The sequence below is a fragment of the Aquila chrysaetos genome, chromosome 18 (genome assembly GCF_900496995.4).
Source record: "Aquila chrysaetos chrysaetos chromosome 18, bAquChr1.4, whole genome shotgun sequence".
In the NCBI taxonomy this organism is placed as follows: domain Eukaryota; kingdom Metazoa; phylum Chordata; class Aves; order Accipitriformes; family Accipitridae; genus Aquila; species Aquila chrysaetos.
This window is the reverse complement of record NC_044021.1, coordinates 1,684,938-1,923,463: the sequence shown is the minus strand read 5'-3', so window position 1 is coordinate 1,923,463 and position 238,526 is coordinate 1,684,938. Positions and strand designations below refer to the sequence as shown.

The window sequence follows — 238,526 nt, the reverse complement described above, 5'->3', positions numbered from 1 at the left end:
TCCCTGCTCCCCCGCGCCGGCTCCCGTCGTTCTGCCTAGCTCGTTAAATTGGCAGAACGCTAATCCAGCAAAACGCCGGGTGTGCTGGGGGCAAGCAGGAATGCGTGGGCAGGACAGAGGGACCCGACTGCCCTTCCCGGCTTGGTGCCCACCTGCAGCCTCCGCGTGTCTAACCAAACTGGGGAGTCTTTGGTCGAGCAGACCCAGCAAAACCAGGCTGCATCGCATGAATTACGGCAAAGAAAGAGCAGGCTTCGGTTCAGACCGTTTGCAAAGTGGCATATCCTGCATAGTGGGTCCCGATTTCAGTCACAGCTTTTGGAAGTTTCCTGCTGAAATGCGGGTGTTTAAAAAAGAAATACCCTCAAAGAATGTTGCCATTTTTCTATTCAGGGTGGGTTTTTACCTGCTGCTCTAATATCTGTCCCTTAGCAGGAGAGCAAGAGCATTCAGGACTATTAAGAAAAAGGCATTCATTGAAGGGGCCCAGTGAGGATTTTTGTCAAGGCTTAACGAACAGTTTTCATTGGCATAAAGAAAACCCAAATGACTAATACATAGTGACGCGAGGAGCCAATTGCATGTAATTCTGCGTTCACACCCGAAAAAACTTGCGTGGTCTTCTCCTTGCAACACCATCGCTCTCCAGAGAGGAGAGCACAATATCATTCTAGAGAGCGTCAGGAAGCGCTTGGGATTTCACTTTCCACCATCGCTGTATTAAATCCCTGTTGCTTACCGTAGAAGTCAGTCAGCCCGTCAGGCTGGGTGCTTCCCGGCGAGTGAGCCTCAGGCGACGAGAGGCTGGCCGTCACGCCAAAGCTCGCAGTGTACCGGGACAAGCGGCGGCCGTGAAGGCAGGCGCAGCCCGTGCTCCAGCTTCACGCACAACGCTCGGGAGCACCGTTCCCGCTAACGTGCCGGACTGCAGCCTGGCGCTGAAGGAAGGCAGGTGGAAAACCTTCCTCCGCCCTAGGAATCCGTGTCCCCTTCCCCTCTGCGGGAGCATCCTCCCGCAGCAGCACCTCTGCCTCCCCTCAGGGGCTCCAGCTGCCGAGGGTTCCCGTGCTGTTTTTTAGGAGGTAAACTGTCCTGTTCGAGTGACCAGGAGCCATCTGAAGTACAGCTGGCATCGCTTGGCATTTCACAGTTACGGCTGTCTTGGGGAAAAAACAAAAAGCAACATAACACAAAACAAACCACTCCATTTGTGCTGAAATCCAGCAGAAATCAAATCCTCCTCGGCGGCGGCAGCAGCTCAAGGGGGACGGACGGCTGGAGGAGAGCCAGGCGTGCCTCCTGCCCTGCTATGGTCCATTTGCTGCAGGTTTCTAGAAGCACATGTTGCGGGAGCTTTGCCCACTGCAACCTGCAGACCCTTCAGACAGACAATAAAAAAAACAAACGAGAGGCCCAGCACTTTGGATGAGGATGGTGACGAAGAGGAGGAGTAAGACGGCCGGCGCGGGGGGCAGTGAGGCAGCAGGGGAGGAAGGCAATGAGGAGACACGGTCCTGTGCCTGCACTTCCCAACCTAGCACGTGCAAAGCTTTAGAGATGCACAAAATGGAGCCACGCAGTCCGTAAGGATGCCGGGGGACTGCCTGCTTGCAGCAGAGCAATGTGGCCGCGGATCGTCAAAGCAACGGCTTCTCTCCCCACCGAGATGGCCAGCCAAAGCCCTATGTCGGGACAAATGCAGTGGTTTTCTTTTACTCCTAGGGAAAAATTCACAAGGAGTCAAGTTAACCCACAATAGCTCCTTCCAGGGAAACCAAACAGCTTTCAGATGGTGCTGATTAGTCCACTGGTGGAAGTGGGTGGGCTTTTTGGTCTACTGAAAAGTGAAAGGCAGCATCCCCAAACCACTCTGAAGAATAAGGTCGCCAAATAAGTTTAACAGCTTGTGCCTCTTTTAATGGAAATATCACACGTTTATACATATATGCACAGTAAAGTACAAAGGGTTAGAAAACAGGCTTCATTTTCAGCCCCTAATTCTAACATACTGTACGTTAATCCCTGAGAGCACCTGTCAATTGCATGTCTCCTGCAAGGGATACTGAGAGTGCAAATTCAAGTGTTCACCTGCAACACAGGTCGCTTTTCAGGTACTGAATCTGAATGCTAAATCTTCAGTACACTGGGTTGGCAGTAAACAAAAATTAATAGTTAAACCATTCAATCCAGTGTACCAATTCAAAATCCATCCTGATATCTTTGCCACAGACAGCTAAAAGATTGTCTTCCTACTCTCCAAAGAAATGAGTTCAGCTTATACTCTGGTCACACCAAATCCATTACAAAATTGGTGCCTATGAACCGCACACCGCTGATGCAGTCACAGACTAAAATCCTCTTTATATCCACAGGGCTGGGGAGGTTTATTAGCAGGGTGCATATTCCTCCAACTCTGACCTGGGAGGCTACCTGGCAACTGAGCCTAGCCACCACAGCTACTCCAGCAAGAGGTACAAAGAACAGGCTGTGTGGAAAAATCCTTGTTTCACACGTCTGCCATAACCCTGACCCTGCAGACGCTGGCTAGCAATACCAATCTGGGTGCTAGTTTTCAGTCAACTGAATTTATTTCTCCCATGACACGCACAGTTTCATTACAAGTTCAGTGAGACCGTGGCCAGCCTTTGCGTTGTGGGAGTAAAGGATGGAGAAATCTTCCCTCTCTTTAATTGAAGGGAGAAGCTGGTGACGGCAGCAGCTGGGGTCTGCCTGGGCTGCGGCAGAGCAACACCATCAGGAGAACACACCGCAGCACGTTTCATTTCAAACGGGAGCAAAGCCTGAGCAAAAACAGCCTGAGCACGTGCTGTGTGACTTGCTGTTTGCGTTTGACCTCTACTTTTATGAATGTGGTCTTTCTTCAGCAAGCAGCAGGTTTACAGCCCTTCCTTATCAGAATTTGCCGGGGTTTGGCATGCCATTCAGACTGACTGCTGGTCAAACCAAACGAAGCCTGAAGGTGGACCACAAGAACCTGCAGCAACCTGTGGGAACTGCCACTTTGAGATGCACTCACGTACTAGGGAAGGTTTTCTCCCAGTGTTGAGACAGAGGGGTGAGGTACTGCCCTCTCTGGGCACCCAGAGGCGTACTACCACAGCTCCCAACAACATCTGGCCACCGTTTCCAAACGTTAGTGGCCAAGCTGCCTGATACTCTATCTCTGACTGGATGTTCATAGCATATGGCTGGACTTAATACCTGGGAAAATTGCTTGAACTTCTGGAAGCTGCATAATTTTCCTGTCCTGGCTATAATCTGGAAAGGCTCACAATAAACCTGGGGTGTTTTTTTCACAGGAACTTAAACATCAACCTAAAAAAAAAAGCCCACCTGTGGCTCACCACCTCCCTTATTTCACAGTTAAACACAATGACAAAAAATTCCCTGAGACTAAACAGGAGACAACAGATAGCAGATACAGGGAAACTTAATGGGGGAAGCAAATCTTAGGTGATGGTAGCATGCAAAAATTAGCTCAGCTTCTCTGTTGCTCCGAAGAAATCAGTCCCTGCCCCTGATTTATACCTGCAGAGGATGTGAATACCTCCACCACAGAAATATTTCATATGTGGCCCTTTTTATATTCAACAGAACAAAAAATAGCATTAAGAACTGCATCCATACAGACTGTATGGAGCTGTACAGTTTCATAGCTATACTGCCTTAAACTTTGATTACTGGAATTAAAGTGCTTAGTATATTCAAAGCAATTGTAGACCTGGATTTTCACTGCCCACCAGCACTGTGGTATGTTTTAAACTTCACATTATTACTATAAAACCTTGCAATATGTCTACCTAAGCAAGGAGAGGGAGGAATGTCTAGTGTCAAAAGCACAACTCCTTCATTTTGTCCCTTACAAAATGAACAAACACAAAATACGGTCCTTTCACACCCATGTTGTTTTTCAAGCTGTTTCTCAGTCATTCACCTGGAACTGGAAAAAAAGGAAACCGCAAAAGGACTACACCACTTAAAACTTCCCATCAACAGCAGACAGGTAAACTTATTAAGTCCTCCACCTGAAAATACCTTCCTGCTCCACCATCAGACACACTGTGGCATAGCCCTTGCCCTATTTCTGCACCTTAAAGGCCATTACTCAGTATTCCAGCTCTGTGAGCACTGGGCATGCACGAAGGCATTCAGTCTGTTATCTTGCTCAGATAACAAGACTAACAGCTCTAAGACCTTCCAAGCAATTGCCCTTAAATCAGGTCCTGCATCTGGCAGGAGACACCTGCCTCTGCTTTTGAGCCTCTGCTGCTTTTTTTTTCTCCTGTTCCTCCGCCTTCTTCCGCTCCTCTTTTAGCTCCTTGTATCTCCATTTGGGAATCTGCAAATAAGGGTCATCCTTCGCACTGCTCCTCCTTCTCGCCTTTTCTGGCTGGAAGGTGGGTGGAGGAGCTTTGCTGATACGGACTTTGGGGATGACAAATCCCGGCCTGACGCTGCTCCGTCTAAGTAGGTGGAGCGGCAAGAGGCTGGCTTTCCTAGTAGCTATGGTGTTCACTTGAGAGACTGCAAGGCTGATGGGCTGCAAGCTGGCTCGCCGGTCCTTCTTCTTGGGGATCAGCGTGACCTTGGAGTTCTGAAATAGCTTCTCGTAGCTGCTAAAGTGATCTTTGTCCTGAGATCGGATCTCCTCGGCTCTCTGCTTCCTAAGGATTTCTTGCACAGCCAGTCTGCGTTTCCCCACAGAAGGCGGGCTGCCTGGGCACACAGTCCGGCATGACAGAGCAATGAAAGGACTGGCCAAGCTTGTTGTCACCTTCACCATGTGGTCAAGGACCCCGTCTTCTTCTGGGCCGTAGAAAGACCGGAATGGGAGAGCTGCCCTCATGCACTCAGAAATCCTCTGCAAACAGCTTTTTGGCTCTGCAGCCTTGGCAAGAAGTTCCTTCATCTTTGGCCATTCTGGTTTATATTGATCACAAAACTGTTCCGGGCATGGCCTGTCCATCAGCTTTTGCATGACGAAGGCAGACTCTGATCTTCCTGTGTAACAAGCCCATTCCCACGAAGTCAGTCCACGGCGTGGGTCAGTCGCGTGAACATTTGCCCCTCAAAGAAAAGAAAAACAATTAGTGTAACTTAACGAAACTGCCCACACTTTTGTTGCTATGATCAGAGTTGAATCAGGCAGATCCCTGCAAGAAAATGTCACATACGACACTGTTGTGGTTTAACCCCAGCTAGCAACTCAGCACCATGCAGCCGCTCACTCACTCCCCCCCCGCCCCCCCCGCAGTGGGATGGGGGAAAGAATCGAGGAAAAAAGCCCCCAAACTCCTGGGTTAAGATAAGAAGAGTTTAATAGAACAGAAAAGAAGAAACTAACAATGATGATAACACTAATAAAATGACAATAGTAATAATAAAAGCATTGGAATATACAAGTGATGCTCAATGCAATTGCTCACCACCTGCTGACTGATGCCCAGTTAGTTCCTGAGCAGCGATCCCCCCAGGGCAACTCCCCCCAGTTTATATACTGGGCATGACATCACATGGTATGGAATGTCCCTTTGGCCAGTTTGGGTCAGCTGCCCTGGCTGTGTCCCCTCCCAACTCCTTGTACCCCTCCAGCCTTCTCGCTGGCTGGGCATGAGAAGCTGAAAAATCCTTGACGTTAGTCTAAACACTACTTAGCAACAACTGAAAACATCAGTGTGTTATCAACATTCTTCTCATACTGAACCCAAAACATAACACTATACCAGCTACTAGAACAAAAATTAACTCTATCCCTGCCGAAACCAGGACAGCCATGCAATAATATTTGTGTCGAAATGAACAAGCAATAAGGAGAGATCAGGTTCCTGACTTTCTAAACTCCTGATTTATTAAAAAAAAAAAATAATAAAAAGAAATTCAGGCTGCGTATATGAAATTCTCTGAAAACAATGCAAAGAATGACATAATGAGTTTCAACTGTGTTGAATGTTGCCTGCCATTTTAAAATCCATTCACTTGAGCTCGCAAGAAAAGTGACGAACATGGAAAGAAACAATTCTGTACACAAAAATCCTTCCCATACAGAATAATGGGCATTGCACTGATCGCTGCCACTCAGAAGAGAGATCTTGAGCTAATCATCAGAAGTTCCATGAAAATATCAATGCAGTGCTCACTAGGGGTGAAAATAGCAAATAAAATACAAGGAATTTCTAGAAAAGCATTAAAAAATAGAGAAAAAGTAGGGAAAAAAAGGAAAAAATAGAGAAAACACTAGGTGTACAATTCAGGATCTCTTATCTCTGAAAGGACACTGCAGAATTAGGGAAAGTTGAGAGGATGGTGACAAGAGTGATTAAATATAAGGAAAGTTTCCCTACAAGTCAGAGAGTAGATAATGGGCGAGATGGACCTTCAGTCTGAGCCCAGAACAGCTGTTCTCATCTCCCTTAGAGAACCACCCCTGAGGAAATGAAGTACTTGTTAGCAAAAACATGCTATTATCGCCAAGTGGACCAGCCATAAGAAGCAACTGGGACACGCTAGACAGCGGAGACATTGACATTTGAAGTACAGTGTTAGGTCCTGGAAGGAAATGATTTCTAGTGGTTATTATCTTTCAGCCTGTGTGTCCCCATGCCCAATTTATGATCTTTACCCATCCAATTCTGACATCTGTCCCCTTCACCATTCTTTCCTCTCATACATTTCTGTGTCCTTTTCCAGCTTTGCCTTCCTTTTGATCTCTCCATGTTCCTATAAGCCCCCTCACATGGGCTTCTGCCCTTGTTCTTCACTCTTTTGCTTTCAAGTGGGGTTACACAATTCTCCTTCAGGCTGCCTGAAGAGAGGGTACAAGAGTAACAGGAGGAGCAAGCATCCTAGTCTGCTCTACTGTATCCTTTACAACTTCTGTAGTACTATATCCAATGCTGCCACATTCCCTAGCAACCAGAAAATTGCAGGGAATTCCTCTCAGTTCTGGTATTAGGGTAGGACCATGGGCATTTGTCAATGAGGACAGCACGTGCCTAGTTCTGCTCACACAGAAGAGCTCTGTAAAGGACAGAGGAAGCTCAATACAGAGTGCACCTTTGGAAGAATCGCTGCAGAACAATGAGCAGCAGCAACTGTTTTTGGAAGCTGAAGTCAGCAAGACACTGTTGCAAACACCCAACACATTACAGCTGGTGAATGCTAAAGGGTACAAAAGATCTGTCCAAAAACTAGCTTGGTGTCGCCAATCAAAAAGACACTCAGAGACGTGTCGAGGACTTGACAGCCAGCATCATATCCTCTGCATCACACCCAAGTGATCCTGGACATACCACCTGGGCGCACACATCTTCATGTTTTAGAGTATATGGGTATGTGGGTGAGTGAATGAAATCCATAGGAGAATAAGCATGAGTGAATACTCTCTGGTTTCAGGCAGTCACGTTCTTAAGCTGCAAATCCTTTGTTTTATATTCTGCCTTTAAACTTCAGCTGGTCTCAGAGGGAGCTTTGCACTCTCCAGAATGTAGACTTTGTTCAGCAGCTCTGCAGCACATTCCCTGGGACAGGCACGGGCACTTTGCCCGGCTGCTTTCAACATAACTGAGCTCTTTAACATTCAGTTGTGGTTTACACGTTATCACTTGCCCTGTAGATAATTTCTGGGTTTCTTGAAAGAGTTGCAAGTAGGATATGAACAGGCTACAACGTTTGACTTCTTGAAGGGCTTCTCTGTCAGCTGAAGCACCATTTTCCAACAGCCAACAAAAAACTGACCTACACAGGTCTTGTCACAAAAGACAAGACATTCTGTCCCTTTGCTTTGGAAGAGGGAGATGTCCAGAGACCGAGACCTGAGGAAAAGGCCGGAAAAACATCATAACAAATTATTTTTTTCAGGGTGGACTATCTCGGTGACAGAATTTCAAACTAGCATAAGGGGGACTAGATATAAGGAATGGTAACCGGGAACCAGTTTGCAATGGGTCCAGTATAACCTTCCCCACAAAGGATGTTTTCTCATTACAGAAAAACAGAGGAAAAAGGAGAGCATGGGGAAAGTGATCAAAAGCTCAGTTTTAACTCTATTAAGTACTAGTTGATTCCTAAGTCTCTGAGAAAATCCCTAAAAAGAGGATGCTAAAGACACAGACCAAGAGTGTATGTGGATGGAGACACCCTAAGCAAAAGAGCTGATCTCAGTTTAAGTGTAATTTAAGTGATATTTGCAGAAAGGACCACTCAGAGAGAAAGCACAGGGGCACTGCAGGGAGTCAAGCACAGGGCCCAGACTGGAAGGCAGAGAGGAGGCCAAGAGGTGGAAAAGCAAAGCAAATCAAAGGGTTCGTTAGCTGTGGACTAAAGAAAGGATTACGAGATCTCAAAGGCAGCAGGGCTTGACGGAGTTCATGATTGCAGAAGCTACAGACGCACCAGTGAAGGGAGGAACAAAGACATACAAAGACATGTCCTCCTGCTCCACCAGCCTGGTTTTGAACCATCCTACCCAAACTTCCCACCCCTCAATCTCTCCCATCTCAGGCTAGCCTCTTGTCCTGTCCCCTTCTTAACACTTGCCTGGGTCTGCATGCCTTCCCACTAGAGCTGACTGGGAACGCGGCAGATAACGTGGAAGTTGTTTCTTTGTTGTACACGTAACAGGCAAGGATTTACCATAGGAAGAACAGCAGCTAATGGAATTGTCCCCAAATATAAATTTTAATGAACAGCATGCTTGTAAACAAGGAAGAGGTATAGACAGCTGCTTACTGTTTTCTTCAAGAAGAAGACATGCCAGCTCTGATAGGGTGCAGCTGTGAGACCCTGGATCAGAGTTGTGCAAAAAGAGCTGTGTGAGAAAGCGCTCACTGGGGACTCCCCCCCTTTGCTTGGGGGCTGCACTGAAGCTCAGACGCTCAGCTCTGGTCCTCGCCCGAGCTACGCTGCAGCTATGCCTGTGCCTGGCCACGTGCCTTGCTGATTTGGACCCTTACCCACAGACTTAATTTCTTGTTTTGACCTCAGACCTACCTTGCCTCTATGGACTTGCCCTGTCACCACAGACTTGCCTGGCGATCACTGCAGTACCGGCTGATCCTGGTTATTGTCACCAGCCCTACTCCGTTTCTTCGAGGAGCTACTTTGTTGATGAGGCCAGTGCCTCTGTGTGCCTTGCTGTCACCCTTGGCTCACCTCCTTTTGAGGAGAAGCCCACTGCTGCTGCTCCCCGACAGACGAATCCCCAGCTGTTTGGGAAACTTTATCTCAGAAAACAATACTACAGAGTACTGAAATCCTGATCTTTCAACAGAAATCGATGCTGACTTTGTACCTTGTATCACAAAGTCTCTTCTAAGGCGTGATGTACTATAGTGGTATTGATTTTCTGTACAAATCAGGAGACATTTCTGAACAAACTTGTCATTCAGCAGAATGCCTCATCTGGAAGAGACATGAATAGTCATGTCCCTTTTTAAATGCAATAGCAGTCTTATTGAACCAATTGTCATTTCAGTGTGAGTATAGCCTACAGGTTTTCTTTTAAGAAAACTGCATTTGCCACATGCCTTGATTTTCCTGCAAAAGTTGCCCTGAAGATCATTTTCAGTACAACTAGTTTGAATGCACATGCTCCTTTGGGTTATCAATATCCTATTTGATTAAAAAGGTTTAATGTCCCTTGAGATGCAAAACTGACATCCGGAGTTTAAAGACAGGGAGTGAAAGAGCTCAGGCATCTGTTACCAACCTGTTTTATACGCAGTATTTAAAGCCCAGTCTCCAGATCCACAGCCACTCCGACGACTTTACTAAAGCAGCGCTGAGTTTACACTGGAGATTACAGCAGGGCTTGACACGTGAATTACAACCGGCATTTCTGTGCTCCCGCTCGGGCTGGCTCGCTTGCTGAATGCTGGCAGCAGCGCGGTCCTGGCAGCGCAGCAGCCTGTGACAAACTGCCGATGAGCGACCGGGTTGCCCCCGTACTCGCTGTGCACTCACGAATAGCAAATTCACATGTTCCAAAGACTCACTTTGAAAGAGCAACATTATGGCCAAGTGTCTCAGAGCGCCTTAATCTTGTAGTGATTGACCTTGGCCACCCTCCAGGAACTCAAATTTCAGAAAGAGCAATCACTTTGACAATCCAGCTCCAACCATCTGTCACACGTTGCCGCTACCTCTTCCCCATCTGACTGTGTTAAATCCATGCTTAGGCGGCTAGAAAGGTGAGTTATTTTCCTTTACTGACCTCCTGCACTGCTGTAAGTAGGTGCCTGTCAATAGAGGTCTTACCCAAGCCACTAAACAGATACTGGGTTTAAAAACCTCCCGGCTGTAACTCTTTTCTAAAGACACATACCTGCTTTGTAGCTATGCAAGCAGACCCACAGCTGATTATGGGTGTTTTCCCCCTGTATTTCCATACAGTCTTATGTTTTAACATAGAATTTTGCTGGTTTATTTGTGAAATTGATTTGTTCAGCAAATCTTTTCATAGCAATTTCTTTCACCTTCTTCAGCAAACTAGCACTGTATTGTCAGCAGTCACTCAGTATCCCTTAAGCCCCGAACTACTTCTAAATCCATTCTGAATGAACAGCTCCCCCCCTCTCTACATTTCACCAGACTGTACAGTGCTAAAAAATAATCAGATATTAAAATGGATGCAGGCAATTTACCACACTTCCTTTGTGGCCCCTATTTTGAGCTGAAAATGTGAAGACCTGCAAAATACTAATCAAAACATGTATATAAACTGCAATTTAGAAACGCAGAGTGTATTAACTCTATACCTCCTTAGCCAATGGATAATCTTTGGTATCCTCACTATCTCTGATGCACAAACAGTGTGATACAACTTTCTGTAGGTAAACTCGATATGGAGGCTAACAAAGCCATTTTCTGCCTGGCTAAAGGTTTGTTTTCCCCACTATTCTGTTTTCTTATGAATCATGAAAATGAGAAGGTGGCTATTCAGATACCAGAGGCAGCAACCACATAGTGAACTTTGATAGCGATACTTTTTGTACAAGAAGTAGAATAACAAGGACTGAGTTATCTACAAAGATGGAAAGGTTATGAAATAGCTTCTAGTGACCAAAACAGAAAGAACAAGCTTCCATCAGATCTCCAGGGATAATAATAGAAAGCCATAACACTGTAAGGTCAATTTGACAAGTCATAAGGTCTTGGGAGTGAAGTTTCATTTTAAGTGATACTTTATAATGGGCACTGGAAAATTCTGAACTAGCATCTGCCAGCATCAGGCAAACTGAGCGCTCCTGCACCTGCAGCACGTGGCTTCACTGCCTCGTCTATGACTTATTTAAAAGCTGCACCCATTTCCAGGCGAGGCTGCACCACACCTCTCAGAGTAAACAAGAGCCAATTTTCTTCTTGATGTTTGCGTGTGGCTGTCTAGTATTTACAGTTAGATGATGACGAAGAAGCAGCAAAGCATTTTGCTTACCTGCCAACATCAAGGCTTTCACGCATTCAGTTCGGCCCTGCATCGCAGATTTCATCAGTGCCGTGAATCCAAACGCATTCCTCTTCTCAATATCAAGCCCAGGAAAATAGTTCAACAAATAGTTTGTTATGGTTATGTGCCCTTTGAAGAAATGAAAAAGCAGAGAAAATATGTCACAGAATTAAAGCGCTGTCTCAAGATTAAACCAAAAATTACTCCTGCAGGCTTGATAGCTGGGAAAATGCCGATAATTAATAAGATCTCTTTTCCTTGTATCTTCTCCTGCTCATTGCAGTCATCACTCTTAGGGTTAAGTGGCACTGACTTGTGACCAGAGTCTTGGGATAGGAGACTGGAAACCTGGGTTCCCACCTTCTCTCAAGTTGCTCTCCCCTCTGAAAAGCCACTTTAAGATAAGGCAATAACTGAAGACCAGAGATGGTTGCAAAGGGCCTCAGTTTCTTGACTCAGTGAGCAGCACTGCAAAGGGAATTCCTACAGCCCGTCACCGGGGGAAACTGACTGCAAAGGTTCAGCTTTTTCCCTCTCCTGGTAAATTTGAGCCTTACAATCATGGTGCTTCATTAAAAAGTGATTACACTACAAGTGATTACACTCCAGCCAATAATACGCATGAACCATGCCAGGCCTGATACGAGACAAAGGAGTATTTTGTGTAGAAGCCCACATTTTTATTTTTACATCTGATAGTGTAAAGCCACTTGTCTACTCTCCAGCGATAGGAAAATGGGGCTGATGTTCAGTTTTGGTAGTAAAATTAATGACTTAAGTTCTGTTTCTAAAGGCAACTGTTGTTGCCATTTGTGTGCCTTGTATGCCAGGATAACTGGTGTCAGCAAGGGCGTACTGAGTAGTTAGAGACATCTCTGGCTAAATGGTTGGAAGACCAATTAAAACATCATGTCTTTATAATTGGACTATCAGAACAAGACAAATATCTAGTGCCATTATGACTCATTCAAAACAGTTTTCCCTTCACTTGTCATTCATTTTATGATGCCTTGACGCTTTATAAAATAATGCAGTCTGTCAGGCAGCTGCAACAATCACAATTTAATTACTAGGAGCTGTAAAAATATTCTCTCATCTCACTCTGCAGTCCAGCTGAATATTCTGTGATGCATGTCATTCAAATTCACCTAGAAATGTTACTGAAGCAGATTATAATTCATACGGGACAATTTTAAAAGTCTATAGTGTCACATCTGGTGCAGATTTCATCAGCAGTCGCTTTGTACCAACACAGTCCTGCATTCACTTTGGCAAGCAAGTTAATAGAACTTCTGCCAGTTATTTAAGATGTTTTCTAGGTGTTACTCTTTATCTCTGAGAACTTGCTGGACTCTGCTACCTTGCTGCATAACTGGAAACTCTCCTGAAACCTGAGCAGATATAGAGATAGCGCAGATCAGCTTAACAACGCCAGAGTCAGAGAAAACCAAGTAAGGAGATCCTTGTACCTTGCACAGTCTGATGCAAATGAAATACAAAGATACGGCAAACTGCAACAAGCTGAAAAAAGCAAAAGGGAACTGGGTTCAGGGCAAGCTCAAGTGACCTGGTCCTGCTTACTCAATACAGATGCTTCAGCTTCGCTGACTCCATGGCATAATATCAAATCGTAGCAGGGTATCGGTTACTACTGGGAAAATCTTTGTGCCCAACTTGTTTTGCACGACATGCTCTGTTTCACTGATGTACAATGTGTGTCTTCATGAAGGTTTTGGAACAGCTGAAATACTGCTTTTTGACCACAGAAACCAGAGACGGGAACTGAAACAGGGGGAAATAGTAAGATGGAAGATTTTTCAGCAGTTATTACATTACTAAAGATGTTCTTCCCTTTGCCAAAAGTATAGCTGCAGTAAGAGACATTTTGCAAATGTGGGATGATCCTAAGAGTCAATCCTGAAAGACCTTGCTCAGCCAAAACTCTCCAGGGGACTGCGGTCGGCCTCAAATGAGACAGAAAAAATACCAGCAAAAAAGTAACAAAGAAAACGAAGAGGTTTGTGAGTCTCAGAAGTTTTGTGTCTCACGGATTCCTGAAAACCATTTCAGTTTTAATCTGCAGGAGCTTCTCTCCTCTGAGGTTTGCTTCAAATTTCTAGTTCAAACAGATATCAAATTCAAAGCAAAACTCAGAGCTGCCAAGTTTTTGTTCAAACCCTGTCATATGCTTTTGATTTAAGGCCATGAAGTTTGCTGCAGTTCTCCTTCATCTGGGTGAACTAGAAGCGTGTATCTAAATTGTAAACCAGGTGAGTCTTCCGTGATTTAAAGTTTGCTATGAAAGCTGTATGCAGCTCTAAAATAAATTAGCCTGGCCTCAGCCAGTTTGGAGATACTGAATTCGTATCAGGCTCTTGCTGTTTCTAAGCCAGATCTATCTGCTACCAGAACTGGCATGCTAAGGGTACACTTCTTCGCCTTGTGAGCCATATTTAAAGATCAGCACAGATGTCTGTAATAGCTTAATTCACTTAATTGCTGCCACAGGGAAATGCCTATAATGATGACAATATTAGCTAATAATCTATGTAATACAGACAGAAGGATAAGCTGCATATTAAGGAAGATGCTCTGTCATATAACATCACAGTTTCGAATTGTACCTGAAAAAAGTCTGTGTTTGGTCTATGGGTGGTGAATGCTTTCTGATGGATGGATGGAACCGAAGACACCCAGAACCTTTTATCCTCTGGATGCTTTAGGTGTCTGTGTTCTTGTGTCTCCCGTAATAAACAGAAACTGGGGTAACTTCTGATTTTGTGTTCCCAGCTCTACAGCCTTGCCCCAAGCTGGTCCCTGTAACATAAAACACCTATATTTTGTGAGCAAATACGACTCCCACTAAACACCAGTGTATGCCAGTCACCGTACACTGCCACTGATGCAGCTATGTCCTCAGGAGCAGCAGAACAGCGAAAAAAAATTTAATGCAATTTTCCTCTCTTTTTTTTTGAAACCACTCTCCTTCCTTCCTTCCTTCCTTTCCACTTGTTATTTCAGTCTTTTCTTTGAATCCAACTCCCATTTTTTCTGCATTGTCCTTGTACTGCAGATTAATGATTTTGCTTCTGCTTTTACAGCATCACCACCCGTTTCTGGGCACTACCTGCTGCAGGCTGCAACAAATTTACAGTTTTGGAAAGCAAGCTCTCTTTGAGAAGGGATCCCACATCTGTAAGAAATACTGAGAGAGCAAGTGAACAGACCAATTTCAAACGTGAAACACACTAAGCAGAGCACTTTGTGGTTATTTTTCTATACTAATAAGCTTGTTAGTACTGCTTTTCACTGATCCCTCCAGCCTATCTTTCTCAGGTCAGCCCATGCAAAAAACCTCAGCTTTAGATACTTTCTTTGAAGGATGAGAATCTTAAATTATCAAAAGCAATATGAGGAACTGAATTCACTTATCTTCTGAGACTCTAGCTGGTCTTTAAGATAATTCTATTTAATTCAAGCTGATGCTCAGATTTGAGCATTATGTCTGGGCAGTCATGAAACGGCATAGGCAAGTGTGGATTTTAAACTCCTCTAGCAAAAGTAAAGAGGCCTCCCTGTCATCTCCCTTAGTATCTGTACCTCGTGTTATGGACGCAGCCTCTGAAACACAAGGAACGATCCCTCAGGACAGCAGCCTCTTTCCCATCCAGCTCCTCTTCAGGGTCTGGTCATACGTGATGGCCTACCTGGTCACTGGGTCATAACAAAAATGGCAGCACCTTCTGATATCACTTTACAATTAACTGAAATACTGTGGATTTGCTATTAGACTTTCCACAGGAAAACCGGTACTTTTGGTATAAATAACAGTGATCTCTCAGAATAATTTATTTTGCAAAAATATTATTATTTTCATGGCCTAAAGTTAAAAAAAACCCAACAAATAAATCCTCCACTAAAAGAAAGGTCACATAAGCTTTGCTTTGTGATACACTGCTCAGCGTTATTACTTAACATTCAGCAATAATTAAGCAGCATCTATTGCACTGTAGCTCCTCTGGTTGCAAAGTTAACCTCACAGTAATCTCTATTAACACTACAGAAGTATCTTGTGCTAATGAATTAGATAACTGGTGTCAACACTGTAGCTCAGGATTATCATAGGACGGGGAAAACATCCAAGTTGTTAGGAGTTCATATAAGCTTCTGCTGACTACAGGCATTTCCAGTTGCTTTGGGGATCAATAGCAAGTATTGGCAGAGAGTGTCAAGTCAATGTCAGCCCTCTGGATTAACTCTGAGCTCATTATCATGAGTTATAAAGGTCAGGAAGGAGTCAGAGTTAAACCTTTTATAGTCCAAATTTATATTAGGGCAGATAAATAAAAGTAGGTTAGAGTTTTGGAGCCTTCTCTACTTTCTTTGGAAAGCTACTGTACTCATGACTTTCTTATCAATGTGACTCCTGTGGTCACAGTTCTTTATTCCAGTATTCAAGACCCATCTTGCAGTGACTTCTTTAGCAGAGTTCACTTTTTGATACAACACAAAGCAAAGTTTGGTAATGTCTAGTGGCAATATTACTTAATTAACATCGAAACTGAACTGCTTCAATCTTTACACATGGCTTGTAATGTCCATTGATGTTGCCTGATGGAAATTTGCTTCCTCCAGCCAGCCAGGGTCTGGGAGGGAATGCTATGTCCCATGAGTTCTCACGAACATCCCCTATTCTTCATCAGTGAGAAGACATGATAAAGACCAGGTATGCATTTCCTTGTAAAGTGATTGCCTTTGAGGAGCACGCTTGAGGGATGCAAATGAAACCATGGACACAGAGCCAGGCAGCCTTGGAACAGCTTTTAGACTACAAAGTGATGGCCTCCTTGGTCAAATTTTTCCTGATTTACATGCTTTAGCACTTTGTTAACACTTGTAAGAGAAAACTACAGCTTCCGTTAAAGGTTAAAGCACAGTGTTTCAGTTTTAACAGAAATAATTGACTGATTGCTTTTTAACTGTACACTTGAAAGTAGCAACTCTTTTGAGAGCATCTCTTACATTTATGTGATCTGTTACACTTGTTCACTGAATATTACCATGCTGCGTGGTGTAAAAGAAAACCTGGGGATAAACTCTCCTCTCACTCCAGTCTGCATCAGGATTAACATGGTCGATGTCAATATAATCAGTCTGTTATAAAAGCAGCATTGGCAAACACTGAATCCTGCTGAGACTATGCAAAAAGGGGTTTTTTGGCTTTTAAGTATGGAGTGGTTGAAGGATGTCTTAGCAGCTAAGATATTTCTTGATGATGATACATTTTCCTACAGTCAGCAATTACTACAGACCCACTGACGTAGGTGCAACAAGCATGAGAAAAGAGATGCTACCAGCATTAATACAGCACATTACATGAGCACAACGTTCACTGGTTGCTTGCCAGAGCAAACACAGGAAAATAAGCTTAAAGGAACAAAGCAGTATAGTACTGCACACTTGGGGCAAGATTTTCTTTAAGTTAAAATAGTTAATGGCATCTACTAGAAATGTATAGCTTTTTCTGTCTTAATCCATTGGATAAATATTACTGTAGATTAATTAGTTCAAAGAAAATCATGACAAACTTACTTGGGAGCAGGCTTGGCCAGGATTATTTTACACAGACCAATTTCTTTTAGGGCTCTGAAAAAATCCTAAAAATAATAGCCACAACACACATTCTTCCTAAGACCCTGTACGTAAGAGGTGAAACAAAGAGCCTTACCTGCCTGTGCAGCTGTAATGAGAGCAGTGTTCCCTTCGTTGTCCTGCCAGTTCACGTCAAGGTGAGGGCATTGTGCTAAGGCTATTACAATATCCACGTAACCTTGGTAACAGGCAACAATAAGACCATTCTGTAAGTAAAATATAAAGAAAGAGTTAGGTTTACCGGACTCAGAAAAGTTCACTGAGGAGCACACTAGTCTGCTTTTTTATTTATCCTTTTTTCAGACTGAAGAACTGAAAAGATATCAGCATAACTAGGTATTAGCTCCAGGCACAATGTTCAGATCCAAAACACCGCTTTTTATCTCTGCCCTTTGGCAAATAATATTTGGTATTCCTCAGAAATACCTAGGAGAGTAGGTATTATATTACGCTACTTGGAAAGTAACTGTTTATAAATGGCTTATGCTTATATGGCTATATACTCTATATCCAAATGAGAATAAATCAGATTTTATTATATAATAAAATGAACCCGGCAGGTAAGAGGAACTGGACCTGCTCTGAATATTAATTCTCTGGAAGACAACTACTTGTTCTCTGAAGGGGAAGTGGTAGGCAGGAGTTGTGTTCATGCTGCCTGTTGCTATCTTTAAATACTTCAGGTTTCCCATTAGAACTAGACCTTTTTTATAATCATAAATAAAATGAAATTGCTTTTGGAGTTCCTGTTTAATGTGCTTTATGACAGCTGGAAGCTGTAAAACTTCCAGGAGGAAGCCAAGCCAGGAGGTAAATGTTATAACTCTGCTTGGTACCCAGACAGCGTTTCACTCCACAGAGGCAAACTGACAGCTTCCCTAAAATACAGCAAAATACACTTGCCATTAATTAAATGGAACTACAGTACTTAATCCTGGCTGCTCACTTGATCACTAGGATTAAAACCATTATCTCCGGTCTTCAGGATTACTCGGGCAGCCCAGTGTTCATGTGCAGGAGGCTGATGGGTATAGAGGAGGGCAAGTGCAGATAAATCAGTGCTCCCTGCGCTCCCTCTTCACTGACAACGCACGAGTCGCTTTTCTTGAGCGCAGCATCAGCATCTGACTGTGGAAAAGATAAGGGCAGAGACACAAATCTCAGCCCCTCTGCTAACCCTGCCTGCCTAAAACGCACTCACACGGACATGCTGCAAGTTCATAACCACAAAAGACTAGCAAGAAGGAGAACCTGGTTATGAAAACTGAATGGCCCGCCCTGACTTCTCCATCATCTTTCTACGCGGCTCTTGCCTAAACATTCTTTTTATTTCTTTTCCCCATGGACACTACTGAGACAGAGACGTTCGCCAAATGACAAATGTGGCTTCTGATTTATTGTCACTATAACTACTTAGTTAATATTTCAGTGTCCTGTTTCATTGTAATTCCAGATAGTCCTTTTGGCTTAGGTGGCAAACAGCTTCACTGAGATACAGAGGCAATGCCAACTCTTTGGGATGCTCACAGTCTATGTAGGGTATTTCTCAATTACAACTTTTGATAAAATTATTACTCTGATTTCTTTTATTCTCAATTCACTCTTGTCCTCAGTATGAAGCAACACCCACCACTGCTTTATGAAGAGCATCTCCATTTCCTTGTGAAGAACCTGTAATACTTCAAACCATTCTATTGAAATTGTACAGATTATTCTGCTTAAAGTCATATATATATATTTAGATATATATATGTATGACCTGAAACAATATTCACTAAAACCTACATACTCTCCTGGTGGGATTGTTCAGGTTAATCCAAGTTTTACTACAATGTAATCATTCTTAGCTTTAAAAAAAATTGTGTCAGTGTCCACTTGGTAAGGACTTGAGCATTATTTTAGTTCTTTAATAATTCCATTTTTCACCTGATGTTCAGGATATAGGTCTTTACAAGTCCAAAAATGCTGCAGATTTAACACATCACCCCATCATTCAGTAAAATGTCAGTTACTAATGACAGCAGAAAACTAAGTATACAATAGTTTGGAGACCTAAAATTCTTGATAATAAGAAGGGGGATCCTATTGTTCACTGAAAAAAGTAGCATTTTTGAAGAGAGTGGTATTTTCAAAAAGCCTTAAGAATAACTTAAAGTAGTTATCTCTAATGGAAGAACTGTTTCACTCAGTATCTGAAAGATATTTTCACAGGACATTTTTGTATTCTAAAAATATTTACCAGATGCTTAAAAAAAAAAAAAAAGTTCATTTTTTGCTCTCTTTAAAAGAAAAACAGTAAAACAGTAAAACAAACAACAAACATAAGCTCTTTTTTGCAATAGGCTTTTGCATTACAATATTTAGGGACTTCTGTCCTATTTTTAGTGGGTGCCTCCATCAGATGGGATCTAACGCATCTAACGCACACTGGCATTCTGATTTCAGCAGACATGAGACACAAATTACTTCAAAATCAGCCAACCTCCTTCACCATTCGGAGTTTACAAACCAGAAGGATTACTTAGGTATCAATATTTTCTGAAGTTTGTTTTCCAAAGATGCTATTAAAAACTGCTTGCTTAAGGATAAGGAAAGGCAACGGAGAGCAGGAGTTTTCTGAGGGATTACATGATGCAGAAGCATGGCCCTGTCTGTATTCTGCTTGCTGAAAGTTAGTACAAGCAGATTAGCCAGGATGCACAATCAATCAATCGCAACATGAGTTATTAGTCTGGAATCTTTAACTCCATGTACCAATAAATATTATTATCCATAGCCACAATATATTACAAACTCTTTCAACAATCTCAATTAATAAATATAACTGATGCAAAACTGCCTTCAGCAAACTGCTTTTTGAACCAATTGGTAAAGCAGTAGCCTGTATCACAGCAGTCTGCAGGAAAATACAGCTGTGCGCGTAATGTTTTTTTAAAAGATAAAAGTAAAGCAGTGTAAATGAATTTTAGCGAGAATATTCTGAACCTGATTAATCTGATTATCCTCAGAAAAGAGAGGACATTTCATCTCATTAGTGTTCTACAAAGGCATCAGTTATTCTGTTCCTCATATGAAGGGTCATAGTGCTATTGTGAACTGCTCAGTGTATGTGGAAACAAAATATATATTTTTTAAAAATTGAATCTTACTATTATTTTGTCAGTAAGATCAGTTCTCAGACATATTTACTATATGTGAAAGCTTTAGAAGGAAGATTGATAATTCTTAAATGCATGTACTTTCCCTAAGACTTCAACCCTTCTCCTTCAACCGCATCCCTTTCCCTCTCTTCCCTTTCATATGTCCTAAACCACCACTTACTTTAAATCATGGTAACAACTCAAACTGTTCCCATTAATATGTAATAATAATGAATTGTTAGAAGGAATAACTGTACGTACATCACAGCATGCAAGCACAGTATCCCTGCTTTCCAAGGGCTGTTGTGTTAGCTAAGACCTGCTCTCTCCCGATCCGTGGCCAGGGCTGCTGCCCGTCTGGTTCTCCCAGCCCAGTGAAACAGAACAAGCAAAAAAAATCTGCTTTGATCCTCTGCACGGAAGAGACCTTAAACATCAAACGGCACTGATGCCTTTGGACTGTAGGAAAAGGGATTTCTTCATTACAGGAGACCAGGGCTGCTGGCTTCTCTGGGTTTTGCAACAGATCCTATTTCATTTTTCGAGTATCACATACAGACTCTGCCTGACAAACAAGAAAACATGGGTCATCCATCACATCAACTACATTAACATTTACTATAGATTTTTCCACATAAGAGGGGGAGCGGGTTGAAATTCAGCTCAGTAACAGGGTTTTTTCCAAGTAGAAGCCATAATACTGCCAGGTGTTGAGAGCTCTGTCTTTCCTCTGTGGAATATTTGGCATTTCACAGAGCTTCCCCACAGGTTTTCTATAGTATATGACATATCTTATTTTTATGTAACCAGCACAGTTTTGAAAGATCTCCCTTTGTTTTGAAATGGAAGAGCAAGTTTAACAATACTTTATTTAGAGTATATGGCAAAACAGTCAGTCTGGGATAAATTACTTATTTTCTGTATATTCTAAATAAAGTATAACTAATTTTCTTAATTTCATCCCAGTGTACTTAAATGGACATTTCAGGCATGGAACTACCTGAAGTTAATGAGATGTAGGAACATCTTCCTCAAGCCGTGTCTACAAATTATCAGAGTTTCACAGTGCTCTTCTGTAATCAGACTAAAAGTATTGTATTAAAATTCCCTACAAAAGCATAAACTTGAAATTTGTGTGTTTGAAATAGAGTAAAATAGTCTTGGGAAACTCTTTATTCATTCTAAACTGATATTTCTTCATGTGCCTTTGATTTCATGTAAACCTGGAATAATGCTGCCACTATAAAAATAAACTTTTTGCTCAGTTCTGTTGGCTAATGACATAACAATGCGTCTGATTAAGTGAGGTCATGGAAATCTCAGGAGACAATTTTATAAATCAGATGTTATGACCAAATTACAGATGTAAGGCTATTTGTACACCAGATCGTTACAGATAATAGAGATCACAAGAAATACTAGAGGATCAATAACTAACTCAAGCTGAACAGCAGAGCAAATCACATACAGAATGCAATTATTTTAGCTTTTAAAAAGATCTCTTCAGGCAACTTGTTTTCCACCAAGATGTTGAGAATGAAAACAGCTTATTATAGCTTTTCGCCTATTATCCCAGACAAAAATGGGGCTGGCAAAAGACTAAATTGACATTACCCATTGCTTTTCTTAAGCATTGTGATAAACAACTGTCCAGTTTGCTTTGCACGCATCTCTAAGTATTAATGACAATTCTGCAAGATTGGTTTAACAGCAATGATTAAAACTGCACGCAATTGAATTAAATGAGATAACGATTCATTGTAATCCATAATCACATGCAGGGACAGCTATGAAAATTATGTCTAAGTTAAAAGCATATTACACAAACAATATCATGAGTAATAGAAATGGAAGACCAATAAAACATAAAGGAATACAAAGCTGTGTTCAAACTTGTTGATTTACTAAAATAATAATTCATACATTTAATATTTTGTGTTATATGTAACTCACTATTAGAACTATATATAACTATCACTCACTATAATATAATTCACATACAAACCAAAAAAAAACCACCACCAACATGTCAAGTATTTCAAAATAAATCTCCCCAAATTATTTGAGGGAAATTCTGATCTCCACTAAAAACTCTGCAACTCTGTGAAACTTGGGTTAACAGGGATTCTAAATATACACTGTACTACAAAAGAGCAACATTTAGTGCTGAGCATCACTGTCTGCTATATACTAGTTTGTGTATAATGCACAAAACCTTCCAGTCTGCATAAAGCAATCTGAGAAACTTTCATAAATGGCTTGAGCTTATATTATAATTGGTTTAGCTGATTAGATCAACGGCAACTGAGATGAGGTAATTATTCAGGTCATCAGTCCCATGAAAAGTGGTGTTTATGTGCTACAGAAATCCATCAAGCACATAAGCTTTAATGTTATCTGCACAAAATAATTTAGGCTGACCTTTTAGAGAAAGGGCTGCAACAGCTTAGTCACATACAAATTTATATTGGGAAAGCGACAAAAAAAGAGCTGGGAATTTAGATTAATTTTGTCTGACTATTGCTTGGACAAAACCCTGCATGCCTGGGAAGGGGGCAAGGGGGAGATGCTGATTTTGCCGGGGGAAGCGATCAGACAAGGACAAGAGAGTATTCGAGCAGGGATGAAGCAGCGGCGTGCAAAAACCTCTTTGCCTCCTCTGCAGAGGAGCACAGTAGCCTGAAGCACCATCCTGTACCGAAAAGCAAGCTTAAATGGCACTGCCCCTTCCAGGGCCTCGATACTGAAGGCACAAAATTGCCGCCTTCGCTTCACAGCGTTATGAGCGCTCACAGATTCGTTTCACAGCGGGAATTGCACTCTGCTAGCTAAAAACACGGGCCAGTCCGTGGGCACGCAGGTGACAACCCCCCGTCTTCTCCCCCCCGTATTCTGTGGGATGTGTTCGACTTCTCTTATTTCGGAAACGCCTCTTGTACCAGTGAGGCCACATGTCTTTTAAGTAAAGGTATAGCTTAGTATATGTATCATCTCTGCAGAAGTCCTTACTTAATCTATTCTAATCCAAATCTCGGTGATCACCTCTAAAGATAGTCCCAGGGAAGTTCATTTTATTCTGCCTGCAAAAGCTTGCGTTACACAACAAAGAAAACCAGGGCCACTTGTGTAATAAATCAGCCAACAAGAAAAGTTAATAACATTAGTGTGACTTTCCTTATTTACTAACAAGTACGTTGTCTGAATGGGTTTCAGCGTCACTAGTGATGTAAGCAGCTGGCAGAAACCTCGGGAAGCTACTGCCAGGGGCTAAAAGGGACACACAAGGCAAATAAACACGCGCCATGTAACCAGAGACATTCCAGTGGGTGGGATATATAGGAAACAGATTTTTTTTATCATATGGCAATACTGAGAGATGGGCTCCCTCAACCAAAGCTGGGGGTAGAGGACGACTGAAGAGCTCAGGAGCCCTTCATCATGCCTCGTTCTCCCAGGGATGCTCCAGGGGCCACAGAAGGCAGCTCCTCTCTCACCCACAGCAGCTCCTCTCTCACCCACAGCATCTCCCGCACGTGCCTCCCCCCAAATCACACCATGTCCAAAGGGCTGGAGGGCTGCTGAAGTACAAAAGACCTTTTTTTGACTGTATAGCCTGACCCACAGCCAAGGCTCGCTGGCACCTCCTCTCGCAACCACCCACCAGAGAAAAAGGCCACTCCGTTCCTTGCTGTATCGCGTCCTCGCGGCCGCCCTTTTCGCTGCAGGAGGCGGCCAGAAGCGGAGGGCACTCGGGATTAATTACATCTAGCAGTGGAAACAGCCCTGCAAAAAAACACGAGCGGAGGGACACTGTGTCGACTGAGTTGCAGGAGGCCTGGGCTGCGCTGCCAGCTGTTTTGCTATGAGTTAAGATGAGGCTAGGTGATACTTCTAAAAACAGCAGCAACTGGACTTGTCACATGAAAAATCTTTTATTGTTCTTTCCTCTCTGAACCTCAGCTTGAAACAAAGAACTGAAGACCTGAACGTGTGAACAAGAGCTAGTAGCAGCTACAACTAACAGGCATATTTTAATGTTGAGGCGCTTGAGTTAGGAAATTTAATGCGATTCCATGGAAATATAGGTATATATTTTTAAAAACATGTGCTCAGGATGTTAGCAGGTATACACATTCATGCTCAAGATCAATTTTGTTAAAATAATGTATCATTTTGCAGTGACAGCTGGTAAGACTATTAGGAATGCACTCATCTGAAGTTTCATCAGGTAGAAGTGCCTTTGTCAGTGACAGCAGACTGTTGTGCAACAAAGCAATATACAGGATGAAGAAGTTTATAGGGAAAGAGAGGAAACTGGGATTGTTTCCCTACAACTGAAAACAGAAGTGACATTTGATGTAGTCCAATCAGTCCAAAATTAAGCTTTGCAATGTATGTGAGATCTCTGGTCACAACACAAGTGAATGAGGTATAACTTTAGAACAGGAATATGTAAGGAAACTTTAAGGGAATATTGTTTAATAAAAATAACACATAAAATGAACTGGTGGGTCACCTAGTTGAGCTTATCATCATTATCCATACGTTAAATGGAAGTTATCTCAGGATTCGGTAACATGGCAAATCAGCCCAGGATTCCATTTTCAGGGAAAGGTTTTGTGTTCTGTTTATGGGATGCCTGGCTGTAAAGGACAGAAAATACTGTGGGAAGGTGGTAGGGGAAATAACACAATTTTTATCAGGTTAAGTTTCACATTTTCAGTTTATTAGACTGTCATGTTAGGTACAACTATTAAATAGTGATGATCCCTGACAAATAATGCAGCCTTACTAATCCTAGCTTTCCTGTTTGTATAGCACATACTAATCAGTGTTAATACTGTCAAATGTTAGTGCTAAGTTTTGATAGCGTTGACAGTAATAACACATGATACATGGCAGCCAAGTTTATAGATCCCTCTTTGCTATGCCTGTTTTTTGATATCTGTGCTAGATGCAGGTCACTCTGGCTTAAAAGTAAGGGAAGAGATATTTATGAGAAAGAAGTGAGAGGTCTGACTTCAGAAAACAAGGTAAATGATGTACTGAACTTTAATGGGGGGAGCCTGATGTAAACCCTGAAGGCATTTCTACCACAAATCCCATGTCTGCACTTAAGAGGGCTGGAGGAGGCAACATGACAGACTCCCACCAACATCAGGATCCTGCCCCAGCAAACGGTGAGCTCATTTCAATTTCATTTCTTTGTCTTTCACTGGCTTGCTATGCAATGTTCAGCAAGGCTTCCAAGGGTTGTAAACCATCCTGTGAACAAGGATAAGGTATTTCCGGAGCCTTAAGTGAACAGCATATTATTACGCTTTGCTTGGAACAGGCGTTTCCAGCTAGCAATAGACTTAAAACAGCGAAGCGCTGACTGCTTCCTCCTGTGAGTACATGAGGCTGGGAGCTCCTGCTGCTCCAGCCAGTTGCTGTACAAAGCTGCAGTGGGTTTGAGAACCACTGAAAGAAAGAGTTTGTAACAAGGCTCAAACTGTACCTTTTGTGGAAATAATTATATGGAAAACATTTTGGAGAATCCCTCAATTCCCCGATCACTTCAAAATCCGATGTTACAGTAATAGCCTTCCTATCAATTATATCATTGAAGTATTTTGGGTTGTTTTTTTTTTTCAGAAGGGAAAACCCCCAAGAGCTAAACAAAATGATAGTCAAAGGTGCATCATATAACAGCATAACCCAAACCTGATGTGACTTGGATCCAGCGCACTCTCACCACTCAAGACCTTTTGGAACATTTGGAAACCAGTTTAGAGCTGAACTCCAAGTCCTGGGCTTGAGAGACACTACCGTTAACTTCTCTCCTGGTCTCTAAATACATACATATATTCACAGACATTTAAGATAAAAGGGAGAGTTTGCAGCATTTTAAAAATGTATTTTGTAGTGCATTCAGAAGCCATGTGAAATGCATTTTGCGCACTGACATAACTCTATCAAAAAGTACTCCCTTTGGCTTTAAGGCATATGATTCAACACTTCTCTATGTGCTTAATAGATACATTTTCCTTTCTGTTATGTTCTGTCAGACACAGACGGACCGTAGCTTAGATCTGTTGCAAGAGGCCAGAGAGAGCGTTTGAATGCATAGTTTTTTTCAGGAGACCTCTCCAAAAATAATGACTTACAAAATCTTTGTAAGCAATAAATTTCAATTTGACACTGGCTAAAAGATAAATGTACAACCTTCTACTCCGTCATAATCTATCATTGTATCTAATCTGCCTCTTCTATAAAAAGCATTGTAAAGGCCCTGGTGCATTTTCACTGTGGAGGTCTCCGAAGAGACACGGCCAGTGCTGAGCTTGCAAGCACCTCTTGTGGCAATCAGCTCTTGCAGTGACAGCAGGAAAGACCTTCCCAAGAAGTTTCAGTTCCTTTCCTCCAACTTCTGTACATTCATTTTGCTTGTGTTTCTCTGAGCATCTCGACTGGGGAATCGTACCAGACCCAAACCTTGTAAAGAGCAAGCCCAGGAAGAGGTCTGTCCATCAGTGGCTCATCTGCCACTGAAAAAAAAAAAAAAAGGACTCTTTCCTCAAAAGGAAATCAACTGGATGAATAAAAAAACCCATCAGGGTGAAAGCTCTTCCTTGCAGAGGCCCTATGGTCACCAAGAAGAGCAACCGCTTACCCTTCTTGGGACACCAGAGATGGGGGACTACCTGCACGCTACACACAGCGCTGCATAATACCACACACAAAAGTACCAGCCTATTTCCTCCCCCTTTGAGCTACAGAAGCTGTAAGAGCAATAAAGCCTGGTCTCCATTTAGTCTGCCATTTGACAGTAAGTTTCGTAACAACATCAGTGGATAAGTAACACCCTCATTGTCCCCTCTTCCCAACCACCGCTGTGCTCTGCCTTTTGAACCTCATTGCTTCCTTTTCTATAGCACTTTTAATAATTACCCTCCCTATTGATCTTGGATCCTCTATTAATAAGCCTTATTGACCCTGGAAGTGACCTGAATGGTCCAGGAAACAGCGGTAAACTTTCTCCCTCAGTGAAAACAAGCGGGGAAAAGACCAGCTGCCCTTGCACAGCAGAAGGGCAAATGATTCTCAGATGACAGAGATGGATTAGTACTTAGCCTATAGGATTCACCTCACATACTTCAGTCTGGATGTGTTATCACATAGCAACACTCAGCACCCTCTTTTCAATCAAAAGGATAACATGGTAACAACAGTCAGTAGTTGTTGTTCATGAAAATGCAAGGTAAATACTAATGTTCAGGAAGAAATGTATGTTGAAATATTATTGGTAGACATGAAAGAGGTTGTCCAGCCGGACCAGGTGTTAATATGTCACTTCTGTCAAGCCAAGATCCCACCGATGGGATCTCATTAGCTTGCCTCTTCAGATTATCATCAACTAGTGCAAGTGAAAATGGTTCTTTGGACGTCAAAGTATCCAGGTTCTTGAAAGCCCTTATCATTATGTTTTCCACAAAGAAAGAGCTTCCTTTATCTAGGATATACATCTGGTTTTACCTAGACTGGTTTTCACCTCAGTTATGCCCCTTCCTGTTTTTTCCCCAGCTCTAACAAGGCAAAAGACTTCTTTGTGCATAAATATGAAACAGGTCTCCTGCCTTTCCTTAGAAAACAAACTTTTTGAGCAATAGGTGCATCTGTGGTGAATCGATGGGAGGTGTCTGTTTTTCACTCAGAGACCTAGAGTGGATTTTGCTATGTAGGGATTAGTGTCAACTCTTGTGATCCTAAAGGGTTGCAATCCTGTAATACCCCAGCTCCATGCAATGCAGCTACTGTGGAATATCACAGAAGACCATGCTGGAGGCCAAAAACTGGATTTTTTTATTACACCTTGGATTCAGGCTTGTGAAACTTGGAGGAAAGTGCCACAGTTCATGACTTTGTAAGAAGTCTTTCACTCCTACCTATGCGCTGCTTATTACTGGTGCTCCACTGATTGCACTGAAAAGTGGGTCTCCACAAAGAAAGAGAGAAGAGGCACTAATAACTGTATTTTTTTAAACACAGCCTTGATAAATGCACAGCCCCTGAACACTGGAGATTTTCAGTTCTGGGTAAAAACACTACCTTCAAACAAAGTATGCAATTTTCAAGTAATGCATATTGAGCTAGCATTGCTAATACTAAAGAGTATAAATTTTATGCCCAAGTTTTTAATCTTTTATAACTGTTAAAAACACAGATGACTATGATCACATTTTAAATTACAGCAGAACATGCGGATTATGTTTTAGTAGGACTTTTCCAGTTTTTATGTAAATATACTTTGGTCAAGGGCAAAGAGGGCTGCGCTCCTGTGACCTACACTGATGACTCTGTAATGCTCATGGCTGGTTAGAGAGCAAGAACTAACTCCCACTATAAAACCCATCAAACTATGGTTCTGTCTATTTTAGGAATAAAGTAACTGATAGGCTGCCTACAGCCACTGGACAGAAAATCCAGCATGCCTCTGACTTCCCATTAAAGAATGGTTCCTTCCCGAAGGTTTAGCATCACCCTGTGAAAAGTGCATGTGTTTTAACAAAAGGCAGAATTATATTTCTGAAAGATCAAAGACTAGCACTCGGCTAAATCAAGAACACTGCTGCTGCTGGCTTGCAAGTCCTATTGAGTAGCCTCACATTAATTTAGTGCTGTATTTAGGGAATGGGCTCGTCCACAACAATGTTAATCTGCAAGAGGCTCAGCCTGGTTTTTTGTTTGAGAAAACACACACTGTGACATGGAATCAATCTGTTCGGAGGGACCTTTTTTCCTCTGGTAGCTCACTGTTTTTTGTAGATTGAACTTTTTAAAAATCCCAAAGACTGTGGCTCTAAAGCAGCTTTTTTTTAGAGTGTGCATTCCCATTTTAAATTTCTCTCTTTTGTTATCTCTACTGGCTAAATACAGACTCATCATCCACTGCAGCTGTAACAGGTATCAGTGTATGAGCAGGCAGTTCGGCAAAGGTGAAAATCATACTTAGAATGTCCAAGTGAGAGATAGTAGCATCACCATCTTATCTGTCTCAAGTCAACTACAGTACTGCAACTTAAGTTTAATAAGCAAATGCAGCACATGCTCGTACTGTATGTCATTACCTGGTGGCAAGAGCTGAGTGAGGCTCTACCTGCCATTGGTGCAGTCTTTCCTCTTCTACGGACCCTGTGACCACCCTGTTTATCTGAGCTGAGTGTCTAGCTCCATACAATAAAGGCAGGAAGGCACCTTCTGCGTCTGTCTTTGGATCTAAGAATCTCATCGTCTAATGAATACACCCCATTCATCTAAATAATAAAGAAATATAAGGAGGGATTGAACATTAATATACTGTTAATATGAAGTAAAGAAGATAGAACTAAATATCTGGAAAAAAGAGGGAGGAGCAATTTCACATTTATATTCAAATGTCTTGAATTACTAGAGATGACCAGCTGTTGTAAAGAACTGCTAACTCATTAATACAATATATCCACTTTATAGAACTGTTTCAGTCAAACAATCCAGAAAGTGTTCTTCTCTGAGCCCTTTATTTCACCGAGAACTTTCCACTTGCTACAAAAGCCCACCAGACTGTGCCCAACTCTACCAAATGAGAGCCAAAAACCCCTCTTATGTCTCAGGAAAGACATACAGGTCAGATGAAATTGCATTGGTACACAAAGGCAATGACTCATACAGGAGCAGTAAAATGAAGGAGATGTATACCTTAATGATTTCAAAGACTCTTTCAGGTTATGATCTTTTCTATTTTGGAGTCAGGGGTTCCCCCCCCCTTAAAAAAAGTTCATGTGCAAGAATAGCTTTTACACCTAGATTGGAAAATTACTGATTTAATAGCATTTTACTTTCCATATATCTTCATTCATTCGTATCAAATTATTTGTGGCATGAGAAACCTCAATCAGTACGTGTCTTCCTGCATCAGATATTGCTGGCCTAAATACTTGCTTAAAGACAAAAACTCCAGGAAGCTTAGGGAGATTTAAAGTCTTTTCAGAGAATATATAATCAATTTTCTAAGTAATTTCTGGTTTCCCCATCACTTCTACTAAAATTTTCATCACTCTTTCAAAATGCCTTGATCTGGAGACAGGCTGTGAAGCTAGCTGACAGTTTCCACTGGCTTTTATTTTTAATTCAATAGGAATTAAGGTGACTAAGGTCTGTGCAGAAAAGCTGCAGTCTAGTAAAAACAACACGAAGCTTTGTTAAGATCTTCCTTCACTCGCACCGATGAGAAAGGCAAAATTTTACAGAAGTGAAATTAAATCCAAAAAACATGAACAAGTATGATCACCTGCCACTTAACAGTTCATCAGGCAAAGCATCTTTCTCATGATCTCAGAAGATACTGGGTTTTTCTTCTTCTTTTCTTTTCCGTGAGGAGTGGAAGCTAACATATTTAGAAGGTTTACAATTACTGACCAACTGTTGCAGTTCCTTATCCCAGATTTTCTAAGAACTCTCTATTAGCTAAAAAGATCACAGAGCAGCAGTGGAAGAATGGTAAAACTTACGTTTTTCTCCCTCAGTTTTCAGGCATCTGGAAGCAGTAACAGGTTTTCCCCCAAAACAGATCATTTTCAAATGTTTTGCTACATGTTTGGAGTTGTTTTTCTATTTCTCTGCCACAAAATGAGAGAATGCTACTTGACGATACGGAATATTTTTAAGAGCAGAAGGTCTGGTCTTTGGATTTCTACCTGAAAATTATGGGCAGGATGTTTCCTATTACCTTCAAAGTCCAACTCCTTCAATCCACCTCTGGAAAGAAACAAACAATAGCAAATATCCAAAATAAAGGCTTGTTGCAATTAACTGATGATACTAACTAACATTAGTATCAAAATACTACAGCCAAAAATCACCTTCTTCTCTTTAATGTTTATAAATCTCATATTGGATATTTGCACAGTAGAACTGTTGTAAATAACATGATTATACTAATAGATATCGCTTTGTAGCAATGATCTTAAAAGTTCAGCCAATACAGGTAGACTGCAAAATCATGTATTTTGGAATATTATTGATTGCAGTAGCGCCAATAATGAGGTAGATTCTTTCCAGATACACTACCTGAAGACCTTAAAATCTGAAAGGAAACAACAGGAGACAGCTGTGGGAACAAGAGAAGTGAGTCTGTGAAAGTAATGATGACAACATTTGAATGTTTTTGTTAGTTCTTGTATCAAATGAAAAATCCTCACTTGCCCTTTCCCCTGTGACTGATAAGCTGCCAAATTGTATAGGCTTTGCTCTAATTCTTATTTCCTTTAAGACACACACTAACAATTTAGTGATAAATCAGAACTGATGCAATCACTGTACTATTTATTACACGAGGAAGTGGAAAATATGTTATTTTTAGACAAGTCTGAACTGGGTACCTAAGCGCTATTTTAAAAACCTCCTCCCCAGAGGAATGTGATTTGTGGATGGCAGGGAGTAAACAGAGAAGGGCCAATATACACATTAAACTCACCAACTGCAATTACAATTACAATTTTGCATTACAGAAACACTAGTACTGATTACTGTGGGTTTTTTTTCTCAAAACAATGAATCTACTCTTCTCGTTTTTAAATTCTCAAACCATGAATTTTATTCCATGGATATATTTGACCTAAATTTTCAAGCTCTGCAGGTTGGCAGATGAATGACGGTAGACTGGCTTACAAAGGATATTAATTACAGAACTGTGATCTGTGCTTCTCTGTACACCCAACTTGCCCAAGTAATAATGGCAGCATGGAGAGCTACAGGCGCACGAAGCCAGCAGCCCTCATTTCACCCTGCTGGGGAGACGCACTTCAGCCAAACGCGCACAAAAGCTAGCCGAAGCGAACTTTTCAGGTGATAACCCCCGTGAACGCGGCCCCCGCGAGCAGGCGCGGCCCCCGACCCTCCGCCCCGGCAGACGCGGTGCCCGGGACCCGAGCGGGACGCGGCGAGGCAAGCGGGCGCCCGCGGGTCGGGGGCTCTGTGCCCCGGGTCCCGCGCCGACGCAGCCCACCGTGAGGTCGCTCCTCCGACGCCAAAGGAGACCCCAAAGAAAGACAGACCATAGTATTTTTTGCTGACACCTGGTAGCTAGGGGATTTCACTGCTTTAACGACAGCAGGAAGGAGGGTGCTAGACCTGAGATACGAGAAGCACTGGGGAACAGCATCACCTTACTAGAAACTTTCAGGTGGTTTTTTTTTTTCTTCTTACTTGAACTCAGATCTTCAGAGGATGATCAGTTCGCTGTACGTTTGTCATCTGTGAAATGCACAGTAACAATCCCATAGATGTACACCAAAATACCTCAGCTCTACCCACACCCATCTGTGAATGGAGCCTCTGCCCATAAATCAACTGCGCCGACTGTAATAAGCATAAAGTAGGTCGAGCTAAAAATGCCCACAGAAAGAAAAAACGGCAATAGTAAGTGAAAGACATCTCACAACCTTGCACCTTAGAGGAAAATAATTTGGGTGATAAATTTTCAGAGAAAGACTGACATTTATTCACCATGTCTCTTTCGTTTTTTCTTTCTTTTTGTTCTGGGATGCTGATACCGCTTACTGCTTCTAAAATGTCTTGTCTGAGTATTAAATATTTCAATGTTTGATTCATGTTGTATCACTAACAGGGTGATTGGGAGGTAACGGATGGTGGGAAAGGACTGCAATATCTGATTATATTTTTAACATTTAAAAGCAACTTTTTCAAAGTCTTCAGGCAACTGTGTTTATTGCAACAGGTGGAATTTGGTGAGGCAGCTCTCGCCTGTCACATTTAGTTATCTTGCTTTTGCAGGGAGTTTTCCACATGTATGCAATGGATCCAATACACTTCATGGGAACTTGTATGGAGGTAAGCACTGTAAATGTACCGAGACACCTGACTTCAATAAACTGCATACATGCTATTTTAATTCAGGTAAGGTGCCAACAAGATTATCATGTACCTATACTCAGTTCGGGTTCCACAGGCAGTTCTGTTCATGGGTATCTTCACTCATGGGCATCCCTGTTGCATCCTCACTGGAGGAAGAACTTTCCAGGTTGGGAAACACCCGCGGACCGTACAGCAGCAGAGCAGAAAAAACAAAACAAAGCACAACCAACGACAGCCTCCTTTCAATAGCTGGCAAGGAAGATTCAGTCCCATCTTGCATAATCGACAGCAGGACCCCCGGCTGGTGCTGGCGGGGGGTTAATGTGGGACCCCAGAGCCGCCCGAGCCTTTCTGCACAGCCACCACTTGCAGCCTGCGGGATGGTCTCTGCCCGGGGCATTGCCCGGGTTTTCTGCCCCTGCGGTGTGAGATAGACGCTTTTGCTCCATTCCCAGGGTCCTTGAAATTAAGCGCTTTCTCCCCGTCACCCATGAAACAGCAAGCAGTTTCACCGCCTCCTCACCATCAAACCACCGACCGAGCTGCCCTCCGGGAATGGCTGTGGGTTTCGTTCCAGACTGGAATTTCGGTGCAGGGGGTTCTGCTGAAGCCGTGCCGCAGAGCATCATCTCTGATATGGGTATGCTGCTCAGCCTCCCACCCGGGCACAATTTGCCTCACACAGTGGTGACGAACCGCCTGCAGCATGGCAAGGAAAAAAAATCTTGCTTCCCAGCCAAAGGTTTCCTCTGGCTGCCGTCGCTCCGTACATCTTGGCATTTACTACGCAGCACTGCTTGTCTCAGTGCAACCAGAAAACTCTTCTATTGTGCTCGCACTTTCTAGGAGCTAGGAGGGGCTTTGTAAGTCTCAACACTACGGTTTCATTAATATCTGTGGTATTTCATATTCCTAAACCAACCAATACTTATTATTCTATACTCTGTCTAAGAAGCTATTGCTGTTTCATGCTCTTTATAGAAAGTCTTTCTTTGTAGAGAGAAAAATATTTTAAATGAACTCCTTTATGGACTTGAGCTTTGACTGCCTTCTCTTGAAACCTTTCAAACCCATGCAATACTTCAAGATACGCAGAAGTACCCTACCGCCTTCCAAAGACAGCCTTCCCTTTCCTCTCACCCACACCTAAAGACACTTTTATGAACACATGGCTAGCCTTCCCCTATATCCCAATCAAATGGTAAACAGGTCTGCTGAGCCTTTTTTCCTATGAGCTACAAACAGCAAGATACCTAGGTTTTCTAAAAAAAAAAAAAAAAAGCCAAATGCCCCTGAAAGGCTGCTTTTATGAATGTGTTCAATATGTTCAGTTATCTGCCACTTTTCCACTTCAGAAAACTAATAACAATGGCTTACGTGAGAGACAAAACTTCCCCATGAGCCCAATTCTGAGCTGTGGCTGGCAGCATCTCTCGTCGTCAACGGCCAGTCTGTCTACACACAGGCTGTCCCAAAGATTGGGCCTCAGGTACTAAGAGGCAAAGAGGCAAAAGACTAAAAAAAAACCAACCAAACCCCACATATGTGAGAGGATATTGCGGGATCAGGCTTAAAATGTTATACATCTGAAATGTGTGAAGCAACAAAAGCCTGACCGTGAGTCATTCCCGTTTTGCATCAGCTTGCTTTCAAATTGCTCCCTGTGGAATTTAACAGACATAATAGAAAATAATAGAATTGAAAAACGGGAACTATTTCCACATTGTGGGTTTTTCCCACAGTGGATACAATTTGAATTGCTAATTCGCTGCCAGATGTGCCACTACAGACTCTGTGACAACCATCCTCTTCCTTCAATACTTAATTATTTCTTATTGTGACACACTGGGTATGCTACAGGATTATATTTAGCCCAGGTTCAAGGGTTTTCATTTTTGTTTTTAATGAAAGAACCCTTAGAAATAGGTAAATTCAAACCTATGTGGCATAACATTTTAGGTAATTTAAAAGGGTAACCTTCTGAGAGTAGCTTTATTTATGAAAACATTGAAGGTGAACTCCTGTCTCCAATAAAGCACATGGGAGTTCTACATTGCTTTCACATCCTCTAGAGATTTTCTTTTCTATTTAAAAAATCTACCAGCAGTTTTTAGTAAGTGGCCTTTGTTCAACGATACCTCAGTCATAAAAGTTAAACCGAGTTCCACAGAGCAATGACAGGCAATATAGGAAGAATATGCAGCAAAATCCTTAGCAGGCAATATACTTTTTACGTCAATTGCTAAAGAACTACCCAGAACGGAAGGACTTGTATAAACAGAGTATGAGAATTGGAAAAGGTACTGAAATTAATGACAGAACCACTAATTTGGGAAAAACTGGAGCATCACGTTAGCTATGTCATCCTACCTGAAAGCTATCTCATCGTATCTGAAATAAGCACACAGCATTTGCCAGTAGGTATTATACCAATGTTAGTATCGGCGCAGTTAATGATTTCCAGAACTATAACACAGCAGGAAATATCACCTGTCCTTTCAAATGATGCTAGTTTGGGCACTTTAAATTGAAAAGCCTAAAAAAAAGGCAAATTAGGAGAACCACTTGGGACTCAGAGAAAACCCGGGCCACGTGCCGGCCGTGCGGACGCTGTTGGTCCGCTCCTGAGAGGATAACTCTGTGAGTAGGGTGGACGTGCTCTCCTGCCAGAGGTGGTTTCCTCTGGCAATGCACACACAGCCCATGCTCATCTAGTGGGATCTTCTGCAAGTAAAAGGTTGCTGATGATTTCCAAATTGATCTTTATTTCAAAATTAACAGCGAGTCTTACTTAGTGATCACGTATCACTTTTCTTTAGAAGAAGAGAAACGCATTTTAATGAAATGTAATTTAAAAGAAACCTGATGCACATTAGGCTCATCTGGCATGAAGCAACCAACACCCGTAAAGTCATACAAGAGTTACTACTTAGTCTCACCATCGTTCTCCTCTGTGAAAATGAAGTACTACCAACACATAGTGTTGCGATAAATCACCTGATTTTTGTTGGGTCTCCATTACACGGTAATCGTTACCAAAATGTATAACAGGGCTTTGGGGCTTTTTATCTTTCAGTCTGTATCTTCTTGAGTAGTAGAACAGATTTTGAATGCAATAGTACCTGCTGAAATTTCTGGATAGAACCAAATAGATACTTTGATTACTTCTACTCCTTTTTCAACCTTTGTTAGTATTTATTTTCGTAGTTTACATTATTCCCAAGCACACACAGAAGACCATGTGACTAAAATTAATGAGAAGACGAGTGGTTCCTGTGGCACATGCCAAAGTGAACCTATCTCAAAAGCCTTTTTGAAACGTCCCCTAAAACCCAGTGACAAGCCTGACTGAGTGAAAAACAAGCAAGTCCCACTTCTCCGAAAAGGGCACTACCCAACGAGGGGCTGAACATCCCCATCCCTGCCTTTCCACCTGGCAGCGAGCACTGACTCTGGTCCTCCAGGAGCCACAGCCCCCACCACCGCTTCCACCACCAGCGGGACCAAAGGACATGAATGGAACTCAAAAGTTAAGATCCTAATGATGCTGAAAGATGTAGCACTGGGGACCTGCTGCCCCTTGCAGCTGGCACCTGAATCCATCGCTCCTGCGGTGCTTCTTAGCAGACAGCTCTGAGCTCAGTGCCTGAGATGGGACCATTTATTCTTTCTTCCTCAGAGAACCTGCCTCGAGACCTAAAGCCTTCATAGAGGAGGTACCAGGCAATGACTTACTGGTATTTACAGAAAAAAAAGGAAAAATAACCTGCCTTTTCATGTCCCAGGATGTTTCTAGAGTTTTCTTATCCTGAATCTGGCTGCAGTTAAAAACCCAAGTCTTCTGCATGGGCGACTTCAGTCCCACCATAAGCAATAAGGAGAGCAATGTCACTTCCACTTTCTTCTTCCATTGCCTTTATTGCAGGATTTAAACCTGACTTTTCTAAAGATGATTGCTCTTCATGGACTTTTCTGAAGCTCCTTTCTCCCTCTTAAGTTCTTTTAGACCTACTCTTTTTTGCAGCTTCAGCATCAAAAATTGCAAAACTTTTGTCTGAAGTTGCCTACATATCTACAATGCCTACGCATTACTTCCAAATAACCTTTTTAAAATACCAAACTACAAGAATCCCAAATTTAGGTAAATCTTGAATTTCTGCCTCAATAAAATTTCAGGGAAAGGATCTTAGGAACCTTTAAGGGAGAATATTAGTGCCAATATTCCTTCTTGAGTAATTCCTCCACAAGAATATAAATTTGCATTTCGTAATGGGATGAAGGAATTAGCATGTCACATTGTGCACTGTGAAATAAACCTCAGTGATTCTCCTGGAAGAATGCAGTAAGGCATCCTGAGGTCACGTTTCTTACCTGTGTTACAGACACATTCTGTTAAAGACACCATTATAGATCTGTCATAAATATTGATGACAGATGGACCAGACAACCAGTTTTGTTAGACTATCATTAGATTTTTAAATGCAGCTACATTTTATTACATCTGGAGTCAACCTGTGCTCAGCTGGGTAATCAGGGTCATTGCTGCATCTCTGAGGAGCTCTGCAAGTCCAAACACTTGATTTAAGATACTAACATGAAACACTGCTTAAACTAGAACAAAAGATTGCTATGACCTTTACTTCTGGGCTACTGTCAGGCTAAAAGCATCCCTTCTGTTCTGTACACTTTGCATTAAGCAATTTGTCAAAATTCTTCAAGGAAAGTGCTCTTCATTTGGTTTCTCTAAAAGCTGTGTCACTTGAAACTGGATTAAACTTGTACAACTTTCTGATATGGATGAGGTCTTCAAATCTGTATCTATCAATTTCCGTAAGAGTTACATCTGTTAACTAATGCTGCTTTTGACCCTAACTACAAATTATACCTTACTACCTGCCAACTGCACAGAGGATGCAGCAGGTCTGGTCACGCATTTCCAGGGGTCTGCTACAGACCTGCATGTCCATTCTTTATGTCTAAGCACCCCATGGTCCTTATTAATTTTTCTCTTTATTCCATAGCAATCACGTTCCGTGCATATACTTCTTCAGTTAAGCCATTTTAAAGGATATGTTCTTGTGCCAGATTTACAAAGGCATTACTCACCTAACACTTCAGATGAACACAGACAAGGGCAGGCAGACAGCTAACCTGCCCACGCTCTTCTGACAACGCCTCCGAGCTCCTATCTGTATCAATCTGGTCCGCACTCTGGTTAACTCACTGAATTCCTTCTTAGCCAACAGACTTCATATTTTCCATGCTCTATCTACTGCTTTCTGGTGGCTTCCCTCGAGTTGTAATTACAGTATTTGAAGGATTCCCAATTTGTTTTGAGCACCTTCTGTATTTTGACATCTACTATTCCTTGCCTTGCCTTGCTCACTTACTTCCTTTTTAAACACATACGTACTTTCAGGGACTTTTTTTAGTGCGTTTCGGTATTTCTGTACTTTTTTGAAGGATTTAAATTAGATTACTTTTACTGTTAGGGTCTTTTAAAAATTATTTCCACCCTAAAAAATTCCCTTTCATGCTTTAGTGTCACAATGTTAAGTTTCAATACAATCCCTCCGTGAGAATTCCTTGTCTGACAGAATATGAGGGAACTGAAACTGCCTATGAAAATATGAAAAAAGTTCCCAGCACTGTAGCAGATGACATTCTTCAAATCCTTTTTCTGACATGGGATGACTTAAGCTGTGTGCCATGACAACTGAAAAGCAATATGTGACAGGGAGATCTTTATCCCTCACCACAAAATGCTGCACTCCTCCTTCTTTATTTTTATAAGTTAGCATTGTGAAGATAACAAAAATAATAAAAACAGGTTAATGGAGTGTTACACAAGCTCTGGTGCTTTTTGTGATATGTGACTTTCTAGAAAAGCATTATCCAGCACAGCGTTCCCTCACCCAGGAAGTGGGAACTGAACCACTGGCTCCCTGTCCTTCTCAGCCCATCACAATTTTAGGAGCCCAGCCCTAAAACTCTCCTGCTGAGGAGGGGAGAGCAGGGAAACCACCTTCCGAATTCATGCACTACCCTGCGGTGTGAACTGCCCCCCCCCGGAAACTTCCCTCCTGCTCTTGCTTCTCTGGGCTTACTTCCACTGCTGACAGAACCCTACGTTCTCACAAGCGTTTCAAGTAGGTTTCTAGCCAGGACACCTCTACTTTATTTTTGTTTATTCAGTAGCAGCAACTTCCAGGCTTTTGATGCATCATTCTCCCTCCCCCGATAATTCTTCATTTGTTTTTTCTACTAAGCATCACAAGAGGGAAAATCAAAAGAAATTTAGATCAAGAAGAGCAATAATAGCCTTCCAAACTCTGTTTTCTTCCTTCAGCAGAAGAAGGAGAGGAGAAAAAACCAAACAAATCCAGGCCCGCTTGGTGACAGAGCTGCAGAACTACCTGCCTCAGAGGAAAACTTACTCCAGAGCAGTACTGATCATCAGCATCCTGTATAAAGCATTAACAGGAAAAGTTAACTGTGCTCATATATGGATTTAGGAATATTTTCAGAAAGGAGAAGAAAGAGCTTACAAGCTGAGCCACACAGGTTATTTTGTCTCCACACCTTTTAAAGCAGCAAAACGAAGATCACAGATGTACGATCTCCACTATATAATGGTATACTTGCAACAATAAACTGTTTAACTGCAGATTGGTTCCTAGCTACCAATGGAACCGGATGAAAGAATCATTGAACAATGACATAAAAAATGAAAAGCTGCAAAAGACTCAATAGAGTATTTTCGCACATATATCAACTCTAAAATACAGAGTTACAGAATACCTACTAATACAGACTATACCACGTGGATGGTTAACACAAAACCTCTCTATGGATGAGCTGAAGTGATTATTTTCAATCTGGCATGAGAATGTGCTTTGCCGTCTTCTCTCTCCCTCCCATCCCTTATTGCCTCCTCTATTGTCATGGCAAATTTCTAAATTTGCTTTCATTCTGCGATTAGGTAACACCAGATTTTGAAACTCTGTCTTTCTGAGTATATATAATACTGGTCTCCAGGCAAGATCTAATATGAAGAGGTGTTAAAACTTATGAGATGCAAATATCTGAAATTCTGGAAATGTGGCTAGTAAGGAGGCAAAACCAGTCCCCCCAGCACGTGGATAAAAGCAGCGACGTTTTCCGGATCACACTCTGGTCTCAGCCAGATCAGAAGATTCCACCGGAGCCATGATTTTATTTTCTCATATATATTTGCAAATCCCTCTTCATTGCCAACGTGAGGCAGGTAAATCCATCAACGTTAATGAATTAGATGCTGCCCTGCATGATCTACAATTAGTATATTACATGCTGTCATAGTTGTTTTCCAAATATTTCAGTATTAGATTTGGCAAGGAGAGGAAACGAGCAGTACCAAGCCAGCCTTTTGGGACTCCACATGCAGACAGCGGTGCAACCAAAGATGCGGGGATCAACCCTTTGGGGATCCTATGCAGACAATGATATATAAACTGTTGTTGTCTCGACAGTAATGAAAACGAGACAGGGAAGGTACCGGTCTTCAAGCTACACATGGTGAGTAATAAAGCGGATGTTGTGGAGTCTGTTTTACTGCAGGAAGGTGAATTTAATGAAAACCCGTGCCTGGCGGGGAGGTTCTACAGCTCACAAACAGACCATGGGAAAAATACACTTCTGCAGAAACTCCACAAAAAGCCACTACCCAGCCTTGGCAAGTTGACTCGAAAGAGATAACTGATGAATTTCGATAAAAAGAATGGAGGAAAATAAGTAAGGTCACCTATGGATCTTAGCATTTTTGGAAATAATTCCTTCTGAATCTCAAATTTATACATTTACACTTTAGGGACAAGGTAAAAATCTGAAAACAAAGCAATGGTAAAACTCCAGTTGTTTGTGCCCAAATTCATTTAAAGAATTTAACCATTAGGAAGTTTCTTCTTCATGTTATGTTTTGCGAGTTGAGTTTAATTACTTTCAGAATCAAAATACAGTATTGTCTTACTATCATAACCTGTTACATGCTTCGTCTATTTTAAAGAAAACTAATTTTTAAATTATGAAAATGAAACCGTACTGTACATACTTAACAGAGGTTATCAGATCAGGATTGTGAAAATAGTTAATATACTCAGTTGGACAGCCCTCCCTTCACCATCCCGATTCTCAAAAAGCAACTTATCCTTCCTTCCCTCTCCTGCCTCACAGAAAAGAAACAAAAACTTAGAGGAAACAAAAGTTCAGCTTATTTGTTTACAGCGTTAAAAAAACCCACAAAACCAAAAACCTTTCCAATAAATGCATGCAAGATAGCATTGCAAAAAAAACATTATCCCAGTGAAAGAAGATACTGAAAGCCAACAGTACAAGTTTTAGCCACTGAAAAATGTCATTAGCACAAGCGGTATATGTAATTCATTCAGTTACTTTTTGGCAGTAAAATTAAGTTTTGTTTATGGCTAATGTCCAATGACTTTATTTGACAGGCAAATTCAAGAGCTACAAAAATTCCACTGAAAGGGCGATAAAAGACCTGAGCAAAACTTCCCTTTTGTCAGGTGAAGTTCTCTGAAAAAGGTGGTTTTCCTTTGCAAAATAATGTGAATTTGTCTTGATGTCCCCTGTGGGGACATCGGGACTGCAGTCACACCTAAAGTTTCAGTTTCCCAGCAGAAAGTTTTCTCCATCCCATTCACACCTGTCTGGAAATGATAGATTGTCCTGTTCCGTACCACTGTGGTTAGGGCACTTCTGTGAGGGAGGCAGACAGAGAAACTGAACTCATGCCTCCCACATCATTCATGAGGCTTCCAGAAGTTGCTGAATCCCAGAATTTCTTTTACTTGGTTTTCATAAAAAATGCAGAAAACAGAATTTGATGTCAAAGTTTAATTTCAGGTCAAATGGAATATTTGCTTAAGCAGAGAAAATTTTTTTTTTTTTTTTTAACAATATGAACAAATAAGAGGAACTTTCAGTTTGGATTCAAGCTACAATTTTGTTTCTTTTCTGGGAAGCTTGAGAGATAAAGAGTAGTAACTTACTTTTGGGCAAGTGGGATGTTGCAGGGAGGACTGTCCAACAAGGTAAATTCACTCTTTTCATCACCCTGATCTGATCACCTCTGCAGAAGGAGCTGCTGGGGGATGAGGGCTGATGTCTACGCTGAATTTTTTTGTAGCCCTTGACTCAGCTCCCCAGGACCCCAGCCCTGAGACAGAGGATGCTGGCAGCTTTACAGCCAGCTGCGTGCCTTCTGCTGGGTGGTAAGGCCACCCTTTCAGAAAGGACAGCCATGGGGGGACTTGGTCTTTTATGCTACACGTACAGTGGGGCCAAACCTCCCCCACCCTTGCACGCTTGAGACACAGGGAATCGATGGACCTCGGCAGGGGCGAGTGTCCACGCAATGTCAGGGCTGGGTCTGGGCTCCAGCTCAGGCCTAGACCTCATATATAGGATCGATGTATCTGCAGGATCTTCAAAATCTCCTGTAATGTACGTTCGGATATCACATGTTACCGACTAAGAGGATAACTACATCGTATGTTGTCCTGGGCAGAAAAGTTGATTTAAAACATTTCTAGCCTATGCTACTCATTCCCACCCCCACGCCATAGGTCACTGCCCCCTCAGATGTGTTAATACAACTTTTTATACTTGTATCTTTTGCAGAAATTTACAGTGAATCAGATCACTAAAAACCTGTATTAAAAACAATCCTTTGAGGGGGGGAAGTAAAGATACTTCTAGGAAAAATCCTACAAGTACATACGTCCAAGACACAAGAAAAGCCCCTCTCCAAACAGCACCAAACCCAAATTATTGCATTATTTGCGACGTAAAGACCACTTATGTTGCCAGAACGTCACGTCATTTGCCCAATTAAAATAACCCCCAAAAAAATAAAAAGCTCTCTTTCCAAAAGCTCCTGTCACAGACTAGTCACAGAACATATTTTGGAGATTGTTCGTGCAGACTACAAGTAAAAGTTTCTTAGTTTTAATGTAAGTTGTAGTAATAGTAGTGAGAGGAGTTGCCCTTGCTAATCGTCAATATTGTTGCTAAAACATCCCAGTTAGTTACACATTCGGCAGGAAATCTTTCCCAAGTTGTCACCTGATTCAGTGAAGTACACTTCTGTCCCTGCGATTAACCAAAGAACAGGCAAAACCCGAGCCACAAACCTTCTACTGACACAAACCCCCCAAAGAGCTCACCAGCAACAAACCGAATACCAGCAGAACCCCGAAAAGTCCGGTTTTAGCACAGGAGCCCTGCTTGGCGTTCTAGGAACCGGGAGCAAACTTACATTTCTGGGGGGGGGGAGGGTGCTAAACAAAAAAAAAAAAAAGGCAAAAAGAGAAGGGAAACACAAACTTGGACGAGCTGTTCGAACTCTGAAGGCGAGAAGCGTGCAGCCCTGCCGGGCACGGACCGCCCCGCCACGAGGAGGGCCGAGCCCAGCAGCAGAACGGCCGCTCCCGGCGATGCCGCCCGCTCCCTCTCCCCAGTATCCTGCGGGAGAGCGAGACCCAGCTCAAACCCGACGGCGGGAAAACGGGAATTTCAGCCGCTCCCTCCTCCCTTACACCGGACCGGGGCCGGGGGGGGGGGCCGGCAGGGCGCGGGATGCTCACCCGGCGGTTGCGGTCGGTCTCCCGCACCTCCTCCTCCTCGGGGCCTTGGCGGATGAGCGCCTTGAGCACGACGGCGTTGTTGGTGCAGCAGGCTCGGAAGAGGCTGAGCGCCTCGGGGCTGTCGGGCTCCCCCCGCTCCAGGGACCAGCGGTCCTCCTCCTCCTCGTCCTCCAGCCCCCTCGGCGGGTAGAAGGAGTCGTCCGAGGCGATGCTGCAGGTGTCGGGCAGCTCGGAGAAGTCCTCGTACTCCTCGCAGTCCTCCTCCTCCTCCGGCCCCTCGGCGGCAGTCCCCGCCGCCCCCTCCTCGGGGCCGCTCTCCGCCTCAGCGCCCGGCATCTCCTTCTCCGCCGCCGGCGCGGGGCAGACCCGCTCCCCGGCCAGCTGCTCCCCGTCCCCCGACAGCAGCACCATGTCGGCCCCGGGGCCGGGAGCCGGCAGCTCCCCTCCGCCCCGAGGGCTGCCCGGCACCGCGGCTAGCCGCTCCGCCGGGCCTCCCTCCCTCGCCCGCCGGCCGCGGGGAGCCTCGGCTTCTTCCCCGTGCGAACAAACCGGGCGGCGGGCAAGGGATCCCTCAGCCCCCCCAGGCCCCCTCCAGCCCTCAGGCAAGGCTCAGGCTCCTCCCGCGGGTCGCCCTGCGGCAGCCCGGCGGCCGGCCGCCCCCGGGCCGGGGCATGCTGCCGCCGGGGTTCTCCCCCGGGGGCCGGTGGTGGGGGCTCGTTGACCACCGGCAGAGCGACGGCTGCGGTAAGCGGGGAGAGGCGGGCAGGGCAGGTCTGGGGAGAGCAGAGAGTTGCCCAACTCCTGTCCCGTAATCCGCTCAGCATCTCTTTGGAGGAGATCGGGGCTCGGGCTTAGCGCGCTGACATCAGGGGCGGGCGGGCGGGCGGCCGCCCCTCAGGCGCGGCGGGCGGGAAAACACCTGCGCTTCCCGAGGGGAGCTGCAGGCTCCTCAGGCGGGGACGCGCCGCGCCGCCGGGCCTCCTTCCCGCCTCAGGCGGCGGGCTTCGCCTGTCTCGGCGGCGGCAGCTCTGCCGGGCCGGGGATGGCCCACGGCGAGGCCGGCCGCGGGTGGGAGAGGGGCCGGGGGGGGTGTGTGGGGAACGAGGCGGGCGCCGGGCCTCCTCCGTCGCGGGTCGCCTGGTCCCGAAAGCCGCGGCCGCAGCGGTGTCGGGGAAAGTTTTCCCGAATATTGCTCGGCCGGTGCAGAATTCACCTTTCGAGACAAATACGCTGAGGGAGGTGATGGTGCAGCACTTCTGTGCTTCGGGGGAGAGCCTTAGAGCAAGCCAGTCATTTAAATCTGCGGTTTGCCAGCTGCAGAGGTGTCAGGCTCACGTGCTTTTTATGGGGGGCCTTTGGAGATGGGGTTGAGAGGAGTAACGCGCATGTAAATCGAGCTCCCGCTCCGTCACGGCGCTTCTGAAACCTTTTTCCCTTTCAAACGCCACGGATTAGCACCGTCCACGGGCAGGGAAACGGTGGGGGAAAGCCCTTCGGCCGACAAAACGGGCTCTCTGGTTTCTTCAACAGCGTTTGGAGCGAACCTCACATCTGTGATGTGCTTCGGCAGGCGAACGTCCAGGCTCCAGGTCCCCGTCTGTCGGACGGGAGAGAAACGAGCTGGTATTTCTGCATGAGGTAAGGCAGAGTACAATAGACCCTTTTTTACATTAAAAGGAGGTGCAAAGGGAAAGTAAAATGTAACTGTGAGTAAAGGGGCCCGAGGAGCAGGTGCTTACAGTCCTTCGAGAAAACGCCTTGTGAACCAGACGTCACCTGTGATAGAAAGCCCAGTGGCTTCTTGCTGATCTCTAACTGGTGGGGTTAGCCCAGCGCCCAGCAGAAGGATATCTGAAATCAGAATTAGTAATAAATAGCTCCCTGATTGGCTGCTTCTGCAAAGAAGCTAAACTGGGAAGAAAGGGGATTAAACTACTCTCTCACCTGCAGGCACCTCTGAGATCATAGCTGACGTATATTACCAGCCACATTCACGCTGATGCTGCCGGCCTCGACTTCTTGCCTTTTGTAAAGAGAGGCCCTTACTCCGACACTGCTGTATGTGTCTGTTCCCAAATCGAATGCTTCAGAGCTGGCTTTAATCGCAGCATGAGAGCTCCAAAAGATTAACTTTTTACTCTTATTGCCTATCAATTTCTTAAATATTTGCATTCACAAAGCCTAAGGGCTCATTCAGTTAACTTTTTGTTCCTACTCAGTTAGTGCGGCCAATGATCTGCTCAACAGATGCTATTTCTTAGGGTAGCACTTGTATTTTGGAAGAACTTCATTTTTCCTTGAGACCCTGCAGCTGGCAGGGAGCATTTGCGTTGTTCTCAGCCTGAACTCATTGTAATAGCTCAGGAAGCCTTTTGGCTTGTAGTAACTTTGTATAGCAGAAACATAAAAAAACCTAATTCTAACTAGAGGGGAGCAAAAATTGGGGGGTGGGGGAGGATGAGGATTCAGCTCGCCTGTAAGAACCGATTCATCAGGTATACTTGTTTTGCTTCTGTCTTATAAAATAATTCGAGAAGAATAAAGATTTACTTTATTTACTGGATTGTTTTTTTAAAAAAAAAATTAGATATGCTAACAAAGATGCAGGCAGAGTAACTTTGAATACCAAAAAAAACCCTGAAAACCCCTAATTCTAATTAGAAGGAAACAACAGTTATTTCAATATAGGAAAAAAACGTTTGATTATGAAAATTCATCCTGTTTTTTCCTGTGTTCAGTGTTTACCTTACCAGCTTATTAATTGGGGAGAAATGAATCAGTTTGCTCCCCCAGCTGTAGTGATTCTTCAGCGACCTCAGAGATGGAAACTGTTTCCTTTCGCCTGAGCCTGACACTTTCATCCTTTCTCTGAAAGAATAGTGCTATATTGCTTGAGCTTTCAAAGCAAGGTGTCAGGCTAGTACAGAGCAGACACTGTGTTTCCCATTGAATTTTTCACTTTTACAACTGCCGTTGAGACTGTAGTTCAAATTATTTGATCTCCGTGCAGCTTGACAATAAGCTACCACAGAAAGGTGCAGCTAATTGGACGTAAACCGTGACGTGGTTCCCTAAGATGGTGCTGCAGCCATTTATCTGTTCAGCATAGAGGCTCCCACCAAGGCTAGTCTGCTTGGGCATGGTTATGGATTTAAAACAGATTATGCCTGGTTTCTCAGTTCTTTCAGCGACAGTTTGTATGTGGCAAACAGGGTTTCTTGTCATTTGTGCTTCAGTGTGCAAATCAAATTAAAACGATGCGAAGAAAGGCCATAGAATATGTCTGCAAATGCTTTCAAATTATCAAAAAAAGCTGTTTTTGTGGCATTTGTAAGAGGACAGCCTCAAACCTTTCATCTGGAAAAGATACCAGTTAACATCACTGAAGTTAAATGCTGGTATTTATAAACTTTGTAATAAAAGCAAAGAAATAAACATTATCATCTTAAAGCAAATAGCCCAGAATTATTAGTCATTATCATCAGCAGTATCTCGTCAAAATTTATTGCTGGGAATTAACAAGGCAGGAAATTAAAATATCCAGAGGAGATCCCACCTGTCCCTACGCAGACAAAGCTTTGCTTGAAGAAATCAATTTTTGGAATGACTATAGCATCGGGTGCCCCCAGTTCGCCTCATTAAGGTTTGTAAGCCATTCCATTTATAAACGGTTCTGAGACTGAGATTTAATGAGATTCATGTGCAATAGTAAAATTACTATGAAGATTCAGTGAGCGTTAGGTGTCCTTCTCACATTCAATAATTTAACCTGAGGAAAAAATTCACAACACACTGAAAGTTATTGCCAGTATTCTTAAAAATGAAATCTAGTCAGAACAAAAGCATTGGTTTCCTTAATAAAATAAAATATAAAAAAAAACCACTTAGTTTTGGTTGCTTACATTGTTTAGGTATCTGAAATTTCTGATCAACAAGAAGTCTGTTTATGTTTTATTTTTACCCATCTGACATCTATGCACTCACTTTTGAAATTCTGAGGGTATTTCTCTCTTCCTTAGTTTATCTGCCTGTAAAAACCTACCAGACAAGAATCTGAGGCTTAGGTAGCGTTTGTCAGTAAGGCATTAAGGCTGTTTATGCACCTTCCCAGTGTATTCTCACAAATCGGCAACTTAAGCAGTTTCAGTGATTCAAGGGTTTTATAAATTCTCGCTTGCGCCTCAGATAGATAGGTTTTTCTGCAGCCATTTGGCTCCTCGCCCATTGATTTGTAGGTTTATGCTGGGAGGACATGAAAGGATGGAGCAGCGTATCGTCACCTGGCAGCACCAGCAGTTGTAGCAACACCATGCTATTAAACATAAGAGCCGTCTCACTCCCTTCCTTTCCTTCTCTGTTGAACAGCTTGTAAAAGCTCTTCTTTTTTTTTTTGAGACACACAGAAGATGTCTCTGTGGATGCTGGGACCTCTCTTTCACAGCACTTCCACCAGAGCTACCAAAGGAAGGATTCAGAGCACAAGGAAACCTCCCTCGAGCAATCTGCCCATCTTCACTGACGGGAGAGAAGCTGAAATCCCCAAAAGGCCAATGTGGGGAGTGGGTTTGGTGACGTGACCCAACCCAGCATCACCCCAACACTAACCTGGTCCATGCCAAGGGTCCCAACAGGTGGTCCGTGGAGGAAACATGGGCACTGAGGGAAACAAGGCGCTAAAAGGGATGGGGTATTGCTTTTTACTGACAGCATCTTTTGGATTTTTCTGGACAGACTGATAGCAATTTGCACTTTCAGCATTACTGCCTCCACACCTGGCATTGGTCCTCAAAAGAGACTGGTTGCAGCTTCAAAAACTGGCTGCTTGAAGTAGGTCTCAATACAATATTTAGGCACAGATGTAAGCAAACTGGTTTCTGGAGTTGCCAAGATCTTGGCAGGGCTGGCAGACTAACAAATCCAACCCCTTGTTTATTATGCCAAATAATGTACTTTTGATTTGGATGCTTTGCTAGGGCTGTAGCAGGGCTGTAAACAGGCTAGCTGCTGTGAGGCATAAAAGTGCAAGTAACCTAGCCAAAAGACATCAGGTGATGTACTGTATTTGTGCTTTACTGTTGGCAAGGTATGCGTGAAGACGACATTCCAGGTAAAGATTAAGAATTAAGTTGAAGAGATCACTGAGGAAACGTTTCCCGTCAATTAGAAAGAGCCAAAGACAGACAGCATTTGTTTTTGTATTTACCCAATTTGGGGGCGGGGGGAAGCATTTACAAACGAACAGATTCAGCAGAACTGGCTAAGACCACCCCACTTACAAAGTCCTTTGGAACGAGCAGGGTTGGAGCCTCCATTTTCCTAAGCTCTGGCCAAGATTTGATGTGAAATCCTGCTTGATCTGAGAAGTAACATCTGTTAAGGAGCTACGGGTGGAAGTTGCAATATGTTTCCTGGAAACCAAAGGCTTGAGCTGAATGATGAGAGTGGAGCCAGAGAATAAGAAATATTAGCAATCGTCTTGCTAAATGTTAGTGTTTTCTCAGTTGCTGGTATTTTCCAGCTGGTGCTCAGTCAGATTAAATGTTGTTTAAAGTATCTGTAATACCAGCCCGTTGGTGTCTCTGTGCAGTTCATACAATGAAGGGATGTTAAGTGTAAAAAGTTGATACTAGTTCATTTAATTTCATTTACTAGCTATGACTGAAAATATTTGGTGTTCTGCTTTTAATATGAACCTGTATTTTGTTTCTACTTGAAATCTAAAGCATGGCCTATTCTAGGAAAAGATTATTTCCTCAAGGCGTGGTATTGGGTCTAGCTGATCTCCGTTTAGCTTGTAGCTGAACCTTGCAAGCCCTGCCAGTGCTGAGCTCCCAGAGGATGGCAGCGGTTAGCAGCGGGCAGATTTCTCAAGGTAAATTGTGCTAGTTCTGAGCAGGTAGGGCAGTTCCCTGACGGCCAGGAGCACCTGGAAGGTGTGCACCTACCACCTCTGCACTGGTTGGCAGGGCTCAGCTTCACAGGAGGAAGTTTGGAAGCCACTTAATGAACTCTTTTTTGATTATTTCCTCAGGACTGTAAAGAACGACTGTTGTAGCATTGGTAAAGCACATCAAATATGCTCATGTTGTGCTTTTATATGTTGTTTTGATATTTTTGAAGGTGGTGGGTAGAAGGCTGACAGTGGAGGAGCAAATGCAAGTGAAGGGGGGAGAGAGGGATAGAGCTCGACCTCCCACAGAGCTGCTCTTTTCAAATATATGCTACTGTAGACTCTGTTGACAGTGAAGATCCTTGAGGCTTCTCAAGAATTCTCCAGCGTGGAACTTCTGTTTTCATATTTCTCTTCATTTCTCACTTAGCGAATTTGTCAGGAGACAACTACAAAAATTTATGGTTATTGTTCAGATGTTGCTTTATTAAAATACTGAGGGAAAACAGAAGTTTGCATAAAATCTTTGTCCAGGGCTCTGCTATCTCTGAAGAGTGGATTACAGAAATCTCCGCTTCAAAATACTTCTTTTTTCTTTTTACTTTGCATATTATTTCTTAAAATGCTACACAAGCACATAACAATGTGGAAACAGTCATTGTTTGAAATGTCAATGGCTCTCTTTTTCATTAGGCGAAGGCTAACAAAGATTGAGAGTAGGAGAGCAAAGTATTCCTCAAATGGAAAGTTTAGTTTTCTTTTCCTGTATTTTGATATCTTTTACCAAAAGAACACAATACTAAAAATTAATACATGTATAAAAATGAATAGGGAAAAAAATGCCATATATATTCCATTACTAGATTATGATTATTGGATGATCACGGTTTTTTGTCTGGATTAGTGTGCATGAGAATTTATTTGTGAACTGTTATTTCATTTTTGAACTCTAGTGTAGCAGAGGACTCCCCACATACATGTGTGAAAAATCTGTCACTCAGTTGGATATCTAAAATAAATAGTTAATGTTATCTTTGTACCAAAATCTTTTGTTCCTCCCTAAAGGAATTTCTTTCCACATACAGGGCATAAACCATGCATTTGCTTCACATTTTCCTAAAATTATTCCTCTTCCTTTATTGGCGAATTATGCAACCAAAAATAAGTTGGTTTGATACTGGTATGAATAAGCCTGCTGATGCTATTCCATATGGAGAAAGCACGTAGCACATCTACCCTTGCACTTCTGAAGCTTAAGATCAGTTCGCTCCGCTTCTACAGATTTCCTGCACAACTGTGGGAGATTCAAGCCTTTCCATCCCTGAAGTTTTGCTCCTGAATGACAACAATGGTACATCTCTCTACTCCTGGGATGTTTGGGACCTAAGGACATTACAGTTTTATAGAGGCTCAGGTGGCGTTTGTCTTCAAGCCGTGGAAGTACCACAGATACGTGTCCCTCTATCCTTACTGTTGCCCCGCATCAGTAAACTGTAAAGAAGTCAGTGCTGAATTCATCCTAATTCTAATTTTTCTGGCAAACCCCAGAGAAAGCCGTAATATGTGACCCAGTTTCTATTTCTGAAATATTATGTTTTTAATCCTCTTTCTATTTCAGTTTTGTCTAATTCAAACTGGGGGTTGGACACGGCTATCTAATGCAATCCAGTACCGGAGAAACATTGATACAAAAGCAGAAATGGAAATAACTTCACCAAGTAGAGAAATTAAAGGGGAAATCTAGAAGTTTTGCTGCCATAATTTATTCGTATATAGCATCTCATTTTATTATCCGCCCTCCTGTGAGAGTTTCGGAGTGCTTTAGAATATAACTTGCATTGAGCGGCAAGTTTCAGCAAAGCCTCTCAGCTCATGTTGTAAAGGTGAATACCATGCTCATTTTATAGGTGCTGAAATTGAATTACAGACTATTCAAATGCAGCAGAGCACTGTATAATATAACGTCAAACATACAGATGTCTCATTTTGGCACTACTCAAATGCTATAAATGACTCATGGTTTAAAAGGCTTGTCCAAATCTGTATAGCCGGGCAGATGGGGAATAGGGTATGGCTCCTCACTGAGACCGCTGGAGAAATACATGTGTAGCTCCATACAGGGCTACAAGTGGTCATCGTGGAACTATTTCTCTTTCCAGAACATAATGAATGCTGGCCAGCAAATACTATAAATGGCACGTTGTGACAAACACAGTTATTATATTCAGTATATTGGATTTTTCTCTGACTCTTTCTTCTACATTCTTAAATATAAACCAGGACACTGAGAAACAAAGTGGTCTCCAGCAAGGCCACGTGGATCCAAGACCAGTTTGTTGCTTCAGCACAGGATTTCAGAGTTTGCATTTGTTTCTTCCTACAGCATCAAAATAATAAGACCCTATATTTGGAAATGTGATTCCTTGTATATGCAATGGATTGTGCTCAGAGGATTTCTTGTTCTTCCTCTCCCACCTCTTCCTGAGAAAACTGTTTTTTCTGATGTTAACTGGCATTTCACCAGAGTATGCAATCATACGATTAACTAGAGGCTTGTATTGTAAGACAAATATGCTTAAATATTCTGGAAAGGCTTTGTGCGTGTATTTAAGCGATTCAGACAATTAGTGCCCTGATAGAGATGTGTGCGGTTTGAAAACATTTTAGAAACTTACAGAGCAACTGGGGGGGGCTATTATTATTTTCATACTGTGCACATATCTATTAGGCTTCCTTGTCTCTAATAGGATCATACTCATTTTCATCTTTGCAGAAATGCAATGCTCTTCAAGGAGATTATTTATTTAATGTTTTCCTGAAATCATTTAAATTGCCATACTGCCAGCTTAAAAATAAATAGATGCTCATCTCACCCAATGGTTCCCTTGTTTCTTGGTGTTTTCATAACGCAATATTCACAAATCACAAACATCATGGGACTTATCCCAGGAGATGCTCAAGTGAAAGCAGATTACCTGTAAAACATACCTCTTTAGAAACCATACCTCCCATGTGATCATTATTTAAGCAATTTTAAATATCTTACTCACTCTCTTGCATCTCTTTTTATCAGTATTCTTCTTCTTATCAACATACATTTCCATTAATTTGCTACAGAAGAAGTTAGAGGGGTAAGTCAGTAGATAACACTGACTACACTTTTGTGGTAAATTCTACGCAGTTCCATTGGTTTCACTTCTGTTACTATCCATACTCCTCCGTATGGATATAGTGTATTAAAATGAAGAGTTGTCACTGGTCAAAGCATATTATGCCATAGAGGGCATGTGGGGGGGGGTCTTTCTGACCCTCTATATGGAGCTAGTTAACAAGTAATACCAAATGGAGAGTCCAGTATCTCCTTCCTGCACTGTTCTCGTTGCCTGGATTTTCTTTACAACTCCAAATAAAGTCTGTTACTGATTCAGTAAAGGAAATAGATGCTTCCGCATGGTTGTATTTTCTCTGGAAACATTCTATGAGTCTAGCGTGATTTCCTTTTGATTGCTGCTTGCATGTCCAGCAACATGAAAGTCTTTAACTTCCTCTGTAAGAAAGCAGCGTCGAGGGATGGCGTTTCCATAGTCAAACTGCTTCAGAAGCAGCAATTAATAATCAGAAGACACTGAGATAGGTAAATATTGTTATCTCTGCTTTTCAATTGCTGAAACTGAAATAAAGAGGTCAAGGTCAACGTCTTCCAATTTAAAAGCCGTGGTTGGACTTCAACAGCTAGTGACATGAATTGCAAACTTTTGAAACCTACAAAATCAACAGGACCACACATTCTCAGGAATCCTGGAAATGTGAAGACTTATTTATATGCCAGAAGTGTTGTAACCAAGTGAAATGTTCTTGCTTTAATGATTAGGGCAATGTTAGGTCACAGTCAAAGATATCCTGCATCTCTTTAGGTTTTGGAGTTTTGTCTTACGTTCAGCAGTAGGTATCTGCATTTACATTACACCCCTCTGTTTATTTGCACTTGTGTAGTACCAAGATTTTAGGAGGAAATTTTCCTTAAATATCTTGGTTGCTCTTAAGTTGTATCTCGGTTTCTTCCATTTCCTTCACTACGGTCTGTCTCACATTGATGAAGGAACTTGCACGCAAAAGGAAAAAAAAATTATCTGCTTTGTGGGTAGTTGTGGAAGAGATGAAAACATGCGCTTTCCTGATGGAGAAGAGGGAAGAAAGAGCACCTTGCTTTTCCAGAGGACAGTAGTAGGGCAAGGACAGGGCCAGACAATGCAGCTCTCTTGAAGAGGGTTTGCTCTCGATTCTTTCCCGCATCCACGCAGTCCTGTTTGAAAGGGAGTCCAGAGTATGGCGGCGAGTGGTGATACAGACCAGGAGCAGCATGACTGGTGTGTTCTCTTTGCTAACGGGCAATTTGTTAATGAAGTGCTGACCACATGGCCCTCCAAATGCATCGCATGAATCCATGGATTTTGTAGGCCTCTTAAAAGTTGGGGGTTTTCACTGTAAAACTTGAATGTTTTGGACTGATTGGCCCTTTTAGTCTTCGCCCCCACATCAAGGCATGTGGCCAAAGCAGAGGTTTTTCCATTTTCAGCAGACGTGATACAGAAAATATCGTTATGCTGCCTAATTTAGTAATCAGTGTGGAAGAAGATGGGCGCTTCCTTTATCTTATCTCTGCATTCACGTGATCTGACTCCCACTCCTGCTGCCTATTTCTCTTCCCCTGGCCGAGCAGTGAGAGCCAAGTTGGGTATCTCCTTTCTGGTTATTGCCTGGAGGTGGCATGTCCTGCCAGGAGCCACTGAGCATCCTGACCGTGTTCTGCCCCACACGTGGCCAGTCAATAAGGGGGAACACAAGCTGGGAGCCGCTGCTGAGACAGATAGATGATAACTCTCTCATTGGAAGCCTGGAGACGGTATTTTGGCAGTCCGGGAAAAGTACATGCATTGCCTTAATTGTGAATGCATTTTGTTATATTACTCTTAAAAGTGTCATTACACCGGTTAGCATATTAGCAGTACAAGCACCATAATGAAGCGTAATTGGTACAAGGGCTCAGTGTGAACTAATTGATCTGGGAAAAAATGCCGTTTCAGAATGCAAACAGGAAAAACAAACCTTGACTTTTTTTAGAAATTTTATTTACAAAATAGTAAGAGAGAACTGAGAACTTGCTAGCAAGCTGATTTAATTTTGTTGTTGGTTGGTTTATAAAAATGGCATCTTGCTTATCACCTAGCAATGAGATTTACCAGCAGGGACTTGTATATTGAGCTGCGCTTGATTGCAAACTCTACTGAAAATGTTGTTTTGGGAATAATAGGATACAACATATTTAAAAAAGAAAGACTTGTTAATTTTTGTGGTAAAGGTAAATATCTTCAAATAAGGTTACTGAGATAGGGCAACCCATTCTAGCCATAACAAAACTGTCGGCACTGCTGCAAGAGTTTGCATTGTGCTGTGCTGTACGGCGTGCTCTAAAGTTAAACCACAAGAGAGAAGTTTTTGCCAACCAAAACCTGTGACGTGGCCTTCAGCTTAAAGACCCTTCTGCTGCACCTCTCTTTTGTTCTTAGCTAGATTAAAAATACCTTTTTCAATACTGAAAAAAAGTAGGGATCTAACATTTAGTTTTACAAATTTGCCTTTTGCTTACCCATATTAAACCTAACTCTGGAACTGGGCTACCTATAAAGCTTTCCTTGTGTTAGAACCAAAAGCATCCCCTGCGTTTCTGTAAAAAAAATTGGGTTTTTTAGAATGATAGTTGTGAAAGATAATGAAATGCCTTTTAAATAGCTAAGAAATATTGTCATTTAAATGAGGACTTGCTTCAGCAATCTTGGTGAGATTCAATTGTTTTTACGCGTGTGAAGCACCACTGTCTTTCTGAGGAGACGATCCTTTGCTGATGCCGTTGGGACAACTTCTGTAGCAAGACGCAACAGTGTAAAATGGGCAGAGTCTTGGGTAATGGGTATACCTTGGATCGTACGTGTGTTTTCAGCAGGTGTCACTGGGTTTATACCACAGAAAGTATTCCTAAGAATCTGCGCGGCGCAGTCAGAAGGCTCCCGACACTCGCCGAGTGAGCAGAGCGAGCTTTCCAGGTGATTTCGCAGCCAGGAGAGCGAGGAGGGAGGCCAGTGCCGTCCCTCCGGGGATGGGGAGGAGGGCTGGGGCTCAGCCTGGTGAGGGGGACTGAGAGGAGACAGACACGTCGTGCACCCAGGGCGAGAGCCACGTCGCCTGGCTGGCCCCTCAGCAGGTTAGTTACAGCCTCCTTCTCTCCGGAGGGACAGCAGTAGCTGTTTACCGGGATTCAGGGTTCCTTCTAGTGGCATCCTCCATGCTCTTCACCCCAGTTGGGCTTGCCTAGTAAATCCCTTAGCAGGTAAGGCAGGTGCATTAGTAACACTTTAAAACACTTCAGAGTTGTGAGAGACACAGAGCTGAGGGCTGTGAGAGCCAACTTCCATTCACACATAATTTCCCCATTTCAATGTTTCGGAGTGAGTCATTTTGGGTTGCGTGTGCCAAGCACGCCGGCACCGGTGCTGCGATGGGTAGTGTTTCTCTTTCCGCCTGGTGCTGTGTCGGCTCAGCACGGATGGTGCAAAGCCCCCGTCAACGAAACACCCGGCTTGGTGCAACGGGTGGGTTTGCTTCCTCCGGGGTGGAGGAAGAGTGGGTGGGATGGGCTGAGTAAGGAGACCTCCCCAGCCCGGTACCACAGCTCAAACCCACACCAGGCAGGGGCTACTCAGCAGGGTACACCTGCCCTGTCAGCAGGGATTTGAGAGAAAATGAATTTTAACCATTCGTTAAGTCAATAGATACGTGCTTTCTAAATTACAGCATTTGAGCTAACGTGGAGCAGGGGCACATTTCTCTGGTGGTGCTCCTCTGGTCCGGTCGGGAAGCAAGGCGTGGTGCCGGCAAAGGTTCCTCATTCCTCTGGAGAGGATGAGGAGGACTGCCTTCTGCGTGTCCATACCATTAACGTGCCCAAGGCTGGGGACTCCGAAATAGGGATTACTGCCCAGGTCCATGTGGCCAGGGAGGCTGCTGACACAACTGGAGGGTTACAGCGGAGGTTTTAGCAAAGGCTGATGTTGAAAGACACATTAATGGGCTTTGAAAAGCTTTGAGATCCACTGGGAGTAACTTTTAAGAATGAGATATGTACCAGTGGGAAAAATCCCTGTGAATAGTAGGAATAGGCCATGGTCCTATGTAACCAGCTGTCTCGGTTTCCAATGGGGGCTCGTGATACTTCTATTTTTTGCTGAAAGTCACAGCTCCTGAAATCACCTGCTTATCTGGAAATCACATTTCTAAACTAGAAAGGTGTGTAAAGGGAATAATAAGTCTGCTATTTTAAATACCTGATGATTTTGAAGATGATCTGGTGATTTCTGTTGCCAAGTACAGGATCTTCGAAAGCTTCACTGTGACGGTCCTTGAAATCTGTGAATCCACTGTGATACATTTCCTACAAAACGATGCACAGATTGGGAGTAGCCCCCAAATTTGTAGCCTGTCTGAGCTAATTCTGCTGCAATCTGGGATACAGATCCCACTTTGCCAGTGCTTGCTGAAGGTTACAGCGTGATAGTATCTCAGTGACTTCGTGTCCTGGTTTCGGCTGGGATAGAGTTAATTTTCTGCTTAGTGTCTGGTACAGTGTGTTTTGGAGTTAGCCTGAGAAGAATGTTGATAACACACTGATGTTTTCGTTGTTGCTAAGTAGCGTTTATCCTAAATTAAGGATTTTTCAGTTTCCCGTGCTCTGCCAGCAGCAGGTGCACAAGGAGCTGGGAGGGAGCACGGCCAGGAGAGCTGACCCGAACCAGCCAAAGGGATATTCCATACCACGGACCCTCATGTTCAGTATAGAACTGGGGGGAGTTGGCTGGGAGGGGCGGATCGCTGCTCCCGCATCGCTCGCGGGTGGTGAGCATTGCGTTGTGCATCACTTGTCTTTTCTTGGGGTTTGTTTCTCTCTCTTTTTTTTGTTGTATTCCTTTTCATTGCTATTATTATTATTATTATATTTTATTTTACTTTAGTTCTTAAACCATTCTTATGTCAACCCATGAGCTTTACTTCTTTTTTTCAATTCTCCCCATCCCACTGGGAGGAGGGAGTGAGCGGCTGCGTGGTGCTTGGTTGCTGGCTGGAGTTAAACCACAACACTTCACAAGTTAGTTATTAATTAGTAAAAATTCTGCATACTTTGAAATTTAGTGGTTAGGAATCAGTGGTTTGGAAGTACACCTGGCTGACAGTTCTGGTGAGGAACATATTTATGGGTTAGTAGTACAACAGGCACTGCCACACTGTATTGCCCCATTATTCTGCTATATAGGCAGAATAATCTTCAGAAATAATAGGCAGTCCAACATCTATAACCCAACAAGTTCTTGGCTACTCTTCTGCATCTACCCTTAATTTCAGTTCCTGTATTGCAAGCTTTTCATGTGTGGCCCAAGGACATAATAAAGTGATTTCATATGACGAGCCTTTCATTAGTGGGGAACAGGTTTCATTAGCTGTAGATCTGCGCAGGACTTGAAGAGAGAAGTTTCTGCAGTCTCAGATCAATATCAAGCCTTCCATAACAGAGATTTGGCCTCTTGGTTCCTGAGGTAATGAAGACAGCTTAACACTTGCCCATTATAAGGAACCCTGTTCTGTTACTTAAAAAATCATCAAGTTTTAAATGCTCAGGCAAAATTCCTTGGGTTTTAGGAAGGTTACTTTTATGACTTTGGGGGTTTTTTACCCTAATTTGGTTTGCTACTTTCAAGAAGGGAAAAAAAGAAAGGACAAGTCTGCTCTTCTGGCATATTAAAAAACTCTGGTGTCCTCTCTGAAAGTTGACTTTCCATAGATATTATGATGAATTCTTTTTCCCAGCAGTGTTGTCTTTCAGCCCTTTGAACCAAGCTGACTAGTGAGCACTAGCTGTGTGTTCCTGGTTTTCAGAGGGTCTTGATTCCTTCTTTTCAAAGCCCTTGATCCATTTTTTCAAAAATACTGAGCATTCACTGCTGCAACTGAAACGTACCTACGCTGCAGAGAGCGAGCATCCTGTGAAATTCTTAAGGGAAAGATGAAGGTAATTAGACACGTGTGTTAGGTATCTAGATATATTTAAATTGTTTGCCTTATATGCACTGACAAAATCCAGGTCCTAAGCACCTCCAGCAGTGTGCTCTAAGCTCATGACCCCTGTCTCTTTGTGCTTCATCTCCTTTGAAAAAGCTTTTTTTAGTGTGTGACAAAATTTGTTTCACAGTGAACCAGTCTCTTTAAAAAGTCGGACTTTACTTCACTTCTCCTATTATTACCTTTTTCTCCTTTTTTTACTGGGAAATATGAAAGTTGAGGAGAAATGGGAACTAAAATAGTTTCTGAACTACCTTAAAAAAATCCAAATTTCTGCCAGACTGCCTTCACTTTCAGCAAACTCCTATTTTTACCAGCCCCCCCCTTCAAAAGCATAGCTTGAAACGGTTTTAATCATGATTGCTCATGTGCCTGGCATTGCGTTGCGGTCCCTAATTAGGCAGTGACACGCTATTGTTTTTCCTACCTGTGCCTGTGCGGCACAGATGGAGCACCGTCGGAGCTCAGCTACTGCGGACAGGCTAAGTAGGTTCTTATCCTCTGTGCAAAGCAGCTTCTTCGAGAGGAGGCAACGTACGCACCACGCCTGCCAGTCCGTTACACAAGAATTTGTGAGACATCTGCGGATTACTGGCATGAGGATGCTCGGTTTACGTAACGGTACCCAGCTTCCAGGCAGCATTTCTCATCAGTAGGTATTAAAGTGCTCTACGGGAAAAAAAAGAGGTCAGTGTTAGAATCCTCAATTTACAGATTCTGTGGCTGGCTTTGAGGAAAGAGCATTTTCCCGTGGTCAGAGCAGTGGTAAAAGACAAGACAGCTTGTGCAAAGACTTAAAATGCTTGAGCAATGTGCCTGAGTGAACGAGGCTTACCTATTTCGTACTTAAGACCTGTGTCTGAATCTGAAACATGCCTGAATTACCTTTGTGTAACCTTCCAGTCATGAAATTAAATACTGCTGATCACCTGTCTGTCTCTGACGTCTTATATTTTGGGCTGCAGAAGTAGCAGTCCCTGTTACTCGGTTTGCTTAATGCTTTCCGTACTAAGACCTTCTCTTCAGTTGCATGCAGTTTGTGTGTGTCTGTGCATGTGCGCAGCAGTGCAGGCTGGGGTTTTCAAAGCTGTCTCAAGCTGATCTTTGAAAGCCTTTTAGAAAAAGTGCTTTTGCAAAAAACAAGTCAGCACAAACTGAAGTTTGGGGAAAATATTCTTAGGCATATCACGGGGGAGTTTCAGCCTCACCCTGTCGCTGGACGCAGGCTTTAAAGTTCAGTTGCCACTGCTATTTCAGTGTCTGCAAACCTTGTCTGCCCCATTCCCACAAGCCCTCTGCTTTAGTTCTGCCCCTGTAAAATGAAATAGTAGCACTTTCTTTCTGCATTTTTTCCTGTGGTGTGCCTTTTTGGCCTGTAAGCTCTTGAGACCAGAGTCTCTGTCTTAAAGATACTGCCTGGCTTGTCTGAACCCCTGTGTGATTCCAGAAACTTGCTGTAGCTTCACCACAAGAAATTTATATAACATTATTATAGGCTCTTTGATCAGCATTTCGCAACATAATGAAAGACAAATACGTTTAGGAAGAGGAGCCTATCTCGTAGGAATGATCATTCGTTTGACCTTAATCTGTCATTGGCAAAGCTTCCAGGCTGCACTGTATTAGCAGATGGATAATCGGCTCCAGCTGAAATTACTTGCACAGTTAAGTAGTTTATTTTCTCATTTTCCTACAGTGAGAGTCTCTAAGAACAGGGCTGGCGTATAAGCGCTCATGTACGTTCCTGCATAAACGTGTTGGGCTCATAATTTGGAGTGTTTGAGGGAGAAGCCGAGGTGTTACCATCTCTTCTCCAGTGCTTTCTGCAAGGAACAAAAGCTGGAGGCAGGTCACTGTTGCTTTCCTTTAGCGAGGGGAAGTCTGGCACAAAAGTGCAGCACCTCCTTTGGGACCCATTCCAAAGGACAGGGGGAGGGAGGTTTTTCACAGACTTCACTGGATTTCGGATCTTCTTCAGGGTTTTGTTCTTAGAATAGCTTGCAAAGCTTCTCTGTATTGAGCTTTTCAGTGATGTCTGTGTGCCATGTAGAGAGAAAGTAATTAAAAGAGAACGTTTACCATAGCAGTAAACAAAATTAGAAAATCACAAGATTCAGAGGAAATAGGATTCAGGTGATAAAACCAGAGAAAACAATAGAATGAACACTCATTTTGCATGCATACAATCTTATTGTCTACAACTTTTGTTAACAGGTTATGGAGAGCTCTTACAAAGATTTTCATAAAAGTGTAAGCAACATGAGATCCAAAGATTATCAATGCTGCTAATTACACAGCTTCTGATGGCTTTGACGTCTCTGGAAGGGAATTCCTCGCACCATGACTGGATCAGATTTGCACAGTTTTTGTCAAGATGACTACTCCCCTAAATGATTCAAATATTACTAGAGCAGAATTAAGTGATGTGCAATTCCTGTCGGTGTCCCGAAAATAGTCTCTCATTTGAATGCGAAGATGTAGAGGGTTACTGATTGTAAGTTAAAACAATGTAAGCAAATCATGCACAAACTAAGAGGTGCATCCAAGAGTTTTGTTAAGGAATAATGCATTTAGTTACTCTGGAATGACATAAAGAAATTTGCATCTGATGAATAATAATACAGATGCTCAGTAATGTAGTTACAGAAATGTTATGTTTTTGGTATGGTAGGAAATTGTCATTTGAAGCTGGCTTCTCTCCTTGGCATATAAACCTGACATAACTGTTACCAATGACATAGGGTAATTTTAATGAAACATAATTGAAAGGAATTGAAAGGCACGTTGGATTTGGAACTCCCATCTCAATTATATTAATTCTGCTTATATTAACCACAGACAAAAGAAACTCATTTAACTATGCTTTATTCCTAACAGAATCATGGGTAAATGACATTCAAAGAAAATTGAAAAGGAAAAGAAGAGCAGTTCCTCTGCTTAAAGTTGTAGAAGCTGAATAGAAAAGGGATTTTTTTGAAAATAAGGAAAAGCTGTAGCAACTAGTGAAATAGTCACAGATTTTGCAAGGATGTTCAGTCATTCCAGATTTTGTGATGTAAAGAAAAATGATTCAGGAACAGACAAGATGAACCCAAGACTGTCGAGACAAATATGGGCTGGTGGTGCTAGTCTTCCAAATTATTTTATGTATGAGTAGCTACGTTGTGTGCCTTCTTAATATTTAGATGCTATAAAGTTGTTTGGAGAAACCGTGCTCCTTGGAAAGGCTACTGTAAATGGAGTTTGCTTACTCTGTTGCTACTCCGCTGTACCCAGTTCTTCATGCACTGGACCTTAGTGTTGGCCTGAGATCCCTAGAAGAAGGGATTGCCCTTAGAGCTGTTTGACCATCCCCATTTCAGGTCTGGTTTATAGGTGTGAATAAAGCAATTTACCTTTGGAGTGTATCCAAGCAGGGAACTGTTCTCTCTTCTCCGCTTAAAAGACGATCTTCCAATATCAGCTCTAGTGCCTGATGGGGGAAAACATTCCAAGATCCAGAGCAGAGAGTTTCAGTCTGGTGAAGTGTTCTGAAGTTTTGGGTTTGGGTGCATGATCCATCTGTTCCAGTACAGGGCTAAGCCACGCACCAGTTTTTTCCTCGACTCTGTTTTGGGTTTTTTTAGAAAGGAAACGGGTGCGAAGGCCAGGGGTTGAGAGATGCTCCAGCAAGTCCCTGGTGTGGTTAACTGTGGGAGCAGTATGGTCAGACATCCAGTGGTCAATTTAGAGGCATGTAAAGAAATCTGGGAAGAACTGAATCATCTGGATGTAGAGGAGAATGGAGTAAGCCGTGACATGAAGTCACAAAGAAATACAATACAACGAATGTTGAGTAAAAAAAAAGACTTGGGAATTTGCTTTGAGGTTCAATTTTCTCTGATTGCAGATAGGCATGTTTTAGCGAGGGTAGGGCATCTGCAGCATTTCTGCTACTGCTACACAGCACACACAAACCAACTCCAACAATAGGTGTGAAAAACCTTTCTAGATCGCTTTGTGGCTATATATGATTGATAAGATCAACAGAGCAGAAGCAGATGGGATACTTTTTATTTAACTTTAGGGAAGCAAACAGCATAGGCCGTGTCTACAGTAAAAGATTTCACACTGGGACAGGAGAAGGTCAGTGATCTAAATGGTGATGAGCTCCCCACATCCACGTTGCATGAAGCTTAGGATTCTTACCTGAGATGACGTGTAGTCAGATACAACACGGGGCCCCCAGCATACCCCTACCCTTCCGACACAGCAGCTGGGAGGGAGGTGGGATGCTCTGCTGTGTCCCCAAGGGCATGGGCTACCTCTATCCGCACCTGAGAGAATTATGTGGGCTCCAGCCACAGCCCGTGGAGTCTTGCAAGGACAGTCAGTGGAGACTAGGTGTGACTCTGCTTTCCACCGACGGCTTTAGGTGGATCCTACACCTGGCCCAGATAGAGGTACTGCACTGTGGCCACCCAAAATTAAGGAATAAAAACCCTACCTAGCTTTTTAGCAGTTAGCCTGAGTATTGCAGCTCTGCCAGTGCCGCAGACCTCAGTGGCACAAAAGAGGGATAATGACATGTTTCTTGTACAAATTATTTGGGGGCTGCTGGTGATCTGAACTATTCAGGATTCGTCTAAGGGCAGGGAGAAAAGGTGCTAAAGAGTATGCATGCAAACTGTGAGTGAACGAGAAAGATTGGTGTAACTAGAAGTTCCCTGTAGAGGCATGTGGGATTTAAATTGTTAAAAAAAGGTCATTTTTTTAATCTTCTAGCACCCTTATGGCGTGAAGTCTGCTGTTCCAGTGTAAATACTTGTATTCATAGTTCAGTGGCTGAATCAAGTAAGAAATCATGACATTTTTTTGTTTGTTTTAGGCTGAAGTTTGGGAATGACAAAAATACTTGCAAAAACTATATGAAACTGCATTTTTAGTGGACTTAAAATTTACAGGCAACATTTTCTCAAGTTCTGATGAGTCCCTGGACTTTGCATAAATCAGCAAGCACTGGCATTTTCTTAATGTCACTAATGACATTTTGGCCAAGAGGCTCTCAGCTGACTTTGTTCACTACAGAATTGCACATGGCGTGTCCTGAAGGGAATTGCTGCATCGCTGTTTGTTTACATTACTCTTTAAGCTGCCATCCCCAGCAAGTGTAATTAGTTGTCCAGTGAAACAAGACCTTTCATTACCAGCTTTCCTAATGCTTAATATAGGAATAATTCTCTAGGATATTTGTTATATATGGAGTAACCAAAATGTTTCCTTCTCAGTGTGGTGAATAAAGTTGCCGTTGTCAAACGCTGAATGATGAAAGACACAGTTTACCCAAAGGCACTGTTTTGGGGGCATAAATGAGGGAAACTGGACATTGATCTGATACAATGTTGTCGAGGTTATTGTATGACAAATTTAGCAAAGAACATATTGTTTCAGACTCTTACAGAATTATATCAGCCAAGGGGCCATCTAAGAAAGTAAAAATCTCTTTCCAGGAGAAAGAAGACCACACTGAGTATTTGATAATAACTGTGCTGTTACCCAAGTGATGGTGATGGATTAAGCCAAGGTTAATGTAACCTAGCTGAACCCGCAGCTACTGATGTATACCGGAGGGAGGTCTGGGAACACCGCTAGCCACCGTACCGCACTCTGGAGAAAAAGAGGAGTGGTATTATGTATTAAACATTAATATAAAAATTCAAAGTTGAAATGCCAGAATTTCATTGTGGAACAGAAATTCTGTTTGTCAAACAGCTCAGTTGAGGTCTGTGAAGAGAGTAGCTTGGGCTTTCCGTTGTAAGAGCATGTTTTTAGGGCTGGTGGGTGGTAAGTCGGGATGTCCCAGCGGTTAATTAACACATTAGCTTGAGACCACGATTGAGGTTCACGCTGCGGAGACTTTCTGTGTGGCTATAGGTGAATTGCCTGCTCTTTCTGGACCTCATTTCTCCAGCTATAAACAAGTGAATAATAGCAATTCACAGATGTGTTAAAGGAGAAATGCATTAATGAATGTGACATGCAGAAGCATCACGGACAAATGACTGAATTGCAAGGCAAGTGGAACACCAATAATGCTGTTTCTACAAACATGATTTTTTTGAATTGGATCCTAACGACAATGGGATTTCTCCACAGTGTTCCTTACACGGTTAAGTTAAGTAAGCAAAATAAAAATCAAACAAACTAACACATATAAGCAGTTTAAGTCTTCTCTTTTTTTAACTCTGTTCTCAAGAAAGTGACTGACAATTCAGTATTAACCTGGTCATCACAGCCTTCCATGAGAGACAAGAGCTTAATTTCTGCTTTAGTGAAGAAGCAAAAAAATGTTTTTTGTCAAATCATCTTAAAACACTATACAGAGGAAAAAAGCCATATAAACAGCTATGGTCCTTCATTCCTTGGCAGAATACCTGGAATGTGAAGGGAAATGGCTTTTATAATAGAAGAACGTGTTATGGGATAAGTCTTTGCAAGCAATTACGTTCTTTCACAGCAATGCTTTCAAGAAAGATAATCTGATGATCATTCTTTTGGTCAGGAGCCTCTTTTTAATTAAATACCCTAAGGATAGCTCTAAAAGAGAAAACATGTAGCTCACTTGGTTTTAATGGCTGTCAGTAAACCCTGAATGATTCTGGTGGTCAAAGAAGCTGAATTTGTGAATAAATCCTAACGCATCCCAGCCTGAATCTATGGTTGGGCAGAGGGGTTATAAAGTGAGTTAAGGAGACCCTCTCTGCTGCACAGACCTCTGGAGGCTGAGGAAATACCTATACCTGCTTGCCCTGCCCCTACGCTCCCCTATAGGCATCTGCTATAGGACACTTTCAGATAGACCATTGGTCTGATGCAGTGCAGCTATTCTTACGCTGCCATGTTTAAACTCCCTAGAGTCTCACCTTTTGCATTCCCAGCTGTCTTTTGGGTCCCAAACACAAAGAGAGTTTAAGCACGCTCTCCCGAAATGTTTATGCATGGCTCTGACAATGGGCAGTTGAACATATCGGGGACACCAATCAGTGACTGAGGCTGCCTACATCTCAAATATGTCCTGAAATGTGTATATATATAAAATACATTTACATATATATATAAAATACATTTACATATATATACAAAATACATTCACATATATATATGATACATTTTTAGGTTATTCACACAGATTAAACACATACTTAAGACAGAGCACGCAAAGGTCTCTAGGAACAAGTGCCTGGAGATTTTGGCAAGATACTCTTGGGCGCAGACCACAGAGGCAGCTGTTTGGGCAGCAGTCTCTGCGTTCTGCTTTGGGAGCTTCTGGACCTTTGGGAGACAAGGTCACAGGACCATTGGGTACGCATGGGAACCCTCTGAGAAACTGGAGGGTGCCTGCTGCTGCCGGGCAAGGACCAGGGAAGGGGAACCACCAGGGTATGGGGCCAAGGAAGCTCTAGCAGCTTCTAACGAGCATGATTAGCTGCCTGCAGCCCTTGTTGCAGCTGCCTCCAATTAGGGCGGTGGTGGGGTGCAGCACCCTTTAGCCAGTGCTCAGGAGAAGACTATAAAAGAGCTGTGGCCCAAAGCACAGCTCCTAGAGGCAGTGGTTTGTGCAGCAGAGCATGAGGACCTTGGTTGGATTTGTGCTGTTGTGACAGTCTCGGCTGTGGTGGTGACGTGCCACGGGGCAGTCTGCCCAGCTGTCCCTGCTAGGGCAGAGGCTTTGGTGCAGACCAAGGTCTGGACAGCAGATGCAGCCCTCCAAGTCCTGGGCTGCAGGGAGTACCTGAGGCTTCTCTCTGATGTCCTGCAGGATGCGTGCCATCTTGGAGGAACTGTGCTGCCAAGTGGAGGAGCTACAGGAGGAAGGGAGCAGGCTGCGCAGCATCGGAGAGGATGGAAAGAGAGACAAATGGGGTCTTCTCCAAGACACAGCAGCTTGAAGAACCCCACACCGCAACTGCAGCAGAGAAATAGACAGTGTCCACCCCTAGTGTTAAGGCAAGTGCAGCTGCTGGGGAATGGGAAGGATGGAAGCTGGTGACCTCTGGCACTAAGGGAGAGGCTCCTGCCCCATGTAAGGGCTTACAACTGCAAAATATGTTCACCACCCTCAAAGCTGAAGAGGAGCCAGATATGCCTTCAAGCGACGGATCTGGTCCACCTGACCCTAAACCATGCAAGACCACCTGGAAGAAATGGTGAGTCCATGTAAACAGGTGACTCCCTGCTGCAGGGGACAAAGGCACCCATCTCTTGACCCGACCCATCATCTAGAAAGGTTTGCTGCTGCTGGGGACCAGGACTGGGGATGCTGTGGAGGGACTGCTGAAGCTCCTCCAACCCTCTGACTACTATGCCCTGCTGTTGTTTTGCACGGACACAAATGATACTGCCAGGGAAGCCTGGATGGTATCAAAAGTGATGACAGAGCTCTAGGGGCAGTAGTCAAAGGCATGGTGGCCCAGGTGGTGCTTAAGAGCCTTCTGGTGAGGGGAAAGGGCATGAGGACGAGGAAGGCACTGATAATACAGGTCAATAATTTGCTGCAGAGCTGGTGTTGGCAACTGTTTTGTGCTCCATAACCATGAGACCAACTTGATAAACTTCTATGATGAAAGGACTGGCCTGGTAGATGAGGACAGAGCAGTGGATATTGTCTACCTAGACTTCAGTATGGCTTTTGATGCTGTCTGCCGAAAGACTGTCATAGAGAAGCTGATGATGGGCTGGATGAGCAGTGAGATGGATTGAAAACCTGGCTGAATGGCTGGGTCTAGGGAGTGGTGATCAATGGCACAAAGTCTAGTTGGAGGCCACTAATTAGCAGTGTACCCCTGGGGTCAGTACTGGGTCCAATCCTGTTCAACATCACTAATGATATGGGTGATGGGGCAGAGTGCAGATATGCCAGAGGGTCGTGCTGCCATCCAGAGGGACCTTGACAGGCTGGAGAAATGGGCTGACAGAAACCTCAAAGTTCAACAAGTGGAAATGCAAAGTCCTGCACCTTGCTGGGGAGGAACAACCCCTTGCACCAGTACATGCTGGGGGCCACCCAGCTGGAAAGCAGCTTTGCAGAAAAGGTCCTGGTGGTGCTGGCGGACACCAAGTTGACCGTGAGCCAGCAATGTGCCTGTGCTGCAAAGAAGGCAAAAGGTACCCTGGGCTGCATTAAGCAAAGCATTGTCAGCAGGTCAAGGGAGGTGATCCTTCCCCTCTCCCCGGCGGTGGTGAGCCCACACCTGGTACACTGTCCAGTGCTGGGGTCCTCAGTATGAGAGATGTAGGCATACTGGAGAGAGCCCAGTGAAGGGGTTACGAAGATGATGAAGGGACTGGAGCATCTCTTCCAAAAGAGGAAAGGCTGAGTGAGCTGGGACTCTTCAGCGTGGAGAGGAGAAGGCTCAGGGGTGATCTTAGCAATATATAAACATCTCAAGGGAGGGTGTTAAGAAGATGGAGCCAGGTTCTTCTCAGTGGTTCCTGGTGACAGGGCCAGAGGCAATGGGCACAAACTGAAACACAGGAGGTTCCCTCTGAACATCAGGAAAGACTTTCTTACTGTGAGGGTGACTGAGTGCTGGCACGGGTTGCCCAGGGAGGTTGTGGGGTTCCTGGAGATATTCAGAAGCTGTCTGGACGTGGTCCTGGGCAGCCTGCTCCAGATGACCCTGTCTTGATCAGGGGGTTGGACCAGATTATCTCCAGAGGTCCCTTCCAACCTTAACCCTTCCGTGATTCTTCCCATTACTTGCCATCAGAAAGCCCTGTGGCAGACTAGAAATGTATTAAATGTTACTGTGGTATTTCACATTTTGATTTCACTTCAAATTTTTGACTGCATCAGAAAAGTAAATTTGCAGTGTGCTACCTTGATACAATACTCTAATGAGAATAGGCTCATTACAGATGGAGCTGTCTGAGCCCATTAGTTGCACAGAGAAGAGTGTGTCTGAAAAACAGTCCTTAGAGCATTAAAAACACCCTTAGCCTGACTACAGCACAAGCTGAGAGACTAACACAGAGGTGTAGCCTCCCATGTAACGTGCTATAGATGGCCCCATTGCATCACATGGGCAGCCACTCGGCAGCCCCAGTGGTTTGGGCTTCGTTAGAGTGATGATCCTAAAAATAGAGGTGGCCATATTGTCAATGGTACAGTGAGTTTAATTTGGGGCTGACACATAGGCTCAACATCAGCAAACAGAGCCAAGTCTGGAAAATATACTTCACTCAGAAGCAAAATTATAAAATTATATCTGTTTTAAATTTAACTTTGTATCATTATGCTCCAAAAATTTTCTAAAGAGGAAAGAAATAGTACTTGGGTCTTATCTTCCATTGAGGGTTTCTTTTGTTTACAGGTATTGATGAAATAATCCCCACAGCAAATAAGATGTACTCAGTTTCTTTGAGGAAAGTGAAGCAACCAACAGCATAATGAGCTCCCCCAGGGCACACAATATATTTATGATCCACTTAGAAATACAGATAAGACCTTTCCACTAGCTACAAGCCCTCCTTTCCTGAAAGCTCCTTGAGAAAATAACATCTGGATTAGGAACCAAGAAATTCTTTAATCTACCAAAGTGATATTTGTAGTGCAGAAGCAGACAAGGTTTGAATGCTGCTAATAAGCTAATGGGTGAATCTCCATTTCTCCTGATCTTTGATGTATTAAAACAATTGACATTAGGTTTCTGATTAAAGAGAGTATTTCAGCAGGTACTTAAGTACATTGGTTTTTTACTAAGCTTGAACAAATGTTCTGATGATGTGCAGTTAACATGCTCTTAGTTACAAACAACATATAAACCTTAATTCAGGATACTATTGAAAAGGTAACTAAATAATGTATAGGTCCATCTTGAACCTTGTGAGTAACAGTTTATTTTTACTGTTCAAGTATGCTATTTCTTTACTGGTAACAGATTCTAAGAGTGATCAGGATTTAACCTACAGTGTTCAGGAAAAAAAAGTGATTTATTACAACCAGCCACATCCTGAAAATGGTCACAACCAGCAGGCTGACAGTCAAATTGGACATCTGGCTGAACTGCTGTAGTACTGCCATATTGCTAATGACCAATTTCCACAGCAGTGAGTTTTCTTTCTGGTGCTGTTAACTTTTCCCTTGATTCTTTCATAGGACTCTGGTTGTCTTTTAGGCACAACACTGTTTTGCTAACGTATGCTTAACAGTCTATAATGGCTGTTTAAAGCATTTTTTCCTTTCTATAATTTTTACAATAAGTTTAGGAGTAGAATACAGTGCATTGGATTAGAAAATGCATTTATGTCCAGCTTGGGTATAAACTGCTCCTGGGGGTCTCAGTACTTACCTGTTTCAAACCACAGGATTCTCTTTGAAAGGCAGTCTGTTGCCTAATCCATCCTTTTACTCTGTGTTGGACTTGAACACCAATACTCACAGAGTCAACAGTGCTCTTCCATGGAAAGAGAGTTGCTCTAAATTTTAGAGAAATGGTCTTTTCCCAGCAAAGGCACAAGATAGGGGTCTGCTCATGCTGATCAAGGAAGACTTATGAAAAAGGTCTGGGAGGGTAAAAAAATTCTGGTCAATTTTAACTGTTTTAAAATCAGAGCAGGTGCTGGAAGGATCAGATGGGAGAGAGGTCAGCAGGTGGGATGCTACAATTCCATGCCCCCCTAAACATGCTTGGGGCTATCGCTGCCCTCTTGCTTTACCTGTCCATTTTGCTGACTATCACCTGTATGATGTGGTGTCCCTGCGTTGCTCCAAGGGCAGCCCAGGCTCAGGCACCTGCTGAAAGTAGGTTCCTGCTACATGCAAACATATTTTCTTGAGGGTTTTGTTTTTTTGTTTTTTTTTTAAATGAGGACAGATGCAATCCCAAACTGGCTGTGTGAGGGTCCCTACATCCGTCTAAATAAATCTATTCCTGTTAAGGACCCTAGAGCCATCTTGTGTGATGTTACAGCAAGGGCTGCTGGTGGTAGGTTTGGGTGAGAGACATGCAGCTGTACCTGTTGCCATTCCCCCAGTTCTGCGGAGAGGAGCTCACTTGAAAGGTTGTTCAAGGGGATGTAGTGCAGATGCAAGCTTTCTCTCTGCTGTGCTTGTGGAGGGGAATAAAAAGCTGAAATGCATGCCGAAATGTAGACTTGTGTCCCAGGTCTGGACATCTGGGAAGATGAGGGCTCCGGTCAGGTTGGTAGTGCGCTCAGATGTGAAGAGGTGGAAGGCGAGAGCACTGCACCACACCGAGACCCACAAGCAACATCCATGGCAGTGACTAAAACAGGTCAAGTCCTGGTTTTTGAGCCTAATTGACATGGTCCAGCGTGCGTGCATACAGTTCTTCCCTCCCACCTCCCAAAACCACGTGGCTGCATCCAGGCTGTTGATGGGATCAGTCTCCCCCTCGCCTCTCCAGTGCCTGGGAGCTCTTTCGCTGGTGCAGGTGAGCGATGTGCTGGGGATGGATGATGCTGGGGATGGTGCTGGGCATGGTGCTCGGCATGGTGCTCTGCAGGATGGTGGCAGGGCCGGTGCCCGGGGCCGAGCGGGTGACAGCTCTAGCAGCTGGGGACACCGAGGCTGCATGGAGCTGGCAAAGCAGCCTGGAGCAGCCAGCTGCAGAAGACCAAGCGAAATGGGTTGATGAGGTGAATTAAATTGCTTGTTAAATAATTAACCTCCCCCTAAGAAAGTGCCTTTTAATAAGAGGATGACAAATGCCGGTGTGTTGCTTTTTTACAGTGTTTTAGTGTTTGCCACAGGTTAGGATAGCAAAGGAAAACTCTTTAGTGCCTTCAACAATCCAGATGCTTTCTGGGGAAACTTTGGCATAAAGCAAGTTGTTAATAATACTATAATATGATCATCAGTAATAATGAGTAGACATAGTAGGCTGTTATTATGCTGTGCATAGGGCTTTTATTATGCATTGTATATAACTCCTGCTCAAAGGGGCCTCCTGTCCTGAAGGATTTAAAGTCTAAGGCTCTAGTCCTGTAACTTACAGCATATGAGTGCATTTCTTAATCTGTATGCAATGCCGACACAGTCAGTTGCATGGGAGCAGTCAGTCACAGGACTATGGCATTCCTAGAGCATAACTGAAAATTGCCTAGGAGGACCCAGTGCTCATTTTTTTTTTTAAATTTAGCTAATAGGCTTTATTTTCTTGTTGAGGCAGCTTTCACTTGAGGAAGACTAGGGCAGCCCCAACAACCCACTGTGATTGCCAAGTGAATACTGTTGTGATGAGTCCTTGTAAATCCCAGAAAGTCTCTGGGATATACTGTGCCTTTCCCTTAACATGGAAATGGTTATTTACAGCCGGCAACCACCCTGAGAGTACAGAGAAATGAACAACTCGCCTAAAGTGCCTGTAGTTTCTGCCTTCCAACTGGACAGACAGAAGCCCCTAAAGCACTGATCTTACTAGGAGTCTAAAAATTGTCATTAGGAAATAATTACCATAATTTAGCAGTACCAACTTTACTGCAGGATAAATCTCTAAGAGAAGTCATGAATTTTGTTCGTTCGTAGTGACTAATGTTGGTGAAGGCACAGCACTCTGCTTTCTTTTATGCCAACAGGTCGGTGGTAGCGGAAGGGGAATTTTGCCATCTGATTTTTTTTGTCTGTTTTTAAAAGTGCAGTTGCCGTTCTCTGGACTGTCACCACAGTGTGACACCAGCTGAACGAGGGCTCACTTGGAGGGGACGAGGGCCAGCGGGGATGGGGCTCCGGACCCCGGCCAAAACCGAGGTGCTGGTCCAGCAGCGGTGCTCATGGCCCAGCCTTGGGGTCCTCCAGTCCGCTCCCTTGTTCTGCTGCCTCTGTGAAAACTGCACAGTCAAGTCCCACATGCACTGTGAGCACTTTCTTCTGTATTTTGTAACACAGAGCACACGTGCACAAGAAACTCGCTTTCCCAGCTGCGTAGTCAAACAGTTTCTGAAGTGGAAGATCAGAATAAGCCCTTTTTATTGCTGCTGTTGTAGATAGCACCAATTAAAATAGCCCTTGGGAATCCCCATGTATCATCACTCAGAAGTCCACTCTGAGTACTTCTTTTCTTAGACCTCTAAAAGAGTGCTGGACTTCCTTCTCCCTGCCTTCCCCCCCCCCCCCCCCAAAAAAAAAAAAAGCGCTTGACTGGAGTAGCTGGTATTTCCACTGCATCAAGCATTTGATGCAGCTATCATGCCAAAATGAAAATTAGCTGTGTGGGTTTTTCCATTAGTTCTGAATGTGCATAGCTTAAAACATAAGAAAATGAAGTGTGAGGAGGGAAAATAGCATCTTCATTTGTGATAGGGTTTTTGTTAATCTATCATGTATTGTAGGGGTTTTTGCTGCTCTGAAGGTGGGTGAGATGTAGCAATACATCTTGGAGCTCTTGACTCTGTTTCTTTTAACACTGGATATCATAGGACTTCTTCAAAACTGAATTGCTGCCAGCTAACCTAAATTGGGGCTGTGCTTTGAGGAAACCAATTCCCCAGCAAGTGTGGGTGTTGCCTGTTGAGGGATGGCAGTTCTTCCTCTCTGTCCATCTGCCAGCTGCCTCAGCCCACAGCCTGCTATATTCCCAGCTGGGAAATAACGAGCTTCAAAACAAGACAGCAAAACAGTTGAACATATTTTGAAATGGCTAAACCATTAAAACAGTGATTTAGAAAAAGCCATCACATTGGTTATCACAGCTTGAAAAGAGCAAAAATCTTTGTATTAGCCTTTGTGCTGCTTACAGGTGAGATAATCAATTATTCCGGGGCAAGTTTACCTTCCAACATGACCAGTGAAAAGTACATAAAGCAATACATACAGCAACTTAAACTGTGTGCATTTAAAAGAAAAGGAATAAAGAGTTAAGGTGAGCATGATAAGTAGTTTAGTCTGTCCCTTCACAGTCTTTTCAATAAAAGTGTAGGTATAAAACCATTCTCTGTTCCCTGTAAAAAAAAAAAAAAAAAAAAAAATCTACGTATCAACTGCAATTTACTTTGTGCTATGTGGTGATATGTTGTTTCTCATTCTTCGTCATATATACATTCTCATGCATGTATATATGAAAGAATATTTTTTTCTCTCATACCAGCACTTAGAAGTTATTTGTACTGCTACATACATAGAAGATGAGATCTCGGAATACTACTTATACTGTGCAATATTATACTTTCCCCTCTGTCTGCTTTTCTCCTTACCCCCAGTCCAGCCTGATGTGCACAATAGCAGCGCTGCTCACCAAGTCTCACTTTTTGCTACCAAAATATCTCCTTTTCAGTGTGAAAGAGCCAGAGTGCCGCCCTGCATGCAGCAGCATGGGAGGAGTAGACATTGACAGCACTGTAACATGGTACGTAATGCAGAATCTGACTCATTTGCAAAAGTGATAAGAATATTTATTGACTGTGTTGGTAGTTACAGAGTTGAGCAAGAACTGGAACAAAAGCGTGCTTGCTTTATGGGTGCTTGTGGTGTTTTTACTCAGGGCTGCAAGGGGAGGTGTAACCCACCTGCACCTGAAGCAACGCTCCCCGGGGAGTGCCGGTCAGGTCAGGCGGAATTCTCATCCCAGCCGGATCGCTCCCTTCAGCACGCCCTGCTGTCTCTCTGGCTCCGCTCTCCATTTGTCAAGTAAGATTAATTGCAGTCAGATTTTCCTTCCTGCTGCCGAGATTAGAAGGGTAAAGCCAAGCACATCTGCGAGGGACTCGGGTGGCATGTTAAGAAACCGTTTTGTGGAAGTCTCTCTTTAGCAACGCGTGGTCAGGCAGGAATGTCCCTGATCTCCCGTGACCCTTCGCGATTAGGGAAACCAAGAGCATAATCTCGTTAGCTAATCTGCGTTGGTGTACCTTTGCGTTTTACCTGCACAGTGTTTTGCAGAGCAGCGATGAAACCTGTTGCAGGGGAACACAGCAAAGACCCCTGCCATCAGTGCCCACGCAGAGGAGCAGCACAGCAATCTTCCTTATTGCCTCCAAATCACAAAGTGCGAAAGGGAGATAGGAGAACTGACAGGGGCCTGCCGTAGCACGCTTTACTGTCTAAAGGCTTTCCATGTAAAAAAAAAAAAAAAAGCCCAGGCGATTTAAAGCATTGCTTTCTTTTCCAACAAGATTCTTCCCTGATGCTGCTCCCCGGTTTCTGTAAGAGAGAAGAGATTTTTGGTGACTGTGCTTTTCCTCCCTCTCTGAGGATTTTTCTCTTGCACTTAAGGGATTCTCTGATGCCCTTAACACAAGCATGATGATGCTAGTTACCTGGATAATACTGTCTTCTGAAGTTCAAGCACACAGGTATCGAAGATACCGTGCTCTGACCACCAGCTAAAAGCAAGGGTTTCCATGCATAGCCTGAGCGCATGAAGCCTCGTTGTCCCATCAACATGTGGTTTATGGTTGGTCACCACAGAGGTGACGAGAAGTCCAGGATGCCACCTGCACGAGTGCAGGAATAAACATTACTGTTGTCAGTTCAGTATTTAGCTAATCTGTACTTACAGGTTTCTAGCCCTGGAGTTTCTACAGCCTCTCTGACATTAGTTTACTCCAGATCTCTTCTTTTTTGAAGAACAGTGTCCAATCTAGGCACGTACCTCTGGCAGGGGCCTTACAAGTGCTCAACAGAACATAAAAAGTACTTGCAGGATTACTTGTAGGTCTTGTTCACTAGTCTCCTGTTCATACAGTCCTGCAGAGTGCTCACCTATTGCACAGCAGTCTGACGCAGGCTTGTGTTAAGTTTATGGTCCGCTGTAATCCCCAGAACCTTTTCTTCAACACTTCCTAAGCTATTTGGTCCCAATTTGTCCTTATTAAATTGGTTATTCCTGCCCAAGGGTAGTGCTTTGCACTTGTCTTGACAAAATTTCATCCTAATTTTTTTTTTTTTTTTTTGCAATCTGTTTCTCCAATTTGTCAACCTTAAATTCAAATCACGCCTCTGGTATATTTGGGGGAAGGAGGTAAAACAGTGATGTACCAAATATGGTAACTATGGTCACGGTGACCTCACGCCCTTAGGAAACTGGTAAAAAATGCAACAAGAGGAGAATTCAAGACTTGGCACGTTGCACTGACCGTTCTACATTTGCAGGAGGAGGGAGAGGTAGTGACCACAAACTTTGTTCAAAATCCCAAAGTTCATCCTCTGGCACAGTCGGTCGTAGCCGAGTCCTGCTTCTGCTGCCGGCTGTCCGCACAGCCCGAGGCTCTCCCGAGGATGTCGGAACACGCAGAATTTGGCAGGTTGTGCCCAGACGTGCTCCAGCACGGGCTGTCAGCGTGTCTCGTCCCATTGATTTGGAGTCACTGCAGCTACAAAGCAAGGCTTGTTTGAAGCTAAGTGTGCATTTGCTGTTTTGCTGGATCAGGGCCTTAATCAATCTTTAGATGAGGTGTGAATACAGGAATATGAGTAAGATTAACCGCAACCAGATTTTTCTACCTCCTAGTAAGAAGGACAAACCAAGCATTTCTTGGTTTCGCACCTGTATTGGGCTGACAGGACAAAAGGTATGTTATAAAGGTTCACTACTGGTACTTAAGCAAACAGCAATGCATGCTTTTCATAAAGGCACTCATAGTAAATATGCAGAATAAGGAGGTTGTACTTTTTAGTCTTGCTTTCAGTAGAAACACCGTCTCATTTACAGGCAGATTTGTATATTTGATAATGATTCCAGTATTTAGCAGCAGCTAATTTGGCCTATTTGTTTGGAAGCTTCTAATAGCTTAGTCTGGTTGAGCTCATTTCAGAGCTTCCCCTAACTGTGGGACCATCTGTTATCCACCTCACTTTTTTTTTTTTCCTTGATTGGTTTCACACAGGCCCTTTAGTTCATTTTGAATTAGGGTGGTTTGGAGAAAATCATACTGTAATCTGCAGTTGGTGTTCCCCCCACTCCCCCAATGAGATGGAAAACAGCCCATGATGAAGAGTGCTGTTGAATTTACCGGGCTTAGTGGAAAAAGGGTGTAGGGGGATTTTCTCTAAAGCTGGAAGGTTTCTGCAGGTAAGCCTATAAAACCTGCAGAAGAAGGTAATGATTACAAGCCTTTACTGCCATCCTAGGTGAACTCCAGTATTTTTTCAATTAGACAGAACAACTAAAAATACGGAGACTCTCTTTACTTATACTGTTGACCTTTTATGCATATATGCACATACATTCATACATATGTATGTATATATACACACTGTTGACCTTTTAAATATATACATAAATAATATATAATTTATAAATATACTTTATATATATGTGTATAATATATATTAAAAAAATCTGTCTCATTTCCTTGGGGATTTTCTCTTTAATTTAAAAATCTCTGGCTTCTAACTCATACAGGTCATGAGTGACGCTGGAGAAGTATAAGGGAAACGAGAGATATTAGAAAATTCCTAGGATCCTCTTGAAAAATATCTCCAGACAGATGAACCTGGAGGCCTGTTTTGTTTCTGGAAATTGCTGTGGGTTTTGGTTGTTTTTGGTTTTTTTTTTTAATAATTTCAGACTGAGCAAGAGCTAGAGAATGCTGGACTGGGGAATTGCTACTGTGGGGAAGATTTTTAGAAGCAATAGTTCAGAAACAGAAGAGCAATGCCAAACTGGAGGAACCTTGCCTCGCTTACATTGTCATTTTGTCACAACGAACAGAGTCCTGTGAAATCCTCTGGGCTTTAAACAATTCACATTTCAAACTGAGGAGAGGGGAAGACCAAGGAATAGCTGACAAGTTCTAATAACATCTGTGTTGTCTGAAATAGTGTTGCAATAGGCCAAACCATTGACAAGCACAGGAGCGATCTTAATTTGAGATGTTAATTTTCAAGGCGCAAAAAGTCCACTCGCTGGCTGCAGGAAATGGGGGTTTTGCAGAATGGGTCATGGCACGGTACTGCTGTGGGATTTGCCCGAGCGCAGCCGTTCCGCCTGTCCCGCGGTGCCTTCACTCCGAGTTTGGCACAAGCTCCTCCAGCTGAAACCTTCTCGTATCTCTCTTTCATACCCCCAGAAAGGAAAAACGCAGGCAAAATGCAAATGTCAGCCTGGAAGCGTTTCCATTTTGGCTGGGAGTAGGGCACTGCTTGGCTCAGGCTGGCTGGGAGAGCCGCTCTGTCTCTCCTGCCCACCCTCTTGCAGCCAGACCGCCGGTACCTGCCTGCAGCCCCGCTGTCCCCGTCTGCTCCTGGGGCTTCTGCCGGGCTCCCGGGACAGTGGGAGAGCGAGGGCACTGAGCTGCTGGTGGGACAGGGAAGGTTTCCAGGGTCCCTCGTGGGGCTGGGGAAGAAAACCCCAAAATAAAATGGGAAAAGGCAGGGCGAAGGATGTGCTCCAGGTTTACGCTGGGAGAAGTTTGAGGGCTACCCCTGGTGATGTAAAGACACCAGACCCCTCCAGAAGCCAAGGAAAGGGCTCGTGCAGCTGTTTCGTTACTGGAATTATCACTGCATCCGTGTTGCTATGCCTTTCCCAGGCAGTGAGGTGTGAGATCCCCTGCGACTGCCTGGAGCAGGCAGGGATGTGACAAAGAAGAGCCAGGGTTGCCAGACAAAGCTGTGGACGTTTTGTTTGAGGAAAGGGAGCCCCTCGGTGTGCCCTGTGCTGTCAGCCGGAGCCCTGGGGCTTTGCTGTAGTTTTCACGGACCCACCTGGTGCCGGGCTGTGGCAAGGGAAGCGTTTCCAGAGCTGTTCCCATCCCAAAACCTCCCTCTGCGCTTCTCCTCTCGTGCTTAACACAAGCTGCTTCTCTGTGAAAGCCTCCTGAGGTGCTTGGCGAGTACCGCTGCCCTCTGCCCCGGGGAGCTTTGCCCCTTTCCAGGAGCAGCGTTGGCACCAGATGCTTTTTAGCTTTGCAGCCACCATGGACAGCTAGGATTTCTAAGAAAGGATCGATTGGTGTTTGGCTCTTATGCCAAGTATTACTTACTGGGGTAAACTGGTGGCAGCCTTCTCATTTATCAGTGTGACCAGGCTGTGAGCGGTGACGAGCCCTGGGTGCAACCTGAAGCATGCTTTTGCTTTCTGTAAGCAAGATGAGCTACAGCTAAGGTGTTTTTTTTGTTTTGGTTTGTTTTTTTTTAGTGTGTGCTTACCAGTTGCTGCGCTGCTGCCCCTACAGATCCCAGGGTGAGGAGACAGAGGAGGTACCCAAGGGGCTCTTCGCCCCCTGCCCTGCAGCTGCTGCCTGGGCAATTGTACCTGAGGAATCCCGGGAGGAACCAGGCAGAAGCCCAGGTATCAGGGAATGGGATCCTGAATCTTCAGCTCTGGGGTTTATGTCTGCAACCAAAAAAATAAAGCCTGGTTTGCAGGATCTTGCATTTTTCAGTAGTATACAGAAGCAGTTGCTTTTTTCCAATACTGAGTGAGGAACTCTGAGCAGAGATGACACTACTATACCTTGCACAAGTATCTGGTTTAAATCAGTGTTTCTACCTGACTCCTCTTCTGGTTTCCTACATAGCCACCTACAACCTAGGAAAGCCAAGATGGAATTAAGGTATCTTGACTTCCCTGGCTGCATCTCCATTCACCTAAGATGTGTAAATAACCTTCCTCTCACTTTAGCGAGAAGGCAGTCCCTGTGAGGTTCAGGATGGAGGTATGGCTTGCAGAACAGCTCCAAATCCCCCAGAGGCACCCACCGAGATTTCCAGAGGGAGCCCTTCCAGCTGTGGGCTCTCACTTATCCTGCTTGTAATCACGGCCGTACCCATGAAGACTCTGCTGCCGGAGCCAGAAATAGACCAGCGCAATCCTGGTGCCCAGCAGCCTTACAGATAATTTTGTAATTCACAGCCGTGCGCGTGACATCTGAATTCAGTGTGTTCTGCCGGAGCGTTACCACATGCAATAGGTACGGGTACGATCTGCCGCCCACCCACCAAGGCACTGCCGTTCTCCGTGCGTGCCGCAGACGTGAGAGGCTGCAGCACCGCGCGTGGACCCTCAGCTACAAATCTGGCTTCTCCTACCTTTGAGTTTGCAGCTGAAATGCTGTAGTTTTAAAGCTGCTCTTTTAACACAGCTTACGACTGTGTGTATGTACTAGGTGGGCCCTGGATTGATTATTGACGTGCTTTGGCTTTGCTAACAGCTTTTGCTGATGTGAATGGAGCTGTTGTCTTAAGATATGTCCTATTAGTGTTTCTGTATTGCTTCTGCTGTGGTGCGTGAGAGATATATCTGAGGTGAGACACTTCACTGCACAGTGCATTTGACAGGCATGAAGAACAGCACAGGCGAAGTTCTGCCCGAGTGTCTGGAAAGTGGAGTAAACAACCATTAAAAGAAAATAACCTTATTCTTCATGCCCACTCACAGGGAAGCGTGTGCTGGGGTGGAAGACACACCTGGTGAAGTGGGTGAGGGTGGGTGCTTTTCCTTTGCACTACAGCCAGACCACTGCTTGCTTTGCAAAGCCATGCCTTGTTGTGAGAGACAAAGCACGTGCTAGAGGATGCGCAGCAGGATGGTTCAGAACCGCAAAAATAATGACAGGCTGAGCAAAATGGTGTGTTTTGCTTGACTGCGGAACATCTCTTGTTTGGAGGTGATATTGTAACAGCACGGTGGAGCGGTTCCTGCTTTTCAGTGAAGGTTTTGAATATCAGTGAACAGAATCAGAAAGACCTGGGACCATGCAGCTGCTGGCGTGATGGGCGGGGATGACTGCAAAACCATGGGTCTGACCGGGGAGGAAATGGAGGAAAGCCTGCAAAGAAGCAACAGAGGATGGAGAGAAGCCTGCACCGAGGCACAGAGGGATGTGGAGACCGCAGTGCGTGTGTGGTGAGCGCCGTGCTTTAACTGCAAACTCGCAATGACTCGTGTGCGTGTGTAGAGTCAAGAGAAACTGGCCAAGACGTGGAGTTTGACGCTAATTCAAGCATGCACGAGTGCCTGAGGACCGTTTCTGACCACAAGCAAGCAGCACTTCTGTTTTGTGTCTCAGCCGAGAGGTTGAGCTTCCAAACGTGATGCCGCTGGGGTGCACTTTTTGTGCTGAGCCTGATGAAATCCCATCACTGATGAGCTCAACAAATATGGTGATCTTGAATTATGAGTCCCTGTGAGAGCTAAAACCATGCTGTGTTTTCCCCATTGGCAATTATTGAGCAGGATCTCTGTTTCTCCCCCGTGCTTGCTTTCTCTTTCTCTCCACCCCCACGCGCTTGGGAAGCCTGAGATGGTGTGACCATCTGAGCATATGCCAGTCTCTTCAAAGGGCATCTGTAATCCCCTGTGCTAATCCTCCTGCAAGAGGAAGGATGCTTGTGGGCAGCACTTGCAAATCCACACCCAGAATATTAAGCTTGTTATAAAACCTGGCTTCTCGCTGCATCTGCTGACTCTTGTTTGCAAAGAAAATGTTGCGGGTGAGTAAGTTTCTCCTTCCTGTGGACTTCCTTTGAAATGTTGCTTCAGGTTAAAGTAATATTGCTTGTTTCACACACCTTTATGAGAAGAAACAGCAATACCTAGGGACAGCTATCATTATTCACTGCACTAATAGTGCTGAACATGATAGGCCACGTTTTCAAAACGACCTCTAAAGCTGTACAAGTCTGCAGATGCAGCAAAAGCAGGCAGCTTAATCCATGCGTCCGCACCTCGACCGCTGGCCCCATGCAGGCAAGGATTCCCTGGGGACTGGGGCGTACGCGGGGCCCCCAAGGGAGGAGCTGAGGTTCCCTGTACCCGCACGGAGCGGGACACGCTTAGGACATGCCCACATGGCAAATGCAAGGGGGACTTCAGCGCAACCGAAACGTGCAGTTGGCACGTGTCTTCTGCGTTGCTCTACAGCTTTTGAAGTGGTGTGAAGCGCTGAGAGTGCTGCAAGGTCTGTGCCGTGTCGGCTCCCCGTTGCCTTGCCCCGCGCGGCGGTTCGTCTGCCGGAGCGTGGAAGGGCTCCAGCTGGCCGCGGTGCAGCGACGGAGGGATGCGACTCAGCCGGCTCGCCTGGCAGCGCGAGGTGCTTCAGACGTGGCACGAAGGGAGGGATGGTGTCCTTCCAAGGCACTTCCATGTCTCCCGTTGACAAAGGGTTGGGTGGGCTGCGAGGGGACGGCTTGCTCCAGCCGATCTTTGGCGGGTGATCAGCTGGGCAGGTTCCCCGTGCTCAGGAAATACAATCCTATTAATGCACACCAGGCAGGGGCAAGGGCCACCCATGGGCTGCGACACATGGAGCAGCATTCGTCCGCTGCTGTAGCCTTAGATGCATTCACAGAGGGAGGGAAATGTAATTTGGGTAACGCTTTTCAGCCACATAACAAATTAGCAAAGACTTAATTCGTTAGCTCTTGCTCTGGGGTGGGGACCTGTTACTGTGGAAAACGAAGCGGAGGGAGTAAAGCCTGTATTTTTGGAGGTGGCCGCGTGTTATCGGTGCCTCTGCTGTCCTCTGCCCGCCGGGCACTCAGACCCTGCTCTCGGAGTTTCCCAGAGAAGCAGCACTGGTAAGCGACCACCTCCGACAAACACACCCAGCACCTTCCTCTAAAATCCTGCTTTATGACCTTGACACGGGAGGCCCCGCTCCAGCTTTCCTCTCCGCCTCTCCCAAACCCGCTACGCCTGCCCTGGCGCTGATGCCTTCGGGGCTGCAGCCTGAGGCTGCGTGCCATCCAGAGCGCCTGCGGGAATTGCCAGGAGGGACGCGCCTCTCCGTCGGATTTATGCCTGAAGTCAGGCTGCCTCTTCATCGGCATCGGCTGGCTGACCTCGGCGGTGGCTTTGCAGCCCCGGTCCCTCTTGCTCAGCCCGTGCTCGCTAGCAGGGAGCTATCTCCAGGCGAGACAAGGCTGCTCAGCAGCTGAGGCAGCACCCCAGCTCCTGGCTGGTACGATTACGCAGCCTCACGTCAAGCACGGAGCTGGAAAGACTCCTCAGGAAGACCGACACACAGAAACAGCAAGCGGATGAGTGCATTCTTCTCCCTCAGTTTCAAGCAGGCATCAACTGGGCATCGACAGCGTGCTTTTTAAAAGAAAATCGCAGGCTCCTCTGTGCTTCCTGGCAAAGAGTGCGAGCAGCCCCGTGCGGGAAGGGTCTCCAGCCTGCGGCGTGGGGGCTCTGGCACGGCTAAGCACGAGCAGGGGCCGAGTCGCTAGCCAGAAGTTGCCCGTTTCCACAGTTACGGAGTCTCGGCCAGATTTTGGTTTAGTCGGTTTGCGTCTCGGTAGTCTTTGTGACAAAAGGCATGGAAGAGGCTCTTGTTCTTCGTGGGAATTACGCTTAATCACAACGGGTGTTAAATAAATGAATGTGCTGAAAGCAGATGCCACACTGTGCCCGTCAGGCCATTAATGACCCGGTCGGAAAGCGCAGAGCGATGGAAGGGCAGGGGGAGCGGGCAAAGGATCAAGGATCGCGGCGCAGCAACCATGAAGGTGCGAGGGCTTAAACAGAAAAACCCACGCAAGCTCGAAAATGCACATATTAAAACTTCAGCGTGCAAGAAGACATTGGATTTACTTCTGGCTGTTTAACGGTGAATTTCCAGCTCTGTCAAGTGAGAATGTTTTCCGTCAATATTCCTGCAGCAATACGTCTTGTCACTATGTTTAAGCACAGATGGTTATGTAGCTTCTGTATGAATCTGGCACGTGGGGGCAACACCAAGCTTTCAATTGCTTTATCTTTAAAGATAAGGATGATACCACCCTGATAAACTGATCTAAATCTGATGAATCCATGAGAGATCACATGGAGATACAGAAAGAGGAATCAATAAAGCATTAACAGATGCTAGAGTTGCTGCCTGTAAATCAATTTGGAAGCGTCCAGTACGCTGCAGTTTGTAAAATACACCTCAGGCTGTAATTGTGAACTGGACTAAGCTACAAATAAGCATCAAGATCCAGGAGCCAAGGACTTGCAGCAGGCTCTGAGTGGTACACAGCTGAAGGAATAAATTAGCTGCATTCCCCTAGCAGAGGAACCAGTGAGGTCTGAGCAGTCTCTGACTTCTCTGGTTGCCAGCAGCACCTGTACTGCTCCACACCGGTGCTTTGGGACAAGCTGGAAGGGCAACAAAACTAGAATTCAGAGGGCAAACAATGAAAATTAAACTCTGGTCAGGGGTCTGGTGAAAGGAATTTTGAAAAATTTGCCTATGCCATGAAGAATATTTCTATAAACTGGTTCATGAGCGCTACAGAAATTCACCTCACGTTCCTGTACATAACGAAGCTGATTCAGCTGAAATCTCTGGTACGGATTTTGAGTGTGGTGTCTTAGCTGAAGTATAAGAGAGCAGGGAGTAATAGCAGCAATGACAAAAAAAAAAAAAAGAAATTCAAGTGTCTGTGTGCTTCATCGTTACAAAATCTCTCTCTAGTTGAGTAGCTGTCGCTGAGCGATGCCCATGCTATCAGCCTGGATGCCACATCTCCCTTCCCTGGAGAAAATGAGTTTGACACGTGGGCTCCCGGGGCAAGGGCGAAGAGGCAGCATCACTGCGAAGGCAAACTAGCAGAGCTGCTCTGAGATGAGCGCGGGCAATCTTACCACCGGGGTGCTGGGACCCCCGGCCTCCCTATTCAACGACCCCTGTTTCTGCGGTCCAACGGGTAAGTGTTAACGAAGCGGTTGCGGTTTCTGCATGGCGTATGCCCTGCGGGAGTAATCCCCTGCTGCAGGACAGATTGTGGTCTGCCAGGCGCTGGCTGCTTACTCCATACCCTTTGCTAGGCTAGATGCAGAGAACTTGGTCGCAGCTTTGCCAAATACACTGGGGTGGAGCCCAGCAAAAATCTGTCACAGTTGCAGGTTGAAAGCTGTCTTTTCTGCCTGCCAGGCCTGCATGGGCTGTCTGGGGCCATAAGCCAGGCTGCTTCCATTTTGGCTTTTGGGTAGACCCGAGAAGTTTCTTCTCGTCCTTCAGCTTGCTTTCCCCTGCTCCCTGGCCCTTTCCCCATCCAGAAACGTGCATGCTGAACATGGTAAGGCCTGAGAAAGCTGTTATAAAGGTTATTTTATTTACCTTTACCAGAAGCATGTTTAAAAGAATGAGTAATTTGAGCTTTCACTTTTTTTCCCCCCTCGTTTCCAAGAGGAACTGTGAACACAACTCTAAGTAATGCTTTGTATCTAAGGAATAGAAGGAATGCTAAATATGAAAACTGTCTTCTCTTCTACATTAGCGAAAAATTAACTTTATTCAAGGAGTCAACATACTTCTAAATAAGTAAGTGGCTGCAGAAAGCCTGCAAGCTTTTCTTATCAGTGAAGGAAAAAACAAATACAAGCCGTGGGTGAGGGATGCTCCTCCCTGTGTGATCCGTGTGGGGAAGGGTTTTGTTGCTCAGGATGAGCCTCCCACTCGGTGGATACCCGTCAGAAAGGTTTGGACCGTAAGAGCACTGTGATTTCAGCACGGTTTCAGCCTGGCACTCTAGCAGGGTACCAAGTGGCTCTGTTGGGTTGGGATCACTGAACCTGTGTTCCTGCCTCAGGGTACGGTCCCAAGCTAGGTGGTCCCTGATGTGCCCACAGCCGGATTATCTAGCAGTATAAATTCCATCTGGAGGAGGACACAAGGCGGGATGTTTAAGGAGTTCTCCAGGAGCGCTGTATGGTCTTTACGTTGGCACAACGTATATGCTACTTCCCTGTTGTACCTTCTGCTTACCCTGCAGTTCAGGACTGTTCTGCTGCAGTGTGAGGATACTTGGGGCTGGTTCCCACAGAGACTCTCTCTGCAGATCAATATTGCCCAGACCAAGCCTCCAGGAAAACACCACACTACCGGCACACTCAGCACTGCAGCTCTGCAAAGGGCCTGGGCCATGCTCATGTACTCCCGTTCTGGGAAGCTGCGACCAGGCAGCAGTCCTGCCTGGGGAAATGCAGGTGTGGAGTTTCCTCTTTCCTCCTCAGAAAGGACCACAGAGACCGAGATGTGTTAAACCTGGAGGTTTATTAACCTCGTAGTTACTAACCACGTTGTTTGATGACAAAGTCACAACGTTGTTGGGCTGCAGCCAGCACGGTGCTGGGGTGCAGAAGAGGGTATGCCACAGACTGGAGACAATCAGCTGGCAAAGATGATGTAGCTCAAAGCCTGTGGCAATCCCACTCCTTATTTGATGGGAAACCAATGTAAGTGTGCCATTGCCTGGAAGGAAAAGTGGTGCTGTAAACTTTTGTAAGCTGACAGCCTTTGTCTCCCATCAGTCAGTTTGCTCCTGGGAAGTTTGCAGCCAGAATACATAGTGGCAAAGCAGCTCACGGAAAGATCTTACCCCTGCTTCACAGCATCTTGCTGTACTGCCCTCGATTTTCTTGTAAACCCGTTTCAGAGGTTTAACCTTAGCCCTGTGGTGTTCCAGGCCCTGTGCTAATGCATCCGTGAGACTGTTTTCAGGACCCTGAAGGGGGTTTCTGCTCCTCTCCAGAGCCTGAGTACTGTGGGTACGTCTCTCTGGGTCGCACACAGCGACCCAGACGCTATCTGCTGAGCACTCGGTCTCTGCGTGACAGCCTTATTTTGATGAGTCAAGGCACGTCTCTGCTGCCCAGCGTGGGTGAGCTGTAACGTCACCTGGATGTCGGGAGGCCAGACGTCCTAGCGCGAGCTGCCTCCTAACTGATGTGCTCTATCACAGGATGGAACCTTCTCCCAGAGCTCTAGAAAGGAAAACATTCATCCCTGTGGTTTGTTTCTCAGGGCATTTCCCCAAATCCATAAAGGCCAGGGGAAAAAAAAAGAAGACACAGTGGTTTTGGATTGTTTCATGATCCCCCGGGAACTGGTTTTTTTAAAGGAAAAGAAACGCCTAGGATCATTTTGAATCATTCAAAATGTTGCTGTTGAGTAGAGAAAACATCTATTCTGATCATGATTCTTAACTATCAATTTATAAGTAAACAAAATCAAAATGTTGTTTAATCTTTAATCTTAAAAAATCTGCTTGGGTACTTTGTCAAACTTGACTTTCATAATTTTGAAGAAATGGTATTTTCCAGTAGAGACGGTCAGAACAATTTTGCCCAGCTGTTCTTATTACTCTTTTGGTAGAACGTGCTAACGTTAGTGAGTGTACGCTAGAACAGCATAGACGAAATTGCAAGGGCAGCTGGGGAGTCTTCACTGTAAGAATTCTGTATCGTGTGAAGTCAAAGATCCTCAGGCAAACATAGCTAGAGACAGCAAATCTCTCAAAGGGCTAAAATCCCAGCTGAGTCTCAAATTCACCGTGCAGGAGAGAAAGGGCTGTAATCCGCTAAGGAAAGCAGATGTACAAGAGTCATTCTGGCAGCTACATCTGTCGTGCTGCTTCCCCCCACCCCGCCTCGTTAAACCCGCTCTTCCTTCCAGTCATATGTGCTTTTCTCATCGACGACAAAAACAGGCGAGCACAAATGTCAATCATGTGAAATTTATTCCTTAGGACAGACGTTCTTTCCTCATCCTGCATTGCGGCCTTACCGAGTCCCAACGCTCCCTCAGTCTCCAGGGGAAGGCTCTCACCATTTTGGCCAAGCAACGGGGCTGGGACTCCCTGAGGTACGCCGCAGCCACCCGGCTCCCCCCATCCCACGGAGCGGCGCTGGGGAGAAACGCACACCCCGGCCCTGCACGGCGCAGCCTGCTCCTTACGGATCCCCTCAGGGAGCGGGCGGCTGCCATCTTGCACCGCGTTCCTCCTGCTGCGTGAGGTAAACGGGCGCCAGGGGCTGGATGGCGTCGAGGAGGCCGACGTTCCCCCTGCCCCGTCGCTGACAGGCACGGGGCTGAAGCGCCCGGGTACACCCGAGCTGTGCTCGGAAAAGAAACACGTCCCGGGCAGCCGGAGCCCCTTCCCCGGGCCGGCCCCGCTGTCCCTCACAGGGCGCGTCCCCCCGACCGCCATTTCGGGCACCGGGGCGGCGCCGCTGCCCCCTCCCGCCGGTAGGCGGCGCCATTATCCCTCCGCTCGCCGCGCTGCGGGCGGGCGGACGGGCGGACAGCGCACCCCGGGCCGCCTTCCCCCCGGCCCCATCCCACCCCCGGCGGCTCTTTCCTCGGGTTTCCCGCCGCGCCGGGGCTGCCGCGGCTGCCGCTGCCGCTCACTCCCCGCAGCTAGGAAGGAGCCGGGCTGCCGGCCGCAGCGTGTCTTCTCCACCGCAACCCGCCGGCGGGCAAGATGGCGCCGCAGCTTCATCGCGCTCTGTGGGAGGAGTGCCCTCACTAAAGATGGCGGCTCCCTGCGCCGTGTGGCTGGGGGACACGGTGAGGCGGCGGCACCGGGGAATGGGGATGGGGATGATGGGGATGGGGCGGCGGTGCGGGCTGACCCGTGTCCCGCCCGCAGGTAGAGCGGGTGCCGTGCCCCTACGACGTCCATCACCGCGTCCCCCGGGCGTCGCTGGAGAGGCACGCCGCGTCCTGCCGGCTCCGCAAGATGGGCTACTCCGCCGAGGAGGAGGTGGGTGGGCGGCCGGGCGGGGGGCTCTCCCGGCCCGGGGCTGGCGCTTCTGGCCTGGGGGTATCGCCCGCCCGGCTGAGCGGAGGGCCGAGCCGGGCGGCGGCGGGGGGGGCCCGGTGTCGGCCCCCGGGGCCTTGACTGAGCCGCTTGGTCCGGCAGGCTGAGATGTACGACTCCAGCTTCTTCTACGAAAACCTCAAGGTTCCCACCGTCGCCATGGGTGAGCGGCAGCGGGGGCTGTGCCTGACGGGGCAGCCCCCCCCCGGGGGGGCAGAGGATGGGGCTGAGGGGAGACCCGGGGCCGGGGAGCCAGCTGGGGCTGAGGGGAGACCCGGGGGGGCAGAGGATGGGGCTGAGGGGAGACCCCAGGGAAGGGGCAGAGGATGAGGGGCCGAGGGGAGACCCCGTGGGGCAGGGTCCAGGTCCTCGCAGTCAGCACGCCCCACTGCCTTGTCAGCCGTAAACTCTCTAAGGCCTCCTAAAAAACCCGAGTGTTTCCATCAGGAGGTTTATTTTCTCAGCATTGTACTTTGCCTTAATTTACCCTTGTTATGCTCCGTCGCTGTGCAGTTCTGCTCTGTAGGTCACTTTGCTGTTTTCATGTTCACGTCCAAGGATGTTTTTTTTCCTCTTAGGTTATTTGCCAGGTTCTTCCTATGTTCTCCTTGCGTCAAGCGCAGAGTGTATTAAAACGCACGCTTAGAAGGTGGAAAAACTGGCCATAGAACTTGGGAATATAGTAATGGTACAGAACAGAGTTGCAATATACATACATTTATTTTTTCATATCCCTGTAACCCAGAAATACTTCTTTTTTTTTTTTTTCCCCCTCCCCTCAGTTCAAATATGGAATAGTTTAAAATGGCATTTTTAGTTGAAACCGTCCCTTATGCATAAATAAAACTACAATGTTCTGTAACATACCGTAAGTCTCATAATAGAGGTTAGGGAATAAAGACTAACCAAGTACTTGATGTAAAAGTTCTGGGATATTTTTGTCTTCTCTGTCTGCAGATAAAGATCTACAGTTTCACATTGTTAAGCAAGCTAGAGCTCAAAGTGTGAAAGAAGGCACAGGCTACAGCGAAGGTAAGTAGCAGGCAGATACTGAGACAACTTTGTCAGCTCTCATGTGGAGAGCTGCTCTTGTCTCCACTCTCGCAGCTTCCTTTGTTCTACTTGTGAACTGCTGTGAGGAATTTTTTTAACTTATTTTTAATATTCCTTCCCTTGTCTATTTTGGAGCATAACTACTTTCTCTACTCGGGGCAACTAGATGAGAGAATTTGAGTCTGTTGTGCTCATGCCTATAGTTCTTTTCAGGACTGGAAAATCACCGCTGCAAAATTCAGGCGTTTCTTAAAGCGCTAGTCCTTCACTTCCCATCCCACTACCTATGCTTTACTTTCTGCCTGCATTTTCTGATATTATCCTTGTGCTCTTTGTGGCTCAGACGCTTCTAATGCTGCCTCCAGCCTTGTTCTTCATGTAATGTTTTGTTTAAGGATTAATTGCTAGATGAGAGCTGTATGTGCTTGTCCACAACTCCTCAGATCAAAACCCAAACACATGCGTATTCCTATGTTGGATTGTTTCAAGACTGTCTTAAGAGGTTGTATAAGAAATATGCTGACACATCTGCAAATATGATGTTGTCCTTTGCCACTGCTCTCAGCTCATTTGTTCCTTTATGTTTCATTTTTCAGTGGGTTTTGTGACCAGTCTGGGGACCAGATTAAGACTGAGCAATGCTTCTCTTTCTTTGAGAGTTCAGACCAAGACAGAGTAGAAAAGTAGGGCTACCTATAGAAACCACTGTAGAGCTGCAGCATATGGTTTGGAAATCACTGCAACACCTGAAAGATACAGCATTTACTGTCTGTAGTCCTTTAGTTTGGTAAACATACATGTGCAGGAGGACAAGTGCATTTGTTCTGCTTTCCTGACAAGTCAAATATAGCAGCGCTTGCTCAGGCATAGTTTTTCATGTTGTCTTTGTTTTGCTGGCATAGCAAATGGAGCCTTAACAGTCAGTTGCTTGGGAAGGAGCTTTCCTGTGATGGGCACTGTGCTTGGAGCATGTCGGGTGCATTTCCTCTGGAGGGAAGTGGTAACTTATTAATTTGACACAAGCACATCCAAGTAGAGAAGAAACAGATAAACCCTTTATCAAGTGGTGCATCGCAGAGCTACATCAGTGAGCCACTAGATGCCAGTGTTTGCTATCCGGTTTTCACTGCAAGCTTGTGTTTCTCTGAAGATAACACTAAAACTGTACTGGGATGGTTTTCATTGTGGTGTCTTAGCCTAGCATAAGATTTACTGACTTGGAATTGTTTGTTTAATTTAAAGTCTTTGGCAACAGAAACAAATGCAAAGTATTTTTCCACTGTAAATTTCCTTTTGACTAACTGTATCAAAGGAAGTAATTTTCTTTCCTTGTTTTTAAAAAATTCTAACCATATTTAGACTATTAGAATAGCCGTATAATAGGACAGGAAAGCTGGTGTTAATCACAAGTTGTGACATTCTTGTAAAATCACAAGTACGTAACTATTAGGGTGCTTTTATGGGCTTCTGTGACACTGTCAGAACAGTACATTTTGAAAACAAAATTCTAGTGTTCGTGTTTAAATCTGTAGTTCGGTTTAGAAAAGTTCTGCTTCAGGCTCCAAGTACAGTAATGAGGAAATCTGGTATTTTAGGTTTGTTGTTGTAGGGTTATTGTGGCTCTTCTTCCTCCTCTTTGGTGTCTTTAGTGAAAGCAGGATGTGAGAGATTGCCCAGCTTCCGTTAAGTGCTGAATAATCTAGAGAAGCAGCAGCTTTGCTGTTGCGAAGGCTCCTGCATACACCGTGTCATATGCGTTGGCTCCTCTGTCTGCCTGGAGACCTATGTCTGTGTGGGATCGTGCCTTGTGGGGAGCAGGAGTACGGAGGTCGGGTCAATCGTTTCTGGGAAGTTGAATGTTCGCGAGTAAAATGCTTTTCTGCAGGCAATATCTTGGAATACTGCAACCGGTATCTGTAGGGAAGTCACTTTGCTGGTGTTGCAATGAATTGAGAATGGATTTATTGCTGTTTGGAGGATATGTGTTTTAACTGGGGAATGGGAAGAGTGAGTACCGGCTTGATCATTTGGGGAAAGAAGAGTGTGCAGTCAGTGTGTTTGTTTTCGTAAATCGAAAGTTAGTTATCTGAGCTAATCTGGAGCGTTTTGAAAATGCCTTTGTGGCCCTTTTAGCTATAAATTTCTGTGGCAGTCTATTATAAAAGCTCTGTAGAGAAAGTGACAGTGTGAGTGAGACTGATCTGCACAGTGCCCAGTTATCTAATCTCCTAGAAGCTTTCATTCTTGCTGGCAGAACAACAGGTATTTTGCAGCTAGTACTTTACAGAAAATTTTAGGAGTAAGACAAACCCACAAGTTAGACCTGCAGCCTCCTCTCTTTTGCTTTATCGTCTAAGCCAAGAGTTGAAATTGATGGGACAATACAGAGTGTCCTTTTGACCTAATTTAGTACGATCCCTTCAAAGTATATGTAAACCCGTAACTAACAGTGTAAGCAGTCAAGAGAGGTTATACAGCCTGCAGGGGGCAGGGGAAGAATTTGGGCCTTTTTTTTTTTCTTCTTTGAGCAATTTTTATCCTTTCAAATTAAGAAGGATGAAACTTCTTACAGGTATGTTGGGGAAGGATGAAAACAGCATGGGTGTTTACTGCATTGTTTGTTTGTTTTGCTTCTCAGTGTTTTCCTGTATAACTATGCTGTTTTACTAATAACAGCTGTCTGTTCAACCTCCAGGATCTTACTCATTACTGCCTGTAGAAGTTCCTCAAAATCACAAGCGTTTCACCTGTGACCTGACTCAAGCTGATCGCCTTGCTCTTTATGATTATGTTGTTGAGGAAACAAAGAAACAGAGGTCTAGATCCCAAATAACGGAGAATGACAGCGATCTCTTTGTGGATTTAGCAGCGAAAATCACCCAAGGTTTGAAGAACAATCTGTTGTTGAATTTGTGGCTCAGAACTTTCACTTTGTGTAGTTAGATGAGTTTTGTCGAAAGCCAAACAGAATTGCTTGTGCTATTTTTATTGTGAAAAGCATACTGTTCTTAAAAGCCACAATGAAGACTTGGCATCAGAAAACACTAGTTTGCTATCCTTCACGTTTTCCTTCTGAGAAAGCCTCAGTGCTCTGCTCTGGAAATGCATATTGTGTGTATCTTAGTGGATGGATCTTTTGTCTTTGCTGTAACTGACTTCAGGTTGCTTAATGTTGCCAACTTACTGCACAGCTTGGAACAGTATTTGTTATAAGAGGTGATGAGATTAAAGATCACTTAAGAGTAAAAGCTGAACAAGAAAGGTCGGCAGTTGGGTGTATTGGACTGAGGCCTCTCATCCCTGTTGAGTCATGCCAGTTTGTACGAAGTGCAACATAAGCATCTGTGTTTATGGCCGGTATTTTGTAGGCATTTGACCAAATTGCAAGCCCGTATATTGATTTGGATCACTGCTGGGAGACTGAGATCTCATAACAACATTTGCTTGGTGGCTTTTTAGTTTTGTGTAAACAGCTAGCAAGAAGGTTGGAGAGGAAGCTTGTGCTAAATTTATAATAGTTACTAAATACCAGAGAAACTTCAGAAAGAACACAATATATTTTATGTTTCAGACTTTTAGTTCTAAAGCGCCAGACTTGCGTACCTGCAGGTGCTAATGTCCTGCTAACGACCACTTGTTTTACTTCCAATTTTTTGCTAGATGATAGTCAGAAAGGTCCGAAGTCCCATCTTGAAATTCTGGCTGAAATGCGAGACTACAAAAGGCGGCGGCAGTCATACAGGGCTAAGAATGTTCATATAACAAAGAAGTCTTACACTGAGGTGAGATCTGAAAATAAAGAGGTTTTTTGCACAAAAGTGCTTGTTGTCTATCAGCATGAACAATGATATACCCTTTCAGACAAAGAAAATGTTTCCCTTTCTGCTTCTTGTACTCTGCCTTAATAGAGTTGCAAATTACAGAGGAGTCTTTTTTTGGTTTGTTGCAGCAAGTTACAAATAACAGGAGCATTTCTGACTATGAAATTTTGAATGTGAAAATGCCAGTGAGATATAGTAGTTGACTGTCCATTGTAAAATGGTGCTGTTTAAATTTATGCTGAAATACCTGTTTCTGCAAATAAGACTTTCCGTTCAAACATCTAATGTATAGGGTTTGGGGGTTGGTGGTGTTTTGTTTTGGGTTTGGTTTTTTTTTTTTTTTTTTTTTTTTGAGATGTTTACCTTCGGCTGTCTAATTGCTAGTTCAGGCCACTACCATGACATGCTGCTTTTTGTGGTGTTTGTTTTTAATCTATCTTAATCTGCAGGTGATTCGGGATGTGATTGGTGTGCATATGGAAGAACTCAGCAATCACTGGCAGGAGGAGAATAGGCTGGATAATGCAGAGATATGTGAAGGAGGGAAGTCAAAATCTTCAGGAAGGTATGTCACAGCTGGGAAATTCCTCTGGGATGTCAGCAGCCAGATAGCCTGTAATGTTATCCTATTACCCCTTCCCAATAGGACATACACCAACCTTGGCTGAGAGATATGCACAGTTTATTTTATACTAATTCTGTTACACTCTTGCTTGAGAAGCTCTGTCTGCATGAAAGATGGGGAAAAATGAATTACTACCTTTCTTTCAGGGGTAAGGAAGCAAGTTCCAAGGGATCCAGGGGAACAGGTAGTTGCTGGGGAATGAATAGCACTCCTCTGGTGTCCAAATGCTGCATATATATGTGATAGCTGGGGACAGAAGGACACTTGAAAATACAAGTACACAATTTCTTCCACTTCCCTACCACGTGACAGGAAATGCTATGGTAGATAAAATATAAAATACCTCAGAGAAAAGGTTTTCGTAACTTACTAAATCTGGGGACCCTTTACAGTTCTTATCAATATGAATGCTGCTGTGCTAACTGGGAACGTGGTTTATGTATACATATTTCTTCCTGTGTCAAGCAACACTGCACACTCTTCCAAATGTTTGCTGCTGAAATAATGGAATCATGACCTAGTGAGAGTCTATTTGTGCTTCTTCAGGAGATCTTTGAGATGAATGTGTTGTTGAAACAAACTAACTAAAAGGTGACACTCGAGCTGTTTGTTTTCAGCATTAAAATGGAGGTAAATGTAAAAAACATACAGGAGACCAGCCTTGCTGGGTTCTCTGACTGTAGGTAGCAGCTTAAGGCAGGTGGTTGAAGAGTCGGGGATTTAAAGCAAAAGAGAGTGAACCCCTTCTACTGTCTCCTCTCTCATGAGCAGAGGTGATGAGACTGAGGGGCAGCGTTTGTAAGAAATAACTGGATTGAAGTGTGCCGAGATGTGCACATATAAGAGCGTGGACTTGGGGCCTCTTTTGGGAAGTATTGTATTTCTTGGGGAGATAGAGAGGCTTAATAAAAGGTATGTATGTCCTCTGTCTTACACTGTTAGTAGGTCATTATACTACAAAACTGATACTGAACACAATAATGACTGTGAAACTATTTTTATTGAATAAAATCAATAACCTTTTTTTCAGAAAGGAAGACCGGCGGTCAGCTTCAGTGGACTCACGGCAATCCGGAGGAAGCTGTAAGGATACTGAACGCAGCAGACACAGGAGAGAGGCCAGCAGGAGTCCAAATAAACGAAAACGGAGTCGTGAAAGAGGCAAAGAAAGAGATTCTCGGAGAAAAAGAGAGAGGTGAGCATCAACAGTGACAGCTGACTCCTGCTTCTGAATCAGGCAGCCGTAGCCATTGTCTATGAGAATTCAGTGCAGAGAATTAGAGCATCTAGCCCAATTTAAAAGCTAGTCTCATCTCATTATACTGTGTAACAAGCCAGTGTCATGAGGTTACTGATACTAAACAGAACGTGCTGTGAGATCAGAAACTGTGATCCAGACTTCAGAATTTACTCTCATACCTGAAAGGTGACACTTCCACCAGCACGCTACAGGGTTAGCGCAGTACTGTCACAGGCTGTTTTACTCCTTGATCAACGTACGCAGAGGGGGACGTATTGTCCATTTAACCAACTAAGTGTGCTCATCCTGTCCAGTGCTGATTTCTGCTCTAGGTTGCACTGGGACTTAGTCAGTAGGGTTATTTGTTTCACTAGTAACATATATACGTATGATCACTTGACTAGCTTTTCCATGGCAGATGCTTCAGAACAATGCTGTTGCTCTTCAGTAGTTCTGGACATACTTTTAGGCAAAAGAAGACAAATCTAGGCCACACCTTCTAATACCATCAACAAGGGCACATTTGTATCCGCAAGACCGTACATGTCTGGGACCTGGGTTTGAGCAAAGACTTAAATGTCATGCAGAAGAAATGCTGTAGATTACTGCAGGGCTGGGAATGATTGCTTCTCAAAATTGGCTTCATTATGCAGTGATGTGATTCATGCTAAATTAATTACCACTATGGCATTGCATGACAAGGCTTTGCTTAAAACAGCATGGGAAATAAACTGTCTTAAAGTAGTTTACTTTCTTTCCTTAGAAGGGGACATGATTACATTTAATGAAAGTGTTTTATTTTCCAAGTCAGTTTTTTATTTTCCTTCAGATTCTGTCAGTCTGAGCCTAACAGCCCACATAATGTTTGTGGTTTTGTTTCAGGGATGAAGACAAGTATCACAGCCATAAAAGAAGAAAGTAGAAACAAGAACCTGATTTTTTTGTCAGCTTTTCAAAAAATTACTTGCGCAGGAACTACCGTTACTGCTGTTGTGCCAGGGACAGTAACACTTTGTACATAATATTGGTGTTGCATCACAGCTGTGCTTGGAGACAAAAATGGAATTGTGTTAAGGTTTGTCAGGATGGAAGCAGTATATACCAGAAAGTGTGTAAATCTGTAACACTAATGCATCTATTCATAAATGATATTGATCTCTCTCATCTGTTTGAGTTCAGTCTGACAAGGCTGAGAATGAAATCTGTGAGAGGCTGTACTGAGTTGTTCCTGGCCCACAGTTAGTGGATATAGAACAGAGCTCATCCCTGGAGTCTCAGATCAATTACAAATGGAAGGGGCATGAAGAGAGCTCCTCTCCTACCCTCCCGCCTGACACTGTCACCTCGGGGAGCTGTGTTCTGCAAGGACAGCACTGACTGCCCAGTTACAGCAGGTACCAGGGGGCAGACTGCAGAGTTCTCCAACAGGCTAAAACATCTCCAGCTGCAGCTAGTGGTGAAGGGACAAGAATGGGAAAGTTACTGTTCCCAAGCTCATGCTCAAAGAAATTTAGGATCAGTGTCATCTGGCAAAGATGACGAGGACCTAGCTCTCCACAAACTAGTGGGGAGTGTAATATTGCTGACTGCAATACCCATTTCCTTCCAGAAATAACTAGGAGAAGTTCCCATGCTGTAGACTGACGTACAAGTATTAGTGATAGAGGCTGATAAAACAGTTAGATGCAAGATGTACATGTATGTAGTAAGGGTGTGCACGAGGATTCCACTTAACTTCAGTGCGATTTTTATCATACCAATTTCTAGTTCTGTTAATTCCTCACACAAGCTACTACAGCAAGGTGAGTCATCATCAGCCAAGCTTGTCACCTCCATGAAGTCAGCAACTATAAAAGAACAAGCTTGCAGATCCATCTTTCCTACAATACTTCCTTCTCTTCAAGTTGCCAGGAAACGGTGCTCCATATGCTCCTGGGTTTGGCCTTCCCTGGCAATGGACTCTCCAGTTTTACTGTAGCCGCTAGTATCCTGTCTCTTACCTCAATCATTTCTGCAATTAAATGTGATTAACTGTCACTACTTAGTCTAGTTCCGATTGATTTAGACTTCTGTACCTACTACAGCTGTTCAGCTCAAACTCAAGCTGACCTCTGTGGCAGGCATTACTCACCTACATGACAAATGCAGTAACTTTTCCTGTCAGAAAACAAGATGTACTTTAAAAGAGATCCTTAATTAGACAAGTCCATCTAAGAATGGGAAAAGATACTTAAGTTCTGAAAGGGTCCTAATGAGAGGGGGAACAATACAGAACCATTGCAGTCCTTTCTTGAGTTGATGTTTCTTCTACCAGCTCAGCCACAGGGTTCTCATGAAGTTCTCTTGAGTAAGGCTTCGTAAAACTATTTGTTCAGTAGAGTGTGTTCATGCAGACAAGGTAGTCAAAAGACAAGCTGTATTTGTGCAAGAGTCAAAAAAAAAAGGCAGTGCTACCAGAAGTGTAATGAGAAATGCACCAATCAATCATAGCTGTCCCGTCCTCTCTCAATTTAATCCTGTGTTTTACTTCTTTTCTTACAATCAATCACTTACAAAGTACAGGTAGGAAGATCCATACCAAATACCTTCTACTCGGTATAAACGGGTGAGTGAAGGTATCACACCCTAGGTGTGAGCATCAGTATTTGGGAGGCAGGAGAACAGAGTAACCATGTATTCAATTAACATCCACTGAAGGGCGATTGCAGGAGTGGGATAAAGAACTGCCAGAGAAGAGGATCTTCTTGTATTGTAATGTGCAAGTATCAGTCCTTTGAACACAAATTATTTTCTTGCCTGTATTTATTTGTTTGGGTTTTTTTCTCTCACCTGGTGCTGAAGAGTAGGCTTGATCAAAACGGTCTTGAGGGCTGGGTCAGAAAGTTTCTAAGCAGCACCATGCCAGTTTGTTGGTCACTGGAAAGGAACAAACCAAATGTTTTAGAACAACACTTTAACATGGTAAATCCTAGTGTGTTGGACAAGATACAACAGAGGTTTGTATGAACCACAAGGAAGAGCGGTGTGATTAAAAAGTGGTTCTTATTAAAAATTGTCAGTCTGGTAACTGTAATGATAAAACAAGTCAGCTCATTTGTGTGCTCACACATTTTTGAGCTCCCATGGACATGGAGCTGGTAGCAATCTAAGTGCATTGGGTTTGCGTGGCAAGGTTTTGGTAGTGGGGGGGTTACAGGGGTGGCCTCTGTGAGAAGCTGCTAGAAGCTTCCCCCATGTCCGACAGAGCCGATGCCAGCCGGCTCCAAGACGGACCCACTGCTGGCTGAGGCTGAGCCCATCAGCAATGGTGGCAGTGCCTCTGGGAGAACAGATTTGGGGGGGGGGGGGGGGGGGGGGGGGGGGGGGGGGGGGGGGGGGGGGGGGGGGGGGGGGGGGGGGGGGGGGGGGGGGGAACCAACCTGTGCAACTGCAGCTAGAGAGGAGTGAGAAGATGTGAGAGCCCCAGCCCTGCAGACCCCAGGTCAGTGCAGAAGGAGGATGAGGAGATGCTCCAGGCGCCGGAGCAGAGATTCCCCTGCAGCCCTTTGGGAAGACCACAGTGAGGCAGGCTGTCCCCCTGCAGCCCAGGGAGGTCCACGGTGGAGCAGATCTCCACCTGCAGCCCGGGGAGGACCCCACGCCGGAGCAGGGGGATGCCCAAAGGAGGCTGTGATCCCATGGGAACCCCGCGCTGGAGCAGGGTCCTGGCAGGACTTGTGACCCCGTGGGGGACCCACGCTGGAGCAGGCTGTGCCTGAAGGACTGCAGCCCGTGGGAAGGACTCATGTTGGAGAAGTTCATGGAGGACTGTCTCCTGTGGGAGGGACCCCACGGTGGAGCAGGGGCCGAGCGCGGAGTCCTCCTCCCCCTGAGGAGGAAGGAGCGGCAGAGACAAGGTGTGAGGAACCGACCCCGACCCCTGTTCCCCGTCCCCCTGCGCCGCTGGGGGGGTAGGTAGAGAAAATCAGGAATGGAGTTAAGCCTGGGAAGGAGGGAGGGGTGGGGGAAAGGTGTTTTTAAGATTTGTAATAAATTAAAGATTGGTAATAAATGAAACTAATTTCCCCAAGTGGAGTCTGTTTTGCCCGTGACAGTAATTGGCGAGTGATCTCTCCCTGCCCTTATCTCGACCCACGAGCCTTTCGTTATATTTTCTCTCCCCTGCCCAGCTGAGGAGGGCAGTGAGAGAGCGGCTTTGGTGGGCACCTGGCCTCCAGCCAGGGTCAGCCCACCACAGACAGAAAGACCAATTCCAGCCAGATGGTAGGAAGAGTAAGTATCTGTATGTAAACATGCCACACAGGCAGCACTCGGAGGACAAGCCTGTTGTTACAGATCTTTTAAAATTGGTTAAAAAATAAAGTGCATTTTCTGTGTCCTATGTGTGACTATGGGTAAAATGAGTGGGAGTTTATCACTGAGAGCTGGCATGAAGACACTGTCATTTTCATACATTCCTAATGCTAATTCCATGCTAATTCTAGCAGGAATATATGCAGTATCTTAATGGATCCTTTCCTCCATCTGCTCAAAAGTTAAGAGGTTCTGACACTGAATTTTGTGGGCACAAGACTTCACATACATAACCAATCGAAGCATATTAGAGATGAGATTTTCACCTGTGGCAGTTAGGATGAGTTAGGCCTAGTTAGCAGAGCTGTTAGTACAAGCCTATGAATTTTAAGTTATTGCTGTTGTAGAAGTTGACAAAAATGTCATCAGTCTAAAGCAACAGAATAGTGTTGGTGTGCTCAAGAAAAGAGGTAGCCAAACTATGTGCGTACCCTGTTGATCATCATGAAGCGCAGGTGTCCAGAAGTATTCAGAACAAACGAGGTGTGAGCACCAACAATGGCAACAGCACATCAGAAAAGGGCACTTGAATGGTCTGATCATCAACAGGGTATTCTCTACCCAATCCTCTAAGAAGGACACCTCATAATATCGGGGGAAACCATCATTTGCTAACAAACTACTCAATGAAGTCAAGAGGTGAGAACAGGGTTGCCTCTTCATTATGAAGCAAGCCAAAGATTGCACAGAGAAGACCTGAACACAGCTGTCAGTGACAGCGAAACATAGCCAGGCGGTGAGTTTTTGCTTAACCTTCAACCCGCACATCTCCTGCCGGGAAGAACTGCATCAGTTCATCGCTTATGGACAAGACTGATACCGAACTATAAACCAACCTCAGAGCAAGCAGAAAGAGGAACACAACAGACTAGAAGCGTACCCAGCCACCCCAACGTGGTACAAATAGCAAACAGGGTGAAGGATTCAGGGGGGATTATGTCCTGCCTTTGTCCTTTATATCCACTGAAGGCAGCCAACACCAAGACCATTCCAAGAAGGACAACTTACCATAGCTAGCACTACAAAAATTGAAGAACCAAACCATTTAAGACCAAGTGCATGCTAGATGTTTTCTCAAGAACACTTCTAGGGAGAAGTAATTCAGGAGAAACACAATAGAAACTTCGGACTTCAAGTAGGAACTCCCAATTTCTCTCTCTGGTTTATGATCTATGTTAAATCAAAAGAGCAGCCCATAAGATGCTGCTGGTTCCAGTACCTGTAATATGCAGGTGATACAAACCTGTATATAGTTGCTTCCTACAGGGAAAATTATACCACTAGATAGTGATTTCAATATTTCAAAGAAAGATGGATAAATAACAATTTATCATTTGACAGTTCAAACCCTGAGGCTGACCACTTAACAAGAAACATCTACACTTTTGATACAACCTTAGTCAACCTTTACTCCTGTCATCATGGCTACGCCCAAAGTGAAGATAGACTATTCACCTGAAATTAAAGGTTTATGGAGAGCCCAGAGGCGATCAATACAGTAAAATTCCATGCATGGATTTTTACTTACGCTTGTTCTTTAATTCCGTGGAGGAACGCTTCAGTTTTCTCCTCTGGTATCTCTCCATCGATACTGGCCAAATACGAGTAGAGGAACGAGAACGTTTCGAAGGGAACGCGAGCCGCTCCACCTTCTGGGTCCCTTGTTAAGATTTCGCAGGCATGTTTCATTGAACTCAGTAAGGACTGCAGGGGATTCAAGAAATGAGAGGAACAGTATCAGAGCCATGAACATCCTTTGCATACCACGACAAAATCCACACTGTAAGCCACTAAAAGTGAGTGTAAATGAGATGAAGGCTTTATCATCGTTACCTAGTTTTCAACCCCAAATTTACCCTCCAGTGCAGGTCCAGGGATGGAAACAGTAACGAAGCTCTAGTGGAGACAGGAGTAAAAAATACCAGAATCCCATCATATTTAAAGATTGCATGGGGTAGTCTGAGCTCTGTCTCCAATATGGCCCAATTGCTCTGTTCTGCTACTGCAAAAGCTCCAACACGACTATACCTAGTGAGAGATACATATATATATATATGTATGTGTGTGTGTGTGTTTTTATTATCTCAATGGATCTAAATGAATTCTCAGCAGCATTTAAGACAGACAAATCTACAAACCCCAGAAAATGTATATGGGTTTGATGATTTTTATTATGATATTAATTTTTAGGAGTGCTGATATTTACTGTTCTCCCTATTTGTATGCAAGTTCCGTTTTAGTAGTTAGTAGAAAAGCAAAAAGCATTTCAAGAATATTTCAGTTTAGTCAAAGCCCAGTAACATCCGAGTTCCCTTAAAAACAAACATGCCTCAAGGTATTAGTTCCAAATCTACTTTGAAAAAATCCTTTATTCAATAGTGTCTACAATCCAGTGCCCTACGTATGCTGAGCTATACAGGGAAACGTGGGGAAAAATTCAACATTGAGCTTCATTGAGTCAAAGACTGGTTGGATGCCATCAAAACAAAGAAAAAAAAACCCCAACAAAACCCAACAGATCCACAGGCCTTTTTTTAACCCACATAGTAATATTTTTTCAAAATTTATCCTTACCTCTTCATTAACAAGCAAGCGATGACTTTGTAAAAAGATAAGTATTTCCTAACAGTAGGACAGCAATATTTGAAATAAATGCAATACCTGTTCCAGATCTCAAACACAGGCCAGAGAAGTGTCGTTTTATAACCCTTTAACAGTTTTATTCAATGTAGTTCCTCCCCGGGAGGCCTCTCTGGGGAAGGAGAGGCAGCTGCTTACATGATGGCAGACTCTACCCTCCGCAGCCTGCTACCCCTCTACTGCCCTTCCTGCTCCTGCCACTGCAAACTGCCTCCCTCTGTCTCTTACAATGCAGCAAAGTTATTTATTCACATTAATTTTGCCAGCTTTGAAAGACAATTTAACAGGCTACCCGTGGGGTCATTTCTCCAAGGCTGTAAAAACACATCAGTGTTTTACAGAAAGATACTTCAGGTGACTGGTGTTCTTAAGTAGTTCATACCTGTCTACTCTTGTATCTTAACTGTGACCTTATTCAACTATGAACACAATTTACAGCTGCAGGAAAGGAACGTAAATTTCTTGTGTGTGTCCTCCTCTCTGGTTTAGGAAACTGAAGTTTAGGTTTCATTATGTAGAGCTGAAATCAAATCATTCACTTAGTATCTGAAAGGATGAATAGATGGATGTAAATTTAGTCTGTCTAGCTGCATCAGAATGATGTTCCTGTGACTCTGTTTTTGTTTTGATTTTTTTTTTTTAAATTAGTAATGTTGCTGTTACTTTTTTTTAAATTAAGAGCCCAAATTACAAAATCATGTTGGGAGGGGGATTGGAATCAAGAAATACACAGTTGAAATGAATAAAAATACACACACACACACACACAATTGCATCACCAGGACAGGTCAACATTCAGGGCTTCCAGATACTGCAACATTCTCAAAATATTATTTAACATGGATTTTCTTTTTAGTACCCCTTCTTCCCTACTGCAGAAATCATTAAAAGTATTATACTTCAGAAGAACATCAGCTTAGTGTGTTTTATAATCTCTCATTCTGTTGAAACGCTCTCCTGAGACTCTATTACTGACATTAAAAGAATTAAATGTAGATTTAGTAACATTAACTGCTTCTGTGAAAATTTAATTGACTACACAATCAATTAAAAATTGATGTTTTAATTTCTCCCTCCAGTTCTCCTCTACGGACATTTACACTGACACCATAAGCATCATTCCTCTATCATCCTCTCTCACGGTCCAAGCTCCCCGCGGACACGCTTGCTCTTCTACTGCCATCCCAGTAAACTGAGGACTCAGCCCTCATTCTGGTTAAGCTCCCCGGACCAAAAGCTGGTGGGGAAGAGAAGTAAACAGGCAAGCCGCTTTGCCAGCTGCCGCAAAAGCAATCACCATTCCCCAAAGTCCACTTGCATTAATTGTTCTTTGGTCTACCTCATATATGATCATATATGACCGTCTGCGTTTGGATACGAGGGCTCCTGCTGTGAACGTACCCCGCCGAGCACGCTGCACCCAAGCGCCAGAACCTTCATCCATTCCACCTCCTCGCCAAAGTCACCCAGCTGCAGGATAGCTTTCAGCTGCTCCTCTGGCAAGCACAAGTGCTTCCATTTTTCCTTCAGTTCTGCAACATTCACTGTGCCTTTGGGAGAAAGCTTTAAAGGAAATCGTGGTACCGCAATAAGAACTCTGAAAACCAGAATGAAACTAAGAACCCAGTCTCTCCCCAAAATACATCAGATACTTGACATTCAGTCTCCCCAATCATCCCCAATGCATCAGCATTCCTCAATAGCATCGTACATTTGATAAAGGCCTGTTTGTACCTGTTTGTGCAAGACTTTAAGGAGTCCTGGGGTCAAACCAGCATCTGTTTTCTCTGCTGCTAAAGGCATTTCAATCCTCTCCTTCACAGGAAGGGGCTCGCCTTTTGACAGCGCTGAGAAATACCTAAGCGAATGGGAAGAGCAACACACTTCAATGCCCGTGGCTGCACAGAAGTGAACGCTCGGACAGTTCAGTCAATGAATCCGCACGCTCCTGCGCGGGAGCGGCAGCATTCGGCTAGCTGCCCGCACACACAACTCCCATCTCCCCGTGCCCAGATACCACCTTTCTTTTTAGCGGAAACCTCAATCTTTCGGCTTTACACGCTCCTTTTTATGACATTCTAATAATTCTTAAGGCATTTAACTTATTTTGTGCATGATATACTCAGCCCTTCTTGGCAAAGGCAGAGCGTGATTTATTAACATCAGAGTGTGCTTGCAAACCAAAGTGCAGGTTTTTCCCATTTGATTGAGGAGCACCTGAGGGCTCATTTGCTTAACATTCCCCTCACACACTGCCCGAAAAGCACAACTGGCTATTTATGCTGCAACTCCCTCATCAGCCTTTCTGCTATTTCTGTCCACTCCAAAATAAGATTTAAGACTAGAGCAGACAGGGAATTAGATGCACATCCTTTTAATTATAAGGCTGCCACAGCCTTAAGAGCAACCACCTCTGCCGTAACCGGCCAGCAATCTGAACCGTGCAAGGAAAACTTAAGTTTTCATTCAGTCAGTGGTAGGTCTCATTTAAGGGTTTCTCCACTCGTCCTCCCTCGTCTGCCCTGGTCACCCACGTCTGTGCCCAGGCTATCCCATGCTGTGCAAATACGTGCCAAAATGCACAGCAAGCAGCACTGCAGAACTGAGTTAGTGTGACTGTACAGAAATAAATGCACAGTATGTATGTACACGTTACACCTGGGCTATTTTTCAGCTGGATCCATTTCCCCATCTGATTATTCACAGGGTCAAGCACTGCAACACCAACAGTGAAACCACAGCTTTGCTCTGCCTTGCGTGGCTCCCAGGTTCAGACCTTGCTCTGCCCCAGTTTTTCTTTTTAATGGACAAGCCAGACTCCCATCTGGCTTTGTAAACAGCCTCCCCTCCCTCATGTACACAGTACGGGTGTTTTTCAGTCCCCCCAACGGAGAACATCTCACAGATACCTTTCAAGAGCTTGTCCACACAAACCGTAGGACAGGAAAAAGTGATAGTGAGCGGTTGAGGTAAAAGAAAAAAAAGCAGTTAAAGAAGAAACATTTAAACATGTTAAATCAACTTTACAGTGAGAGATTTATTATGGGGACTATCACCTAAAAGCTGCAAGTTTTCAGGCTCTTTTCCTATTTCAGTAACATTTAAGGAGACTCCCTAGTTTTGTTCCTGGAAACAAAAAAAAGAAACCTAAGCAAGCTTAAGAATTAGAAAGCTATTTTCTAGGTTTCCTTTAAATTCCAAGAATTAAGTCTCACATGAGAGGAGAGGAAAAAAAAAAGTTTGGTCTTCAGGACAGTGAAATTAATAACAAAAAAAGATGCATTTTTCTGTATGGAAATCAAACTGTTCCAGAAATATGCCAGTCCTAAACCTCAATGAAACAGAAAACAAATCAAGTACTACACTGTTTTAAAAACACTTACATGCTGCATTAATGCACAGAAGCGTGTATGCAATAACGAGGTTGGTTTAACATTCAAAGCCAGCTCCACCTTACAATAAACAGGAGCAGCGAGATTTTGTGGGTCCATACGCATAGCACTACATTGTCACGTGAACGTCATACTTACGCAGCTGCCCACTGCAAAACATCATGAGGTTGAGTCCTAATAGCAGCTTTAGTAAATTGCTTCAGAATATCAGGTAGCTCAGGGGGGATTTTGATCTGCTGAGCACAAAACATGGTTTCTGGAAGAGGCATGGTCCGTTTGTGTTCAGTTACAAGGACCTGAAAGAAAGAATAATAAAACAGCAGTTCACAGACGCAGAATGCGAAGGAAAAACTGCGTGTGGACACGGGGGCCAACAGTGTTTGTACCCAAACTCCCTCCCGTCCTACTCGACAGCTAGGGCTACTAAAGAACCAACAGGCTTACTTGCAGATTACCAAGTTTCCACTGTGTTTACGTATTCAAAAAACACTGTAGCAAAAAGTTACTAATTTGTGCTCCTGGCAGACTTTATATCAAAAAAATTACAGTGCTGAACAAAACATTCACGTGTGCTGCAACTACACATAGCACTTTGCTCATACAGCTCTAGAGGTAGGTTTGTCTCATTTAGGATGTAACTTATTTGCTGCAAGGAATCCTGTTCCCCAGGATCCAAAAGAAGGGAGAGACGTAGGTTATTGTATGGTCCTTCTCCCATTATAGCAATGGAGCATGTTTGGTGGGAAATCCGGGCACTCTCCTCATCTTTTCAAGGACAAACTACAGCCTACTTCAGTTGATTTAGCAACAAGAGCTGAAAACATATCAGCTGTTTGCAGAAGAGAAAGGCAGTAAAAGCAACAGCATAGAGAAAGGAATCAATGTAACAGCATCCTTTATCCCTTTAGATTTTTTATTTTTAATTTTTTAAGATGAAAATAAGAGGACCTGGCAGATGGCTTTCTCCCCCTATCACGTCAATTTTCCTGTATTGGGAAAAAAAAAAAAAAAATTAAAAGTCAGCAATGGAGGAATGGGTCTGCTGTGACTCAAGGCTCCTTTGAGGATCAAACCATGCTTAGAACTTCATTTCTGGAAAAACGCAGACGGGGCACAGCATCTTCATTACTCCAGTGCGGCAAATTTGCATCAGGGACAGACTTCAGAGCGTGCATTTAATTACTACATTGGTCACGCACTTTCAGCAACGATTCAAAAACGCAGCTCTAGCCGAGGGACTGAAGCTGAAGGCAAGAAGTTGGGGATTTCAGGATAAGGCAGAGAACAGAAAAGCCTTGAGGAAGGAACACACGTGCGTGTGCACGCGCCCTCGGGAAGCAGTCAAAGAAAAGAGTAAAAAACCAACTAATCAGAAAAAGTAGAGAGAAGGGGGGGAAAAAAAGCGTGAGAGCTGCTTTTCCATTGTAAGCCATTACTCCGAGAGTCTCAGGGAAGGTCTGAGGGCGGCAGGGACCTCTGGGGATCACCCGGGCCCCCCAGGACCACGTCCCGGCGGCTTTTGAGTTTCTCCAAGGATGGAGATCTCCCCACCCTCCCTGGCAACCCGTGCCGGCGCCCGGTCACCCTCACCATAAATAAAAAGCGTTTCCCGACGGTCAGAGAGAACCTCCTGAGGAGGGCCGGCCGGCCGCTGCCCCCCCTCACACACCCCCTCCCGCCATACCCGCCCTTCGCCCGCCGTTCCTCTCTCACACACCACCCCCCCCGCCCCGTTCAGCTCCCGTTGCCCGTTTTTCCCTTCCCTCACCCCAAACCGGCCCCGGCCGTTCCGGCTACAAAGCCCGAGCCCACAATGGCCGGGCCGCGGCTGTGGGGAGCCCTCAGAGGCCGCCGCCGCCTCCTCCTCCTCCTCAGCGGCCTCCCCGTCCCCTCAGCCGCCCGGCTCGGCGGCCCCGCTGCCCGGGCAACGCGGGAAGGAGGCCGAGGCCCGCCCGGGGAGGGGGGGGAAGGCGGGGAGGGAGGGTTGTTGGCAACGTTCTCGAAAACGCAGAAGGAACAGCTGCCTTCCAGCTCTTTTCGGGAAGTTTCTAGAAAGACCCTGTCGGGGTCGAAGCCCGTCGGGCAGCTCAGCCCCCCCTCAGCAAACCCCTGCGTGTCGTGTCCCCCCCCACTACGGCGATGCTTGCCGTCGGTCCGCCTCCACCCCGGGCTCCCTCGTACCTCCTCCGCCCCAGGCTCGGACGAGATGCCAACAGCTGCGGGAGAGGTATAGGGCAACGCGTTCCCCAAAATTCCCCGTTACAGGAGCGGCGGCTTCTGAGGACGCCTCAGCCACAGGCACCCCTCCCGGTCGGCCTCCCCAGGCCGGGACGCGGCGGAGAGCGGGACCGCCGAGGGACTCCCCCCGCGTCCGGCCGGGGCCAGCGCTTCCCCGCTCCTGCTGCTCCAAACCCGGGACCGCCGAGGGGCTCCCCCCGCGTCCGGCCGGGGCCAGCGCTTCCCCGCTCCTGCTGCTCCAAACCCGGCCCTGCGCGGGCCCGAGCGGCGGCCTGGGCTGGCCCGCCGCTCCCAAACACCACGGAGACAAGCGCCCTCTCCGCCTCCACGGCCTCCGCTCTTCCCACGGCGACGGATAAAACCGGCACCGGCGGTAACCTGAATGGCGTCCTCTGTAAAGACGCTAGCGCGTCTCTTCGCTATAAAGCGGCGTCCCCGCCGACGTGCGCTGTAAGAACGCCGAGCGCTCAGGTGAACGTCATCGTAGGATTATCCGCCCCAGAAAGCCTTCATCGCTCCGCAGACACGGACGCAGGCGCTGCACGCTCGAAACGGGCCAAACAGTTACTGCGAAAGAACACAGCCTGACTTGAAGCCAGCTCTTCTTAATCCATGTTACGTCCCCGCTGATGAACACGTAAGGCCGTGCAGGACAAAGATAAAACGGTGGTCTCTGGAAAACAAAAAGCACACATTTTAACAGCTGCTTAATCTTTCATAAACCACGAATACTCTGCGCAGGCTACACGGCAAGTATTGGGCCTCAAAATACTTCGCAGATTCCTTCAACTACATGAAAACAGCAAGCTTCTGACATAGCATGACATACCTCTTCTTTAAACGGGTAGATGCTTTAAAACAATTAAGAACTCTATAGCAAAATATACCTGTAGCAAAACATTATCCTGCAGGGGTTTACAGAATGGAATTTAATTAATTTCACAATGCAGTTTTTCAAAGGTGTCTCGGGACAACAGGTAAATGGCAAGTTTCATATTCTCTCTCAGACACAGTCCTTGGACACACTTGGAACTATCCTAAAAACGCTCAAAAAGTAAATGTCATACCCTCAATGCTTCCCACTATTCAGTCCAGCGCAGCAAAATCATGCATAAAGCTGCCAGACCGTATTATGAGAAACAGCAGCATGTAGGTGGAAAGTTTTTCTATGAGTATTTAATGAAAAACTGTGCATTCTTAAAACATGTTATTTTATATAAATTGCAAACTGGTAGAAAAAGCAAAAGGCTAAAACTTTCATGTAAGAGTGAAAAATAGCTGGAAAACAGCAGACCAATTAATCGCGTGCTGCTCCAGAACATGCTTCATCTATAAAGGCTTGACTAAATTGATCTTTGTATAAATGCTTACACGTAACAAAAATTAACAAGACATACCACATCAAGTAATAAAAAAACCTCTGGGGGATGTGCTGCTTGCTCCTTGCAGAAAGAGGAGCATGGGTACTGCTCTCCTCTCTCCTTTGACCCCAGCGGCCCAGAGATCATCATGTATTTAACTGGGGGGGGACACACGGGCTGGAACAGGGTGACAAAAACCTGCGGTGACATGAGTTACGATCATCCTTACTACGCAGTCTCCTGGTTTATAAGCAGAACCAGATGTACCGCACATTTTCTACTCATTACTCCTGTGTTAACAGTACACAAAGTATGTGCATAATTACTCATGTTGTTTTCAGTTTGGCATATTGGGATATCAAGTCCTTTTCAAAAAGTCAGGGAACTCTTATTTTTAGCTAAAAGGAGCATGCTTCTCACATGTAATTACACTAAAAAGTCTGCTTAAACTTTACTGTAAATCATGGATAGAAAAGAGAAAAGACTAAGACAGCATAACAAATAATAAAGAATGGAATTACCTCTGAGATAGTTGGTGAGTAAAACTGAGATCAAGAGGTAGGTGAGGGAGGGAGGCTTCAGTTTTGAGGGTTGGTGGTGTGACAACAGTTGTTATAAAATTACAAGCAGGTTAATGCAACGTAGTTTAAGGAAACTGGATTACGCAGGTAATGCGGCCATTAGGTCAACAAATCCCTTCAATGAGGAAGAAAAAGAGATCACAGAAAGGTAGAGTGAGAGGGACATTGATGGGTCACGTTGAGAATCTTGGCCCAAAGTTATAAAGGTAGTAAGGCCTGAACTATTTACTTTAAGAAAAAGCTGATCTATATATATAAAAGGTGACCTAGGTAAAACTAGTGTTGTTTTCCAGGAACAGAAACGCTCCTCGAAAGCCAAGCAATTTAACATAAACCAGACAAGTAACATTAAGTGCCCCCCTCCGCCCTGATGTCAGACAACTCCAGATATGTTTGATTTCTCCTTATACAGAGAGCGGGGGGGGGGGGGGGGGGGGAAGGCACCTATGCTGCTTTGGCACTGGCCACTACTCAACAAGTAAGAGGTAACAGCAAGTGAGCATATAAGCAGCAAAACTGATGTGCAGAGTTGTGAAACGATCTTGCCTTTGCTCCATCCCTCAGTATTATACTGAATTCAAAACATTCAGTTTATTTTGGAACAGTATTTGACCTTTAGAAATAGAACCTTCTAAAAATTCCCATTACTGAGTACCTGATTCTGGCATATCGTTTCTCAATTTATGGTGACTTCTAAATGAAGCACTTAAAACCAGAAGCATAGCTTGTCTGGAATAATCATAGACTTAATAAGATTGCTGTTAACTAGGCAATTCTTTAGTTCCAGTTAATCTAATTAAGAACTGAAGTATCAGAGTAAGAGAGCTCTAACATACCATTAAGCTTTGTAAAAATTGTTTCCTTATCTGTTTCAGAAGACAGCTTCCTTTTTTTCCATCCTGAAACTTCATCATACTACCAAGATTCAGTTCCCTGCTCAATGTTTTTATTATCTGTATCATCATTTCTGCTAAGAACCCCACTCACTGCTCGGGCTGCACAGTGCCCATACGCAAGGCAAGCAGAGCAAGAACACTGACCCTGCCACAAAGAATTTCCAATCTCTACATAGACGAACGGACAGGCAGTAGAGTACGAGGAAACAAAACGACACTAATCAGCACACCAGGCAGTGGAATCAACAAACCAGTCATTCGTGCTTTGTAAGGTAAAGGGCTTTTTACAGAGTTCTCTGAAGAATACTGGGGCTGCTGTGCAGATTTGTACGCACACCTTTGCTCAAGCTTAGGGGAAAGCAAGGAAAGAGTTAATGCACTCAGCTGAAAAGTGATGTGAATACTGTAATTGGTGCTGGGAGCTGGCATCTTACCGAGGAAGTTACTGACAGAAAATAGTTACAGGTTCCGGAGGGCCCTCAGAAATGAAAACAAGTAACTTAGGCTTTACCCAGTGGAGAAGGGGGAGTCAAGAGAAAGGATGCAGAGTTTTAACTATTTTTAATCAATATAAAATCATCTGTGTAAAAACCAGTCAAAGCCATGCTGCAATTAACTTCTTTCAGTGTGCACAAGACAGCTACGGAGCCATCTGACAGTTCTTGGGTAAAGGCCTGTAGAACTACCAACAGCATTAGATTCTCACCATCGCAAAAGGGACACAATTAAGCCAGTACGCATCTCCAACCCCTCCGTTCAAGACCCAAGGTCAGCACAAATTGCGGTGAAAGCACGCACACGCACAGAATTTCTCCCACTTGAAGAGTAATGCAAGACCACTGCATGCTGTATTACTCTAGCACAGGTGGAAGCCACTGGTACAGAGCTCGTCAGCTGTCTTGGTAACAGCCAGTTAGTTCACTTACAATCAAGTTTCTATGCCAGAGGAGTATACGCAGCACAATAAGGCAAACTATTAAAATTTAAACAATAAAAAAAGTAGTGTTATTTAATTCTTGTTCTATACAACCTCCATCTTCTTTCCCAAAACACAGGTGAAAATAAGGAGATGAGATTTTTTTGAAAGTTCACAATGGACAGTTTCAAAAACAAACTTCACTTCGCCCAGGATCTGTAAAGCAGTGCAAAAGCAAGGACAACAGTTTGATTTGAAACAAGTTCTCCGTAACAAAGAGCGAATACAGATAATGTAAGCTACATTAAAAAAGCTATAGTTCACATTACATGACTGGCCCGATTGAGTTTTTTGTCATGACTTGCAAAATAACAGTAATAAGAAACAGCACAAAGGCTTTTTCTTAATAAATTTTAATGTTAAGACCAGTTTGTCTGGATAAAAACACAAAGTTACAAGAACCACACTACTGCAAATTCTGCATGATGCACAGTAGTGCTCGCAATATTTGAGTGGCAAGACCATTTTGGAACTGTTTACGAAAGATAGGTCAAAGAGAATCTTGGCATCAGTAAGAACATATGTTACCAGTAAATTTAATATTGTGAAAATATCTCTGTCCCACAATGTACACCACTGTAAGTAGTCAAATGCAATATTTATGCACATCAAAAATATATGGGGCGAATACTCAATTTAGCATTTAGTCAGCAACAGTGAATGAGAGAGAAATATTTTGGCTGTTTTTTCTATGATGTCATTTCACTGGAAATTTCCTAGTAAATCACTGCAAAGGGTAATATTTGTGGTTCAAAACCATCAGGACAACAGTAATTCTGTAAAACAGTAGTTTCTGACCTTCTGATAGTGACAGCCCAATCCCCCTGCCACTAGATTCAGATGCATTTGGCTTGTGCTCACTGCCTTAGAACATGAGTCCAGACACCAAAAAATGAACTACCACCATCACAGCCTGGACCACATTAGCTCAAAACACATCAGATCAGAGATGCAACATCAATAAAAGGAGATGACACTCTCAAAGCACCTGCCAGATTCTCAAGTATTGATTATATACACATATGGTTAAGTACAGAATACTGAAGGACAGTGTACTGAGTAGCAAGTTAAATGTTCCATCAATTTTCTGATTACTGCAATGAATACTCACATTTCCCCCATTTAATCTAGGAAATATACTGCAATCTAAGCATGTGATTTGATGCTACTTAAAGCTTTGCGATACTGTTACGTATTTTCTTTAAAATATCTACATAAAAAACCCCCAAACGTTACTGCAAAATAACTCTATCTACATATAGAAATAACACAGACTTGATTTGGTGGCTCTTGTGTGACTGTGTCCTTGCAAAGAGATCTGCTAACTTTTCCTTGCCTGTTTAATAGCATATGTATTTCCCTGCCTCACAGGCAATAAATGGTACATGATGAATCACTTCCTCAATATTATTCCTGTAAAAATTCACAGTGACCAATTCTGAAACAAAAGAGATTTTTCTGCTGTTGTTGTGGGTCCTTTTTTTGTTTTTTTTTTTTAAAGTAATTGTGCAATATAAAATTCATACCACAATTTGCAACTTTGGTAACTTACAGAAAAAAAGACTTCAAGTTCTTTAGTTAAGGACCATGTCAGAATGTTGCTTACACTATGCTCTTTGTTTCTGTGCAAACACATCAGATAAGGTTCATCCCTCCTTGAGGTCCTGAAAAATTGTGTTATTGATAAGAAATTGGCTACAACTTAAGTTGTGAACCTATCTAATTTTCCTTGGTACCTTTAAATGCTTCCATCACCTAGCCTTAGTAAAGTTTTTACTTACTGTTTCAATTCAGGAAATCGTGATTCCCAAAGCCAACCCCCCACCCCTCAACCAAACAGAAAAACCCAGCTGAGCCTCAACAAGTATATCTGAATTCTCAGAAGAGGAAATATTTTCTTGATTTAACAGCAACTGTACAATATTACAAACTCAGACACATGAAAAACAATCAGGCAATAGAAAAATGTACAACAGCTTTGGTGTTATACAAAATAATAAAAAAGACTTGACAGCAAGATACATAGTTCATTATGTTCTCACCACAGCCACTTCATTGCTGACTGTAAGACAGTTATTTACTTTTGATATTCTCTGTATGGCCCTTCCACTCATGAAAAATCATACTATATTACTACAATAAGAACTGTTATGAACACCATAAAGTAGCTCCAAATTTTATAAAAACATCTTGCCTCTTCGCACTATTGCTTTGTGGCACATTGTCAACAGAACAGCAGTCCAAAATAAAGTGACAACTAGATTTAATAAATTAATATACTTTTTTAAAGATGTACAATGCACATTCTTTTTAATCCAAGGTTTTAGGGTGTCAGGATACTTCTATTTACACATATACAGACCTCAGACAGCATTGATAACATCAGAAAATGCAGATAAGGAACAGAGCCTTAACTGCCATCTGGATGCTACTAACAGAAGCCAAAACACTGCTGAGAGTATTACTGGGAGAGATATCCGAAGACTTTAGAAGAGTCTATGAAAAAAAGGACATGTAAAGGCAAAGGGAAGGTCAAGATGTTTAATATGACCATCTATTCTTGTGAAGACTGAGGTGGAGTTGTTGATGTGCCTTGTTTACCAGACTTTCGTTCGTAATTCACAAGTCGTTGCCCAACAAGGTACCTGGGATTATAGTGAAAACAGAGAGGAGTTAATAAAAGTTAATACAATACTGTAACACAAATCCACTCTGTCTCCTTTGCTGCAGAAGTAGCTGTTTCATTTCAATAAAAGTTATTCTACAAGTGATCCCGCACCCCTAAGTGGTCTTCAACCATCCTCATCTCTTTTCTCAACATTCAGGCATTTCATAATGGAATACAGGTGCTACAGCTTTGTGTTCACAGCCTTAACTTTGGTAGCCATACAATTCAGACATACATAAGCTGAATGAAGATATGAAATATAAAGAGTGTGTTTGCATTATTTATATATCCAGCCCCTTTGCTGGATGATACTTCTAAGAGCATCTTCGCAGTGTCTGTTTGAGCCACTGCCACTTGAACATCTGGAACAACAACTCAGATACAAACACAAAAGGAGTGCTAATGAGGTTCTAAGTTCAAAAAAGAATCTGCCACAATGCAGAACATGCATTGGGTAAGATTAAGAGAAGCTCAGCCAACATATCCAATGAAAAACACCCTGGCTGAAAAAAGTAAATATTGTAAAGGAAGAACTTTTACTGTAGCTCAATCTTTCTTAAAGGGAGAGAAAATATCCTCATGCTACTCCATGACAAGCTTAAGGGCTGCGAGATTCCTTTATTTAAATTCTGTTTCAACATCTCACCCTCTCATCAGCTTCGTAGTTTTCCTGCCTTTCACACTATTCCTTACTTCCTCTATATCGTTTCACACTCCTACTTTTTTGCCATCTAAATTTCTTTCCATGCTTCCTACTTGTATGCTAGTTCTGCCTTTAGAAGAGCCATATACACCTATGAATTCTTCCCCTGAAACCTGCCATTGCCTTTAGAAGCTTTTTCACCACTGCTCCTCTTCTTACGGTACCATAACCAACCAACCATCACACATTTCTTGTACATTTTAGAATGTCACAAAAACTTCTATACGGTTTTGAAATTTGTTACATGAAAGATTTAATTAATTGCTACTGGCTAGCATGACTATGTTTGCTTACTTCCTGAAATTAGATCATTAACTTAAGTTGTACAAACTTCTTGCCTACAAGGATGGTTATAACATCTAGTAAGTTCATTTAATATCGAAGTAATTTTCACTTAGATATATTTTCACAGCTTTGTATACTGTTTACATGCCTTATGTACACAAGAAAGCAACGTGTAACATTAATGCAACTTGCAATTCAATACGTATTCTGCCTGAAAAATACTAACGTTTAACTCCAAACCCATTTGTAACTATAAATACCAGCTACACATATTACAGTAGGCCAAATACTACAGAACATGTTATGAAGGTAGGTGGGGAACAGGATTTAAATCAGCTGATCAAATAAAAGGTGCTAAAATAAAAATTGATCTGCTGACAGTTTAATTTTAGTTACAACTCTCTTAATATTTCTAGAGCCTATTAATTTCACATTTACACCAAACACAATGTATCAGTCACTTCCTAACATTTAAGGTTCAAAGAAGTTTATTTTAGGTTTGACTCCTTTTGTGGTCAGTGGAAAGCAAAACTGTTCTAGGGTAACTCAGGACACGAACACAACAGACTCATTTACTCCTTTTCAATACAAAAGAAGCCTAGGAAGACTAGTTGCTGTGGTCCAAAACTTATTTTTCTAAATAATCAAGACATAATGTAATTAGGGTAACACAAAAAATAAGGTAATAAGATAACACAAAAAAAGCTTCAAAACTAAGCAGGATAACCAGAAAAAACACTGGGAAAATTAGTATTTTATCAGGCATCTGGGTAATACAGAGTAATAATTACTGAAAACATCAGAAAAAAGTACAAAATTTGGTAAGGACAAACTATCCAATCAACTGAACATTCTTTAACAGTTTAATTGGACTAACAAGTAGAAAGAATAACAGTTATGCAGAAAAGGTTGGAGAAATGGTTTTTAAGCAGTAGATAGAGACATGATTTGACTTCCAGATATGTCATAGTCATTATGTTCACTTGTCCTTCACAACTACAGAAGGGGAGACAAGCAATCAGCTTCATTTGTGGTAGAACACATTCAAGTTAGATGTAGGGGAGTGTCTTCCATTTGTAAAGACAGTCTATTCCTGTGCTTATCTACCTGAACCACAGATAAAACATTTGCCAAGAACAGTTTAGGTCTGCCTCAGAGGGTCAGTTGTCTAGAAACCTTCTTAAAAACCTTTTTAGCCCGAAGTACCTACAACACCTGAATTCAATCTGAAGTTGTTATCACAATTTAAAGTGGAAAAATTAAAAACCCCACACTATATACTCACTTGTCATTTTTAATATGTTCATAAAGGCGCTTGAACTGGCGGACTTGGAAGGAGAGAATTCCCATCAAAACCACCACCATAAGCAGAAAAGGATAAATCCGTCGCTGAACTAGGTTTTGCATTTCAGCAGTAACTCCTACAAAACAAGACACAACCCCCACATAATCTAACATTGCTGAAGTAACACACGCATTTTTTCTTCTGTACCTGCTTCTATACTTTTTGTTATACTGTAACTTCAGTAGAAGGGCTGTGAAATAAATAACATATCCCTTTATATCAGAGATCCAACATGACGGCTGCTGTTCTTTTTTTCACGTGAAGCATTAAAGATGAAAGTTTTCCATTAACACAGTGAAAATCCACAGTAAAAAAAACCTGGGCCTATCAGCTCTTCTTGCTTATTGACTTCTGTATACCTTGTATCAGAGAAAAGTTGACGCTATAAATACCTGCATTCAAGTGAGAGGTTGAAGAATAAAATTGGACTTCTTGAACGTGTTGGTAACATCAAAACCAACTAGCAAAAGACAACTATCAATGAAAAAGCACATCTACCCTGCTTCTAATAAAATTATTTCCCTCATTATGAGAAGATAGGAAAGTCTAAAAAAAAAACACAAAAAAACCCAAAAAAAAACCCCAAACCCAAACCAAAAACCCAACACCCTATATTTACAGTTTACATTTTATTACTGAACGAAAACCTCAAAACCGAACTAGTACTTTCACCTGTTCTAAGCTTCCTTTAGAACGTGACAAGTCAGAAAAGATGTCCTCAGCTCAGTATAGCTCTTAAAGAGAGACTAAAATTAAATGTTGATTGTCCAAAGAAGTGAATTAACTATCCCCTTACCAAACTAGCTAGATACCTACATTTCTGCTGTTAGATATTATGCAGTCCCATTCTCTTGATGTATTCTGCACTATAGTTTATTAAAAAGATAGCCAGAATAATGTATTGCATTTCTCAAAAAAATCCCAAACTTTTAAGATGATACAGCAATCCTTAAGCATTTACATTTGCTGGCAGAACAGTGGGGGTTTTGTTGGGTTTTTTTTTGTTTGTTTGTTTTTTGTTTTTTTTTTTTAAATAACCTAGAGCTTCAAGTTTTATTTCCACAGATATATTTACATTGCTCTAAACCATTAGATGATAAACAGGTATTGTCAATGTATACATACCTAATAAAGGCACAACACCAGAAGCTATGATGTACGGTACACACAGGGAAAGTAACAGAACAGAGATTACGGGTGCTGCCAGTTTACGGATTATGAAGTGTAAATCAATGTTACGAATCCCATTTGCATATACCTAAGAAGAAGAAATTAGAAGTAGAATGAATCAATCAAGAAAGCCATGCTTTGCGCTTACAGTAATAATTACAAGGTTTTACACAAGTTTCCTTATGAGAGGAAACAGGTGTTCCCAACTTGCAGAAAACAGTGATGGCCACAGTCAAAGGAGGAAAAACTCTGTGCCAATCTACATCATGAGGGTTCCAGGACATCATTTAAATAGTGCCCAGGAGAGCAACTTAATCTGGAATAGTGTTATGATTTGGTTGTAGGAGTGCAAGAGACCAGCTGAAAGATCATTAAGTAGAGCTGCGGATGGTGGTTTTGTGGGTGACCTGGGATCGCTTTGTGCTGTTAACTTGCTAAAAGAGGATCCTGTGTATGCTAACAGAGCAAATCTATTAAATTTGGTAACACGGGCAGAAAATAGGATCTTGTTTTGTACTTGGTTGGGCAGAACAGAGCCTCTGCATGTGGAGTCTGTGCCTGAAGACAGAGCCTCCACAATACTTGAGTTGCTGCAGCTACTACCAGGGGCTAAGGTCTTAACACGACTAATCGTGAGAAAAGACCGGTTTCAAATGGCTACCACAAACAGCTAGACGATGGCCTCCGTCCCACAGCCTGGATGTAACCGTCTCTAAGGATGGCTCAGGAGAGCGTGTGTATAACAAACAGGCCCAGAGAGAGCATTCAAACTGGAAGGAAGAGCTGCGGTATGCATCAAAACGTACTCGCAGAACTAAGACTACATTTCTCCAGTGTGACACCTAAAGCGATCAGGAAATGGTTTAATAACTGGGACTACATGCTACACTTAATCAAGAGAGCCACCTTTTGTACAGAGGTCAGGACACGCATCACAGCCATTACACACAGTGCAGGGCTGAAAAGTTACTTTCCGACAAACAACTGAGATACCTCATTGAGACGACAAGCATAGAACTTAAAGGTTATAATCAAGAAAAAAAGTACTTCTGTCAAAGAACGCAACAGGCCACGTGACTCAGAAGTGCTCACAGAAACTGTTCTGTCTTGTCTTGCTTAATAATCAAAGGGGAATGGAAATGGTGTCTTTCATATGCACTCATCTATGAATGCGGTAATCTCTACAGCTCTGGAGAAGGCAGAAATTCTCTGTTCTTGAGTGGTGGACACAACGTCCAGTATTTGGACACATGTGAATTCACCTGAAGAAATAATGATCTTTCTCACTTTAACGCAAACCTGATAAAATTTCATATACATTTATGCAGGATTTTCTTGATTTCAGATTTCTGAGGTTTATTTTTGTTTTATTGCTAAATGTACCTAAATGGATTAAGCTACACAATTTAAAAGGATTCTACAAGACTAGTTGAGTTTTACTCAGTTACTCAAATTACTCCATTACTACAACAGTAACTCCATTTTCTGACTCGCACATTCAAAAAACATTCAAAATGTATTATTCTGATAATTCACATGGACAATTTTTTCCTACCTGTTCAATAACAGTTTTCAGCCACCACTGGGGACCCATCAGTGTTATGGCAGCAATTATTTTGGCATGCAGAACTCCAAGAGCCCAGTCCTAATTTTGTAAAAATGGACTGTTAGCATTAACATATTTTTAAATAGTTTGACAACCAAAAGCTTTTAGAGCAACTTGTTAATATTACATATAAGTGAAAAGATAGTTACTTTTCTATTTACACAGGACATTGTTTAAAAGAGGTGACATCTTCTGCAAACTCCTACAAAACAGAGGATGCTCTCAAGCTTAACTGATACATGTAAAATACTCAGCTCCCTGCAACCAGGAAAATCAGCTACTACTATTAAACCAAAGGCAAACACAAAATAAAAGCATTACACTTAATTAAAGCAACAGACTACCATTCTGGTACAAACTAATTAACACTGGAAACATTTACCTAGAAATAAGTTACTTTGATTCCTTTAAAAAAGAAGTGAAACAAGATACAAAGATGCTCGCAAAGTCAGGAAACAAGGGGTTTTTTTCTTCTTATACATTTTAACTGTTCACAAAACCCCACCTGATGTAAGAAAAGCTAAACAAAGCAAGGCAATGCTCTTCACAAAAGAACAACCTACCATTCAGATGAAAATTTATGCTTTAACATATACCAAAATTATTATGGCACTGGAATTAAAAAAACCACAGTATAACTACAGGCTTCTAGTAAACACTGCACATCATGAATCAATCCTTTCTGCAGTACAGATATTTGTAAGAGATTCTTCAATAAAAACCACCAAAAATAGAATGCAAAGTATAGGTTGACAGGGCAGAATAAACAGCTACAGAACTGTTAAGACTTAAGACATCATAGGTTAATTAATTTTCTTAAACTGCTGGGGAACTATATTTTCTTTCATCAATTATTTAAAAAGACAGCCTTTGTTAACATCTATTACCCCACATATGTTCAAAAATTTAAAAACTTGTTAAAAATAAGTCAGCGTTATAGTTGCTTCATATTTCCTCAAGCATATAACCTTTGTGTAACTATTCTCTTTTGTGAAAAATGGAGATTATTCTCAATACCAACAGCTCCTTGTTAATTTCGAACAAGTCTCAAATCCCTCCAATCCAGTATTCTGAGGAAGCTCTGCCACATGAAAATAAAATATTTTGGTATATTTAATTCCAAACTTTTAAAGAAGTAACATGAAAAATTAAGAATTTTTAGAATCTCTAGCATTACAAATTCTTTCCAAAACTGTATGGAAACCATGATCGCCTACCACTGCAATCATATGATATCCTGACTTATTAGTCATTTACTTGAACAGACACCTCCAAAGTATACTTGTATTATCAAATAATGGAATAGCTAAATTAGCAGTCAAATTCTTCTTTGCATTATGGCTTTCAAACATTTGGATACTGAAAGTAAATGAAAGCTTGTTTGTGGGCAGCTCAGAAAAATCACTGTCCCTGAACACTTTCTTGTTGTTTAGTAATATGCATTCTAGATCTTTTGAGTTATGGTTCCCTCAGTTGGGGCTTCTCTTGAGTTACAAGATCTTTCATAATTCAGCCTAGGTGATACAAGCATTTGTCACTCAATCCACTGTACCTTCATTTCTTCCACCAACTTGCAGGAAAAAAGTTTGCACTCACTTAACCTGTGAGACTTGACTGCAGAAAAACAAAATGCTACTACCTCAAAAATCTTGTATTAATGATTTGACATCTCAAGCTAAAACCATAATGATCCTAAAGTATATCAAAATTCCTTCATAGTGTGTATCACCACTGAATTAAAACCTTGTATGGAAGAAAAAGATCAGCTGAACCTCTTGCTGCATAGCTGTAGGCGGAGAGCTTTCCGGAAAGGTCAGACAGAAGATGTATGTCTGTGCATATGCACATACAGCTATAACTTCTTTACATAACTTTACAATTATACTGCTGAAAAAAAGTGTCCATCTGATCACTGAAATGCAAAGATCCTCTGATGTCATCCCACAAAGTTCAGCTTTTCATACTTAAAATTCCTAAGCATATCTTTTTGGTTTAAATAATCCTCACATCCAGACTGGCTGTCTTTTCTCTGCCACATAGAAACATAATTATGGAAAATGCTCTGAAGCACTGAATCAACATGAAAGAAGAACTACCATACTCCTTACTTCTAAGTAGAGAAATGTAGCAACAGCAGAAGAAGAATGGGACCAACTGACCTGCCAAGGATAGAAGAGAGGTGTTTGATCCAAAGGAACTCTCAAAGGTGCAACGATGACCAGTTCAAACAGAAGACCGAGCAAAAGTGGAACCACACCAGCTAGCAGTATAGCCACTATTAATGTCTTCATTATCTAAAAAAGCCAAGACACCTAATTAGTGTTTATCAAAGGATTCTTTTTGTTTAAACTTCAAAATATAACTTAAACTACACAAACAGATAAAGCTGGAGAATAAAACTACACAGACCTTTAATTCATACATATACAACCCTAGAAATATTTTTTATTACATACATAATTTTGCAATGCATGTCAAGATGGGTCCTATTCCATGCCCCCTCCAGAAAAAGGCATGACTGTACATCCTACTGGTGTCCATAGTTTTACACCATAAAATCACCCGTGACTCTTATCAGTAGGGAATACTATCCAATGGCACTTCACTATATTGAGTATTCTTGTATGTTGGAAAATTAGAGAAGAATCTTTCCAAAACTGCTGATTTTTTTCTAGTGAAAACCAAACCTTAAAAATTCACTCATAATGGAATATTTCTGACTTAAAAATGAGAGACTCAGAACAACCACTCTTGAGTCTTTCTTTATTTTAGAATTCTCTTAATTTACATGCATCATCCAAAAATCAGATACAAAACTAATCTGACTTTATTAACATGATCAGGAGAAGGGACAAAGGACAAGTAGAACATTACATTTTAGCTCTGAATTTTCTTAAACAAGCTTAAGATTTCCTAAATGAAAATGATGGAAGAGATATTTGGGAAACATGGCAATACATGAAACACACACTTACGCTGCTCTTCCATCTGCAATAGTCCAATAAGCACGCAAGAATGTCCATCACAAGATGCCATTTATGCAATGAATGTTTAGAAGTACTATACTTAGGCAAAAAATCTACTACAGAAATCCTCAAAACCAAAACCAAGATAAAAAGGTAGGATGTAAATTTGTTGCCAAGGCAAGAATCTGAACTGGTAATAAAAAGGGATATTTTCTTTAAAAATATTATTTTGAACAACACAAAGATCTGACAAATCATAAAGATCCTTCTGAAAATATGCATCAAGCTACTTTGCAGAGGCACCATCATCATCTATCAGCTTTACTAGTTTTTTATTTGGTAATAACTATTACTCATTTAGCAACTTGACAAGCTTCCAGGTATGTGTAAATGTAAATGCATTTGAGCACACATCACATATGGGATAATCTAACGCATACACGTATATATAAACATATATATGCAAACTTATTTACACTGATTGCTTAGCATTGTGCCGAATGGCTTCCAAAAATACAGTTAGCCTATGCAACGGTAATGTAAGCTGCAAAAGCTTCAAAATGGTCTGAGAAGGAAAACGTAGTATACGTTACAGAGTAAAACCTGCAAGCAAAAATGAAACAAGTTTTGTTAGCTACTTTTTTGATAAGTCAGTAAAAATTTTTCTCAAGACTCACCATGAGGGACCATTCTTTGACCTTCTGAAAAATCACTCTACGCCCCTGCGGCATCCAGGCGACCAGCACTGTCACTGCTCGGATAGTTAGCCAACAGACATAAAGACCACAAGCAGCTGTGTACAGTTCATGGATTTTGGCAGTCCCCGTCCAAAATGACATTAACCATCGGCCAGCAAATACTGAAAACACAAACACTGTTAAATAGAGTAATGCTTTTTGATTTATTAAGGAAGGATGCCTATTAAAAAAACCACTTAATCAAATTTATTGTTAAATATCAATGCACAAATGGTATTCAGCATAAAACAGTATTTTGGTACTATACCCATAAGGCACAAATGTGTAAATAGTTACATAGATGATGCCAAATACATATGTAGAATTTGCCCCCCCCCCCCGCCCCTGCTAAAATTTCATTACACCAGCAATGTGATCTGAACTACAGCAAAACAAAGCAGCGAATACTGCCCTGTTCGGAGCCTGAACACTATTCTTCAGAACTGCAAAGGCAATAATGGATTAGTGCATAAGCCTGAACTTAAATCTTATGAGCTATGTTTGGGTTATTTCACTGCCTCATATAATTTTTTAAGTCTTACTGATGGGGCTTCTGAAGCTCTCTGACAAAAATGGGAGACTCATTTGCCACATTTCATTTTTTTAATAGTGTTTCTGTGCCCTAGTATTACAGTGGAATTATTTTATGTGCTACTATTAAAACCATCACAAAATTCGTAACTCTGATTTCAACACATTATTGACTTTAGGAGCATTAATACAAGGCGGTAAAAATTACATGGTACTACGGTAGCCAGGTTATAAAATTTAAATGACTTTACACAATTTATTCCAAATTATTTAAAAAAAAACCTACAAAGTGCTTTTGATTTGGTTAAAATACTTATTCATATATATTTGGGAAGTGCCATGTACATCAATTCAGAGTCTCCTGGTGACTTGTCATGATGACACCTTTAATAAAAGATAACTGTAGAAGACCTGGTAACAACCTATATATTTTCCTTCTCTAAATGGTAAAGCAGGTGCAAGAGTTCCATTTCTCTCCTTCTCTCAATACTACTACAGAGATTGTCTCAGCACTTGGAGCCCTGCCCCTAAAAGAAAATTATTCTACAACAAAACAAAGGAAATGGCAACCTCTGTCAGTTAAATACAGGTATTATCTCCACCGTTTAGATTCTAGATGATTATGATTTGATGATGTACTGTTAAAAATGAGACAATTTTCCATGTTTTCTCCTTTTAACTTTAAACAATGGCTTCAAAACATCTGGCATTGTTGAGCACAGCAACATGCTGAGTTGTTTTTAATCTGTTTTACAATAAGAGACTTACCTGGTAAGGTAAGGCAGATAAGACTAGCAATCAGTAATGTTATGCACATGAAAACAATCAGAAGAAATATCTGAAAGAGGAAAAAAAAGAGAAACAGTTTATAAGAAAGTTACTTAACCAAAGCCAAAAAAACATACAAAAAACCATGAACCATCCTAGAAAGGTAGCTAAACCAGAATGTTCAAATACGAACTGATGTTTCACTGTATAAATAAGCTGGCAATAAGAAACCCACCCACAAAAACTGATGATAGGTTTTTATGTAGAATAATTAAAACCCCCCCAATCTGATCTTTTTGTTTGAGATTAACAGTATGTACTTAATTAAATTTGGGGGTGGAGGGTGGTGTGTGAATCAAACCCAGAGTTTTACATGCTTATTTGTAACTGAAATAACATGAAGGATCAGTTCTTATTGCTTGCTCAATCCATATGGACATGATGAGTGAGTTCTAGTGGAAAACATTCATACATAATAAAAACTGAATATAAACCACCTTCTTCTAGGTTCTTACAACTTGGTTAAAATGAAAAGATTTAATGAAAGTGTAGAAAAGATCAGATGTTTACACTTTTTTTTCCTTCTCAAACGCTTAAAATCAAATTGAGAAAGTAATTAAAGTACAGTATTGCTCCATAGTGGAACTCTGTGCGGGAGACACATTTTTCAATAAGATGAACCTATCCAAGTAGAACCAAGGTCAATATACCAAAAATCACAACTGAAGCACTTACAGTGATCCTGAATTCCATTATTTACATATTTCAAACAAGTGGAACCAGGGACATAGAATCATATCGGTGAGCTACCATGTGTTTGAGATGGCGCAAGCATCTCTTGATGAAAACAATGGAACTCAGTTAGATCACATTTTTTTTGTATTTCTACATTCTACAGAAGTCTCCAAAGAAGAACTTAAAACATCTAGATGAAGGTAAGTAGACCAGAAAAAACAGTCTTTGACAGCTGAACATGAAACCGCTTAGTTATCACCAGGCTCAAGATCAGCACCCCAAATTACTGAAAGCTTATACTATGCAATGGTGTGAGAGGGGGAGACAATTTCAGCACCTGTCCTTATCCAGAGGCATCCACAAAAATAAAATCACCCATGCAAAGGTAGCTCTAGAAAGGATTTAATGAGTCCCTAGGTTAACACACCCCTTCCTTGAAAACAGCATGTCCACATTACAGTTGTTACATGTTGCCAGGTCACAGTAAGTGAGAATCCATTTTAATTACCTCCTTAGCAGCCAATCAGGGAACTAATTTCAATTAACCTGTCTGTCCAACTTCATATGAACTTGACTCAGTTTAAGTGAAAATGTCACACAAGTATCCCATTTTCTTTAAAAATAACACTATAAAGGCTTATCTGAACTTTCAAACGTGTCTAAGCAATGCCTTCTGCCTATTACCCCAGTTTTCAGCTGGACCAGTTTCCTGTTCCAGCTCATCGTGTGTGTGTTCTAGCACAGGCATTCATGCGCAGAAGGGAAGAAACGAGCAATTGCCATGGAAAGAAGACTGGCACCGCTCCTTTCAGCAGTAAGTGCATATTTATGCTTGATTAAATTGGTCTCAGTCAGAGAACATGCTCTGACTTCCCGTTATGACCAAACAAGAGGGGCAAATTCATTCTGCTTCCCTACCCTTTTTCACCCCCTGAGCTACTTCGTCCCACTGTTTCCTCTACAACAGTATTGTAGCTCATGCATTCCTGTGGAGAGACATTTTAGAGGGTAAAAACAGCAGTGGAGGGAAGTAACATCCCCGCCCCTCAAAAAGAACCCCAACTTCAAACACCCAGAAGCGCAGCAGTTTTGAAATTCTAAAATACTTTCAAATTTGCTTTCAGTTCTACTAGGTTGAGATTTAAGGGGGGGGGGGGGGGGGGGGGGGAGAAAAAAAGCTTCATTTTGTACTTTGTTATGAGAATTCTGGTAGATTCAGCATTTTAAGGAAAATTCAGAAGCAATACTACACTGTTCTAACTTTAGCCTTTACTTCCATTCTTGAGCTATACCTGAAACCACTGTAGACAAGCTGTGTTTAAGCGTATATTTGATTAACTCAAATATAACACAGTTCTGGTAACAACAAAACAATTTATCTAGTTTGACCTATACATTATTCTAGAAATTTAAGTATTTGCCAACAACATTTCCTTCCTAATTGTAGCTATTTAGAACTTTCAAGTATTGCATCTATATTAAACACAGGAAGATGTTACAACAGAAGTTCTCTATCTAATTTCTTAATAAAGCAAAATAGTTTAAAATACACTTCAGCTACAAGACTGAAGTATGCCCTCTTGAAAGCCATGCCTTGTTAGAGACACTCCCGAACTACCTTTTTGCTGGGGTGTTATTATATTTCTCTCCAGTACTAACCGTTAGGAAAATAAGATGTGAACTAATAGATAATACAGAACACGTATGTGATCTATAAATAAAACGGCAACTGAAGGTCTTAAGTTACGGGCTGAAAAAACCTGTACATGAGAATAACTGTAAGTCTACTTTTTAGAAAGGTGCAAACTGTACAAAACACAAAACAACATGACCCACCACGTGACTTCTGATAACACGTGGGTCAAATCTTTCTTAGAAGAAAAATTATACCCATTTTTCAAATGCCTTTCCCTTTTCTCTTAATGTGTTAGATATACCTACCCTGAGCGGGAATTTTAAAGGCCTACGATAAGGCTGGAAACCCACAGGTCCTCCTTGTTGAAGTATGGCTTGATGGGCTGCATGAAGACCTTCTCCCACAACTGGAATGGCATTATTATTGCGAGCATGCTGGTTGTTAGGCTGCTGGTTTGCATTGTTTTCATTCTCTTCCTGGTCACCAAGTAGGTAAGAATGGAGATCTCTGTAACAATCAAAATCTCAAGTTTTGTTCTGTTTGATATGAATGAGATCTTACAGAAAGATAGGCCTACTCAGAATGACTACAAGTTGTACAAAACTTATTCAGGAGTACTGGCAGAAGCTTGATAAAGTAAAATAAACCATTTTCTGGTAATGTACTCAATGTCATCCTAAACAGAATTTAGAAGAAAAATGCTAGTGTGGATGCAGATTACAACAGTGGGAATACAGCCACAAATAAAGATCATGTATCTGTTTGCTTTAAAAATAACATCTGGTATTAAAGTTGTTGTGCATATAAAAGGAAAGTTGCATTGATAGTTCATGTAAGCAGGCAGCTCAACTGACAGCTTTTATTTTACAGCTACTAAGCTTTATTTGAAACAATTGCCTTCAAACCTAAACTGTACAAGGACAGTACTGTATTGTGATAGACATGTTTTTGAAAGTACAGTCAGGCAGAGTCTTTCAAGAAGATTCTAAATTGCTCAAAACCTGTTCACAACTTTCTAAGAACATCAATCCTAAAAAGAGTCAATCTACTTTAAAAAGAATTCTATTGGTATTTCCTGCATACATCATTAGCAGATGGATAAATTTGAGTTTGATCCAAAAAAACCCCAAACCCAATATGAACATTTAGAAGTTAATTTTCCTCAGCTTTAGCAGAATTTGCATTACCAGTAAGACGCATACAGGTATTCTATTGGCAGACTATGAAAACATTTTCACAGCAGTTTGCTTTTTAAAAAAAAAGCAGAGGAGAAGATTCTCATCTTTGCTCAACTAAAATTGCTGAAGAGATATTTCACAATTGTTCTTAACAGCTGCAACAGAGAAGGCAAAGCCATTTCTATTATCATCTCCAAAATTATCTTCTTGCATCATACTTAAACATTATCAAAATATGGACAAATTAATTAAAAAAATAACTTTGCAAAATGCAAACTAAGAGAACAGGAGTGGGGAGAGTTTCCTTATGAGAAGCTAAAATAAACATTTTGGATTGCAGTGGAAAAACAAAGGCTTTCATTCATTTTCTCAGAGTCTCAGAGACACAACTTAGCAAATAAATCTTCACCCTAATAGTGCTGCATTGGCACAACCCACAATAAGCAAGGCACAGTGGGAGAATGCCAATATACTTTGAAGCTAAATTTAAAACTTTACATAAACAAAATCAACCTTAATTTTTTCTTGACTAATTTGGCAAACAACATACAAACTAAAAAATAATTTCAAGTGCTAGAACTCTGCCTGGCAGTGTAAAATAAAGAGCCTCACTGTGTATAATCATTTACTTCAGCTGACAAAGATACAGTTTTATCCTTCTTTAGAGACTGAACTTTTAACTTTAAAATCCTCAATTTAAAAGTATTCACTTCTTCAGCTTAATGTGCTAAATAATTCCCCCCCCCCCCTTTTTTTCCCCTTCTTACAGTAAGAAATGCAAGATGCGCACACAAGTTTTATTTTGATAACTCATGGAAATGCTCTGCTGACACTTACCTCTTTCATTTTTCCATATAACAGGAAGTTAACAAGCTGTTAGTCATACTTTTACAGATTTTTTTACTAAGTAAATACTGTAATAGTGTGCCAAAAGAATTACTTGTCAAAGCCTAGTCCAGAAGTAGGTAAAACTAGTGCTTAGGAGAAGGTACTTCCACAGGAAATCACTATAGAAGTTTTACATCATTTATTTATCTGTAAAATAGCTATTAGAGCTACTTGTTGGGATAACTCTCTTGAAAGCATGCTGCTTTCATGTTAAAAGGCTAAGCTGGACACAACGCTTGTAGCTGACTGGCTTTCTGTACTTACAGCAAGTATCCAGCAGTAACAGTCCATGCTCGTACAAGACCTTTCAACCACTGTCTTGTATGTCCTTGTTCTAGCAAAGCTGGAAGCACCACCTGAAGCAAAAGGAGCTCTAGGGAAAGTTCACTTACTGGAGCATCGCTAGAAACAATGGGGAGGGCAGAAAGTCAAACATAAGGAACATTCTGATAGTAATCTTTTACACTGAATCATATTAACACCACCACAATAAAAAAATATATTGCATGCCAATAGGAACAATTCTTAGGTTTTTGCAGACATTTTTCCTTCTATATTACTCTGAGCACACAGGTTAAGTGTTCATGAGTGTTTAGGCACTTAGGCGCACAAGAAATTTATGAAAAAATGTGGAGAAAGATTATATCAGAGAATATGATTTGCTCTTCTATTTGCTTCTCTCATTGCTGTTTCAATTGTTACTTAGAAAGATACTGTTATCATTAAAAAGAAATGCAGTTACAGGTATTCTTTTATTCTTGAAGCCGCGATAGTCAGGAATGGATGCGCAAAACAAACATGGCAGCAACTTCACTACTGAAAAGTTGAAGTGGAAAGTGTTTTGAGGGCATATAAAAACCAAATAGTTATCATTGTGGAAGTAATACAAAATGCCTTCTATTTTTCTTAGTAGTTTTTTATTTGACAAATTGTGTGATGTATCCACATCCTTTATCTTTTTACTTTTCTAGAACAATGAAGTTCAGATTAATTGAAAACAAACAAAATAACATACCAAACGATGTCACGTTAATGCTCAAAGAGCAAAAATACACTTTTTTCTAGTTATAGGGAGACTGAAAAAACCATATTTTTAAAATTAAATGCTTACCTGTAGAGCATAACATTATATGGAAGAAAGTTAGGCAGGAGATACTTAATAATGCGTATAGGAAGCCAGAGCATGAGCAGTACAATTGATCCAAAGACGATCTGCAACAAGGAAGTTAAACAACTTAGTCCAAATTGCAGAACCAACCAAACCTAGTTTCCCACCCATCTCTCTGACATGTTTCCTGTGTGTGGTGGGTTAGGCCTGGCTAACAGCCAAACATCTACCCAGCTGCTCGCTCATTCACGTCTCCAGCTGAATGGGGAGAAAATAGAAGGAAGGCAAGAAGACTCGTGGATTGAGATAACGCCAGTTTAACAGAGAAAGCAAAAGCTGTGCGCGCAAGCAAAACAAAAAGGGGAATTCGGTCACTGCTTCCCATCAGCAGACAGATGATTAGCGACCGCCTGGAAAGCAGGGCATCAGCACATATCAACAGTTGCTCAGGAGGACAAATGCCATAACCATGAGCATCCCCCCCCTTCCTCCTCCTTTCCCGCATCTTTCACTGCTGAGCACGATGTCATATGGTATGGAACACCCCTTTGGTCAGTTTGGGTTAGCTGTCCCACATATACCCCTGGCCAACCCCCAGCTTATTCACTGGAGGGGTGAGGGAGCAGGGCAGAGCAGGGAAGAAGAAAAGCCTTGATGCTGTGCAAGCACCGTTCAGCCATAGCCAAAAGACCTGTATGTCAGCAACGCTGTTTCAAGCCACTAATCCAAAGCGCAGAAGGACATGGGCCACTGTGAAGAAAATTCACACCATCCCAGGTAGACCGGTACGCTGCGATGCCCTCGCCAAACAGGACTGCAGCTGAATAAGCACTGACTGGCCAGCTGACAGTTAGGATAATGTCAGACAGTTCTACTTTCTTCCCTCTCCCCCAGCACCGGGATTACTAATTTTGGATTCCTCTCTTTTCTTAGTGGCTGAGTTTTCAAGCCACATGTAGAAGCCTCAAAAGATCTTTCAGCTTCTATTTCCTCACATTTTAAATTGGCTGAAAGATCAAAACTTAGTAGGGGAGATGAGGTGCATGAAGACCATGCACTTTTATAAATCCTGTTTCCTTAAGGAACCAAACTAAAAAGATCAAGTACATTTTATGTTCTACACAAGAAATTTCTTAAAAATATTGAGAAAGAAACACAACTTGAAAAGTGTGACTTGTTTTTTGAAACGGTAAGCTGTAAATGATCACCATTCTGGGTCCCCTTTTCTAGCATAAGGCTGGTAAAAGTTCCGAATTAATTAGCTAAGCAAATCAAAAGATGAAGTTCAAGTAACCACCAGTTCCAACAGTCCAAGAACCTATCTCTAAGACTTTTAGTAACAAGCAGATCTTTGCTTATATTTGGGCCACTTGCTGTGACACAAAAGTTTCAGGCAGCTAAAGCATTATGATTATCTAAGGAGAAAATACTCTGAAAGGTGGACAGGTCAGCTCCTCTCACGTACTGAAGGGCTCTCTAATAGACCTAAGATCTCTCTATGAGCTTTCACTGCTCCAAGCACTTTAGCTGTATTAATACAGTACATCAAATAATAATGTTTCTGATGTATCAGTTTTCACAGTTGACATGACACTTATGTCAAAGACAGCCTGACACCTCCCTTACTGCACGCTAGGCAAACTTCAGACAAACAAGCAAAAAGGAAAAACTTCCATTGTTTTCAATATCTTACAATGATAACCTGGAAACAGACACCACTGGCTAGATCAGCATAATTCAAATCAAAACTTAACGAGAAAGTTACTCTACCTCTGCTGCACTACTTCAGCTGAACTGGACGCACAATGTTTAGTGCAATAACTAAGAGCATCATGAAAAGAGTTACGTGATATACAATATCCATAATAACAAACTCTTGCTGTCTGAATACACAAACATTTCCTGTGATTTTGCATAAGAAGATATCACAGAAAAATTTGGTTTGGAAGGGACCTCCAGAGGTAAACTACTCCAACCCTCTGCTCCGAGCAGACCCAGTTACATCGGGTTGCTCAGAACCTTATCCAGTTGAGTTTTGAGTATCTCAAGACACAGAATCTGTTGGCAACCTGTTCCCAGTGTCTAATCACCTTCACAGTGAAAATGTTTTTCCTTAAATATGCAGTAGCATATATGGGAGCTAACGTATGAAATTTTCTTTCCAAATAAAGAAATTTTTGAGAAAAGTCCTTACCACTGATAAGATAAACCTCCTGAGATGTCTATAAATGGGCAAGTGAATCATTTCCTGCACAGGATTGAAGTCTGGATCATTCAAATTCCTGAGAAACCATAAGACACCAGGTCTCAATACCTGAAGTAGGAAACAGAAAACAATATATGAAGAGAAAATTATCTTTGTATCCTTTCTTTTTCACTTTGGATAACACTGCTGCAGCAAATAAGTTTTGAACATAATAGGGGTATTTGCTGAACAAGGTTCAATAATATGGTACAGAAATAGAACAAAGGAAGCATTATCATAGAGAAGTAGAGAAGCAATAACCAATTACAAGCTTAATTTTTAAGTATTAATCAATCTTAAACAACTGAAATGTATTTAGATTCCTTTGAAGGCAACACCCGTGTTTAAGAACTCTTTGTAATCTAAAAAATCTAAGTAAAATTAAATCATCATTTCCCACCGCAGTAGGTATCAGTGTGGCCTTTTTTACATAAGGCTGAAATCCAACATACACACACAAAACACAGTAGCAGCAATACCCACATGTGAAAGATTTAACTAAGTTCAACACGCAAGCCTCTCTATGTTACATACCAATCCTGTTCTTATAGACTTACCTCTCTCAGTAAAAGAATGAAGGATGCAAAATAAAAGACGTAAACCATTCCAACTAACCAGTGCAGAAACATTGTGGTACCTGGGGCAGACTGAAAGCTCAATTCTCTGTCTTTCAAAGTGGCATCAAACATCTCCTAGAAGGTAAGTAATAAACAAATATGAATAAAGTTTGGCAAACCTACACAGTTACTCATTTTGTTTACCCTAGTTAATATATACTACTAGGCATTTAATTTAAATGCCTGCCTCATGCTAACAAATAAATAATTATAGCATTTAATTAGAAAAAAGGGAATAATTTACAGTAAGAACAGCAAATAAAGATCAATTTCTTTCTTCTGTCAACTCTAACACTAACATACACTACATAAGTTATAAATCAGTTCAAACAAAGTGGTCGTGATGGAAGCAAATACTTATTCCCTTAAGTAAAATTCTATTTCTACTAAGGCTAGAAGAAACTAATTTTCTCCATTTGAAATTAATCACTTAATTTTTTTTTTTTTTCAGGACAGAAAAGCTGTCCTTCTCAATTCCATACACAGTATGTATCTTGTTCAAAACAGAGATTGGACAACTATTAAAATATGAAGTTGTTACCATTTCACATAAGATGGCTACATAAAGAGGTTTATTTAGGATACAAGTTTGCCTGTAAGTTCATTATCACAGTGGTCTTGTAAATGCAGTAAAAAGGATAAGGATCTTGTTATTTTAATCATAGCATGTTAATTTGTATTTAGTAACATAACAGAAAACAAAATTAGCATTAAGCAGTACCTAAAAACCCCTTTCCCTCTGGAAACGCTGTTTATAAAAACAGAAGACTGCTGTCAAACTCCTATCAACAACTCTCTTCTCATCAGAACTTTTTTTCCTTTAAATATAAACACTGTTAAAAAAGATTTTATCCCACTTATTTCCATTCTTACCAAAGAGCATATATCCAGCCACCAGCCACAGATGAGAGGAAACACACCAATTTCAACAACCACTAACAAGGAAACCTTTAGGAAAAGAGAAAAGAACATCTCACTAGTTTAACAGAAATTGCTAAGAACATTATAATGTAAGCTTAAATTGAGAGTGGTTTTTCCTACACACAAAAAAATAGGATTACCTTGACAACAATATAGCAAACTCCTAATAAACGACGTGATCGCTGGAACTTAACAAGTGCTGCCAAACCCTGAATAGTTTTGTCAAGAAAATGATACTGAAAAATACTTTATAACATAGTTTGATTCATATGAAACACTATTATTACGTGGCTTTTAGCTACAGGAAATTTTATAAAAGGCAAAAGTGAAATAGGAAGTATCTACTTTATCAGGGCTCTATTTTCAAAATTGGCTGCGACTCTGGAAGTCACAACCTGATGTGCTGGATAACCCCCCCAAACATGCATCTAAAATAAAAGAATAAATACATAAATAATTGTACTACCACCTTTCTTAAATTAAGCATCCAAAAGTTTTCTCAAGAAACAAAGAGTTGCCTTTGAAAACGTCTGCCGTGAGTAAGCAAGTTTCAAAACTGAAGGCCTACTTTAAATGGTAGCTGTCCTTTTCATGCTATCTGAAACAAATTCTCACCTTTTCCAAGAAAAGCTGGATACATATTACAGTTTGGGTTTTTTTTTTATTTTCTTTTAGGAGGCAAAACAGAGACATGCCAATCAACTGTTTTACCACATTTGCACTGCACATTGGTATAGCAAGATCTAAAGTTGATGTCAGCTTTGCGTAGTCTTGAACAGAAAATTGCTAACAAACATTTATTCTTTCAAATTGAAGTAGGTGTAGTCCCTTTAAAAACATGCCCCTGGAACGCAGACTTTTTACCTGTGACCATATCCTCCTAGCTCTGCTGTGACTTAATTTTCTCTGTAATAATGAGGGTTATCACCTGAAAGAAATCCTTGCTGCAAACTCTCAGTGGTTCAGAGACATAAAAGAGAAATGGAAACAATCCACACTCTAAAGATCTGGCAGAATCAAAAAGATGTGAATAAATTTCCCATCGTAGGCTACGTATTTTCATAATCTCATTTCTCTTTCTACTGCAACTATGCAGCCCACAGCAATAGTATAAGGGCAGTGAGGAAAAAAAAAATGGTTCTACACTCATCTTCTCAGACAGAGCTTCAAAATTTAGTTGGAGGCCTTCAAGCAAGCATAAAAGCCTATGATTTTGTGTTGTTAAACATGTGCAAGTGTTCTGAAGAATGCAGTCACACTGACAACTTTTAAATGTCCATGAAAACAGGAGAGACCTTTTCTTCTAATTTCACCAAAAGAACAGAGCAAAACGGTAAACTAATTGCATCTGCATCACATCTGTGCCTCCTCAAAACATAGCCAGAAAAATGATTTAGATGAAAAATCTGAACCAGGTAACTACTGACAAAAGGATACATGACAAACAATTAGAGTCACTGCTAGCAGAACATATCCGACTATAGTTGTAATCAGGCCTTCAAAATGAGATGCTTGAACCTGGAGGGGACAGAAAAAAAGGGAAAATTTATCAGTCTCTTAAAAGATTACATCTCCTTTTTATGTAATTAAGATAAATTCCCAATCTCAACTCTTCAAGAATGACGACAAGTTTCTTTAGTTTTTACATATTTTAATAACCTACTACTTTTTTGGTATCTCCATCAAGAGTAGAAGATGTTTACATTTACTGGAAAAGTCTAACAACTACTTTCTTCAAACATGAAACAACCTCTATATACGAAACAAAAAGTGTCACCTTACACTACCTCACTACCTCCTAGCTTTCACTACCTATTATCATCAGCTATGAAAATTACTCAGTCGACAAATTAAAAATGTACATGAGGAAGAAGAGGCTGTTAAAAAAAAAAGTATGCATTTTTTTGTAAAAGGAGGAAACCTCACTTGAAATTTAAAAAATGGAGGAAGTGGGAAAGAGTGACAGAAATTTTTTAGTCATAGATTTAAAAAGGTTTAAGAAGAAAAAAAGAGACACTCCAGGTTACTTTTGTGATCACAAATAAAAGTGGAAGAATGCTACAAAAATATTGTGATGAAATAAATAGCGGCATTTTTTTTTTCATTTTGAGATTATAGACAGTACTTACATATTCCTCAAAGCCCAGGCCAACAATGGAGAAGTGACCGATGTGGTACGGACAAAATGCTGCATAACATAAGCAGAAAGAAGCAGAAAAAATGGCCATGAAAACTGCTAAATGGAGCCTTATTTGCAGGATGTGTATTATAACATGGTAATTATTCTACTTCACCTCAATTTTGTGAAAACAACTAAAAAAAATTACTTTGTGCAAATATTTGCAAGTGTTATATTTCTATAAGTTTACAAACATTGAAAATCAGATCAGAATTCACACTGAAAGACTACAAACAATATAAAACTACACAGAATAAGAGGACATTCTTTTCCTTCTTAGCTCATCTTGCTGTGTGTAAATTAATTCAATTTCTCAGTCTTACGTACTAGGGTGGTATCGGTCTCAGACTGCTGTAGGAACCTGTTCTGCATATTCACTCTTTCTCATGCACTAAAAGACTTAAGTAGCCATTTTACAGCTTGGACAGATGGGACTTGCTTTAGCAAGGTTTCAGTTTTAGTGCTTTAGTTCTTAAGAATACTGTGAAAAATGCAAGCCCTGCAGAAATCTGCAAAGGGAAAAGAAGATGAGGGAGAGCAAGACAATGCTCCAGTGAAGGGGTGATGAGCAACTGAGAAGTCTTTTACTTTGAATTAATGCACTAAGAACCGTCATCATTCCCGAGAACTCACTCTCGCCAATTCTGCGGTCTCAGGAGGAATGAATTAAAACACACAGCACTTTCCCCATTTTTGGACGCCTGTGTATTTGCAGGATCAAGTAGTTGGTTTAGCTCACTCTCTGGTCTTCTAACCGACCTACAAAGGACTACAGAATTCAACATCACTTTCCTACAGGAGTAGAGGGAGTCAACAGGAAGTAAAGGGCAGCAGTAACTGCAAGCTTTTATCTTCACCTATATTGCGTTCACTATATCATGATAATCCACTCTGGGGACTACTGTAGACTAAACATACCCTCAAATGAAAAGCCTGATGATTTTTTGTATCCTCCTCATTCCTGTATGACCAATATGTAAAAAAAACTAGGAAAAGATTCAGCAGGACTTGTATTACCCTAATCAACGATGAGAAAGTTTTAATCTATGTCCCTCTCAGAGAAATCGGCAGTTACTGGGAATAGCAAAAATGTAAAAGATAAAAGGAGGACTTGAGCTCTTCCTGCCCATTAAGAACAAGAGAAAGAAAAGTGAGATAAAAAAAAAATAAGTCACATAACTCCTATAGACATCAGGCTCAGACTTAAAAGTCATATCTTTTTGACAGTGTTTTATGAGATTAGAGTGCACAGTTTATCATGTTTTTTAAATAACTTTCTTTAAAAGAGAATTTCTAACATCCCTTTTATTAAAAAGTATGAAGCAGTACAAACTACTCTGCAAGTACAAAAATGAGCTATAGAAAATATGAATTAAGTCAAACCTAATTAACTTGTCCAAGAGAACATCATAAGAGAATTTCTGGACCTGTAGTTAAGGTTCCAAATGCTTTCCTTCTGCTTTATCTTCTAGAAAGTACCTCCTGTGACATTTGAACTCACCAGGACTGTAATTACGAATAACTAGAGATTTGGCAGTTGTAAATTAGGCAGTACTACTTCGTGGGAAAGATACTAAAAATAGGCTTGAGCAGCACAAATTAAATTCCCAGATCTCCTGCTCACTTGCTTGCGAAAGTCATTCCCCTTCTCTACTTGTTAGTTTCCCACTTGTTAAAGCACACATAGAGCTACTGAAAACACATCTATGTGACAACCTTATTATTCTTATTACTCACTTATTATTGAATTTAAACCAAGGATTTAGAAATTTGATAGTTATTATCTACTTATTAAAAAAGCCTAAATTTTATAGCAGCTAAAAAACCTAATAAAATTCCGATAACTACAGATTAAAACAGACTAAATATCAGAAAGAAATAATTCTAGTATTTTCCAACTCTTATTAGAACAGTTATATTTTTTTGTGAATCAAATATACATGATAATTCTTTTTATTTCCTTTTGATCTGCTGATTCGTTTCAGTAACCAGATGCTCAAATCACTGGTTCAGTATTATGAGCTTTACTTTGCCAGCAAAAATTTCTTATCTACAGTATAACTTCAGTTTTTAAAGCTCAAACTCTTCTGGCAAGAACGACCACTCAAAAAACCAAAGCAACATAACCAATCCCTTTCCAAACTGATAATTCAGAGTAAGTGAAATTTTGTGTCTGGTACCTCTTCAAGTCTATAAAATGCTCTATCTTGTCACTAAAATGCTGCTGCTTCTGCACACAGTTGTGTCAAATTAACAACACTAATGAGCTCAAGCACCGTAATCTAAAAGCTTCTGTTAGCAGCAAAACAGGCAAAACTTAGGCACAGGGCAGAGCTGTTATTCTACCATGTCACTCAACAGGTAGAAGTGCAAAAAAACCCCCACAAACCTGAATCACAGTCTAATGACTCTCAGGAGGTTCTTAAAAAAAAAAAAAAAAAAACTATATATTCTAAATTTGTTACCAATTACCTTTCTGCAGTAAAACCAGAGCAGAAATGCAAATTTACCCTACATATTATAAGCAGTAAATATAAAATAGGAATTCCAGAAACTCTCAAGTGGGAGCTTACTGCTATTTATAAGGCGGCAGGCATTTTACCCTTTTCTTTTAGGGTTCAAATGATTGAGAAATATACACTTACAGTTTGGGGATTTTTAAATTTTTTTTTAAGTTGTGACAATTTTATGTCCTAGCACTAACTATACATGGAATCAGAACATGGAAATATTCCTGTCTTATACTAGAAATAGAAAGAATCTTGCAAACATTTAAAGTTGCATTTCAGCCTCAGCATCTACAGGAATGAGAAAGGAAAATAAAGCAAAATACAGCACTGATTAGAATTTACTATTTACATTTGCTCATAAATTAAATTCCAGGAGGTTCCTCCTTCAATTTAACAATATTGCAAACATATTTTTTTCTATGCTTTGGTTGACAACATTAAGGTTTTGGTAGATTTCCTATTTTAATCCTATCCACTTAAAGGAATTAAAATGACAAAACTAGAAGCAATAAAGATTTATTATTCGTATTCCCAGTTCGTTTGTGGTTCCATTTTCAGATGTCACAACTTCATTTACCCTGAGAGAACAGCCTTGAAATTAACCTGCATTATCACTTCACAAAGAAGGATCATTTTAAAACCTAAGAGCAAATGGTACTTACCAAACACAAGTATGAACAACGTATTTAAAGATACCACCCAAAAGACATGTTCCTGCAAGGAGTATGGGGGAAGGAGGGAAGAAGACGAGAAGGAAAAAGTACATAAATATCAGTCATTCCAATAAGTGACTTTACTTTTGTATCTAAACTTCTTATTTCAATTGCCTATTATTACCAGAACTTGCACATCTCTCACATCTCAGGTTAGAGCCAAGAAATTTGCTCTAACACAAAGACCAAAACATGCAGGACAGATTATGAAAGCATCTTTTTACATTCACAGACACTTACCTAGATAAGAGCACTTATATTAGCTTTAACACTCTTACTTTGTAAAAATAAGCTTTTACTTTAAAATCAATATAAATAGTTCTGCTCTTAAAAACAATTACATGAAATGTATGTGGATATTTGTTTTATAAATAAGAAAATGTTAATCTGAACTTTTAACAACTAGACTTTGTCACAGGAAACCCATTAACAAAACTGACAGCTTGCACTAGAAATGACAGCACATCTCTTTTAATATTATTTTTAGCTAAGATGTGAACTCAGCCATAAGTAAACTGGAATTTTAATTCTTTTTATATTAATATTTAAGGTAAATCACCAATGACATAATAAGCTGCATTATTTTAAACAGGAGACATTAAACTAAGACATTTATTTCAGACATGAGACATTTATCCACCACAGTATCTAATAAACACATTCCTATTTAAGAACTGTATTTCCTTCACACATTAAATAAAGTAAAATTTATACTGCTGGAAAAGAGCATAGATGTATTTTCCCTTTAAAATATAAATGACTTCTCTTTTTAAAATAAGTGATCTGGCAGATGATATACCCAATGAACATAGCTGTGATAGGTTCAAGTTTTGTTGCCGTTGACTCTTTGCACTGTCTCTCCCCTGACCCTCAATGTGTGATGTCAGAGCTAGACATCTCTGCAGTCACGCAGGATGGGCAGCAGAGAGAGCCCTTCAAATCAACTATAAGAAAGCCCACTAGAAGATATACATTATGTATGTAAGAGTGTCATGGAGATAATCAACACGGGTTCACCCACAAATAAGTGTTAAAAAGCCAATAGCCTTTTTAGGATTGCTTTGCTAAATTATCATTATCATAAAGATTTTTGGAACAAATTTAAAAGATCTGTGCTCCACAAGACAGACTGACTATTGTGAAGATTTTTTAAAAAAAGATTTGATACTGGTATCAATTAAAATAATATTCAAGAAGAGAAAAATTCTAGGGAGGAGCAAAAAAAAAAAAAAAAACACCCCCCAAAAAAACCCCCCAAAACCCCAACACCAGAAACAACCCCAAAACAAAACCCCAAATAAAGTCAAGAAACATAACTAAGGATCTTAAATTTTAAAATCTAGTCTACACTAAAAATTCACTGGTGGTGTTCTGGTGGTATTAGGGCAAATCAGAGAAGTCTCAATGAAGACACTATTTTAATCGTAACAAAGAGCAAAACTTAAGGCTAGAACAGATATGAATTTTCAGTGTATGCTTTTTTACAGTGTCTAGTTTTTATTTAGAGTGGAGTATGTGATCCAAATTTACCTATGTCTTTTAAGAAATTCCACTTTTATGGCACACACACACACACAACTCTACTCTGTGTAACTCCTAAAAAAGACAGTTTGCTTGAACATGACATCATATGAAAGTCTCTTTAAAAAATATATATCATATAAAAATAGGGATTTCAAATAGAATGATGTCATTTTTAAAAATACAGTTTACTTTTTTTTAAAGCGCCTTCTATAGAAATTCTTGAAATGCAGGATTTCACTTACTAAAAAAACCAGAGATCCATCAAGTCCAAGCATCTGTGAGGATAAGAAAGTTAACTTTATTTACTCATCAGAAAAACTAAGCCACACGCATCTAAAATAAGCCTCATAGAAGCCTCTTTCACACCAACTTTTAATGTCCAATACAGTCAAAAGCTTTTTTTTATTGCTCAACCAACAGAACCTAGACATAAATTCTTAAAGATAAAGATAGAAGCTAAGTTCTTGTTCAACAGAGTAAACTCAGTTGATCAAAGGTAGTAATATACATGTGGAATATCTTAACATACATGTATTTATATATGGCAAATGAAACATAATCAACAAATATATAGGCTATTTCTCTCTAAGACTTTGAAGACTCTAACAAAGTTTTGTATTTACAAAAGATTTCAGTGATTGAATTGTTATTGAAAAACATGTTCAAACAGCTCAATATTAAAATACAAAAGCAAATTTTTTTTTCTTCCTAATTGCAAAGTATCAGTTTATGTTGCACTGCAAAAAGTCTATGGTTAGTATTTTACATTCAATGTGTAAAAGCAACTAGTAACAGGATAATGTTTCTATACTGTATGTTATTAAGTTTAGAACAGAATTGGTTTACAGCTAGGGAAGACAGGAAACAAATCCTCCATCACTCTGCACAGCTGTTACGGGAAGCGTCCACCCATTAGCCAAAAATAGAGCATCTATTAAAAAAAAAAAAAAAAAAAATCTCTCCTTTCCCCCCCCCCACTTCAATCATTTCTTACTATTTCAATCCAGACACTCCTAGTCCATGATTACTGCCATAAAGTACCAGGTTCAAGGCTATTTTGTACCAGGATTTTGCACTAAGTTGCAAGATATTAAAGTTGCACATATTTACAAAGTAAACCAAAATGCAAATATTTTTGAAAATTCGGAAAGTTTGCTTGCTATTTTCACAAGATGAAATAGCAGAAAAGCCTACCCCACGTTCAATACTCAATGCCAACTAGATGTCTACTGCCTATGCCAGCACGTAGGATTGGAAATAGTTATGAGAGTTTGAAGTTGATTTCCGTATTCATGAAGAGGCATCAAAATATTTTCAATTAGGAGTACATCAACATTTCCTAGCACATAAATATAACACACTTGTCTTGAGACACACAGTAGAATAGTTCAGAAACTGGAATTTATGTATGCCCTTTTTCACATCTCTTTCAAGCAAACTAAGAAGTTTTCACTAGATACAAAACAAAGATCAAGACCTGTCCCTCATGATGAAAACTGTATTTCTACTACACTGCAATCAAGGCAACAACTACATCACAGCCTAGGAATAGTGACTAGCTTTACAACTGTATGCCATAGGCACTAGTGACGCTGGTAAATGACATGAAGCTGCTCTATCTACCTTCAGGTAGACTTTGCTGCACGTGGTGAGCTTTGAACTCAGAGGTTGGCTACTTCTAACCCAGATACAAAAAACTATTCTTGAGTCTCTACACTACTCTATGATTACAGTGTACACGCATCTCATACTACAATTATGGAATTTGTGATCTATAAACAAAACAGAAGCAATGTTACATTAAAATGCTCCATCATTTTTTAAGAAATACATTTGTCTCTTGCAAATATGTAAATCAAGTAAATTAACCAAAATATCTGGTTCTCTCTTTTCTTTAATACTTTCATGAATACAAAAATTAAGCATTAAGCTATATATAATGCAACACCTATATGCCCCTAATCTGGCTGAGCACCCTCAATGCAAGCTGAAATTAATTTCTAAACCTGACCAAGTTGAAGACTTCAGAATAGTCTGTGCTAAAACATGTTTTAAGCTGCTACTATATTTCAAATCAAAGAAATGCCTTTTTGATAGTTAGCAAGTAGCATAACACATTTTGGTTTTAGTACAATGACTTTTTTAGGTCTCTAAAGCCTCCTACTGATAGTTTTCACACTAGACAACGGTATCCAAATCTATCCCAAATGGATTTTAACACAGCAATACTACAAATCATCTCAAGTATGAGTCTTAATTATTCAATTCAAGAAAATGATTCTTACTCACTCGCTCCCAAGTAAGCTCTTCTGCTGCTCGATCCCATTCCAAAGCATTCCAGTTCATGTCATCTGAGGAGACAATGGCCATTTTGACAGCTGTTAGACTCGCCCAAAACAAGATGTAACCACTCCATGCTATGTTTTAAATGAACAAAGACTTAAGTGCCTAACATTCAACTCATAACTGCTGACAGGTTTTCAGCAAGCAAATGCTTCAGCACTCAAAACAAATAGATGAAATCTGCAAAAACAAGATAAATAAGCTGAAGTAGGAATTTACACAGCTTCCTTGAATTATGACAGTTCTATTTTCAATGGTTTCATTTATATTTGAAAAGAACTAGAACATTACTGTTTTGAGTCACCTGTTACCTTGTGCTCCATTGTTTGCATCTGCTGCATCTTCTACTACAGCATCTTCTTCATCTTCATTATCCTCCTCCTCTTCATCTACTTGTTCTTCTTGAATTTCAGGGTTCTCACCTACAACTACATTCTCAGCAGCTGCGTTAGCAGGTTGATCAAGCACAGCGTTTTCAACACCTCCATTTACAACAGCCTGAGCCTGCAGAAACAGTATTTAGTATTGAGTTAAATTGATCAACCTTTCTCAATACTTTTATCCTGTATATAGAAAAAATGAATAGTATTAAAAAAATGTTAATACTGTATTTTCTTTAGATAAGCATTACATTTGGGACCACTAAACCTTTTAAAAGAGGAAGGGAAACATTCAGACTTCTTCACAGAGTAGCTGAGGTTGGAAAGGGCCTCTAGAGACCATCTAGTTGACCCACCTACTCAAAGCAGGGTCAGCTACAGCAGGTTGCTCAGTGCTGTTTCCAGTTGGCTTTTGAGTAACTCCGGAGATGGAGACTTCACAACCTCTCTGAGCAACCTGTTCCAGTAGTTGATCACACTTAAAGAAAAAAAACCCAAACCACCAAACCACCTGTTGTCGATTTGTTGTTTGTTTGGTTTTTTTTGTCTAAATGGAATTTCCTGTATTTTGAGGCTACTGCCTGTTGTCCTGTCACTCGATACTACCAAGAAGACTCTGGCTCTGTCTTCTTTACGTCCTCCCATCAGGCCACCCTGAGCCTTCTCATCTCCCGGCTGAACAGTTCCAGCTCTCTCAGCCTCTCATCGTATGTATGATGCTCCAGTCCTTTAACCATTTTTGTTGGCTCTTCACTGCACTCACTCCAGTATGCCCATGTCTCTTTTGTACTGGGGCAGTCTAGAACTGGACACAGCACTCCAGATGTGGTCTCACCACTGCTCAATAGAGGGGAACTCTCTTGATCTTATAAAAACTATCGTTATATTAGAAAGACAATAATTCAAGGACAACTCAAGTCAGTCATCAAGCTGAGGATCTCTGTCTACAAAAAATTGACATTTATTACAAAAGAACACAAAATTCTAACTACTTCCCCCATGCACGTATTCCTTGTATCATTTCTTCTCCTGCCCAAGAGGCTCCTGTAAGCACTAAAGGGGTGCATGTGTGTGTGGTGGGGGGAGGGCAGAGAAGCTCCAGCTTCAGAGGTTTCAACAAAACCTCCAACTGCTTTGAGAACAGTGAATTGTTACCTCATGAACTACTGAAATAGTTATGAAAAAGACAAAATAAAAGCAAGCTGCATCTTCATTGACTGTGGCTTTATATGCACAAAATTATCTTTAAAAAGTGTACAGATACAGACATAAAAATCTAAATGTTAAAATTACTTTACAAAAACTATAATAAATCCATTAACATTCCATTTTACAGAACTTCAAAAATGTAACAGTGATGTGTGCCTGTATAAACTCAGTGACATGTTCAACTTCTGCTAATGTGCAAATAAAGATACCCTGCAGTAAGACAACGTTACCGTTGGGTTCCAATAATGTATTTATTCACAAAAAAACATTTTCTAAATTTATCATGAACTACTGAGCAGTTAAGTTTTACCTCATTTTGTTGACCAACACCATTGAGTGGCTGTTGCTGATTTTGTTCCAACCACTGTGGTGCTCCTCCGTGGACGATCTGTTCACGTAACCAAACCAGGCTGATAAATGCGCACAGAGTACACGTTACCACAAAACAGCCCTGCAAACAGTCAGCCAGTAAGTTCTCCCTGTTAAAGAAAGATAAACCCCAAATATTAATGACAAATATATTTTGCTAATAAGACTAAATTTAGTCATTAACTGCTACAAACAGATCCTCTTAGTCCAAATCCACAAATAAACCGGTATTTGTGCAAAAAGCTGTATTTATTTATATGTCTAGATAAAGAAAGTATCTAGACATAATTTTTATTTAATTTAAAAAAATCTGTTCAAAGGTGCTTTCTTTTAGGAAGGCTGTATGCACCTGTGTACAAATGGTTTTAAGTGCCAAGATAAACACTGATTTTGGAAAAGGTTTTATTTCCTTCTGGTTTGGTTTGTGAAATTACTACTGTTTAAACATAAATATTCCTGCAAAACAGGATCTGACTCAATAAGAAGAAAAGCTTCAAGAGTAGTTCAGGAAAAACAATCTTCAGGAATAGCAATAGAAACCAGTCACTAAGTAAATGACTTGCTACAGTAAAAGGTCTGTTTAAATGTCTAGATGCATAATATCGAGTCCACTGAAGTATTTTATCTGCTGAGCTACCCTAACTGAAAGAATGGAACTGCTCTACATTTCAGGTAGTCTTTTACCCCATATATTATCTCTATACTTTAAAAAATCCTAATCTATTGAGTCATACGTAACTGTAAAGCAGCAGCAAAACAAAGTTCAGTTAGCCAACTGAAACTAGGGTTTCATGCAATGCAAGAGATACTTAAATTGGCTTAAGCAATCCTCATTCCTAATTCCAGGTGCCCCCTCCCACTTGTTTCCACCCTTGCACTACTCCTCGACCACGGTGAATTTACTCGGGAAGCTAACCAACTACCATACGTTCTTTAAGTAAGAAATATGCCACCACAGTACTCTGCCATCCCCAAAGAGGTATCAGTCTGGCTCTCCATGCAGCCGCACAGACACTCGTGCCTGCACAGCACAGTGAATACCATGGGGACAAGTCCAAAATGAAAAGATGACACAAGACAGTATTGAAATTGACTCTGTAAAAGAAATTCACATCAAAGCAGAGCTTCACATGCCATTAAAATCTGACACATACTCGAGTCCTTTATTTTCTCCCTAGACTGTAAAAGACATGAGAAGAGGTGCTCTAGGTTCAGTTGTTTCAGATTCTTCTCAGAAAAATAAAAATAAAATCTACACTTACTGGAAGATAACAGGAAAAATACTGTTACTAATTTCAAGTAAGCATCTCTTTCCATTAATAAAAATTAATTAAAAGTAACATGACTTAATGTCTCAAATCAAATAGCCCAACTGAGATGACTTAGCTGAACCACACAGGACATTCATTCAAAATTTGCTTGATGTGCAACTGATTCTACTCAAACTGAGTTTCGGTTCCTCAGGTTCAAGATAATGAAAAAAGTAAAAACTAGCCTGAAACTCTGTTGTGTTGGTATTTACTGATTCTTTAAGTAAAATTGATTTGAAAAAGACAAAGATTGACAGTATTCAATAGCATATGGCGATTGAAGCATTAAAATCTAAATGTCAGCTAGACGGCAATCCGATTAAAAAAAAAATCCCCATCACATAAGAGACCCAGGATGGATAAAATTAAATTCAGAATATAAAAATGTAACAATGCAAACAGAATGTGACATTAATATTATCAGCAATATATATTAATATTCTACTATGTGGCATCTGATTTAAACTGTAGGAAATTATTTTTTTGTAATTATTAAGTGTAATTTTGCAGTGTAAGTTTTCTTGACATCAAATACAAGTCTTCGTGAACCAGGGCCCATTTTGCAAAGTCAGCTTTCCAGCTCCAAACACCTGAATAACAGAACTTCAAAGTGAAATTATTTCTACTGTAATACTGTTGGCCATACATCTTGTTATGCAAAGGGTAACGGGCAGCTGCTTGCCTAAGATGATGGAAGATAACAAGCATAACTGGAAGAAAGGGACACTAAGTTCCAAAGCAACCATTTTCACAGTAATCTGACTAGAAAAGTTATTTGTATCAGACTGTTTAAGTACTTACGTTGACAGAATATCTAATGGCAGTGTCAGTAGTGAGCTCACAGAGCCAGTAAACAAGCACTTGTAGATACGACCTGCACGAAGAAACAGAACCGTGGTATAAATTCGATTTTGGTTATAGCATCACTTGGAAAGGACCATAGGTATCCTCTTTTATCTGGTGTCCTAACCAAATTTATGACAAGGAAAAAAAAAAGTCAACTTCCAGTGAACTAACAGAACTCAAGACGATATACAACAACACGGAACAAAGCTGTTATTTATTTTAGCTGAACGTTCTTGATTAAGTATACATTCAAAGTGTAAGAATTGCCATACTAGGTTAGACCCAAGATTTATCTAGACCTGCCTCCAGCACTGGTCACACCGACAGATGCCCAAGGAAGAATACAGAAACAGGTTAAAGATACTTGCAGCAATACTTCCTCAGTACATTCTCATATGCTTCACGCAAAGCAGCTCAGTTCCTGTGCCATAATATCTCAGTGCTAATTAATTCTTGATGGATTTTTTTTTTCCCCCATTAATTTGTTCAATCATTTTTTGAACCTATATAAACTTTTGGTATTATGACATCTTGTAGCAAGGAGTCTCACCATTTCATTATCTGTTTTAAATATTTGTTTTATGGATTAATTCTTGATGCTAGTTAATGTTAGCTTTTTAGCACAATTCTTCAGTCACATAATCTTACAAGGAGGTTATCAATGTATATAGTCTACTTCAGAAAATTTGGTTCAGATTCATAGGAGGATGACACAGAGGCTCAGAACAGGATGAGGGAAGACATAAGGCACCCATACTCAGAAATGCAATTTTTAAGATTCTCATTCCACCCTTTAGGCAGGCATAGGTACCCAAGCATATACTGGCACACTATGGTTTCTGTGACCTAGAATAAATAGCTCAGTTATTACCTCGTGGATAAACCTGTTTGGAACTTGTAGAAACATAAACTTTCTATCTCTCTCATGAATCAATCCACCAGAAATGCCCCAAAGGTCTACTGTTCATGCTCACCCTTTATATAAGACATAATATAGCACTTGGAAGAAGTTAACAGCTACATCCCCAGTGCAATCCACCCCTCCCGCTGAAGTTCTGACATTGGACAGAAAATAATAATACAAAATTCAAAGGTCTAGAGCAAGTTAGAAAACAAAAGAGACAATGGCTGTAGCTGATCTAATGAAAATGTTCAGTCTCACTGCAGTCAGTACTACTTACACATTTTATATTGAACAGTCACTGAATCAAATTTAGCAAGATGATACTGATCCTCTGCTGCCAGTGAGCTTCAACAGTTTGCCTCTGCCTACCATCTAGCTACGCGGTGTGGGAATTTCAAAGGGGCAAGATACCGCTGTGAACTCTGCCACGCTGAAAAGGTCAAAGAACACAAGCCTTATAACTTCCAATTACACTACACTGGTAGGAAACCACTGCAACAAAACTCATTGCTAGATGTTATGGAATAGGAAGGGGATTTTATTACACAAAATCTCTAAGCAAACTGATCTCTAAGTAAGCTATTTTTCCCTCACAGATTTCACCTGCTCTCTCTTATACAAGCACCGAGACTTGCATGCCCAAGTGGTCTGGACAGGATCACTTGTGGACAACACTAAAGACAAAGGACACCAGCTAGTAAATCCTCATCATCTCTTCGATTATTCTTGATTGGCATTTATGAACTGATTTTAGACTTCCTTTCATACCCTTCATGTGTAGATGCCATTTGGGATCTTTGCCTCATTGTTTTGTTTCACCCTCTTGAGCCTGAGGCAAAATTCACAGTTCTCCTGTTTTCCTTATCTGTATATCTTATAACCCCAGTCTTGTTCTTCATCTGCTTGACACCTTATCTTTAGTCTGTTTATTTTCCCTCTTGATTTGAATGAAATCACATATACAGTGCTCTCTGGCAAACAGCAAATACTCCTTTTAGCCCTTCTTCTGCTGGTTCTTGTGGTGCTAACATACGCAATTCCAATCTACTCGTGCCAATTTAAGTAGTTCTATTACACATCTCTACAAGTTTAATCTCTACACAATTACATGAAACATGAATACAACCATTCTCTTCAGCTATATTGTCTTTTTTTTTTTTTTAAATGCCAACTGAATCACTCCAGAAAAATACATTCATATGCCATATCGGAGTGCGAACAGTGATTTCTCAGATTTGAGATAAAGGAGGCACTTCAGACAACACAACTCCCACTCCAGCATTTCCTGCTGCCTTAGTGTTCACATTCACTTTACTCAGTGTGCATACCTGTCCCTTACCCCACGTACTGTATAGGTACCTCAGGTATTTCACTCTAGGGACCGTGCAGCTGAATACAACTATTACAGAGAATAAAACCACTTTGGATTAAATTGGCCCAATTAATCCTACTTCTCTGAACAGATCATAGCAAATGATATAACCGGCTTTTTTCATGCACTAATGTAAATATGTTTTGTGCTAACAGAATAGCAACAGCATATCAGAGCCTGCTGGGTTTAGGCTGAGGGTAAGAGATAAATTCCTTTTACTCAACCATATAAGATGGGTATGCAATAAAGAAGTGAAATTACAAAAAAAGAATGCAGAATTTATCCCACAATGGGATAACTGCACGACTAGCATGTTAATCTGCAAGACAGATTTGTTCAACCATACATCTCCTTTGATATGTCTGACAAGTTTTTTATGCTGCATCTCTTTCTTCTGGATATAAAATTATGAGAATACTTCCTTGTGAAGCCAGCCACACACAATTATGTGAGCCATATGACTGAAACAGGGAAGGCGAAAAGATTACATTAAGAAGTATTTAAATATTACAGAAAATTAAAGGTTACATTAAAGGCATTTAAGGTAAGAAGACAAGACCTATACAAAATCACATCCATAAGACAGACCCTGACAAATTTCAACAGTAAATGGATTTTTCAAGGTTTGTTAGACTGAATGGTTCTACCATGTTGGGTATCTTCCTGTGCAAATACGTTACCCTTCACACATTAATCCTTAAACGAATCCATAAACAGGGGTACAGGTGCAATGTCAGAGACACAAATTAAGACAGCGTAAAAAAAAATGGTCACTTGTAAATAAAAATCTTAAGTCAGTTACATTGGCTTAGTAAATGAGTATTAAAATCCAAAAATGACATTTGTAAAAAAACCAAACAAGTCTTACATAACTAAGGTGTAGGTGGTGACCTCTGGTAATGTTTCAGTATTACTGAAGAGCCGGCATCAGGTTTTCAGACAGTTATGAAACGTAACTACCTTAATTAATCTATTGAGTATGACTTTGCTGTCCTTCAGAAGTTTAGTGAGAAAAGTGTACAAGATTTGCATTTTGAAAGACAATGGTAGAAAACTGAGATTCATCTAAAAACCCAAGAAAAATTTGAAATACTTTTTAGTTTTAATGCAGAGCAGTTTGTAAATCTTGCTTACTACATGCCCAGAAAACCTTTTTCTTGCACAGGAAAGACAGGCTGCAGAAATAGGATCACTCTTTTATAACTGATGCCAGTATTGTGCTATTCTCAAACTAAGCCAGTGACAGCTACAAATAAAAGCACAGAACATACTGAGAAACTGTCTAGGGAGATGCATTTACTGGCTCTCTGCTCTGTTGTTCAAGGGGTATATTACTGTTTGTAAAGACGCACTTCCAATCATTTCCTTGACTGAACACTATATCCCTTTTGCCTTTTTTCATCTTCTCTGTATTTTTGGCTTGTTGAAACATCAATAGTTCTCTTTCCGTTTGTATTTGAAAAGTGAATTTCAAACTGGATACTACAGCAATTTAAATGTGTGCTCTCTTTCTGTTAAATTCCTTAACTACTTATAGGCCTTTGTTTACTATTTTTTTAAGAGTTTTACTAATCAATTTATATATGACCGTAAAGGAATTTCACTTTTCATACTAAAAAAAAGTATTGCACTTTCATTTATAGATCGTTAGAAAAACCAGGACAATTCTTCTATCCTAATACTACTAAACTGTATCAAATAAAAACTTCCATGTAGATTTTAAAGATACTTGAAAAGAGGCATTTTATTGGAATAAGTTTAAAAGCCCTTTTATGCATTTTCTCCTACCTCTTAACACCTTCCTGCATTGCACACTGGCTTAAGAGTTAAATAGCTAGAACTTCTGACTGAAGATAAGTGAAATAATGTCTTTGAATTTAAGATTTTTTTTTAATAAACCAACAATGGTCTTGCAAAACTTTGTTGCAGGAAGTGGCATATTTTCCTGCGTATAAGAGTATTACAGCACAAAAAATGAATACTTACATGCAGTAAGAGGTACTACTCCCAACCATGCAAAGGCCACAAGTGTATAATGAAACCAGTATCGTATTGCTGTGCCAATACTCGTAACCAGTCCAGCAAAGATGTCTTGGATTGGAAGCCGTGAAGGCATATCTGGGGAATAAACTGTGTAGAAAAGGCACTTATGAAACAGTTCTTCCTTTAAAGAAGCATTTATGTAGAAGTCCTGACAACTGCAAAATGTTTGTATTTGGCAAGAGCTTACTAGAAGAATAAGCACATTTTATAGATTCCCAAGAGATGACCCCAAACAAATAACAAAAACTCCCAAACTTCACATGACACATTTGTTACATTGTGTGCTGAGTGGAATAGGAAAATTAATAAACTCCATGCTAATTTTTCACTTGGAGAAGTTTTCTTAATGGCTTTATTTATCAACTGTAAACTCTGATTATCTCAAAATAAGCTCAAGCCTGGAAAGAAAAGCAGATTCTAAATTCAGTAGCCCTCCCACTCAGCACTACCTCAAAGATATCCCTGTCTGTTATTTATAAACTGAGTTCAATGAAAGAGCACAAAGTACAAGAGCAATTAGCAATTTTGCATACTGTCAATTTGTTTGTGCTAGATAATTTAGATTCCACTTGCAATGCAACAGCACAACAACAAAAAATCAGCAAAATGAAAGCACCATACAGACAGGAAAACTGAAGGGAACTGATTAAGCATCTACAGACATTGAAATTTATGCACAATGACTTTTACTTTCAACAGATATCTATTTTATACCATGCAAGATTTCTTCTAAGGTCAGTCCTGTTACAGAACATAATGCAAGTCTCCCAGCTCGCATAGACATTTTCATAATAGTACATTTTGTTGACTTTTTAAATTCAACACCTATGTATTACATAAACCCATCCCTACTCAAAAGCCAAGAAAAACACTGACAGGGCTGCTGCTTTTGCAAACAATTAGAAAACACCTATCTCTAACATTTTCATCAGATTTAGTTAGCTTCTACACACTTATATGGATGCCAGGAAGTGCTAATACACAGTATCAGTAACAGATTTGAATAAAGAAGGTAAACTACAGTTAGGAGTTGCACAGAGACGTTGCTGCCTGGATGTTTAACAGCTATGTTGGAAACAGCTGAACTTGAAGACTAACACATTCAATTAATGGACTATTTTTTTAAAACATCACATACTTTTAACTACATAAGGAAACTCAATTTTTCTAAGAACTACTAGGGAAAAGTTTTGCTCCCCTCTCATGGACAATCATTTGACTTAGAAGTCTGCAAAATACTGCTTCATGCAATCTACCTGCATCCCACCTTTTCTCTAATGAACATCCCTGCTACCTTTACCTACATTCTTAATAATCCTTTTACTAATCTCAGAGAAGAAGCCTCTACAGAAGAAACTTCTTTTCTCTCCAGGAACATTTCCCTAAGTTTCTGTATTGTAAAGAGAACCCAAGAACACAGAAAAGCAGTATCAACATGCAGAAGTATCCAAAGAATGTGGAGTTTGGCGCATTTGAACAACACATGGATTATATTTGACACAAAGTAACAAAACAATAACCATAAGATTCTATTTGACACAAAGTAACAAAATAATACCCATAAGATTATATTTGACACAAAGTAACAACAAAACAGTAACCATAAAATTATATTTGACACAAAGTAACAACAAAACAGTAACCATAAGACAAATAGTAACTGGTTTTAAATTTCAAAGGTTCTTAGTTGTCAGGTATCTGGCAAGAACTGGAACTCATAAAAAAAAGGACTAAAAATATAACACTAGGGAAGTGTAGCTGTGAGAACACAGAGCAGTAACCTGAAAGCAGGACACAAACGTATTTTGACACTGTCTATCAATTTACAATTTTCTTATTACAGAAACAGATTTAGTATACAATTTGGTAGTACCATTGAAAATGTCCAGTGAAGACTTACTAGTGATCTCTCAGCTCACACCGAACAAACATTCTGGAAAATTATGACAGAAGAGAAGCAGACCTTTGTTTAGGGTGCTAAAAGAATACCTACCTAGAGTATATTTGTTACACATTTATGGTATGACTCAGACAAAACTGAACTCAGCAGATACTTTCAGGCATATTTTTTTCATTTTGAAAAATATTTTGATCAACACTTTGGAACTGCAACAGAGGCTACAAGGAAAACATTAACTTTGCATTAATGGTTTATTTGTTAGGGGGAAGTTAGGAAGGTTTAAAGTTTTTTTAAAAATGCATCTTTCAGGAATTTCTGAACACTCTCACAGGGGACTGCAAAAAAGGATGCCCATCCTAACTCAGAACACCTGAAGTGGTTATAAATGTTAGTACCTGTACATACTCATTTTTTTAAAGGCTTTAGGATTACAACAGAGCATTCAAATAAATGCACAATGGAGCTACTACTCAGAGAAGACAAGCTACAGCCCCCAAATTTTAACAATTTGGTGATTTTTGATGACTTCAGGAGCTGGGGGCAGGACAGGGGTGCGTGGGGGCAAGACTGCTGTTCTTCCTCTGCTTTGCCACACTTCTACCACTCAAAGCTTTATACCACGATGATAAGATAAAGCCCTTCTATGTCCTACAACATTCAGGTGGGTGAAATGCAAAAATTCCCAGCACGACAGGAATCCCTGGTGTGCAAGCACACTACAGCACTGAGGCTTGCTGCCAGTGATCTTCACAGCTAATCCCCCCACTTGTGTCTCTCATCTACTGCCATTTCCTCTGCACATTCCACCCCTTTTTATCCACTCCCCACTACCACTGAGAGGCCTGAGACTTTGACCCCTGCCACCGCAGTATACATCCTCTTCATTCCCTTTCGCACACTTGTCCTCCTCATCCTTCCTCCATCCCTCAACTCACATCCCAGTGATCTTTCCTAACTCAGTTTGACAAATCAATTTACTGCATTATTTACCACAGTTCCTCCAAATAAAAATCTCTCTACTAGAGGCCAATTAAAGCAATAGTTTTTTTTCTTTTACAGCATGAAATTCAAACAGACTACAGCTGAGCATAAGTGAGCTTTCATAACTTTAGTTCAACTTCTTTGAGCTGTCCAGGCCATGGGAAAACTACTAGAAAGCTTTTTGGATACTCAGGTCAGACCTGTGCAGCATAACTGCTATTTTACTTCTGAATGCTAGATTTGGATGGGGTTTTTTTTGTTTGTTTGGCTGGTTGTTTTCTGGGGGTGGGGTTTTGTTCTACCCTCTCCCCCCCGCCCTGTAAGCCTAACTCTTTCAGGAACACAAACATTAATTTTGCTTCTCCAAAGCAGACAGCTCAGGACAAAAATCTGCTATTATGCTGACACAAATAAGGTAGGAAAAACATAAGGCTGTCTTCAGAAATTTTCCTTCTCCTAGAAAAAATAAGGAAGAAAGCAGACAATAACATTTAGTAGTTTTCAGGGAAACAGTCTGTCAATAGATTTCAGCTGACAAAAAAAAAAAAAACCATCCATAACAGGAAAGTGGAAAAAATAAGTTCCCAATGACTCTAGCTTACCAAAGTGATACCTTTAAGTTTATTACAGGAAGCTTCCTCATCATTCCCATTTCCTCAGAGGCTATTTAGTACAAACATCACACAACTCTACTTGTCAAACACAATAGTAACAATCTGCTGATCCTGAATGCTATAATTCCCACCAAACTTACGAAGAAATAAAACAAACTAGCTAACACTTTCAATTTAACCTCTCTTTCCCAATCTTTTCAAAGTACCAAAACTTAATCCAAATGAAAACTATACTGCCCACACAATTTCCCTTGCAAGGAGACAGGAGAGATATTTAGTCATGACATGGGCAGTACAGAAAGGAGCTCTCATCAGAGCAGTATCTGAGCAATAACAGGGGCTTTTTGAATACCTGTATGTTCTGTTACGATAATGTAGTATGTAATGATAATTATAAACATTAGCAAACCTGGACAGTTTCAGACTTCACTTTTGTTGCTTCTATTACAAAAAGAAAAAAGAAAAAAAGAAGCAGCAACATCAGGAGCACTGGCACTCTCTGTAGTTAAAATGCCAGCTGCACAACAGAAAAAACGACCAATACAGAGAGAATACGAGGCTCTTCCTAATCCTGAAATTCTCTTGCTCCTCTTTCCTGTCCCACACCAGCAGTAGAAACCCTGTACAAACCCACCTCCACAACGAATCATCAGCAACCTGTAACTGGTCCCAAAGCAACAGTCCAAGACTTGCCCTGACTCCTAAGGGCTTACTCCCAATGAATGAGAATCGGTTGTGCAGGTTTAAATATGTTTACCTCCCCCATTTATGGCTAGTTCCGCCACAAGGTAAAAAGTCCTATTTTCTGAAACACTCAAACATTTGTGGAGAAATCAGATATATAATCATTATGAACTAGTATAAAATACTATGGAAAGCTGTCTGTAGTTTTTGTGTTACTGGCCAGTAGCATTTTGAAAATGCAAATCTTCCCCCTAGAAGGAAATAAAGATCCTAAATGTATTTTCCCAGTTTATGTTATACCTACAGATTTCATGCCTCCCATGAGTCCCTTCCTATAGTGCATCATCTTACCTTCCACGGAGGGAAGGGGAGCTGCACAAAGACACTAAAAAAGCAACAGCCTTCTGACATACGCTGTATCAAAAAAACCCTACTACTATTTATTACGAAGGCTCAAATTTTTTTAACAGTCTTATTTTTCTCCACAGCTGTCACAATACAACTGTATCCTATTTCATTTCTCGCTTTTTCCCCATCCAAGTCAGCCTATTTATCTGCCCATAACTTAACAGGTGCATGCCTAGTGTGGAAGCAAGCAAAACCTCTTTCTTTGATTAGGTAAAACTGTCATTTAGCCTACTTCACAGAATCTCCATATTTACAGTCCTCTTACCCACAGATTTTGTATTTCCTGTTACACCTGCAAGCCATTTATATGCTACCTCAACCATCCTTGTGCACTGATAATGAAATAAGACTATATAACTCATAAGTAAAAACCATGTGTTTTATAGCTCATGGGTTAAAGCACTGGTTTGGTAAAACAGTGGTTGTGAGTTATTCTTTAGGTTGGGCTAGATGATCTTCAAAAGACCCTTCCAACCCAAACCATTTTATGTTTCTATGTTTTACACTCTTGAGACATATACAGACTTTGCTCCAGACTGCTAAGGTAAAAGGAGAAAAACGTCACCCCATCTCATGCAAGCCATGGGTCTAACAAAACATACAAAATGACACTCGCATGTAACTCAACTGCATGTTTACTCTGCACTCTGGAGCTGGCAGCAGACATGTCAAATTCTGTGCCAGCATGTAGTATTTTGTTTCAGAAGTTTACGTTTTTCCAAACTAGACTTTCTAGAAATGCTGAAGCTATGAACTACTGTATTAAAGACTGTCAAAATGAAGAGGTAAAAAAATTAGCCCATTATATTTTTCAATAAAATCTTAAGTACTTTAATGATGAGCCCAACAAAATGGGTCACTCATTTTAGTATAATTACATAGCTTCTTACAGATAATTTTGTACAAAATTAAAGCTCCAAAAGTTTGGAACTTAATTTACTAAGTGTTACTACAAACAACATGCAATTACTAAGTGATGGTTTTTGCACAAGTATATATACTTAAAAATATATAATTTAGTATTTCACAATTATGTCAGAGTAATACTCATTTTTCTTTGCCTTAAAATCCATGAACCATGAACTCTTTCACATTAAGCTAGATATGCTAGACACATCCAGAAGGTTTTAAGATGATCAAAAAAGTATCCAGGCTTATGGATTAATTTAAAAAAACCCCCCACAAACCAACAACCATAAGTATTTAACATGGAGAATCTCAGTGTGCTATAGGATAGCTTAGGAGCTCAATCAGTCCAAATGATTCACAGGAACAAATAGTTCCTGATCCAACAAACTTTCATATTAACTGTTACGCATGAACAAAGATGGCAAACAACAAGAAAGAACAATAACAAACCAGGATTACAACAATACAAACAGCAAGGTCCAAGTGCATGCAAGCCTTGAATTAGTATCTTTGCATGCATAAATCAAAAGTTTTTATCAGATTATAATAATTTATAAACTCAAGAACATCCTACCCATGTGGCTTCCTTCCATTTTATAATCTTTGTGTTAACTAAGCTTGTGACATCGTATCGACCACTTATCAGCAATGCAGCTGCTTAGGAAGCAGAAGAATGAACCCATCCCAATCTCCAGCCAAAGATCAGGCTAGTCTACTTCCATGTTTGTATTTTTGAAAATATTTATGTTAACTTTACCTTCTACAGAAAAGAGAAGTTTCGAAAACTATCTTCTCATGGGAAATACAGCTTCACCTTCTTTCACGGGTCAGTGCTTATGAATGTTTAGTGTAACATCAAGAAAAGTGCATGTGTGGGGAGAAGAAGAATATAGAGTAGTTGCTCTTTAAAAACTCAGAAAGAAAACATATGAGTTAAAAATGAACAAGCCCCTTGACTTAAAAATAGTCCAAAGCTACTTTTTTTTTTAATAGTTGTATTAATCCATAACTTGAAGAAATGCAGAAAAGGAATGAATTTTAAAACACATAAAATTTAGCTTCAGAGTGTGCATTTGAAAATTGAGTCATTTGCCTACATGACCAAACATTTTTAGAGAATGATGCTATTATTCAAAAGAAAAATCAGTTCCTTTGTACTCCTGCCAAGATGCAAGTTGAACCTTCTACTCTTTCCTTCCTTCCTTCCAAATAGGACCTAACCTAGTAGTTCAGGTGCTAAAGAAATCACAAGATGTTACAGAACTTAAAGAATATATGCTCTAGGAATATTTTATGAATGCTCCATATGCAAAAAGTTATACTAGCAAAGGAGCATTTTTGACAGAATGACAGCAACGGCCTTAACAAACCAGCCAAGCTAAACTAAAAGCGGAGTTGCTGGCATTACTGCACCATTATTCTCAACTTAGTGCCTGTCCTTTGAAGCACAGATACCAATTATGTACATGCATTTATTTGACCACATCCCATGGTGAATTAACTTATCTGAAAGTGTTTTAAACCTGGCATGGTTATAGCCCAGGTCCAGCTTTGTTCTGGATGACTGGCATATACATTAATCCCACCTCTGCCTTATCATTCTCTCTCCTGCACCTGTGACTCACTCTCTCAGCTCCCAAAAGCAGATCCAGCTTCCAGACTGGACATCCACGTTATCTTCCAAATAAAGGGGGATAAGAGAAACCAAGGCAACCATAACTGCATGAGTGTTGGGTGTGAGGGAAACAATGGAACAGGACACACTGGGTAGAGAGGGCCAGAGGAACCTGTGCTAGGTACATGACCCACACTACCACTGTGTGCAGCCTGGTAAAAAAAAAAAAAGCATGCTGTACGAAGTGGAAAGCCAAGAAGAAAACATTATCAGCAGAGGGTGCTCAGTCTGGGGAGTGGCCAGTGTGTGACAGGAAGATAAGTAGACCTTTGCTAGCAGCTGAATGTGGAGAAAGTACTCTATTACATGGGGAAGAAAGAGGTTCACTTAGTACCAATTTCAAGGCTCCTGTGACAAATGGTAACTTGTTAAGCCACAGTAATTCAATTATGTTTTCTTATGTGTCTGTAATCTGCAACTACATTACAAGCTATGCTGGTAACAGCTATGTCAGTCAAGGATTAAACTGCAGGAATACCTCTGTTGATAAGGGCAATGAATAAGCTTTCTAGTATCAATAGTAACACACATATAAAGTGCATTTCATTTAGATCTTCTCATCCTCTTTTCTCTATATTCTAGGGAAAACACTTTACACTTTTGTCTTTTTTTTCATATAAAACTAGAAAGTCTTCTTTCTTCTTAACAACTAGTAAATCACTGAAATGCAGTTTTCTGGTCTTGCGCACTAAATTCTGTAGAGGACCTAGTATCAGAAATCAATTTTGAAAGTGATTAATTAGCTTGCAGGGAGCTCCAGAACGGGGGATCACTCTTAATTTGCAAAGCTTCCAAAAAGAAGCAATATAATGCCTTTATAAAAATGTTTAACAAATAAAACCTGCAAGCAGATGACATGTTACATTTCTTATGCAGGTCTCTGTATTTAAAAAGAATCACCTGAAAGCATTGCTGTGATCAACATAAAATATGCTGTTCCCCTCACAGGGGTAAGACAGAGTTAATATTGTACATTCCACTGCTGATCATTTAAAAAATGGTCTAATGTGTTTAATTAATTGTTGGCAGAAATGGAAAAGTCTGAGGTTCAATATACAGAAAGAAGGTAGATTACGGGATTTTTGGAACAGAAGATATATAAAAACTAAACCATCTGGCTCTTTAGCCTCAGTTTTCTCTACCAATGTACAAAACTAGTAAAAAAACCAAACAAACAACAAAAAAGGTGAGAGGGGAGCACAGATGGGATGAGCCCTCCATCCTTCTAACTGGGACCAGCTACCCTGAAAAGGACCTTTGATTTTTATTGTACCACACACCTAAAAGAGTCAAACCTCATCATCTTTCCCAACTCAAGACAGCTTCTACAGTGCAGATACTCATCAGGTTAAAAAAAAAAAAAAAATTATGTATCTGCACCATGAAGAACTGAGCTCAGCAGCTGTAAAGAATAAATCAGCACAAATAAACAACGCAAAAATTATGTAGCAAAAGAACCACTTTACCTGTTCAACAGGCAATAAGTTGGCAATACTAAATAATGAGCCTAGTCCGCCACCAAGCCAAAGGACCTCACTTATTTCTGCTACTAGTGGTTAAAATGGAATTAAGAATCCTCTGGGAACTATACAAAGATACAGCCATTCTTCATCGTAAGTTGCCTAACTTATCTAGTTGAATCTAACATAAATGGTGATGTAGTGCTGGGTAGTTATTGCATCTTGACTGAAACGCAAGTGGAATAATTATCATTTGCATTATCTGTCAAGATCATTTGAACTGAAACTGACAAAAGTCAGGTGGTAGTGTTGCAGGTGGATAGTTCAAAGGTAACTGAACACTGGTTTTCAAATTCAAATTTTGCTGTGGTTTCACCTTAACATTCAGACTTCCAAACACTCAAATTTATCAATGAAGCTGAAAACATGGCATACGCTGTAATGTTAGCAACAAAAGAATGGAACTGAGGCAGTCAGAAAACGTACAGAATAATACTTCTTTTAAGGCTCACCTAAGATTATGAAAGAACCAGGTTATCCATTACTTAAACAATTCACACAGTCTGCAATAATATGCATAAGAACAGCAATTGAAACAAGAATATAGAAGTTAAAACACAAGTTTGGATCTATCACGCTGAATGAAAAAGTAATCACTTCATCTGTACCAAGAGAAAAAAAGAAATTCTGAAAAAATAGCAGTAAAACATACTTACTTGGTGTGAAAGCAAATCTGTGCTTACATAATTCACAGTATTCTTTTCTGCTGTGTTTAAGCCACTGAACTAAGCTGCAATAAAAAGTTATTGTATTAATACGTGCTATTACACCTCCCCACCTTATCCCTCCATTAAGGAAAACACACCGATTCTCTGTTTCCAAACATAAATCAGGATACTGGTACTAGCAATCAGGACTTAAATTAGCATGTTTATTAAGTCCATTTAGGCCATCAAGTAAGTTTGAAAAAGTAAAAAGGGTAAGCTGACTACAAGTAACAGTAACTCTTCAATTACATCACTTACATTACTGATAAAGTACATTCTTTCAGTATGTTATTAAAAAGGCTAATAACTCAAAGCATATATCCTGACATGGACACCCACTAGTGACACAAATCCTTATAAATATTTCAAGATATGACACATATACGCACACAGCTAAGATTTAGAACTGTTGCATTTGTGAAAGAATGGCTATTAAAATACCATCAAAAGGAATGTGTGCTATAGACCAGAAATACAGTTTTCACTTTAGCATTTCCCTGATCCAACATACACCACAAAATGACCAAAAAGTACTAAGGTATTTTTTTTTCTTACTATGAGGTTCGATGTTCTTTTTATTCACAACTATAAGTGGGCAGAAAAAGCCCCAACATACTGATTTTTCTGCTTCGTTTTCATAAAGCTGACATACGAGCAGAACTGTAGTCCTAAACACAAACAATTATCAGTACTTTCTTTTCATATATAATTACTAAATTCTTTGTGAACTGTAATGAACCATCACGGAAAAACATAAAACCCCCTAACCTATTTCTGCTGAAAATTGGATTTTGTTACTAGTTAACCTGAAGACTTAGGAAGTATTGTTTTTAGAAACATAATAATTTTTTTTTTAATAAAACACATTAATAAAACCTCTGCAAACACAGAACTCACCATTCCTGATGAATAAATTTAATACTGCCAGTACACACACACGGATGATAGAGGGGTTTCTCAGGCGTTCCTTCAGACCGACAGACTCTGCATATATCTGCTGACAAGGACATTAAGCTTATTACACTACTGCTTAAAGAACTCAAATTTACAAGACAAATTACACAATTATATTCTAGAAACTTTGCCATGTAGCAAAATGAAGCCAGAATAAATTGGAAGAGAATGAAAAGACAGATTTCATCTGATGCAAGATATGAAGACTGGGAGATCTCCTGAAAAAGCAACAAGAATGTTATCTGCCTGATCATGTTATAAAAAAACCCCAAACATGTCGTCTTATATTTCTAAGACTTCCAGGAAATAGACACAGTAAAACTACATGCAGAGGTGCTCTTTGCCTAAAAAAGTTATCACTAAACCAACACATAGATTGTTAAGGATAATCTTCCTGAAAGTGGAGACTTTGAAATGGGAAAATTCCATCTGAGTTTTGAACAAGTTAAAGGGAGGCTGAGCAGAGGAGATTTACTAATGTCTAACAATGACTTAAACACGCCATTTGCTACTCTTGAACCTAACACGGATGTTCCTTAGTGCTCTTGATGAAAGGGAAAAAAACCCACCATAATAAACAGAAATAGGTATTTTGTGAGTTTGCTACCCAAGTTGAATAAGGCCATCCATCTAGCAGTCTACAGTCCAATCACAAGAGGAAAGACATTTTCTATTTCTTATTTCAATTTCAATAATATTTCAATAGTCAAAAATAGTGAAGAAAGAAGGTATGGGAACATTTTCTTACAACTAAAGATTGCAAGATGCTTTGTGGACAAAGAAGCGAGTGTAAACCTCTCCCTCTAAAGATGAGATATTTATTTTAACACCATTCGGTTATCCAGAGCTTTTAAACACACAACTAAATATAAATAAAAATCAAGTATTTTATTTACTTATTGACAAATGCATGGTATCTTCCCTTTACTCCTCCTTTTGCTTCTATTAAGGAAATGAACATAAAATGTCACAGAAAAAATAAAAGATTTAAGTTTAGAATTTTCTCTTTTGTTAATTATTTCTCTATCAACCACCATTCAGCAAACCTGCAAGAGTGTAACAGATACACATCAGAGATCTTTGTTAGAAAAATACCGACTTAAAGTGCTGATGTAAGAATACTGAAAATATGCAATTTCAAGTCTGAATCACCTATCTTTGTTCTGGGTTGAAATCTCTGAAAGCTAAGGTTTTCCTACAAAAAGTTCCAAAAGGTATCAAACATTAAAATATGAATGTTTTTCTACAAAGATGTCACAATATGACCATACCCATAGTTTACACAGTATTAGAACAGTTTCTACACATAGAGCATAAGAATGCAAGTGATTCCAAAGAAAAAAAAAATTTTCTATCTATAGAGATATTTGAATTCATCCACGCAGGCTGAAAACCTAGAATTAACAGAAACATGCATTCAACACCACATCAATGATGCTACAAAGAGACATAAAGACTACTTCTGCCACAGCCAGATCGAGCAACTATGTACCGTTGCAAACATCAGGAGCCCCTGGTTTGTCTGCCGACAAGAACGACCAGAACCGCTGTATCATCTAACAAATGGTTCTTTTATCACAAAGAGTATTTCCGGACGGCTGCACTGGACCGGTCTCTTCACCTGACAGGCAGGACCTACCACCTAGCTGTGGCATGCCCACCTCTCTCCAGCATTCTTTCAAACAGAGCTATTTTGCTGCAGTAAGTTAACAACTTTGTACGCAGGATCAGCCTCACTGAGGGTCAGACAAGCACTAGAGCCAGCACAAGAGATGGAATGTGAAACCGCTGCTTTAAGAATATTCTCTGGCACCAAAGAAAGCAAGTTAAAAGCACACTGTTCTCTGAAAGACTCCCGTAGCTCTCTGAACCCACTTGTTAATGGTCCGTTGGCTTTCACCACAGACTTATTCTTAAGACGCTTACTCTCAAGACTGTTGGGAAAAAATATAATTTGCTTTACTGAAAGCAAATTAATTCTTTATTTGGAAAAGGATTTCCTCTGTTAGCTTACTAAAATAAGTTAAACTTAAATTTTATTTTTTCAAGAGCTATGAGAATTTCTAGATATTCCCACTTGTTTTGTAAATCCAAATAAACATATTACAAGCGTAACAATCTGGATTGTTAAGCAGCCAATAGCTTCAAAACAATAAACCCTGCTGAGGGTCAACATGTAAAGCTATGCACCTTATGACCTACTGTCATGTTCAGAGGGAATTCCACTGTGCAATAGATGCTATTTGTCTACTTGCACACACACTGCATCTCGTTCTTCATATGCATGTGTTTTGGAAAGAATGACCTCGGGTAATAAAGCCCTTTTTTGTTCCCCCAGAGAATGATTCTCTGCCTATCACCTCTCTTGACTGAATGTTCACCACTGTAATATCGAAAAGTGACGATTATGTTATTTAGCAACAAACTGATTTAACTAGAAAGAAACAGAAGTACCTCTCATCACCAAAACCTGGTACCTGGTGCTTTCAGGTGCTACGGAGAAGCAACTCTTACATTCATTCCAAGGCGAAGATGCTGCCACTTAGGTCTGACCGTTATTACCCTTAACTGCCTCTCTTATCTGAGCTCTCACCATCCAGTTGAGCTTCCTAGCTCCACAACACAACTCAGTCAAGCACGAAACCCCTCAGAAACACTATGGCCACAATATCGTCAATGGGTTATCAATAGTTAGGAAAGCCCATTTGATGCTTTGCAGCAGAAGTTCAGGCGCACGATAAGATTAAAGCACGGATTTCCGCTTCCTTAAGGCGCTAACGCTGTCTTTTCTGCTACTCGTCCGTAAAGCTTTCTAACCTTGGGAAGCCTCTTCAGCGTGCTGGCAAGTGTCCTGAAATTCTAATAGTGGGAACTGAAGTTTGAAACTGTAGATGAAGTTGTAACATTCTAGTGGTATTTATGGAAGGTGAGTATATAGATTAGTTACTTTCATCCTACTACTGGGAGCTTTTGACGGTAACATTGATAAGACTAGAATATAGTATCTAAGGCTACATGTATATGTGCTTGTGTGTGTGTGTATATATATATAAAACCAGGAAAGTCCAAATTCCAAGCGTAGAGTTTAACGCAAAGGTTTAGCTAAAGGAGACGATGCCTTAGGATGTAACTAACAGCCCCCTCTTCTTTCTCTTCCTGGTCTCTCTGTTCACCTACTTAAGTCCTGTAAAAGCAGGTATGACCAAAGACCACCACTGTTAACGGCCTGTAACAAATTATCAACCAGGCTGTTCGAATTAAATCCACCGAGATGGATTTACCAACTAAAGGAGTGGTGGGAACTCAACAGCAGGTCATTTCTGAGTATCCACTTCACAGTGTGCAATAATCCAGGTTTTCTGGTCAACCAGAGGCCAAGCAATCCAAGTTTCACTGTGCTGATTTCATCAGTGTAAGTAACTGTTGGTCTGCACAGGCCCGACAGAGTTGCAGCAAGTGATTTTAAAAGTTGTTAGATTTTAAAAACGCTAGTATTTTGATACACCATCTGTTTTCATAGGTACTAAAGATGTCTACAGCACAGCCCACGGGACATTTCTACAAAGGTGCTGTCTTATTTCACCTGGTGTTTCACGTTTTTCCAGCTTTTTTTTCCTTTTTAATCCTCTCAAGCTGGAAAATCAAGCACCACTAGATAAAAAGCTACATTCAAAACGATGCCAAAGTAACGAAAGCCAAGACACAAAAGACTTTCCTTGGAACTGTCTTGCTACCGCAATATATATTTGTACTTATCGCTTAAGACCACAAACAAAGCTCAAACACTGCCAGAAACACAGCACAAGGCACATCCTTTATTTATTTTGGTTTACGCTACAATATGAAGTCCTGGTTTATGAAAGGTCTGCCTTATCAGCTTGAACTACGTAGTTCCTCAACATTATCTGAGCAGAGCAAAAGTGCTGACGAAACATAACCACATTCGATCTCAAGCAAAGCAATACCCTTCAAGATGGAAACTACACGTTAAAAAAACATGACCGCGATCCCTCCGACAACTTCCTTTTTCAAGGCGAGGTAAGTTACGATGTACTAGTCTCTCGCAGAAGACACAGAGAAACGCGTTACCTCCTGCATCGCTTTCCTACTTCACTTTTGCAGGGCGGTTTTCCAGCACAGGTAACAAAGTTAACCTTGACAAAGGTGCAGCAGCTGCCATCACCCTTCGGCCGGTAGAGTGGAAATTTAGACCCGACCGAGTTACGGGGCCGGGTACGACAGAGTCTGCCGGACCCGGGGTCGGGGGGGGGTGGTGGGTTGTTTGAGGGATTTGGGGGGGGGTCAGCCCCCTCCCAGCCTCCCTCGCCGCCCCCACACAGCACCCCCCGCCTTCTACCTTCCAGCGCCGGCATTTCCTTTCACAAAACCTCCGTCTCGCCCCCGAACCACCCCCCTCCAGCGAAGCCCCAGCCGGTGGAAGAAGCCGCCGGCGGGTCCCCGCCGCCCGGGCCACCACCGGTGACCGGTAACCGACAGCCCCCCCCCCTCCCCTCAGCAGGGCCCGGCCCCCGCCGTTACATAAGGGGCCCCCGCCCGCGCACCAGCCCCGGTGGAGGGAGCGGGGGGGGGACACGGGGACGGCGCGGAGGCCCGGGCACCTGCAGCCCCGGTACGCGAAGCCCCCTCCGGGCGTCAAGAGCCCCCGGCCCGCCCAGCGGGCCCAGGGCGGCCCGCCCCCGGCCTGAGGGGCGGCAGGGGCAGAGCCCCCGCTCGGGGCCGGAGGGAGGGAGGGGGGATCGGGGAAGGTTTAGCGGCGGGCGCCGAGGGACGGCCGTACCTTCCTCGGCGGTCTCCATCTTGTCTGCCTGACGCAGCGCCGGGAGAGCGAGTGGTGTGACCGCGCGGGGCGGGCGCCCGTGGACAGCGTACCAAGAGCGGGCGTGAGGGCTAGAGCGCCGCGCCGGTCGCGGGCGCCGCCTGGCGGGGAGTGGCGGGGACGGGAGGACCGCGGAGGGGGCGGGGCGGCTGCCGCCTGGCCACGCCTCTGAGGGCGGGGACGAGGGAGTGGGGGCGGGGTCGGGGCGGGGTCGGGGCGGGGTCGGGCGAGCGGGACGGGGGGGCTGGTGGCCACGGCGGGGGGGGGCACGGAGGGGTCCGTGGTGGGGGCAGCGGCTGTACCGGGGGGAGGACGGGGGGCAGACGGGGTACAGCCAAAACCGGCTCTGAATTCTGCCCCACACCAAAACCCGCAGGCCGCGGGTGTGTTTCCTCCTGGCCCTGGAAAGAGACGTCCTCCTCCTTTTCCTCTTCCTCTTCCTCTTCGTCTTTCTTTTCCTCCTCCTTTTCCTCCTCCTCCTCCTTTTTTCCTCCTTTTCCTCCTCCTTCTCCTCCTCCTCCCTCTCCTCGTCCTCCCTTTCCTCCTCCTTTTTTCCTCCTCCTCCCTTTCCTCCTCCCTTTCCTCCTCCTTTTTTCCTCCTCCCTTTCCTCCTCCTTTTTCCCTCCTCTTTTTCCCTCTTTTTCCCTCCTCTTTCCCCCTCCTCTTTTCCCCTCCTCTTTTTTCTCCTCCTTTTCCTCCTCCTCCTCCTTCTCCTCCTCCTTCTCCTCCTCCTCCTCCTCCTCTTCCTCCTCAGTGGGATGTTGTTACCTGTGGTCTTCTTCAAATCCCATCTCTCCTTCCCAAGCCCAAAACTTCCAACAGAACTAATAAACTCTTCAGTAAAACACAGAAACCTCTTTTTAGCTTAATCACTGATGTTTTCAGGTCTTGCTGCCCTAAGTCGCTGCGGCGGCGTACGTTAAAGCCTTGTACTCTGCCGGCTGCGCTGAAAGTCACCAGATGGGCTCTGGTGAGATGGCGAGAATCTTATTAAGGAAGAAAACAGAAGTCCATTTTATTAAGGGTAAAGAGAAATTCTACACTGATGAAATACCTGTGTGTATTATTTTAGTTTTCCATCGTGGCAGCTGTTTTAACCCCTCTGGTTGATGAGCGAGTCGAAGCCTTCGGCCATCACGTCAGCACTGGGGTGGATGGTAGTTCAAGTCTGGACTTACAGCGCAGAGGTGGCACGTGCCCAAATTACAATTTTATAACTCTTTTTTCCCTCAACTTTAAGCACGGTAGTACCTTCAGGACTACCACCTTCAAGCTGGTGGGATATATGATACTGGCCTGTGTAAGCAAAAAAAATTCAGGAAAATGTGGTGGCTTAGTGTGGCTCTCCAGTAGCTGTATAATTACAGCAAAGTTCTGCAATAAAACCTGTGTGGGCTAGGCTATCATATTCAGCTCTTTTGTGTCTTCCCTCTCAGAAAGGCAAGGTGAAAAAACTCCCACTTAAAAAAAAAAAAAATCAGTTTATCATTTTCATCTTGACAAATTATCTTGGGATATTAAAAAAGTGCCAGCATAGTACTGAGGATATGAGAAATGCCAGTATATTCAATTTGTCTGAACAAGGAAAAATAGATGAAAAAAACAGATGAAAAAAACAAGAAATGGGGCACCTCAATTTCCAGGTGCATTCGTAATTCCCACTCTTTATTTCCCAAACGTGTAACCATTGTTGTTACTCTACTGTGATAAATATAAATTAGATGTCATATAAAAGTCTCTAAATTACCATTCACATTCAAAAGGCCATGGCAAGATTAATGCATATAATTCTCCAATTTTGGTCTTTCATGGTAGGCTTTTTTAAATTAGATGAAAGCTTTTGAAGTGAGTCGCTATACGTTGCCAGCAAATAATTTCATTCCTGCCTGTACCTATCTATTCAGCCATTTAAATTACCTAACAAACATTATATGTATACCATCTTATCAGCATTTAGAGAAAATTAATCCCAAAATTTTGTTCTTACTCGTTGTTGCAGTATGGGCTACGCAACAGCTTACCGGTAAACATGAGTTGAAGGCAGGCCATTATAATTTAAACAGAAAAGAAAAAAATTGAATATTTTATTGTAAGTTAAATTAAATTAAATCTCTCTCCTTCAGCCTTCTTGGTGGTTTTGGTGAACATGTTATTAATCCTTGTCTATTTGGTAATATGTTAGGTGTTCTTCGCCTGAGAAATACCCACGGCTTAAGTAGTTTTTCATTTTTGGTACAGTGGAGGTTGTTATTGGTACAGGGAGATTGTTATTAGCTTCTGATTGTCATCAAGGTCAAGAATTAGTGCCAACAGGCACTGAACAAACATACTGGGGAAAAAAAAAAAAAAAATCTGCTCCGGATGAGTTATTATCCAGATAGCAGGGGAAATATGGAAATTTTACAGGTGAAAACCAAAGACAGTCATAGATGTGACCCCAAGTCATCGAAGGTTATGGCAAAAGGAAGGGCATATTTATAGTGGGTGGGAGGAGCAGAAAAAGGACAAGATTCTTTTGCGCATGGTTTTATTTCAGTAAAACATTTTGGTTTTGTAACATTTAACTGCTTAGAAAATCTATTGTCTTTTTTTTTTCAAAAGCTCTCTTAAAAGAATACAAAATAAATATTGCAAAATCGAAACTATCCAGCATTTGTACTATGGCATTTCCATCTTTTCTCTCATTTTAAAATGACTTCATAAAAATGATTCCCTTATGTTTTTAGCATTATTTTTAAAGTTTGGAGCATTGAAAAAGCCAAACAGCAAAAGCTAGTGCTTTTCAGTCTTTCTTTAGCTGAACATTTCAAAACGCATTTATTTTCTTAACCAGTTGTTCGGTGTTTTCAGTGCTGCCCTAGTTCTTTTCCTCAGCTGTCCGCCTGACTCTCACTGCAAAAATGGTTCAGCTGGTTATGAACAGCAAGTTACAGAAATGTGGAAAACGTAATGGATTATCTTAAGGAAAACCAAATGGACGCCAGTTTATCTTAAAAAATCAGGCAGTATTGGGGGTGAGCATGTATCTGGTTCCTAAACAACCGACGCACCGCTGCTAGGGAGGTCTAGAGCTTCCACGGCAGGAGAGAAGCCGTTAGAGCAGGCACTCCGGTATGTGGCGCGAAGGATGGTCTGCAAAAAATTACCCTGGCGCAATCGGAAAGCAGAAAGGTCTGCGGGCTGCAAAACCACAGGGTGAAAGCCACTGCCGCCCGGGATCTTGGCCGTCCGCTGCAGGACCTCAGGCGGACGTGTTTTCTGGTGACTGGCCGTTTTGCCACGGCATCTCCTAAAGCTGCCCCTACCCCGCGGGGAGCTGCTGTGCCAGCGGATTCCTGGCACGGAGACGGACAGAAGCCGCCTCAGACGTGCTGCCCATGCAACGGTGGCTGCTCCTGCACCGGGACGGTGGCCCGGGCTGGTGCACTGGTGCTAAATCCTGGCTCTGAAGCCTCAGTCTGGACCGCTGTGTTTCCTTTCAGTAGTCGCTACCTGAGGAATCAAGCTTCCTGAACGAAAATGTGACTTGTGACAAGTTTTGCGCACCTGCTCTGTGCTATAAAATGCGTAGCAGTACTGCACCAAACGGAAATTTAGGGATGGACATAATAGCTCAGCACCATCAGACACAGCCACGACGTAGGCTCCGGATCTGCTTATTTTAGAAAATATTTCTGAGGAGATGCTTGGCTATGCACTGGGGTTTGTTCTATGGATTATTAACATTTCACCTAAGAAAGAAACTATGACCCCTAGCATTTTCAGTGAGAGGTGAGGTTTTGCTACAGTATAAGAAACCTAGTCTGAAATGATATTACAGGAGAAATCAATGTTTAACAGGTTTGACTGAGAACAAAATCAAGGCTGTTTCTATATGTCTAGATTTCAGGAAGCTAGGTAATACTTGGATGATTGACACATACCTGTTTCCACACATTAAAAAAAGTATTTGCGGAACTTCACGACTCTTCTCAATGTCTGCAGAATGCGCATCACCAAACTACATTGCTTAAATGCAGCAGGGATCTTCCCACATGTATTGGTTACAGTGGATTTTCTGTTTAAAACATAAGCCCTATCAACTTGTTTGGGATCCCGCTGTCATGCTGAGAGTGGAGCCGATGGCTGTTATTAGTCTACTTGGCATTCAGAGCTCTGTGGCTGCTGTTGCTCGGTGAAGGACTCCTGGGTTCAAAACAAGAAAAAAAAGGGCTGTATTCATCTTCGGGAATATCCCATTCCTAATAACTGTAGTACCATTGGAGGCATACGGACCTTTACCTAAAATGCTTCCATCAACTTCAAGTGAACCTTTTAGATAGTTCGATATTTGTGTCACTAGATTAGAATGATTTTTTTTTTTTCATACTCCTCCTTGTTCTCCTTGGTAATAGAGGGTGTGGTGTGAAACACGTTACCATTGTCAAGTGACTGCTAAGGACATGTTGGTTCTCATGTCTTTAAAAATCTGTGAAAATATCCTTACAGATGACAGCAGTTAGGGATTATCCTCAGTATTCAGCAGGAGCAATCTTATTTTCCCAGAAACCTTCTTCTGGACCTTCCAGATGTTATTGGAGGTTAGGACTGCCAACCAAATTAAATTGAACTCCTCAGGACAGGGTTCAGTTCTACTTCATTTAAAATGGTGAGCACTGCCAAAGAGAGAATGTGTCTGTTGTGGAGAATGACCCACATAGTCACTACAAATACTTTCTGTAATGACACCTGTGTAACTGCCCCGCTTCTCCTGCACTGACTAGAGGGAAATACAGAAGAACTTACATTTCTAATGACTAGACATTACTTTTTCTCAAACATTTGCAGCAACAGGAAAAAGGATGGCCAGAGAAAAGTGAGCTATGGTCTAAAGGTCAGAGTTATTACAGGTTGATCAGAGTCGATGACCTCTGTTTTGTGAGGTTGTCTGATTTCTGCAGTTAACATTCACTTCACTGTAGCTTGCGCACTGCGAATTTGGGCATGAAAGCCAGCTTTTGCATGTTTCCCTATGGCAATAACGTATTTGCTGTGTGTCCTGCCTTCAGCATAGGGTCAGCAAATACAGTGAAGAAACCACTTAATGCTTTTGATGTCTAAAGAGGAGAGAAAAATGCTTGGCTCAGTGACGTAGATTTTCAGGTGGGTGACTGACATGGAAAATCAAACACATTTAGTACTCAAAATTGACATTTTCTTGACTCTTCTTTATGGTTCAATTAAACATTTTGTTATACTCATTTTTTAATGCAGTCATGATGCCAGATGGGCCTCTGCCCAGGCCTCAGCCTGGTTAAAGGTTCTAAATAAAGAGTCATCTCAGAAGGATGATGACACACACAGAAACGGCATTGTGTGGTGTTTCTTTCTCACGGCCTTGTCCTCAGAGGGTCTGAAGAGTATCTGAGCAGTTCAGCTCAGCGTCCCCATTCAGCTCCTGAGAACAAGCCTGTTTGGAATCTGTCCTTTTCAAATGAGAACATCTGGGAAAGTCCCTGCTTTAGAAGTGAGCGTCTAGTTTACCCCCACTTCAGAAGGAAGAGTCTTCCGAGAGCCTGTATTTTCCGATTCATTATCAGCTGAGCCCTGAGAACACAAACGGCTGTCAGAAACCTGTACAAAATTTTCCAGTCAGGACTTTTATATTCAGGGTGGCAAATGGGGTTCTCCTTCTCTTTCATTTTTCCCCAGACCTTCAGGTTTGGTTCCCTTCCTCCTTTTTCCTCTTCTCTCACTAATCTTCTAGCAGGAAGGAAAGCAGGGGTCTTCAAATTATTTATAGCCTTTTGAGGGGATGCATTATCTCCTTGTTCCCCTGAGCCGGTTCCTCCTGATCCTGCATCTATGGAAGGGCAGGGGAGAATTCTATGCAGCAAAGGTCAGGGAGTTCTCCTGGAGGCCTGAACCTCACAGTAGCTTCAAGGAAAGCAAAGGCTCATGGACAACTCTCTTTTCCTCCCTCAATCTCACTCCCGATGGGCGTAAGCTGAAGCTGGGAAAATCGAGTTTCTCCTCTGTAGCGGGGTCCTACCGTGCAGGGGTGCGGGGAGAACAGCCAGGAGCTGTACAGCTGCAAAGCACGGTGGAAAGGATTGTGGTGAATAGCACGGCCAAGATGAGTGTGGCGAGCCAGGAGGGGTGTGCGTGCAAGGGGCTGGAGAGGGGCTAGGAGACAGTGGGAGTCAAGAACGGGTGATAGGGGGAGGTCCTTGAAAAAGGGAAGAAGGCAAGCGTCACAGCCATCTTCAAGGCGAAGAAGGAGAATCCAGGGAACTACAGGTCGGTCGGCCTGATCTCAGTCCCCAGGAAGATTATGGAACGTGCAGTGAAAGACCCTCACGGCAACAGAGACCTGGAGACCAGGAGCAGGAGCAGGGGCAGATCCAGAAAGGTGACAGAGCTCCATATGGGTGCCACAAGAGGGTTCCTCTGCTCCAGCCCCAGGAGGTGGTTTAGAGACTTTGAGAAGAGGGTGCCAGAGGAGACGGAGCATCTCTGGGGTCTGCAGTGGGCCAGCCAGGCAGGGACCATGGTGGTATGCACCCGGCTGGGGCTACCTGGCAATTTGATGGGCCGCGAAATGAGCAGCTGCCGACATTGGGAAACCTTTTGCCTCGAATGCTGCCCCGTGATTAAGCCTATTACCTGAGGGGCCCCAGGGCATTTCTGGGTGTCTGAAGCCTTCAACATCTGAAGCAGCACCCTGCACAGCTGCCCCGCGCCTTGCCAGCACCGGTGGCAGCTGAACATCGCCAGGGGCTGCCGATCTCCTGTCCCGCCTCAGGCTGCCGTATCTTGCTGTATCTTCACCTGAATAACCCCCAGATGACACCCCACGACTGCCAGAACCCCTTGAGCTGGGTCAGCCGTTGCCTGGGCTCAGCTGGGGCTGGAGGTGGTCGGGGAGAAAGATCTGGGGTCTTAGCGTTTCCCCCAGGAGCGCCTGGCCGATGTGCCAGCGGCGGAGGGTCTCTGACTCCAGTCAGCTGCAGAGAGCGGTCCCCTCCTCGAGCCCCCGCGGGGAGCAGTCCCTGCTCCTGCCCCAGGGACTGGCCCTCGTCCCTCTCTTCAGGGTGATGTGGGAAGAACGTGCCGGGAGTTTCCAACCTTGCCTTATTGATGAGGGGTCACTGTCACCCCAAAGGCATTCACTGAATTTTTGGTTCATCTCTAGGAAATTCTGTCTAAACCGCTACCTGCCAAAATGTCCTGTTGGCAGTACCAAGCGGTCCAAAGTCAAGAGAAAAGAGAGAGGCTTCAGGTCCCCGCCAGGAAGGAGGCAGGGACGGGGTGCGGGAGCGCGCCAGCCCGGACACACGGAATGGTCTCACGCGAGGAGGCTGTTGTGTGAGCGTGTCCGTAAAGGATTGGATCTAGCCTGGCAGCGTGACAGCACAGTCCGACTGAGCAGCACGCCCGTGTGAGTGGAGGGGCTCTCACCAGCAGCCTTTATCTGGCGGTGGCAGGAGGAAGATCCAAGCAGGTCAAGAGAGAGGGGACCCAGGGCGCTCTGGTTCGTCTGAGCAACGGGGATCTGCGAAGGCGGATGAACTGGAAATCTGTACAGCAAAGAGAGCTTGCGCTTGGTTTTCTGCTTTAGATTTTCCCACTGCAGTCCAAAATGGGGTTTTGAAAATGTATGCTTATGTCAAATATGTCCATGTATTTATATTACTATGTCTTTCATGATTATACCTGAAATGTTCTTGGACCTGCAGTATACTTTGGATCGGCTTGTAGATTTTGGATGTCAGATCAATTACAGATCAGCTAGCGTCACCAAAAAAGGGTTGAATTTAGATTGTCACCAAAAGACACATGAGAAGAAAGATATTAAAGACCCCTTTCTGGTTTTGAAAACCCATATTTATAATATGCAGAGCAACAAACCATATACTAATATGTAATTACAGTTCAGTGACTTTTCCATCTATTTTTCCATCACACTTTCCCTACCTGCTATATTCCCATTACTATATTAATTTCTGTTAATTTCTCAAAGGGATTTACTAGTGTCCTGCACTTTAGTATCACATATAATCACAGACACTCAATAAGATTCTTTGCCTACTCATTTTCAGTTATTTAATAAGACCATATTTTAAGGAAAGTTGGAAGCTGAAAGATGCACATTTTTCACTTGCCTGGATGTCCATCCTAAATGCATTGTACTTACACAATTACCATATGTATTTAGTGTTGTGCTCCACGGACAAATCAAAGTCCCTCCTGGAGCCCAGGGAATAAAGTGAGTGGGGCCTTGGGAAAGTGGTGTGTGTTGTAGAATTGGGACCTGTACTGGCTTGGCTCTTCTGAGCTTGGCTTGAGCTTGGCTGCTTCTTCAGCATCTCAGTCATGTTAATTTTTTTTTCTTAAATCAGAAGACAACAAGCTGGAAAACCCCATATATTTCCTGTTTTCAGAAAAAACAAATCCAGAAAAAAAATTTTCCTCTTTGTAAAATTTGTATTTAAGATAAATGGAGAGCCATTTAGTACAAGAGACAAGAAGGCTACAAGTGTGACAAGGAGGTTATAATTGTTGGCTTTCAGCTGCTGTTGGGAGATCACAGAAAGAAGAGTTCCTCAAAAAGATACCATATCTAAAGAATATGAAGAATTCCTTTGAATGCCTTTGAAGTCTGCAGATTCTCTGGGAGGTTTCCAGGAGTGAGTAACATGACTGTCAGTAGTTCAGCTGCCTGAAAGATGAACATAAACACATCAAAAATTACTCTGAACTGTACCCAGGTGAAACATGCAGAATCTAGTTTGCATTTAGGGAAACCAGTTGTTTCCCAAACTCTGCAAAAGCTTTTTATCCCATCAAAGCAGAAAACATAAAGCAGGCCTTTTAACAAACCTATATAATAAAAGCATCTTGTGTGGTAATGAAGAGCCTTAATTACAAATGCCAAGGCAGGAGTCTGTTGTTTAATTTCTGACTTTCTATTTGCATAATTTACAAGTTCACTGAGGAATGTGCAGTTTCATTGCTGTTGTTCTGAGTCATGCCATGCTCACTCTTTGCTCTCAACTCACATAATATGTAGTTGTCCCTGGGAATTCATTTAACTCTCAGAGCTTTAAGTTTGAAAATACTGGCATTTATGTCTTTTCTCACAGGAAAGAACTTATCACGATAGTTGCATAATGTACAGAAACGGTTGTGCTCGGCTAAACCATGGATTTTAACTCTGAGGAACTGAAATGAGCTGGCTGTGATTTTTTTTAGAATAAAAACATATCATCAGAAAAATCCATGTGATCAAAATTCAGTTTTGGTGCCACTTTTGAAGAAATTGCAGGGGAAGAGATGAGCAGCAGGCACTGATTTCTGCTTAAAACTGGAGAGGGGGTGTTGGAATAGCTAATAGTATACTGGTATCTGACTGGAACGAGAGGAATCAGGCTTCTGGTGCCTGCTCACACGAAAACACGGGTGGCTGTACAAAGGCAGGATCTCCCAGAGAAGACAGAGGGTAAGAAGTAGCCGTGTGGGTACGGCAGTCTCCGCGCCAATGAGCATGGTGGAGCAGTAGCTTGAACATGGATCTCTGACCTCGCATATTTATGTTAAATCTTCGAGGCCACACTGAGGGCATATGTCTTGAATAGTAAATCCTGGGCCCTTCTTTCAGGATCAGCCTATCCAAGACTTCCTCCCACAGCGTTATTCCTATCATCTCCTTTATATCCAAGTTTTATTTTTTGTATGGACATTCAGACAAATGCTATCCCATTAATGTCAATCTATCACTCTCTCATGAGAAAGAGTATCTGATGGTAGAGATGACACACACTATGAATTCCTTCTGCGGAGAAGATGGCTAATTTCCCTTCTTCCCCTCTCCCTCTTTATCCAGATAACAAGCCAGAAGGTCACCCACACCCTGGAGAACTTGTTCGTTGCTTGTATCTGGGCTTACAAGAAGGTTTGCACAAGGAGGAAAGGAAACCCACTGGGGCCTGGCTTGGTAGAAGCAAGTAGTGATTTCACTCCAAAAAAATGGATCTCGGCTCCCCAAGCAAACCTACAAGCAAGCCAGCGGATCCGGAGAAGCTAATATGTTGTGGTGCAGACTGCTGGTCTCTTTGAAGAGAGGCGGGTGACTGGGGATTTGGTTCCAGCTTGCTGGGGAAGGGTTTCAGGTTTGGGTTGTTTTTTCCTCCTGAACCAGGAGAACAGGCTGTAATGAAGAGGTGAACTTGGCCCGAGGTCTGAGCTGCAGCTCAAGACAGGGCTCTGGAAGGGGCCTGCCTTACGGCAGCTGCTGGGACCAGTACGGACAGGCCATCATCTCTGCAGCTTCCTGGGGAAAAAAAAAGGAAAAATCAAAGTGCCTTAGAGAGGAACCTCGTGAAGGACTGAATAAGGTGGCCGTAAGCTTTTTGCCTCACAGTCCATAGCTTGTCAGCTCTCTGAGATCTTGCTGTGGGTCTGTCAGGCAGCTGAGGTCCATTTGTCTCAGACCAGGAGGAGGCAGGACGCTGGAAATTGTCAGGACTGGAGGTGCTCCCGTCAGCCCTGAAGAACAAATCCGATAACGCCCTGAAGCGTCCTGCTTAAGCTCATGCTTTCTCCTTGCCAAAACCTCCCATTTGAAATGTGCTAGTTCACAAACCACACGTGGAAGAGCGAGCTTGGGAGTTCGCTCTTTGTCGGCACAGCTGCTTCGGCACAAATAGCCCTCGCAAAAGCATTAATTGTCCGGGTGGGCAGGGGCAGGCGACCCCTTCCACACCGCGACGCCTGACGGCTCGAGCAGCAGACGTCCCCTCCGAACCAGGCAGGGTGGGCAGGGGCTGCGGTCTCCTTGGGCTCCCCGGTCCAAGCGTTCCCTTCCACATGGAACGCACGACGTTGTCCGTGTGTCTGCCCGTGCCTGCCCCGGGCAGGAAACACACAGGGTGGGCTGGGGTCTTCCCTGCCCGGACCCTTTCTCTCCAGAGCCTCCATTACGTGTTTGCTCCAGCGTGTGCCCAGGGACTCGTAGAAACTGATTTTGTGAAACTGGCGCGGACTGTAGGGTAGGTATGCTTACCGCCAGCACAGACTCGACAATTTGCAGGATTACACTGAAATGTAATTTCTTTCTGCTAGGCCAAAGTTCATTATTTCGCTTCAGAAAAAAGGGTAAGAACAGGTGCTCTCTGCAAATGTATTCAATAAAGTACCTTGATTGCTCTGAACTGATTTATGTGTGGTAATTACTTTGTAATGTAATTAGGACCTCTTATATTTACTTCCCTTAAACTTGCTGCTTTGATGTTGCACTTGGGTGTCTGTATTGCTTTGTGGGATACAGTCCAAAGCTGCCTGGATCCAGTCCAAGATTAGCAATGCATAGACACGTTTCCAAAACAGGACTTTTAAAGTCGAGCAAACATGGGAAGAAGGGTTTTTTTTCCTGGCACTCTGTTTAAAATTTTGGAGTTTAAAACACTGATTTAGTATAGTAATTTTTGCCAGAATTGTTGATTGATCAGTGACAGTAGCAAACAAGCATTTTCCCTTCTTCCAGTTAGGAAAAAACCCTTACATGTTCGTCTAGAAGATGTATAGCTTATGTGGGATCATATGTAAGAGGAAATTTGGGGGTCCTTTTGGCTTTAAAAAGGATCTCTTGGAAAATCTCAGCCAGATCAAACTGTTCAAGTGCACACTGGGAGTTTACAGAGGAGCAGCCAGATTTCTACTCATGAAAGTTGCCTCTTCTGAAAAGCGGGGTAAATTCTACTGGCACAACGTGCACCTTTTTGTCCAAGGCAACTTACTTGTGCTGAAGAACAAAATTGTGTTTATATCTTAGTACAAACACAGCCTCAATTCCAAGCAAACAAAATGACCCCCTTCCAGCTGATTAATCCCAGAAAGTTCCTGAAATAAAAAATGAGCATTAGATGAGTTTTGTTTAAGGAGACAACTCGTACCAAGAAAAGGGGAAAAAAGAAAAAGAAAAAGAAAAAAGGACTTGTGCCCTGGCACAAAACAGACCAAATATATGTATTTTTAAATCAATACTTCATGGGGAAAATTCTGCATACAAAATTCAGCTTTCAATGACTAAATATGTGGAATGAATTCATCCTTAAAGGTAATAGTCTGAAGGGTGGATAACTGAAAGGAAAATACTTTTTAGTCATTTCTGGATTCCAAATCTTTGTAGTTTTAGAGAAGAAGACAAAATATCTGGCAAGAAAAAAAATTAGACATGTTCTTAAGTCATGTGAAAAATAGATGTTCAAGTTTTTAGATAAGGAAATAAGCCCTTAATCCATGCAATTATCCATGTAATCTTAATTCTGTTGTCTTGCTCATGTATCTATTTATAGAGTGCAGTGCAACAATGATGCTGCCTCTGATCTTGGGTACCTGTTTTTGAGACATTGCTCCAAAATTATTATTTTCCCTATATCTTGCTATTAATATTCATTATTATTTGTAAAATTTGGAATCATGTGCCTTGTACTGAAATTCCAATAGAAGTGTTTTTCAATACAGTGACGAGCTACTGAATAACCTAGAAACACCTGGAGAGTGTTAGGTAATTTTAATACGCCTCTTTGCATGTCATCCGCAATATAGTTTTCCTGTTATTGCTTTGGCATAATTAAAGTTATACTCCACCCTTTTTCTATAAAGTTCACAAAACACACCCTCTGAAATCCCACATGCTCTTTCAGCAAAAACTAGGAAATTTGAGACTAAACATTTACAATTGATTTTAGGTAAAAATTAATCCAAACTAGAAACCTAGAAGCTGTTGGGTCCGCCAGTTCTACATGCCAACAAGCAAATTAGCAACATACGTCTTGAAAACATTGTTTTTGCAGGTCATCCTTCTGTCCCTGCAGTCAGAGCCATACTTTTGATTTGAGGGAGAAAAGGAGCTGTATGCTCTGAGAGCTGACCCTAGCCTACCCTAAAGAAAAACGGGACACTCAGAGGGACATTAAAAGGGACAACCAGAAACCAATTGACAGCGGCAGCTTCAAATAACTTACAGAGATGGAATGCAAAGGACAGAAGGATGGGAGAGCAGAGAGGGAGTGGAAAGCCAGGAAAGGGGGGGATGGCCAAAGGGGAGAGACGATGCCAGATTCGGTCTGTTATTTTTTAGCAGCTAATAAAAGCACAGGGGAGTGGGAGCATGTCGAGAGATGCAAAGAAGCAGCGATCACCCTGGCCCGGGTCCCGGTGCCCTGTGAGGAGTGGCGGGTGCTCTGCTCGGTGCAGGGAGCACAGCCATGCCTGCCAGCGCTGCACCAGATGAAGCAGATAAGGTCACTCCCACTCAGGACAGGCTTCGGAGCCTTTCTTCTTAGACACACGGTGTGGAAGCATGGGAAAGAGCGGGGATATGGCTCACTGCTAACCAAATCAGAGGATTCCTGGAGATTTCTTTTAATGCTCCAGGCAAAGGCAGCCACAAACTCAAGAGTAGAACGCTAGGTAAATGGTAGAGAACAAAATTGTAAGTGTGAGACTAGTTTTCCACTGATGGCAGTGAAGGTATCAGTACATGTAAACCTCCCACTGGGCCTTCACAGGCAATAACAAGAGCTGGCTCAATTTCCAAGGATCTTATTCAAACACTGACTAGAGACTGAAGCCAGAAACCTGGAAAAAGAAATCAGATTTGTTAAAACTATATTTCTTCACTCCTAGGTGATGACTCAGTATATAAGTTTAGGTAGGCAGCTTTTTACTGGATGAAGGGAAAGGAACCGGAATAACATACAGAAACAAAAGCCCCAAACCCAGCTCCAAATTACAAGCCCGCTAATTAAGCCCTCTCTTTCCAGCGAAGTTGTGTGTGAGGGACTAGCTGTGCTCCCCTCCTGTAGAGTCCCAAAGGATGCCTCTTGCTCTCAGGGCAGGCGCTGGGCACAGAGCCCTCGCTGGCATTCCAGCTGGCCCCGCAGAGCTGAGCGGTGCGGACCCCGTCCCACCGTGCCCCTCCGCTAACCCTTCCTGAGACCCTCCCCGCCGGTTCCTCACGAGGTACCCTCAGCCATGGTGACCCCGAAACAAGGCTGCGATCGCCGGCAGGACCCGCGCGAGAGGAGAGGGGAGCCTCGCCATCCCTCTTGCCTCGTCTGCAGCTTCTAGGCTGCAAGCAGAGCATCACTCGTCACAGGCGCTTCGAACAGGTTTTTCACAACATAAATATAACATTTGTAATGATGTCAACTTTCTGACAAGTCTGTTGCTACCAGCAGCACTCCAAATACCGTACCAGGTGACAGTAAATGGGACATGTTTAAGCCTGTCCATTGGTCTCTCTGTTGGACTCTTTCATTTCTGCACTAGATGCCAGCAGAGTACTTGCCTTTCTGGGTTTTTACCTATCAGTAGTTGTCTGGGAGAGAATACCTTTCTATTTTGCCTGGGGACAGCAGGCTTGCATGTCCTAGGATCTTGTTTCTTATGTTAACATACAACTAGAAATGCAGCCAACAGCCAAGAGGATTTACTTTGGGGTTTTATTCCACGCCAATTTCTATAAAACCAGGGGGAGCAATTGGAGGAGTATTGGTGCAAACCTTTCAGGAAAAAAAACCCAACCAAAAAACCAAACAAAAACCAGCTGTGTGTTTCAGGCGAAGGAGAAATTTGACCACTGTGTGTTTGAACAAGTGAATCTCTTGTGCTCATTCCAACCCTTGTCTGTCTTCTTCCTTTTTTTTTTTATTTTTGAAAACCCTAGAAATAGAGATGTTCACAGCTGGCTTAAAAAAATAAATGTATAAGTTGCTTAAGACTGTAGGAAGTGCATGTGCGCAATGAACTCCATAATCCTGAGCCCATTACAGAGGTGATTATATCTTATGGGGAAAGAGACAGTCTCTTCAAGTATGGGAGATCTAAATGATTTAGGGTTTGCAGGTCAAACGTAATCACAGTGTGCAGGCAAAGGCTTGCATTACAGCAGAGCGAGTCCTTTGGTCTCCTTTCCCCCTAACCACCCTCAATTAGAGATCCTGGGCACAAAGACAGGATTTACAGCCGTGAGACGCACGTGGGATCAGATGTCTGCTTCTGCTGGCCCAGTCTGTTCCACAGGGGACCGCAGCTTGGCCGGACCCAAGTTCTGGGGGTTAGGAGGGCAGTAGTACTTCAGCCTTGTGGACCTGAGTACAGCAAGGACACCCAGGTGGGGTTAGACAAGCTCAAGCAAGGTGCCATTAATATCAAAGTATAAACCGGATCTTTTCAGTCAAGTCTCCCCACTCCCTCCCTTGCAACACAAGCAATCTTTTTAATGGTTTCTTACACAGTTGTGCTGTGCAAAGCTACTGACAGGTATGACAGGTCAAACACCCTCTGTCTGGTCATGATAAACCTTAATTTTGAGTTGCATGTAGCTCCCGCAGCACACAGAAGTGGGACTTGCCTTGCCTGAGTGATGATGCACTCAGCACAGCAATGTACACCTGCACTAGGTGGGTAGGCTGCCATTAAACTCTGTGATCAGCACAGTTGGTGGCATCTAGGGGACTATCCATTTCATTTTAAAGAAGACACCCATAAAGTGTGAATCATACCCTAAATCTCGATGACAGCTATGGGAGTGTAGACACCTTGCTGACATGCAGACATCCTCATTGTAAATGTCTGAAGTTTGGTGAACTGATTCGAACCGTCACCTGTTTTACATAGTCCTCAGCTTACACAGTGGGCACTACCACACAGAGTACTGCTGAGGATCTACAGAGTGACTGTGGCACTTGTTTGTCATATACGTTTAGGATCAAAATTTCTTTATTGGTCTTTGACTTGAAATGACATTGTAATTTTCCTTGAGCACTTTTGTGTCTCTCATTCCTCCCCCCCAACATGCACACACACACAAACCACGTGCACACACAGAGAAAAAATAAAAGCTGTAGTAGACATCAGCCTGAGGGCTAAGCTAATGTTCCTTGCATACAAGGCCGTTATGGAAATAGAAATGGAAAATTTCAACGAGCTACCATCAATAACAGCCAGCTCAGACTCAAATGTTTCTAACTTGTTGAAAGCAAGTCTAATCAAAAATAACCTGGAACACTTTTGGACTTGTTGGGAATACTTGTGGGTGTGGCTGTAATATGTTTAATCTGTGTGCTAGGGAGAATTCCATAATATTTTTATGCTGCAAGTTTGCTAGGACAGATTCATCTTAATTCGGCACGAATTCCATTAAAGAAATTTATGATGGACAATAAAAGTGCATGAATATACTGTAAGAAAATGCATCTCTGAATTTAACAATGCATCAGCAAATGCACCACTGATGCTAAATGTCTCAGCTATAAATGCTGAGGTCTAAAGATTCTGCAGTGTCTTAAATGGCTGCATCACACACATCATTTGCTTTGTAGTGTACCGTTCTGGAAGGGAAATTTTCCCAGAAGACTGAAGTGTGCTGATAATAAGACTCAGCAGCCTTGTTGCAACTTCTCTATACTGCTTTGTTAGGAATTACACATATTTAGAGAGATGAAAAAAAAAAAAAGAGCAGTATAGTGTTCGTGTGCATCTTGCTTTCTAAACTCCTTAAAAAATAAATAAATAAAAGGTAGAGTAAGAGGCAACTGATGTGGATGGAGCCTGCTGCACCCTGCCGCTCTGCACGATCTGTCCCCACCCGTTCCGGTTGGGATGACTCCTGTGCTAAGCCTCTCCTCCTCACCTCCCAATCCCAAAGTCTGCAGTTGAGTCTGAGTTGAAGAGCACCTGGGAACTGGATGGGCAGCAGCAGGAGCAAAGCTGTCAGCAGAACGGGTTCTCTTCTTTTCGTGTTTAGAGAAATCTAGCTGGCATCTCACTGAGCAGAAGCAGCGAGCTGGGATAAAACAGGATCCTGTACTCCAGGTATGTGATGGCAAACTGGTCCACAAAGGCTGAGTTGGCAGCAGAGAAAGGCTAACTACTTTTAACTGTGCTGAAAGGGAGAAATCTGAATTTGCTAAGCAATTAGATGCAGCTCTTTGAAAAGGCACGAAACATTCGGCAAAATCCACTCCTTTAAAGAGAGACTTTTGTTTTGGTTTCAGTAAAAAAATGCACAAAGACAAGCATTAGGGAGCAGATAAGGTGAAGATAAAGGGTGTCAACTTTAGGAAAGACTGGATTTTATTTTGAGTCCTTTTTGCAAGCTGTGGCGCAGCAATAGTTCTGAAGACACTGGTAACCATTTTATGTCCATCGGTAGCAAGACCACATTAAAGGACCATAATAATTTCTTTTGCCCTTATGGTAATGAATTCCCATTCTTATCCTTGTCCATTGGAGCACTTACGATTGAAATAAATTACTGCTGGCATTTAAAATGTTATTACTGGACCCAGGAAAAGGGCAGAGATGTCACATCTTGGCATCACTAGTTCAAGGTCCTGCCAAACAGCACAGCACTTTGAGATCGCGTGCTCACACTCACTTTCTGAGAAGTGAGGATTATCCTTAGGACTATCTTTGCCCCTGTTTTTATCTGATTGTTTTTTAAAGATTTTCAGCCTCACCTTCCAATAGGGGTTTGTTTTTTCCTATTGAAAACTTAAGATTCAGCAGGATTTAATGATGTGATTTGTTGCTCCCTAAAAATGTAGTTGTTCGCGTCTGTCCGACCACCCAAGGGAGCCCACCTTTGCCTTGTGATAATAGTAAATAATTCTCCTCAGTTTTTATGTTACTTGCACGAAAGCTGAGTGGTGTCAAGACACCCAAGGAAGAGCAGGACCACTGGTGAGAAGGAGAAGCTATGAGAAGGCCTTCTCTTAACGAGCAGAAGGATAACAGCAGACTCATGGATATGAGTCTTTTTTCCCTGTTCGCAGCAGTCAGTTTTTCCCCTGTTCGTAGCTTCCCACCAGGCCCCGCATCTCCTCTGTGCTGGAGCTTAGCGATGAGGAGCGGGGCATAAAGGCAAGATGCTGCCTGCTTGGAACTGTGCCACAGGGAAAGCAGGAAAAGGAAAAGTGTAATGACTGAAACTGGTGGGAAGAGGGAATGAGGTGAGACAGGACAGGTAGGAAATATCCTGGCTTGTTGCTTTGCCACACCATGTTGCGTGGGACAAAGCGGGTGGGAACAAATAAAGCTTCTGACTGAACAGGATCCCATCAAAGACTTCTAAGCAGTTCAGGTGTGGCTGCTGATTACTAAGGTTCTCCGCAGCCTGGTGCCTGGAGGAGAGCCAGCTGGCTAGGCGTCAATCAAGATAGGCTAAAGAAACGATTTCTGGGGAGCAACCAACAGATAAGGAGTAGGTTGTTTCACAACTATTGCAAAACTTAATGCCTCCTAAACACTACTTCCTTGAAGGGGACACCATAGGTTGTGCCCTTCCGAACAAAAGACGTTAGTGGAGTAAGATTGTGGCTGCCATCTCAGAAGCCAGTAGTGTTAGCTATCTTTGGGAGTGCCTGTGAATTCTCCAGGCAGTCTCTTGCAGTTCAACAAGCTCATTCATCTTAGGCTAAAAAAAAAGAGGTAGGGAGCACTTCTGCATGAACAGACATCTCTCAAGCGTTTTCAGGCCTATTTTGGGGAGCTTAAACTAAGAGATACTCTCCCATGTGTGTTACAACTTCCACTTTCATACGATGGCAAGGCAACGGAGGTTTTAGTCCTGAAGATCAGGCTACTTTATGCTTCCTAGTACCAACCCTGACATTCAGATGTTGAGAAAGGTGGGAGAAAAATTAACAAATGTAATCAGCTCTCAGTTATCAGCACAGGGGATTACTAACAATGTGAGATCATCCACCTCATGGCTATTTCTGAAGCAGCTTGATTCTAGCAGTAAAGCTACGTTCACCCAGTTCCTGTACCTCTACACTCCACTCTACCAGCCAGGGGTTATGGTTGTAACCAAGCATATTTGCTCAAACTCAGTGCTGGCCCTGCCAGATCTGGTGACAGCAGCCCCAGGGTTGGGATGAGGAAGAACAGTGTCTCTGCGCTGTGCATCGGGAAGGCTGATTATCTTGGGTATAAGGCAGTCTAAATGCATATAAAATTTGGATGCTGTTATTGAGCCTGTGTTAATCACGCAAGCTGGGAAGTGCTGTGTAGGCACAAGCAAGCGGTGAGTCTCTGCGGTATCGACTCTCTGTTCTTCAGTCTGACTGCACCATGGTTCCAAATGTGTCCATATTGCCCCAGTGAGATTTCCCATTACTCAGTTCTCCACTGCTGTGGCTAATGGAGAGCTGAGGAAGGTATACATTTTTACCAGAATTTGCCATTCTTCCATGATGACTAAACAGCTTTCTGAAGTATGTGTTACAACTCAAACAGAAGTAATAGGCTGATGTAGAAATGAAGAAGTAGAGACAGTCATAATGTATATGCAGGTGTGTGTACTGCATCCCCCAAGGACAGTTTCAAAGTCAGCAGATGACAAGGAAATGCTACTATTAACACTGCCCCTGCAGACTTAATTGGATTCCTAGTATAGATGCATTATAAGACTACTTTTAATTACAGGATCGCGTTCTACTTTTTGCACAGAGTCCATTCCAAGCTCCTGACACAGGAAGTCAGAACAACTTTTGACTTCAATCTCCCTAGCGGAGCTACGTTGTCTGTAATTGCTATTTTTGGAGATGGGACAAAACCAAATACTCTCACATATCTTGAATGACATTTGCATATCTGCTTGTTTTCTTGCAATCCCTTTCCAGGGCATAAGGGCCCAAGGCATTGGAATCTTAATTTACAAATCTGTACTGCAGTCCTTCACTGATTGTGCCCAATATATGGGCTCCCAGAACAGCTGTCGTGCTGCTACTGAAATCGCAGGTTAGTTCGCAGGCGCCAGCACTGAGAGAAGCACTGAACACTGTACTTTTCTGTAGCAGTTGAGTGCTGTGGTCCTCACCCATCACGTAATTCAGAGAAACCAGCACGGGATTCCCCATGAAGACATGCATAATGGCCCCACACCTGGGGAGAGAGTGACATCTTTAAGCCGTACTGCTTCACACCAGTGCTGACAGAGTGGCACGGGAGCAAAACAAATGTGAGAGTCAGGACCTACATGTGTAGGTTGTCTGTAATTTTATAACTTTGTGTTTGGTATTTCTCTTCATTCTCAGCTTAGTGACACATAACGGACTAAGAGACATTCGGCACTGGAACATTGCTTTTGCTTTTTTCTACTTTCTCCTTTCAGACAAGGATGTCATTGTTACTTACAGAAGTTATCGAACTACTTTCTGCATATCATATTTGCCTTTATTTGCCCTTAATAATTTGTGTTAACAAATTGTGTTGACTTTCTTGTTCTCTTTTTTTTTTCTTTTTTTTTAGGTTTCCAAATGGCTGATCCTTTTCTATATGGTACTGGAGAAAGATCTCCTTATGGATGCCTTGGACATGAAGTACAAATTGAGCACATCAATGCATATGTTTGCAGACCATCTTTTTTCACAGACAAAGCTGTGATTGTGATTCATGATATATTTGGATGGCTGTTCCCAGACATTAGATATATAGTCGATTTGATTGCAGGTCATGGATACATGTAAGCGACTGTCTTTCCTATCTTCCTCTTAAATGCATTGATAGATCACCAGGCCCAAAGCTAAGCATGGAGTATGGTGTTTCCCATACACATAGGGCAACTATACCATTTCGGTCTAAGCAAGTAAAAACGCAAAGGGACAAAATGTGTCCATGAGGCCATCAAAGCCACTAAAATTGACCCATGAAAAATGGCTACCTGAGTACAAGGCCACAAGGAGAGTCACAAAGTGCCAGTGTTTGTGCTTACGTGGCAGCGTGGGTGATTAAAAGATAAATGTTGGTATGTATCTTTAAGTTGTATAAGCTTTTCAGAACCAAACCTTTTGAACAGTTGCTTTAGCTTTTACTAGCAAAGAGATATATATGTGTTTATATAGAATCAGGAGGGCTGCTTAATCCCTTTACTTTTGTATTAAGTATGTCTAAGGAAATAATGAGAGTTTATTTGTGGGTTGTATTTTTTTTTTTTTTTCATAGAAAGACATACACTTTTAGCTCTGCTGATTGCCAGAACAGGATAAGTAGAATATGATTCAGATAGTAACCATGTAGATGTGTACTCTGGAGTAGACAAATCATTAGGAGCCATTTAGACATTCACAGATTCTCCCCACCTGGATGTGAAAGTTGACTTGATTCCATGTCTCTCACAGAACCATCTGCCCAGACTTCTTCAAGGGAACAGACCCCTGGAAAACTACTGATCACTGGGCTGACTTTGCTGGCTGGATGAAAGATCATGATCCTATGAAAGTAGACAAGTAAGGTGTATATTTGTACTTGAACTTTAAAGAGCATCTAGCAAACGAGAGGAATTTATATGTAATGTTAAAGGTGGCATCTCACAGCAGGGCAAGCTGCCTGCACGCACACAATTGCTAATTCTGGGAGGTTCTGCTGTGGTTCTGGGCACTATCTTGGCCGGGATTTGGAAAGGACCATCTGCTCCATGCAGCCCTCTGCTTATTGTCCCCATCTTGTTTTCCTGGGCCCTTTTCTAACTATATCATACTGACCGCAGAGGCTCATAGCCAGTGTTTTGCAGGCTATGAAATACTCAGCACTCTCACGCACAAGTGCTGACTCTGCCTCCAGTTCCTCAAGATAAGGAGGAAAACTCCTCCACAACTGCTCATGTTATCTGCCATGTGTCACTTGCCCATCTTGCTTTCTGCCTTGTAGATAATGGTAGGTGCAGATGATATTCTCCTGAGCAGCACCAGATCAAGCTTTGCAAGACTGCCCAAAACCTAAGATATATCTGATCAACGATACTGTTTTTCTCAACGTGAAATAGAGGGCCCACTATCTGTAGAGCCCAGCAGTGCCTGTAACAAGGCTTCCCTGAATTATGGGAGGCATTACTGTTTCTTCAGCATCTATCACCAGAGCCTAAAACTTCAGAAGATGATAGTGAGGCAGTGACACCCTATTACTCAGCTATCATCTTGTAAGCCACAAATATTCTTCTGAACCTTTCAAGAGATCCCAGTGGTCACAGGCTAACTTCAACATCTCTCAGCAAAGCTTTTGACCATATAGTTGCAGAAGCTGTGACTGAATTTTTTGAAAAGACAAATGACTAACACACCTGTAAAAAATCCTACTCCAAAGAGTGAGCAGATATGTGGGCACTGCCTTAAACAATTAAGCGCTCAAGGACATGCCTGTGCTGTCTTTTGGGGGTTCGCTTGTAGCTGCCCTCAAGGTCAGATCCATCGCTCTTTCAGAGCACAAAGAATGAAACACACCCATGACTTAGTACCCTTCCAAGCAAATCAAATCTGAGAGAGCTCATCCATTCACAGCGCACACGCTACAGGCCTAGGACACGATCTCCTGATTGTGTCAGTCTCGTACTGCTTTTTTGTCAGCCTAAGCAAACCTGTGATGACTGTACTAATGTGCATAATATTTGAAAAAATAGTTATTAGTATATGCAGTCTGCATTTAAAATTAATTTAAAACTTGGTAGATAATAAAAAAGATAAAACTATTGAGACCTAAGGAGTTAGCAATTAAAAAAAAAATTTACCTGCTCTGGCCTACATGAAAAAAAAATTTGCATATTTTTTGCATTATACCTTATGCAATACCTGTTTTTTTAAACATTATAGTTACCGATGGTTTAATTTTGAGTAATTGCTACTTTAGTATAGTATTATTGCATGTGGGCTTGGTAGGATATTTTAATATTAACTCATGCAACAGGAATGACATACTCAAGATAAATCTTTATCTAAATAGGTAGACTCTGGAGACATAGCACAGTGAAGCTTATCTATTCCTACAATCCATAATGCAAGATGTTGTTCTACTTGCAGATATGTCTTGTCTTTAGTTGTCCTGTCCTAGACAAAGTGATTCAATTAAAAATTTGCTTCTTTTGAAAACAAAGGAGCAGGTCACTCTTCAGGTAAGTATTTAAGTACCTACACCTGTACTTCCCTAAACTAGGACCAGGGTTGTTAACTTCCATTTAAGAATAGAAGCCACTGCTCTGGGCTGAAATGTGTTTTTTAAGTATTCTCTGTTTTAAATGATTGGGGGTGCAGATGCAGAAAAATTCATGTATCTCTTTTAATTTACTACTTAAATTGTCAAGTATTGATTCTGCAATAGATTCCTTAGTTTACTTTTGTTTATATGTCTTAGGGAAGCTGATGTTGTCTTGAAGTATCTAAAGGAACAGTGCGGTGCAAAGAAGATTGGTATCGTTGGGTTTTCCTGGGGTGGAATGGCAGTACATCACTTGATGCTGAAAAATCCTCAATTAACCGCTGGGGTGTCCCTCTATGGTAGTGTAGAACACATGAAAACTTACGTGGGCTCACATGACTACGCATAGTTTGTAACTCTAGTTATTGCTTTGTAAGAATTTCTGTAAATGCTCGATTCAAAGGTGAGTTGCAGATTTTAATTATGGTTATTTCAGCAATATGCTACATTCGTATAAACATTTAAGAATGCTGTGAACCAGAAAAAAAAATTGCTTCCTTTTGCACAGTAATTTTCTAATCTTTTTTTTTAGTGCTTGGAGAGTGGGGAAATATATTTTCCAAACGCTTCTTTTCTCCATCCAAATAGAAACTGTCCTGATCTAAAAAATGCACATAACGAGTAAACCTAAATAGAAATTTTGTCTTTTAATTTGCCATTTATCTTGCAAGAACATTAACCTCACTAACAGACTGTTTCTCAAAAACATTGTAGGAATAATTAGGGACTCTGAAGAAAGATACAATTTACTAAATCCCACATTTTTCATTTTTGGTGAGAAAGACCACACTATTTCTTACAACCAGGTAAGCTGTTGTATTGGAAATTCTTCTTCTTTTCCCATAGTTCTTTCATCCCACACAGAAATCCTAGCTTGTTAGAAACCATTTTCAGATACGAAAAAATCAGACAGGCTGGATTGTTTTGCTTATATTTCAACTTCCCCCATACCTTGCTTAGGTTATTCAAAGCTTCTTTTTTGAGGTGAGGAATGCAGTAAGGAGCAGTTGTTGGTCTCTGAGTGGCTGGACAAGCAGAGTGTGAAACTGGGCAGGGAGATCCAACTGGTATGAGCCAAACATCTCAAAAACTGGGATACTAATGCTATGGATGAGAGAACAGGTAGTTAAACCACTGAATTTGGACACTGAATGGAAAAAAAATAATTTCAGCTTAGTAACTGAACTTTCTGATGATGTGGACCAATGACTAATTGATTTGGGTACGAGACAACAAAATTAACTGTGTCAGAAGAGTGGGTGTGAATTTTAACTAAGATGATGACAACTCGTGGACAGTCTTTTGACTCCTGGCTGCCAGCTACATTCTGATATAACCCCTGTTGTAAGTGTATCTGAGAGGTTGGATAAATATATGGGTAGGAAACTGGTGCCCTCTTCTGTGCATAAATTCTTTCTCTTCAGTGACAAGGATAGCATACCACCTCTAGCATAGTTGGTTGTGAAGGAGTCGGGTCTAACTGGGGAACTGGCAGCGTGCTCTGGGAATGCAGAAGCCAGATGGTATTTACTTCGAACTGTGTTATTCAGTATGTTGATCTGCACCTCAAATATGCGTCTCCTCTGCACAGGAAAACAAATCCTTCACTCCCTGTCCCCTTTTTATGGTGAAAGTGTCTTTTTCCCAGGGGCAAAATTTTCATAAATATGTTTTTTTCCATCATGTGTTACACATTGAAACTATACCTTTTTGTCCTGAAGCTTTCTCTCTGAGCTACCTGTGCAGACTGTGTAAGAAAAATTCTTGTATTAAAAAAAACCAAATCCTCAAATACATTGTTTTCTGCACTGAGCAATAAAGAGCTCGGGGGTGGGGTGGGTGGGAAGTGAACATGAAATAAATTACAATACTGACTCTAATCTGCACAATGGGTAGAATTGAGCTTGCAGGGGCAAAATAAGTGTTCATCCTCCTATTTTCTGACTTTTTAATGGAAATGTGCACAAAAATGTGTCTACACTTGTATATAATCATATGGTTAGTAGTCTCTGTGTGCAAGCATGTGTGTACTTATCACCAAAAGATTGTGCAGGAGCAGTGTCTTTTTGTTATACAGTAAACTAAAAAAAACCCTCTGTTTTCTTAAACTCTGTTACTAAGCCTATCAAAATATTTTGGACTGAGAGTCACTGAGGTTTATGAAATATGTTATCTCAAGATCAGAGTTTAAAATTAGCTTACAAGCCTACGTCTCTGAATAGAAATGGACCTGTTCCTTTACGGCAATAAGATTTACCAAACCATCTCTGCAATAAGTGTTGAGGTTCTTAGACTCACCCATACTTTTAGAAAATGTTTCAGTCTTATATTCCAAAGAGGGGTTTTCTCATCTCTTGAGCCACAGAACCTGCTTCAAGTGTGACAGTGGAGAAAAGACAAAGGTGTAGAGGTAGGAGAAAGAGCAAGTTTGGCAAATGTAATAGAAAAACCCCATAACATAATGTAAAAACTCTTTCTTTTACAGATCACCTTACTGGAGGAGAAGTTGAAACAGTACTGTAAAGTTGCATATAAAATTAAAGTTTATCCTGGACAAGTTCATGGGTTTGCACAATTGAAGCCAGAAGATATGAAACCTGATGATAAACCTTATATTGAAGAAGCTAGAAAGGATATGATTGATTGGCTCAAAATGTTTATTTGACAAAAGCATAAAGTAATACTAGGCTTCAATATCAGTGTTTGATTTGAGAGAAGAAAACAGTCAAGGGAGAACTATCTGGTTTTGAAAATTGTCATAAGCAGAAATAGGAACATTTTAATTTAAAGTTCTTAATTATTTTTTTTACGTGATTGTGAAATCAAAGCTAGACTAAAGGACGATTAGGCATTAAAAAGTTGCTTGAATTTATCTTGCTTTGTATTTGCTTCATTTTTCTGCATTATGACATCAATAGTAACGATACTGTTTATCCATTTATCTTTGCTAGCGAGCATGACTTCATCATGACTTTACCTGAGTAGCTTCATGCTTTATTTTGGTATGATGATTGGTGGTCATAGGTGTTAACATGGAAATACCCTGGTTTTACATACAAACTTTTTTTTATTAACTACAGGGCATTTGTCTCAGATATACTGCTGTACTGAGCAGAATTTCCCAGGCGTGAAACAAACACTTGGCTATGTTAAGGAGTTAGGAAGGAATGATGCCGTTAGGTGGCAACCTCCAGGTATTCCCTTGGCAATGCTAAGGAGGGCACTTCTAGTATTCCTTCATTGACATCAGGGAAAAACGTAACCAGTCCCTCCTGGCTGCGGAAGTAACCCAGGCACGAACACTGTGGAAACAGTGGGTTTATTGTCCGGGTCCAAACTGTGGTGATCAGGCACAGGGCTGACAAATAGGTACCCACGCTCAGTCCTGATTATATTGTTTGCTTTACATTATACCCCTTGTTCCTCTCTCAAGTTCTTCCCCTATATCCCCCTTATCTCCTCCCAAGTACACAACATATAAACAACAAGAAACATCCCTGTTTACTCTTACCGCACTGGCCCCAGTTTTGTTGACCTGCTGACTTTTTTTTATTTTTGGTATTTTTATATTTCATTGCCTTGGTAATGACTTGGCAACTTGTGTTTACTCAGAAATCCTCTAAGGGACCCGCGTCCCTTTTTATTTTCTACAGCATCTCTCAGTTTCTCACCCTGTCAATGTAGCCATAAATCAAGGCTAGCTATCTGCATGGATATTACTTTCCCTTTGCCAGCAGGAACGTTTGGCAGTTTCACACATTGCTATCCTATTGGAGTAACTATACGGTCAGGGTTGTCCACGTGCCTCAACAGACAGAGTATGTTAAACAATACTGCTGTGAGGAGAGGTGTCACGAAATCAGAGGCACCGGACAAACTGCATGATGCTCAGCAACCTGGCCCGCCGGTCAGCACCTGCCTGGACGTCAGCACGTCTGTCTTTGCCTTTTGGGCGGCTGTATCAATGGAGGTACGGCTATAGACATGTTGATGGAGGATGCTCGTAGTTAGAGAGAATGAAACTTGAAACTGTAAGCGTTGTGTTACAGCCAAGAGAGCTGTCCTGCTGTGAGCACAGGGGTATCTCCCGTGGCTGACCTTCTCGCTGCAGTGCCACGCTTCTCCCAAGCTGGCCACGGCGGCTCCGCAACCAAGCGCTGACCTGCTGAAATAAATTTCCTCCAACACTGCGACAGAAGGATAAAAGAAAAATAACATGCGTGTGGTTTTTAAGTACCTCCCTGGATGTGCTTTGGGACTCTACACCAGGTTTCAGGCGGTACTGGGGGGACCTGGAGAAGTGCTGGTCGACAGCCGGCTGAACATGAGCCAGCAGTGTGCCCAGGTGGCCGAGAAGGCCAACGGCATCCTGGCCTCTATCAGGAAGAGCGTGGCCAGCAGGAGCAGGGCAGTGATCGTCCCCTGTACTCGGCACCGGTGAGGTGACACCTCGAGTACCGTGTTCGGTTTTGGGCCCCTCACTACGGGAAAGACATGGAGGGGCTGGAGCGTGTCCAGAGAAGGGCAACGAAGCTGGCGAGGGGCCTGGAGCACAAGTCTTATGAGGAGCGGCTGAGGGAACTGGGGTTGCTCAGCCTGGAGAAAAGGAGGCTGAGGGGAGACCTGATCGCTCTCTACAACCACCTGAAAGGAGGGTGTAGCCAGGTGGGGTCGGTCTCTTCTATAGAGTAACTAGAGATAGGATGAGAGGAAACGGCCTCAAGTTGCACCAGGGGAGGTTTAGGTTGGATATTAAGAAAAATTTCTTCACCGAAAGGGGTGTCAGGCACTGGAACAGGCTGTCCAGGAATGTGGTGGAGTCGCCATCCCTGGAGCTGTTTAAAAAATGTGTAGATGTGGCACTTCAGGACACGGTTTAGTGGGCATGGTGGTGTTGGGCTGACGGTTGGACTCGATGATCTTAGAGGTCTTTTCCAACCTAAACGATTCTCTTCTCATTAAGTGTTGCCAGTCCCCCCTTCACACACACACACTTTTCCAGCCGAGGCCGGGGCAGCCCCCCCCCCCCCCGGGCGCCTGCCCGCCCGCCATTATCTCCCGAAGCTCTGGGAGCGGGGACCGGTCCCGCCAGAGCCACCCGTAAGCTGTTCACCCGGCGGGGGCGAGGTTGCCCAGAGCCCTCCCCGCCCCGGATCCCGGCCGCCGGGGCGAGCGGTAAGGGCTGCCCCCCTCAGGGGCCGGGCAGGCGGGAGCGCGGCTTGGGTCCCTCCTGAGGAGGAAAAGGCGGGAAGGCGGGCAGCGGGCCGGGCCGGCGGCTGCAGGGCCGGGCTCTCGGGGCGGCCGGGCCGGGGGGCGCTGAGGGGACCCCGGGCTGCCGCCGCCGCCGCCTTCGCCCTCCGCGGGGTCGGTGGAGGAGGCGGCCGGCGTGAGGGGAAGCGCCGAGCTGGGCGGCAGGGAGGGTGTTTCGCAGCCGAGCTCTGGAGCAGGCTGCCCGGGGAAGTGGTGGAATCTCCCGGTACCGAAAAGCCGGTCGAAGAAACTCTCTAAGGCTCGTTTTGGAGTTTTAGAAAGCAGGCGTTCTTCATTGCAGCGCTGGGTGCACGGGGGATAGTTCCGTCTAGCGTGCATGCCACAGCTGTAGCACTAACAGGTTATATAGAATAACTAATTGCATATTAATCAGATTAGTATACATATACATAAAAATGATTGCAACTGATTATCTCAGGACTGCCTACATCCGATCATGCGCAATGAAGGATCTGTTTGAGTCGAAGGGCTGCTTTTGCGACCACCGGCCCATTTGAAGTTCTTGCTGGCTGTCCTTGAAGTCTTTATTCTTGTTCTTTGATCTTGAAGCTTAACGCAGTTTCAATCACATGTGGTCAGTTTCAACATTGTTCTCATCTAGCGTACAGGAACATCTAGTCATAAGAGCAAAGAACTGCAAAACTTATGAGTAACTACCTCTACTAGTTAATTGCTTGGCTATACTTTTGTCTATTGTTTCAATCACAGTGCTAGTATAAGATTTCTAATAATTATTTACCAAATCTCACTTTTACAGTCACCTAGCAGCAAACCAGCAAACCAGCAAACCTACCACGACTGGTACAAAGTATTAAAACCATCCAAATATTTAGACATACCATACAGAATGTATGGAAATATGCTATCACTCCCTCGCTGGAGGGTTCCAGAACCCCTCAGGGTGAAGCCTTCAGCAATCAGGGAAGTTTAGAAGCTGCCCCAGCCCGTGGTGGGACGTTGGATGAGGTGACTCGTAGAGGCACCTTCAACCCCCAACCCCTCCGACCCCCCGAAATCCCCAAGCCGACCCGGTGCTTGCTGCGTGATAACCTGAGTCTGTGTTAGCCCACGTCCCCAGACGGCCGTACCAGGTCATTAGCTGTATCTTGTGTAGCCAAATGTCCAGGTCCCGATCCTGCAGCGTTCCCCAAGGAGAGCTGCAGGCCCTTGGCACCGCTCCTGTCCCCGTGTGCCCTCACGACCTCAGAAAAACGCTCCGAGTATTGTGGGTTTGTGAAGGCAGCGCCATACGTAACGTTATTTTCATAGGAGGGGAGGGGCGAGCATGATGAAGCTTTTGCTAATCAGGAAAACAGAAATTTGACGGAGCTGGGAAAGCAGTGTCTGCTGTAGCTTGTCCTGAACTGAAAAATGCCAGTTGCGTTGCTGGTGTTAAAAACCTGTTTGAAGTGGGCTAGAAAAACACATCGCATACGCAGCAGCTGTTCTCCTGTTTGTTTTCCCAAATACTATGCAGCTTTTTAAAAATAAGCATTCAGTGGGGAGCTTCCTTAGATGAAGCTAACGAGCCAGGCGCAGTAGCTGTGGGATAGCACGTGGGACGCAGCTGCAGGTTGTGTAAACAGCTTTTATAGAAGAGGTGTGAAAGCCTGCCTGTACTCTTCTCCAAATCCGCTGAGCCTGGGTCGTCAGGGCTGGTGTAGGGTGTCTCCAGCCACGCTGGGGATCCAGGCTCTCCTGCTGTTCACAGCATGCGGCCACGGCTCCTGGGGCCCCTGATAAATTGTTCCCAGGCTTGGTTGGTCGGCCTCGGTGGTGGTGGATGCCCTGACTTCATCCCGGTTCATTCCCCTCTGCCCTCATCCCCCCTCCGCAGTGTGCAGGTAAGGAGTTTCCAGGCAGTCCATAAGCTTTCCTCCAGGTGTTTAACAGCTGGATTGAGGCCGGATTCCTCACTCCTGCGGGAAAGGGGAGGATGGTTTCACTCCAGAGAAAGAAAGGAGGCCTTTTCTGTGCATAAGCCCTAGCTGCTCGGCCTAGACATAACTCTAGTTCAGGTGAGATCTGATGCAGATTGCTATCATAGCTAGCTTTTCAGCACTGCATTAAAAGCACCGTGGTTAACAGCTTCACAGCCACACACTCTCCAGGAAACGTCCACAAGATGGGGCCCCTCTCCTTGATTGTCGTGAAGAAGACTTTTAGGGAGTTTGGCTCTAATTACAATAATCAACACTCTGAATGGTCCCTGTCAAATCCTGCAGTAAAGGTACACCACTGTCAGAGGAAACCTGGCTTCCTAGTAAGTGGGAAGCTGTAGTGAGCAAAGCTGCTGAACATTGTCTCTGTGTGCAGCGAGGCACTGCAGCTATAAAAGCCGATAAAAGGTGGAATGTCACCTCTTCCCTAGGAGTCTGTGGTTATTCAGAGGGAGCCCTGTCTGTGATACAACATTGTCACACCCTGCATTTTATTTCGCGCTACTGAATGTTTATCGGTTTATCTCCTGTACGTGGCAAAATCAGATTGCCTTGGGGAATCATTAAAACTTGATAAGCCAGTGAGTTGGAAGAAGCATGATTTGAATTGTACCCTGAGGGTATTCTGTTTATGCTTGCTCATCATGAGTAAGATTTTTTTTCTCCTATAAACAAATATAAATAGAGGTGTACCAAGCTGCTTAAGGGAATTTTAACCGTGACAAACAGCGTTAGTTCCAAAATGCTGAGTTAATCTCCTTGCAATTCTCTGTTATTTTAACTTGATCGGCCAAATAGTGCAAAATCACATTAAAATGACTCGGCAAACTAAAACTCAATTGAGAGGGGACGCATCTTAGGCAACCCAAATATACATCACTGAAGAAGTAGCATTCAAAAAATAGCAACTAGTAAATCTGAACTTCTGCCATCCAAGCATTGCCAGCGCTCTTTAAAGGTAGGAGAAGCCTCTGCTATAGTATGGACTACTGTGGAGACCATTTCTTCGAGTTTCATGTCTGGCACTCCTATCTATCACTTGAGGATCACAGCTCGCTGGATGAGAAAACAGGGAGTTGCCACCTTGATGACTTGCCATCAGGGAAGCAGGAAAAGGGTTGATGAGGTGTTTCTGAGCAGTGGGAAGAATAAATAGAGGGATGAAGGAGAAGGCACAGAAGTGTTTCAAACTAGAGCTGTTTTAAGTCTTGTTACCTATTTCTGTGTTGATGCTGTAGCCCCAGGCTCGCCACTGTGGGTGGGAGAACAGCACAGATGCTGTTGTGCTATGGCCACAGTATTAGAAGTCCACAGGTTGGACTATCTGCCTGGGCCTTACCAAAATCGTTTTGCTATTTGGTTTTACTTTATAGAGGGGGCTTATGTGATAGCCTAAATCTTGCAAATGGGAAGGGTAAATCAAGGCAATGGAAATGCCAGATCTGGGCTGTAAATACGTCATATGTGGGCTTGATAAAATGTGACAAAGTGTCTAAAACTGTGAGACTGTGAAGTATAGCGAGTAATTTTTTGAAGAAAGGCAAGGCATGCAGCATTTTAAAGTCATGATGAAATTCACACTTCATAAAGCTTTGAAAGAAAAGTCAAAGGACATGGCAATGCAGCTGATTTCTTAGGTGGAGATCAAGCCTGAGTAGTTGATATGTTAAAAGCCTTCATGTGTCTGATCTGTGACAGGTTTGAACTGTATTTCATTCGAAGTTTCACAAATGCAAATAGCTGATGTCAGAAGTGCAAAGAGCTGATCTAAACTGCAAATACAAACAGATTCCTAAACTAACGACCTTCTGCTCACTAAATTTGTGGTGATTGAATTACATATAGATGAAAATTAGAATTCAATTAATAAGCAACCTTTAAAATCCTAGGTTCTTGCAATTTTTATTTAAACGTATTTTAGCTGCACCAGATAAATTCTATGGGGTGTGGGGAGAAAAAAGTGTTTTCCTTATGGTCTGCTCAACATCTCTATTAATCCCATCTGTGAACTGCTCTTACATACTTTTGAAAATCTGCATCTATGTCAGTTTAATTAGTATTTTTTACTAAGCATTCACTATGTTCAAGGAAAGGTTATGCTGTGAATTTTGACATGTTTGTAGGGACAGCCTCAGCAGTACAAGATGATTTACCCCTTTCTGTGAATAATGTATAAACATTCTTCAAGTCATTACGTTTTTAAAAAAACCTATTGATGCAGCATGTTGTTTATTAAAACTTGGCAATACTGTTATTTTTGTTTAAACACAGCTTGTGCTTCAACATGTATTTTTAAACAGATTTATTTTAAAAGGAACAAGTGTTTTACTTAAATAGAAATCAGTTTTTGTCAGCTTGCTGCTCAGATGAACCGCTTGTGGAGGAAAACAGTCAGCAAGCTCAACCGTAGGAGAGTTGTTCTAAGTCTGGTTAGTTATACATAGTGTTTTTGAAGTCTCATGCCTTTGCTTTGCCTGAGATTTGGAAAAAGGTACTTCTGCCTCATTGTAACACTGGCAAAGCTACAGTCAGTCTAACTGGCAGGTTAAGCTCCAGCTGCATCTTTTGGGGATTATGTGGTGATTGATTGCAGAAGGTCAGGAGACCAGCTTTGTTCAAAAAAGGCACTGTTGAGAGATCTCCTTAAAGGGGGCCGGTTCTCGGTGCTGGGAACCATTCTATGTATCACCCCAAAGTGCACTGTCCTGTGAAAAGAGCATAACTGGTGTAAAGAGGCATGATTTGGAGTACTTTGTTTTGGTGTTCACTGTGTTTTCCTGTTTTGTTTTTGATACCACGTTACACACATTTGTAGCAGAGAAATTGAAGAGGGGAGGGAGTATTGGAAGTGTCTTAAAGGTCTTATTTGGCATCTGTTTGAATTAGAAAATCTGGAAGGGGATAAATGGTTAAGATATATTCCTAACAAAAAATAGTTAAGCATTAGATTGCATTTGATTTTTATTGCCAGCATGCTGCATTTTACTTTAGTAAGGGACCAGCCAGGCCGAGGAATATTGTTCCAATGCATGCATTTACACGGGAAGAGACACTAGCTCTTGTTAATAAGCAAACAGTGCCATTTTGATTGGTTAAGAGTGGCGGCAGAGCTAGGTTAAACGGCTTCTCAGACCAGGGTAGAAGAAAGGCTCTGTGTGTGACCACCTGCTGCTTGGTGGAGGGGGAAGAGTAGGGAGCACCAAAAGTTAGTTGGGTTTAAAAAGTTGCAACAGTGGCCTATCTCCTGTTGAAAGGAACAAGAAATTAAACTGAGTTTGAGGGAGTCTTCTGAGAAGACCTGTTACATCATAAACTCTTTGGAAACCTTTCTTCACTTGAGAAGAAATGCAGTAGTTTCCAGTTTGTCCTTTAAAACGTATACCTCCAGAGAAGTCACCTATCTGTGGTGTATGAGGATATGTTATATGCACAACACTGGCGTATGTGTCTCTATTCCTCCGACTGCTCTCAGTTCAGATTACATAGTGTGTAACTCTCAGAGAATAACCTTTGCTGATTGACCTTCAAGTTGATTTATCAGAACTTTTAGAGATGCCAGTTAATGATGGGTGGGTTCCCTGGGGAAGGGCTGTACGCAGCAGGGGATGCAAGGGACCAGCAAAGTGCATGTAGGCAGCAGCAGCAGCAGCCTTGGATTCTCCATGGAGGAAGGGAAAGGGGACATGCACAATGAAAACTTGAAGGGAAAAAGTAGTCAGAAAAGCAGCTTGCTGACAGGGGGGTCTCACAGGAGTAACAGCAAGAGGTTACCAGGTGCCAGCCTGTGAGGAGGAGCTGTAAGACCACATGAGAGGAACGGTTATTGAGCACAGTGTGTGGGGACATCGCATGGAAATGTAGTTATCACATGCTGTATTGCTCCAGGCACAAAGCTAGGAATGGTGGGCTGACGTAAACCCTTCTTCTGGCCTGACTGCACTCCTGGGTTACGCTGACTGACCTGGAATTCATGAATATTTATGGCAACCAGGGAGGGTTGGTGTCAAGAGCCTGTTTACAATAAACACCTGGAGCTTTCACTTCTAACCTTGCAGTATCCAGTGGGTATTACTAGGTGTCTGGAGGGGACCGTGGGGACTGAGTGAAGATTACGACCCATAATCACAGCTGTACTGCAAACAAATTATATTACTGTTTTTCCTTTTTGCTTTCCTGCAGATTCCTAGATGGCTAACGAATCGAGGCCCTGCCCGTGTGATATCAGAGACAGGTTTGACTATGAGAGTCGTGGGCAGGAAGTACAAGCTGAGCACATCAAGGCGTACGTTTGCAAACCACCTGCCAGCACAGACAAAGCTGTGATTGTGATTCATGATATATTTGGATGGCAACTCCCAAACACCAGATACATGGCTGATATGCTTGCTGCTCATGGATGCATGTAAGAAGTCTTTTCCTCTCCAAGAAATCCCACTCTTTATGATTTCTAGCCTTACATTAGAACTGTTATTCCCATACATGAGAGGAAACTATTACCAGGGCAGTTTGAGTGATATATTTCCGTAATGCAAAACCACAAAGGAACATTGCTGTGAAATGTTGCAGAGCACAGCATGCTTCCTTCATCCTTTGCTGTTTACAGAAGAAGTGACTGCACATGTAGAATGTGTAGAATATTGAAAACATGGTGCAGTAAAAAGCGATTCTGATCATTTTCCCAGCAATGTGAGATGGCTTAAAAAAATAGTGTGTTCTGAAAGAGAAGTGTGTCTTCTGCTTTTAGAAGTCTTTTTAAAATAAACTCATTCAAGCTAAATTATACAATGGGATTTAAAAAAATTGTCATCAGCAGAAACATGGATGAATGTCATACATTTTGAATTCGATATTGAATATGCACATTGAATATGTGCATATGAATGACTCATATGCACACATGGGGTATTAAATAGAACCCCCTTCCCCCCTGCAAATCTTTCCCGCTCATTTTCGGTGCCCTACAGCAGTTAAATTCCAAAATGCAGCAACATCTTGCAGTAACTGGGTATGCTGCAAGTTACTGCATTTGCAGTATACATTACAAACATTCATACAGGGTTGGGACTGGCCTGCAGTTCCAAAAAGCAAACCTCCACCTAATTCTGTAGTGCTTTAGTTTTGAGAGATGCTGCCTTTAATGCTCTCTGCCTATGAAGCATGAGGGAAGTCAGATGTCGGCTGACAGTTGCGATGTGGCTGAGATTTGCCTGTGCAGCTGAAAGGACCTCTGTGTCTCTGCAAGAGAAAGATACTACCTTTGTGAGGATTAGGGTTTTCTGATACACTGGAACAATGAATTGGTCTATAGTCTGCTCCTTGCTATTGTCTTTCCTGAGGACTTGACATCCCCTATTCTGCTCCATGATTTAAAGTATGTTTGTCTTGTGACCAAATGCAGTCATTCTCAACGTGAGGCTGGACATACACCTTTCATGCTGTGCAGCATACTGGTAAATAGCTAGTATGACAGTGAGCTTCCTTATTACAGTAAAAGTCTGCTCAGTCAAAAGTACCCAGTGTCTGATGAACTGGTATTTCTCCACACTACTTTACTTCCTCTAATTTTTCCCTGTCATACATGCCATGTCATACTTCTTTTTGTAATACCTTCTTTCCCTCCACCTGTACTGCTAATACTGCAGTGGTCAAGGAAAGAAGGCTGGTGTTTCCACTGCTCTAGGCAGGAGGAGAGCTGAGAGTTTTCAGGCAGCAGTGTCTGAATGAAGAGAGGCCATGTGTGTCTTCCCTGATTGCTTCAAGATGCTGCTGAACTGGTGCACCAATGTTTATTGAGAGGAAAATAGCTGGATTTTTTCCTAGTGCAGTATGGGATAAGGAGCCATGAGAGCTGCATTTCAGAGACCACATTAAGACTGATGGCTTGTAGTGTCTTATCAGGCTAGTTTGAGTGGGGAAGAACCTGTTCTTCTGTGTGGGCTTGGGAAGGTTCACTTTCAAAGCAATACATAGCCTTTCTTACAGGTACTTATCCAAAAGCTGTGCAGTTTTGCCCATACCTTTCCAAACACAAGTATGCTGTGGATGTCACTGTTTTTTCACAGAAGTAATCAAACACAGTAATAAAATAAAAATGCTTGCAACATACTTCTGTGTACTTCAGGCCAAACTGATCCAGTCGTTTCACCATGATCATTGAGATACATACTGTGTGTCTGAGGCTGCAGAGAGCCAAAGGCCTTTAATAAGTGAAAGATGATTGCAATTTCCCAGGGATCCCATTGCTTCCCTGTGGGCTGGGCTTGGGAGAACACACAGCAACATCGGGGGGTGACCTAGTGACAGCAGTCACCAGAGTCCCTGCTTGTTTCCTTTTGCACGAGGAGACTGAATTATCCACTATCACAACTCTGCTGCTGGTCACGCAACACATTTCAGCCAAGGTCATCCTGAGCCAGGGTTTGGGCAACCCCATGATGCTGGAACTCTTTAGTACTGGGTGGACTCTTGCTGTACTTCCCTTTTTCCAGTCACCAAATGATGTCCGCGGTAAAACACTCCTCCCTTTCTTGCCACATGTTTTCCCTTCACTTGTTCTTTGCTGACCTCAGTCCATCAGGTGTTCATGATTTTTTTTTTTCCTAGCTCATAAGTAAGCCTCATGGTGTGCTCTGTAAATAATTATTTTATGTAATTGTTTAAATGGAAGCCATTAATGATGGATTTATGTTAAATGGTATTATGTTGTATGCAAAATCCAAAATTGTTGTAATGAGGACCTAGACTGATCATCTTTTACAAGATAATCTGTTGTTTTACTGTGTATAGTTTCAAATTATGTACTCAAAACAGATAAAATACTAGGGATAAAAATATTCATATTTTCCAGCTTTGTAGCACAAATTGTATTATGCAGTTTAGTCATTCAAAAAAGCCTATATAGATACCCATAAATGTTTCTAAAGCTTGTAGGCATTTCTGTAGAATAGTTAACAATAATATTTAAAAACATTACTTTCTCAGGAAAAAAAAAATCAAAACAAAATTATGCCTGGATAGAAACTTCCCATGCTATGAAAAGCCACAAAAATCTCAGTGTGATTAATTCAATTTTGATTTGTGTGTGTGTGTCTGTGTATGCAGAGGCATGTGCCCAGACTTTTATGTAGGAAGAGAAGCTTGGAAGCCTTCTGATGACTGGTCCAAGTTCGATGATTGGCTGAAAACTTGAGATGCCAGGAAAATAAACAAGTAAGATGTCAGGGAGCTGGATATCACATTGCCTGCTGCTGTCAGGTATTGCCCCCCCCCCCCCCCCCCCTTTTTTTTTGTTTGAGATTGGATGCAGCTGATCTATCAGTGAAAGTGGCCTTTTTTAATGACTCCTTAAAAGTGGATGGAATCTGTGACCTTTTATTTTGCCTTGAACAGTGTTCAAGGACAACTCTCTCATGAAGAGTTTTGTCATCTGAATGTTGATAACAGAGACTGCAAGTTGCTTCCTCTGCCTCAAAAAGTGTGGTTTAAAAATGACCAGTGAGACAAGCAGTGAGAAAGCATAATTCTCATCTTGAGTCTCACCGAGTGTAACAGACTGATACTTTAAGATGTTGTATGGAAAGAAGAAAAGAGTTTTCGATTGTGCCTCAAGAGTTGCCCAGCACGGTGTAGCTGGCCCCAGGTAGCTGACGGCTGGGTCATCTGTTGTCGGGGCGCAGTGAGGGCCAGCGGCTCCCTGGGGAACAGGGCGCTGGGAGCCAGGAGGAGTGTCATGTCTTCCCCTCCCGTGCGCATTTATCAGCAAAGACCTGTCACTGGCAGAGGTGCTGTGCTGCCTTAATAACACAGAAGGAAGCTGTTGGCAAGACAATACTGAGAAGGGGTCAGACTAATTAGACCAAATTAATTAACTTCCTGGGAGAGCAAATGTCTTGGACTGTTGGCAGTAGCTGCGTTGAAGGTTGCTGGGCTTAGCTATTTGGTGAGAAGGTTATGGGAGACATAACTGAATCATTTCCAGAGAACTCCTGTCTCGGAGGGGTCAGTTGTTGTGGAAACTTTTTAGTTTGGAATCTGTCCCCTCTCTGCTGCAATGGGAAGGAAGGGTTGGGCTCTGCCTGGCATTTCTTACAGGCGATTCACATGTTTCAAGTGTCAGCTCCAGTGAAGAAAGAATTTTTTGGCACTTAATTTGCTTCTGTGTGTGTTGGTGTGTTGGCAGATAACGTGGTATTTGCAAGGCTGATGTATCGACGATGTATATAGCTTGCATGCCCCAGGGGGCAAGGAGTTGGGGCTGAAAATATAGCCTTGAGGTGATCTAAAAGACTTAACTGCTACCTCTGTCCCACTGCTACTTTCTCTTTCCTGCCTCTGCATGGTGACACCTGCTTCAGGGGTAAATGGGTGTTTTCAGAATACAACTTCTGGGCAAGGTGTATTTCAAGCTACATTGTAAATTCTGAAAACATCTACCATGTTTGCTACGCTGACTTTCCTACAGGAAATATCTCAGACACTAACTTAAAGTTATTGTCAGCATTTTGGCTGTCTAATGCATAGTATTCTCTAGAGAGGTCTTTATTACTTTTTCTATCTACATTTACAAAGCAAAAATTCATCCAGCTTCTCAGAGAATTTTAAGCTTTTTAAACTCTTAGGTAGGTGTTTAATCAATCACCTACTTTCCATCCCTTTAGGTTTCCTTCCATCTATGTTATTCATGTTGTGTTTTTATTTAATTCCATTCAGTTCTTTTTTTTCTCTTTCTGATGATTTCAGATTAGCAACCCCTAATATTTGTCTGAAATAATGATTTGTTTAAAGTGTGTGAAAGAAAATATAGTAGCAGTGTGATATGGGGACACTTCCATGCATCTCTATTTTCTTTTCATATTTTCAAATACTGGTTTTACTATGGGTGCTTAATTTGCATTTGCTTATGTGTTACAGAGAAGCTGATGCTGTCCTGAAATATTTAAAGGAACAGTGTGGTGCAAAGAAATTAGGGGTCGTCGGTTTTTGCTGGGGTGGTATTGCTGTACGTCACCTGATGATAACATACCCAGAATTAAAGGCTGGTGTATCTCTCAATGGTAGGTAAATACAAGGATGCAATACAAGCAGGTATACATGCATATGTATATTGTGTACCTTAAGTACTTGATCTAACATTATTTCTTTAAATCAGGCTGTCAGCTGATGAAGAGAGATATTTGCAGCAGAGTAGGAAGGATATCATGCAAAGAAGATGGTGGTGAGGATATTTGTTCCTAGTTTCAGAATGGGTCATAGCAGCCATGTCTTTATTTCAGATTTGGACGCGCATAGATGTTGCCCTTCGGTCACTTTCCCAATTTAGCTCCCTTTTCCTGTTTACTACTGCTCTGCATGCTGCAGAGCTAGAACTTCACCCGGGAGCAGAGAGTGTTATTTTTGCTCTAGGTGCTCTGTAAAGTTAGATTGTGGTTATTTTAACACCAGCTTTCCTTTTATGCTCTGCTCAAGAAGCTGCGATAGCTCAGCTGCCCTTTGCTGACGTTCTCAGAATGTAAATTTTGGACTGCTTACTAAAGCATTGACTTTCCCAGTCAGGTCAAAAGAACTCAAGCTTGTATGCACAGAAGGCATCTTTCAAGTCTTATTAATTCAGATATTCAGTCTGTATCTTAGGAGACCGGCTTAAATAGAATTTTGATCTAGGAGGGTATTCTTCTAGGAGCCATGGTTACAGTAGCTTGAAAGTAAAGCTAGTATGTATGGCTACATATTCATGAGACTTGAAAACTTTTCACTGCAGAAGCAGAGTGCTGTATTTGAATCTGGATTTCACCTTAAAAGTCAATTGAAGAGTTTTTTGGTTTCTTTAATGTTTTCTAGGACTAATCAAGGATTCTGATGATATGTCCAATCTCCTGAACCCTACATTTTTCATTTTTGTTGAAAAAGATGACTTCATTCCCCTTCATCAAGTATGCTGATAACCTCCGTCTTCTTTCATTTCTGCATGTTTAAATTTCCATCCTGAATTGGGAGTCAAAACTCAGCCTCATAACAGTGCTTGAAGGGCAAAAAAAAAAGCAGAAAAATGGAGCTAGACATAGAAAAGCTAATGTAACCCAGGCAAAGAATGAAAACTAGATTTTTTTTTCTTAAGTCTCTTTCTTTTGTAAAAGTATGGCTAGTAATCCAGGTAACAAAGTTTTATCAAAATCTCATCGCTGTTTTGGAGTACTCTACTCAAGGACCTATCCTTTGCTGTATGACACCATTTTCTATTGGTCCTAGGAACCCATAAACCATGTAGGACACGCCAAATTGCATCCATAGGCGTCTGTTAGAAGCTTTTTGTTCAGTTGTATTTAGTATTGTCATATATTTCACATATAGGAAACACTTTTGCTATATCAGTATCTTTGCAGATTGTTGGACCTGCCTTTATAGTCTAACAAATTTTTACTGCAAGCAACTTAATTTGTAATGCAATTATGTAATACACTGGGGAGATTTTTGATAACACATTTTAGAAAATTGGTGGGAGAGTTTGTTGAAATAGAAATTAAAGAAATAAGCAAACAGAATAGTTTAGAAGTTTTTGTCAGTAGATTCTAATTGATACTTTCGTATTACGTTCTTTTGAAGAAGTCTCAGACTTCACCTAGCAGTGTCATGTTTTAATAAGCTGAGAAATATTCTCCAGTTCCCTGAGATTTATCCTAATGCTTGAAACAAATTAGACTAATGGTAAATTAATCTATTTGTGTATTACAGCCACTGTTCATCTAAGTTCTACATAAATCACAAGTCCAAAATTTAGCAACACAAATGCATTGTTTGGTGAAGCTCATTTTGAGAGACTAGGCTTTTTTGACCTGTACCCTGGTGGCAGATGTGTGTTTAACAGGTGATGTAAGTGGGCGTATCTTGTTTCAAAATTTGTGGGTAAGGTTATTCAGATGGGGTACTACTTGCTCAGATTACCTTTGGTTCTGTGACACCCTATAGATGATTTCCTGGTTAGTTTAGGAATTCAGAAGTACAATGCAGTCTGCAGCCAGGGCATTTTAATGTGTGGCTTACAGCCATGGTCGCTGCTTAAAGAAGAAATGTTACATGTTTTTGCATAATGTACCTTGTTACGTAATTTTTCCTTCGATGATACAACAAAAATCTCCGTGTTGCATCAGCTCAAGGTTGCATCTACCTCAGTACCCAGCCTCCGTCAGTGGCCAGCGGTGGCTGCGCAGGGAATTTCCCTTCTCGCTCCGCAGCCTGGCAGCCAGCCGTTAGGGGATTCCTGAGCTGGATGTTGCCACTGGAGCAGTGCATCGAATGGCCACCGATGGACCGAGCCTCTGTGGATTTGCCAGTCCCTTTTTGAACCTGCTTGAAATGCTGACCTCTGGTGCACCCTGTGACAGTGACTTCCACGGTTTAATTATGCCTCGTGGGGACAAAGGCTTGTGTTCATTAGTTTGGAAACAGCTGCCTGGTATCTGCACAGGGTGCTGGTACTTCTAAAGTTGTAAGAAAAAAAATGAGAATGTATGTCCCTTTTCACCTTCTCAGTGCTACTGATAAAGACTGCTGTGTGATTTAATGGGGAGAAAATGTAATTTAGAAAAGTCTTAATTTTACTAATGACAATCTCTCAAATTAAATATACTACCAGAGAAATATACATTGTGTCATGTCTCATGTAAAAACAGTCAACTGTTTATTAACCATCTCTCTCTCGATGGGATTTTAATGTCTTTTGCTTTTTCCCATCCATGCTTTTCTCCTTTACATGCTGCTAATGGCCCCCCATCTTTCCCATGGGGAGGTCTTCAGAGAATTCTGGCCTGCGACTGCCGACCAACTGTTGCTTTTCATATGATGCCATCTAGACGCAATACATTAATCCAGCTGTCACCTGGGTGATACAGCTCTCACAACACATTTTTGCAGGAGAAGAATGAAGAGGTCTGGAAGTTTATTGTACCTTATTGACGCCTGTGTAAAACCTGGATAACTCCAGGGTAATGGAGCTCCATTAGCACTAGAAGGTTAGCTAACGTGCAAGAGAACGATCAGGTCATGTATTTAGAGAACAGCAGTCATTCACAAACGCCGGGACGGCATTTGTGCTGTAACACTAACACCGTGACTAAGCAAAAAGCAACAAACAGACCGAGATGCAGCATTTGTTTGAAGTGAAAGGGTAGCTACGAGTTACTACAAGAACAGCCAAACCCTCATGCTAAAACTGTAAGTCAGTGAGTAAGAGCTGGAAGTGTGAGATCCGAAAGAGTTCTGTGTTCAGAGTGCAAAGTGCAACCTGCTGCACGTACATGAATGTGTTGAATTCAGTTGTGACCTCTAAGTGAAACAACTGCATGGGTTGCCTGTCGAGGAACATGAAACAACAGGAAATCAAATCAAAAGCCATTTAATTTCTAACGTTTAATGTTAATATTAAGGTAAAGGGGAATAGTCTTATGTATAAAGAAGAATTTTCGGAGCCACGTGGAGGGAGCGGAAATATGGTTAAGCAGCTCCAGTGGACAGAAGGTTCTGCAAGCATTGCTGTCACTTCTCTTTTCTAGGAATGATTTAAACTGCCAATTTTTCTCACATTTATTTTACTACTGTTCTTTGAAGTTGCTATGGAGTATCTAAGCTCCCTATGTGCTATAATTTGTTGTTTGTGGTGTACAAGTGGGAAAAGCCAAAAAACCAAACCAAAACAAAAGGGTTGGGTTTTGAACCTTATGACTTTACTCTGGAATTCTTTGGTAGGCTTTTTTCATTCATTTGACTTTATTTTAGGAATTGTAAATAAATAGCATTGACAAAGTTATTTAGAACATGGGAAAACAGCTTATGTATGAGGACTAAACTGTAAGGCTGATCGCTTTCCCAGGGCAAAAGTGTGGTAGAGTAACATGTGCATTTAGTGCTACTTTTTAGGTGTGCCTCTGAGGAAAGAGTGAATTTTGGCTTGCTAATATCCTTAGATAAAGATCTTTAAAGAATAATCCTAATAATCCAATAAAAAGAAAATCAGGAGAATGGGAGGGATACAAGGATCAGGCAGTCACTTTTAATTCAAAAGGGGAAAAAAAAGTATAAAATGTCCTGTGATAGGACAAAAATGCATCAGCATTTTAAGCACTTATTATAATATGTACAGCAATCTACAAAACTGTTACCTTTCTACATGTTATTTATTTTCACTCTGAAAGAGAAAGTATTTTTCCTATACTAAATTAAGTTTTGTCTTGTGTAGAGCTTTGAAACAATGTCTCTACTTCACTACCTCACCCTGCTGATGACTTTAGATCTGTCTTTTACCAACGGATGAATGGTCTAAGGAAATAATAATAATAATGCCAACATCATGTTTAAAAGTGATACTACCCCCATCTTTGAAAACAAAGGAACATCCTTTTTTTAAAAAAAAAGTTTTGTCTAAATGAATTGCTCAGCTAAGTCAACATGTTTCCTAAGCTGAAAAGAAAAGACCTCCAATCCTTAATACCATTTTGTGTAAGTTAAAAAGAAGGTTTGGTACTCAGCTCCAGCAGTGCTCTGCTCACAGTAGCACACCCTGCCTACGCTACCAATAAAATTAACGGCTTTAAAAAGAGTGAACTTTTAACTTTGTGACTCTGTGATATGCAAAGATAAAGGCAGCAACTTACGTAACTCTTATTTGAAGAAACCTGATCCTTGCACTCACAGCTTTCATTTTATGAGTTAGCACTTTCTTTTGGGATCACATTCAGTGGTAACCATCCCTGCTGAACTCCTGCGACTTGCCTCTACTATCTCGCACGCTTGCTGTGCTACAGGTATGTGTGGGTTTTGTTTGGTTTTTTTAAACTTTCATGGCTTTTCCTCCTGAGAAATGTAAAAGAAGTGCATGCTCAGGTCTGACTCAGGATGTTCAGGGGACTTTCATTTTATCTAAGTGCTTTTTTAAAGAGTGCATGCTCACTTAAATGCTATCAGGGGCAACTTTCTTCCCTAATTGTTTGAGTTGATGGTTCAGAAACCTTTTATTTTCCCTCCTGAGGTGCAGAAGACCTCTCAGGAGGAGGACTCAGGAGAGTCTGTTGAAAGTGAGAGAGCTGCACAGCATAGCCTTATATTTTTCTGGTTGTAGGTTTGAGTTTCTGAAAACTAAAGTTATTGTTTGGTCTTCAAATAAATGCTTAAGTTCTTGCAGGTGGAGATGGCGAAACACCAAGGCTGTGGGTTTACAGATCCTCCTAAAAGAATAGCTTTGATGGATGTAAGAGAGGGAGATTAATTTTTAAAGAATGTTTCAGCAGCATCTTAGAAATGGAAAAAGATACTGTTTGTGTGTAATGCGTACTAATGTAGAAACACTGAAACATTTTGACTACGCTAAAAATCTTGCAAGTCTATATGGCTTATAAACCGTACAAGCCAACACCACCCCTCGCAGGTTTGTGTCTGGAGCTCTTTTCCTCAGCTGCTATATCTGCGTCTTTAAATATTTCATGTTTTACATGTTGCTTTGCATTTTATCAGATAATGTGAAATGTTTGCAATTAAAGCCTTTAAGGATATACTGACTGGTAAGGGCATCATGTTTGTGTTTCTAGAGTTCTGAAATATATGTTTCTTTAATATTCAGTTGCTGGTTTTGTTATCTTTTCTGATTTTAGTCTAATCAAAAGGAAATAGTTTGTGAATGGAAAATTAGTTATCAGCGCTTTCCTGTTATATATTTAAACTGTATTTTGTCTTACATGCTCATCTATTAATTCATTTTTTCCTGGTAGACTTATTTTAAATTAGAAGTCCTATATGTGAGTACAACATGTGAAAAACCCCCCACCTATGTGTAGGTGTGGCTCATTTAAAAAAATAAAAGTAGAGGATTAGTATAAATGTGTGCCCAGAGTTAATACAGCTTCCAAATACGATACAGCTTGTCTTGAATTGATCTGTGAAAATGCAGTCTCATGAGATCTGCAACCCTAGCCCTGCTCACACTGCTTGGGATATTCTGAATTTTAAAGTCTGCAAATCCAGAACATCTTGGTCCCTGGAAATCTGTGCAAAACTCCTGGCTTTAGGGTGGTATGTTTGTTTGTTTGCTTTTGCTAAAACTGTTCCTTTAGTGCCACAACTATTTAAGTCCCACTAGTTCAGGGACTGTTCAGTAACCTGCTTTTTCCCATTTCTCTCTGTGAGTATATTTGGCATAGTCAAGTTTGAACATCCTTGTTCCTGCACTAGCAAAGTTTTCTTAGACAGTACACACGATTTACCTGTAGAGAGTTTAGGTAAAGCTTTATCTAAATTCTATCCACGTTCTTTAATAATTTGGAGATGCTCTGTGCATGTTCAAAGAAGTTATTCAGGTCATTTTGCAGCAATATGAAGTCAGTTCACTCAGTTGGTTAACCTAATGTCGGTGGCATAAAATCATTAACTTGAGACCAAGGAGCTACAGAAATCCGTGTTAGTTTCTGCTGGCATTTTTTGACCTTTGTGAATTACTTGTTTATTTTCATTTAAGCAATAGTTTGTAAAAAATTAACCATACCCTACAGTTACCTTCTTGATAAAACATTTGGCGCAACTTAAGGAATTTTTCCTTATGTTCAGTTTTCTTTTTTCCTGTCTTGGAGTTTGAATGCATTCCTTATTTAATATTAAACAGATATTATTTTATACTCTGGCTTTCGATGGTATATTTTTCTTGGCACCTTCCTTAAGTATCCTCTTTCAAAAGTCTGCAACATCTGAGGCTAAAGCTGGTTTAGAAAAAGGATTTCTTGACACTGAAAAAGTCAGCTATGGAATATTTTAAGTCTCTGGAGGAAGATATCATGTTTAATCTAAGTGTAATTATATCTTTCTACCTAGTAGCTGTGGGGTTTTTTTTCTTCAAAATGCTAAGAAGTCCTGTATTAAGCCTTTACAGTCTATACTAAAGAAAGTTATGCATGCTTGACAAGGACATACACACAATGAAGAGTGAAAGAACTGGCTTCATCACTATTTAATTTGTGATGGTTGCCTGGCTGGTTGGTCATAACTTTATTTTTACTGTATTACTTACTGTAGGGCATGGAAGTCCTAGTTATGTACCAGGTACCAGCTGAAGAGTTCATAACATAAGTAATTCCAGCAAGGTTATTATTTATAAAAAAACAACCCAATGGGCTTATTGACTAATGTTGCATTTTAGATCTAACTGTAATCAGCATGTTCACAATATGACTGTAATGATGCAAAAATTCAGCAGTTTATGATACCACTGTATTTTGTTCTTTTTTGATATGTTATGCTGTGGTATTCACAACTGAATATCTTTTGTTCTTTAGTATCACACATGGCTAACGAATCGAGGCCCTGCCCGTGTGATATCGGAGACAGGTTTGACTATGAGAGTCGTGGGCAGGAAGTACAAGCTGAGCACATCAAGGCGTACGTTTGCAAACCACCTGCCAGCACAGACAAAGCTGTGATTGTGATTCATGATATATTTGGATGGCAACTCCCAAACACCAGATACATGGCTGATATGCTTGCTGCTCATGGATACATGTAAGAAATACTACTGTTTTCAAAGTGTCTTTTTAATAAGAAAGTTTGTTGAACCAACTATTTCCTTTTTTTAAATAAACCATGCAAACACAAATAATTTCATAGGCTTCCCTTATATGTTTTTCTAAAGAGTTTCCTGTTGTTAAAACAGTCTAAGAAGTCTAAAATAATTGAGTAGTCCTACCATAATAGTAGGCAAGCAGAGAAGAAGAGAGGGGAAACAGAGAAAAATCTTACACTGCGTCTTTGAGCCTGAAGCAGCCTGCTTCCTCCCTCCTGACGTAGCACCTGTCCAACTTTGCTGTTTTGGTAAAAATTCCAGAGAAGCTGAAAGTCGTTCCATGAATGTAAAGTGTACCAGCTTGTGCCAAAGAAAGAAACAAGTTCTCAAATATGTGAAAAGCATATTGGGTATCCTCTTTCCTGTATTACTGGGTTAGCATTCCTTCTAGCCTAAATGTACATACCATGTAAATTGTAGTTGGGTTTTTTTTTAAATTTGGTAGGAAACCACTAAGGATTTTCAATTGAAGTTAACAATTTGTCAAACTAAATGAATTTTAACAGGGCAAAATATATCTGGGAGTTATGCTAAGTCTCCTTATTAGACATAGAAAAATAATGAGGTTTGCTTGTATAGTGCTTTGATGTAGATAAAATTCTATGCATATTCAACAAAATGAATTTGTTGTATAGTACCCACAGACTTCCCTTTAATACTTTCTCTCTACTATTTCATGGGCATAAAAATGTTCTCATTTTTCTTGCAGAGCCATCTGCCCAGATTTTTTTGTGGGACAAGAAGCTTGGAAACTTTCTAATGACTGGGCGACTTTCAATGACTGGCTGAAAACCCGAAATGCCGGCAAAATAGACAAGTACAACCATTGTTCCTTGTCCTGCAAGTGGCCATCCTTCTTTTGTAGGAATTTTTGTCTCAGTAAAGATGCAGGATTAGATCCTAAATTATTAATGGGTCAAATACAGCTGGATGTCCACAGATAGAAATTTCATGCAGCTCGTGGGTCAAGCTCATGGTTACATGAGGGGTGCTTTTTGGAGAAAAGTAGAACTTTGAACAAGAATAGAAGTCCCCGCTGTTTTCCTGTGCAAAGAGTAGAATTGAGATGCATGACTCAAAAGAAAAGAACCAGCAAAGGCTAGAAAGTGCAGCTCGCTCATTCCACTTCAGTTTGATTCAGTTCCTGCAGGTAGGCACAGCTTCCATGGATTGGAGATAGGGTCCAAAGGTAGTCACCAAACACCCTTTAACTAGGGAACATTGGTCCTGCTCCCCATCAGATCCCAGCTAGTTCAAAGCATACTACTTTCCCATTCTTCTAGCTATATTTTTCCCATTTTCATCTGACACGTAGCTTGCTTGCATAATGTTACTGCTGATTTTGAAGGAACAATTTCAAATTGACTTCCACAATTTCATAAAATATTTGTCTCCCTGATGAGAGAGAGTTCACCTAGAGTCACATTTGTGATAATGGGATGCTCTTGACTGGCTGTGTGTTTCCTAAACTTTTATTTGTGTTAGCCTATAAGGCAACTATTGCCATTTGTGAACTTAATTGGACTGCTGTTTATAAAGTCACCTTAGGTTCTAGTAACGGACATCTAGGAAGACTTATTTTTCTCCTTTGTCTTCTCCCCTGGAATTTCTCTTGTATTTTAGAAATGAATAATAGTAAACTAGTGTTGTGGGTTGACCCCAGCCAGCAGCCAAGCACCTATACTGCCACTCACTCACTCCCCCCAGGAGGGATGGGGCAGAGAATAGGAGGAACAAAGCAAGAAATCTCATGGGTTGAGATAAAGGCAGTTTGATAGGTGAAGGAAAGAGAAAAACCAGGAGCAGTGCAAAGACAGTCACTCACCACCTCCCAGAAGCAGACTGATGCCCAGCCAGTCTCTGAGCAGCAGATACCTTGGAGGCCAGGGGAACAGAGCTAGAGCCTTAATTCACTTTCATTTACATGTCTCAGAGAAGTCGATGTCATCCTGAAGTATCTGAGGGAACAATGTGGTGCAAAGAAGATTGGTGTCATTGGGTTTTGCTGGGGTGGAGCAGCAGTACAACATCTGATGCTGAAAAATCCTCATTTAAAGACGGGGGTGTCCCTCTATGGTAAGTCTCAAATACCTATTACGTTCTGAGCAGGTATGACTGGTGCAGGAACTTATTCTGTAGGAGTATTACTGTAACAAAACTCAGCGCAACATCTTATGGAATGAGGTGATTTTATTATACAAAATCTTTAAGCAATCTGATTTTGCACACTCACATTTTTGCACTTAATCCTAACCAGCAAGATCTACGTATTCAAGTGGCATGGCCAGGATCGCTTCCGTGCAACATAGTGTACGAGGGACACCAAATGCCAATACTATGGCTCATGTTCCTCTTGGCTGGCGATGACAAAATGGTTTCTGGGCACATCTTTTCTATTTTTTAGGAGCCAGCAGTTACTATGAGGTGGATCTTTGCCACAGTATCTTGCTTACCTCAGTCAGCATCAGTCAGGACAGGTTGCTGCCCACTGTCTGGTTTTCATTGTTTGGAAGACCTGTTTGATGCACAGGTCTGTACTCTGTTCCCCTGTTGGGCTAAGAGGGAAAGGCACGGTGGTAGTGGTACGCTGCAACCTTTTTGCTGTCCTTCTGTTAGAGTGCAGGGTCTTTTGCTGACGAGTCGTCTGGGCTGGGGGCTGCACAGGCTGCGGACCTTCTGGTCATGACATGAATAACTTATTCCTCAATGCTACTGCTGGCAGTGGTCCCTCGTTACTAATACAAACCATTTCTTAACTCTCTGTTTTGACCCTTGCACTCTCACACTTTCCATTCTTAATGCATTTACGCTACCTTTAGTATTTTTCTTATAAACCTCTGTACTTCTATATAACCCAGAGCAATTTATATTCATTTGAGGTGAAGGTACTTTTCCAGAAAGTTTATGGGCATTATTTGGCTGCACTGATTTGCTGATCAGCTGAGTCAATTCAACAATGTTACTTGCTAATTTTTTACTTTTCTGTTGTAATAATTTCAGTAATGAAAAGAGTGGCCAGGGTGGTAGTTAGTTAGTTTTACTGTTACTTAAATTTAAATATATTTGAATAGTCAAAATAATTACAGTATCAGTTTGTTAAGAATTTGTATCAGTGTAAATATATGTACACTGAAATCCCAACTATGTATCTGGAATGATGAATATTTACAATTTTCTGAAAAATAGCCATACCAGGCTAGAGACGAACAACTCTGAAGTATCCATTTTTCACAGGACCCTGTCTCTGACAGTGGTCAGAAGCAGATAACCAAAGAAAACCACAAGAATGGGGCAAGTGTAACAATTCTTCCCTGACTTTTTCAGACACAGCTGGTCTTTCTACCTTTAATGACATCCCAAGTCACAGGAAGTTCTCACAGCAAAAGGGACTTTGAAGTAAAGTGTGTTTGATTCCACTACAAACTGATCAGCTCTAACTGATCAGAATGTCTTTTATTTTGACCGTATAGCTTTGGTAGTGATTTAACCACTTTAAGTGGTATGACTCATGTATATATGCCTCTCCTTCTTCCCTAGGAGTGATCAGGTTCTTTGAGGACAGATCCAGTTTGCTTCATCCCACCTTCTTCATTTTTGCTGAAAAGGATGAGCACATCCCATTGGAGCAGGTGAGTTTCCCATCAGAGATATTTATCTTTTTAACGCTTTTCATGCTTGTTTTGTAATTTGGTATTTAATTAAGAGAAAGTAGAAAACTAATTTGCACTTTTCTTCCTCTTTAACTAACTCTTACAGTAGTTCTACGCAAATTTATGTTGTTTATCCCCAAATCAAAAAGCTTTACAGTGACACTAAAAAATGTTTTCTATTTCTGTTGCAAAATATGGATGAATTATATATGAAAGTTCCCAGGAGGAAAGGGGCAAGAATCCAAAGGAAGACTTTTGTCAAGTTTAAGATAGGAGACCCTCTTTAATCATACTGATGGTGCATAAAATCAGCAGCAAGTCCCCACCTGTACCGGTAGAATCACTAGTTGCAGGAGAATTAAAAAATCCTGTGACTATCCTTCTCCTTCCCCCACTGTCCTGCAGAGCTTCTCCTTTCTGGTACTCTGTCAACAGCCTTCCTGGGGAGCCCGGGTGGAGAATGACTGGACAAAGATGATTATCTACCAAGGGGATCAAAGAGGAGGACACGCTTTCACTGAGTGGTGTTGGCTTCAATTTTCCTGCCAAAAATGCCAGTAGCTTTGAACTGCCCATTTTGTATCTGTGCCTCTCCTGCCTCAATTTCAAATTAATTTAAAATCTTGCCCCATTTTTTTTTGGTGATGTCTATCAGCATTAACTTGTACAGAGATCACTACATGCTAACCTTCTCATGACATGGAGCAATAGGTGTGTTTACCTTTACAGGTATTATTACAGTAACCCATATACTTTTTTGCAGTTTTATACAGTCATATGTTGTTATTTTACTGGAGGAAAAAGCCTAGTTAAATAAAGAAAGTGTAGTAACAGAAATGCACTTGGGTATAAAATTAGTAGAAGAGAAAATGATGGCAAGGATGTGCTCTGTCTGTCTCCCAGAAAAGTAAAAAACCAGGACAATTTGAGGACTGTAAATACATAACCTGTTAAATCCGTACTCAGCCAACATGGAACATTCTGTGTTACAGGTCACTCTACTGGAGCAGAAGCTTAAACAAAACTGTAAAGTTGACTATGAAGTTAAAATTTACCCTGGACAGACGCATGGGTTTGTACATCGCAAAAGAGAAGATATCAATCCTCAGGATAAACCTTATATTGAGGAAGGAAGAAAGGACATGATCAACTGGCTGAATAAATACCTTTAGCATAAATAAATGCCCATAAAATAAATCAATTGCTGTAGGAAATCAGAAAATAATACAGACTATATTGATTGAAATGTTCTTAAAACCACCAAAATATTTTGTAGAACTCTTTTGCAATAACACTACTTGTTTGCACTTATTTTCTAAGTAGATGCTTAGAAATAGCTTTTCAAATGCTGAAAGCTATAAATGTAAAAAAAGATTTTAAAATTTGATCTTGTGTGTCTTAAAATTATTAGAATCTCATGTGGGATATTTTCTAGAATCTGAAAGTTTCACTTTTTTATATTAATGTCAATATGATAAAAAATAATTTAAACTCTGCCCACGCTTGAGAAATGCTCTCCTAAAAGCCACTTTTAGAGTTGCTGAGCTGTGAGATTTTCAGCTCCAAGATTTTCAGCTTTGAGGTAAATATAGTTCTGGTTTGGAAGGCTGGGACGTTTTCTTGGAAACAATATCCTATTCAGAATTCATAAAAACAGAGCTAGAAAGAGGGAAGGGGAAGGGCAATGGGAAGAAATGTATGCAGACAGAAAGGGGGCTGCAAAAAGTTGGGAACCGTGATTGAAGTGAGAAGACTAGAGGAACGTGCAGGACCAGAGAAGGATGTGAGCAAGTGGGAAGAGGGTAGGACACAAAGAGACCGTGAAGAGCAGGAAAACTCAGAAGAGAAAGAAGAACAAAGTAGGAACAGGAGGCTACCATCAGACATACACAGAGCACAGGAACAAATATGAGTGACGACTTCCAATCCTTCTTCTCCTTCCATTCCCACACTGGTCTGGTAGGGGGAGACCTCAGGAGGGCAGGATTTCTTGTTGGCTTGCCACCTTGTTATTTCCTTTAGCGTCTTATTTTCTACTCCATGTCTATCAACTGATTTCTGGATAAAGTTTTCATATCTTTCAGGCATTACTGGTAGCCTAAAAGTGCTACCAGTGCCTTCGTTTCTTCCATGGAAAGGCTGGCCTCTGCGTTTGTCCCCCTCCCTTCCCCGGGGACATCGCACATCTGCCTGTGCCGTCAGAGACATCATGGCTCACAGAGGTGCTTAAACTCCCCGAGGTGGATTTCAAACCTGCCCGCATCTAGTTATCCTGTTTTAATTTTTCTTCCCCCTCCACACCTCTGTACTCCTGTTTCCACTATAAAATTAATTTCATTCAGAATATGGTTAAATTTAACTTTTGTGACGATTGAACCAAACGGCTCTGGACACTTCAGTCTTTACCAGACTTTCTGGTATTAGTTCTCCTTCCTGCTAATAGCCAGCACTTTCCTTGTGCCTTTCTCTCACTTTTGATGCATTTACAAATACTTTTATTACTAGTTCTGTGTTGCTTGATAGCAGTAAGCTACGCTGCTGCCTTAGCCCTTCTACGGGGTGTGTTGTTCCTTTACTCTTGTCCTCAGACGCATGCCTGTGTTTCCCCTTTGTAAGCCTCCCGTTTGATTCTGAAACACTTGTGAACATCTGGATGCAGCTGCAATGGCCTCTTGCTACGCTGTCTGCCGTTCCTCCACATCAGGATTGTCTGACATTTAATAACACGTCTTTCACGAATCACCGGCGTCCTCCACTCCTTTCTCCCTCACAATATTTTCACCAGAAGCCCCAGCACCAGCTGAGTTTCTGATGCTGCTCTTTCCTTTTTTTCAGGAAAGTGCATCGCATCATTTCGCAATCAGCTCGATGCAAATCCTGCCATCTCTCACGGTCTCAGGCAGTTGCCCTACCCTCTGCCCCTCATTCAGGGTTGAATCTAAACCATCCTGGATGACAGCATTACCTCCTCACCTCCACAAATCCTTCCAGTATCGTCAGGTTTCTCTCTGCTGTGATTTAGCTGGGTACCAGGATGGGTAAGGCACAGCGTATCCCTGGTGACTAGGGGAACATCACTGTGTTTCAGCTCCTCTCAGTGCAACTCACAGTAATCCTGCGGTGAGGTCTTGCCTGCATCTGTGATGCTGAGGGAATAGATGTGGCTAAAACATCGTACTGAACACGAGCCAGTTTCCCCTCAGTGAAATACGTGTGTCGTGGTTTAACCCCAGCCAGCAACCGAGCACTGCGCAGCCCCTCACTCGCTCCCTCCCCACCCGGTGGGATGGGGGAGAGAATTGGAAGGAAAACAGTAAAACTCGTGGGTTAAGATAAGAACAGTCTAATAGAACATAAAGGAAGAAAATAATAATGATAATAAGAACAATAATAAAATGGCAATAATAATAATAATAGTAAAAGGATTGGAATATACAAAACAAGTGATGCACAATGCAATTGCTCACCACCTGCTGACCAATGCCCAGTTAGTTCCTGAGCAGCGATTCCCCCACTCTGGCCAAGTCCCCCCAGTTTATATACTGGGCATGACATCACACGGTATGGAATACCCCTTTGGCCAGTTTGGGTCAGCTGTCCTGGCTGTGTGCCCTCCCAACTCCTTGTGCCCCTCCAGCCTTCTCGCTGGCTGGGCATGAGAAGCTGAAAAACCCTTGACTTGGTCTAAACGCTACTTAGCAACAACTGAAAACATCAGTGTGTTATCAACATTCTTCTCATACTGAACCCAAAACATAGCACTGTACCAGCTACTAGAATGAAAACTAAGTCCATCCCAGCCAAAACCAGGACAACATGAGCCCAGGGAGCCCTCAGCTTTCACAGAATATTGCCCTTCAAGGTGCAGCCCTTCAATTGTCTCCATTGCCCCACAATATTTTTCTTCTTGCAGCCGCCTCCGCCAGCCGTGCCTGGCAGCTCCCTCATGCAGTCGCCTTCCCTCTGGCTCCCTCCTAGCCGGGCACACGTGTCAGAAAAGCCCTAAGTGGTCTGTGACGGGGCTGCAGCCGCACGTGTGTCTGTCTTTGAACTCCGCCGTGCCTCTGCTTCGGTGTCTCCGGCCAGGTGGGTCCCACCGCGGGTCCCACGTCCCCAGCGGCTCTCCAGCCATCCCTCCATCCTGAACCCCTTCTTCACGTCACTCCTGCCGCTTCCTCCTGCGACGCACCGTGTAACTCCCGCGAGAAAATAGTTCTCCCTGCACCACGCTGAGGCGATGCTAAGGAAACTCTCCTGTCTTTCAAAAAGATTTCATGCAGACCTCCGACGTAAGAGTGCAAAAGCTTCCCTTGCTCCGTGGCTCAGTCAGGGATTAGTGCTCTTCTCTGGTTTGGGCACTGCAGATCGTGTTCCCGTCTCCTTGCTGTTTGATTTCAGGAGAGATGAGCCTGTTCTTAGTGGGTCCTGATTAAAAATTGGACAACACTCAAACCTTCCCAGAAGAAAGCAACGTGGGTAAGTGGTTCAGATAGTCTGTAAAGTGTGAATTCAATTCCCAGCTATGGATTCAATGCCCAATTTATCAGGGTTGCTATGAGAACAGACAGAGATGATGAAATTCAACTCCCTACAACTATTGTCTCGCATGGATTTTAAATAAAAGAGCCTTGGTTTCTCGGAAGGTAATATCTTGGCTGGCAAACCGTTCCAGCTTGGTTTTTTATGTGAATGAACAGATGTCTCAGGGAATAGGGCTGAGCTCTGCCAAATTTCTCCTGAGACAGGGGAAGACTGTGAAACTGAGGAGTATTTTGTCAAAATTCATTGTCCTTGGAGAATTCAGAGTGGCTTGCTGTAGGACAGGTATTGCATTTCATTATGTATTTGTTTTTGTAGCAATATGGCATCTAAGATGGAAAACTTAGAATTTTGCCAGTGTTAACATTTACTTTGCTAAAAAACACACACACGTTCTCAAAACTTCCACTTAAGAATTTCCTTTGTGTCTAGAGAGCACTGACGTATAAGCGTATGGGTTAGACATTACAAACTCAGATTTGCAGCGTTCGGTTCTACCGAACCTGGCAGCCTTGATATAAGGTAGATCAGCTGCAGAAAAACACCGGCATAGACACAGTAGACGTATGTAAGACCTGATCAGGGGACCTCACGCAGATGCTTTTGCTCCCCTGGGCATTGTGCTGTCTTGTCACTTCCTTCCTATTAACTTTAGAGCCCTTTGATCAGATCCAAAAGAATTTAATGAAACAGTGAAGTCCTCGGTGCTGTTTAGTTCTACATTTCTAGAAAATCTGGACAGCACAGGGGAGACAGACTCCCTGACTGAACAAAATAGCGTGGCGTGGATTCATCGGTTCTTTGTATTATTTAGGTTGCTGGCTGGCCGGTCAGCAGACAGAAAGCCTGAACCGCTTGCGTAGGGTTTGTAGGAGGATACTGGAGGGAAGTGGACTAAGGAAAAGTGGGGGGCAACTGAGACGCAGGGGAGTAGGAGGGCAGGGGGAATGGGCTGAGGGTGACCCTGGGGGGGGGACGGGGGACTGAGACCCTGTTGGGGCAATCACACGGTACGTGGACGAAATGGAAGGGGGAACCCAGAAGAGCCCTAATGTCACCTTTTGTAGACTGAGGGGGATTTTGGTCACTGAGAAAGTGTTACACTGAGGAAGGCTCATGGACTGCGTGCGAGGAATCCTTGATGCCTGAGTGAAGAAAGTTGTATGGACTAAAGCGAAAGAGGTCTCCCAGAGGAAAACCTCAGGCGCTGGAGATAGCTAGGACAACAGAACACGCTGGAGAGCAGAGTCCTGGAGAACAAGGGCACATGTGACTTAATGAATAGGCGGCAATGGTGACGAGTTCCCACCCGGCACAGCAGGAGCGTCTCCTCTGTGACGATCCCACCATCCCAGGTGCCCTTGTATAACAGGTACGAGGCTCTGCAAGTGGAACCCAACGGTAGCGAGGACGATGGTTCATCTAGCATGGAGGTGTCGCCGAGGTTAAGTCAGTCTACGCCCTGCGTCAAAACTGCTTCCATAAAGAAAAAAAGATGGGTCACTGTCATAGGAGACTCCCTTCTGAAGGGAGCAGAAGGCCCAATATGCAGACCGGACCCACTGCTTAGAGAAGTCTGCTGCCTCCTTGGGGCCCGCGTTAACTATGTGAAGAGAAAGCTTCCTACCCTGGTGTGGTCCTCGGATTATTATCTATTATTGATTTTTCAGGTAGGCAACAATGAAGTTGCAACAAGAAGTCCAAGGGCAATCAAGAGAGACTTCAGGGCCTTGGGATGACTGGTTAAGGGCTCAGGAGCACAAGCAGTGTTCTCCTCTATCCTTCCAGTTGCAGGGAATGATGAGGGAAGAAACAGGAAAAGTCAGCAGATCAATACCTGGCTGCGAGCCTGGTGTCACCGGCAGAATTTTGGGTTTTTCAAACATGGTTCATTTTACGTGATACCAGGCTTGCTGGCAACAGATGGGGTATGCCTGTCCCAAAGCGGGAAAAGGATCTTTGCCCAGGAGTTAGCAGGGCTCATTGAAAAAGCTTTAAACTAGATGCGAAGGGGGAAAGGGATAAAACCAGGCTCACTAGGGATAAGCCTGGGGCAGCACGCCAATGTTTGAGGGATGGTGTGGTAGTGAGGCCCTTCAGTTTTCCGTCTCAGTGGAGGTAGGGGATGGAGATCCATGCAGCAGCAAAGACGCAAGGGTTATTGCTGTGTTAGAAACCATGGAAATGCCTGAGAATGGTTATGTAGGAATTAGGGCTTCTCCCCCAAAAAAGGTGGTGGGATCAATAGCCCAACAGAAATGCATCTACACCAATGCACGCAGTGTGAGCAACAAACAGGAGGATCTGGAAGCCATTGTGCAGCAGGAAAACTATGACATAGTTGCCATCATGGAAGACTCGCACAACTGAGTGCTGCAATGGATGGCTATAAACTCTTCAGAGGGAGCAGGCGAGGAAGGAGAGGCAGTGGGGTAGCCCTGTATGTTAGGGGATGTTTTGATTGTCTAGAGCTTAATGATGAAATAGCGTGGCCAGCAGGAGCAGGGCAGTGATCGTCCCCCTGTACTGGGCACCGGTGAGGTGACACCTCGAGTACCGTGTTCGGTTTTGGGCCCCTCACTACGGGAAAGACATGGAGGTGCTGGAGCGTGTCCAGAGAAGGGCAACGAAGCTGGTGAAGGGTCCAGAGCACAAGTCTTATGAGGAGCGGCTGAGGGAACTGGGGTTGTTCAGCCTGGAGAAAAGGAGGCTGAGGGGAGACCTGATCGCTCTCTACAACCACCTGAAAGGAGGGTGTAGTGAGGTGGGGTCGGTCTCTTCTATCGAGTAACTAGTGATAGGATGAGAGGAAACGGCCTCAAGTTGCACCAGGGGAGGTTTAGGTTGGATATTAGGAAAAATTTCTTCACCGAAAGGGTTGTCAAGCACTGGAACAAGCACTGCTTAGGGAAGTGGTTGAGTCACCATCCATGGAGGTGTTTAAAAGACATGTAGATGTGGCACTTAGGGACATGGTTTAGTGGTGGACTTGGCAGTGTTACGTTAACAGTTGGACTCAATGATCTTAAAGGTGTTTTCCAACCTAAATGATACTATGATTCTGCGATATCCTGTCCACTGCCGATAATCTCATTTTCACAAGAAGATTGAGGTCCTTTATATAAAGAAAACACTAAACCACAGCTTGAATCTGAGCCACTGGATCCTCTGCCGCCTTGGAAGTTGAATTCCAGGTTCTAACTTCTGCTCTCTGGCACAAGTATTTTGGTAGCATCTTGTATCTTTAATCAGTTTAATATTACACAGACTTAATTTCTAGTTCTTCATTTGCTTACTTTTTTACACACTGAGTGGGAACTCTTTTATGGGTTCTCAGTTTAATCTTTATGGCAACAATTTTTAATCAACAAGATGACTCTTCGACTCTGCTCCATTTTCTGCATTCCTCTCTGTCAAGTTAACATTTATTGTTGTTTTTTTTACTACTGTGGTGTCTAAACTAGATAGTTGCTGTTTTATCTTAATTTTTCTTAGCTTTTTTGAATCCTAAACTCCAAACAGGAATGGGCTTTCAATGTACAGGCCATAGCCAGAAAGGACAAAGAAGTCTCCCACCACCCACCCACGCACACATGCATGCATACATAGCAGTGCTGATATTCCCATAAAATAATGTGCACACAGTCAGTATAAAAAAATATCTAATATATTCTGGCCTGCAGGCAGGATGGCATCTATGCTTTGTGGTAGATTATAAAAGACTGTGCACTTGCTTTAAAAATACATCCCTCTGCACAATGCCACCTGTACTAGTGTGAGGAGCAGTTCTCCTTCCTCAGCCGCAATCTCTGGCCCCGAGGAACTCTGCTGCGAGGTCTTGGAGGGCTTTTTTGCCTCTGCCTTCTTCAGAGCAGGCCCTACGGAGGAAGCTGAACGATTGCTGTGCTGGATTAGGGAGGCTTCAGGGCTGGAGGACTGACCAGAAGTTGAACTTGATGGAACTTGGGGAATTGATGGAAGACATGGTAGAGGTGACTACACCCACGGATTTAGCTCCAGCCCATCTGAGGGCCTTGTTGTAACTCATTTTGGCCACATCCACAGGCATACTAACCTTGTTATTTAGGGCTGTAGTTGCCTATCTAGCATAGGTTTTAATCAAAGTGGACTTCGTGCCTTTAACTTCAATGTGTTTCACCGCAGGCAATGAGTGGTAGCTTAGCCACTAGAAAGGAGGTAGCGAGGGGACCATTTTTCAGGTAGGTAGTTTTGTCACAGGGACACAAAACAATCTAGCTTCATTTCATTTAAGAAAAAATGAAGGTAGACCCACGAAGAGGACTTTGTTGCAAAGCTCCCATGGGAAGAGCGGTCGGAGTTTGGTGCCTACCTCTTCTTTATGCCTTCAGAAACCTCCCTCAGCACATTTTACTTATTTGCTGGTTTCTCATCTTTGGCACTGAAGTATATCAAAGTCCAGCAAATAACAGAACACTGAATTTCAGAAAACAGGGCATGGAATGGGCCAATAAAGCTCCAAAACAAAGTTCCCCTTTCAGGCTGTGGAGCAGATGGTGGCACCTGTGGCAATACATTTCCTTCCCTTCCCGCCACTGCTATATTAAGAGCTGGTGAGGAAATTTTGCATCTGGGCTGGTAGTTTGCCATGAACTTCAGCAAAGCTATGATAATGTTATTTGTTAAGGGGATTGCAAATTATTCCAACTGCACTATTAAACTGTCCTTTATTTTTTCTTCCAGGTGTTGAGCTTACAGATTGTTGAAGATTTCTTTAAGGTTCTTTCTTTTTTTCCAGAATCCTTAGAAAATTAAGAAAGTTGCCAAGATACCTCTGATGGATGGCTAACCAGAAGTAAAAAACCCATGTCCTTTCAGTAAAGACAAAATTTTTTTTCTTCCTCTGACTCCTTTGACCAAAAAGCTGAAGGTAAGTTTTAGGCACTGGTGTTTGCAAGGACAAAGAGATGCAGGGGGAAGGGGTAGTTTGCATGTTGTTGTATTTATTTGCAAACACTGTATTTTGTAGTGCTCTGTGATGTTACTTTAGAGAGCAGCGAGCTGTGAAAGCTCTCCCTGTCAGCAGGACTGTCACTGTGGGTAGCTGCGTGCAGCAGCTCGCAGCTCGGGGTAGGTTGGCAGTGCAAGGCAAGGTGATCCCATCAGATGGTTTGAATAGAATGAGCGCTTGTTATTGTCCCAGCTTTTCCCTGTTTTGCTCACCCAGCTGGTTGAACTCTGACTTTGCTCAGATTCTTTCGTTCTGAGAGACATAGAGATAACCTGGGTCAAAATTAAAGGGGCAGGCGCACTCGGGTCTGTTATCCACTGTGGGGGAAATCAACCTCTGGCTCCACAGGGCAAGGTAAAGTAAACCTCACCTCCTGCTCAGATGTATTCCTGATGTATACAGAATGTGTATCACATCTGTATTTTCAGATGTGATAACCAGAGAAACGTTCTCTGTTTATAGTGGAATATAACAAATAGTGGAAGAAAAATTAAATAAATAAAATGGTGCACCCTTTTTTGCTAATGCAACTACAAAATCACATCATTAAAATCACTCTAAGCCAGAAAAATGCAAGTAACAATGCCCTGCAGCAATGTTATTTCTTGCTGCTCATTTCCAGCTCACGCTTTGCTGATGTCGCTTTGCTCTGTAACACCAAGGCAGAGGGCAACGCTGTTGTGTTTGGCTTTGTCAAGGCTGTTGCAAGCAGCCAAGAACTTGTTCTACTCACAGCCTGAGCCAGGCTAAAGCTGCGTAGCCTTGTCAGCAGGGTGCTTTGCTTAAACAATCTTAGCAGGTTATGTCAGCTTGAAATCATTATTCATGGCCAAAAGGCTTCCAAGTGGGACTTGGCTTGTACCGCAGTGGCTGACAACACGGCTAGATTGCACATAATCCTGTCTTTTTTGCCTCTGCAAAATAGTGCTGAGGCCCAGCCCTAATTATCTGTTTGTATAACATCTCACTCTCACACTTCTCTCACTTTTTGCAGACTAAATATCTGCAAGCAGCTACCCGTGGCAAGTGACTACAGGCAGAGCAGCAGAGACGACAGAATAGAAAGGGATGGCACAGCTTTAGGGTCCTTCCAGTAGGGCAGGGAAGAAGGAGGCAGAGTCTTTGATGAAACTGGAACAGGCAAAGAGTGAAGAGTTACCAGGTGGGATGAAGTGGGAGCACGCGGCTGGCGGTGAAACGGAAAGGTGTGGGAGATGGGCACTGAAGACAGCAGAGTGGTGCTGGTTACTGAAAATCAGAGTTGTGGGAGAAGTAGAGCATTCAAGGACCTCATCGAGAAGGAAAAGAGACACTGTGAACAAGAGGAAGAGAGACCTGGGGTTGACCCTTGAAGACCACCTTCACTAGTCCACGTACATCTTACCTGTGCAAATTTTTTTTGCTTGCCAAGGATCTGTTGAATAAGTCTTGTCTGTCTGTGAGGACAGAGAGGTGAAGAAACAAATAGGGAAGTGAAAGGTGTAGGAGGGAGATGGTAAGTAGCAGGACATGCAGAGTGGGGTGTCTGGGTGGGGAAAGCCCCTGGCAGTGATGGTGATTCCTGAAAGTCACGAGTATCCCATGCATCCCCTCCATCTCCCTGACTTAATGAACCAAGAATCAGCCCTGCCTGACCACTAGATAACAGCAGAGGTACCTTGGTGTCGCGAAAGGGAGTGGTTTGGACCACTTAAAGAATCACTTCCAATGGAGAGGAGCCAACAGCCAGCAGTACTAAGCAGAGGTAGAGCCCCTCTGTGGAGAGAGATAAAGGGAGATCTGCTTCAAAGGAGAGGCAGTGGGTCAGCACTGGAGAGGCAAGGCAGGGGACACTTCTATTTCCAGGTGCCCTAGAGATTTGAGGAGATAAACACTCGTCACTGTCACTAAGCCTTTCTCCATCACACCGCCAGTGGCACTGTAAGGGACGGGTGGCCTTGTGTTGCTTCATGGCTGTTGCTGGGTGATTTGTAGATCTTATGCCAAAGTGCAAAGTTAAATTCCTAGGAACTGCTGAACCCAGGATAATGGCAGGAAGCAGACAGCGAAGTTGGTGGAGTGGTGGAAATTAATCCTCAGTAAGACAAAAGAATCTTGGGGAAAAATGGGCATCTGGGATTTTTCTGGGATCTCACCCACCCCCTTTCCTTGCTGAGCCCTAATTTCACTGCCTCCCCAAACGTACTTATTCTGCTAGGCTGATGCCAAGTGGTACATGCAAGGGGGATGGAAGAGGAGCATGTCAGGGTGTTTCAGCAGAAAGACAAGGAGCTGGAAAGCAATTCAAAGGAGAAGGAAATAAACCAGGAATGAATAAAGTGCAACAACTTTCAAATATTAATTCCTTCTCCTCCTCAGGCAAATTGGGGAATGGTGGGTCTGAAGGAAGGAAAAGAGCTGGAAGAGAAAGGAAAAGAAAGATATCTCTACTGTTTCATGCTATACCAGTAGAAGGGAGGGGGGGGGGGGGGCTCAGCAAAGACCACTGCAGGCTGATGGGGTGGAGAAGGGACCATCCCAAGTCTTATCGTTTTCCAGCTGGCTCAGATTGCTGGTGTTTGCTATTCCCATGATATCTTTGATTGCATCTGTCTGATGTACTAATGACGAGATGCTCCATTCACCACTCAAGGGTGAGATTAGGCCTCAAATCGCCATTCCAGCTTGTCACTCACCAAGGAATTAAAATCTTCTTTGAATGTGGAATTTACTGACCCCGTGGGAGAGCCTAAGACTAAGGAAATGATGCTTTAAACATGAGATCACTGAAAGAAAATAATGCATTAGCTGGAGAGCTTTCAGCTTTCCAAGCTGTGGCTGACAGCCACTGGGCAGCATTACACAGAGGCACCTAATTCACACTCCAGCCAGATCATTGCAAATACCCTAGCCATTTCCTCCTCTGAAAGAATAGTGGAGTATAGTGCGGGGACCCCAAGAGATGGATAGTTTTTAAAGAGTCTATATGGCCAATATGGAAGAGGCTTTGATCTGCGTCTTTCCTAATGGAGGAAAATATCTACTTAATGTCCTGGTTTATCCCTGACAGCTGGCCATGTTCACAAGGCTGGGTCAGTGGCTGTGGAGAAAAGCACTTTGAATTTCATCTGAGCAAAAGACTGATGCTGATAGCGATGACTGAAGTGAACTTATACAGATGTGCCCACATGGGAAGGCCAGCTTCCTCTAGGGCAAGTCTGTGATCTCTGCTAGCTCAGCCATGCTGCGAGGTTTTTCAGCAGAAGTGAGCTGGTACTGAAGACGACAACCTGAACATTTCAGGACACAGTAAGATGGACGTGTTTATCCTGGACATATCCTTTCTGCCTGGTTCTGTGATTCAGGACTGAGGATTAGAAGAGAAAAGCCTCTCCACAAAGTGTGGGAATGTTTTACCACGTGTGTGAGGTTGCTGAGAACTGATGGAACCAGCTGCTGTGACAGGGTATGAAGGTGAGGTAGATCAGGGTTAGTCTGCGGGATCAGTTCCTTTCATCTCTGGAACAATCCCTGCTAATGTCGCCGCACCAGCAGCTCCCTCCGAATCTCTGATGAGGGAGGACACTGAACCTCCCGTGGGTGAAGCCTGTTTTCATGTGGTCACAGAGGGTGATGAAATCTCCTCTCTGGAAGACTCAAACTGTATCTGAGCTCCTCTAGGGATGGAGCATAGCTGGGCATCCTACAGCTTGTGTCATGCCTGCAGATCGTCACTCAGAGGGCAGTTCCCTGGGTGGGCTACACAGACTGAAAAGTCTCCAGAGACCACAGCAGTAGACAGGTCCTACAGCTCCTACAGGGCAGGAGAGCATGAAGGTAAACCCAGGCTAGCAGGGATCAGGGTCTGCCTCAAGGCAGCCACAACTGTCCTGCTTCCTTTTTCCGTGGAGAAGAGCTGTGGTAGCAGGGATGTTGAAGTTGAAATCCCTACCCTCACCATGCATGTCCATCCAATAGCATCTCATCAAGTTAAGGAGATTTTTCTGCCTCTTTTGATTCTGCCTGCATATTTGCATGTCTGCCCCCTATTCTTTTTTGCCCCAGGTCCTCAGTCGTCCATGTATCTAGGTATTCACTTAGTGTCATCTCATACCAGAGTTGGATCACTGGACCACAGTGTCAAGGAAAGCTGAAGCTCAGACTCTGGAAGGTCCCCAGTTCAGAAGAATGAAGGCTTGAAGGTCTTAGATGTAACAGATCACTTCTATGGAACTGAATTTCAAAGCAGCTAAATGAATCTATACAATTAATGCACTTTTCCTTAGTTTAATATCATGCCCTAGCGCCACGTGGGTCCAGTTTCCACGTATCATATCTTTCCAGACCAGTCTTGATTTCTTGCCTCTGCCCCTCAATAGATGCAGCAACCGCCACGCTGGCAGCCATGCTTCTGGGGAAGAGACAAGAGAATTCAGCTCGAGAGGTGGATTTGCCAGGACATCAGACTTCAAATGTTTCTCCCAGGGAGTTCAGGAAGCTTTAAAGCTCCTTTCTTTTATGTCTGCCTGGGAGAGAAGCCTTGGGATGCACTTACTTCTTCCACCTTCCAGCAGAGGAGTGCCTTGTTTGGTGGGGAGATTTCCACTCCTGATGCCACATTTGCAGTAGATTGGTCAGAGGAGACAGCTTAGTTTGAAGTAAGACCAGACAAATACTTTGAATGTTAATAAGTCACTAGGACTGCATGACATTTGCCTGAAAGTCCTGAAGGAATTCAAATGTGAAACTGCGAACTGCTGGCCAAGCTGTATAATCTGTCATTAACGTCTCTGTGCCAGAACACTGGGGGATTGGAAGTGTAACCCCCCCCACTATAAAAAATGACTGGTGAGTCTGACTTCCATCTGTGGTAAGAGATCGGTGTCTATAATAAAGAGTAAGATGGATGAGTATGTGAATAACAGTCTGTTGAGAAAGAGTTGGTGTGGCTTCTGTAAAGGGAAATCCTGCGTCATTGCCGTGCTGGGTTCTGCGAGGGTCTCAGTAAGCACAGGGGAGGGGATCCAGGAGACATAGTACGTTTGGACTTCCAAAAAGCCATTGACAGGTTCTTCACCAGAAGTTATTAAAAGAACAAAGTTGCTACAGGGTTGGAGGAAAGATCCTTTTATGGAATGAAAGCTGAGTAAAGGACAAGAAGCAAAGGGTAGGGCGCATGGGATGCTTCTCAGGGTGGAGAAGAACAAGCAGTGGGGATAGGAGAATAGAATAGAATAGAATAGAATAGAATAGAATAGACTACTTCAGTTGGCAGGGACCTACAATGATCATCTAGTCCAACTGCCTGACCAATTCAGGGCCGACCAAAAGATAAGCATGTTATTAAGGGCATTGTCCAAATGCCTCTTAAACACTGACAGGCTTGGGGCATCCACCACCTCTCCAGGAAGCCTGTTCCAGTGTTTGACCACCCTCTCAGTAAAGAAATGCTTCCCAAGGTCTAGTCTAAACCTCCCCTGGTGCAGCTTTGAACCATTCCCACATGTCCTATCACTGGATCCCAGGGTGAAGAGCTCAGCACCTCCCTCTCCCCTTCCCCTCCTCAGGAAGCTGGAGAGAGCAATGAGGTTCCTCTCAAAGGATGGCCCAGGGATTGCTCCTGGGATAGTTTTATTCAGCAACTTCATGGATGACCTGAGAAGTGACTAAACTGTGAAATAGCTAAGTTTGAGGATGATACTGACTTTCCTTGGGTGGTCAAATGCTGTTCTGATGGCAAGGAACTTCAGAAGGATCCCACAAAACAAAGTGGTTGAGCAGAAAAGTGTCAGATGAGCTTCAACATAGATACATGTAAGGTAATACATCTCAGGAAAATAATCTAGCACATTCCTCCATGATGCTGACCTCAGAGCTCAGACCTGCAGGTGCAGATCAGGAAGGAGATCCTGGACTTGTAGTTTATTACCCTATAAATGGGCTTATGCAGCAGCAGCCAAAATAAATGTTGGGCATCATTGGCAAGAGTATTTAGAGTGGGATAGAGGGTGCCATTTTAGCACTATATAAACCCTCTGATACCATCCCACAGACAGAGGACTTCACAGGTGGCCCTTTAAGAGAAAGGACACATAATCCAGGATGCTGCTGCTTAGGGCTGGCACCCACTCCTTCTCTGGAAACCCTCTGTCCTGTGAAGTCTCTGTTCCACCCACAAGGCAAACGCCCTCCCATCGTACCTCCTTGACCCATCTGAAAGCTGTCACTCTGGCAGGGAGACACTGCAAAGGTGACAAGCTGGCCCAGGACAGACAATCACTCGCCGGCTATTTAAATAGCAGGTATGGGGCTGTCTGGGAGAAGCGGTTGCAGAGTGGGGCCGTGGAGCTTATTGCCTTGCTAGCTTTGCCCAAGAGGTGCTGCAGCATACTCGTGCCACCACAGCATTTCATTAGTAGGATGAATGAGAACAGCTGAACCAGATCAGAATAAAACACCGTTTAATGCTATAGCCTGGCTGTGAGACCATCCAGTGGCAAATTCCTTGTGGAAGATATAAGAAGGAAGTATGTAGTAAATCCCCCAAATAGTCTCCTAGCCTCCAGCAGTCTGAGACAGATGTTGAATCTTTGCATTTAATTGTGCTTTTCCTCTGCAGTGTCTCCATCCAGCTGTTTTATGAAACCACATAAACATTTATAACCCACGCTCTCCTGAGGCAAGGTGTCCATGGCTGAGGGCGTGCTGTGTGAGGAAGCCTTGTGTTTGTTTTGGACCTGCCTTTAGTTCTTGCGTCTTGTCTTTTGAAGAGACAGTGAGCAGTAATTTATTTTCAACTTATCTATTCCCCTCAAGGTTTTATTATACCTATTTATTATAGCTATTACATCTTCTCTCCTCTGTCATCTTTCCTTTAGAGAAGAAGGCAGTGTTGCAGGCAGCCAGGAGCCCATGTCACTGGATGTCTTTCAGAGAAAATCGGACAAAACATTTTTCCAGGAATGACCTTGGCTGAAGCAGCCCTGGGGTGGGCACTGGGGGGCACAAACTGGCCTCGAGAGGGGCCTCCTGGCACCGTGATGCTGCGATGCCCCCGGCCAGCACCACAGCCCAGCTGACCTGCGTGCCCCAAATGTGCACCCACGAATGGTCCCAGCCACCCAGACCTGTCAGAAAGCAGGCACTCGCTGCTGACACCCCATGGGGGACATCTCCCTCCCTCCTGATTTTGTGGACAGCCCCAGGAGAGGCTCGTGCGGTGCCTTGGTGTTAGATGAGACACCGACACCGGGGACAACGTCCCAGCAGCAGTGGTCCCTTCGGGCTGGTTGGTTGGAAGATGGTTTGCAGGGTACTGGCCTGCTGCCCTGGGAAGATGAAGCTGCAGAAATGAGGTGAGGGAACACAGGAGGGATCAGCCTTCCTCAGGGAGTGGGATCATCCTTTGCCTTCCAGCCCATTGCTGGGGCACACATGAAGCTGCTGAAAAATTGAGAGGTAGGCATGAGCCATCATTTTGCCTTGCCCCAAGGGCACTGATAGGTCTTGATGGCCCTGACCAGCCTCACCTGGGTATCCATCTGCAACCTTTGCCCCTGGGACCAGGAGCCCCATTTCAGCTCAGCCCTGGGCTTTTAGTCCCTGCCTGAGCTGTATTCTGGTCTGTCTCTACCTCTTTCATGGCTGTGTCTGGCCACAAATGCTGTTTACCTGAACCCTAGCACATGGACTGGCTTCCTGGCTTGACCTCAGAACTGCCTGGCAATTACTGGACTGTGTCTGGCACTGGCTACCACCGCTGAGACCGACCCTGACCCGCAAATCAACTTCTCAGCTGGACTCTGGACCTGCTTCGTCACCACGAGCTCACCCGATGATCTGGACTCTCAGCTGATCCCGAGTCCATCCCTGGGCCTGCCCTGCTCTCACCTTGTGGGAAACTGTGGGACAAGCCTTGGCTGGAGAGCCCTTGCCGTGCCAGCCTTGTTATCATCTCCCTTGTCTCCTGGCTCCCTGCTGATTAGGAGCCACCGGCCCCTCTCTCTGCCCCGACAGAAGGAAGCCTTCCCAGCAAAACATGTAGTCCCTGCCCTACCACCCAAGTCCCCCTCTTCCTCTGCCAGTCCAGCCTTTTCTCCTGCAAAGCCCCACCGCAACCCTTCCCTCCCCAGGATCTGTCTCCAAGCCCTCCAGAGCCCCAGCCAGCTCAGCCTCCTGCGATGGCACCGTCTCGCCGGGCTAGGGTGGGAGCTGCCACCCGGACCGTCCCTAGCTGTACCTGTGGTGACAAATAAGTCACTGAGCTTCAGGGAGAAGGCTGATGTGCCTCCCGGATACTGGATATTGTATGTTGTTTTAAGCCCTGGAGGACAGGCTGGGAGAGATCGCAATGGAAAAGGTTAAAAACACAGTTATTGTGAGTCCTTGTCCCTGTGCTGGGCTGGAAAGGCACCGGCCCAGCGTTGCTCTGAGGCGTCGGGATCAGCGCTCGTGGATCCCAATGGATTAGCACTGCCTCTTGCAACCGCTCCGCACCCAACGGCGATGTGGAGGGCACAGGTTGAAGTGGGACTGGGCAGGGTGTTTCGAAGCAGATACGGTGGTCGGCGGGTGACCGGAGGTTTCGGGTGCGGGTGGCTTTGCCGAAGCTGGGGACCGTGGTTGGAAGCACCTCTGGGAGCAGGGTCCGGGCTCAGCATGAGCGTGTTGTGTTAGCTGGCAGGCCAGTCGGGACATTGTACGGCACTGTCAGGAAGGGGGCCAGCAGATTCCTCAGCGATGGGATAGCTCTGAATGACCTCAGAGCACAAATGGTCTGTGCAGCTGGTGGGCTCCTCTGAGGACCCGGCTGATGCCGAGGAGCACTCAGGGCCCCGGCTCTCCGTCCAGGAGGCAGCCCCCACCCTGTAGCACCCTGCAGATTTGGCGTGCTTGCCTGCCTGCTGAGGCCGGAGGGGAGGAAAGCGTTGGCAACTCGCAGAATTATTAAAAGAAGAACTAGGAAGGCAATGGGGAAAGGCAAAGAGCTATTCCGACCCCAGCATCAGGCACAAAGCTGGTTCTGAAAAGGACTGGGGAAAATTGAGTGCTGGAAATGAAGGAATTGTGACTGCTCTGAAAAGCTGCTGTCAGTGATGTTCTGGGTAAATGTTTACGGTCTGTTTGAATATATATATATAGACAAACCAAGTATTGCCTTAGACTACAATATTAAAAGAGCAGTGCCATCTTAGGTCCTGGTAAAGGAGCTTGATGTTCGTATTTCAGCACCTTTCTCTCACACATACCCCTGCTGATAAGCCTCCAAACCACCAAAGAGTGCTCTCTTGGGTTCAAATGGCATCACATCTTCTATGGCCCTAGGTGCTGTTGGTGCCTCTGATAGTACAGAATGGAAACTGAAGAGCCATATGTGGTTGGGTAACCAAAACAGGAGTACAGACCTCCTTACCCAGCTTACCTCCTGTGGAAATCACTGCAGGGATAGTGGGAAAAAGGCTTCACACTAAGGCCAACACTTGGGAAACTGAGTGTCCTGCTAACAGTGTGTTGGAACAGCCCGTCCCCTCAGTGGCTCTTCGGGTACTTGCTGGAGCCTGGAGGATTTCTCTTTGAAGGGGCAGTGTTCCAGCTGCAACCATACCTCTGGCATCATCTGACTTTTGAGCACTCACTAATAGGAATTCAACCCTGATCCCTTAGAGTTGTGTATGGTGTGTACTCGAAGAAGTGCTGCTATTCTGATGGGAGTGAAATAGGCTGTTGTGTGTATGCCAAGGAAGAGAAGGAAGGACTAAAGAGGTGTGGGAGCGTCCTTCTTGAGTAGGTCCCTTCACTGCAGCTGCTTTAGTCCAGCTGTTCCTCACGCAGTTGTCACTGCTATGACTTTGTGACACTGGCTGCCATGTCTGGCTCTTGGGAATGTTCATGTTTCATTATTTTTCTGTGTGCTGCCTATTCTGACCCAGGCATGCAAAGGACAGAATATTTATCATGTTAGACCAACGATAATTCAGAGCAGGAAAAGGATGCATTTTCATAAAGTATTTGTTGTTAGATATCATAGGCCATCCCCAATGCTTGTGTGTGTCACAAAGCATAAACAAGCATCTGAAAGGAGTCTTTGCAGTGGACAAAGTTAGGCAATCTGAACAGAAGTGCCATTAATACCCACTTGTAATTCCTCCCCTCTCCCACTTTCCCTCTTCCGTTCACCTCCAATGGCTGCCTACAGAGTTTGCCTGAAGGATGTGTGGAGATCCACAACCGTCCTTGACTTATTGCAAGATTCTTTGTGGCACTGAAGGCAAATTGTTCTGCATGGCTGGAGATGGTGTATCCTCAAGTCCACAGCCTGGGACGAAGTTTCCGAAAGACAAGGGTGAACTTGGTTACACCATATTTCCAGCTCTGCCAGTGTTGACTTTGACCAATATCTTGGTTGCCAGCAGGACAAAATGTGTGCAGCGTGGGGGAGATAGGTGTAGGTGTTAAATTACTGAGGTCCTGAAATGCACAAATGCACTCAGTCCTCAGGGAACGGAGAGCAGGGAGTCTCACACACACACGTGGCACGCAGTATATGTCATTTTCCCTGTGTCGTGGAAATGCATGATGAGCCCTGCAGATGTAGTGTCGGATGAACCGCAGGAAGGGAGCAAGCCCTCGGCCAGATTGCTCCTTGTCGGTGCACTGCAGGTAAGGCTGTGAAACAGGTCTCTTCTCTGCGCCAAACCACTCAGCAGGTCCCACTCTCAGTAGGAATGGAAAACACAGGGAATCTGTCTCTTAAAAAATGAGCTGGAAAATCAGGAAGACTACTGTATTTTCTTCCTAGATCTGGAAGCAGGTTTGAGTTAGTGGTTGGAGTGGAGGAGCGAGGGACTGGGGAGTCAGGGAACCTGGGCTCCTTTCCCAGCATTGCCTTGTAACTGTGACTTCAAGCAAGTCCCCAGGGACACTTCTCAGTTCGACTTCTGACTTGTGTCTCAACAGAGGCAACAGTCTCACCCATTCTGTTCCCCAGAAGACTAGATAATACAGGGGGCATGTTCCTGGGGAGCGGTGGTTACACTACACCGTTTATCCCAGTGCTGAATTCTTGGATATTGGATAGGTTTCTCCTATACACTCACACTTCCCCCGGCTGTAACGTTCCTGCCTGCGGGGACTTTGCACACTGAAGGCCTTTCCCAATCACTGGAGCATCCTTCAAGAATGAGTGTGAAGGGGCAGCCTCGAACGGCACAAGACGTCTAGGTCATCAGCATCACCACCTCACTTCCCACCTCTTATCCCGAAGCACCGGGAAAGCGGGGAGCCGGACCGTGCTGCTCCTCTTGCCCTCTGATTTGCACCACCTCTGAGCAGCAGCAGAGTGGTTCTTCGCAGGTCTGTGATGGCAGTCCAGTGCATCTCACCTTATTGCCCCTACGTGGGGCAGAGCATGGCGTGACAAACCCTCGGTGTAATTACCCTCCCTTCACAGAGCAGGCAAGGAGGTTCAGTCCTGTGCTGGAGAGCCAGAGTACTTACGGTTATGGGGGCTGCTCCGCTCTCTTCTCTTAGGCTGTCTTGCACCTCTGATGTCTCTCAGCCTTCCTCATCGTACTGTGGCCCCAGAGACAGTGGGGAGGCTCATCAGGACAGCTGAAGCCTTACGGGTCCCCTGCATGGCCCCAGCTCTGGGAACAGGGAGGCCAGTGCTGTGACAGTCCTATGTCACAGCCGCACGCGGCGCTGCTTCGGATGCGCAAGTTGATCCATCTCCTTGAGAGAGAAAATCAGCGCTTCAGGGCCAAGACCTAGGGCCAGCATGGTGTCCGTGTCCCCAGGAGCTGCTTTCCTCTCCACGCCCAAGTGGAAGAAAGAGGACTTTGGCACAGGAAAATAGTCTGGGTGGAGGTACTGAGAACGGGTGAAATGCCTGCAAGTCATTGTAGTTACCGTTAATAATTTCAGCTTCGCCATAATGCTCTGTCGTACTGGTGTGTGCGAGGAGCCCGACCCGTGGTGCCCCATGAAGGCACCTTGAACCAGTTACGGTTTGTGCCTGGTCTCCGACGCTCAGGCAATTGTGACTGGCACGTCT

General features: G+C 42.6%; 7 protein-coding genes and 1 long non-coding RNA gene across 20 annotated transcripts; 5 read left to right on the top strand and 3 right to left on the bottom strand.

The window, feature by feature from the left end:
- Window positions 1-1,891: 1,891 nt before the first annotated feature.
- ANKRD33B (ankyrin repeat domain 33B) lies at window positions 1,892-44,570 on the bottom strand. Its single transcript, XM_030042143.1, has 4 exons — window positions 43,794-44,570; window positions 17,193-17,322; window positions 11,453-11,593; window positions 1,892-5,088 (listed from the first exon to the last, which is right to left on the bottom strand). The coding sequence occupies exons 1-4, from the start codon at window positions 44,202-44,204 to the stop codon at window positions 4,238-4,240; spliced, it is 1,533 nt and encodes a 510-aa protein (XP_029898003.1). The 5' UTR covers window positions 44,205-44,570; the 3' UTR covers window positions 1,892-4,237.
- SNRNP48 (small nuclear ribonucleoprotein U11/U12 subunit 48) lies at window positions 44,523-97,097 on the top strand. 2 transcript variants are annotated; one of them, XM_030042144.2, is made up of 13 exons: window positions 44,523-44,537; window positions 45,324-45,431; window positions 66,647-66,834; window positions 74,328-74,473; window positions 87,248-87,363; window positions 88,151-88,264; window positions 88,424-88,484; window positions 89,279-89,353; window positions 92,070-92,258; window positions 93,035-93,156; window positions 93,645-93,760; window positions 94,851-95,015; window positions 95,943-97,097. In XM_030042144.2, exons 3-13 carry the CDS (start codon window positions 66,746-66,748, stop codon window positions 95,980-95,982), a joined length of 1,233 nt encoding a protein of 410 aa, XP_029898004.1. In that variant the 5' UTR covers window positions 44,523-44,537; window positions 45,324-45,431; window positions 66,647-66,745; the 3' UTR covers window positions 95,983-97,097. The 2 variants fall into 2 exon arrangements, with proteins under 2 accessions (XP_029898004.1, XP_029898005.1); XM_030042145.1 differs by lacking the exons at window positions 44,523-44,537; window positions 66,647-66,834 and adding exons at window positions 44,659-44,925; window positions 74,121-74,192.
- Window positions 94,802-109,028, bottom strand: ROPN1L (rhophilin associated tail protein 1 like). 4 transcript variants are annotated; one of them, XM_030042147.1, is made up of 7 exons: window positions 107,036-107,056; window positions 105,584-105,741; window positions 103,788-103,911; window positions 103,455-103,616; window positions 100,942-101,117; window positions 97,890-97,976; window positions 94,802-97,474 (listed from the first exon to the last, which is right to left on the bottom strand). In XM_030042147.1, exons 1-6 carry the CDS (start codon window positions 107,036-107,038, stop codon window positions 97,913-97,915), a joined length of 687 nt encoding a protein of 228 aa, XP_029898007.1. In that variant the 5' UTR covers window positions 107,039-107,056; the 3' UTR covers window positions 94,802-97,474; window positions 97,890-97,912. The 4 variants fall into 4 exon arrangements, with proteins under 4 accessions (XP_029898007.1, XP_040974280.1, XP_029898009.1 ...); XM_041118346.1 differs by lacking the exon at window positions 107,036-107,056 and adding an exon at window positions 108,062-109,028 and having other exon boundaries at window positions 94,802-97,976; XM_030042149.2 differs by lacking the exon at window positions 107,036-107,056 and adding an exon at window positions 107,627-107,811 and having other exon boundaries at window positions 94,802-97,976.
- Window positions 109,029-111,350: 2,322 nt separating this feature from the next.
- Window positions 111,351-166,571, bottom strand: MARCHF6 (membrane associated ring-CH-type finger 6). Of its 7 annotated transcripts, none has more exons than XM_030041755.2 (26): window positions 166,457-166,571; window positions 161,602-161,698; window positions 160,654-160,727; window positions 151,250-151,393; window positions 146,943-147,015; window positions 144,773-144,941; window positions 143,185-143,377; window positions 142,820-142,881; window positions 140,773-140,805; window positions 138,956-139,007; window positions 135,734-135,792; window positions 135,042-135,122; window positions 133,745-133,813; window positions 133,557-133,631; window positions 132,624-132,758; window positions 132,016-132,135; window positions 129,825-129,925; window positions 128,978-129,115; window positions 126,953-127,154; window positions 124,277-124,346; window positions 122,918-123,114; window positions 121,434-121,568; window positions 119,224-119,313; window positions 117,624-117,756; window positions 116,439-116,574; window positions 111,351-114,142 (listed from the first exon to the last, which is right to left on the bottom strand). In XM_030041755.2, exons 1-26 carry the CDS (start codon window positions 166,473-166,475, stop codon window positions 114,052-114,054), a joined length of 2,748 nt encoding a protein of 915 aa, XP_029897615.1. In that variant the 5' UTR covers window positions 166,476-166,571; the 3' UTR covers window positions 111,351-114,051. The 7 variants fall into 7 exon arrangements, with proteins under 7 accessions (XP_029897615.1, XP_029897617.1, XP_029897614.1 ...); XM_030041757.2 differs by having other exon boundaries at window positions 122,918-123,099; XM_030041754.2 differs by having other exon boundaries at window positions 161,602-161,701; window positions 166,457-166,569.
- On the top strand, window positions 165,609-177,687 carry LOC121232429. Of its 2 annotated transcripts, none has more exons than XR_005930833.1 (3): window positions 165,609-165,696; window positions 167,381-170,266; window positions 176,361-177,687. It is a non-coding gene; the product is annotated as an uncharacterized LOC121232429 (long non-coding RNA). The 2 variants fall into 2 exon arrangements; XR_005930834.1 differs by lacking the exon at window positions 176,361-177,687 and adding an exon at window positions 175,730-176,354 and having other exon boundaries at window positions 167,381-171,637.
- Window positions 177,688-183,115: 5,428 nt separating this feature from the next.
- LOC115352983 (carboxymethylenebutenolidase homolog) lies at window positions 183,116-192,386 on the top strand. 2 transcript variants are annotated; one of them, XM_030041853.1, is made up of 6 exons: window positions 183,116-183,358; window positions 186,800-187,013; window positions 187,669-187,776; window positions 189,671-189,726; window positions 190,229-190,320; window positions 192,000-192,386. In XM_030041853.1, the coding sequence occupies exons 2-6, from the start codon at window positions 186,808-186,810 to the stop codon at window positions 192,177-192,179; spliced, it is 642 nt and encodes a 213-aa protein (XP_029897713.1). In that variant the 5' UTR covers window positions 183,116-183,358; window positions 186,800-186,807; the 3' UTR covers window positions 192,180-192,386. The 2 variants fall into 2 exon arrangements, with proteins under 2 accessions (XP_029897713.1, XP_029897712.1); XM_030041852.1 differs by having other exon boundaries at window positions 189,671-189,813.
- Window positions 192,387-200,912: 8,526 nt separating this feature from the next.
- Window positions 200,913-206,663, top strand: LOC115352869 (carboxymethylenebutenolidase homolog). The gene is given in 4 exon segments (XM_030041582.1): window positions 200,913-201,127; window positions 203,827-203,934; window positions 205,636-205,778; window positions 206,563-206,663. Coding segments are annotated over 4 exon segments (567 nt in total).
- A 3,725-nt stretch (window positions 206,664-210,388) lies between these two features.
- On the top strand, window positions 210,389-218,353 carry LOC115353150 (carboxymethylenebutenolidase homolog). The gene is made up of 6 exons (XM_030042153.2): window positions 210,389-210,518; window positions 213,033-213,255; window positions 214,026-214,133; window positions 215,250-215,392; window positions 216,854-216,945; window positions 217,959-218,353. Exons 2-6 carry the CDS (start codon window positions 213,041-213,043, stop codon window positions 218,136-218,138), a joined length of 738 nt encoding a protein of 245 aa, XP_029898013.1. The 5' UTR covers window positions 210,389-210,518; window positions 213,033-213,040; the 3' UTR covers window positions 218,139-218,353.
- Window positions 218,354-238,526: the final 20,173 nt, after the last annotated feature.

Excerpts from the sequence above, each read along its gene's own strand:
- ANKRD33B (XM_030042143.1), bottom strand. The coding sequence starts at position 44,204 with ATGGTGCTGCTGTCGGGGGACGGGGAGCAGCTGGCCGGGGAGCGGGTC. Across the intron at positions 11,594-17,192 it reads CATTACAGCTGCACAGGCAG|GGCACATAACCATAACAAAC; the intron begins GTAAGGCTCTTT and ends ATTTCTTCAAAG. Across the intron at positions 5,089-11,452 it reads GAAAGCCTTGATGTTGGCAG|GGGCAAATGTTCACGCGACT; the intron begins GTAAGCAAAATG and ends CTTTTCTTTGAG.
- SNRNP48 (XM_030042144.2), top strand. The coding sequence starts at position 66,746 with ATGGGGTCTTCTCCAAGACACAGCAGCTTGAAGAACCCCACACCGCAA. Across the intron at positions 93,761-94,850 it reads AAGTCAAAATCTTCAGGAAG|AAAGGAAGACCGGCGGTCAG; the intron begins GTATGTCACAGC and ends CCTTTTTTTCAG. Across the intron at positions 95,016-95,942 it reads TCTCGGAGAAAAAGAGAGAG|GGATGAAGACAAGTATCACA; the intron begins GTGAGCATCAAC and ends GTTTTGTTTCAG.
- ROPN1L (XM_030042147.1), bottom strand. Across the intron at positions 103,617-103,787 it reads TTAAAGTCTTGCACAAACAG|CTTTCTCCCAAAGGCACAGT; the intron begins GTACAAACAGGC and ends TTTCCTTTAAAG. Across the intron at positions 101,118-103,454 it reads GGTGCAGCGTGCTCGGCGGG|TCCTTACTGAGTTCAATGAA; the intron begins GTACGTTCACAG and ends AATCCCCTGCAG.
- MARCHF6 (XM_030041754.2), bottom strand. Across the intron at positions 143,378-144,772 it reads GTGTTGGTCAACAAAATGAG|GCTCAGGCTGTTGTAAATGG; the intron begins GTAAAACTTAAC and ends CTGTTTCTGCAG. Across the intron at positions 117,757-119,223 it reads TGAAAACTGTTATTGAACAG|GTATATGCAAATGGGATTCG; the intron begins GTAGGAAAAAAT and ends TCTTCTTCTTAG.
- LOC115352983 (XM_030041852.1), top strand. The coding sequence starts at position 186,808 with ATGGCTGATCCTTTTCTATATGGTACTGGAGAAAGATCTCCTTATGGA. Across the intron at positions 187,777-189,670 it reads GATCCTATGAAAGTAGACAA|GGAAGCTGATGTTGTCTTGA; the intron begins GTAAGGTGTATA and ends TATATGTCTTAG. Across the intron at positions 189,814-190,228 it reads CGCTGGGGTGTCCCTCTATG|GAATAATTAGGGACTCTGAA; the intron begins GTAGTGTAGAAC and ends AAAACATTGTAG.
- LOC115353150 (XM_030042153.2), top strand. The coding sequence starts at position 213,041 with ATGGCTAACGAATCGAGGCCCTGCCCGTGTGATATCGGAGACAGGTTT. Across the intron at positions 214,134-215,249 it reads AATGCCGGCAAAATAGACAA|AGAAGTCGATGTCATCCTGA; the intron begins GTACAACCATTG and ends TACATGTCTCAG. Across the intron at positions 216,946-217,958 it reads AGCACATCCCATTGGAGCAG|GTCACTCTACTGGAGCAGAA; the intron begins GTGAGTTTCCCA and ends TCTGTGTTACAG.